Genomic DNA, 255,408 nt, shown 5'->3' on the forward strand with positions numbered 1-255,408 from the left:
CATTTGATGTCAATCGGTGAGCTTTTTATCTGTCAAGTGATCACCTCAGCTGCCAGATAAGGAGGGAGTTGGCTCTCAGGAGGTTAATCCAACCCATCATTATCATATTCCCTCAAGAGCAACAAAATACTTGGTAAAAGCAAAGTACAACATCTGACCAGCAGCAGTGGCACGAACACAAGCTTCTCCCACATTTAAGTATCAGACATTAAAACACTGGAGTGTTTGTTTTGCACAACAAGATGCTCATCATGTGGTTTTATAAAACATCTCATAAGAGAAGCATTGCGGTCCTCTTGTGTTGTTGTTTTATGTAGCAGCATTTTCACTGATGAAATCATAAGTAGAAGGGGAAGTGAAGTCCAAACATCAGAGGTCATTTGAGACCCACTTCAAACTGCATATCACGACATGCGAGCAGCAGCTGCTTGGGGAACAAAAGAGCGCAGATGTAAAGGCTCCTGGTGCATAAGGAGTTTAAGATGAGAGGAAAACAAAACACAAAGTCATCCCTAAATCGCAAACAGAATCGAGAAAATGAAACTTGAGGAAAATAAACTAATTGTATGAACAACCCAGATCAGAGAAAAAGCACTAGTGCTGACAGAGATGTGCATTACAGTGAGTGTGTCACTGGTGTGTTGTCACTTGGAGCATCACAGGTGTGACACATTTTTTAATGGAGTTTAATGGAGTACAGGTGACCTGTGATGCGGGGATGACCTCCCAAGAAGAACAGCAGCATCAGCACAAAACAGGCAAAGCCCTGTGCCCGAGAAAACATGTTTATAAACAAACAATTTTCAACAACAAGGAAATGCAGTGCCGAACAGATTACATTCTCTACCCACATGGTGAGGAAATGTTTTTTATACCGAACATAATGAATCACCTCTTTTTGCAATTCGATGTCAACATCACCACATCTGGAAACAAACACAGTTCTTTGTTCTTATCAAATTTTAGTAATTTTAATAAAACTGTTTTGAGATGAAGAGTAAAATAAATGTAATGTGATATTGTGTTATCTATTTATTTCAAAGATATCTTTGGGCAATTTTTGCCTTTAATTGACAGGATAGTGGAGCGAAACAGGAAAGGGAGGAGAGAGACTGGGGGAATGACACGTAGTACACAGATTTTTTTTTTTTTTAATTTTTATTTAACCTTTATTTATCCAGGAAGGATCCATTGAGATTTGACAATCTCTTTTCCAAGGATGTCCTGGTCAGGAAGCATTACAAAACAAACAATCAAAACAAGCGAGAAAATACATAGCAAGAGCAAGGTAGCAAAGACACAATGATCATTTATACATTAAAAGAGACCCCAAAAGTGCAATACAATTTGAAAGCTAAGAGTCACAGGTGCAACTGGTGGCTAATAGTTCAGAGAGAGATTGTTTAAAGCCAGAAAGAGGGATGAGAGTTCCCATCCTCATCTTGACTTGCAGGTCATTCCAAGACCAAGGCCCAAAGTAGGAGAGGGTCCTCATCCCTAACTCTGTCCTCATTAAGGGAACCTTAAATCGCAACCAGCTATTAGCTCTAAGATCATGTGTAATTTGAACAGAACAACAGTAAACTTTGAGCAGAGGTATGGAGGCAGTTTGCGTGATATAGCCTAGAATATACCAGTGCTGTAACCTCCGGGTGTTCAGGGAGGAAAAACCAGCGAGTGTGTATAGAGTGCAATGGTGAGTCCTGAAAGCTGAGCCTGTTATGTAGGAGGCAGCATGATAAATGGGATCCAGTTTGGCTAGGGTGGACGGGCAGTCAAATCTATAGATGGTGTCGCCAAAGTCAAGCTGTGGTAGAAATAAACTGGTGACTAAACGCTTAAATAGAAAAGCACGATTTGGATCTGTATAAGAAGCTCACTAAGAATTTTAGCTTTTTTGTTAAGTAGGAGATGTGGTGTTTGAAATTTAGATCCTTATCTAGCCAGATGCCCAGATATTTGTATAATTGGCACAGATGGGAATCGATCCAGCGATCACTGCATTTGGCATTGCCAAGATGGGATGTGCTCGTGACCACTGGACCACTAAACACCCTGTTATCTATGCAACAAGATTTACATATCAGTAATATTGTTACAATTGATACTATCAATAACAATATTGATACTTATGGTGTTAGCTGACAATCACACAAAAAGTTGTTTTGTTTTGTTTTGTTTTGTTTCTTGATTGAGACAATTTTGTTCACTTGAAATTACAAATTTCCCTCTGCTCTTTTAGCCTATTCAGATGAGAAGGAAAACATTTTGTGGGAAAAATAAATTAAGATCAGTAGTTAGCAATGTGCACTGTAAACACACTGGAATAATAATAGTCAGAACAGACACAGAATAGTAGGCTATTGTAGATTAAATTTGAAACCTTTATGTGATTAAAGATAACTAGACTTCTCATATGGTTTTACCATTTTTAGCAAATTCCTACAGTTGGAGAAATACTTACACTGAAGTCCTCTGTGTTCACTGCACAAATTAAAGTAAAATTGGATGTAGTTCGATACGTCTGCTTTTATGTCTGTGCAGTTTTGATTAAATTGAGTGAAGAATGAATTATTTAAACCAGTTTTTCTATATACACAGTCTGTGGTTTCCATTCATTACCTCCAGACAGACTCCAGTGGGCCACAGTGAAATATGGAAGGATTTGGAAGAGTTTGATTAGGTCAAAATAAACGATTCCTAGTCAGAGTAAATAAAAACTCGTATTGAGTTTCACTCTCATTATTTGACAGTTTTATACCCCCGAGGAGGTTAGATTGAATAACTACCCCTTCTCTGTGTGACAGCTTGTCTCATACCTATGGTTGTGACAATAACTAATTATTTATTAAAATGATATTAAAGCCAGAGGGCAGTGGGCTGGCGCTTGAATTGGAAGTTAAATCAGCTTGATTTGAACCATGTTAAACAAAAGTGGGAAATGTAGAGACATGAATCACAGAGTTTGGCATCTTATTGTTATCACTGACTCCGATCAAATCAGCTCCTAAACTTTGGCGGCAGATGGATCGCCAAAAAGCAGAGCAGAGGTTCTGTTTTTGAGTATTTCTCGACAACATACCCTACTGTGCCACTGTGCAGGAATCAGATCGGTGCCGGTCCTTGTCTTATCCTCTACGTTCCAGAAAAATATTTCTGTACTCATGGGCATGCTCTGATCTTAAACAGCAAACACAGATGATAGAGAGGAGTCAAGTTTCAGAAGATATATCAGTTACACCCTACAGGGATTCAAAAAATGAAAGAAGCTGTGGCTTTGAAATTGGATAGGAGGAGACGTGATGCTTCATATTCAGATGAAATATTCACTGACTTCCTGCTTTTTTAGTATCTTTCAGTTCCAAGTAACTCGATGCGGTTTGTTTGTTTTGGCCTTGTGCATGTACACCAGTTGATATGAGTAAAAACAGCCAAACATTTGTGACTACAACAACATTGTGGCTCACATTAAAAGCAGCACACGACATACTGTATACTTATATCTCAAGCTGCCACTTCTGACCGATTAAACTTTTGGCCGAAATGGTTTTGTTTACACTGGAGTAAATTAAGTAACTGATATGACTGCTCCAAAAACAGGACAGAGGAATGAGACGTCAAGTCAAACAGGTTGTATTGCGAACAGGAGGATTCGGCGCTCAGACTCAGACAGGAAGTTACTCACCATGGGACAGTTCATAGGAATAAGACACGTCCAGCAGCACCAGTGCGTCACAGAGATGGTTTTACTGACTGAATAGAATAGAATAGAATATACTTCATTAATCCTTTGCGGGAAATTTTTTCGTCACAGCGCTCCAGTGTACAAATTAAATATTACAAAAATTACAAAGTTAAATATTACCAGAATTACAAAAGTTAACCCCCGCCCCACCCATCTTAACAGTATATACAAAAGAAAATATAAGCATACAATAAATAAATCTCTGTTGAGGTGATATTTAGCACCTGGAAATAAGCTGCTTCATTGTACATAGTGAGCAGGTTTATTGCACAAAAGTATTGTATAGTTTAATGGCCACAGGCAGGAATGGTTTCCTGTGGCGCTCTGTGGTGCAGCGCGGTGGAATGAGTCTCTTGCTGAATGTGCTTCTGTGGCCGGCCAGCACGTCATGGAGAGGATGGAGAGAGTTGTCCAGTATGGACTTAATCCTGGACAACATCCTTCTCCCTGACACTAGCTACTGTCAGGGAGTCAAGCTCCTCTCCAACAACATGGCTGGCTTTGCGGATGAGTTTGTTAAGTCTGCTGCGCTTCGTTAGAGAAGATCTGGTTCTTGTTTTTTGATCTCCGCAGTGAAATATTTGATCAGTCTGTGGAGGCGACAGATGGATGTCCTTCTTTCTTGATCCTCCAACTTGGTTTTATGCATTTCGCCATTTTTTTTTTTTAAATGGTTGTTTGATATTTCTTTTTTCCTTTTCTTACTCCTTTCTGTCCTTACTCTTTTCTTTTATATCATGTATTTACCTTTAGCCTTGTGCACTGTCGTTTCTTTGTTCAACATGTCTTTGTCCTGTGAGTGTCCTGAGTGTTTGTGTTAAAGGAGGCTGACTCATTGCAAACCAATTTTACCCAAGGGTATAATCAGAGTAATCTTGACCTTTACTACTCTTAAATATATTCTGAGATTGCACCACACACGGTCTCTCCCATGAGTGACCCAAACCCAATTCATCAGAAAATTCATTAGAAAATAATTCACACACCGGTATTTAATTCTGTGGTAGAGCAGCAGATCATCATCACTGTCATCCATCATCAAAATGAATTTGTGGTACTCTCTCATGCTATGATTTTCATCCTTTTTTTTTCTTTTTGAGCAATACTCACCCTCATACACCCATCTGGGGAGCAGATGCTGAGATTGTTTTTCAGTGTATTCATTCACAAAGAGTGGAATATCCCAATTACTGTGTTTGGAGGTTCATCAGAGGCGAGGAAACTGATCCTCAACTCAAATACGCCTTTGTAAAGTTTTGTGTGATCTTTAGTTCAGGGATTTCAAACCAGGTGGGACGTCGGTGTTGGGACATGGCTGATATTGGCACTTAACCTGAAACTTAATCCAGGCCAAACACGAATGGGCCAATCCATTACGTATTAGTGTTTCACAATTGCTTACACACTTAAATTGAAATGGGCGAAACCTGAAGCTCTCAGACCAAATCTCTAAACCAAAGCTGCAAAACATGCAAAACGCAAGTCCTGCTTTACGCCAGTCACACTGTCAAGCGGCTGGTATAATTGTTTACCAACTTGTGTTATGGAGGACAATAAATGTCAATGAAGAAAGAGCTTTAAAGCAGAAGTAAGCGATCTGGTCGTTTTGGTTAACTTCCTGTCAGAGGATGGAGTTAGCAGTCCCCGCCCTCGTCCCTACGCTACCACATTCACGTGCTGCACACACAGAGAGGACCGCCCCTTTATGCCGTTCTCTCTCCTCATTGGATAAAGGTTGTAGGATACAAGGAAAGTTTTCTCCTCGGCTTGCAGCAGAGCAGAGTGACTGACAGACCCGTGTTTCAGACCAAACACTCTATGTAAGTGATTGCCGTCGGAAGATATAACTATTTAAGACTTATATTAACACATATATTCTGCTTACTTCTGCTTTAACTGAACTTCCTTTGCAAATCAGACTGTCCCGGGCCCAGAAAACACTTTTCTGTACAGTAACTTTTATACTTTTCAAAAATATTTTTTCCTTTTAATTTTCCTGCATGTCTATATTTTACTATTTAGTAGTTTTTATGCTTATTTGTCTATAAATTACACTTATACACACTATATATATTGGGATTCAGTGTATCAACTGAACCCCAACCAGGAAGATTACAATCACCTGTGTGTGAAGTCGATGTAAAGCTTGTTCAGTTTTGTGACGGCCACGGTGGCTGGTGAAGATCCACTGATTGAAATGCTGCTATTTCATTAAAATCCAGTGAGCAGAGTGCTGGTGTTTTTGTTTCTAGTTTAACCATTCTTTTAACATCTGTTTTTTTTTTTTTTAATATATGTGTCCTCCACTCCTTATTGACAAAGGTGTTCAACCACAGAGTACAAGGAAGGTGAGACAGAGATAAGCCAAACTGGAACAACCCCACACGGTGGCAGAAATGAGAACTGGTGAGTTAACAACCATCGACACTACACTGCTCTTTATGTTTGAATACTGTGGTTTCCGCTCGGTGATCGTTGGCCCATGTTATAGTAATGGTATTTCCTATTAAGGAGAAAATGACATCAATTGACAGAAGCATTCACACAACATTTCTTAAATTCAGAGTTGAAATGTTTCTGCATGTTCATTCAGCTGATTGGACACGATTTGGAAAGACACACACCTGTAGTTTGTTGTTTGTTGTTGTTGTTGCACATATGAATCCATGTGTGTCAGTTTGATGCAAAATGAAATATTTTGGTTAGAGGAAACAGTTTTGACTGCGATGTCTTCTGGCAATTCAAGATTTTGGCCTTGTCAACACAATATTCCCAGAACACCTTTATAGTTTTGCACAAATGTTCACATAGACTTATGGACGGGTTGGTTAGACTTTGGTGGTGAAAGGTCAAGGTCCCAACGACCTCAAACTCTTAATAGCAATGCCAAAGTTTCACATGTGGTCACTAGCCACGGGCCTATAACCACAGTGGTAATTCTAGGTGGGTTTTGTATCAGCTTCCTGGACTTTTTTTCCCACCTGTTTGGGTATTTGTCCTGTGTTTTTGTTTTTTCTGTGGTTTATTTTTACATGCACCTCCAGAGTCGTGCTCATGGATCCCTTTTCTACAAACCACGACACTTCCCTTATACGGCTCTGTTTACAGCTGTAAAGAAACAAAGGAGATTGGCGTTGAGCCACACTGTTACGAGCTACCTCGTCTCTCCGAGCTGAGGTAAAATAGCCAATCAGCAGTTTGTACATGTCATCTACATCTGCAAACATACAGTAGGCAGACATAACAAAAACTTTTAAATCATATTCATAGTCCTTTATGACATTAAATTCAAACAAAGGAGTCGCTGTGGAATTAGCACTGGGACGCATCAAGAACAAAATGTAATGTGGGCTCCTGCAAAGGCACCACACACGCATGTGAAGAGAAAGGGAACAGCTGTAAGTAACTGCATTGATGAACATGAATGTAAACAGAAGAAAACTGACAAATATCTAGATTTTCACCCTTTTTTAAAGCTAATTGGTCTAATTGGTTTTATCTCATAGCCTGATGTTTAGCTTGAGCAGAAAATATTTTTTAGTTTATCCAGCGAGGTCCTAAATATCTTTCATCTGATCAAGAGGTCACACAGTTTCCACAACACACAGAGGAACATGTAATCCTCCAGTTAACGTTAGAGGATGAAACACACAACAGCAGAAGATTTGCTGTCCCACATTACACGAAGCGAAATGTGGGAAACACTTGACCGCATTAGTTGGAGTAATCTGATTGAGACTTGTTTACAGTCTCATTTTGAATCCCCTGAGTTGAGGAAATAAATGTGTACATTTACTTTTCACATACTTATCATTAAATGCTATTGTGGAGCACATTACTGGCTTTTAACGTCAAATAGTCTAAGAATAATTACAATTAAAAGCAACATGACAAAGGAGAAATGTCTAAGAATGTGTTTAAAACAAATATGTGATGCATTTGGTTGTGCTCCGATGCCAGAGAATAAAATGTAAGTCGGCTTCAGCCCATATATGGCTGCTCTGGGTTTTGTGGTCGGTCCGATTTTAGGCTGAGAATCAGATTAATTTAGGACCAGTGTCTGGTTATTCTGGGTCATCACATACCTGGCATGAGTTCAGTAATTTCAATGTGGATTTTAGCATCCTGAACCATCTTGTGGAGGGTATTTGATAAACTGAGCCAGAGTATTTTTGAACTCACTGTGTTTTTAATGTTACTACTTTGAGATCACCAAATATATATAAATAAATAAATAAATGGAGAGTATTTGCCATTCAGAACGGAATTCTTGGCAGCAATCCAAAAAGCACTACACTCTATTTAGACCTCAGTATTGGAAAAAAAAAAAAAAAAAAAGTGTTTGCAGAGAGTGCAAGTGAAATTTCAACTGAATACAACCCATAAGTGTCATATTTAAGTACCATACATGAATGTATAGATGTGCATATACAACCACGTAACTGTAAAGAGTGATGAAGAGCAATGAAGAAACATCCAACACACAGTTCTTCAGTGCGTGTTTGTGTGTGTGTGCTTACGCGGCGCCATGTCAGTGAGAGAGATCTTCCGACTTCCTCACTGTCTGTCGGGAAATGATATAGGCTGCTGTAACTTGTAGTTCTTGTTAAACGTGAAACATGAGAGAGCCCCTCGGTGATGGCAGTAAACTACGTCTCCTTTTCTTGTCTTGGCATTAAATCTAAATGTCCTCAGGTCACTGGAGTCTTTACCATTCTGCCAAATCTGCTGTTGTGACCTAAATATTCAAGTTTCGCATATTATGTTGATTTTAAAAGAATCCTTCTCATTTAGAGGAGCTTTTGGGAAAGCCGTACCTAATCTGACATAAAACCCTTCCTGTTTCTGGGGGTTTTCAAAAGAAAAAAAAAATTAGCTTCACTTCCTGAGAAAACATTTCTCAAGGCATAAAAGCCTCTGTGCTAACTTAAAGATCACGTCACAAGTGGTCTGTTTCAAAATATTTATCTCAGAAAGTGCATCACTGCATTTTGAACTCGTATACCAAGAGTGCGGTCTGGGAAAGAGAGAGAGAAAGCAATTTCCCCTGTATCCTCAGAGTGATTTCAGCTTTCTGAGAAACAATATAACCAGCACTGGCAGAAGAAAGCAAAAATTAAAAGAAGTCCTTGTTTTCCTTGTATATCTGGTTCCGTTGTTGTTGTGAGTATTTCTAAGACACATGTTGTCATACCGATGAAGATGTTTTCTGATTCAGCTTGTGGTTTGACTGTTTGCACGTGCGATGACCTCTCAAGGCCTCCGTCCTCTTCCCATTGCAAGATACTTTATGTTGCTTAGTACAACAGAAAAGACACACTATTAAGCATTAGTTAAGCATTAATAAATACTGAATTCTTAATTTATAATGCATGAATTCTCATTAGTATGTAGTTTATAAATACAGTCAGTGCTTATCAATGATCCGGTGCATATTCTCATTTACCCAGGTCATAGTATTTCAAAGGAGGTTAAATCGAAAGCAACTGGACTTAGTTATTTGTCTAGGAAGACGTTTCACCTCTCATCCAAGAGGCTTCATCAGTTCAATCTATGTAAAAGTAGAGAAACCATCCCTCAACAGGGGAGGTGGCCTCAGACACCACCTATCTCCAATTTACAATGCTGCCCTTTCATCCCTTCCCAGGAGATTCAACAATCTAGCCTCAAAGAACAACCACTGTTCACAAGTGACAAGTGCCTCCAACGACTGTCGTTATAACGCAATAGGGCACTAACGAAGTCGAAACCAACTTTCCATCAAAGACAGTCCTTTAAACGACTGTCGTTGGCACTTGGAGCACAAAAGGGAACCAGTGACATCATCACCCTTGTGAACGCCCACACAAGAGGTTAAACAGTGAGTCTCCACACCAGTTAGTTGGACCAGTCCCAGCCTGGTCAGATGCTACATGAACTGATGAAGCCTCTTGGATGAGAGGTGAAACGTCTTCCTAGACAAATAACTAAGTCCAGTTGCTTTCGATTTAACCTCCTTTGAAAAAGCTTATCAATGATAAAACTGTTTTTACTGTGTTTATGAACTGTACTAATGAGTAACTATCCATGTGTTATAAATGATGAATTCAGTATGTAAAGCTTAACTAATGCTTAATAGTGTGTACTTATTATAAAGTGTTACACAGAAAAGTACTGTAAGAGGTTAAAAAAAAGATTCTTAATATTGTGAATACTTTATATTCTTCATTTAGGGCAGTGCCATCAACTTCCTCTCAGTGGGCTCAGTGAACATGAGCTGTGGTATGTTTTGTTAGAGCGTGACTAATAACTTTGACCCCCACATGCACATAAAACAAAGTCAGTTTGGGGGAAAGAAAATAATCTGCACTTCAGCATGAGCAGACTACTTTACTTTGTTATGGGTTCGCTGCGCTGACTCATTAAAATTACACATGTGCCGTCATTCATGAACAGTCATGGCTGCTTTAAAGGATCAGTCCAAACATTGCTGCACATCATGTTCAGTTTAGTCATCACATACTCAACTACTGTTGGGTTTGTGAACACAGTTGCATAATGTCTTCTGTGACTCTCTGGGGGATCTGAGACCCTGATGAAGTCACAGTGATGTCCAGGATTCTCTCACCTCCGGCTCAAGACGCGGGAAGACGTCCAAAATAACTCTATATTTACTGTATAGTGGCCTACATTTACTGGGACTTGACTGTCCAGATGTCAAAACTTACAGGAACTGCTCATGACTCAGCAAATTAAGTGTCTACTACAAAAACAGTTCACTAAAATACAAGACAAATCATGAATTTGAGGAGAAAATGAATTAATACTTGAAAAAAATCCTGTCTGTCCTCCAATAAATGTTCTTATTTAAAAAGTATAGAAGTAAACTAAAGTTTAAAAAAACAAAGAAAAAAAGCTGGATTGAAGGTCAGATGACCTTTAGTACATCACAGTAATTAGAAAATAGACTGACACATGAATGGGTCATCGCTCAATCACAGGGCCGACATACACACAAACAACACTCACATTCACAGGTGATTTAGTTCTTTAATAATTCTCAGCTCAATTTAACACACAAGGGAATAAATGACCAATTTAAGTGTAAATTACTTGTGAAGTATAATGATGCTGTTACTGTTACTTACAAGTTGACTCTTTAATCTTAAAGCATGCATGTTAAAACAGGAAACTGTTTGCACATAGAAACTGACCCAGGATATTAATGTATTTCTGTCAATGCAAAATCAGTGTAGTGAATTACTAATTTTCTGACTAACTGACGCATAAAGGACACATCAATTTTAAAATATATTTGCACTGAATTAAAACTGTAACATTATTTTTAAAACCAGAAAACAAATCTCATATACCCAGATCTGAGGTGGGACTCACCTTTAATAAGTTTGAGCATCACAGTCAGGAGGTGAATGCGCCATCATGATGGTCACATGCAGAAGTATTAGATGATGTAACCTTTGACACTTGAATTGGTAACTATTGAGATTTGGTATACACACGTTCATGCTCCACTCAGGATGCCCGGTCATGACCCTGTTGATCCTCTGACTCTGAATTTAGCGCCATCGTCAGGTCAACAATTCAAACTGTCCTGTAAAACAAACAACATCCTCACCAGCCTCAGGTGAATTAGCTGACAAAACTATTATAAAAAAAATATTTTAGCCTGCAAACATTAGTGTTTAGCTGTAGATATAATCGGTCTCTGGTGTCTCAACTGGAACAGAAATCCAAACCTTAATCGCTTTGACTCGTGGCATCAAAACGCTGCAGTAAATATAAGATCAGTGCAACATGATGCCAAAAAGCAAAAAGGCAACAGAAGTGATTTAAGTGGTTTATATGAGACATTACATAACGTTGTCGTAAAGTGCAATTATTTCTGGAGGGTGATCTTTCCTCTGATGGGTTTATGTTGTCTGGTTTCTCTCAGCAGTCTATCCTGCAGAAGTTTTTAAGCGACCTCGATATGCTGTTTTGGCAGCGAAACACATTAGGTTCAGCTGTTATTTTAAGAAAATACCACCCAAAGTCTGTCTTCGAGGGAAACACATGACCTCACACTCGTCCCCTGAGAGGGAAAGCACCTCATACTGACTGTCTTTCCAATTAGAAGCTCTCCAGCCCTCTGCACGACGTTCCCATGTACTAAAAGCCTCCCAGCGGATGTTAATGTATCACCAGTTCGTCTACGGCCTGAACTTTGACTCCGAGATGTTTCAGCTGTGAGTCAAGCCAAGCAGCAAGGTCTGGGCAGAGACGGATTCCCAGCAGGTGAGGAGGATCAAACAATCTCTGTGACTTCATCTTAGAAATCCTTCAATCTGTGGATGTTTTTTTTTTTCTTCACAGCTGTAAACATCTGTCATTCCTTGATTTGTCCTCTGCGCCAACACTGGTGACTTTTCCTCCACTTCATGAACTGATGTAGCATGCTCTTTTGCAGCCACCATCTGTGACAGCCACACTGTTTGTCACGGGGATCCTGCGCCCCCCCACCCACACCCAGCTTTGAATTTCCAAACAAACTTCGTCAAGATGGAGATGGAGCAAACGTCTGGAAGTTCTCCTGCCCCGAGCCAGGCTGCTGTCAGGACCTGGATCTCCTCCAACACAAGAGGTACAAGAATCACGTTGCTGCTGATTGTTAGGATTCATTCTCAGACTAAAAAAACACAAGTTCAGAGACGGTCCTTTGACCTGTGACCTGAGAAAAACCTTTAAAAACCCACTGAATGTACAATTTCCTGCCTCGTGTTGGTGTGGTTGGACAAGCTGCTTCATTTCCCCCAATCCCTTCAATTCTCATATTGGTTACATAATCCCTAAAAGGTTAATTTTATCTCATCACAGATTTATTACTTTTCGTTCTTTACTATTTTATTCCCATGAGAAGCATTGATTTCTTCGGTTTTGTTGAAAAATACTCATGTTTGCCATCTGTGATCTCAATTCCCTCCCTCGCTTCCCAACTTTCTGGTTCTGTACCAAACCCTTTGCCTCATATTGATGACTTCCCATCAGTCCTTAATGTGGAAGTGGTCTCTTCAAGTACAAATCAGTGAAGCTTCATTACAACTGGACATCAGATATATTATTTAGAAATGAGGGCGGCCTGTTCTCTGTAACTAAACAATGCTGGTAGAACGCAGTTTGTCACCTGTCAGCTATGGGAGAGGGAGTTTGTTCATATCTGATGGGAAACTCGTCATACAAGACTCTTCTAGCTGTTCAAGAGACGGTGTAAATCATGCCACTTGTGGGTTTATACAATAATGTCTTTTTGGAAATTCTTTAGCACATTTCCAACCTTGAGAAGCTTTGATATGAAGTGGATAAATGTCAGTTTATATGGTTTCAAATTACTGCTTGCGTTACTCCAAAACACCACGTCCTCGTCTGTTTACGTTTGAAAAAGCAGCTGTTTATTGAACAGGGTGATAGATTGTCTGAGAAGTTTTGAAAATGTCAATCTTACATAATCCTTTTTTATACACTTCTCAGACTTGTTAATCAGTAGCCATCGGGAGAAACTATGGCTTTATGAGAATACAGTCACTTTGGGTTCATCTTTTTTATTGACCTTTACTACAATCATTCTTCAGCCTTAACCCAACCAGACACAGGATTCAGCATTTGAACCCCAGACTGCAGTGTAAAAGACCCAGGCTTTGTCAAATTAAGTCTTTATTGAACATTATGCAAAAGTAATCCAGGCAGCAATTGTTTCCAGCAAAATGCATGTGGCAAATTAGTAAAATGTCAATGTAATTTCCAGGAGACGGGATAAGGAGATTTTGTTGTTGTCCGCTAACACAGAGGATGAGTGCCACAAAAAGTGACCACAAGGATCTTGAAGTGGATACTTGATCAAAAGTCTCTCAGTGGCATTGTGGTCCAGTCGTCAGGAGCTGAGCCAAATGAGAAGCCGGACTTTCTTCTGCGTTGTGCCATAGCTGCTCAACAATGGGTCTGTGGTATCTTCTCATCAACGTACTGACATTTAGGGACTGGTTTTGGTCTAGTTTGGTTTGGGTTATTGGCAACATCATGTTGTATTTTGTTAAACAAACATGGAGCGCAAAATAGCCATCAATCATAATCAAGCTGCGGGCAGAGTATTTCATGTTTAACCAAACATAACAGGAGGAGTAACAGGAATAAAAGGAATAACAGAAATGAACTACTGGAAACCTGAACCACAAGTGTAAAACACTTAATTCATCGGACAGCTTCTTGAAAAGTAGACAGGGTAGAGGGTGGTCAAGACAACTCCCTGAAAAAATACACTATAAAATAAACAGTTGTATGACATTTTCAGGTTTTTTGATTCAAGATTCATTGTACTTTTTCTGATGTGGTAAAATGAAAAGAAAGTCTAAAAGTAGTTTTCAACAGTGCTGGAAGTTCTTAGATTGCAGAAATAGTGGAGTGAAATAGTGGAGTGAGATATCTACTCAGGAGTACTTTTCTAAGGAAACTGGATCTGGTTGTTGATGCTTGAAGATGTGTCACTTGTCAAGAGGCTTCTTCAGTTCTGACTAGTGAGGATTCCCCAGATATTTGACCTCAGTCATCAATCATCATGTTTATTTAGTTTCACCGATAAACAAGTCTGTGTACACCACAACTGCAGGTGGTGAAGAAAAGAAGGATCAATGCAACAACTTCTTCATCTTGATCGTGTCTGGATAAGGACACTTCTAGCTTCAAGCACTCTATCGCTTTGTTTTTTAATCCCAGCAACACATGAAGACAGAAACCAGTCCATCCAAAAGATAATCAAGACTGCTGCATGCAGTCCAGCACAGCTAGAACAGTACAGATTTGGATATCAAACTGTTGTGAGTAACCACTGGGGAAACACATGGCTCAACAGTGGAGGACCGACTCATCAGGTCAAGACTCTGAAGTTTATCTCCATGTGAAGCATTAAAATGTCACTCCCTTGAGGACAGCAGTGTGGTTGTGTGTGGTTGAAAAAGCAGGTGGTTGGAAACAGTAGTGAAAGAGGTTATCTATGTTAAAATAGTGAAACTATCCCTCAACAAAGGAGGAAGTCTATTACACCACCTCCAATGCCACCCTTTAACCCTGCAGGAAATTTAACAACCATTCTCTCGTGTGCCTCATGTGACAGTAAAAACTCCAGTGACTTTCATGTACATGATGACCCCAGCAACTTTCACAACAGTTGTTACAACTAGCACTCGATTATGAACTCACAGAGGTTAAATGCATGGGGCTCCTCCCCAGCCAGTCAGTCAGAAAATATTCACAGTCAGGTCCAGTTGTCCTTGACTCAACTTTTCTTGGTTTTATGTGTCCTCTGGGTTTTTACTGCAGTTTAGTGACTCTACAGCTGAGCTCCCGGCACACAACAGGAGAGAGGTGGCAGTTTATTCTAGGCAACAACAATGTCGACATGCTGCTAAAATATGAGACCTTGTATTACCTGGTAATAGCCCACAATGCAATTAGGGTCATTAATGGCAGCTTCTACACAAACAACCGACCAATCTCCTTCAGTTTTACTCCATTATCACCCATTTTGTCCCGGTAATTCCCAGTACAACAACTTGGTATTACTCCGACTCAACCTGTTTGTTATTTCTTGGTAATTTCTTCACATTACTTAATAACTAGCATGCAGTTACTCCATAAATAACGTGGTAACACTTTAATATACATGATAATGTCAAGAAATAGCCAAGAAATAAGGGTCAATTTCAAAGTAATGTCGAGAAATATAGCCAAGAAGTAACGATTGATCGCATAGAAAGACCCCAGAAATATCGGCCAATTGCAAGAACTTGTGTCGAAAAATTCTGGCCTTTCCCAAAAAAATTAAAAACATAAAAAGCATGTGTAGTCTTTTGCCTTTATGAAAAACAGCATGAAATTGACTGTTATGTTTCTAGGCTGTTTCTTTACATTATCACGTAATTATCACATAATTAGCGGCCTGAAAATTAAAGGGTTCCCAATACCGTGTGTAAGTTAAAGGGTTACCAATATTTATAATTCACCCACATTAGAAAAACAGAACAATAGCAAATGGGCACAGTGAGAAATGTCTTCATACCTATATGAGGATTTAGCACTGTTGTTGTTGTCTTTTCTCATTTACAGCCTGTGTTTTCTCAAAAGAATGATTTTTGTTTATTTTACTGGTTATTTAGTTTGATACAGTCACCAATATACAATACCGTCTTTTCTGACCATTATTTTATATTGGACTGTTCAACGCTGTTGTGTATAGCCTGTGTAAGTTTAACTTTAAACTGTGACTAAACGCCAGTAAACTGTTACACAACGCACACAAAACTGTTTAACAGCCGACCTTTGCTACATCAACACGTACTAACATTTCCATAATCGCTAAATTACCTTTTTTCATTCCAGGAAATGAGATGAAACATTGACCAAGGATCAGTCAAATGTTTGCTCAGCTATTTGCTTACACACAGACACACACAGACACACACAGAGAAACACATTCAGATCAAAAAGACGCACAAACTTGTACTGCTCATCCATTTACAAACATACACATCAATATATACAGTTATTAACACGCAAATCCACACAAACAGAAGCATTACGGTAAAGACGCAGAAGTGCAAACACATTAAAAACACAAATACACATGATGTTTAATTGAATTACAACACACAAACATTATTAAAGGAGAACTAATCAATATAAATAAACACAGACACGCACATCCCTTGCTCTCACACAGATTTATCCTCATATTTTGACCCTTTATTTCCTCTCACCATGCTTCCCAGGAGTCTCCAAGACACTCAATGACATCAAGTCCCGTTTTCTTGAAGACGGGGTTCGGTACAAGGCCAAAGTGATCGGCATAGACCCGGTACCTGAGGCGGAGGGAGATAAGATGTGCTTGGACTCCATGATGAAATTAAAGGTAGACTGTCCTCCACTGCCAGAATAAACCTGCCTCTGTCCTGTCTTGATTAAAGATGTTTAATTGTCTGTGAGATGATCCTCTCATCCTGTGCGTTCACAGCCCTGTTATCGGAGAGATAATTCAAAATAAACACCAGATTTCTGGTATCATATGACAGGAGGGATTAAAAACTGTCGTCAGTGCTGCTTGTCATGACGGAGAGGGATTTGTTTTCAGAGGCCAAACCATCGCACAGAAATGCTGTTTGGTCAAAAGTAGTAAGATCTAATTAGTCAGTCATGCGAACCACTCTATCTCTCTGCATGTCGACTGACATCTCTGGTTTCTCCAGACAGAAACATCTCAACAACTACTGGAGGGATCGCCATGAAATTTAGTAGACAGATGATGAATCCTGCCAGTAATCATCTGACTTTCTGACAACCATGGAGTGGAGATAGAGAGAGTGAGAGAGCGCTTGAGGCATCATTTCAGCCTGTTTTTACTATACGGACAGTGTCAGCATCAGCTTTGAGCATTTCAGCAGCTTTGATTCACATTATCTGTTTTAAAAAGTTGATGATACACGGAATAAAGTAAATGACCGAAAGTTTTGCATGAAAAGTTAACTACAACTTCCAAGGTGCAGTTCCTTGACAGTGAAAACACAACCTACAGATTAATAAATCAGTTCACGTTTACATTTTACTGTCAGATTTGATAGAATTTAGCAGCTTATACTGTATTTCAATAACATGTTTTTTTCTTGTATTATTATTATGCTGTTTAAAAAATACACATAATGTCAATACAGTACAGCACATATGTCAAACTCAAGGCCCGCGGGCCAGATGTGGCCCGCCAAGTCATTTTATGTGGCCCGCGAGTGCTTAATTATGCCAAATTATCTTTGGCCCGCTTGATAATATCTAATTATGGCCCGCCGGTATGTTGCACGTACCACTAAAACTACAAATCCCACAATGCACTGCCAGTGCACGTCTATCAGGGGGCCGCGAGCAACCTGATCCTCTGTTGTCAATTGAGAGGGTGATCGACGATGTGCTTTTTTTTTCTTGCCGTTATGAAACACACAGCACACAGCGCGAGTGCAGCTGCAGATTGACACTGGGGAGCGCTGGAGAACACAGTACCGTACTTTTTTTCTTTTTTTCTTTTTTTTTTTTTAGCAGCGCCGTTGTTACAGATGATGCACACGCAGACGTCCCTTTATGTTTGTCGTCTGACCGTCTGTCACTGGACTGCGCTGCATAACTGTCACATATGTCTAACTTCCTGCTGAGAAACGAATGACTGATATGACTGAAGGCACGAGAGTAGGAGTCAAGCCCCCATAAGTTGACAGAAGTTTAAAAAATATTAATTGATATTAATCAGTCAAAGTTTTTGATATTGGTTAATCATGTGCATCCCTAATTAGAAATTACTATGGAAAGCTGCAGATAGAGCCATTAGAAATGAATGCAACTGATTTTTCTTTTTTTATTAAATGATTATTGTTGTTTTATGTGCAATAACTTACGAGCTTTATTAGTTTTAGGTTCAATATGTGTAAAAAGGTCATTCAATAAGTTCTCAATAAACAACCATGTGGCCCTCGACTTGTAACATTTTTTTAATTCTGGCCCGTGGCGTATTTGAGTTTGACACCCCTGCAGTACAGCATCAGCTTATTGACTTATTGACATTCATGTCAAAGTAGCCCCACATAGCTGTAGACGAAAGGTCATCAACATGGTTTGCATGTGTTTCCAATCTGAAATCAGTCATGAAGGTAAATACAGTCATTCTTATGAAGATGATGTTTGAATCACTTGTGTCACCAGAGGGAGACACACTGATACCTGCAGCACACTTCACTTCACAACATTTCCCTCAGCCCCAGTTCCCTCCTGCAGACAACAGCTGTATGTATCACCCAACAGTGGTCGTGAAAATTAATATTTCTTAGTCAATGAGGACTGGATCTGAGTCGTTCATGATGCCGACTTCATTCATCAAAAACCTCAATCACAGGTTCTGTCCTGTAATCAGGAGATGTAGCGAAGGAGATGACTTTCACAAATAACAGTAGAAAGTAAAAGGAATTGTGGGAAAAATTCCTGCAGCAGCTTTTTGATACTTGACATCCCAGTGACTCCTGGTATGACAGGTCTCTTGAGAGTCATTGACTCCAGAGAGTCATTTACTTGTATCACTCACAGGACTTTGCATGAGTTTTCATCTTGTGCTCATCGTTTTCAAAATAAAACCAAGTTAAGTAAGAAGAACATACAAAACCCACGGGGGCTGAACACTTCTCAAGAAACTGGGGGTCAAACTGTGTCACTCATTTCTCTTTTGAATATTATTAATATCTATCAAATGGCAATCAAAATAAATATCTTCATATTAGAGTAAAGCCACTACAATGGTTTATTCAGCATGTCCTGATGTTTCTTCTGCATCCACCACAGCAGCTCTTACAAGTTTTAAACAATTATTGTTTTGTGACCACTGAAAAAGAAAAAGCACTCACCTATAGCTTGTACTGCAATCTATAGTCTGTAATCTTTTACATCATTTAGTTCACTGTTTATGTCTGAAATAACCATGACCCCTCAACTTGGCCATGGACCCACCTCTTCTGTTAATGACCTGTAGCCTGTGAATGTCACCGGCTTATGGGAAATGATGATAATATTACCATAATAAATTTATGGCGCATGAAGTGTGATGGGCAGAACAGCTAGCGTCAGCTTTATATTTACAGGAAATACTGCAGAGCATGAGGTTTCCTAAGAAGTGGGTGGGATCAAACAATCATGAGGGGAGCGCTTGATTGAACCACAACTTATTAATAATGAATTCTTCAAATAGTGGCTTTAATTTAAATTATCATCAGTGGAAAGATTAATTAACTTTTATTTACTCTGTGTGTGTGTGTGTGTGTGTGTGTGTGTGTGTGTGTGTGTGTGTGTGTGTGTGTGTGTGTGTGTGTGTGTGTGTGTGTGTGTGTGTGTGTGTGTGTGTGTGTGTGTGTGTACGTACGTTTCAGGGCTTTGAGGCAGCGGCGAGGAGACAAGGGAAACACAAGCAGAGAGTTTGGCTGAAAATTGACTCCACCGGCCTGAAGATTTTGGATGAGAGAACCGGGGTGCGTCTTGTTTTTGCCTCTCATCTTGTTGTCCTGTACCGTAGATGTAGCGCCACCCTCAGGTTGATGGTTGCTGCTGTTGTGAACTTTTGAGTTTGTTACTTTCAACCACAACAACCACTGTGGATTTCTGGTAACGAGAAAAAAAGTGTTTCCTGCCTGGATCACCGCATTAATACCACAGAGCATTAGCCATGTCATTCACTTTCCAGGATCAACATTTTCCATGACTGGAAGTAAAGCCCCAGGAGGTAAAGGCAGACAGAGGTGAAGCTATATGACACTCAGTACCGCCAGAGACGTTCTAATACTGAGCCTAGAAGGACTTTGGTACCGCTAAACTTTACTTTCTAGTTCCTTGACAAAAAGGAAAAGTCTAAAGAGCCACCTAAGTCCAACACAGATATCACAAAGTTAGATGTTAAGATCTGTTTTCCTTGTCTGAACTGTTTCTTTTTTAAAACTGTTTTTTTCTTCATTACAATATGTCACACCTTTAGAAGAAGTGGAGGTAAATGAAATGAGGAAGCAGTGTTTCCTATGAGACATGAATAGCCTACTGCGCTTTATGTGGAAGTTGGTGTTTGGAGATGATTGTAGTTTCACTTCCACATCTGCCTCGATATTTTGGTTCAGTCTCTGGTTCAGTGCAGTGATGATAAATAAACATTGCAAAAATGTGTGCTTTCCTGCACAATTCTGTGAGAATTACAGACAAATAACTTTGGTGACAGTACATTTTTATTGTATGATACCTTAATTTGCCTTTTTTCTTTTCTTTCTTTCAGTAGTCGTAGTTTTCTGTTCACCAATTTGTGCTTTATATTGCTGAGTGGCAGTGGTTAGATATTGTAAAGGACTAAATCCTCTTTAATATGTGCTGTTACAGGCTGTGGTTCATGACCATGAGAGGAGCAGGATCAGCTCTTTGACAAAAGATGGGACAGACCCCAGAGCTCTGGCCTACATCTACCAAGACCAGGACGGCTACAGCCTCTTCTACATTAAAACAGCCAACCTGGTAACAGCACACTGTATATACACATAGTAGAGGAAGAGAAACAACATCTGGGAACTATGCAACGGCATATATAGTGTTATGTTTAAGTACTGTAAACAAAGAGAAAATCCAGGGGAAACAGAACAAGCAGAGAGTATGGCCCTGAAAAGATGCAGTTATGTTTGAGCTAATTAAAAATGCACCACATTGTTTTGGCCTGATAATGAGGTGCATCGTTTTATCAAAATTTGTCAGCTGACAAGTCAAGACACAAACAAACGTAGAAGATGTAACAAAATGTAGAGTTTATTCAGATGTTTGGAGCACCAGAAAATCCAAACCTTTTCATGTCCTCGCATTTTTACAGTCAATTTGATAATTCTTATAAAAAACTAATTTTATAGAAAAGATGGAGATGTTTTTCTCCAACAAAGTGCATGTTGAAATCTAAACCTAAAAAATGAAATATTAATATCTACGTTGAAATGTGTTTTAAGGTCACAGTAATCATTCCTCCTCCCGGCCCTTTCTAATTGTACTAGTGTTCATTTGAATGTGTTTGATCTGGGTTCTTCAGGCCGATCCGGTCCTGGCTGACATCAGGGTGGTTTGTCAGAGTGTCGACCTGGACACATCACAGGAACTGGCTGAGACACAAGTCAGAGAAAATCTTTGTGTTTGTCAATATATTTCTTTTTTCTGCATCAGCACTGCATTTTGAATTTTGTTTCCACTCGTTTTCTAGACCAGTTCTTTACTTCTTATAAACGATAATCCAGCCCCTACACCTGAGGTAAGTGAAAGAACAATGAAAGTTCTGTTTTATCTCTAAATGTTTAACGAAATATTTTCAAAGATCAATACTGTTATTTCCAGGGACCAGATCTTGAGGCTGTGTTCAGTCCACGACCAGACTCTTCAGCTGGACCACTGACCCAAGTAAACCTCAACACAACACAACACAACACAACACAACACAACACAACACAACACAACACAACACAACACAACACAACACAACACAACACAACACAACACAACACAACACAACACAACACAACACAACACAACATATGTCAATGTTTTTATCCACTCTACTTAGGAGGTGGGATTTAACCATTTAAGAGAAAATTGAAAAATTAAATTGAAATGTCATTAATAATGAATAAATAAGGATATGGTGAGAAATGTAATAGCAAGATCTCATCATATTCTCAATAGATAAGACCTCAAGTTCAGCTCATCTTCTAAGATAAACGCAAATAAGTTGATGCAGAATTTCTATTTTTATTTAAATTTGAATTAAAATCAGGTACAAACTGGAGGTTTTTTTGTATGCAGGTTTCTTCCGCTAACGAGCTGATGGCAGTTTTCTCCACCCAGATGGAGGAGCCGATGTCGCCCATCGAGAACTCATGTCCCGGTCAACCAGGTTAGTGGTGACAAGTGCAGCAGGTTTACTATTCAGACGTGGGATTAGTCAAATTATCTATTCGGCATATTCAAAATGTGTCAAAAACCCATAAATGTGTGACAGCGATGGTCCTGTCACTATGCCTCCAATTGATCATGCGCCCTGGCTACTTGGCCAAGGGGATGTCCCTTTGGGTGACTGGCAAGCGTGCATGACTATTACCCGGGAGGTGTGGGTTCAATCCCCGACCGGGCCCTCTTCACCTTGCCACAAATGCATGCAAAAACAACCGCAGACTAAACAAGACAAAGTGCCAGTGTGTGTCCAGATAGCCTCAGGTAAATGTCCTATACCTGTGAGGCCAAATCCAGGGCAAAAAAAACATCTTCCCTCTCACTAAGGTTCAGTATAGATCTCAACCTTCAATGATGAACTGAAAACAACAAGTCTTTTCTTGTAATATCAGAGAATAGTGCGGACTTGGGCGGTACTGGTTCATATTGAGATCAGCTCAGAGCACTGTTGCCTCTAAGGTGTTTGTTTTACTGTGCAATTACACACTGCTCCCCACCTCTTTGCCCAGAAGACAAAAAAAGTTGCACACTGAAATATCCCTGACTAGTTTACTAGTTTACTACTAGTTTATTTCTCCCTAATGTGCGCTTCGAATTGTGAAATTTATGACCTTAACCGTGGTCTGTAGTGCAACTACAATTTAAGTTTTTGCTTGAGAATTATTATTACTGTTCATATCAAGAATGCTTCTGTGCCAAGAGTTGATGACACCAACTTGATGTTAGTTTTTTTTTTTCATATTGTTCATATGGCAATAAATGCAAAATCTATTTGCCAAAACAATATTGTATTTTGTTATCATTAACTGTAACTGACCTAGATATGGAGTAGCCTAGGTAATGTTGTCAAAATAATCTGTTATTAATCATAATAGTAGCCAATTGTATTGATATTTGGAGTTGGAGAGGTGAGGCCATAGCACCAGCATGTGGACATACTGTGTACGCTTGAGCTTTTGCTCACAGTCGCTCAAGCATATCATCAGGGGAGTTGAATTTCTGCTCCGGAGTTTTGAAAATTAGAGGGAACATTGGCTCAGAGTCAGGTATCCACACATGGCTGAGCAGGCAGGTGAGTCAAAACAGGGAAACAAAAGCCAAACTGTCTACAGGGCAGGAACCAGGAAGCAATGACCAGCTGACACCCACACATAAACAGACACCGAGGGTAAACTGAGGACAAACATACACATGACATGAGGGAGAGGAAGGAAAAGGAGCACAGGGTCCTGATCCCAACGTATTCCCAATGTAATTCTTTTACATAATTAGAACACACAAAAAAATATATATATATATAAGGCTAGAAAATATATTCTGCCCCTGACCCTTTGACAGGGCCGAGCAGACAAACAAGCATTCGGCATTTCCCTCCGGTAGACTTCAGTGTTACTTGCTGTTGGCACACCACATCAACACCTCAGTGTGGTGACACTTCACACTGTGGTGTTGAAATGTGAATAACATGGTCAAAGTGCTAAGACAAAATCAAATATGTGGTCCAGACAGATTTATTACTGGATATATAAATATGATAATTACTGTACTGAGATCAAAGTTAGATCATATACTTCAGAAACAAACCATACGCTGACCCCCAGCAGCTGTTGCTCCTCAGCTGACGTCAGAACTTAAATGTAGATGCAAGAGAAACATCGGCTTCTCCTAAATGTACACAGTATTTTCCCATGATTGCTCTGTTGTATAAGTACACAGGTCACATGACCATTAATTCCCATGGTGCTGCTGATACATAGCCAAGTTAACATATTTCTTTCATGTGCAGAAAGATAGAGGAATGTGCAGTTTACTATTTGTCAATGATGGCTCGAAGAATCTCACCGATTTTCAGTTCCCACAGATTGAATTTTAAAGGGACAACGAGGAGTTTTGGAAAAGCGAAGCGTTTTCACACTACATTTATGAGCCTCCGCGCGCACCGTATAATTCTTTGACCGGCGCAAGACGGACTCATGTTTTCATTCATCAAGAATTAAAGTCAGAGGTCCGAAGACGATCACATACCGTCGTAGTTCCGACCATAAACGGCGATTCGGCTGTGTTATTCTCATGACTCGCCACGAAACCGAAAGTAAGGAAACGCTGGCCGGCTCGACCAGCATTTCTGCCGCCACTAATAATAACAAAATAACGATAGAGACAAAACGATATATTTATCGAAAATGGAGCCATTAACAAGTGTGGGTAGCGGAGATTCATCCACATTAACGTGAGACTTTTTTATAACCAAATAGAAACTCCTCGTTGTCCCTTTAAAGCAGATATCAGTGGAATGTTTTTGTTAATATAAGTCCTAAATAGTCCTATTTTCCGTCAGCAATCACTTACATGAAGTATTTCAGCCTAAACACGAGTCTCTCCGTCACTCTGCTCTGCTGTAACCCGAGGAGAAAATTTTCCTTGTGGGATACAAGTGTTATCCAATGAGGGGAGAGAACGGCATGAAGGGCTGTGTGTGCAGCCAAGGGATGCGCGTGAATGTGGTGACGTAGCACGAGGACCAATTGATGCCTGACAAGGGCGGGGGCTGCTAACTCATGGTGCGTTCAAGGAAACTCGTACTTTGTGTTTTTCCTTCCTGTGAAGTCATACCAGTTCGATCTGGTACGAGTTCACGGGTCGGAAGTTACGAGTGGCCGTTATAGGGAACTTTCACAGACAACAGGACGGTAAAAACACGAGCTACGGGTTACCTGGAACGCTACCAAGTCGTAGTTGTGACTTGAAGCTGTAACTTACGGTTTCAAAAGCCTGCCTTGAACACAGCATTAGCCGAAACGGCCGTGCCGCTGTTATCTGCTTTAATTATCTGCCCCTGCCGGCACTGCCCCGACCCCAACGGTTAATTTTTTTTTTTTTTTTAATGCCCAACTGCAGTAGAATTGAGTTTCAATGACTCACCATCTTCTACTTTTCTCACAGAGTCTCGGTCTCCACAGCCGATGCTCTCGACCTCGCAGATCCTCTCTATGTTCCCCACCCAGCCACTAGGGGGCTCTCCATACGTCTCCCCCACTTACCCTCCCACTGCCTCGCCCTGGGACCGGACGGGGCCTCTGGGAAACCAGTGGGGGGGTCCACCCGCGGGCCCCTCGCCAGCCGCGCCCGGCAACATGGCGGCGGCGGCGTGGGCACCAATCGGCCTCGCAGTGGCTCCTGCAGGCGACCAGATGGAGGCGCTCGGCGCGGTGAACCCCCAGCCGGGGTTCATGTGGGGAGGAAGTACACCCACTTCACCCACTTCCCCCACCACCCCCAATGGATACCCCACCCCTTTAACCACTTGGTATCCCCCGAGTGGAGCATCAGGAGCTCTGCAGCCAGCGGCGCCGAGCTTGGACGATAATCTTCTGGGATGAGCCTCATTCACAACTCTGAACAACATGGCAGCAGATTGAAACCAAACACACTGTCCCCAGCCAGATTAAATAAATAGACAATAAACTGAATCATTAACTATTCACCATCACACATTTTACTGCAATTACACCTAAACCACTCAGCACCAAATGTTTAGCTCATTTAAATAACTCGCTAAAATAAGAAAATTAGTAACTGGAAAAAAAAATCCCACACTTGATTGTTGTGATCTTGCCATTTAAAAAAAAAAAGCACAGAGAAAGAATAACAAAATAAATGTGAGAATATGAACAGGAATTAATGTTAAGTGAAAAAATGCAAATGTAAAGAAAAATATGTAAAATATTGCTTGAATGCTAAATAAATACTTTTATCTATTGCTTTTGCCCATGAAAATGAGCAGCGTTTTTTTTTCTTCTGAATGAGCATTATTAGATTTATCTAAGGAGCTGGTGTGGTAACACTTTATAACACTATTAAGCATTAGTTAAGCATGAATACATATTGAATTCATAATTTATAACACATGAATACTCGTTAGTGTGTAGTTAGTAAACACAGTTATAAATGTTTTACTCATCATTGGTAAGCACAGTAGTTATGGATTAGTAAACACTGAATTCATCATTTATAAAGCCTGTTTCTGACGTAAATACTCATTAGTATGTGGTTTACAATCACAGTTGTAAATGATTTACTCTTCATTAATAAGCTCATCTATATAAATGATGGATTCAGCATTTCCAAGCTGCTCTTACATGGAGTTACAAATTTACAAGAGTATTCATGTGTTATAAATTATGAATTCAATATTTATTCATGCTTAACTAATGCTTAATAGTGTGTACTCATTATAAAGTGTTACTGCTGGGGTAATTGTCAACATCAAAATATACAGTAAACCCAGAAGACCCACACACAAACTCACTTTCATGTCTATAACAGTGGCATTAATCTGACATGTTTATGTTCATGTTCATGTTCATGTTCATGTGATCAAGTTTAAGATGTAATTCATAGCAAACAGTAGAACGGTCAGTCACAGTTTGAGGTGTCCATCACATTTACTGTCTGTTTAAACTGGAAAATAATATGTTTTCTTCCCAAACTGTTCCACTGCACCAGATGTAGATGAAAACTGAGAGTAATTGAAACTAATCTTATTTGATTTCTCCTGCAGTTTGCTCTTTTTTCCAGTTAATCTAAGACGCTGAAGTGACTTTTCCTGCCTTTATATGGTCTCTGCATGCTGCTTTAGTTTCTCTGTGTCAAATTAACTACAGCTTGATATCGTTTCTAAAATCTTTTCAGTCTCACAGATTGTAACGTATACGTAAGCAAGTTCTTCCAGGGAAAACTTCTCATTTGTGATGTTTGGTTTAGCTATGTGAGCATAATGAAAAACAACAGGTAGGAACCAGCCCATTTCATCCCACGTCATCTTTCTTTTACTTTTCTTTATTTTTACTTACTTTTTTTTTTTTTTTTTTACTTTTTTCATGTGTCTTCTGATAAAAAAAAAAATTCATTCATCTTCCCTTTTTTGTTCTTCCTTTTCTTCTCTTCTCTTTCCTTTCCTCTCACATTAGGTAGATGATAACACTCGCACGCACACACACACACAGAGATGATAAAGCACCACAGACACTATAGAGAAAATGAATAAATGCTTGTGACACAAAATGACCTGTCTGTGCTTAAAATGTCTCTTTTGTTTTTTTTCTAGGGGGGTGGGGGGTAAAAAGGAATAGAAATGAAACAAACGTGGCGACGGCATGTCGGTGTTTCCCTGCTGTTGATCTCATGTTGTGGCGGCGTCAGTTGCCACGTTCCCCACAGTGAATTACAGAGCATTTCCTCATTTGCAGTAAGTTTAGTGACACAGGTCATGTAGGTGTTTGTGAAGTAGCATCAGCCTGGACACTGAATCACTGCTGGACATGGAGCACTTTACCCACCACTGAATCATCACTAAAGACAAACATGGTAAGAAATTCTTATTTTTGATTATTTGTTACAGTCTGGTTGTGACTTACATCTGTTAATAAGCTCCTCTGCTACACCTTTCCCCCCCTCGACTGTGCTGCTGCTGCTGCTGGCTGTGTATTTCTGGCCACTTCCTTCTGACCATGAATGCATCTATGAATAACTCTCCAATATGAGGAAAAACATTTACACCAGATTGTATTGTTTCTCTTCGTATAACACCTGATCTTTTCTTTGTATAATGACTTTTTAAAAAGGTTTTAACCTGGTTTTACAATCCTACAAACACATGATGTGGCGTCTTGAAGCAGCTTTTCACGGCTCGTCCGCTGAAACATTTAAGTGGTCAGATCCACTTGTTCTCTACAGGAATTGCATCACTTACACAGCAAAAAAAAAGGGGGAAGTTGAAAAGTGGCATCGCCTAGAAGAAACGTTCATCCTGCAGCTGATGAATGAAAGCTTTATTACACAGCCATCCCCAGTTAATGATTCACAGTGTGCACTTGCCGCTGCTTCACTTCAGCCTCTGTTTCAATTGCAATTACAGTTATTTCATCATATATGTACATTATAGAGGATAACCTCAGTGGTGGTTGATATTTGGTCTTTAAATTGTGAGATGTAATTCAGGTTTTTCTCCCTATTGTGAAACCTGGAAACTGAACTAGAGCCAGACTTGTCTTTTTTTTCTCAGTTTTTAAATTAGGTAAACAGCTGCATTGAATGTCTTTCCTCCTGCAGAAACATTATTCATGAAATTAAAACAGCATGGCGTTAATATATTCAGGCTTTCTTAGCTTTAGCGCAAGTTTACAGTGTAATTCAGTGAGCGATTGGCTTTAGTACTGATTCTTGTTGTGGTGGTCGTTAATGAGAAAATCTACACTGTACATTTCAAAGAACAAGAAAAAAGTGAGTTTTATTTTGTTGCTTTATTTTACATGGAGTAGTTTTGTTGTCAGGCACCTGCACTGACACAGACTGTGGCGAGACACCTGAGTTAACGTGTGCCAAATAAAGGGAAACACACACACACTGTGTTTCTTCTGCAGGAGCGCGCTGACTGAAAGTGGAACCCCGTGTCTGAGTTTTGTGGTGGGGAGAAAACATTTTTTTTAGTCTGTTTCCTTCACTCCTTGTGACGAGATAGAGTGAGCGAACATGCGAGCGAGCGAGTGAGCGAGCAGGGCTTGCAGCTTATTGGTGCAGGAGCAGCAGCGGAGGGTATTTCTATGGTAACCACGCAGGATGCTGGCTGAGGTAAAGAGGTGTGTGGTTGTGAGAACTTCCTGCACTTCTTCACACTCCTCTCTCTCTCTGTCAGTCTCTGTGCAGCTCTCAGCTTTAGGTGTTCAAATAAATAGACGGGTGATTCCTTTGTTATGATCAAGTTTTTCTTTTTATAGGTGTTAACGAAGCACCACAGACTCTCCCTCCCTCCCAGGTCTTATTTCCACCGTGGGTCTGTTGGTTGGTCACTTTTGCCAAATGCATAAACAACGCTCTGGTTTTAAAAAACCTTTTCATGACTCCACCTGCTGAACTGCAGCTAAACCAATGAGTTTGCTGCTGCTGCTGCTGCTCCGAACACCCTGTTTCGGTTCAGTCAACCTCGTCAAGTTGAAATGATGAAACTCAAAGCCCAAATAACATCACAGAGACACCTGAAAATTAAAAAGCTTCACCTCTGACCAATTCACTTCAAGATTAATGCAGAGGAATTTTATTTTGGGGGGAATTTTTGCATTTATTGACCACACAGTAGATTAGTCTCTATTCCCATCTCAGGTCCAATATTAACATCATAGAAAAGTAACAGTAGACAAAGAAGAAGTCATACAAACAAACTCTAGTGAACCAAACTTAAGAAAAAATGAATTGTTTTTTAGTTAAATGTAACCTCCCTGGCCCACACTTCATCCCTCCACCACGTTTGGTGAAAATCAGCTCCAAAGTTTTTGTGTAATTTTGAACAAAATAATAAACAAACAGAGACAGGGTGAAAACATAGATTCTTTAGTGAGGGTAACGATTAATAAAAATCTTTTCGAAAAAGTACAAAGTAAAAGTGACGATGACAAAGTGATCCTGAAAAACACGGTTTGTAGCTAAATATGATTTGACGTATTTTACAACAATATCTAATATCCCCACACTATTAAGGAAAACTGTTCAGGAGCCAATGTGAAGCCTTTGCTTTGACATTATGTGATTTTATAGTTTGACTTTATTCTCTTCCACTGCACCAGAAAACACACAGTAATCCTCACCTGTCTTATCCCTAAAGCTGTGATGTAGATACCATGAACTCCACCCTCCTAAAGTGATCTAAAACCAACAGGGAACAGCTCCAAGTACGATTCTGTGAAACAATATTTAACTCCACATGATGCCCTGTTCACCACGGGAAGCCAGTGAGGCTGTGAGAAATAAACTCTTCTCTCTTTTTTTTTAGACTTTTATCCAAACGAATACATGTTTTCAAATATGTTTTCCAGCTGGTCCTGTTACAATACTGTTTTGTTCATTTTTAAGTTGTTTCTTTTAGTGAGTATCAATCAAATGCATATGAACAACATATTGTGCTGTTTGCCAGTAGTTTAAATCCACTCATATGTACTCATACTCTGTGATCCTTGATTTTATTCTTATTTTTATTTTTCTCTTTCTGACGACCGTGAAGGCCCGGGCGATGCAGTCGTCAGGCCGTCCTCACTCTGTGTGGTTTATGTGCATTAGCTAAAGACATTGTTTACAGAGCTCATCATGGATTAATTAAACTCATTATACCATAAAACAAAGGGATGTGTAACTGTCTGTTCTCAATATTTATTTTAAGACATAAATAATTCTTCGCTTTTTTATTTTTTAACTGGAAAGTGACACTTTTGTAGCATAATTTGCAAAAAAAAAAAAAAAAAAGTATGACATGGACACTTGCTTCTTAACTTTATTATTATTATTACTAAAGCTTTTGTTAACCAAGCTATAGTTTTATCCCTCAGGTTGCTCTACAGTGCTGTGGTTCAACTTCTTCCAGAGAACTAATATGTATCTTCCCCCACACAGGCGGTGATCTGGTAGAGAGGGTGGGAAAAACCCAAACAACTACAACCTAAGAAAGTAAACATAGAGTTAAATCAACACTCACCTGGCAGTGTCGACCAAAACAGAACATTATCACCTTTTGTGAGAGCAGAACTTATGTCAGTGTGATATTTTTTCTTCCCCAGTTTTGTTTTGTTTTTAATTCCCCTATCAGCTGCGCAGTGTGGTTCAGCTCAGAGCAAGAATAAACGGGCAGGAAATCAGCAAAAAAGCCTTGTAATTGTGTAGTAAAAGGTCTGAGCAAGCAACAGAAAGTAGATTATATCACAATGTGATGATAAAGTTAACTCTGTACTGTACAGCACAACATTGTACTATGATGTTACAGTTTTGAGGAAGTGGTGACTCAGCTTTAGCAGCCTCACTCTCCCTCAACAGATGCAACAAAGGGATTTTAATTAATACTTTATCCTCATTAAAGGGAATCAAAATGTGTCAATTCAGCATCTAAAAGTACCATATATGCATTTTTCATAATAAACTATAATGTAAAAGTACACAGACATGTTTTTTTTATAATACACTGTATGATTATTACAACTGTGTTTTATTATAGGCCTATTGTAATTTATCCCGAATGATATCTGAAATACCACATTAACAGACTGATATCTGGAAACAACTACGTCAACAGCAAAAGTTAGGACATACTTTCCCATTGATGTTTTAAAGTATTAATTCAGTGTTTTATTTACTGCTTATGAATAATGTTTGGGTGCGACTGATCAGGAATCACAGTACTTTGCAGGTTTCAGTCTTCTGTGCTGCAGGGAGTTGGTGGGGACTTGTGAGCTCTTTGAAGATAAAAACAAACCAGGAAACTGTGTTGTTGCATGGTGCAATCTCACTTCATACAGATAGCGCAGGCTTTTGACAAGTTGTGTGTGTGTTTGTGAATGTGGGGGGTCATGCTTTGCTGTGTGCTGCGCTGCTGCTGCTGCTGCTGCTGACTTCCTGCTTCAGAAACAGAGCAGCTGCAGGTTTGACTTTGTGCTCCTGTGTTACCTTCAGGAGGAGAACATTGATGTCAAGGCTCTGAGAGCCCGCTTCAACAAGGCCAGCACCTCGGACACCAGCAGCCGAGACAGCGGGTCTCCAAAGTCTCCACGGCCTGGGTTTGGCAGAGTAATCCCGCCCGTGGCAGAGAACGGGCCGGTCCATCCCAGACTCTCTCCCTCTCTTCCTCCTCCTGTTGCTGGCCCGGGACTGGTGAGGTTCCCAAGGCCAGAAGCAGCAGCAGCAGCAGCAGCCGTCGCCCCCGGCCCCTTCAGACCTGCATTCGTCCCTCGAGCGCCTCTCAACCCTGGGGTCAGAGCATCTATCCAGCCGGCGGACGCCAACAAGGTCAAGCAGACGGGGGTGATCCTACAGAACATGATGCTGAGGCACCCGAGGCCTCCGGGCACCAGGCCGCCCCTGGTTCAGTCCCCGGCTGTGTTTCAGCCCCCTTCCCCGGCTCCCACCACCACCACCCCTCTCCGGCAGCAGTCCAGACAGAGGAGCGCAGGGGAGGTGACCCCACTGAGGAAGCCCCTGCCCCCTGAAGGACCACTGCCCCTGAAGCCAAAACGACCTCCGAACGTCAACCTGGAGCCTTTTATGAAGTTCAACCGAGGACATGCCCTTAACTCCCCGAGGAAAAGCAACAGTGAGTCTCTCTGCCTTATTATTCTCACACAGATTTTGAATTATATACTGTAGTACTCAACTTCTAAATGAAGAGGATCAAGAATTTCTCAGTCTATGTAAAGGTTCATTTCTCTTTTTGCAAATGAAAGGCAAACACTCGTGGTAAAATCATGGCAGAGGCCGCTGTAATTGAAAGATCAGTTGTTATAAAATAAGAACAAACTAGTTGGTTTTCTGAAGTCACAGTAGGAGAAGGGTTTAAATAAAATAAATGAATTATGATTAGGGCTGAATTCTATCTTACTGCTTTAGTTTCCGGGTCCTGGAGTTATACTTGTTGCCTCACGGTCACACTGTCATGGCGCCATGGGACACTTTTAGAGCAGAGCCTGTTAAGAATAGCAAGAGCCTCTTACTATTCTGAATATGAAAAGTTCACATGTCTGTAATAGAAAGACATGCGCTAATTTTACTCGCCTGTGAATTTAAAGCACGTTTCAAAAGCATGACAGAAGTTTTGTTAATGATCGTTTGATATATTTTTATCTAAGATTTGAAACTTTTGATGCAAAGCAATTTCAACAAACTGCTACTGTTCTTCGTCTCTGACTGGAAATACAGAAGCTCAGAGACAAAACAAATGTATAAGCGAATGAGTCTCTTTTTGTCTTTTGATCGGCTTTAGATTATTAGAGCTTTTGTGGCTGCTGCTTATCTGTCTTATTGTAATAAAAATGTCTTCATAAACATAAAGACTTTCTCTCTGGCGCCTTCAGCAGCTTCCCCTGGTTCAGCTGGTAGGAAAATGCCCGTACCAGTAGTCAGTCCTCCACAGCTGCCACAACGATCCAACAAACCAAGCAGGCTGCCGCACCAGATTGCCTCCATGTGAGTATTTGTTGGAGTTCACTACATGCTGGTGTTATTAAATACAGAAACAACCTGGTAATGATTGTTAAAATCACTGAGAAAGACAAGACACAACTAGATTCTCATTTTCACAGCTGTTGAATCTGACCTATTGAAATGGGGGCAGGAAATAATATGAGAAGTGACATATAAAGAAAAATCCACAACAACTAACAAACGGAAATTACATAATAATAGAAAATCAAATTAATGGAGATGTAACACTGTCCACTTGTTGGTTTGATTGACTTCTTAGGAGAGAAGGTTTAACATTTCAGATGTTTATGTAAATTTTTTGGTGAAATTTGCTGAATAACAAACAAACTTTTGTCCATTGTTTGCAGAGACATCGCTGATGATCAACAGGAAACATATGATGACATTGGAAGTTTTGAGAAGAACGGTAATAAATACTGCCATTGTCTAATGGTGCATAATGGTGCATTCTGACACATTATAATCATCATTATATGATCAAGTAAAGAGTTGTTTAGTTACAAGTTACAACTTATAATTTACTTTTACGTATCATTGTGATTGTCGAGTACTACCACTTTTTCAAAGAAAATGTCTTTCATGGCTTCACAGATTCCTGGAGTGACAACAGCTCGCAGTGTATGGACGCGGTGGGTACAAAATTGAAAGTGAAATTCTCATTGTAACGTGAGAAGACCACCCATTTGATTAATTCAAAACTAGGTTGTTCCTCTTATGAGAACATGTTGCCCTCTTCCAATTCCAACTCCTATTTTTTTAATGTCTTAATATGGTGAGACGAAACGATGATTAACTTTTTTCACTGTCAGTGCTTTCTTCGATTTCGAGCTTTAGGAAAGTGTGATGTAGCTATACTGTACATCTTCAGACAACAATGAGTAAAACACATTCTTACAATGGGTGGCATTCTCCTTTAATGTAGTGATCCATGTGCCTGGGTATTTTATTTTGTCTTCAAATCAAATTGTCTTTTGTTTTGCAGGATGATGATGATGATGTGTATGAGTTTATTGACGAGTAAGTATAAAGTGTCTGTTGAGTTGAGTCTGTTTCAGCTGCTTCGTTTCGGCTTCAGCTGCTTGAATGCAAAGTACGACACTGTTCTGATTATTTCTGTTACTGCTGCTGATATTTTTGCACCCTACCACTGCTGCAGCGTGCTTCTGCTCTGCTGTAACAACCACAAGCCGAATAGCTTCCTTCATCTTAGCTTTATTTGAATTTGAGAACTGCATTCATTCATTTACGTTTATTCATTCAGCGAATGCTTCTGTCTGCAGCTACTTACAAATGGGATAGGATCAAGGAGAGGTGCTCGTGAATAAGTGTTTCAGTATCTGCTTCTTTAGTTTTAAAGTTAGTTGGCAGTATCTCCATGAGTTTTTTAGTTTAACGCTTCCTTAAGTGCACTGTGCAGCCTGTCTTTGATTCAAACTTGTTTCTGTGATTCAACTCACATTTCCCGTAAAAGCAGGATATTGTGACAAACAGCAGACAGCGTCTGTTGAAATGTGGGCAAATCAGAACAAACTGAAACAGTGAAAGACAGTACATACTGTAGTTGCTTAATGCAGAATAAACAGTTTCAAAACATTGTTTTTGTATGTAAAACTATTTTTTGTGATATTGATGTTTCTATTGTAAATAAGAGAATGCATTGTTTGTTTTTAGTCATGTGCATGTTGACATGTGCAGAAGCCATGTTTCATTTCATTTGCTCCTCTGTAGGGATCTGGTGGAGGAGAACCGAATAAATGCTCAGAAGTTGAACAAAAAAGAAGCAAAGAAGCATCGAGAACAGGAGAAGAAAGAGCAAATGGAGCGTCGGAAAAAAGAGAATGAGTTGAAAAAGAACTTCCGGGTAAGAACCCAACAATGTCGTTCCTCAATGAAACATCCTGAGGTTCATCTCCTTCAGCACAGCAGCAGATCAGAAAGCATCACCTTCAGCATTTAGCATGGAGGACAGTTTAAGAAAATGCATGACCATACAAAACAGAAATACTAGTTGAAAACTGGAGGTTAGTAGTAACAGTAATGAAAGATACATGGAATATGAATTTGTATCCTCCGTTTGAACCAGAGATCCTTCTTTTGAAATCCAAATTTGCAACATAGCTTATATTATATACATCTTGAAACACTGAGATTGTTTGAATCCATGCATATCTTATATCTGTTTTGTTTTAATTGACAAAATTTGCACCTTACTTATCTGTCTATATGTAGCTGGAAGGGGAGGTGGAGGTCCTTCATACAGCCAAAGTCCGACACGATTGGCACGGGGGATCAAAACTGGACCTCAGTGTTCGACAGGGCGAGAGTGTGGAGATCATTCGAGTGAAGAATAATCCAGGCGGCAAATGGTTGGCTCGTTCTCTGAATGGAACCTGTGAGTATTGTTTTTAGCATTACATTTTTTCCATTGCAAAATAGTTCTCACCTTTTGCTTCAGTGGAAAAGTTAGATATCAAGCAAATCAAGAAATGGCGCAATTGGAGCAAGCACATGTTATGCACAATATTATTGTTGCTGGTTGTGCAGTTATTGTGCTCTTGTTGTTTAAGATGTGCCTGTTGTTCTATTTGTTTGAACCAATTGAGTTGTCAATATGTTTTGGTCTTTTGTCTCTGTTGATCCTTCCCTTAGTTTGTAGTGGATATAGAAATATAATATATAATGTTATGCAGATAATACACAACTCTATGTTTAAGAGCAAAAAGTTCTACTGGCCTTGTCTCTTTCACTGGCTGGCGCATTGTTGACGTCCTCTTATTTCATCTTGTCTACGATGTTATGTAAATTATGTGAGCGATCAGAATCAGAGTTGGGTTCATGCCAAGTGGGTTTTCACATACATGAAATTAGCGTATGTGTTTTGGTGCATAACAACACAAACAGCTACAAACAGTGAACAGGTTGAGGGACACAACGGATGCTCTTAACGGAATGCAAAGCAGCATGTTAAGTGTAAAGCATCTCTAATGTTTGATTGAAGTCAGTTTAACACGTGGTTACATTGGTTTCTGCAATAAGCTACCCGAGAAAGGGGCATGAAAGTGGTGTTACTATTATGTTCAATGTAAATCAGTTGACACAGACGACTGGAGCAAAGTAACATGTACTTCACATGCCAGTGCTTCCAATTTATATTAATAAACTTTATTTGTATAGCACCTTTCACAGGTAGAAACCACAAAGTGCTTCACAGTGTCAAAACAGTAGCAACAAAGCAGAGCAAAACAAAACAAGACAAAAGACATACAAGAAAAGCATAGATACAAAGACCCACAGGTTAACCAAATGCCTGTTTAAATAGGTGGGTCTTTAAGTTCTTTTTAAAAGTATCAACAGAATCCAAAGAGCGTAATGAAAAGGGTAAAGTGTTCCACAACCTGGGAGCTACAGCAGGAAAAGATCTGTCACCTCTGGTTGTGACAGATGGTTACATATTGTAACCTATGTATGATTACCGCAATACAGTGCATTGATATTGCACATTATCCTGGTTAATAGGCATAATATTTAACTACCTCTTTTTTGCACATTACAGCCTTCCAATCTGTTTAGCATTAACAAATCGTTGATCGCCTTATGTTGTAGTTGATGAAGTGAACTCCTTTGCCAAAATTGCTGACACAATACTAGTGATGTATTATCTTCACACTAAACTCAACTTGAGGTTTTTGTCTTTATATTCTCTTTGTGTAAACGTGCAGATGGATACATCAGCAACACATGTGTGGACATTGACTATGAAGCAGTGAAGCGCAAGGTGCTCCAGTCCAAAAAACTAGACATATCACCGTTACCTCCACCACCTCCAGACCCCCCGCATATGCTAGATACTGACTCCCTCGACAGAGACAGGTACAGTGCACCAGGTTCATCCAGCTGCATGGAAACAGTTTCTTGTTATATTGAGAGATAAACCTCTAAACACACTTCAACACACAACACAACAGTGTTTCTTAAAGGATTTGTTCCGTGATTTTTTTTTTATTTCGTAACTGTAAAGGTAAACAAGACCAGTTTTTTTTAGTTTCATTGCCTTTTCTGCCTAACCTATTTGTTCCAACTAACATGAACATTGTGTTTCCTCTTCTCTGCAGTATGCTTCAAGATGACGGTAAGTGACAACAAAGCACACATGAGCATCACTCACTAATTGATGTCTGTCTGGCCTTTTATCAGACTTAGTGTCGCTCAACAACACAGTCACAGTAATCTCTGTAAAATAATTTATTTTGACCAAATTACTTAAATTAAAAACAAACAATAAATAGCCATAAAATCTTCATGGAACTTTGCAGGTAATCTCTAGAAAACTGTTAGTTTGATATCTTTAGGCGAGACACTACAGGCAAAAACACTGTTTTTTCATGCACTGATCAATTTTGAGATTTTTGGCTATTTTTCTTCCTTAACATGTATTCTTTTAGAAAAGTCAAATCTTATGGTATAAAATCCACATTTTGTTGGTAGATTTCTCCTAAATTTGCCAAAAGTTAGCATGCTACTGTGACTGTGCTGTGCTTGTTATCTGACCCATGTCATGTCAGGTATCATTGTAAAGCTCTCTCTCTCCTGAACAATGATGTGGGCTCCAAAAATTGTCATCTCCTCCGTATCCGCAACCAATCGTAAAAGTACGATTTACATTAACAATCAATGGAATTTTACAGTACAAGTAGCCTAGAAATCTAGACGCACCCTAGCGGCAGCAAATATACATTTTAATGAAGTCTGGCTTGTCAGGCTACAGTACAAGTCTTTAAAGGCCGTTTTCTCAAAAAGAGTTTTTCCTCATACTCTGGGTGCGAAATCTCCACTTCAGCAGCACTTACAGAAACCAAACCTTCCAGTTTCATTCCTGTCTATATTCTGAAGGTTTTTATAGAGGGGATTGTTGATAAATCATTCAAAGCCTGATTTATACAACATTTTATTCCTAAAAACATGGCGAAATTGGATTTTTTTAGGGCTGGTGACAGTATTTTCTCATTTACAAAGTGATAAAAAGAGATATCCACAATCCCCTCTGTAAAAACTTCTGACTCTAATATGTCAACAAAATAAAACAAGAATTTTGAAAGGGGCTTTATCCATTTTTCAGATTTCGCTTCTGGAAATGTATGCAAATTAGCGCATATTTCATCAGATATTGCCTCATTTACATATTTAAACAAAATTTGACAAAACTTGTAATACAAAAAATATTTGTCTTAATGTAAGTAATAAACTTGAGAAGTTTCATGGTGATATCTGTTATTTTAAATGTTTACCCTATTCACCTGGAGTGTCTCCCCTTTATTTTGTTTATCATTTATTTCAACATTCAAGTGTAAAGGATGCATCTTTTATTATTGTTATTATATATCTTCAAGCAACAATGCTGAGGATTATTATTTATTGAGAAGAGAAGATAAAGTTGGTTTCAGTTTTTGCTTGTTTTGTTTTCAGATGACTATGATGATGTTCAGCCATTGACTGAGGATTTCCCCCCACCCCCTCTTCAAGTCAGGTATCTGTTCATGTCTTATTCAGTGAAACGGGAAATGACTGGTTGAGTGTGACTGCTGTCATTGTATAGTAAATCCTAAAGATCTGAAAAGCTGTTCTTCTCTGCTTTATTTCATTAGTCCATTGCAATAGAAATTGAATAAATGTTGAAGAACACATTGGTTAACTATTTGATTTCTCTGTATCAAACACTGAAATCAAATTATGCTTTTTATTTATTTCATTTTCAGCATAGATCCCAAAGTGGAGAAAGAACTAAGAAAAAAATTTAAGGTAAATATTGACTTTTTATCACACATTCAAACAAGATTATTTGGTATAAGTCACCAATGTAACATCAACATGCTACTGAACGCCCACAGGGAAACTTTAAAGGGACAACGAGGAGTTTGTATTTGGTTATAAAAAAAGTATCATATTAAAGGGATAGTTCACTCAAAATTGAAATTTCACTCATTATCTACTCACCGTCATGTCGACTAAGGGCTGGGAGAAGTTTCAGAGTCCTCCGTGCCTTCTCTGAGTAACAGCGGGGCTCCGTGCAGCACTGCATGTCCATATGACGGTTGCAAACGGAGCTTTTCTACGTCCAAAAAGACACACCAAAAAACATCCAAATACCTCCATAGTGCTCGTCTGTAATGTCCCTCTTGTATTGAAGCCCCAACATGAGAAATTGTTCCGAAAAAAATTAAATAAGTCTATATTTTAAACTTGTTTGTAGCGGAAGCTCCCAGTGTTGCTCTGCCGGAATCTTGCGCGATGGGTGTCTGTGCAAATCGCGCAAGATTTGCACAGACACAGGCAAAGCAGTGAACTGAGACACTGGGAGCTTCCGCTACAAACAAGCTTATAGACTTGTTTAATTTTTTTCGGAACAATTTCTCATGTTGGGGCTTCAATACAAGAGGGACATTACAGACGAGCACTATGGAGGTATTTGGATGTTTTTTGGTGTGTCTTTTTGGAGTGAAATTTCAATTTTGAGTGAAGCTACGTTACCCACACTTGTTAATGGGTCCATTTTCAATAAATATATTGTTTTGTCTTCATCGTTATTTTGCTATTACTATATAATGGTCGGCTCGCCCAGCATTTCCTCCTTTCGGTTTCGACACTTTCCAAAACTCCTCGTTGTCCCTTTAAAATTCCAAAAACAAACAAACAAACAAAAAACTGGTCTCTTTAACTCTTGTTCTCCAGTTTGAAGGGCCACCGAGGGCCCTACACACCATGATGGTGGATCCTAACTGCATCATAAAGAAACCAGGAGGAAAGGATCTGATGGTGACTCAGGGGGAAGTGCTGGACATTATCCAGCTCACCAGCAGCAAGAAAGCTCTGTGTCGCAACAAGTTTGGAAAATGTATGTGAACACTTTGCATCCCTCTGTGATTGTAAATTCTTGTATCTACAGCAGCTGGTACATTCATTTATTTATATCAATCCCCCCATTGGACCCCCATGAATTCATAAACAATATAGTGACAGCAGTTGCATCATTACATGAGCAAATGGTCATACTAATAGTGAATCTATATCAACACAACCCCTATGTTTAAAAGGGCAATCAAACCTTTATTGTCAATGCTATGTGATTGAAGAGTCTGCAGCATCATAAACATATAGTTTTTTGTTCTATTTGGGTGCTTCAAGTGTCCAAAAGGTATTCAATCCTTGAAAACATCAGCATTTACCCCTTATCTTGGCCTCACAATGATTTTTCTATGTATGATATTGATTCATACACTCCTCTTAAGCGACCTATTTGTGTTTGTCAGTTGATGGTACGATAAACTGTATATTAAATAATAACATGATAAAAATCTGTACAATCTGTAGAAATTCAGTAACAGTTGTGTTTTATGAATTCAATTACACTATTGTTCTTAAAATCTGTTTTGTCCCTCCACTCATAGATGGTTATGTGTCCAGATCTTATCTTCTTCAAATGTAAGTGAATCTTTATCAGTTCATGTGTGACCCTGCCATCACTAACAATTGCAAAAACCATATATATTTAAATATATGTATTTTTGTTGTTTGTTGTTTTCTTATTCAATTAACAAATGGAAAAAAGAAACAATGACACACATAGTATCTAATGTACACATTCTACAGATGAATGAATTTTTGCAAAGTTGCAATTTTGACTTCTTGTGTATAAGTTTTGGTTTAGATTTTTGCATAGATGTATCAGTGTAAAACTTTTCTGCAGTCACTTTAACATCCGTTTACCTTTGCAGGGAAGGAGACATTTACGATGATGTTGACTATCCAAGTGGTGAGTTATCTCTGGATGTTCAAGCTCTATGCTAAGTATCATACAAACTGCAAATGCAAATTTCCTGTGTAGTTGAAATAGTGAATGCCAATATTTGTATTATGAATGTTTTCTCATGTGTTTGTTATTTCTTTTTTCAGACATCTATGACAACGACTCTCCGCACTGATTATCAAAACATATCAAACTAAACTTATGCACTCTTAAAGTAAGAGACACAGAGAACGAAACAAACTATGAACTTGAAAACTTAAGCTAAATAAAACTATACCTTTACTAAACTGGTTTCCAAATACAAAGGGAAGAGGGACCTCCATGTGATTGATTGATTTGAATCCATAATTGCAATTGTCTTGCTTGCAAACCAAACTAGACTGTATCTCAAACTAAAAATGACTATAACTATAGAAAGCCACATAAAGATGATTCATGTGGATTCACACACCCTGTGCTAAGACCTGTCATCACTTGCATTGTTTGTCAAACTGCTTGTATAGAAAATGAATACACTATTGCTATAGCTTTGTGTTTTGCTTGACTTGTGACATAACTTAAAATAAATAAAATAGCATTTTTTCTGGTTATTGTGAATTTGTGTCCATTTTTACTCCCTGTTTTCTTAATAAAGATTTTTTTTTTTTTTCAAATAACTATTCACCCCCTAAGTGTCCTGTTTGTTAAAGACTGTTGATGTCTATTGTATTATAGGCTACTACAATATCTGAGAGGGAAAAAATCTGGAACCATTATCATAGTTTATGAGCTGAATCAAATCAATTATCAAAAATGTTTTTATTATGAATTTGGAAGACACCTGTTCTGCGCTAACTATGAGTGTGGGTGCACGGCTGTGCAGCAACATACAGTACTTCCAGTAAGGGTTGCATCTTTTTTTAAGATTTACTGGAAGTGTTTATACAGTAAGCTTGTGAAGTTGATCTTTGAAGCTTTTTTCTGGAAGCAAGAATGTGAAAACAGAAACTCACAACAACTCAACATTCAAAGAGCCAAATAGCCGACATGACAACTGAATTAGAAATGTGGCAGGAAAACAATAATTCAACAAATTCTTTAATCCCTGAGAAAGGTCTGCTTTCTTTGAAATGATTTTTCAGGAATTGGTGATCTTTTGCTTTGTTTTTCATCTTGGGCAGTTTACCATTACACTTGAAGACCGATTTGTTTGTTTCATATATCCTGGAAATATGAATGACAAGTGAAATACACATTGTATAGCCCAGGCCACATGAAGTGAGATGAATTTCAATCAGAATAGCCTATAAGAATCTTTTTTTTTTGTGTGTGTAGTGCTCGTTTTAGGAATAATTTATGTGTGAAATGAGCTCCAGATGTTCAATTTGAACACTTAGTCTCTTATTTTCAAGACAGTGTTTGCCTGAATTAAAACTTAGCCTACCTGAGGCTCATTCTTGTCATATTGTGGCGACATTAATTTGTTAAACTGTTTTGCAATGGCCATTAATATGTAGCCTATTGTCCTGAAACTAAGCTCCCTACCCCTAATCACTGGGGGGGACACCTCCTGTCACTAGTCGCATTTTTTGCTCCCCAACACCATCAGGACAACGATTAGGGGTCAAAAATGACCGGAATTCTCCTTTAAATCGTTTATTTTGATAGACAAGCCACTTGTAAAACCTCGCTGATAAAACTAGAAGACTAAAACGATGAATCAAACAATGCAAATGTGCGTAGTTTCCTTTATTTAGGCCTAGATGAAATCAGGCGCAGTAGTTCCCATGTTGTTGAGACAGAACCGAGGATCTTTGTTACATCTACCAGACGACGGAGGGCAGTAATGCACCATCGCTGTGGCTAAATTTGCAGGAAGTGAACGAGGAAGAAGAGGAAGCTCCATTTGCTCGGTAATCATCTCAGTGGGTCTATATCATTTTGTTGAGCGATTCCTGTTTCAAAGTCCAGCTGAGCTCTGCCTCAGTGAAAAACACATTGTAGACAGCGGAGGATGTTGTGCAGTTTGTGTCTGTAACAGCGTCGTAAGTGTGTGTCTCTGTGTGTGAGTTTGTGAGTGTGTGAGTGTGAGTGTGAGTGTGTGTGAGCTGCAGACAGACATGCAGGAGTCTGTGGAGTCTCTGGTCCGACTGCTGGAGTCCTACAGAGGAAGAGATAAAGTTGTAAGTAGCCTATCCATGACTGACTGTTATCCTCTCTAATGTGGGATAGTCAATACTACCCCACATAATAAATGACTGTCAGCTGAACTCTTGTAGGTCAAGAAAAACAGAGATAATGTCCAAAGTCGACCTCAAAGTCATCTTAACATAATAATATCTTCTCCTATATGAATCGAATAAATCCTTTATAGGGTGAACATGTAAATAGAAGACGCTACTACTGTAAATTATGTTCTTTTCAGTTCTTTCTTTTAATGCATGCATTCATTTTTGCTGTTATGTTACTTAATCGATGTTGGAAACACTGCATTAATATTGCTTGTCATTATAAAGAAAACACAAATGGCAAAAAAATAAAATAAAATACAGAGTCAACTTGCAGAAAATGTATGATAATCTGATCTTGAAAAGTGATTAATCATTGCATCATTCAAACATCATTGATAGTTGGTCTTTTGTGTTTTGTGTTTTGTCTTGCATCCTTGTAAATTAAACACAAATTAAACAGTTAGTAGTAATTTTCATTATCTGTCATTGTTTGTGTTTAAGATGTCCTCAGAGCTCACTGTAACATTCTCAAATGTCTTGTGTTTTGACCAACCAACAGTTGAAAGTTTACCGTCATGTAAAGCATAAAATCCTGAAGCAAAAATTATTCAAATTTTCTGCTTCTCTTCCTTGTGTCTACTTGTGTTTGTCTTCCTAGATCAGGACGGTCTGTTATGGCTCCCAGCTTGTTGGAGGAGTTCTTTCCCGTAAGGCAGAAGCAGATGTCTCGTCCCACCAGCTTGGGAAAAGTCTGCTGCTGTTTTCTGCTCAGCTCAGTCAGTGCCGGACGGTGCTGAGGCTGTTTGATGATCTCTCCATGCTGGCTTATTCTCGCGGCTATGGACTGGGAGACAGGGTGTGTGTGACTCAATAATGCTCCGCTGTCTAATCAGCAAGTATCATACTTATTATTAGGCTACTATATGTTCCATATATTCCATGTCTTTTAAAGGAGGAGGATGCAGGTGTGCGGTGGATTTCTGTGCTGACCAATGTGGCCGACCAACTGTATTACCCCTGTGAACACATTGCGTGGGCAGCCGACGCTGAACTCATCAAAGTGAAGTCTGACAAATGGTGGCTGTTCAGCACGTTGCTGTGGGGAACCTCACTGCTGCTGGGAATACTCAGGTGGAGTTACCTGTGCACAAACATATGAAATATACATAATGTTGCTTTTCCACTATCTGATGCCTGAGAGATATCATTTGTAAACTAAAAGAATCCAATACAGTATGAGTTTATCTTTTTATGCTATTTTGTGTATTTAAATGTGTTCTTATCCATTAGTATGCTGTGTTAAATGTCTGTCCATTACTGACCAGGGAAAATTCTGAATCATTCTTACAGCAAATAAATGTATCTCGACTCATATGTTCCCAAATGTATCCAAAAAATATCTTAGTAGTATATAGTAGTATAATCCGTGAAAAAAAAAAAGCAGAGGTTGATTTGACTTAATTTTACCATCACTAAGAGAGCGTTTCAGGAGTGAAGTGGAGCACTTTGTCACCTTGGGTCCTCGCTCCACATTGTTTCTTTACCTGCTGAGTATGGAGCACAAAACATTTTTAGTCTGAGATGTGAATCTTTAATTTTCAGGTCACTGCGTGTTCTGCTGCTGCTGAAGAGGAAGCTTCAGAAATGTGGGAGAGATGGAGCTGGCAACAGGTTTTGTATCTGCAGTTTTATTGCAAAATGTTCAGTCTCTGTAATTAATTTTCTTCCCACCTAAAACAATGTGTTCTGATAAATCTTTTTGGGTTTGTTTGTTTTTTTGCAGTCGCTCCCAGCTCCGCAGACAGATGCAAGGAGAGGTTCTGTCCGTCCTCAGCAGTATGGCTGACCTCAGTAATGCCATTCACTGGATGCCGCCCGGCTTCCTGTGGGCCGGTCGATTCCCTAACTGGCTGGTGGGACTCATGGGAACCATTTCATCTCTGATTGGTTTAATCCAGATGAGCACCAACGACAGTGACCAGACGGAGAGCACATAGTCCTTAACTCACAGAGAGGCTCGGATCAGCACCACTGACTTATAGTCGATTGATGAAATGAGGTGTAGCAAATCCAGGACATATTAAATCGAAATCATCTGGACCTATAACTGCTATAACTGTACAGACAGTGAATGAACTTCATGCACTTGTAGCCAATATTCAGATGTGACTGAAGGCTGCTTGAAAAATCACTGGATTTTCAGAACATATTTGGACATTAGTCATGAAACAGTGAGAAGATTTTATGATAAATTTACCTGATCAAAAATAAGACATTTAATGAGAATTTATACATATTGTTACATAGAGAGAAATATTACATAGCATTTTCCCTTTTTGTTTTGCAAGACTGCTTTGCCTGGCAGTGACAAGACTCCTTATTACACTGTATGTCGTTGTTTCAGTGTTGGTCTAAAACCTCCTCCAGTACCTTGCAGGTCAAAAGTTGAAATTTGCAGCAATCACTTGTCAGTAGGAGTAAGTGCAGCGAGACACAAAAGAGACACTAAACCCTGACCTGTGTAAGGTCACAGCACAAATAGAGTTGCATGGCTGTGTTTATAAAAAAGAGTGTTGATTGTGGATGTACAATAATTTGTAGAAAAGCTGGTAAATTGTTGCCTTGGAGACACACTCCATACACACTATGATTTCAAGTACATTCATCTACAGTGATTTTTAACTGAATTTTGAATTATACCTTGTTATGATTGTGATGATTGGGCAGTGACGATTGACTAAATTGGCTGATCTGTTTACTGATCAAATGTGACAGAAGATACAATGTCACCTGTTCAAATGTAAAATGATTTTAATGTAAAATATTAAATATTTTTACATAAACTGTTTTGTTTCTCTGTCTTCTTTGATGATGTTATTGTTTATAATAATATCAAAATTTGTATTTTTTTTAATATAGCCATTGTGATGCATCATGTTATGAATCTATCATAAGACCTTCTGTCTGTGGCAAAAGATTATTCTGTGTTGTTTGATATCACTTCTACATCCAGATTAGAGACTATGAATTTCAGTTTTGCGTGTCCCAAGACGTTTTAAGCACAATAGTACGGACGTCGCGTAAAAATTATAAACTTTATAGATAAACTTCCCCTGAATCGATGTTTTGACGTTTGATTGAGCGCGACTTGAAGGTTCAACGTGACGTGTGGTGATGCCGCCTTCAGAAGCTGTCGGACATGTAAGAGAAAAAGCATACTTGAAATATTCAACCACATAAACACACGGCAGGCATCCCGCAGAAGCATGGCTTTTACAATCTTTTATTTTCACTGTCATCGTCCTCATCACATCGTGCAGGAATAGTTAGGTTAAAGCAGTTAAATTAGATACAATCACCGAACTTATTGTAAAGACTGCGGTTAGAACCCAAGAGTCGGACGTCGAGAACTGCACTTGAACGCAACACGAGTACAGTCTGCCAACAAGTAGAAGCAGTCGGTTAAAAGCAGCAGCAACCGCGACAATCACCGGGGAAGTCCTCTGTTTTATACAAACACTGACCGCTTTTTTTTACTAGTGGTGGATTATGTAAAAAATCAACACATTTACCGGCGCGGTTGTTGTTATTATGACGAATAAAACTAAGCTAAAGTTTTGGAAAAGGCTCAAATCCCGCACCACCACCACGTCAACTTCTCTGTCGTGGCACCTTCAGGAGTCTCTCTCCGGGCACAAAGGAACCGAGAAAGACCGAAAATATCAGGTAAAAGTTTCTCCTTTAGCCACATAAAGCCCCTGTTTATTTAATGTAATGTCTATGTTTTGTTAATGACATCCTTATCCGGGGTGCTGGAGTGTTAATTAGCTAAGGAGTTAGCCTCAAACCACTTGGGACTGCTAACTTTACTTCGCCAAATTCAGCTGTTTTTGACTCGTAGTGTAAAATTGGTATTGTGGCTTTTTTTTTAGTGTCTATTTGCTTTATGTTTTCCTCCCTAGACCTCCGTTAGTTTTCAGGATGCCAGCCCCTGCTTACTACTAATTATCTCCGCAAAATACTGCCTTTTTACCATTTAGGGAGAACTGTGTGTTGATTATGTCTATTCATATTTTGTGTGTATACGTTAAGCTGATTTAAACTGTTGGTTAAAGTACATTATTACGGGGTTTTTTTTATGCATAATGATCCATAAACCAGTATTGTGTGAGATGTAAAATGCAATTCTGATTCTGTTTGGATCTTGGGATTTTTCTCCTGGTAAAATTCAGCTTCATAATTAAATTCAGTTTTGCCAAGTGGATCATTTAATTAACCAGCTGACCTACCAGATAAGTGAAACTATCCTTCAGTGTTGTTTGATTACAAAACACCCTACCTACATTTCACTGATAAGGAACATATCCTGTGAAGTGTAGTATCCTTCATCTTCAATATATGGGAGTAAGATTACAGGCATTTGATTTTTTATGGTTGCTTAGATATTCAAATGTATGTTAACTTAGTAATGGTAGCTGAATGAAGAAAAGGCACATGGAGCATGAGATATCCAGAGGTCTACAATGTGATGGTAACAAACATCATGTACTTTGAGCTTTATGCCCTGAGCTGCTGTCTCTATCTTGATGGCCAGGGGGCAACAACAAGGGTGAGGGTGAATGCCTGTATTTTAGATATCACTGGGGTTTAACCTGTACAGCTCTGTCTTCTAGCATTAAAGCCGTGATATCGTTTAATATGTTGCTTATTTAAACGACTAATCGATTAGTTGTTTGGTCAATAAAATGTTAAAAAATGGTGAAAAATGTCAATCAGTGTTTTCCCAACCCCCAACCACCAACAAACCAAAGAGATACTCAGTTTATTGTCATAAAGGAACAAAGAAACCAGAAATATTCACATTTAAGAAGCTGAAATCAGAGAATTTGGCTTTTTTTCCCCTTAATAACTACCCAAACCGATGAATCGATTATCAAAATAGTTGACGATTCATTTAATAATCGATTATTGTTCTACATTATATTAATAAACGGTCTTGTATATTGGGAGTGCGGTGAGTGCAGCTCCCCTTTTTTTCACAGGTCCTAAGATTTATCTAGCTCAGAATTATTGATATGCTTTTTTAAAGTATATTTGTTGTGTGTCATTCTTATTTGAATCCGTATTAACTTCGCTCCCTGTAAAGTCTGCTGCACTGTGACCTCAATCAGGATCAACATAGTAGCTAATGTTGTTTTTCCCTCTGACAGGCTTTCATTCAACATGGACATGGACGTGTGCCCTGCTGATCAGCCCGTGTCTGCGCCCTCAGACGCCCGGTCGTCTGACTCTGTCCCTGTTAATGAGGCCTCCGGCGGGGTCGAGGGCATCAGACGGACCACAGCGGTTCTGCCAGGATCAGAGGCGGAGGATCTGGACTTATACAACCTGATCGAGCCTCCTCCTCTGGACTGGAGGTCTGACTCCTCCAGCGAGCCCGGATCTGCAGACGACCTGGACGACCCCGGCTTCCTTCCTCCTGCTTCTGCTTCTGCTTCTGCCGAGGCTGGATTGGACGAGCCCAGTCCGAGTGAGCCCGTGTTGCTGCCTTCGGACACAGCGGATCAACTCCACATAAACCCCCAAGAGCTGGTGCAGAATGATTCAGAACCAGTCCAGACTTCTGAGGTAGCGGCGGAGGAAGGGGATGGGGCAAGGGTGGTGGACTCGGAGGGTGGGGAAGAAGACCAGGAGGAGGAGGGGACACGTAGGGACACGGAAAATATCGTCACTGCAGAGGAAGTCGCGAGCAGAAGATCGGGTGACGAAGACCACAGCCGCATCCACACCCTGCTGAGCCAGCTGCAGCTGATGGGTGAAGAGCCTCACGCCGGTCGCCTCGCACCGCCGCACCATCGCTACCCCGGCCGGCCCGAGCAAGAAGACGCCGACAACGCCGAAACCACCGGGCTGCTGTTCTCCGAAAGCCACCAGAGAGACCTGCTGGGGCTGCTGCAGTGCACGGAGATCGGCGCCACGCCCCGTCCCGCCTGTCTTCTGCCCCACAGAGGCGAGGTGGACGCCGTGGTGTCCGTGTCCTACAGCCAGGAGGACGCTCAGAGGTTCTGGGGACATTATGGGAACGGTCGACATCAGCGGCACAGAGAGGACTCCCTCGCCTCCCTGCCCGACGACGAGTATCCTGAGCCGGTGTGGATGAAGCTGGGCGAGGATCCTCCAGATGAAGAAGCTGCTGCGGAGAGTGAGCAGGTAGGTGAAGGTGCTGCTGCTATGATGAGCTAAAAGGAGGAAGAACTAAAGTGTGAAGTATGAAAATAAGGTTTTTATAAATCCGTTTTATTATCATGTTTTTATCATCTTGTTGAAGTTTGACCAATAACTAAACAATATATTTTAGTCTTCACCTGTTACTTTTGATTTGAACTTTTTTCAGTACAAGAGTCTTTGAATGGGCTTTATGCACAGCTCCACTACTTCCTGAAATAAGCCAGCTCCTTTATGTCCTGTCTTACATTATTGGACCAACTGATTAATCCAGGTGTGTCTGACCTCACTACAATGGTCAGACACACCTGGATTAATCAGTTGGTCCAATAATGTAAGACAGGACATAAAGGAGCTGGCTTATTTCAGGAAGTAGTGGAGCTGTGCATAAAGCCCATTGTATTAATGAAAAACTGTGGGAATTAATTAATTAAAATTAGTGACAGTCAGTATTTACTGTAATAGTGCTGTAAAAAAAAAAAAAGAGAGAGAAACAAGTTATCCATCTTTATTTTTGATCTTGTAAGTGTGAAATGTGTGCTCCTTTTAAGTTTGTAACTTGTGTCAACAATCAATTTAAATAAAGTATAGTAAAGTATGCCTTTATTTATCCCACGATGGGGAAATTCACAGGGTTACAGGCTAGCAGCAGTACACACAGTGGTGGACTGGGTATGGTAAAAACGAAATAGAATAAACAATATAAATATAAGACAAACAAGATACAAAAAGATATGAAAAGGGTTATGATAGATAGATAGATAGATAGATAGATAGATAGATAGATAGATAGATAGATAGATAGATAGATAGATAGATCTATAACTGCTGAAACGAAATTATCACTAATTTTCTCTCTCTCTTCTCTCACTGCAGAGTGCTGATGACCACCCTTCATATAAAGATGGTGAGTCACTTCACTCTACTTCTTTTATCTTGTTGATATTCAGCTGGCTCTTTTGCGTCAAATGTCAGACTGACATAAATAACCAAGGCCATTTTATGATTCCTGTGCTTTACTTTGCTTCAACAGTGCCTGGTCCTTGTGACCCTGAAGACCTGTTGGATGGGGTCATATTTGGTGCCAAATATCTGGGCTCCACTCAGATCAAATCCGACAGGAACCCATCCACGAACGCTCGTATGACTCAGGCTCAGGAAGCTGTCGACCGGATAAAGGTAAAAAATCCAGATGAGACTGAGCCAATGCCCTGTATTAATATAGTTCTCCTCACTGGATTGTATTTCTTTCAGGCTCCAGAGGGAGAGTCCCAGCCAATGACAGAAGTGGATTTGTTCATCTCCACACAGAGAATCAAAGTGCTCACTGCTGACACACAGGTATTATACTATATATACTGCCAGTTGACCTGCGAACAATGTCTAACTGTTTTTACCAACTAATTCTAAGGTTATAAGTGAAAAGCAAAAGCTGATGGATCTTAGATTAGATATTTGAAGGCTTGCCCTTAATTTATCCAAATATATGCAGCCTTTTCTTCTTTTCTTTTTTTACTATCTTCTGTGTGATCTTTAAATACAGTATGTGTAAGGGAGTTTGGTGGAAGGAGTTATCAAAGTGCAATGGGAGCTATAGGAACCCCATGCTGCAATTGCCAATTTGTATTCATGTTATTTGTCCTGATCCTGACTTGTTTAATAGCTGAACTATAATTAGAGTCAGGGCGTCATTTCTGTTCTAAAAACGTCATAGACTAATATAAAGAGGAAAACATGCATCATTAAACTTTTACAAATCTCTTCGTAGTTGACACCATCATGCTGAGCACTCACAGCAGGAGTCCTTACTATAGAGCTCTGCAGTAGTGATGTTGCAGTAATAAGAGCGTCTATTTTCCTCCAGCGTGTGGCTGAATTGTGAGAAGCATAAAAGTGGGTCATTTACTGCCGACTCCCTCTTTGCACGGCCGGTTGTGCCTCACTGCACCATACTTGTAAAGATAATCACAGCTTTTTGGTCATCTTTTTTTAGTTTCAGATGTAAAACACACCCATTTAGATTCAAAGGGAGAGTTGCATTTCTGCGTAACTTTGCAAGATGAAGACGTATTTTAGCTTTTACTTTGAAGGACACTACAACCTCTCAAATGTGCTAGTTGATTGCTTAATGTTGACATTTTTATTTTCAACATCAATAGCTCATCATTTGTCCTAATTTATGGCAGCTCTCTGTTGTTTCTCAGACAGTGTCCTTGCTTGCACACTGAAGATTTTCAGAAATGGTCCAGTAATAGGCAAAGAGAAATAAAAATAAATGCAGGCCAGTGTTCTTTGTAATGGATTTCTTTCTATTTTAAGCAAGTCTCAAGTCTTTACAGGTTGAAACTGGACCCTCCAGTCTCCTCTTGGTTCCTAACAGTGTACTGTTTCCACTCAGGAAGCAATGATGGACCACGCTCTGCAGATGATCTCTTACATCGCCGACATTGGTGACATTGTTGTCCTCATGGCCCGAAGGAAGCGTAAAGGGCAGGATGCTGACTCCTCCTCGCCATCATCCTCCTCAGGGCCTCAAAAGAAGTGCTTAATGATCTGCCACGTCTTCTCCTCCGATGATGTGAGTCAGTTGATCTAAAGGTCTTACAGAAGCATTCGTTTCATACATTTCTTTCTTACTAAATGGGAAACCTAGACAAAGAGTGTTTCCTGTTCTGTTTTTATGATCCTCATAGAGGTCATAACTTAATTCTTCCTGCAGTCTTAAGCCTTTAGCTGCAAAACCTTATGCACTATGTAAAGAAGCAGACAGTTCATTATCAAGCAGACATTACTGAATTGTGTTTTTCTTTACATAGTGTTGAGTCTCAGATCAAATGTGCTGCTTCCTGCTGGACCACAAAGATTCAGCTTCAGCCTGGCCTGGTTTCCTTGCCCCAGACAGCCAGCAAGTCCCCCTGAATGTAAAAATGGTCTGGCTGTCGTCCCAGTTTCCCACTGTTGGCAAGACTGAATAGGGAGGAGGAAGAGTTTCTTTTAGAAACTAATTAGCTGTGGGATACCGAAGGCCATGAAGGTCCTGCTTCTGCCGCAAGGTTTTCCCAGCTTAACTCATTTATGTTGAAATGAGTTTACAATGGGTGAGAGTAAATGTAAATAAGCAAATGAGTGAATGCAACATGTAACTTCAACAAAACAGTAAAAAAAATACATCACTTTTGATCCAAAACTATGAAAGTTCTTCAACTGCATTTGTACTCAAAGTACTGTGTGGTGTTTTGCAAATGAACTCATTTGCTTTAATTTGTTGATGTGAAAACAAAGGATGAGAGAGTACATGAAGACTATTTACCTAACAAATGCCCTCAGAGGTTTACCAAGTCTCATTTTAGACACGACTGGTTAGCAAATGTTCACCTGCTAAGCTCTGGACACAACAGAAACAGACCATTGCACTGCTCTGTATCTTCACTGTTTTTAATCCATTGCACATACACTTCATAGAAAAAAAGGCTCAACTTCTGTCCATCCAGCAGATCCAGCAGTGAGGCCCAGGGAGATGATGAGAAAGCTCTGTTCCTCTGCCTCTTGGACTGGCAACATTGATTGATTTATTTCCATTTGATGCCAGTTTTACTTTGTTCTGTACCATATGTCCTTTTCTGTTTGTTTGGTTTTTTTATATCCGTCGTCAGTGTCACGTGAACTACTAGATGCCTGAAATTCCAGATTGAAAAAGTGTCTGACTCTGTTCAGATGTGACCCAACAGCAGTGTTGAAACCTGTGTTAAGTTTTCTCACTTCCTCTTCCTTGTTTCTCCTTCCAGGCTCAGGTCATAGCCCAGGCTATCGGTCAGGCGTTCGGAGTGGCCTACCAGCAGTTCCTGCAAGCCAACGGCATAAAGGCCAGTGATCTGAGGCCTGGCGAGTACAGCCACTACCTGGAGAGTCAGGAGCTCTACAACGGAGACCTGGCCCACTTCTCTGACTCTCAGAACATCAGGGAGGTGAGTAGAGTCATTGTGGTTTCACATCTTCCCCAAAAAACACACAGATCACTTTAGTGGTTTAAGTTTTACTTTCACATGCCTGCACAATAGTCACTGAGAGCAGATGGTGACCATTAAAATAATGAGGAAGTTTAGAGAATATGTTGAGAGGAACCCTAGGAGATTTGTTTTGTTTATTTGTTTTGTTTATTTATTAGGATCCCCATTAGCCATTACTTCATTTTATGAGCAATGGCTATTCTTCCTGCGGTCCAACACATACAATTACAAAGATAGTAAAAACATACAGAGTAAAAACAACATGGAAAAAACAATTTAAAACCACACTACGATTATCCAGATATTGAAAGAAATTGTTAAACAGTTTAAAGATTTGCATATACAACACAATACTTAAGCTTATAAAAAAGCAAAGCAAAACAACACAAAAACATAGATAGATGTTGAGTATCAACAAGGTCCTCAAGTAACATGTCAGCTTTTGCACAAAGAACTTAGAAATAATTGAAGTAAGTGCGACCTACCGCAGGGTTCGTGCATAGATGAGTAATGAAGGCTCTTCCTTCCCCGCCGTCTGAGAGGGAAACATACTGCCAACCAGATGCGTAACAGCAGATGCTGCTCCAGTGGCTAAAATGGTTAAAGGTCAGACGATAAGTTCTGCACCTGCAAAGCATGGACAGAATTAGTGACTCATACAGTATAAACACATAACAGCCTGACAATAGCATGTGCATGGGACACAGGATACCCAGTGTACTGTAAAATTATGTCGAACAGCGGTGAAAATTAAAGATACACAGGGGAGGAAAAAACATATTTCTAATCATGTAAATGTGTTCATTTGTTGGTTGTAGAAAAATAATCGCTTGTTTAACCAGATGTTTGTGTGTTTGTGGTTCAGGTAATCATCACAAAGGCTGCTGGAGAGATCCTGGGTCTGGCGGTGGTGGAGTCGGGCTGGGGCTCCATCCTGCCCACCGTGGTCGTGGCCAATCTCCTTCACGGAGGTCCGGCCGAGCGCAGCGGCGAGCTCAGCATCGGTGACCGCATCATGTCTGTGAACAGCACCAGCCTGGTGGGTCTGCCCATCACCACCTGCCAGAACATCATCCGGGTAAGAAGGAGAGACCTCGGCCCAAAATCGATCACTGCGATTATAGCAACACAATTAAGAGAGTTAATACAACTTCTGTTGGGTTTGTTTTACGTTGCAGTGACTGAGTTTAGATGCTCTGAACTGTTTTCAGTGTGTATTTAGATAAACTTGCTAGTGCACTGTACTAAAGGCTCACTAGATGGCACTGTGATACCATACAGTGTGACAGTGGATCAGTATCGGCTTAATGGACGATTGCACGACAACAGAAACAGAAAAAATAATAGTTTATTGCATTCTTGCATCAAAGTTATTTTATGTTTCATAGACTACAAACAATTCATTCATTCATCAAAAGAATTAGAGACACATAAATCAATAAAGAAAATCCTTGTTATCTTGGTCCGATTCCCTTAAAATGTTTTTTACTCTCCTACATTTTTCTTCCACTTCAGGACCTGAAAAGCCAAAAGTATGTGAAGCTGAGCATCGTCCACTGTCCTCCAGTCACCATGGCAATTATCAGGAGGCCAGATCCTAAGTTTCAGCTGGGCTTCAGTGTGGAAGACGGCATTGTATGTCAACATTCATACTCCTTTCAGTTTAGGCACACAGTTAGTTGTATCTTGTCTTGTTTTGCTACCAGTATTTGAAACAAGTATGTGCAGATTGTAATGGTTGAATTTAAGCTCATGTGAAAGAGGAAACGTAAGAGAAATACTTTCCCTTCCTCAGCATCCAGTTTCAAGATTCCCTTGATAATGTCACCTGATCATTCCTGTTAATTTGTCAACAGGAGAAAAAGCTTAATTTACTCCACAGGTTTCCTATTGGGAATGTATGAAAATATCTAAATGTGTCCTGATGATGAAGCTCTCTGCAAATTAACTACCAGAAAAATATTATTTACATAAAACTGCTCACTTATTCCAGCTTTCCAACATATTGAATGCTTCCTTTTCCTCTTTTCCCGTTGCAGATCTGCAGCCTGATGCGAGGCGGTATAGCAGAGAGAGGAGGCATCCGCGTCGGGCACCGCATCATCGAGATCAACGGACAGAGTGTTGTTGCAACTCCACATGACAAGATCATTCAGACCCTCACGAATGCAGTTGGAGAGGTGAGAGGGGATGAAATTTACTACATGCACAGTTACAGTATAGTTAATTATTATATTATTATGAGAACTGATCAGAGTTTAAATTTTGATTTTTCTCACTCAGATTCACGTGAAGACGATGCCAGCCTCAACGTATCGGCTCTTGACGGGACAGGAGCAGCCTGTGTATATTTGAGCACTTCATACTGCAACAAGGACAAAAAAAACTGCACAGTGTTCAAACAACATGAACTTTTTGCCAAACTCAGAAAATATTATGCAATTGATCACGCAGCATATCATAAGCTGTTGTCACACCACTGAATCCAACAAATTAGTCTAGCTATGTAATTTTAAGATGTAAAGTCCATTTGAATATTGTAAAAACAGCAACATATTTTAAAGTGACGGGGATAGATGTTAGGTGTCAATTTATATTTATCAGATATTTAACAATGCAGGCAATAGCTGAGATGCAATATTGCATGAGCGCAGTATTTTGTGATTACACTAACTTACTGTACATGGTGGTGAGCAATATTGAGTACTCACGAGTCTTCCAACCTTGTGTGTCTTAGGTAAACATGCTTGCAGGGAAAACTTTATTGAATCAGCACAGAGGGTCTGTTTATTTCATTGTGATGGACTTCCAATCCCTCACATACGTACACATGCATATCAACAAGTGTCTGTCACAAGCTTCAGAGAGGGCGATCGAGTGCAGCACTGTAGTTCATTCATTCAAGGCTTTCCTGACTGTGTTTGACAGGGAGCAGATATCATGCACAACAGAGGGTAACTGCCTTATTTGATAGAGAGATGCTTATATTTTTAAGAATTTGCTGTTATGGTTGTTCATTAAAATGATCTGTAAGAGGTCTTTTTGATGTTATTTATTGACTGCAAGTGGTTGCTGGAATACGCTTCGGTTTGTAAAAGTGAACATACATATTTTGATGACATATTGATGAGTCAGAGTTATATTTTGATCAGGGTGGTCCTGTGAGGATGTTATCGTCAAATAATGTGTAACTGAAACAGATGCATTTAAATCACAGTTGTTGAAAGAATAATCTGGCGATTGCAACTATTATTGAAATAATTATTATTGCTACTAATATTTTATCAAGTTTCAGGCACATTATGTAACAATGTGGTGTTTGTACTAATAAAATAATGCCTTTTGTTACTGCTTAAATATTGTTGAAGATCACACTTACGGTTATCTAAGGCGCTGATGGCATGTACATAACGCTAAATGGGCAGAACTGGCCAATCAGCTGTCGACTTGTACCAAAACATTGACACTGGCCAATCGGATTCGTTACCGGCTTCTCAGGCTCCCGCCCCCTCGATGCGTTCTAGCCAATCAGCGTCGCTTGTGGGCGGGACCATCTTCGGCTTCCACCTGCGATTACAAACATTGGGACTCTGACAAGCTATCGGCCCCCGGTCCGTGTGTCCAAAACACGGAAAGGAGAGGCTATCACCTACAGCGCAGAAAGGTAACCATTAACTTTACTTTTATGACTCTTAGGTGCATGGTAGGATGTATTTATTTCATTTGAAAGAGCTCGTTTTCCCAGTAACTTCACCTTTCGCTGTGGGACATGCTAAAGAGAGAGCTGCTACACCCTGATGTTACGCTAGTTAGCTCGGAGTTTCCTCTCTTACTTTATGGTTAATTATTTCAATAAACGAGAAGACATGTTGAAACAACTACTAACTGCAATAATAATAGCGTTTTTGTTGTATTTATTAATATTACAGATAGTTTGAATGGGCTGCTTTTCAAATGCCGTGCTCTGATATCTTTATGTTGTTGAAGTTGTTATTAATTTAGGTAATAAATTGTACTAGTAATTTCATTTTTTCTTTAATCATATAATGTCATGTTATTTTTTTCACATGTAGCATGACTTAAGATCACAAACATATTACTAAGTGTAATAGTAACCCACATTTTGTTGCTGTAAACCCAAATCTCCCAAAAAGGAAACACTTGAGGGAAACAATGGTCATGGTCAAGTCAGATTTAAAAGCAGACAATACAGAGATTACAAAACCTGTATTTGACACTTGTACAGACATCTGCAGAACCTGTAAACATAAACAGATGAATGGGTGAAAATCGTTTCACTTTAAACCTGCAAGGCCTCAGATAAATTTGCAAAAGAAATTAGTCTGCATTTTAACCTGCTATAACTTGTGATCATCCAGATTATTGACTAAGGAACAGACTTTTGCAGAAGATGCCACATTATCTTATCAAGGCATTGACAGAGCAAAAGTGAATGTTGAACTCTTGCAGTGACACAGGTAAGCTGTTCAGGAGGATTTCAGGATAAAGCAGGGGATTGTCCATCTTGAGCAGATCACTGCGGGCACACACACAAGACAACCTTCAGTCACAATGAATATACAAAAACCTCCCATTTGATCTGCCACACAGGGGGGGATTAATATTCTCCAACATATGTTTTTTGTCAAACAAGGGGCATGAAATTGAAAGAAAAGAAAAAAGATTATGTTCAGCTACTCTTGGTAGTCTCGCTAGTCTTGGTTTTGTCTTCTGTGGGGGAAAGGTCAGGTACTGGTTATCGGTGCATCATCGTCAACATCAGATATCACATTTTGAAAACCTTTCAATATAACAGGAACATTTTGCTTGAAACAAAACAGATAATAACCTCAAAAGTAAAGCAGGAAACACTGAGACCACGAGGACGAGCATAATTTGAATGCAACACATCCGCAGCCACAATGTTTTTTTTTTGGGGGGGGGGTTCATTTTTGCCTTTCATTTTGTGTGTGTGTTTTTCTTTTCTTCTCTTTTTCCAGGATCACAACATGGTCAGGTAGCTCTTGAGAGCCATGGGGTTTTTCAGACAGCTCCTTCTCCTGCTCTGGAAGAACATCACATACCGCAGGAGAAACAAGGTGACAAGGAAAAGAACAGACTGTTGCATCATTTTTACAGCTGCTCAGCACAGTTTGACTATATTTAACATCACCACATCACAGGTTTTATCCATATCAGCTACAGTGCAGGAGGATGCACCGTTAACAGCTCCTGTATTCTCCCTTTGTGCAGATCCAGCTGGTCATCGAGCTCGTCTGGCCGCTCTTCCTCTTTGTCATCCTCATCTCCGTTCGTCATTCACACCCTCCGTACAAACAGAGCCAATGTGAGTGATATTATGTAATGTTTCTTGTCACAAACACACACACACAAACACACACACACTTACAGGTTAGAGAACTAGCCCTTTGCCAACCAGCTAAAGAGGATTAACTAACTCCCAGTGATTTCAGAGCCACGCACGATTTGTTTTCCTAACCTGCTGTGTTCTTGACCTTAATTAGGCCATTTGTATAAGGTAACGAATAATAATATATAAATAATAATGAATATAACAAGACACAACGCAATGTAAAACAGCTACTACTACTAAAAAATCCTAACACGAAGACAAAGCTAAAACATCTTCAGGTAGAGTCTTGCAGCTCATGTTGGGTTGAAGATAATAACATTATAATTTGATATGAATAAAAAAACACAGTGTTCATTCAGGCAACAGAAGCTTTCTGGGATTATGGTTTAGTCCAGTGTCTGTAGATTGATTTCAGGTCAGCGCCACAGTAATGTCATTGTTTTGTGTTATTTGTGTTAATCTTCTTCTGCTGAACCGTGTGTTTGTTTTTCTTTACCTGTGCTTGCAGGTCACTTTCCAAACAAAGCCTTACCATCAGCTGGCACCTTGCCCTGGATCCAGGGCATCATCTGCAACACCCACAACCCCTGTTTCCACAGTCCCACGCGGGGGGAGACACCGGGACAAATTGGCAACTTTGACAACTCTATGTAGGTAGACCAGAGGTAAAAAATAAAAAAAAATAAAAATAAAAGGCTGTGTGTACTGGTGTAATTCACAGTCCACAAGAATTCAAAATTATATACCAAGGAGTGAAAACTTTCCAAAACTTCACATAGTTTCTGGATAATTACCGATTGTCAAGTTTCATTTCATTTTGCTGTGATGCAGAACTCAGTGAAACTTGGAGAATCCATCACAGTCAACACTGAATTTATTTTACCCTTAATTCCTAGAATAATCAGTCAAAAAATAATGTTTCCTTTGAAAAATTAAATAATCGCAGCTTCTCAAATGTCTCTTTCTAATGTGATTGTAAAATTTATCTAATTGGTTTCTGGACTGTTGATTGAACGCAGTATTTTTATGAATCAACCCTATTCTTAAATGTTTTTCCATTTTCTTCATCCGAGTTGTGCTGTTGAATAAGATGAGATTACAGGTTGTTAAAACCTCTTTTTTCAGCATGCAAAAAAAAACAAAACATCAGAATTTGTTTCAATGAAACCCATTTAAATTTTGCTTTAGCTGAGTGATTTGTTGAACACAACTGGTGACGAGTTGTGTGCTGATTCACTGAAAAGGCTGCTGGTGAATATACAGTAGCTTTCGTGCCTGTGTTTTCCTCAGTAAAGACTCCTCCTCTTTGTTTTTCCCGTCTCCTACAGCCTGTCTCGTCTCTTCGTGGACGCCCAGACTGTCCTGTCCTACAGTGGAAACCAGAGCTTCTTGGGCCTTCAGGACCTGATGGAGAGCGTCCGGAGGCTGGGGGAGCGTCCTGGAGCCTGGCCAAGTACCACAGCTTGTTTGAATATCCTCTAGTACTGATCCATAGGGATGGACTAGCATGCTGACTTAGTGACACTTAAACACACTGGTGCTCAAGAACCTTATTCAGAAATTGTAGAGTGGGAAGTGCAAGGATTTTTTTTATATCTCTTATTTTTCGTAATTGATGAGTCCAGTTGTTGTCCCTTTGCAAAACACATTCAGTGCACAACAGTGTATTATATTAGTGTAAATCTTCAAGATTACTTACCAGTAATCAGAATAAATTATGTATACAGAGAAACTCAATAGAGCTTTGGTGTTAACAAGGTCATCAATGTGTTGGAGTACAAGTAGACGAAATGATCATGGTGTTAAAATCAGTTCCTCTTGTGTTTGAATGTTTTATTTGTGCTGGTCTTCACACAGCTGCACAGCCTTGCAACAAAAATTAAGTTCATGCAGGCAAACAACAACAAGGAAGCACATAAATCTATTCAGGGTTTTGTTTTTTTTAATCCTGCACTGTTCCCAGACCTATCTGAGCAGGACTGAGAGGTTACAGCAGCAGCAGCAGCAGCAGCAGCCAGAGTTTACAGTAAAGCCATGAATGGTTTTAAACAGGTGTGGAGTGAGCGGCTGAATGTGGCCATTCACTGCTGTTGTGAAAGTAGCACAGAGTGTCTGTCTGTTCAGCCTCTCCTCGCTGTAGGCAGATTAAATTACATGACTACCCCCAGACAAACAATTGGATGACTGAAAGCAGGTTTTTAAGTGTTTGTTTCTGTAACAGGTTCAATATCAACCGCCTAATGGATATCTGCTGACTCATGTCATTTTATTTATGGAAAACTACAAACAAAAGCGCTGTTTTTTCTTGCTACACAGGATTAATTATGTCATTAATGTCCACCAAAATATAAAAGAGCAGGATGTTAATACTTTGAATGTGTAACCTGACCCACTAAGTAAAATGTAGCCACACAAGCCAGCACCTCCAGTTGCATAGTAGCGAATTATCCTGCCATGAATGTTATTACTAATTAGTTACTAATGCATTATTCAGTGTTGAGAATTTTGATCTGAGTTTTGATTACTTTTCAACCAGAGATATGAAATATTGAATAAAAGAAAAATCTGAATTGGATGTCAAGAATTTACTAAAACAACAAATGAGCCAATGAACCTTTCTGTTTCTTCTGCAGCAGAGACAGTGCAAGATTTCATGAGAGCCAATGAGACGTTTTCAACCTTCCTCCTGACCAACAGCAGCATGTCGCCTGCAGCCGTGGACCAGCTGATGAAGGCTCGTCTAAACATGCAGGTGAGGTTGGCTATACTGTATTTTTTTTTTTTTTTTTAATGAGCAGAATCTATTATAATGAAAAAAAAAAGCACATAATTCTCACAAATTAAATAGGAAACATTTTCATTTCATTCATTTATTTACTTGAATGGGACTGTGCATATCAATGGACGTACCATACAGGAAACTGCTAGTTTCCATCCGTGGTCCCAGACATAAATGAAAACATAAAACCAATATCACAAACATACAAACAGTGCAATATCACATACAAATACAATACAAACATCAATTGCAATTAAATAAAGCATTGCTAACAAGGTGGAGCCTTGCCTGCTGTCAGAGTGCTTGTTTTGTGTGTATGAACACAGTTCAGTTTATTTAACCGTGTCTTAAAGCTGTCCCTTAAAAGAGGTTTAAGTTGGGTTTTCTCTAATAGCCATAGGCAGAGTATTGCATGTAGTGCAACCATTAATGGATATAACTTTCTGTGCAAAACTTTCTGAATTGTGACATAAAATGTTGATAACTGTATTTTGGTAAAGAAAATGGGTAAGAATTTTACAAAATAAAGAAAGTCATGGAAAGAAGTACGGAAAGCATAGAAAAGGTAGGATCAAGAGATGATGATGATTAATGATAAACAGAGGTTCCTTCATTATATCTTTCAATGATGTTACAGCCAAACACGTTCTTCTTTTCTTTTCTCAACTTTATCCATCGCCAGCACCTCTACTAAAATTACGGTGTGCGTTGTTCCTCATCCTAACAGCCAAACATTTTGAAACTAAATATGGCGAATCAATTGGGTCTCATCCAGGTTTCTGTGGCTGGAGCTGGGATGCGTCTGAAGGAGCTGGTGTGTAATGCGAGCGTGTTGGGCCGGTTTCTGACCGTGGATGGAGGAGAAGCCGCCATGAATGATCTTCAGACGGAGCTGTGTGGCGTGCCCGCTGACGTCCTGCAGGAGGCCGAGCGCCTTTTCCTCTCTCAGCTCGACATCAGCAAGCTCTTAACGGTACGGATCAGCGGACAGGGAACGGAAAATTCAATGAGTTGCGATATTGTTTCCTGTCTGGAAGCTGTGATGCTGAGTTGCTTATCTATCTGATGAGCGAAGATAAGTGCATGACATTAAAAAGCTGTTTGTGTCTGCTTCCTGTCAGAGAGACAGACTGATGGCCAACGCCGGAGACCTCAGGGCCATCAGTCAGGCCGTCACCTCAGCTTCCCGGGAACTGGCTGTCCTCATAGACGATGTAAGAACATGCATATTATTCATACAGTATGCATTCGCTGTTTATATTTAATTCATAAAACCAGACTAAAGACCGAAAAGAATGTTTTGGAGGTGCTGCACATTTACATTTATTATCGAAAAGTCACCGTAAACAAGTGAGGACATCACGGGATAAACTGTTATTTTGAAGTAATGTCTGCATTTCATGTTGTGGGTGAATACAAATGTTTCTTTCACAGTTTGTTTAGGATGCTGACCTCTAAATTGCCCATAATCCATAGCGTTATGAATTTGACAGTTCAAAAAAATTTTAGATAAATAATTGGTTGCTTAATTTGATATATTTAGTGCAATATATATTTAGTTGCATATATTTATTGATGTATTAAGGTTTGATATTACACGCACAATATAGGCAGTGCTGCAAGTGGAACAAAATGCTTCAAGCCTTTTTTGGCCTTTTTTGTCCTGTTGACTTTGCTGTTGTTGTTTTGTTCTTGCATAATGTTTTTCAATTAAATATTTCCCTCTCTTGTTTGTTTCCCTTCTGTCACCCTAAACTTTTTGCTTTCTCTTCTGTCCTCCCTCAGTTTTCTTCCCTCTCCAGCTTTGCAGAGTTGAGCGAATCTCTTCGTCTTCTGTCTCCAGAGAATCGCACGGCGAAGCCCATAGAGAGTTTCCACGCTTTCTCAAGAATCATGTGTGGCCACCCTGAGCTTGGTGGCGAACGCATCCCGTCACTCAACTGGTATGAGGACAACGACATTAAGTCCTTCTTAGGCAAAAACGGCACGGAAGACAGCGACCTGGACCACGACAACAACACCAGTAAGAGTTTGTTTGGTTTTACTTTGTTTTCTTTAGCTTGATGTGAAGAAAATGGCTTTTAAATGATAAGAGACCTTAATCATTTTCATTCTGAGTAACAACACCATGTGACCGAGCATCCAGTGCCAGCTGTATCTGCCATTGCCTGTCCTCTGCGTACACTGTTATGATGTTCATCTATGTCGTGGTTGGTCTGGTCTTCCCGTCCTGCAGCCCCTTTCTGTAAACGGATGATCCAGGGTCTAGAGTCCAACCCCATGTTCAACATTGTATGGCAAGGAATCAAGCCTCTCTTTATTGGGAAACTGCTGTACACACCAGACACTCCTGCAGTACGACAAATCATGAAAGAGGTACAACAAGATGATGTTAAACTGTTGGAAGTTTCACTGGGGTTGGTTCATGTAACCAGAGCACAAACGTATTACCATTTAAAGGGATAGTTCAACATTTTGGCAAATTGGCCCACTGCCATAATCGCTATAGTCATAGCAGTAGGTTCGTTACCTTTATTTGTCAGTGTAAGCTATTTTTAGAACGGAGGAGCGGAGCGTCAGGCTGCTCGGAGCTACGCTATGGAGGCTAAGGGAATTTCTTGGTTTCCCTCATCAAACTCATCAAATACACAATCCCAAAACTCCAAAACGCTTTCGTGGACAAGTTGTGACCTGCACAATCACCACACTATGAGATAATAATGGAACGTTATGAAACAGAGCCGTTTTCGAGGTAAATACAAGGTAAATACAAGGTAAATACAGAGTCTGCTTGCTGAAAAACTGTCCCTGAACGCAACGCGCATCAGCGGTTTTGCATGAATTTACCTCTAAAACAGCTCCGTCTCGTAACGTTCTGTTATTATCTCATAGCGTGGTGGTTGTGCAGGTCACAACTTGTCCACGACAGCCTTTTGGAGTTGTTGGGTTGTGTATTTGATGAGTTTGATGAGGAAAACCAAGAAATTCCATTAGCCTCCATAGCGTAGCTCTGAGCAGCCTGCCGCTCCGCACCTCCGTTCTAAAAACAGCTTACACCGACAATTAAAGGTAACGAACCTACTGCTATGACTATAGCGATTATGGCAATGGGCCAATTTGCCAAAATGTTGAACTATCCCTTTAAGGCACTTCTGGCTGAAACTCAGAAAAATAACAAGTAATACTTAAAGAGGAACTACATGTATTGAAGTCCGGTGGCTTTTCCGCTGTTTTGCTGACCCTCCTCCTGGCCATGTGCATTTGTTTCCAATGAAGCCGGTGAGAAAGCAATCAAAGGAGCGGTAGATTAAAGTTATATATCATTTGTTTAGTTTAATCTGTCATAAACAAGAGATTATGGCGTTTGTGTCGGTGTCACGGTGTGCAGAGACGAGAGTTGGGACACCGAGGCGGCGGCACTGATCTTGCAAGGTTGGTTTTCAGCCAAGAGACGCAATAATTGACACGCACGTGAAAGACGGAGAGCCTCCGTTCTCCATCGTAACAAGTTACAATTTATTAAACCATCATGATTACTCAAAGCTGTTTAATTAAGGTTAAAATGTAGCATAGTTAAGCTACCAATCCTGCATAGTTCCTCTTTAATTCACTACATGACAGTGACCCATTTTTAATCTTTCATGATTTTTGGATTGAAGGTGTTCTCTGCTGTTGTAGTCGACTCGTTGTTGAAAGACACTTTAACGTAACTAACTACAATGTGTGTCTGCTGAAGGTGAACAAAACCTTTGAGGACCTGCAGATCCTTCAGGAACTGAACGAAGCCTGGACAGAGGTGGGACCACGCATCAAGAACTACATGGAGACAAGTCTGGAGATTCAGATGCTGCAGGTCTGATTGGCCAACTACTGTCTGTCTGCAAAGATGGTGAATCTATTATGACATATTCAGTACTTAAAAAAAAAACATTTTTCTGTGACATACGTGTGTTCATGTAACAGAATCTGTTGAGGCGCCCGGAGGTTGCAGTATTGGTCAATCTGCGTTTGGAGAACACATCCTGGACCGCATCACGGATCGCTAACTTCCTGGCCACACCCTCACCAAACGCTACTAGGAATCCAGGAGCACCACCGTCCTGGCTGGACATCTATAACGACGTCAGCCACGTCATCAGCACTATCACACAAGTCACTGAGGTTCTTTGCCTGCTATTCTCTTTTTTTTTCTTTTTTTTACCATGAAATTTAACGGAAATTCAAAAATGGGTAACCCTTTAATTAATAGGCTGCTAATTACGTGATAATGTTAAGAAATTGCCAAGAAATAACAAGTATTTGCATCATTATGTCTAGAAATAGCCTAGAAATAACGGTCAATTTCATAATCATGTCGAGAAATATAGCCAAGAAATAACGATTGATTGGTCTTGAGAAATATTCCCAAAAAATTCACAGCATTAAAAGCATGTGTAATCTTTTGCCTTTATGAAAAACATGACATTACTATGAAATTGACCGTTATTTCTAGGCTATTTCTTGACATTACCACGTAATTAGCGGCCTGTAAATTAAAGGGTTACCAAAAAATGTAATTTGGAAATAAATGCAAAATTATTTTTATGTAAGCTATGTGGTTAAATTTGATAAGTTAATTGTGCATAATAATTTATTTGTGCTTCCTTCTTTTATACTCTGTGGTATACCCACCATTATTAGAGCCATTATTAAAGCAGAAGTAAGCGATCCGGTCGTTTTGGCTAATGCTGCGTTCCAGGTAGGCTTTTGAAACCGTAAATTACAGCTTCAAGTCACAACTTACGACTTTGTAGCGTTCCAGGCAACCCACTCGTGTTTTTCCGACCTGTTTACCTGTGAAAGTCACTATAACGGCCACTCGTAACTTCCGACCCGTGAACTCGTACCAGATCGAACTGGTACGACTTCACAGGTCGGAAAAACACGAGTTACGAGTTTCCTTGAACGCACCATAACAGTCCTCGTCCCTACGTCACCACATTCACGGCGTCCCTTGGCTGCACACACAGCCCTGCATGCCGTTCTCTCTCCTCATTGGATAAAAACTGTAGGATACGATAAATGTTTTCTCCTCGGCTCAGAGCAAAGCAGAGTGACTGACAGACCCGTGTTTCGGTCCAAACACTCCATGTAAGCAGGGGCGCCGGAAGTGGGGGTGCGGCAGGGGCTGCAGCACCCCCTGGTGGCGAAAGTTGAAAAATTGCGATGACAATAAAATGATAGATTATAAATATTTGTGGTTGCTGTTTCTGTTCCACAACATTGTAAGCCATACTTGAGATGAACCACTTTTTGTTAACAATTGTGTCCCCACCACAAAATTAACTTAACATTATCCTAATGAAGAATGACGAAAAAACGTTGATAAACTATAGGCAGCCGAAGCATACGGGCGCGGAGCTTCTGCCGGAGCCAACTCGCAACAATATAGCTTTGATTAGGCTACAGTAGTTCTAAGACTCTATCTGTCATCTCCTCCTTTGGAGAAAGGAGGAGTTTTCAAGCTGCACCGTGGGGAGGGGGGCGAGAGGGGTCTCTTGAGGGGGGCTGGTGGGGAGGGAGGAGGTCGATTGTACCGGATAAGACAGCATCCGATATGTTTGGGTGCAACAAAGTCACTGTTAACAAAATCAACATCTAATCTAATCTGTCCCTTCAAAATAAAGTTTGTAACGAGTGTTTGGAGCAGCTGCTGACAGATGTGCAGCTGACAGTGACAGTTTCCTCATCTGGGTCCTCCCTCCCTCACGTCTTAACGACGGGACAAAGTCTCTTGGACATATAAGCCTATATTCTGTGTTTTTCCTCTCTTTAACCGTCTCATTTCAGTTTTTGCCGGGTGGAAATCATCTGGTGCGCACCCGCTGTTTCTCTGGCGATTGCTCACTCACTCACTCTCGATGCGCATATGTTATAAAAAATAAAAATAAAAAGGAAAAAACACAGATGCGCAAATTGAAATGACCTACTGTAGTGAATGTAGTCTAACAATTCAGTGACCACAGCTGATCACCAGCTTGTCGTGCCCCACCTGTCACGTCTGAACACAACTACGGGCTTCTTTTTTTTTTTTGCCGTGGTCCGGTGCAGAATTAATAAAAACAAATAATGCTCGTCAGTCCGACCGCATGGGGTCCAGGGTCTAGGCTTCAACACTGGTCGGACCTGGTCAGGTATTTGGAGCCAGAACCGGTCCACTAAAGACCAGAGTCTGTTTGAGAACGGCAGCCTACTGTCTGGGAGACGTTGTCAGGTGCGGTGTTACGGTGCGGCGGGGGGGGTACAGAACCCCGCCCCCGCCCCCCCCCCACCCCCCGCCGCACCCGCACCCCCTGGCGAAAACTACTTCCTGCGCGTCTGCATGTAAGTGATTGCTGTCGGAAGATATAACTATTTAAGACTTATATTAACACAAATATATCACTTACTTCTGCTTTAATTAAAAGATTGAGGCTGTGGAAGGTAAATCCTGAAACTAAAGTCCTTCCTGTGATTTGTACCTTCTTTCTTTCTGCTGCTGCAGTGTTTCTCTCTGAACAAACTGGAGGGGCTGGAGACTGAAGGTCAGTTGATCGACAGAGCGCTGGACCTACTAAAGGACAGACAGTTCTGGGCGGGTGTGGTTTTCCTGCTGCCCAACTCTTCGTCTCCTGAGCTGCCGCCCCACGTCACCTACAAGATCCGAATGGACATCGACGATGTGACTCGGACCAACAAAATCAAGGACAGGTGCTGAGAAAAAAACACCCAGAATGCCTTGCCTTTCTCCTGCCTCGCTTCCAGAGTAATTAATGGATCATTACACCTGAACGTCAAGGAAGCTGCTTTGGGGTTGCAACTCACTAACACTTAAAATGTATCATGCAAATAGAAACATAAAGCATCCATGCATATTTGGGTAGCTAGCAAATAAAAACTGCAATACAGCTAGGAATATTTCTCTTTATAAAGTTCAAACTGAAGGGACGACAGATGTTTAAGCTGCGTACCTATACTGCACATGAAAACTGAGGTTTTGCTCATTATTGTGTTTGATAGCTGTGAAAGGATCGCCTGCATGAAATTCATTGAACAAATATTAAACCAAAGACAAGTGTTTAGTTTTCACCTTACAACATGGACTTGTGCATTTTAAAAAAACACAAATTTCATGTTTTATCATCAGGTTTTGGGATCCTGGCCCAGCAGCCGCCCCATTTGATGACATGCGCTACATCTGGGGCGGCTTTGTGTACATCCAGGACCTGGTGGAGAAAGCTGTGAGCCAAGTCCTGACCGGAGTTGAGCAGAATACAGGCATCTACATCCAGCAGATGCCTTATCCCTGCTACGTGGACGATGTGTGAGTCATGTGTTGTTATAAATAAATATATATTTTACTAGGAACAGACCAGTACATCCACAATTTCCCATCTGGTTAAAGTTAACCATTAGTTAGTAAATCCAAATTCTCCTCGTTTCTGCTTTTTCCACAGTTTCATACGAGTGCTGAACCGCTCACTGCCGCTCTTCATGACTTTGGCCTGGATCTACACCGTTGCCATGATCATCAAAGGTATGGTGTACGAGAAGGAGGCGAGGCTGAAGGAAACCATGAGGATTATGGGTCTGGGAACAGGGACTCTGTGGCTCAGCTGGTTCATCACCAGCGTGATTCCTTTCCTGGTCTCGGCGGCGCTTCTTATTGCTATGCTCAAGGCAAGACGACCACTCACTCTACAGAAAACATATTGAAGGGCAGACAAATGCACAGTAAATGCTAAATATTATTGGCTGGCTGTTTATTATCAGACATATAGAAATGAGAATTTTAGATTATTTGTCTCCTTACAGATATTGTTAAAGTATAAAGGAGTCAGATTGTGATATTGAAAAGATAGATTCCCTCTAACCTTTCCCTCATGTCTTATTTTTTTCCAGTTGGGGGACATCTTACCATACAGTGACCCAGCTGTTATCTTTTTCTTCCTCATGGCGTTTGCGACCGCCACCATCATGCAATGTTTCCTCATCAGTACCTTCTTTTCCAAGGCCAACCTGGCTGCTGCCAGTGGGGGAGTCATATACTTCAGCCTCTATCTGCCCTATGTACTGTGTGTGGCCTGGAGAGACCACCTCAACACCACACACAGAATCTTTGCTGTGAGTAAAATTAATAATTTGGATACAAAAGTTTTTGATATCTTAAATATATGTTTCTCATTCATTAAACATAAATATTTACGATATAAAAACAGAGGAAAAACTCCAAAGCACTGTCTTTAAATCAATAAAATGCCTGTATTTATCTGTCATTGTCACAATGACATATTAAAAATCACATTGTGATAATGCCAGATAAATAAAGGCATTTTATGTTTTTAATAACTGTGCTTTGGAGTTTTTCTCTGTTTTTATATCTCCTATATCTCTCTCCAAAGAGCACCTCTAATTAAGAAATGAGTCCACAAAATGCTCCTTGTTTGAACATTTATTGACAGCTTTCATCCCAGTCAGTATCACAGATAAGAGAATAAAATGGTTTGTTCCTATTTCCTCAGAGTTTTCTATCTCCGGTGGCGTTTGGGTTCGGCTGCGAGTATTTCTCTAAGTACGAGGAGCAAGGTGTGGGCATCCAGTGGCACAACCTGCACTCCAGCCCTGTGGAAGGAGATACCTACAACTTCACTACCTCTATAGTCATGCTTTACGTGGACGCCTTCATCTACGCCACCGCAGCCTGGTACATTGAAGCTGTGTTTCCTGGTAAGACTTCATTCACTTCTATGAGAACTTAATCTGTCTGCGTACTGGATTTAAGCTCCCATGTGAACTGGTTCTTTCTTAACAAACAACAAACCGTCTGCACTTCATTCAGACCAACCTCTAAAAAAATACCAACGTTTAACCTTAAAGTGATAGTTCAACATTTTAGCAAATTGGCAATTACCATAATCCCTATAGTTTTAGCAGTCGGTTCGTTACCTTTAATTGTCAGTGTAAGCTATTTTTAGAACGGTGGAGCAGAGCCGCGAGCTGCTCAGAGCTACGCTACGGAGGATAATGGGATTTCTTGGTTTCCCTCATCAAACTCATCAAATACACAATCCAACAACTCCAAAACGCTTCGGTGGACAAGTTGTGACCTGCACATTCACCACGCTATGAGATAATAACGGAACGTTACGAGACAGAGTTGTTTTAGAGGAAAATGCAGAGACTGCTTGCTGAAAAACTGGCCCCGACGGGAACGCGCACCAGCGGTTTTGCATGAATTTACCTCGAAAACAACTCCGTAACGAACCTACTCCTAAAACTATAGGGATTATGGCAATGGGCCAATTTGCCAAAATGTTGAACTATCCCTTTAACTGAATGTGTGCGTGTGTGTGTGTGTGTGTGTGTGTGTGTGTGTGTGTTTTTACACCAGGTGAATTCGGGATCCCCAAGCCTTGGTATTTCATATTCCAGGTCAACTACTGGGGTGGAGTTCCCCTGGAGGCAGGAATGCCGATCCCGCCCTCACCCGGAGAGCAGGATGAAGGTGCGAGACTCGAGACTTGAGGTTTCAGCTCAACAGTTCCTGTTTCCTTTCACTGCTTATTAAGGATTTATACTGAAGTTTGTAAACAGAAGTTGCATGACTGATAAGTAGCTGTCATCCTGCCCAGTTACAGATTTTGGCGGTGATTTAAAAGCCGTCTATGGCCTCTCCTGCTTTTCATACCATGACTCTACTCATAGTTTTGTAAACTTAAGCCAATTAACTACAAATCTAGTTAATGAGTTCAGACAATACGTGTATTGACTACAATGAGAAAGTGGTGACTGAAGCCAAAGATGAGCATCAGTCTAGACTTCACATTGCTGTTGTCTGATCCCTGCCACTCGTAATCCCTCTCCCGTAGCTGTTTTGGATTTGCTCCCAGTTTGTAAAACAACAAACAAACAACTCCCCAACCTATTATTTTATTTAGAGTTTATTTTGTATGTTTTAAGTCCATACATTTTGTCTCTGTCCTCAGATCACATTGAACCAGAGCCCAGTAACTTGATACTGGGTGTGAGCATCAGAAACCTGGTGAAAATCTACAAGAGGGGGGCGAAACTGGCCGTCAACCACCTCAACTTGAAGTTCTATGAGGGACAGATCACCTCGTTCCTTGGTCACAACGGAGCCGGCAAGACGACCACCATGTGAGTGTAGCCGAGGACCGAAAGACGATGACTATCAGCCCTGATGCCTTCTGTTCTTATATTTTAAAGGGATGCAGAATTTTATTTCTAAAAGAATTAAGATGAAAACATGGCTAAGGTTTGGCTGAGTAATGAGAGGAAGGCAAGAGAGAAAAAGAAAAAGAAAAGCACAAAGGCCTTTCACTCTGATAGTGATACCATCCATTTATTCACATCTGTGTAACTTTAACTTTAACAGTTTAATATGTTTTTTATTTGTCAGATCTGTCCTGACGGGCCTGTTCCCACCTACCTCTGGGACGGTGTATATCAAGGGAATGGACATTCGCCACGACATGGACATCATCCGAAGGACGCTAGGAGTGTGTCCACAACACAACGTCCTGTTCGACATGTAGGGTTCATCACATATCTGGAAAAATCTGACTTTAATATTCAGATTTCTAAGTGTAATAGATTGATTTTTAACCGATTTTCATATTTTTTCTGTGTATCTGTCGTCTCAGACTAACTGTGGAGGAGCATGTGTGGTTTTACGGGTGTCTCAAGGGTTTGTCTGAAGATGAGGTGAATTCTGAGCTGGAAACTCTTCTGGACGACGTTGGCTTGCTGCACAAACGACACGAACAGACCAAAAACCTCTCTGGTAAAATGGCTCGTCTAACTGTGAAGAAATGGCTGCGTCATTTTCATATGGATAAGTGTTTTTTTGTTTTTGTTTTTTAATTCTCAAACCTGTGTCTCTTTCAGGTGGCATGCAGAGGAAGCTGTCTGTGGCGATAGCATTTGTTGGAGGGTCGAAGGTGGTTGTTCTGGATGAACCAACAGCCGGGGTTGATCCTTACTCCCGCAGAGGGATCTGGGATCTGCTGCTCAAGTACCGAAAAGGTGTGGGACCATGAGCTACATCTTTACTGGGGGTGGGGTACAAACAGGAAGTTCTGATAAAAAATAAACTTTCATTAAATGTAAATATTTGGACCAAATCCAAGATTTGAAAAAGAAAGATACATTTTATCTGTAAGTCTCTGTGCAGTCGTATTATGAGTGTCAGTGTGGGTCTAAATAAGTTTCTTCTTAGTCCAAATGAGTCCTTTTCCATCATCTACCAATTTAAAAACTAAAGCTTTTGTTCTGAGGGGCACCATCCTGTTTCACACCATCATCAGTCTGAAAAAAACTCAAACATGGCCGATAAAGCATCCTGTAAGAGCTGCCTGAGGTCTGTATTTGAATATCTCTCTTTGTGTTGTTTCTTTTTAAGACCGGACTATCATCTTGTCCACTCACTACATGGATGAGGCAGAGCTGTTAGGCGACCGGATCGCCATCATATCCCAGGGGAAGCTCTGCTGCTGTGGCTCGCCACTCTTCCTGAAATCCCGTCTGGGATCTGGTTACTACCTCACTGTGGTGAAGCGGGAGGGACTGGACACCAGCACTCCCAGCAGCAGCAGTATCTGCACCAGCACCAGCAGCACCAATAAGATGCCTCTGCTCAAGGTTTGCCTAGATTTTGATTTGGGTATATAAACTTTAATTATCAAATAAATGTAAAGCATGCAGGCTTGATATTTTCTTTCTTTGATCTAGATTTTTGATAAATCAGCTGAGATGAGAGGAGTCAAGCAAATACAAATGCATACATATCACAATTCATCTACATTGTTACATAGACATGCACAGTTAGCCACTGGCCCTCCAGCTGGTTTAGTTCATGTGACAGCATCGTGTTTGTCTTCCTCTGTCCCTGACTTTAAATGCTGTAACCGTTGTTTCAGGACAGCGAATCGTCCATGAGTGAAGACACCGGTCTGGGAAGTGAGGACAGCAGCTCATGTGAGTGTGTAACAGGCTGGCACAGAACCCAAACTGAGCTGGTTCGATATTTGTAAAGTGCAGTTCAGTGCATTTGCACTTTCTAGGAGGACCACTTTAGTTTTTATGATTAGATACTAAAGGGGTCGCAAAGGAGATGCATTATTTACCTCTTGTCATCATCTTCAGACCTGGCAGCATTGCTCTCCTTGGCGCAGCATCATATCCCAGGTGCAAGGCTGGTGGAGGAGTCGGGCCGTGAGGCAGTTATCAACCTGCCGCAGACGGCTGCAAAGAACAGCAGCCTGGCCGCCTTTCTGTCCGAACTGGACCAGAGGCTGCCTGAGCTGGGTATCAGCAGCTATGGGCTCTCAGACAGCACACTGGAGGAGGTAAAACATCACATGTGGACTTTATCTACCACCAGAAACCATCTTAGAAAAATTACTATTGGAAAAAATATGAAACTCAATCATGTGCATGACTTATACAAGTACAATACCAGTCAAACGTTTAAACACACCGTCTCATTTAGTGTTTTTTCTTCATTTTTATTACTTTCTACATTGTGGATTCACTCTGAAGACATCAAAACTATGAAGGAACATAATAAGGAATTATATCATAAACACAAAAGTGTAATCTGTCATCTGACCTAAACCAAATTGAGATATTTTGGGATGAATTAGAGTGAAGGCAAAACAGTCAACAAGTGCTCAGCACCACTAGGAACTCCTTCAAGACTGTTGGAAAACCGCTCATTCTCCGTTCTCATGAAGCTGATGAGAGAATCAAAACTGTGAAAAAAGCAAAAGGTGGCTACTTCGAAAAATCTAATACATAACACATATATTCTGCTGTGTTTAACGCTTTTTTGTTTACAACATAACTCCACATGTGCTCCTTCATAGTTTTGAAGTCTTAAGTATGAATCTACAGTGTAGAAAGTAATAAAAATAAAGAAAAAATATTGAATGAGAAGGTGTGTCCTAACCCTAACCCTTTAACTGGTAGTGTATAAAAAAATGTCTTAAAGGCTCCTTGCTTAGTATATTTAAACCAGTAATGTAGCAAACATTTATATTCTGATCTTGCATATAGCCATAGAGTCTGCATGAGTTAACAAATAAAAGATAGATAAAAAAAAAAAGTGTGTATGCTAAGTGTGAGCATGGCCCTGAAAACACTTTCCTACTAACCTCACCTGGCTTTGTGTGTGTGCGTGACAGAGTAGTCTCCTCACATTAAAGAGGCAGCGTCCCACCAGTGTGATCCACATTGGCTCGGCCAAGTGTCAGCAGGAGGGCAGGATATTTGTGGAGCAGCCGTGGTCGTAATGGGCTTAACATTGGCATCAGATTAGCACTGATAGCAGACTTATGGGGCCTGATAAGTTTACTCACTGAATTCACCACTCACTCCCCGCTCCTCTGACCTCTGTGTAAAAGTTATTGTTGGTGTTTTACTGCCATCTACTGTTTGCTGCTTCGGCTGTTCGATCATAGCTCTTGACAAACTGAAATTAATACCTTTAGTTTGAATTTAAAGCTGAATTAGGTGAGTTTTTGTTTAACATTTAGCAATTTTAAGAGTTTTTATGCTTAAATGTAGCAGAGTTTTTATCTTTTACCACCTTTCATCGTCCTCATCCTGTTTATTTCCAGATCTTCCTGCGAGTGGCAGAGGAAACTGGTGTGGATGCTGAACCTGAACCGCAGCCTGAATCTCCTCTCAGCGGACAGCCAACCATTGGGCATATAGCACAGAGGCAACATGCTGGAGAGCCAGAGACAGGTAAGCACTAACGCTCACATAGACACATACAGTAGTTTTGTGTACATACCAGTTGTTCCACACAGCGTTTCCATGTACAGTATGGTCCGTCTACCATTTTGTCTCCAATTGTGACTGTTCGTTTTCATACTGCTGCCAGGAAGGAAAAGACGTCGTAAGCAAGGTACCGTCAGATCATCACTCACCAAAAGTCACCATGAGCAGCATGACCAGCATTTCAGAAATACGTCTTCAACCTTTATTCCTTTACCTGTTACAAGCACAAGAAAATTATTGCACTGAATTTAGCTTGTTCTCAATATCTTCCAAACATCCCGTTTAGTCAGTGTTTCTCCCTGGAACTTACAGGTGCAATTAGATTATCATGGAAAAGTTTATTCAATTAAAAAAGTGAAACTAATAAATTATATAGATCCATCACACACAGAATGAAACATTTCATGTCTCTAATTTCTTTTAATTGTAATGATTACAGCTTACATTTAATGAAAACCTAAAATTCAGCATCTCAAGAAAATTGAATATTACAAAAGACCTATCGAAAAAAGTTTGTTTGTTTTTTAATATGGAAATGTTGGCCTTCTCAAAAGTATGTCCATCTAAATGCTATACTTTGTTGGGGCTATTTGACTTGAACTACTGAAAATTGGCTTTTCCATGTTATTCTAATTCTGTAATGTGTAAGGTTCAAAAACCGGAGAGCTCAATTTTAGATTCAAAACTATTAAATAGCAACACAGTCATAAAATGTAGCATTAGGGTTTGGTACGGTGTGACAAGTGTCTCCATGGTACTGACAGGGTTTTATATACTTCTTATCCCAGTACACTGGTGTTAGTTCTCACCTGGGCCTTTCCTGTCTGCAGAACCTCAGGAGACGGACCTGTTGAGTGGAGACGGCCACGGTGGGACGCCCCTGACCGGCTGGTGGCTGACGTGGCAGCAGTTGAGGGCTCTCTTTGTTAAACGCTGGCTTTACACTCGGAGGAGCCGCAGGGGCTTCTTCGCTCAGGTGAGGAAAACACCAGCAGCAGCAGCAGATGTTTCAGAGCTACTAGACTCAGAGGCAATCTGTCATCACAGGCTTTAGGTTCCATAATGAAAACAGGAACTGTCATATATTCACTAAAAGGTGGAGCCCTGCTATGGGTATACTGATATAATTTTATTTCTTTTATTCCATCTTGTTTTATTCTATTCTATTTTATTTTATATTTTTCTTTGTCACTGTAGTCTCCGTCTCCTTTGTTGTACCATAACTGTTACCTTGTGTATGAAACAGCAGATATGATGATTATGATTCTGTACATGATTTTGTATGAAACTTAAATAAAAATTAAGTAAAAAAAAAAAAAAAACAGGAACTGTATCTTCAGCTTGTGACTGATCAGTCATTAGAGTCTTTGTTGGCTAAAAAGTGTTTTATTGGCTGCAGATGTTTCATGTTCACTTTATAAATGAGAATTAGTTGTGAAACATTAGCAATTACTGGAGAAGGATTTTTTTTTTCTCTATTCAGTTTCCTTAATCACAAACACATATAGTTATTGCACATTGTTTGTCCTTTCTATGTACCTTTCATTTATCTCTCTTTCTTCCTCTCTGCACTGAGCACTTATGTATTTTTGTTGTTTTATTTTATTTCCTCTGTATTTAAGCGTCTTTGAGAGCTGTAAAAGCGCTGTATAAATAACATTTATTATTATTATTATTATTATTATTCAAGCTTTTCTTGCAAAATCACTCATCTGCAGGTCGCTTCACATTTCAGATCGTTCTGCCCGCTGTGTTCGTCCTGATCGCCCTTCTCTTCAGCCTCGTCGTCCCTCCGATTGGAAAGTACCCGGCCCTGCAGCTGCAGCCCTGGATGTATGGAGAACAGTTCACCTTCTTCAGGTTTGTCTGCACCCCAATATGCATCAGCTTAGATTTTTCTCTGTCAGACATAACGAAGCTACTAACTAAAGGTTTAATTCTGTGAAATAACTGGTTGTATTTCTTACTTAAGTACCTTTTTTTTTTCTTCTTTTTACTAGCAACGACGCCCCTGGGAACCCAGCCATGGAGAACCTGCTGGCAGCTCTGCTGGACAGGCCAGGTTTTGGTACCAAGTGTATGGAGACAGAGGATGAGGACAATAGCACGTAAGACAATCCCTGTTCAAATTCAGGCAACTTTTCTCTATGTTTAAGACCAAAATATAACAAACACTAAATGTTCACTCACTGTTCTCTCCCCCGCAGGACGCCTCAGTGTGAAGTTGAGCGTGGTGGCCGGTTCATGCGGCCACAGATTTCTTCTCTGTCCTTGCTGCAGATGTTCAACAAAGGCAGCTGGAGCATAAACAGAACCAGTCCTGATTGTCAGTGTAGCACGGAAGACGTCCGTCGGATGCTCCCTGACTGTCCAGAGGGCGCCGGTGGACCGCCACCTCCACAGGTCAGAGTGAAGTCCGACCAGGGCTGAGTGAAGTGTTGAATGATGATCCGACTTTAACACTCAAACGTTCACATGATGATGTTCATTCACTTACAAGTTCAATCAAACAAACACGCATGTTCTTGGGCCTTGTAATATTTCGTTAAATGCTTGCTTGTAAAAGGTGAAATAAACTTCAGTGTATGTGTGTGTGTTTATCAGGCTCTACCATTTTCAGCCGAGATCTTTTGATTTGATATTTTTCAGATAAAGAGGTTGACTGGAGACATCCTCCAAAATCTGACAACGTATAACATTTCTGATTACCTGGTGAAAACCTACTCTCAGATCCTCAAGAAAAGGTACTGCAATAAATAATTTCTTGTCTTTCCATTTACAGTTTTGTTTACTGATGATACATACAGGGGCGAGAAGATACATTGCCATCGTCCCTTTTGTTCTCTTGGTGTTGGGAAATTGAGCTTCATTGTATTCATTTAAATCATAACACGGTGGATCGTTTTATTTTATTACTAGGCAAGGCAAGGCAAGGCAAGGCAAGGCAAGGCAAGGCAAGGCAAGGCAAGGCAAGGCAATTTTATTTGTATAGCCCGTTTTTACAAACAGTTTGTCTCAAAGGGCTTTACATGGCATCGTAACAACATCCTCTGTCCTTAGACCCTCACATCGACTGAGGAAAAACTCCATGGAAAACCCTTTTAACAGGGAAAAGTCAATACTATTCGTTATGTGTTTGAGAGTTAATGATAGCCAATGTCTTTACCTTTTAAAAACACATGAAAGCAAGGCTGGTAAAGTGAGATGAATATGGAAATATCTGACTATGAATGACATCATCCTTTGAATATCAAAATCACAGATACCTGTAATGAAAACGCTGATGTTACTATTGAGATTTCAGCTCTTTCTTTCAGACATTTCCTAATAGAATCACTCTTTCTTTCGTCCCTTTGCCATCTACAGCCTGAAAACCAAGAAGTGGGTGAATGAGTTCAGGTAAGCTGCTGCAGCCTCCACAGCCATAATGCATCTATTCTATTCTATTCAGCCTCTTTAACCAAATTAGCTTTTCTGAAGAACCGGAGAGAAATAATCAACTTCCTGTTGCAGGTACGGAGGTTTCTCCCTCGGAGGCACCGCCACCCGGACTTTATCTCAGATCCATGACGTCCAAGACTCGGTCATGGCGATCAGGACTCGTTATAGCGTCCCAGAGGTATGATCCGTTCTCAGGCTTGTTTAACCATTCGCACTCAGTGATGGGAATAACGGCATTATAAATAAACGGCATAACTAATGCAGCTGCTTTTTCAGTAACAAGTAATTGATTGATGCTTTTAATGACCACACAGCCAGGCTGGTGGGATTTGTTTCCAGTACAGCTCTTTGGTACAGGTTCTTACATTAAACATATATATATACATGCAGACAAACACATTTCTTGATACATGACGGCCATGCTTATTCCTCAGCATTCGGAGTTCAGAATGTTTATTGCAAATGGGAATTAAACTGTTTTTGAAGCGGGTTGTTTTGGTGGCAGTTGTCCAGTAGCTGTAGAGAGTCCAGAGGGCAGTAGCTGGAAGGCATAGTGTGCAGGGTGAGTGGGATCAGAGATACTCGCTATTAGTTGACTCAAGAAGTCCCGTCACAAAATGATACACCCATTTAAAGCAGAGGTAAGCGATCTGGTCGTTTTGGCTATAACTTCTTGTCAGCAGATGGAGTTAGCAGTCCCCGCCCACGTCCCTACCAGTGATGGGAATAACGCCGTTAAAATAAACTGCGTTACTAACGGCGTTATTTTTTTCAGTAGCCTAACGAGTAATCTAACTAATTACTATTTCCACCGTTACAACGCCGTTACCGTTACCGACAATTAAACGAGGCGCGTTACAAACTACTCAGTGAAGCCGTTGTCCTCCGACTTGGCTCATCTCAGCCACAGAAGCTGCTAAACTGTTTTTCTTTTTCCTCCTCTCCTTTGGTGAGGGGAGGGGGGAGGAGGGAGGGGGGAGACAACCGCATAAGTGATGATGATTGGTTGAGGCAGAGTAAGGTTTCATGCTAAGCCAATCAGAGGCAGTGTTCAGTTTGTACACAAACCACACACGCACGCAGTTTAGCCTCACACACACAAACTAGCAGAGGGAAGCTGCCGAGATCGGAGGGAAAGTACTAAGTATGTATTAATTATGATGATAAGTAAAACTCAACCTGTCACACAGCTCCATGTTGTCTCTGTGTGGTGTTCAGGGACAGGTCAGGACAGTCTGAGGACAGAGTTTATATTAATGCACCGTGACACTGTGGCAGGTCTCTGTACGTCTTCACCACAGATCAGATGTTCAGCTGTTCAGCTGTTTTTGTTTCCATATATCAAGCTCCGGTAGCACAGCAGGACGCTGTGCAGCTTCTGCTCACCTGACTCTGTGCAGCTTCTTCATTAAATCCAAACAGTCCGACACAGCGACGCACTGCTCCTTTAGACTCTAAAGTCTCTGTAGCTGATCAGCCCGGAACTCTTCCAGAGCAGCTACAGCGCAGCGTGATCTCAACCATGGTTGATGAGAGCAGAAATGTTGTTGTAGGCCTGTGCATATTCTCATTTGTCCAGGTCATAGTATTTCAAAGGAGGTTAAATCGAAAGCAACTGGACTTATACTGAGTCTCCACACCAGTTAGTTGGACCAGTCCCAGCCTGGTCAGATGCTACATGAACTGATGAAGCCTCTTGGATGAGAGGTGAAACGTCTTCCTAGACAAATAACTAAGTCCAGTTGAACCTCCTTTGAAAAAAAAAAAAAAGTTGTTGGCGGGCTGAATTTTTTTTTTGACACGAGTCAAAACGAGCGTAAAACCGCGTATCTCGCGTTTGGTCGCGCGTCACAACTCGAGCGAAAAAAAAGCGTTCCTCGTGTTTGGTGGGAAGCCCCTTGTGGGTCTTCCCACCAAACACGATGAAATAGACGAAGACGCGATGGTCCCGTCGCCCCAAAAAATCGGGTGTATTGCGTTGCAAAAAAAAAAAAGTCGCGTCTACCGCGTCTCGCGCCTAATGGGTCGTTCAGACCAAAAGCGTCAAAACCGTCAAAAGACGCTCTTGACGCTTTTCCGCGACGCTGGTGGTCTGAACACCCTGGCGTTTTGACGCGCGTCAAAGAAGTTGATGTCGGTTGTGGTTGGTCATCCATTTAAAGGGGCCGCGACATCTACACTCTGATTGGTTGCCGCTGCTACGCATCATCGCTCATTAGCATAAAGTTCAGGAGATTTCAACTTTCTCCTGACGCTCTCGCCGCCAAAACGCGACGCCAACGGCTTTGACGCTCTTCAACGCTCCTCGACGCTGGTTCTCATTGAAAATGAATGACTTCCGGCCACCGCGACGCTCTCGACGCTTTTGGTCTGAACGTACAGTAATCGCGTCTTTGCGTTACGGCCTTTTACACCGCGGACGTAACGAATAAACGGTGACGGTGTGAACGAACAACATAGAACAGGACCAGACGTGGCGTTGTTTCCTCTTTCCACCGACAGCTCCACTCTCCCTTACTTACACTAACGACTGTTATTGTTGAGGCCAGAGAATTGTGGGATTTGTAGTTTTTGACCAATCGCAGGTTGTGCTCTTTCTTTTTGTGATTTTCCCGGTTCACACATGTATTTTTTTTTTTTAGGGGCAAATGCGAGTGAAATGCTCGCCCATGGTGGGCATAAGAAAATGTAAGACCTGTCTAAAATTATTTAAGACTTGAACACAATAATTCAACAAATTTAAGACATTTTAAGACCTAAAATTTAGATTTTCACATTTTAGACTTTTTAAGACCCCGCGGATACCCTGTTATTTCATATAAAAGTTTAAGTGCATACATATTTTATGATGCTGTGATGATGTGCTGACCATCTTAGAATTTTCTAATAAATTTAATACTTTTTAAGGCCTTAATTTTAGATACATGAATTTAAGACTTTTTAAGGATCCGCGGATACCCTGAGAAGTTGTGCGCTCGCAGCAGGACAGATAATCAGATGGATAATCGGTAAAGTTAATAATTTCACTTAATGTGGCCATGAATAAATTAATTTCGATGTTTCGCCTGTTATTAAACGCAAATCTTGAATAGGTCTCCACTGTTTTCACATTTAAAAAGGTCTTTGTTGTCTTTGTACAGAGACAATATGAGATTTGCTTGTAGCCACAGCACTTAAAAAACCCACTGTAACCTATTTTCATAGGCACACCAGCCTCGCTTTCAATAAAACACACACTCACATTCCATAATTGCGATCAGTGAAATATATGAAAACAATAAAATACCATTTAAAAATGAGAGAAAAAAAATCCAAATTCTTCGACATATTTAAACTTTAAAAAAAGAAAGAAAAAGTAACGCAATAGTTACTTTCCCTGGTAACTAGTTACTATTATAGTGAAGTAGTGGAGTTACTAACTCAGTTACTTTTTGGGAGAAGTAATTAGTAACTATAACTAATTACTTTTTAAAAGTAACGTTCCCAACACTGGTCCCTACATCACCACATTCACGCGCATCCCTTGGCTGCACACACAGAGAGGACCGCCCCTTTATGCCATTCTCTCTCCTCATTGGATAAAAGTTGTAGGATACAAGGAAAGTTTTCTCCTCGGCTTACAGCAGAGCAGAGTGACTGACAGACCCGTGTTTCAGACCAAACACTCTATATAAGTGATTGCTGTCGGAAGATATAACTATTTAAGACTTACTGTATATTAACACAAACATTCCGCTTACTTCTGCTTTAAATGTGCGTTATATACACATTTTTTTCAGTCCATCAACTAGTCGGAAAAAAGCCGTTTATCTGGAACTAACCAACTCACTCAGTTTTCTGTGCGGAGGAAAACTGAGTGAGTTGGTTAGTTCCAGATAAACAGGAGGTCAGTACATAAGTAATTTGACATATTTGAGCATTTTATTTTTTAAAACTTAATGCCTAACTATTTTTTTAAATTACTTTTCCTGGTAATTAGTTACTTTTATAATGTAGTAACTCAGCTACTAACTCTGTTACTTTTTTGGGGGAAAGTAACGAGTAACTATAACTAATTACTTTTGAAAAGCAGCGTGCCCGACACTGTTCGCACCGTCCTCCTGATTCTTAACGTTTTGTGACGTTGTGTGTTGGTTGATTGCAGAACAGTTCACTGGATCATCTTCTTAACCAACTGCCAGAGTTTCTTGAAGGCCTGAACAGTCGAAACAATGTCAAGGTAAACGTGTGTGTGTGTGTGTGTGTGTGAGAGTCCTAAAAAGGAAAAAATGAAACATAAAACACTTGAAATAAAATTCAGATTACAATTGCTAAAGTGCAATTTTCCTCCATTTGCTGTACTCAGGTGTGGTACAACAACAAAGGTTGGCATGCCATGGTGTCATTTGTCAACGTGATGAACAATGGCCTGCTGAGAGCGAGCTTACCGCCGGGGCCAGAGAGAAGCAAGTACGGCATCACCGCCTACAACCACCCAATCAACCTCACCAAGGAGCAACTCACTGAAGTTGCCTTGTAAGTTTTAGATGCTATATGGCTGTTTAAGCTGGATTTATCCTGTGTGTATATTTTGTCTTGTGTTAATCTGATTGTGTCGTGCTTTTAGGATAACCACGTCGGTGGATGTTCTGGTTTCCATTTGCGTGATCTTTGCCATGTCCTTTGTGCCGTCGAGTTTCGTCCTTTTTCTGATCGAGGAGCAGGTCAGCAAAGCCAAACACCTTCAGTTTGTCAGCGGAGTCAAACCGATCCTCTACTGGGTGGCCAACTTCACCTGGGACATGGTCAGTGATCAAGAGAAAGTCCCACACGTGTCACAATCTGACAACAATCTCAAGAAAATATCTGTTCACTTTATATGCAAATATGTTTGGTAAATTAGCTGTGTAAGATTTCCACTGTACTGTTAAAGGGATACTTCACCCAAAATTGATAATTCACCAATTTTCTACACACCATCATGCCAAAAAAGGGTTCGGAGAACTTTTAGTTATCAAAATGCTTTTTGTGCTCACTTTTGAATCGTCCAAAACACACTATGAAACATCCAAATACTTCCATACTCCTCGTCCGTACTGACCCAAGTGTCCTGAGGCCGCGACATGAAAAAGTTGTTCGGAAAAATTTGATCTCTATTTTTAGCCTTGATGTAGTAGTAGCTCCCAGTGGCTCTGTTGATGTTTGTGCATGTGATTTGCTGCAAGATGTTCGTTCGTCGTTGTCAAACATTGGATGTATGATGTAAACACGGAAGAACACCTCACAGGAAATCTCACGCAGCCACTGGGAGCTACTACTACAACAAGGATAAAAACAGAGATCAATTTGATTTTTTCCGAACAACTTTGTCATGTGGCGGCTTCAGGACACTTGGGTCAGTACGGACGAGCAGTATGGAGGTATTTGGATGTTTCATAGTGTGTGTTTTGGACGATTCAAAAGTGAAATCTATCCGCCGCTATTATATGAAAATTCGTTGCCAGTCGGACCCCCCCCCCGGAACTCCAAAAGCGTTTTGATAACTCCGAAAGTTCTCCAAACCCTTTCTTGGCATGACGGTGAATAGAAAATGGGTGAATTATCGATTTTGGGTGAAGTATCCCTTTAAGGACCAGAGGAACAGTTCCTACACTTGTGTTTGAAAAGAGCCGATCTGTCAGTGATGTGATACCAAAGAGCTGGGAGTTGAACAAGTGCAGATTAACAACGCAAATTACATTTTGTTTTCAGTTGAACTACACGGTGCCGGCCACCTTGGTGGTGCTGATCTTCATCAGTTTCCAGCAGAAGGCGTATGTTTCTGAGACCAACCTGCCTGCTCTTGTCCTGCTGCTCCTTTTCTACGGGTACGTTGTCCTGACATCGACTTATGAATCGACTCACAACCTGAATTCAACCAAATATTAATATCTAACGACATAGGTGACCAGCTGCATGTAACAAAAGCAATGTATCTTTCTGTGCTTACTTGATAACCTAATTTCTTTTGTAGGTGGTCCATCACCCCTCTTATGTACCCAGCATCCTTTGTGTTCACTGTCCCGAGCACAGCTTATGTGTTTCTGACTTCCATCAACCTCTTCATTGGAATCAATGGCAGCATCGCAACCTTCGTCCTGGAGCTGTTTGTAGACGAGGTACAAACTGTTTGTAATGTAACATGACCTGACAAAAGAAAGACCTTTATTCTCTTGGCCAATAAGAGGCAAGGAAAATATCTGTATTAAAGCTGCATTGCTACAACACTACTTGAATTCAGTTACATTAAGCTTTGTGACATTGTGGTTTGAGTCAAGTCAAGTGAGGCTTAAACTATTCTGCTGTTCTTTCCAGCATCTTAACAGGGTGAACCGGATTCTGAAGAAAGTCTTTCTCATCTTCCCTCATTTCTGTCTGGGCCGAGGACTTATCGACATGGCTAAAAATCAGGCCATGGCAGACGCCTTTCAGAGACTGGGTATGAACTGAAGCTAGGGAGGAGGGGAGGTTTTATTCATACATGTACAAGTGTGACTAAAATAGAGGTTTGCTTGCAGTCCATGACAGTTACGCTTTTCCATAAAAGTATTTTTATGTGTTTTTTCCCTTTCCAGGTGCCAAACAGACCTTGGATCCTCTCCGGTGGGACTTTGTGGGGAAGAACTTGTTTGCAATGGCAGCTGAGGGTGTTATCTTCTTCATCTTCACCATACTGCTGCAGTACAAGTTCTTCATTCGTTTCAGGTATGCTTTATACTGGCTTTAAACTCTGATCACTGCTGGGCACAGTGGCTTTGGCCTTAAACTTTTGCTTGTGTTTGCTTGTGTGAATTGTGCATTTGCACAATATACCCGAAAAATCATCAGAATTTACAACCAAACATTAAGCACAGATTAATTACAGAAATGTTGTATTTAGGGTGGCAGCGATTATTTCAATAAAAAGCAATGATGTATTCTCGGCTGAAACTGTGGAAAACAAAAAAGAAAAAGATGACTCTCTGCTCCTGTATCTGATCAGACCGTGGTGGGCTGAGCCTGAGCGGCCGCCTCTTGGTCCAGAAGATGAAGATGTTGCCAGAGAGAGACAGAGGGTCAAGAGCGGCAAAGCCCAATCAGACATCCTCACCATGATAGACCTGAGCAAGGTATATTTTTATATGAACTACTGTATTATGCATTCACTCTTAGCATTAATTATGGTATCATGATTGGAAAATTACTGTGTTTGTCTACTCACATACTGGAACTAGACAGGGAACTGGTTTATAACCCAAACAGCTGCTGGTGATCTGGCTTCTGATATAGAAACACATTTAGAAAGAAAATGTCTGTGTTTGATAAAGTCCTTGATAAATATCTACCACTGATCCTACACAGCAGAGTTACTGGTGATTCTTGACTGTCATTGTAGTATTGACCTTTTTTTTTTCCAGGTTTACAAAGCCGGTAGGAAGCCGGCGGTGGATCGTCTCTGCCTTGGGATTCCCCGTGGCGAGGTGAACGCACCATGAGATTTATTACACTAAATGCAACACTCCACATTAATCTGAAACACTGTGTTTATGTATCAGCTGTGTACAAGTACTGCAGGTACATTGCAGCCATCATCTATGTCTGAACTATAAACTATGATAACAGCTAATTAATATGATAACTAATTGACCACTTCAAAGAGTCTTATTACTTCTTTTCACTTCAGAACTCCACAGAATTTGTAATTTGTCCATAGTTGGTGAAAGGTTTGCAGTCAACTATATATTGTAACTTTATGCTGTTGTGTGTCCTCCAGTGTTTTGGCCTACTGGGCGTGAATGGAGCAGGGAAGACTTCTACATTTCGGATGCTGACTGGAGACACACCCATCACCTATGGAGAGGCTTTCCTAAACCACTACAGGTACAAATAAATCGTCTCTGCCTCCAAGTTATTCAACTTTAAAGAGATAGTGGTGGTCATAGTAGTGAAAATAGAAGTCCTACTAGTGCTGGCGGTCATTGTAGTAATAGTAATGGGCCAGCAAAAGTAGTCTTAGTGTTATAGACTAGTAGGAAACACAGGTGCAGCAGTATTTCTAGGGTTTGAGGTGTCATTAACCTCGTTGTGTGTTTGTGCTTCTCAGTGTTTTGACAGAGGTGGAGCGAGTCCATCAGCTGATGGGTTACTGTCCACAGTTTGATGCCATCAGCGACCTGCTGACAGGCCGGGAACATCTGGAGCTGTACGCACGCCTGCGGGGGGTTCAAGAGGAGTCTGTTGCCAAGGTACCATAAAGGAGCAGTTCACCCCAAAACTTTGATTAACAAATAAGATATGGCGAAGACGTTGTTAATAGATGTAGGCGGTCGTTCTGATTAAATGATACAAGGCTTTAAGACATACTTCACTGCTCCTTCCTGGGAAAATATCATTTATGTTTATGTTAGCTTCCATCTCTGACACCAGTTATCACACAAGGTGAAAAAATGCAAATGCAAATGCACCAACAGTGGAGGTCGAGTCGGAATAGATTTTATAGGCCCTATGAACTGTAATTGTCATTACACATGTATAATTCAACAAAAGATGCAGAGTCTTGCTGTTTAACTAGTGCAGCACAAGTTAACAGTACCAAAGATCCATAAGTTACTATGAGTTGGTCCAGTGTGTGGTGGTGACTGGGTTTTCAAGCTGCAGGGTGTCACGGTGACGTGGCCTCTCTGTTGTCCTGAAGGTGGCGCAGTGGGGTGTGAAGAAACTGGGGCTGACGCAGTACGCTGAACGTGAGGCCGGAGGCTACAGCGGGGGCAACAAGAGGAAACTCTCCACTGCTATCTCACTCATCGGGGCTCCACCTGTTATATTCCTGGTGAGGGTCACACTAACTTACAAAACAGAGGTTAGAGGATGATGAACCTTTTAAAAATCAGTGACAGTGACAACTAATGAAACATTTTCCAGTCTTGTGGAGAACAGCTAAGGTAATATAAAAGCATGTCACCTACTGAATTACAGATATTGGTTAGAAAGCATTTGAAAAGAACATTTGACTTACTTTACCTTTTTCCCACTTGACAGTTGTGACACAATTGTTATTGCTTTCTCCTGATGTTACATTATATTTTTCATCCTAGAAATAAATGTACCATGTACCATTAAACTAGCAAAGGCCAAACAAATAGTATGTTTATGACGTCTCAATAAGTAGCTGTCTCACATAAACATAAATAGCATTTTAAACCACAAAATCACAAAAAAACACTGTACATATCACACACATTCCTAATATTAAATGGTGAAACTCAAAACTCATGCCTTAACATCAGCTGTTATTTTCATGCAATGTTTTTCTCAGGATGAGCCCACCACAGGTATGGACCCAAAGGCCAAAAGATTTTTGTGGAACTGCATCCTCAGTGTCACCAAAGAAGGAAGAGCTGTAGTTCTCACCTCCCACAGGTAGGAGGAGATGTACTACAACCGAATGTTTTTGCACATACAATGAAGAGTTGATTATAATCTATTCGAAGGCTGCAGTTGCAGACAAACCCTTGCAGAAGGCCCCTAAAAAATACCACTTTTAACAATCAACTTGATGTGTAGTGAGGTTAGGTTGTTTAAATGACACGAGTGCATATTGTGAGAACAGCAGGAACAGTATAAACCCTTTAATTTATTTATTCCTGTGTCCGTATGGTCAGTATGGAGGAATGTGAGGCTCTCTGCACCAGAATGGCCATCATGGTCAACGGCAGGTTTCAGTGTCTGGGATCTGTACAACACCTGAAGAACAGGTAAGCACACTCCAACCTTAATAACTCAACTCAAACTCTTTACAGAATACTTTACCAGTCAGTGGATAAATGTTCTGGATATTTCCTTACTCCTTAGTCACTCTATCATTTATTAAATTAACACTCAGCGTATGTGACTCCTGACCCGCACAGAGGTGAGGAGATACCGTAAAACACCAAATAAAGGCCCGGGCGTTTATTTGCTTAAATCGCTCAAATCAACAGGCGTTTATTAGGGACCTGCGTTTATTTGGGACCTGCGTTTATTAATAGTGTTCAACCTGGACCTCCTTCTGGGGAAAGGGGCTTCACTCTGTGGTGGCAGGCAGCGGTGGAATGATACGTGCGTTTCTCAAGGCATTACTGTAAATACGGCCAGGGCGGACTCGTTCTCGGTCTCGCTGACCTCCGCGGTCCTGGCCCGCACAGGTACCAGGAGACTGAGACCCCCCGTCATGTCGGTCCTCCGCCCTTCTTGATCCGCCACAAGTTGCAAAAACCCTGCGGACGCCCAGTCTCTCCACCCCTCTCCCACACTTCAGCACCTGTGTTGGCACGTACCACCGTCCTTTTTTTTTTTTTTGATTGAATGAATGAAGTAGGCCTATAACTAATAATAATGCAACGTATAGCCTAACTAAATACGCGTATGAGTAATCAGAGAACAGTATGCTGTTAACGCTACTTTTAAAAGTCATTTAAAACGAGGAGCGAGCCGAGCCGAGCTGACACTGTGCAGCCCAGGACAGGTGCTGAAGTGCGGATGAGAGGAGTGGACAGACCGGGCAGGAGCAACCAGCCCAGAGGCGTCTCCTCGGTCCTCGGCCATCTTCAATGTCTAGACACCCGCTATATTTGCATAGAATATTTTTTGGCAACCAGAAAAACAATGTTTGACCCGGCGTTTATTTGGGATGGGCGTTTAATATAAAAAATATTTTGCTACACCCGGCGGTTAATTGGGACCGGCGGCAATTTGGGACTCGGCCATTATTTGAAGTTTTACGGTAAGTGAAGGGCCCTCTCTGTGTCGCAGTAAAGCAGCTGACTCAGCCACTTGATGAGGTTTAATGTCATGAGGTGAATCAGTCAGGGTCTGTTACACATAATATTAACAGTGAGACAGGAAGAATTTGTCAATGATTTTCCTACCATTGATACTGTGTTTTATCTGTCTCTTCAATAACAAGGAGCAGTATTGAAATTTTATATGATTTTTGCATGAAGATGATGAAAACATAATGCCAGTAAAAGATCCCGAGTCTAATCTGCATGCATTATATCACAGGAACATTAGATTCAGATATTTTTCTACAAGAACTAATGCAGATTATGCAAATCAGGCCGATGACGTTGATGCTTTGGTGTCTGCATAAATGTTGAGCAGGGCAATGCATCCTGTCATCAGGCTTCCTGTCACACAAGGGTTTCAAAAAGTCACAAAACAAATGAAAAAACTATTGCATTGAATTTAAAAAAAACTGTTGGCTCACAGCTGTGGGCTTTTAAACATGACGGGTGAAACACAATGCAGCAACCACTCGACCAATCAGAAATTAAGTTCCTTAACCCCTGTAAAGTACCACTACCCCCCCAACCAGAGACTTTTTTGTCGGCAGTTACGCTGGAATTAAATTAGACCTTTGCCCCTCTGGTTGAAACACACATAGTTCCTGCCGTGGAAACCCACCTATACACGCTCTTCTGCATACATTGTCCACTCCTCTGCTTTAAAGGTCATTTTAGATCTGTTGTAGCTGCTGCACCAACTCAAATCCCACTAAACCATAATGATCTAACATCACATTTAAAACATTGACTGTGGCTTCTCTCTCCGTCCTTTGTGTGGTGATTCAGGTTTGGTGATGGATACACCATCATCCTTCGTCTGGCAGACATCAACTCCAACCCGGAGTCGTGTCCCATCAGCGCCTTCATGAAGAACTCTTTTCCCAGCATCGTGCTGAAGGAGCATCACCACAACGTGCTGCAGTACCAGCTGCCCTCTCACGCCTGCTGCCTGGCCCGTGTCTTCAGTGTGTTGGCCGGCAATTATGAGAAGCTGGGCATCATCGACTACTCTGTTTCACAGACCACCTTGGACCAGGTGAGGACAGTGATGCAGCAGAGATGAAAACATTCAAGCTTAAATAAAAAAGAAAAAAAAGAATTAAAGAGAGAGTTTAACATTTTGGCAAATTGGCCCATGGCCAATGTCTTAGGAGTAGGTTCATTACCTTTAATTGTCAGTGCAAGCTATTTTTAGAACGGTGGAGCAGAGCCGCGAGCTGCTCAGAGCTACGCTACGGAGGCTCATGGGATTTCTTGGTTTCCCTCATCAAACTCATCAAATACACAATCCTCCAAAACGCTCTGGTAGACAAGTTGTGACCTGCACATTCACCACGCTATGAGATAATAACAGAACGTTACCAGACAGAGTTGTTTTCGAGGTAAATTCGTGCAAAACCGCTGATGCGCATTCCCGTCAGGGACAGTGTTCCGGCAAGCAGTCACTGCATTTACCTCGAAAACAACTCCATCTCATAACGTTCTGTTATTATCTCATAGCGTGGTGAATGTGCAGGTCACAACTTGTCCACCATGAGTTTTGGAGTTGTTGGATTGTGTATTTGATTAGTTTGATGAGGGAAACCAAGAAATCCCAATAGTCTCCATAGCGTAGCTCTGAGCAGCTCGCGGCTCTGCTCCGCCGTTCTAAAAATAGCTTGCACGGACAATTAAAGGTAACGAACCTACTGCTAAAACTATAGGGATTATGGCAATGGGCAAATTTGCCAAAATGTTTAAATCAGAAGTAAGCAATAATTTTGTGTTAATATAAGTCTTAAATAGTTCCGACAGCAATCACTTACATAGAGTGTTTGGACCGAAACACGGGTCTGTCAGTCACTCTGCTCTGCTCTGAGCCGAGGAGAAAACTTTTCTCATATCCTACAACCTTTATCCAATGAGGAGAGAGAACGGCATGAAGGGCTGTGTGTGCAGCCAAGGGATGCGCATGAATGTGGTGACGTAGGGACGAGGACCAATAGATCCATGACGATGGCGGGGACTGCTAACTCCATCGGCTGACAAGAAGTAGCCAAAACGACCAGATCGCTTACTTCTGCTTTAACTATCCCTTTAACATTATTGATTATTTGTGCAAAATGTGTTCATAGGCTCTGATCTGAGATCTTTGATTGATAGAACAGAGCTCTTCAACAACTAATGAGACTCTTATCTTTAGCTTGATAACTGGCCATTCTGATATTTATTAATTGTGTGACATTCATTTTTGTAGGTGTTTGTCAACTTTGCCAAAGAGCAAACTGATGACGACGGCCTCACAGATGTCGTCATCGGCAACGGGATAGTGCAAACAAACCTGACTGCCAGGATTAACCTCCCAATCATCCAACCCCCTCCTCCTTCGATCACACCCCCCCAGCAAAGCAAGAGCAAGAGTCCACAGCGTCATTCGAAATCGCCTGACAGCAAACCAAAGGAAGGTAAAACAAAACAGGATAAACCGAGCAAAGGCAAATCTAAAGAAAGCAAAACTAGTGGAGAAAAAATCAGCAGCAGCACCTCCATGATCAGATTACCTCGGGCAGAGGAGGACGAGGAGATCCCTCAGACGAGCCGCGGGAGCAGCAACAGTTCGGCACAGGAAGAATCCAGTAAATCCAGTAGGTCGAAACACAAAGGAGACGGCACCAGTCGAGATCCATCTGCTCTTTTTATAGTTGGCAGCAACACACAGGACAGCGCACTATGAAGATACAGGTGCAACTTGAGCAGAGGAAACAGGAACAACTGTAGACAAAAAACTATTATTATTATTATTATTATTATATGAATGTTGTTCCGTGGTGGCAGCAATATTACATTATGCAACACACGATAACTGAGCTAAATGTTTAACAAACGGTGGAAAAGATGGATTTTGACAGTGTTACCGACTTGGTTCAGGCAAAGCGATCCCCTCAGCCTCCTCTGAAGAAAGAACCAAAAGTTATTGTTTCCTAATAATGGCTGTGGTGCCTTGTTCACCTTGTTAATAGATCAGTAGCTTTATAATCTCTTTGGGTTCCTAAATCCCACACTGTGTCTTTTTCTCTCTGTATCAATCCAAAGGTATCGTTTGTTTGTCATTAAGGAATATTATGCTAGGTTTAGAGTAAAAACAATGGGTGGTGGTGCACTGGTGGCTCACCTGTTTAATCATGGACCATCGCTGCCCCCCCCCCACCCAAGAAATGTAATTATTTAAAAAGAAAAAAAAGAAAACAGGCGGTATTCCTCAGGGCTCAATCATTAGACCCCTCACAATCACATCTTTCAAAGCACTTTAAAAAAAAATGCTGCAGACAGTTGTGCAATAGCTGAAGTTAAATGTGTTACATGTAACTATTTAGATGATTTTATATGGGACGTCGAATAGCTCATTTGGTAGAGTAGGCAACCCATAAACAGAGGCTGTAGTCCTTGTTGCGGCCCCAGGTTTGATTCCACCTGGTGGCTCTTTGCTGCGTGTCATTCCCTCTCTCTCTCTTTCTCCCCATTTCCTGTCTCTCTCCAGCTGTCCAGTAAATAAAGGGTGTAAAAACCCAAGAAAAAATACTTTAGAATAGAAAAAGAAGATTTTTTTAATGCCAGAGAACATTTACGTGGATGTAAATGTTTTATGAACAACATAAAGTTTCTCTCATGTGGAGAGAATTCTTACTGCAAGTTCATTTTCCAATACCTCTTAGATATTGAATGATGAACTTCACAAATTTTATTGTCTTGTGAATCAAGACATTTTTGGCAATATTGTTTTTTTTATTTCATTTTTTATTTTATGTGATTTATCATTGGGTGCAATTGCTGTCATTGTCAAAAATGTATACCTGGGATTGGGTGAGGGGTGGGGAGGGGTCTTTATTTTTGGCTGGTATTTATTCTTTTTTTGGGTTATTTAAAAATGAAATCATGTTTTCTTTGTTTTTCCATCTGTCAAATGTAGACGAATCAGACATCCAGACGTCAGTTCTTTCATTGTCTGCAAACCTCGTTTAATTATTATAAAATATTGAAATATAATGTATAAAAATATTTTTATTTTAGTTTTGAAGTTTACAAACAGGGGTCAATCTACATTCTTCTGTCGTTACTAATTAATTTACGTTATCCAAATTACAGCAATTTTAATCAAGGAAAAAATAGTAAATCATGATCAGTCAATCGATCAATAGTCATGTTTCATCTGGGCTGTAAACACGAGATACAACAATGATCAACATTTGTTTTTTAATTTATTTTATTTGGTTATTTTTTCTATTCAAAAAATGACACAGCTGACTGAATGTCTGAAGCAGGTTGTTACTGCACTGTAATGCACTGTTACATATTAAGAGGATTGTTACGACAGTAACTACAGTATTGGCATGAGATAAACATAACATATCAGTAGAGTTTCATCCCAAAATGCAGATTGAAATATTATAATTCAGTGTTTAAAAAAGGTTCAATGTACTGGGGGGAAATGACATATTTTAGAAACTGTTATTATATTTGTCTCATTTTGGAATGAAAGTCAATACCAACAAATGTACTCAAAAGGTATTACGTTTTACAATTGTACTTGAACATGCATTTAACTGTGTATCTACTATAAGATATACATAAATATATTAGTGTAGAAAAAACAAAGGGTTCATGTCTGTTGTGAATGTCTTGTCCTGAAGGAAATAAAAACATTGTTTGCTGTATGCTGTTTATGCAGTCTTGCTGTTTTTGCTGAGTCACTGCAGCATGGTCGAAGTCAGGAGGTTTTTCCTCGTCAAAGCGAGGACGAGAGTGGGTTTAGGTGTAGAAAGCAGCGGAGGGAGGCTCCTCCGTCCGTTGGTGCTCTTCCCACTCACTGATGTTTGTGTTACTGCTCTGCTGTTGAAAGAAAGAGTCAACACCCTTTATAAGCAGTTTTTAACTTGCCACCATGTAATTATACACAGCAGGAAGGACATTTATTAAAGTGAAGGATTTATAAAGTCATATAATCAGGATCTAGTAACTATTAGTATTTTTGGTTTTAAATCACCAATCTATCTGATATTATGTTTGTTTCTGACAGAAACAGTTTTAGGTCTATCCTTTAAAACTCAATATTAAACCCAAATTCTCTGTTTCAGCCGTCACATATTTACATTCCTTCTCCTCCACAGACTGCAAATTAGTTTTAACATCTTTTTTTATCTATTTCCACACAGTCAGTATGAACATGCGCACTGGATTTCCTGTCGTACCAGTTGACAACTAGCTATATGAGAGATCAAAAAAGTATCTAGTAAGTATCTAAACATGCATGAGACTGTAACCTTTGTGTAAACCTGATCATCTTCTTCTACGTTCTCCTTTTGTACTGAACAATGTGGCTCTGCAGTATTACTTTTTTTAAAAAAACCAAAGCCACTAAACATACATGTTGGCTGGACCGGTCTTCTCTCTCAGGCCTTTTTCACCAACAGCCATGAGGAGGTGATCCCCCTGGACTTGCCCCCATGATCCCTCAGTGTGGCTTCTCCTCTGCCTCATTAGTTTCTGTGTGACTGTCTGCAGCAGGACGTCCAGACTGGACAAGGAGATGTTGGGAAGACGAAACTCAGGAGATCTCTGGAAAGAGAACAAATGTCATCGGCAAACTGGGGTTCAAGTCTTCATTATGTCATTATTTTTCAATGGTTTTGTGTTTTTATTTATTCTATAACTTTGATATGAGCATGACAAAGATACCTTTTCTTTTTTTTAAAAGTGTGTGATATATAGTAGCCTGAACTCCTTACAGGTTTTATTTCAAACCTGATTGTGTCTCACCTCTAAAGATGTTTTAAAAACATGTTGATGGTAGAAATTGGAGTAAAGGCATGAAATGTTTCTCAACATCTGCTTAATCAAATGAAGGGGTAGCTGGAATATTTTCTATCTGTTGTGTGTGTGTGTGACCACAACATCTAGTCAGTCATTGCTCAGAAAAGGTACTGCAACTTCTGGCTTTTAAATTTCAACATTTCCTCATTACAGCAGAGCCAGACCTGTCGGTGCGATGCAATTTCTCCAGGTTTCTAATGTTGACTCACATGAATCCTACTTTCCCTGAAGCTATACTTTAACTGAACAAGAAGCATTTCTGTTTGAACAAGGCCCTTTGGCACTCTGTCTACTGTCGGGATTTTCATCAAATGAGCTTTTGTAGTCAAACTCACACATTTAGAGAACAGGGGGTTGTCTATCCAGGGCCTGCCGTGTGATTCATGTCCTGTAATTGGTGATTTGCCATCATCACAGGCTTCAGTTGTTAAGGTTGGAGAGATGGTTGTTGTTTTCTCAGATGAACCGATGGGAGGTAGAGGAGTGAGAAACTTCTTTGTCTCCTGATGGTCACAGCATTGAAGAGCTGGTTTAAGTGGCACAGGTGGCAGCACAAACAGAGGACTGAGTGACGGTGCCTCAGTGTCTCTGTCCAGTGTTTGTTGGAGTAATTTGGTGACCGATGAGTTATTCTGGCTGCTGGTTTTTGGTCCATTTTCATTTATACAGCTGATATCTTCCTCTTTCTCCTCAACCTCTTCCTCCTCCTCCTCCTCCACTGGCTCCTTGGCTGAAGCTAAAACAGGCATCAAGTTGACACAAAGCCTCATTATATTCCCCGATGTCTCACATGTAGTTGTGTCCTTTTTTGTGGTGGATCTGCTGCTGACAGATGTGGTCACTTTAACTTTCTCCTTTCTTGGCTTCACAATCCTCATCCTGGGAACTGATTTCTTCACTTCACGCACGATGATCGGACATGGGTCTGGTGGTTCATGTTTTTCTAGTTTTACCGTTTTCCTCTCTTTGCCCATCGCAGTATCCGGACAAAAACACCCCAGTGAATCTTCTCTGATGTTGCCCATGCATTTCTCAAAAAAACAAAAACAAAAAACAAAATGTTGTTCAGACAAAGAGTGTGTTTGTTTCCCTCCCCACCAAAATGTCTCAGCTTCTTCTCCCTCAGTAGCAGTGAGAACAGCTCAGAACAATAAGAGGACTATGTAGCAGGCCAATTAAACTGGCTGTTATGGCAACATGCACACAAACCTCAGTCACTCTTAATGAAGTGGAAAAAAGTCCTTTGTTATTTGAGATTTTGCGTCAGTGCTTGAGATGAACACACTCTAATACAGGATTATGATGACAATGCAGGTGGCCGTGCCTTTATTTTGGAAATTATGACAGGAATTTTTGTTTGATGGGATTTGCCAAAGATTGACTATTGGTAAGATGAATCACTATACAGTCATGCACATTTTTATCTGATTTATCAAATAAAAACAAAAAAATCTGTTAATTTAGATTATTTTACTGGTGATGGTACTTGATGTTGTTATTCTAACCGTAACTCTAACTTGAAATATTAAAAGAGCCCTGCTACAGTTTTTATCCGAAATACATTTTGAAACTGCACTGATCAGTAGCCTGTTTCTGTAGCTGTCACAAGGGAATCAAATAAATGGGAATCATGATATGTGTTGCTCAAAGCGACAAACCCACAGATAATTATCGGCTGTGCAATTCACCTCAACTTTATAGTGTTTTAGCAATTTTCAGCTCACTGTCTTGCTTTTACAGCCCATGCACATATCTTTTATTTTTTTATTTTAACCTGTGTTCCCTGTTTGTCCCTTGTTCTCCCCTCATTTTATCTTAGTTTGCTGGAATATCTGGATTTCTTAGAATAAAATCCAAACCTGCCGAAATTAAATTATTAAACACGTAGGCTATAGCTACACATTTCCTATAGCCTATATGTGAAATGGCAAAAAACAAACAACAACAACAAAATCATTTTTTATTTTATGTGATGGTGCAACTGTCAATGAAGGGTATTGATAACTTGGGTGAGGAGTGGGATGGGGCATCTATTTCTGGCTGCTATTCATTCTTCTTTTTTTTTCTTTTTTTCTTTGGTTTTTTAATAATGAGGTCATGTTTTCTTTTTGTTGTTCCATCTGTCATATGCAAAGGAATCAGACCTCCAGATGTCAATTCTTTAAAATGCCTGGAAGCTTCATTTAGATTACTATAAGATAGCCTATAAAATAGAAATATTTTAGATTTTTTGTTTTGAAGTCTACAAACAGACTGACTAAATGACTAAATTAAATTATTTAACATGTATACACGTTTCCTTAAATGGTCTTAAACATGTCAAATTAAAGGCATTAGAAGAGATACATGGTGGTGATTATTAGTAGGCTACTATTATTATTATGTTTGAGAGTTGTACCAGGTTTAGCCGCAGAGTGAGACCTCCCATAAAAAGAAACAGAAGCAGAGTGAGACCTCTGTCCTGTTCTCCTCTCTCTGTGTGTAGTGGGAGGACTCCCTGCCTCCCTGTCCAGCTAAAACCAGACAAACACTCTGGTCTCCCTGTGTTTTTTAAAACTCAACAACTGTGTTAATTTACTAACACTACGGCACAGTAAATCCACGCAGCTGGTTCTGCTCCAATAAAATGGTCGTTTTGACAAATGACAACCATGAAGACGAGCGGGATTATATGTGAGTGACACTTACAACGTTAGCGAGCTAATCTTAGCATTAGCCACAAATTAAAACGGGCTAGTTTAGTTAGCTCGGGTTATCGCCAGGTTAGGGGCTGTGGGGAGGATTACATCATCCGAAATGCTGCCTTGTGTTACTTGTTTGGCTGTTTGTTCTAGTTTGGTTAATGTGCAAAGACTATTTTTGTTTGAAAAGCTACAAACAGAAAGCTATTAGCTGTTAGCCGCTAACTAGCTGACCTGGATATGTTTCGTGCAGTTAAATCCCATCAGGGTGTTTCCTCTTATGTTTTTTATTTATTTCATCTATCACCGAGCTGCTTATCGTCGCTTCTGAGTTTCTCCCACAACATTTGTCTAGTTTATATATCGTGGCTCTCCTTGTTTGACCTGTAAAGGTGAAGTTGTAGAAGTGACCATGTAGATTTAATGTGTTGAATCTGTGCTACAGCAGCCGACCTGACCTGACCGCTGAGCACAGTTCAGTCTGACATTACCAGACACAAATAAGCCAGGTAGGGAGGGACAGTGGTGTGTTGTTTTGCTGCAGTGTTGCTTTAAACGTGCAGGGATGACTGAGTCTAAAAATGGCATTTCAACTGAGCAGGCTGGCAGAAGGAGGCGCCCACTGACCTACATCTGCTGCTGCTGCTGCTGCTGCCTCTTATTTCTCTGATCCATATAAAGATACTGCTGAGAAGAAATCATGCAGAACAGCTCATTAAAAGCCTTGTTTCCTGTCTGAAACAGGAGCAAATGTTAAAGCACAGTGGGGAGCACAGATTTCAGTTTTTTTAAGACCAAGTGTGAGCCAGCAGGAAAGAAACATTAGTGTTGTTGGTTTTGAATTTGATTTAATGTGCAGGTTGTCACCAAATCTGCGTTTTTAGCATCTTGCTGCAACTGAGGTGTTGAGTTTCAGCTGATTCAGCACTCTGCTGCTCCAGTGCAGGCCTACACTAGAAAGGGGAAAGCCACTCTCAAGCCCTTAATGACTGCTTCAAGGCGTTCATGTTGATGATTATCTTCACCTCTAATGGCCAATAGCTGTTGCATTTTTCTTCATCTCTCACTGGATAACATTCAAAGTAAGATAGTGTTGTAAAAATGCACTGTATGCCCTGTCGTGTTACAATTGTTATTCATAGCTTCAATCACAAGGCCCATATTTATAGATATGACACTTCACACCAGCATCCAGCAGTTCTAGACTTAGTACGCTATTGATGAAGAAACAGGAGCATACAAGCTCAATGTCCACCTCACATCTGGAGCACCAGACCCTCGTCGACTCCAAATGACACTGTGTGAGCTTAGAAGTGTCAGCTTCAAGTAGAGCAGCACAATTCAGACTGCAGCAGTGGAGGAATAAATGGTTAATTGTTGTGAAGTGAATGGCAATTAGGTCAGATGAAAAGCTTATTGTCTGGTGCTGCTATCGCTGTGTGCATTGGAGTTGTTGTACTTTTGAGTTTCTAGATGTAAGATATTAGGGGCTTGGCTTGTCAGTGATGTACATGTTAAATCATAATTACAACTGGAAAATGTGAATTTCTGTGGTAGCCTTGTGTGCCTGAAAACCAAGCATATAGTCAAAGACATTAAACCTGTCTTGATAATGTGAACACTCAAAAGTCATGAAATTGAGAATCTTTCCCCACTGTCCATCCCATGTAGTATAGACGTGGCATATGTCGTCAGTATCAACATGTCTGACTGTATACTAGGCTACATAATACACAGAGTATGGCTGATGTATGTGCCTCTACACTCAGTGACATTGCTCTGTCTTCCCCAGCCTGATAGAGGAGCGGAAATGCACCTCGCTGCCCAGCTCTCCTGCCAAACGTGTGTCTCCCACCAAAAGGAAGCAGTTTTTTATCAACCAAGCCATCCGCAACTCGGACCTCACTCCCCGAGCCAAAGGCAAGAAGAGCCAACGCCGACAGGAGAACTGTAAGCTCTGATTTCACATGTTCAGATTATTTCAAGTCCCTTGTGTCAGTGCTTTCAATGATGGGAAAATATTTAATTCAGAGTTGCTACATAACTGCACTTTAAATTCATTCACCTGTCGTTGAAGTTTTGCTAATGTTGGCCACTGCCCGTCTGTCTCTTCTCTCCCTCTCTGAAAAACCAGCTCGCTACCTTGCCAATCTTCTTGAGAAGGAGGAGTGCACCAAAGATGAAGTGGAGTTCTGCAGCAGTACTCCAGCCATCCCATCCATCTTCACTGAAGCCTGCACCAATGGAAACTACATAGAGGTAAGACAGCTGTGTTTGAACGTGGCTGAGGATGTTTTTGTCTCAGATGGTTAAGGGGAACTTAGGCAAGTCCCGTCGCTTTTCTGCTGTTTTGCTAACCTTCCTCCTGGCCATGTGCATTCGTTTACAATGAAGCCAGCGAGAAATCAATCAATAGAGTGGTGCATATCATATATACAATGTTACAACATGTATTTGTTTAGTCTTATCTGTCATAAACAAGAGATTAAGGGTTACAGGGCGCGTTTGTGTCGCGGTGCACAGAGACGAGAGCCGGGACACTGGGGCGGCGGCGGCGGCACTGATCTTACAAAGTTGTTTTTCAGCTAAGAGACGCTACATGGAAGGCAGAGAGCCTCCGTTCTCCCTCGTTACAAGTTAAATGTCATTTATGAAACCATCACAATTACTGCAAAGCTGTTGAATTAAGTTAAAAATGTAGCATAGAGGTTTCGTATGCACATATGCTATGTCTAATACTATCTAATTGATTGAGTGTTAAATGGTTTCATTTAGGTTTCCTACAGATCCATCAACATCTGTGTTGATCCTTAAGAAGTTCCTTTAAGGTTCTGCTCCTATGTGTGGTGGCTGTTTCAGCCTCTTGAATAAGATATCATTTCTTCCAGTGTGGTGCCGAAGTGTCGAAACATTCGGTGAGAGGTGAAAGCTTTTAGTGCAGGCAAACAACCAGACCATACCGTCATAATGAGCTTGCTAAAGTACCAGTAGAAAAGATGAGCTCATTCATATTTGGCCAGCTCTACCGCAGTGCATCACTGAGTGCTGGCTCAGGCTCCAGCTCTGCTTGTGTGCGAGACAGACAGCCATTTATCAAATTTAAGATAATGCATCATTTTCTAGAGCCACTCTTTGACAGACATGAGACATCAAATCCATCATGACCCATTAAAATAACTGCCAGTTTTTACACTGACTAGTTTCCCTCATTGTCGGGTTGTTGTAGCCGTGGAATGACTTCATGAATTGCTCTGGAGAGGAGCAGGAGAGGCTGTTGTCTCAGCTGGAGCTGGACGAGGCCAAGAAGAAAAGCACCAACCGACTCCTCAAAGACCAGAGGAATGGTGAGCGCCACAGGCTGAGTTACAGTTGTGGGCCAGTTGTTTAAAGTACGGCTGTACAGGTTACCGTCACTCCTCTCTTTACAGTAAATCCTGCCTTCACTGCTCAGGACTGCTTCCAGAGGATCGATCGCAGGCTGCGAGCCACTCTGAGAAGAAAACAGATCCCCATGGTGAGTGTCCAGTCCTCTTCTTGATAAGTCAGTGTTTGATCACTGATCATGTCCTGTAGGTATAGATTTCTAGGCGTGGTAACAGTCTATGCACAGTATAGTAGCTTCAGACTCGAGCTCAAGATGTCCGAATTGTCATGACAACTGCTCAAAGACATGTTTTTGATTAGTCTTTTCTGCTTCTCTGCTGCCTGGCATCAAGTCCAAAGTCTATGTCAAATCAAATCAACTTTATTTGTCCCACCAGGGGAAATTTGTCTTGGGCAAGGGAGTTATGACAGCTGCCATGTACATGTAAAACATCCATACAAAATATATAATATACAATACACCATGTTTCTTTCTCTTAGTTAGCCTGTGTATTATTACCTTCAAGTTATTATTTTTATTTATTTATTTAATCCACAAAATGTTAGAAAATTGTGAAAAGTATTTTCCCAAAACTCAAGGTGACAATTTTATGTTTTATTCAGTTCGATCACTGAACACCAAACCCAAAGAATTTCTATTTAAAACTATATAGAACAGAGAACAGCATCAAACACTAACACGTGTTCTTCTAGATTTTGGCAAACCACACCACATGGATTTTAAAACAGCACTAGATCTCATGTGGCAAAGATCACATTGGCCAAGGTGCTGAATCAGATTCACTCTCTGACTGTGCTGTTTGTCTTCACAGGGAACTCTGGAAGTACTTGAGGAAAATCTCCTGAGTTTCTTCAAAGCTCAGCCACACTCAGTTTACACAACCAACCTCACCAGCAGGTAGAAAATCCTCTTTCATATATTCAGCCTGAAGCCCTGAAATGGGGTCCTTCAACAAAAGTCAACATAAAAGATATTCTGTTGTCATCCACAGGCAGTTTGATGTTTTTTTCTTAATACCCCCAAATCCCTCAGTAACAAATGGGAAAGTGCTCACTATTATACGGCTGTGTAGAGCCACATTCAGACCAAATTTAAACCTGTGTGAATAAAACACTCCTGTCAACACGTTTACCTGGTCATGATCACAGGATGACAAATCCTGTCTGAGTTTCATAAACTACTGTGTTGTGTTGTCCTGATTAGACATCAAACTCTTAAGTGTTACTCAAACCGAGCTTCCTGCATTGTGTTTCAACACAACTGCGCTTACACAGCCCCTTTGGATTGTGTTAACACATTTTCATCACCCAAATAGAGGATAATGGTGTTTATGCACCTAGAAAACTAGTCTATATTATATTATATTATATTATATTATATTATATTATATTATATTATATTATGGAGAATGTGAGAGAAAGGTTTTACACAAATATACATATATTAATGGATCTCTGTTGAGATAAACTGGTAGATTCATAACATAAGCAAATGATTTCAGGTCTGAAGGAGGAGCAGAAGTCATTTCTCTGTTGTTTTGTGTTTGTAAATCAGTTTTGAGAGACTGCTGCTTCACGCTGCCTGCCAGTACATGGACCTCGTCTCTGCAAGTGAGTGGAAACGGCAATGCATTGGTGTATATCAGAGTAATCAGAATTATGTCCATCTGTGTGAAGCCAAGTAAACATCCGTGACACTGGCATTTGTCCACTGAAATAAACTGTAAATAAATCCTTATATTAGTTCAAAGGCCATAATGTTTCCCTGCCTCTAAATATGTGTGGTGGGTTGTTTTTTAGTTTCATGGCTTCTCCACATTAATGATGAGCAAATACAAAGGAAAACATTGAACACTTATATTTTGGCAGATCGGTTTTGACAAACCTTGACCAACCAGCACTTACAGACATAACTAGAGAGTAATTTCTCCTCCCCTGTTTAAGCAGCTCTGGCTGGACTAACAAAGCTATTGTAATGTGTTTGTGTCACATGAGTGTGATCAAAGTCTGTTTTCTTGTTGGACCCTCAGGCATTGACAACAACGGGTCACGTCAGACTGAAGTGGTGAACAAACAAGAAGAGTTCCTGCCTCCTACACTTCAGCTGTCTGCCTACCTGGAGCGGATGAGCTGAGACCAGGGCCCAGTTTCCTCTGCATGGCGGCTCTGGAGCTTGGAAGGATGTAATAGATAAGGTGCACCGCAATCTGTGTGTGGTAGTTTGTGTAATGTCAACTTAACTCCGACAAACAGCTGAAAGATGCTTCCTTCCGGTTGTTCTCTGGTTTCTGTTGTATTTTAATCTAATCAGAGTTCAGCAACCTCCTGTATGTAAACAGGCTTTGCATACATCCAAAATGTTACATGTAAAAATGTTAGCATGACAGTCTGCTAACTGTATGTTTGTTATAATGCTGATGTTGGCATTCAGCTAAAAGCACAGCGCACCCACCCACCCATCTGAGGCAGACAAAGGAAGGAAAAACACGGTTTGAGTTCACGACATAGTCTTTTCTTGCACTATCCTCAGGCCAGATTTCCTGCTTCACAGGCAAAGATCTAAATGTAGTGAAGTTGTCAGCTGTTTTTCATCCATCCAACAAATTCTAGTGTAGTTAGCAGTTACCGGTAATTCGTCAACTAAGCAAGAAGAAAAGTGTTCACTGGACACTGGAGAAGTAAATGTTCCAAAAAAAAAACCCCAACAAAAAATGACAACAATAAAACGTGAAATGATAGATGACAAGCTACCATAGTATGTTGTACAGTGTGTGCCATTTTGAGTACCGGTAGTTCAGTCAAAAATGCACACAAACTTCAACCAATAGAGTCGACAGGAAAATTAAAACAGCTCATGTGGAGACATTTTTAAAAACTTGACATGCTCTAACGTGCCTCTGCTCTCATTCACATTATGTTTACATCATACAATTAAACAGGTATTGGTCCTGATGGGCAGTCTAACACAGTGTGACATGCAGTTAACTCATGGTTAAGTTTCTTGAATTATATCATTCAAGTTTGGGGTTGGTAATGTTCCCACGCTTGTGAACCCATGCCTGATATTCATTTCAGTGAAGCACAACTTTATAGCAGTAAATAATGACAAAAAGCAAAAAAAAAGTGTATGGACTATGTAGGACAGACGGAGGCAGGTGCTCTACCACAACAGGAAATGTGTCTCTGCCTGAAGGATTTGCCTGTAGGATTTGTGTTAAGTGTGAGATATAAAGCATGAATATTAATAATCTCTGTATAACATACACAGAAACATCTCTCATCATCATAGGTAAAAAAAAAAAAATCACTGTCTGTTTTCAAGGGTGTAAAATACTTGGAATACGCATGCATGGGAAGTATAGTCATTCTTTCATGAGCATCTCTGTGTTACGTATAAGAAGAAAACTCACTCTTTACAGTTACAACTTCTTCAGGATCTGCTATGGGGGATTTTTTTGTTTGTTTTTACGATGTATGTATCTTTCTCAGCTCCTTTTGTCTGAGTCATGTCTACACTGGTTGTGTTCCAGCTGCTTTTCTTCATCTAGAGAGATACAATCACGTTCAGCAACAGCATGGTCACGCAACCGTTGTGTTGCTGATGTGCTGCTTTCACTGCACACTGGTGTAGACAAGGTGTCAATGTTATGTCAGTCAATATTCAACCACAAGATAAGGTACTATACTCTTCTTAAAAACTGCCAATGTCCCTATACTTTTCAATTTATTGATTTCTTTTCTTTTTTTTTCTTATTGCAACATGTACAATGTTTACGTTGTGTACACTTAACACAAAACTACAACTATTAACAGCCTGTGTCTTACATGAACTGGTACCATGGTTTTAAGGTATACTGTATGAACAGTAGATGTGTTATACTAAAGGATGAATGATAACATTTAAGGTGTTTTGATGGTTTAAAAAAAGAAAAAACCTGCTGAGTTTTGACTCGGCAGGTGTGTCTCATCTCAATATTCTAACCTTTACAACCCCACAAAAGCACTTCTGCCTTACAAACACAAAAGTTTGTGTGTTTTTTTCTGTACATGTATTTCTACATTTGTACTTGACAAGGTTTTGGAAACACTTAATCCAGGTTATTTAAAAGAGAAAAAAAAAAATCGTATCCCTTATTTCTTTGGATGGCGTCTTTAACTTGACCTATCGGTGCATTTTGTCAACAACCAAAGTTCGTTTGCGCGTTTGTTTGTGTGGAAATCCAACTTCTCAGGCTTTCGATTTCTCACTCTGAATGTCATGTAGTGATTTCACATGGTGTCATTTTCAGTGTACTGTATACTCTTGTCGAGATGAACTTGTTTGGCACTGCCAACTTTTTAAATGCCCGTAGAAGTAGTTGTGCTGTAAATAATGAACTCAGATAATTGACTCGTGCCAATGTTTAGATGGAAAAAAGCCTATAATTGTCTCAAAGCTTTATACACTAGGATTGTAACATCTTTGTGTATATAATGACATGTGTGCTTCGATACCTATTTATAATTATCACTGCAACTATTAAAGGAGTTAAGATAATTTTTTTTCTCATTTTATTGTGTACTTTTTACTTCAAACTATTAAAAGCCATGTCTGAAAAGATGCTTTTAATAAATGTCAGTTTAACTCCACTCATCTACTGTTTTTTCACCATTGTAATTAAAAATGGGTCTTGAGTTTGCTGACTTAACTTCATACAGGTATAAATATCATATAGATTAATGGTAAAGTCCTGTATTCCAAAGTACAAATACAGAAATATTGGAAACAAAATCTTATGAAAACATGAAAAGCAGAAGTAGCTGTTATGCAAGAGTGACCGCTTTCAGTGTATTGTTTGTCCCTCTACAGTTATGACTGACGTAGTAAATGCACTCTGTTACTTTCCACTTTGTAATCTGCACGTGAACCTGTTGCCGTGTGACCACCTTATCATTGATCATATCATTCACATCAGTGCAGTGCATACGATGTGCCTGACCACATGACATGACAACCGGTTGTCTTTGCTGGTGTAAAATATGGTGCTGGGCTACGAAGAACACAATCAGATTGCACATCATGTCCAAATTCACTCGGGGGTGTGAATACAAGTTTAGAAAGATAAAACTTGGATTTTTCTGTAAACAGAAAAACAGACTTTGATGTAAATCTAAAAATGTTCTCATGACCAGGCAACTGCAGACTTTGATTTACAACCAGTTATCCTTCAAAGGAGAAATTTTATGTCCTCTTAATGTCAGCAAATCCAATCAGAAGGGTAAAACCAACATGACATTAGGCTACCGCAGTGCTTTTCAACTTCACCACACTGTATTTCTCAGCCTCACACTCACTGCTTCCTAAAATAGTTGTAGGTTTATAACAACATCTTAAGATAAGTCCTTAAATAGGAGTAAATTGTAGTCACCAGTTTTTGTGCCACACCCTGGTCATTGGATTGATCAAAAATAAACTAATGAAGTAATAAAGAAACATGTCAGCGAGTGAGGTGATGTTCTCAGTAATGTGTTTTCAATAGTTTCTGGATAATGGCGCTGTTCTTTGGCAAAGATGAAGACGCTGCACTTTACTTTAGGCAATACTTCAATTCATTGTTTCAAAGGAAACTTGCTTCATGGTTCCAACAAACCTGAACTACAATATCAAACTCTGAGGCATATTATTAACACAAAAACAACAAATACCAATCTGTAAAATACACAAAGTAAAATAGTAAAATACACAAAAACAAGTGAAAACTAGCGAATAAGATACAAATACCAGTAACACAAATTCACTGAGGTGGTGTAGGAGATTTTAAGCCTTCGACAAAATGATATAATGATGATATAAATATTTCAAAAAAAAAAAAAATTAAGGTTACATGGTAGATGCATAGAGGTAATATCAGTACGAGTGTTGCCTTAAATTTGTACCAGTAGATGGCGTATTCGTGCAGTGAAACATGGCATGAGTGGCCACAAGGGTTTGAATTTAGCATGAGAACACTGTAAATGTGCTGAATCAACCATTTGCACATGTTGTTTTAAATACTGGAGCTGCAACACGGCTTTGAAAAGTGGTGCATAAAAGGTTAAAGATGAGATAACGTAAACACTCTCCGCCATAAATGCCAACGGAGAAGAACTTGAACACTCAAAATTATTAACGCAGCTGTTTGGATAAATGACAATCTTTTTTTTTTAGTTTTTTTTTTTTTTAGCTATTTTAAGAGCTAGGAAATTTTGCTCTTTGATTATTGGCAGTGTTTATAACAACCAACATATGTATTTGTATGTGTGTGTGTGTGTAGCATATATATGTGTTTATATAGGCCTACAGTATACAGCACTTGTGTGTAGACAGCACTGTGTGTGTGTGTGTGTGTGTGTGTGTGTGTGTGTGTACTGTATAATAACCATACAGTGTGTAGACAGCTGACAGACACTGTTAACTGTACTCAGCTGAACTAGACCAACCTTTGCAACATTATTTACATAATGATTAAAGTCAACATGTCTTCTATTGTTTGTTAAAAACTCTAAGAGTCTGACTCAACATCAACCTGAAATCATTAAAACTGTATGTTTTGTCAAGATGCCAGATTATATCTAAAGAGTTCATTAGTATTTTGCACCATGTTGTATCCTCATCCCTGATGTTTCCCTGTGGCTTCTTGCAGCGTCTCCCATATTTGACCCCATCCTGGCACAGATCGGCTCGAGTGGGAATGCATCAGTCATCTTTAATTATTTTTGTATCAAGTGTGAAATTATAGCTTTCGTCACCACGGGGACACATTTGATTTTGATTTCATCTCTCACTGTATCAAGTGCCATGAACGTACTCCTCTCTGGGGTCCTGTTACCTCTGATGAGGCAGAGGGGAGGATCGTTTTTCTGTTTTAAATATCTTTGAGGGCTTTATCTGAGTAAGCAGCTGCAACTGTGCTCACTATAAAATCACATGTGGAAAAAAATGATGAGGCCCGTAACTTTTGAAAGCACTCAGCAATTGTGGGATATGGAAAGAGAAGGCTATTGCAAATGGCATGATATGACCTCTGTGACCTTTTCACATTTTTTCACCTACAAATATAATCTCTGAGCTTGTCAAGCTGTCAATTTGAGACGCCTAAACACAGCTTTATCTTGATCAAATTGGAACAAAGACCAAGCAGTAGCTATTCGAGAGATGTAATCATTAGATGAGCAATCAATTGGTTGATTGACATAAAATGGCAAATATCTTTAGGTTCTGACACTTGTTCTGAGAAAGAAAAAAACATAATTTCAATGCAAGTATGTTGGTTTTCCCTGTTCCCTGGTGTTTTTATGGATGGAACAATTGATTGTTGCAGAAAATAAATGTCAGATGCGCTGATAATGAAATAAATCGATGGTTACTGCGGAGTGAGAGGAGTGCCATAAAAAAGAATAAACAAAATAAAAATCTGGAAACAAATAGACAGGAATGTGGTGTATAAACCAAAACACATAAAAGGAATAAAAACAATGGTTTTCTTATTCCTTATACTAGTGCCAAACTGTCAATCAAATGGCTCTCTGCATGTTTAGTCAACTCCTGCACACATGAGTCCAGCTTTGGCGGTAGCTTAGGCAACAGGAAGTAGACATGAGCTGTGCAATATTGGCAATTTCATTATTTCATTTACACTTGCTTTCATTTAAGAGAGATTGAAATCAAGAGGCCTTGTCACTGCATTAAAATACAATGAAATTGCAACTGCCCATCACAGTGGGGCATTAAAATCATACACATCATAAGAGCAGGAAAACAGGAAAAAACACACATAAAAAGCATAAAAACAAAGGACGAGGTAGGTTAAAAGAAGATAAGGAGACAAATACAACATAGAAGGGTAAATGTTGATAAAGTGCTTGTAAGTGGTGGTGTATATGGGTGTTGTGGAATTACTGTGTGTTTGGTGAGAGTCTGGATGGCTTTGGGGGAAAAAACTGTGCAAGAGTCTGTTGGTGCGTGTTTTTGTTGACCTGCATCGCCTCCCTGAGGGCAGAAGTTCAAAATGGATAGATAAACATGTATTTCTTTTGCTCTTATATATGGTTATTCCTTTTTTCATGACACTCATATGACTCCACAGTATGGTTGCAGCCTTACAGGTCGCCTGTGGTGGTGTATTTTGACCTTGCCTTTGCCTTGATTTTTATGGGTGTTTTTATGTGTGTGATTTAATTAAACACAGTTTTGGATTTATTAGAGACAATTATGTCTTAAAACTAGAATTTGACCCAAATAATGTTGAATTATTTGGGGCTCTTGGGGTCTCTGGTTATTGATGTGCTGAACTGAATTTTTGCTTTAGGTCAGAGCAACTTCAAGGATTTTCAGCACTTTCATCATGTTATTTTAGATAAAGTCTCCAATTTTGTGTTAAATACAGGTTCAGTCAGTTTGGTGGCATCTCAGTCATGGTCTTGTGTTTAATATCAGTAATATATTTCTCTCAGTTTAACTCATTCATTCAGTCCGCAGGGCTCCACTGCACACTATATACTGAAAGTAAGAAGGTGGGTTTAGGTAAGTTCCCTCCACCTTCATATTTTCAAAATGAGTTTTGTGAAGCTCACTGTAACGAAGAGAGACAGTATCAATGAGTTTGACAAAATGAAATTATCTGGAACAGTATAGGTCAGTAGAGTTTGTGGCTGGTGAAATCAAATGAACTGAGTTGTTGGGCTTCACCTTTGAGCTCATTTTATGCAGTTTTCATACCAAACAGTTTTACCTCTCCCATCCAACCTTCCTGCTGAATAGGGGCTCTCCACCAAGGGACCGTCACTAAAAATCAACCCTGAGAGGAAATGTAAACACGCAACACATGATTTACTGTAAATTCAGTGACAAATGCCTTTGAGTTAAATCAAAATATTGCAAATTTCAGTCTGAAAATAAAAACATGTCGACAAACAAGCATTTACACTTACATTTCACACTTTTGGACAATTTACAGTCACCACGTAACCAATTATCTGCATGAATTTGTCCTGTGACTCCTCAATATCAGACAAACAAAACAGTAGGCTAGTGAGAAAAATTTCAGAAAGTAGGTTAAGATATTTTGTGGGGCCCCATCTAATTTGTTTTACCACTGATAAAATAAGCAAAAGCAGCAAAATTATCACATTTGTTGGGAGGTTTTTCATTTACCTGCTGTTTTGGTGTTTTGCTTTGCATGTTCGTTTGCGAACAGGGTGGAAGTGAAGATCGAGTGACTGATTGAGTGAATGCAAATATTTTGAATTCTAAATTGTATGTTCCTCACAGTCCTGACATGACCGTTACTGGGTAGGGTCCCAGATAAAGCAATTATTTGTTCATATTGTAGCTATAACAGTTTCATTTAAAGCTTACTTTAATTTAAACCAGTGCTAAATACCTTACTGAAATAGTTGGTCAATGTGTTTGTGTTTTTAGATTTTTAACTAAACTAGTAAATAAACTAGTAAATTGTTCATATGTTAGGGACTTTCCTGCTGCGGATTTGTTGATGCAAATGTGGAAATAAGCTTTATGAAAATATAGGCCTATAGTAGGCTAGGCTATAATAGCGTTAAAATGAATTGTTTGTTTTTTGTTTCATTATGGTTGAGAAAAATAAGGTACCAAAAGATAAAAACAAAGAAAGACAAAAAAACATCAGGATCACTACAGGTCCTGACTTGGTAAGGGTGCACAAAAGCTGCTATCTCTCCCCCTTTAATTGAAATAAATTAAATTAAAATGTGCTTTGCTGCAGGGCTTGTAGGTCTATTTACTTCTTCTCACAGCGTTGCATTTACCGACAGCCCCTGCGCCGGGGGTGGGGTGGAGGGGTAAATGGGGAGGGGGGCTGGCCCCTGCTGATTCAGAGGTTAGGAATTTGCATCTGATTGCTGTTTGTCAACCAATGATCTGAGTGAGCAGGCCGGAGACTCTCTCCACGCCTCTCTCTCTCTCTCTCTCTCTCTCGCTGTCTGTCTGTCTGTCTCAACGATACGGGCTCTCAAACTGTGAAAACACAATCACACGCAAAAGCCGAATGCGTGGATATCATGCAGTCACATGAAACTACTTTATTTGTAGCCGATAAACACACGAAGTACCTTTCCTCCTCTTCCCCTTTTTGGCGTGTGTTTTTCTGTGTCTAATCGAGAGAGAAAAAAGGAAAGAAAAAAGGGGAGACTGGATTCAGAGACTGAGGAAAACAGGAATGTTTCTTCCGGTTCCAAAGAGTGAAGAAAAAAGCGAACGGAAGCCGATGTGGTAAGTTTATTATAAATCGTATTTCATTACATTTTCTGTTGACTTCATTTGCGTCTGTGCGTGCGTATAGAGAATATGCATTTATATGTCTTCCTTCTTTTATGTGGTTTCTGTTATCACTCCTCACTTACGGGACCCAGCTAGCTTTTTTTTTTTTTTTTTTTATCGATACGTTATCATGTCGCCTGATCAATAGGATATATTGCTAAGGTAGCGGATGAAACCGACTCCTATATCCTATGTGTGCGTTGTGTGTCCTGCGAGAGTCTAATTTAACCCACGCTAACTGTCCTGGCACAATAAACGAAACGGAAGAAGAGACGGTGGTTTGATTTTGGTATGTTGAGTTGTAAGTTTTATATATTTTATATTTACGTTTTTAAACCAAATGGAGAACAAAATAAAACACGTTATAGGCTATTAGCACCGCCCATGTTTACTGTCAGCTCAAAGGCGTTCAACTGCATTTAAAGCTAACGTTCAAATATCGACCGTTAATTTGAATTTTACCCTAAACCGTAACTTTGCTCACGACTTCAGTTAATAATATTACAAAGTTAACCGTTAAACATTAGTAAACTGTACCACTGGATGAGCAGATGACTCGTAAGTATTTAAGTCGTCAATATTTAAAGTCAAAAATGGTTAATTAAAGTTAATTGATCAAAGAGTTAACTTTTTCTTCCAGTGGCGACATGTTTGAGCCGAACATTTTTGAGTTTCACAACGCCATGAACACACACACTTGGCTGATTGTGCAACATCAGGCTATAACATGGGCTATAAGTTAGATGTAAGCGTAGGTGCACAGTGCATCTAGCTACAGCAAGAGAGAAGAGACAGTTTGATCTGCGAAAATGTCATCATCGGTGGAGGGGGTCAGAACAGAGACAGAGGGGTTAATTCATGCCATTGATGTCTTTATGAATCAATGTAATATTATTGTTCTGTGGGCCTTTTTGCAGTGTTGCAAAAAAGAAAGTTGACCAATTGATTCGTTTGATCATCAGAAAACATATTGACAAATGTGGTGCTAAACAAAACCAATTTTAATTGAATGTCCTGTGTGTAAGAAGATTTCCTACATTTCCCAGTTTTATATGTAAACAGGATATCATTAGGTTTTAGATTGTTCTGCAGACTAAACAAGAAATCTGAGGCCGCCCCTCTGGATTTTGAGAAAGAAGCACACATATTAATAGACAAAACAGTTAGTTGGGAAAATAATCAGCAGAAAATAGATAGGCTGGTAATAATAAGATTCAGTTGCAGCCTTTCTCACATGCACATGGTGTTGCAATATTGTGGTAATACTGGTTTTGGCAGACCAGGTCTAAAGATAAGACTAAAATCAGAGCAAACGTCAGGCCTGCTAAAAAGAAGCACCCAGAGATGTAGGCTATAACTAGTGAGGACCAACATTTGCACATCTGTCCCACTTTAACATCAAACTGACACGGTATCACAAACGTATTTAGGCCTTAAGTAAGTTATCCACAACCTGAAATCCCTTGAATTGTTCTTTGGAAGTGCAAAACAAAGGTGGAGTAGGTGTTTAAAAGAGTCTGTCAGCATCTGTTAGCGGCTAAGATCAAGACAAGCCATGTCAAAACATCCACAAGACAAGCTCTACATGTCAGGGGAGTTATACGGACACACAATGAGAGGTCTTCAGTACCACAGAAGGGTTGTGGGAAAATCCGCTGTGTGTAATGCTCTGTGGATTCCTCTCTATGACACATCAGTGACCATTAAAGGGGGCAGCAAAATTTCAATTTCAATGCAAGGGGCTTATAAAAAAAAGCTCAAGGGGTCCTAGTAGTGTATTTTGTTGAGTTTACTAAGTTATACCAAGCTGACAAACCTCACAGCCACAACCAAAACTGACTAGCATTTGGTCTGTGGTTGATGTTGTTGTTTCTCACCAAGTAATGGGGATAGGGGAGTGCAGACACAGGAAGCTGGTTTCGTTTGAAAAACCTTTATAGTGCTTTGTCTTTTAATGACCTTAAACATGCATGTTCTGCAAACCATTGAATTTCCAGTCTGGTTTCAGTGGAGATTTTTCATTGTTCTGGTATGATCTAGGCTACATGTGGTTTTACTGGCTTTTCCACATTATCCAGACAAATGGCTGAATGAAGAATGCTGACATTTGGTCATGCACAAATGGTCAGATTTTGAAGACACAACCTCAGCTGTTTTTTTTTTGTTTTTTTTACTAGAAAACGAGATATTGGCTCACGTGTTTCATTCTGCTGTGTAACTGACATGACAGCAACACAGTTGTGAAATGTCCTGGCATTGAAGAAAGAATATTTAACATCATCCTTCTTGATGAGGAAGTGAGATTTTGAAACCCGATAACCTGAACCATTTGGTTGACAGGAGCAAGAAGGAAGCATAGGGACTGTTTTTTCTTTTGGATATTTGATTTAAGATTTTCTTTTGTAGCGATATACCACACTAGTCATTGGTTGCAAACTGGACAAGGTTTACTGCACCTGGTTTCTTATGCTACTGGTCACTCATCATTTGCTGGTGTTGATTACATTGCAGATTTGACTTGCTCCTTTATAGCCACTGCAATCGGCACTTAACTTCTTGAAGTTATGGCTGAGGTGGGGAAAGAAAGAGTCTAATGTTATGTTGGGGAGCTTGCCACCTGCGGCTTCTCAATGTGATTATTAAGCACTGAAATTCTTAAGAGAGATTTTCTGGCCCTTGTCACACCCTGCACCCCACCATCCTCCAATCATCTTAGAGGCTTGCCTATAAAATGCCGCACTAATCTGTTTGGACCAATCTGGCACATGGTTTCCCCTGACGGACGCCAGCCAACTGCACCACCTCAGTGCTACCAATGGAGAGAAGTAGTGCTGCAGCCGGTGGGTCAGGGGGTGTTGACATCGTAATTGGCCCATTGTGGATTAGAAACGTATGGCTGGTGATCAAGTTCAGGGCTTAAGAGGACTCCACTTGCTTTTGTATAATGTACACATGGCCTTAATGAGCAACACTTCTCCTTACGAAACCAGATTTACATAAAGACACTTTTTTTTTGCTCTCAATTTGATGAAATGACGCCTGTGCAAGTTCTCATCGTGGAAGTTAAACCTTTGTAGAGATGCCCCAATTTAATTCAACTGAGTCATGATCGGCCGATTTTCATAAAAATATGCAATTGATAGATTAAAATTAATACCTGTAGTTACCGATCACATTCAAATCGAACACCTGTGGTAAAAGCTCTGAGGTGTCTGGATGGGAGAAGCACCCTGTGCTTTGTAGGGTAGGCTGCCTGCATGTGACATACCACCACTTTCACAAAGTGCATGAGGTTGATGTAATGAACGCTATGTATGCAATGCATGTCCAAAATTATCGGCATTGTCGGATCTCACTCATAGATAGATAGGTGTCATGGAAAAAACGTGATTGCGGCATTATGTGACAGTTGACATCGCTAGAAAAGAATCTAATCAAGCAATGAAGGGCTGTATTTAAATGAACTTAATGCAAAATATTGAATTTACTGAAACTTTCTTTTATATGAACATATTTAACACTTTTTTCCTGACTATTTAGAAGCTAAATGAAAGGTTTGTTTGGAAAAAAAACAACTGAAAGACGACTCAGTAAGGACATGAGTGTGTGTTAGTGTGCAGCACTTATGTGGTCCTATAGCTTCCCAGTCCTTCCAGCCAGTGAGAAACCGCTATCATATCACAGGTGCACTCTTGATGACAGCTAGATCTCAGTCTGGCTGTAGTAAGCACATGCATTTCTTTCTGAGTCTTATCATGACTTTGGCAGCGCGTCGACTTTCTGTGTCTTTTTGGTTCTTTAGACTGCATTTGTTGTTGTCTTCCCTCTCTTGACATGTCAAGTGTTTGTTGATCTGGACTGAAACCAACACAGGTTCGCACACAGGTTCGAGACGTGTGTATTTTTGCCATGTTCAGAGTGAGAGTTTTTGCTTGTCAGAGAGGCTGCCCATGTTCGTAAATTCACACCTCACCGTGTTTGAGTTTGTTCTACATATATGTAGATGCAAGGCGGGACGTGTTACCATTCAAACGTTAACAAGCATAAATCCACACAGCTTCCTGTCATCACAGACATTTGATCTCAGCCCAAAGGTATTTAAACAACATTTGGAAGCAGCGACTACAAAGGAGATCTCTTAGTTTGCCTCTGAGCATCGTAGCTCAGTAATCAGTGGTCACTAGCAGTTGGCCACTAAACTGGTTTGTGGCTCTGAATTAATGACAGACAAACATGCAGTAACAAGACAAACAGGTCTGATGCCTGTTTGTGTTCTTATTCTCAAACTATAATCCTCTACAGGGTTGTAAAGTCTGCTTTTATGTTGTCACTACATTTAGATCTCCTTCAGGGCTTAAGGGCGTGGGCTTAAGGCCTATATTGTGTCACTTGACTGTTTCAGCAATCACCCACCTGCAAATATTAGCATGTTTGTATCACTGTGAATGGTTCTGCAGTCTGCACACCACAAGTTTTCCTGCCATTAAAGAAGTGGGAAGCAGCGTGGCTTGGCTGCCTTTCAGCTGTCCCTGTGCCAAAAGCTACATTTCTGAAGGGCCTGTTCAGCACGTGGGGCTTTGAACTTTGTTATCCTGCCAAAAAATGCAGGAAAAAAACTCACAAGTTACTTCAGTGCTTGGGCCGCTGCCACGGGGGAATCCCAGCAGGGCTGAATGGTGACGCAGGCAGAGAGCACGATCTGAGGTTTTGGGATGCCCTACAGTTTCTCAACCATGCTGCTTGGACTGTTGTAGACTTAGCGTCTGCTGACGTAAGGTCCTGTGCCAGCCACAGCGATCTATCCTGGTACTTGTCTGCCTGGATACCAGCACACCATGCAGACATGTCTGTCAAAGTTGAGGCATTTGTGTTTCATATTTGCATCTGCTGGTGCTGGCAGCCTTCCCCAGCAATCCTAGAGCTAATTTAATCAAATCCATGCCAAAAGATACACATCCCTCGTGAGCAGACATAGCAGGCAGGTTTTATTAGGCAAGAGCACCTGACCATGAAACTATAACCTACATTTAGCACAGAAGTGACAATTTTTGTTCTGGATGTCTCCATATGAATGCACACAGCGCTTTATCTAAGATTTCCACTCGTCCATCATTTCTCTGCAGACAAAAGACTTGATTGTTAAAGATCACAATGCAGTGACGTGACCACACAGTCACCATATAAACCAACAAGTTAATCCAGTTAGCGGCGTTCATGCTATTCAATGAAAATGAACTCCCCTCCTGCACTAGGGGAACTGTCATCATACCGTCGGTCTAGAGCTACAATAGCAAATGCATTGAACCCTGCAAGCACCAACATGCAGCCTCCTGAATTCTCACTTTTTATGGCAAAGTAATGTTTCACACAGGTATTTCAGTTGTTTTTGCAGCTCAGATCAAACTCGAAAACAGAAACTGACATAACTGGACAGAAACATACGTAATTCAAAATTGTGAGAGGTATGAAAGTATTAATTTATCAGCCCTTCACTCTTCTATTACGCCTGGCTATGGCTGTTTACGTTTTATCTATCAAGCGGTTATTTCATTTTGGGTTAAACTCCACAAACATAATTAATTATAAGTAAATTAAACTATTCAACCAGAACAGAGTTAATCATAAGAAAAGCTGACATGAAGAGCCATTGTTTTTACTTGAGAACACTTGAGTATGTTTGCCAGCGTTTCTCCATCAGAGCTGTCATCAAATGAGATTTATGTTTGCTCTTATAATACAGTCTCCTGGTGAAGCTACAGGGTTGTAACATGGCACGGTCAATATCCGCCAGTGAGGAGGTGGAAATAAACGCCTTCCACCATGTCAGCAGAATCAGCAGAGACAATTTTTTTGCCTTTCATTATTTCTATTCACTATCACTCATCTGACTCTTCCTGTGGTTAAATGTTTATATAGTAGCTATAGCAGACCTCAAAGGTCTGCTGTGCATTTTATCAGTGGGTTTTTATCTCTCTGTGTAAGAGAAAAGCCCACTCTCTCTTATATATTAATTATAGATTTTATTCAACCCACTTAGGAATACTTTCCTCTACATAAAGTTTTGACCCCTTGTGGTGATATTTCTTCACCTGAGTCACACATATTTTTTTATATAACAGATATGCCCTCCATTATGGTCCTATTTTCAGAGTAGAAAAGCCCCCATGGTGACCTTAAACAAACAAATAATACACACATACAACACCTACAAGGAAAAAAGACTGGTCCTTTCTTTGTTTGTCTTGCTATTCAGTGAAAAAAACACAGTGCAAACACTAGGATCTAGACTTTTTATATTAGTCCAATCATTATCTCATACAGGTTTGTTGAACAGTAAACACTTGAAGCCTCACTTGCATGTGCAGCTGAGTCCGGTTGCTTGATAGATAACAACAGATTTTGCTGCTGAGAAGTGGATCACTGGATTATTTTTGCTATATGCCCAGTTAATTTATGGCATAGCTGGGGCTAATCAGATTTGGCTCTCCACGTTGCTTCAGCTCGTTGCAAGAGGTTAGTGGAAAGTGCGTGACCAGCCTGTGCGACACTTCCTCAATGATCTTGTTGTTGGTGCAGCGGGGCTCAATGGAGCCTGTGTTATTGCCTTGCGAGGTAATAGTGCAAGGAATGTGAGAGAGGGACGCATAATCAAGACCAGCACCACTGACCAACTTCTTGTTTTTATCCTTCTTTTTTTCCCCCTTTTTTTTATGGAGGACAAATCATGAATGGCCTCTGTTTGGCTACTCCCGCTGCAGTAACTCTTTAACTTGCATCGGATTAAATGCTGCCTTGTGTTAACATGATGAGTGAATGCTTTAAAAAAACAAAAAACCTGAATGTATTTAAATTATTTTGGATTATTGTGACACATGGTGGCATGCAGCAGCCCGAATTCCTTTGATATTAAGTATCACTGGGACTGGCATCTGGCATGTTATGGGACACAAGATATCACTGGACATTTTGCACTAATCTTTGTAACATTTACTTCTCATACCGTTGGTTTACTCTTTAGATTCGTTAGTAGCCCGCTGTTGGGGCTTAAAAGACAAGAAACTCTCCTTCTCTTCCCCTTCTTGATTTTGGCTGTGGGGAAGGGCTCAAAGCTGTTTATTGAAACAAATAATTTATTTGTGTAAAGAAAACACAAACAGACCTTAGTTTGTTCCAGGCTATTGTGTAACATTCAAGAAGCTGAACAGTTGACATGTCAAAGTAATTTTATATTCTGCTGCTATGTAAAAATACAAATATGTGTGAACTGGAATGTAAAAGAGTTTAAAGTAGGCGAGGTGTGGTTGTGTGTTTTATTCCCAGGACTAAGCATCTTTTATTCTACATTCACTTAACATTAACTGAGTAGGGCAAAAACAAAGTGCTTTGTAGCAAATTCAGTTGACAGGCTGTTCTGAAGCAAAACGTAATATCTTATAGCTGAGGACTTGTAAAGTATTGGAGCAATGTCGCTAGACTTTAGGTATTACAGTTTGAAAGCTGTCTAAGTTTGTTGTTTTGCAGTGAGATGGATCAAACTGTCAGGTTTGCATAAAAAATGTCATGAAAAAAAAAGCCATCTGGTCTTATAACTGACAGAAATCAACCGAGAAGTATTTGTCCAGGAATGTATGTGTTGATAGCATCGGTGCAAAGCCTGTTTCCCTACTAACAGCAGTAACCCATGTACAGATCCACATTGCATGACAACAGTGCTGACTGAGTGATGACATGATACAGTGCGACAATAGCCTTCAATCTGAGCTGACGCCGGCAAAGATAGACGTCTTCTGTAGACCGAATCAGGTTGGATAGCCTTTTTATTCAAAACAGGTGTGGCATGAGTATCAGTGTGATAGCTAATTTGATAAAGAAAGTACAGTACAGAGAGTACTCGAACTGCATCACAAGAAATCCAAGGGAGACGTTACAGTACCACCCACACTGATTTACATGTGGTCTTTATGGAGTGTAGAGGAGAAACACCAGCAGAGAGCACTTAAATTGAGCAGAGATGGAGACGGAAAACATACATACATCACGTGGATTACCACTTTAAGATCATTCTGGTTCTCTCTGATTTTCCCAGTCAAGCAGAACAGACAGACGTTCATTTTAATATCCACAGTTTCAAGTCTCAGAGCACCTCACCCAGTTGATTAGTTTAAAAATCCGGTTTGTTCTTTCAGTACACAAAAGGAAATAAAAACTTTAAATTCAAATGTTGAAATGGGAGATATGAACCTGCACATGAAAACACAACGACCTATGGAGGGAAAACCCTGGTGTTAAAGTTTTGTTCCTCTGAAATCTTAACCAAAGTACCACGTGTCAGAGGAACCAGCAGTGAATTCCCTCATATTTTTGTAGTAGCTACTCGAAGGCCTCGATGCTTTCTAGTATACATTAACAGACTGAGTGTTGCTATATACATGGATGCATGTATGTCAGTGTATGTGAGGCAGTGTCAGCCTCTTTATCTCGTTGGAATTAGACCCTTAGCTCTTGGTCTTATCATTCTGCCCTGTTTGCTCAGACCTTGCAGCCTTCCACCTCTCAAATGGGGAGGGGGTTAAAAAAAGAGGATTAACCCATTAGCTCTCATCGTTTCTACTTTATCCTTAATTGAGCCAACTGTCAAAGTTTCTGTCCTGGAGGCTCCTCCCCTCTCTGACCCCCACATGGGTTCTTGTCACCTATCCCAGCAGGCCAGACTCCCTTTAGCCAATTAAGGTGTTAAATGAGGCCTAAGGGTCTTATTGTCAGATGTGCGATTTGGGAGATTGCGTCTTACGTTGTTGTTAACAGCAATATGTGGTTATTTTTTTCTTTCTTCCCCAGGTGAAACAGTATACAGAGCGAATCCTATACGTCCCCTAGTTCTGTAATAAAAATGCAAATTTAAGCGGTGAACTGTCAAACGTTGAAAGACGACACGTTAAGATAGCAAACACAGACCAACAGGCAGTGTTGAGGTGGTGCAGTTAACGGCAATCAGATAGGGGACACTTCAAATCAAACACCACTGTTTCGGTGGGCCTTTGTTTTGCATGAAATGTCATTGAAATAAGGGGTTTCTCACCATATGTGAGCCATCACAGCAGCATTAACATTTCTTCTTTGGCAATTGGCAAAGCTGAGATACCAAGTGGTAGCCTAATTGATTTGAAGGGAAACTCAGAAACATTTTGTAAACATCTGTCAATTGTCATTGTGACTGCTTAATGTTTCCTTTCCTATTCAAATGTTTGTTAACCTTCACCCCGGTTATATAAATATGGTAAATGTTACTCAGTGATTAAGCAAGTCATGAAGCAAGTTTGTTTTATGTAATTTAGTTTCAACAGCATTTTTGGCCGAAAGAAAAAAGGGACAGACCATGAAACCTGTTTACTTGCTGGCCATAGTAGCAACTTCCTCTCAGAACTTTTCTTCAGCTATGCAACGGTTTTTAAACAAAGCAGGGCATCCAAAGAATAACTGGTTTCTGTCCCAAGGGGTTGATGTAAAGAAATGTAAAGAAATAACACAATGTAGGGGCGTCGTTAAGCTCCGTCGGTAGAGCAGGCGCCCAATATACAGAGGCAGCCGGTCCTGCATCGAATCCCGACTTTGCTGCATGTCATTCCCCCTCTCTCTGCCTCCCATTTCCTGTCTGCCTCAACTGTGCTATCCATTAAAAGCAAAAAGTCCCCAAAAATATATGTTAAAAGAAAAAAAAAGAAATTACACAATGTACAGAGGTGGTTTCCCACTGTTGCTACAGTGTGAAGGAGGCCCAGCAGGGGGGTTTTAAGGGGATTTGGCCCATGCCCACTGATACTTGCTTGGTTTCGTGATAGAGTTATGTATAGATATTAAACGCCTTATCTCTTTGTCCAAGGTCTTGCTATTCGTAATATGTGAGAAAAGATACCAAAAGCAACCACCAACCGTTTTGCCCAGCCGAGCTGAACTCTGGTGTTAGCGCTGCTTAGCTTCCCAAAGCATGGTTTAAAGGGGAACTATGCAAATCTGGCTGCTTTTTTTTTTTTTTTTGCTGTTTTGCGAAACCCCTCCCCACCCCTTCTGGCCATGTGCATTTGTTTGCAACAAAGCCGTCAAGACGACAATCCACGGAGTGGATAGACGTTATACGTTATACATCATATACGTTTTACAATATTTGTGTAGTCTTATCTGTCATAAACAAGAGATTGCGCATTACGGGGTGTGTTTGTGTCATGTTTTCGGCCAAGAGACGATAGGTGGAAGGCAGAGAGCCTCCATTCTCCCTGTAACAAGTCATTTAAGTATCAAAATTATTCTGAAGATGTTTAATTAAGATAAAAATCTTGCATAGTTCCTCTTCAAACTCATGTGTAAAGTCATAATCTCGTCTTGTTCACTGTTATACTATGAAGTCTCTGTGCCCAAACCAGTACTCGGTGCTTTAAGATCCAGGACTTTTTTTTCTAGGAGCACAGTGGCCCCTCACTTAAAATTTTAGGAGCACAAGCAGAAAATTAATGGCCGCACACACACCATGAATTGATATATATATATATATAATTGATATATTCACATTTTGTTTTCATTCATGAGATCCTCGCACACATTGACCTGCCACAATACCAGATTCTTTGAGTGGCCACTTTCACTGGTGTTAAAAACAAACAACAAAAGCCGCAAATTTACTGGTTGCACATGCACAAGTAGATGAAAAATTTACTTGCACACTCAAATTTCAGGAAATTTCAAGGTACCGTTTTGACAAAACTATGCAGAAAAGGTCATGATATTTGAGAGGTACATATCCCGTCCCAGTCCGTGTTCGTCTGTTTCTTATATACAATTATTGAAGGGTCGGATGAGATGACCAAACTTTACGGAAGGTGACTAGATTCAGGCACGCAAAGTAGGTTATCCTGACACACAGCTCACATTTCAGTTGTTGCATGAATATTGTCATTTTCACTTAAAAGTGTTTTCTAAACATCCTAACGTGCCTCATGATTTGGGGAAGTGGGGACAACATGCGTAGTGGCGCAATGTAATTTGCACCATCTAGCATGTAGGAAATCATGATGCTTGTGATCAGCAGTGGAATGAAACAAAGCGACCACTTCTGCTTCCCCCTGCACAGGAAGAGTCATCAGAACAGCTTGGTTGTAACCACTTCTGTCTTTGAAATTACATGTATGACACACGGGACAGCCAGTGTCAGAGCTGGTAATGTTTGTGTGAGCTATACAAATGAGAAATTGTTCTCATTTTCAAATGTGCGGCGGTGCAACTTGTTGCATAATGAAGGGTGTGAATTACAGTACATAGTGTGCAGTGCAACCATGCCAACAGTGCGTGTCTGAGCAGTTCTGATGTGAATTTGCCAGGTCATTTAATGCAACTGGATAGGCCAGAACAGCCACAAGCTTGGCATCTCTCCACTCTGACCCCAGAATGTACAGCAGAGACAATTTGTCCCAGTCAAAACCAGATCCGGTTAGGCGAGATATGCTGATCTGCTTATACTGGCCCTATTCTCCCACCTGACAACTGCAGCCGTTCAGTTGTGCCTCTATCGCCTGTCAAGAATGTCATGAATCAATATTGAATATCTGTCGGCTGCCTCACTACATCTGCTCCGTCAGTTGTCACTTCCTTCACCCACTGAAGAAACACAAGTTTCACAGCTCTTATTTCCTTGCGCAACATTTCTGTAACATGCAGACCATGGTATAGGGCGACTGACTTTTCTTTTTTTTTTCTGTCCATGCTGCAGGATGACTGTTGCTTGATAGATTCAGATTCGTGTGCATGCGTTTGGTCATTTGAGCTGCACAGCGGGTGTCAACTAATGCTGATCACAACTGATGGGCATGTAGTACAGAAATATCAACACAGTGGACATTTGTGTTCATGTTTTTCTTTAAAGTTAAGTCTTCATCTACTTCTTCTAAGATGTTTGCCAGTCTCATCATGATGATTCTTCTTGACCACAGGTACACACATTGTGTGTCTGTGGTTTACACCTCTGATGCTCACACGTCAGGCCCTAATTTACATTGACATTTCAAATTATTGTGCTGACTGATTGAGAAACACATGAAACCAATGGGCAACAGTTATAACCAGAATGTATAGTCTGTTTCCATGTAAATGGGAGCTGAACTAAATTTCATTTCTCAGCTTGTTGACAGATCTTGGACCTGATGTGAATGCACTTTATCCTCCTCTTGCCTTTAGAACGTGCCTTCACCATAATTACATTAATGTAGCTCTGATTACTGTGCTTTTCTGTGAAACTCCAGTGAGCTACATGTTGGAGGAAAACAACTCCTCTTTCACAGCTTTCACGAGAAAAAAAAATCTCTTCTGGTAATTGCACTGCAATTGATGAGGTTCAGTGTGTTGTGGGTAAAGTGGCTGTGGACTGATTTCCCAGACATTGTGCTGTTAGATGGTTGTTTGAGTGCTTCATGATGACTACGCTGTTTCAGGGCCTTTTTGCACTCCAACATTCATTTGTTATTTCCCAGAAATTGAAATAATGCTGCTCAGCAGAAAGACAAAATGTTCAGATGACACGTGAGACTAAATATCCCTTTATCTCTAAAATAATTATACATACAGATATGATTGGTTGAGCAAATGGAAAAGACTTATTATATGTAAGCAGCTGTGAGTTATAAAAGAACAAGTGCAGCGTCTAATAGTTATTCTTCCTATCGATTGACCTCTTGATTATTTTCTCAGCAAATTGATAAATGGTTTATGGTTAATGACTAATGGCCAAGTTGACAGATTGCGATGGCTTTTTTATCAACCAAAAGAAAACCCACAAATAGTCATGTTTGCCCTTAAAGAATTACTCAAGGGATGGTTTCAACTCTAATGAGAACATCATTCATGCTTTTATCCAGGGCAGGGCGTACCCATTGTGAAATGTTCAGTGTGAAACCTGTCGTTTCTGCGAGTGAAATCACAACAGGTGCTTGTTACAGGGGTCTGTCTCTTCACGTATTAGTCACTGTGGCTGGAAGAGTGGTGGCATACAGTCAATGCAGCCTCCTGTCATGACTGATACTTGAACATGTCCAGCACCTGCACCCGAATTTTATTTCCCCATGCTGTGTTGACTTGTGTGTGCGGCTCTTATCTCTGACTGACTGATCTGAGCCGCAGCCTCCTCAAACCCAGACTTCACATTTTCACAACATGTTCCAAGTAAGTCAGAAAGTGGGCGGGATAGAAAGTTAGTCTCCCTAGAGTACGACTCTGTGGGAATGGATTTTCAGTAATTGAGAGCAGCCGCCATTGGTTCTGTAATGTTAAAGCTTATTGCATGTAACTGAGACTGCTTTGCATACCTGAGCACTTTTGGGAACAGGTATGTAGGAGAAGCATCACCACCCACAGAAGCTGCAGAAAAACTCCCCACTGCATCTCTTTCTTGCAATAAAACATTTTAATTAGGGGAAAACCACGCCAGTCATACCTCAGTCTGGTCACACCTCCTAATATTAATTGTGTGTCTTTTAACATGCCATGTTGACTCATCATGCTCTTTTTTGTGCTGCTCAAATATCATTTGGCTTTGAGCCAAGCAGGTGAAGAAAGTGACGGTTCTTCCTGTGATTTCACTTCCTCTTGTTGTTGAGGTTAAAACATTTTGTCCCGCCTGAGCAGCGTGTCTGGTCTCTGTTTGTGTGAGTAACTCTGCACATGTTACATAGTCGTCATGAACTCGCAGTCGGCATTTTTGTGTGTGAAATTGGGCATTTTCTCTCCTGTCACATTCTCCCAACTCGTGATGCGAGTCGACAGGGCAGCCCTGCAGTCATCGCTGTAGTTTCCTGCTCCACTGAAACTCACTAACGTTTTTGAGAAGATATTAGTCATTTGATAGTAATCATTTTTAACGATTGATCAGGTTCCTCAAAAAATGTGTTTTTTATCAACGCATCAGCTGTTAACTTTATCTCTAAAATGTGGAGGATTGCCAAATATGTAAATGCAACCATTGCAGTACCAACAGCAAAATTACATCATTCACAAAATAAATGTGTGTTTTTTAATATATTTTATTGCTTCAAATCAGACCACAGGAGATAGCGTCGGAGACGTCCACTTCAGTGAAAGGCCAGTGAACGGAAAGTCGGATTTTACGAACAGACACGTGTTTTTTCTGATCTGATGCTTTGGGGAAAGTTGTTTCACAGTTTTGCCACTGCCACAACAAAAGGCAATTGCCCTTCAACCGAAGGCACCGGCGTGAACAGACAGTGAGGAAGTAGCAGTCTGACACTGTTGTTCTTTCTTCTCCCTCAGGTCTTTGTAGCCTGTCAGCCAACTCCCGTGTGTGACTCAACTCTGCTGCCAGCTTCGGTTTCCCCCCAACTGCAGGAAAAACCATTGAGACAAGAGAGGCCTCTGACTCGAGAAGTGCAGCCGACCTCTGACTGCATGTCTCAGCGCTCCGACCGACCCCCCGCTTGTCTTCCTCCTCCTTCCACTTCTCCTCAAGGACCCGCATTTCCACACAGCCATAACCTCCAAAACCTCCAGCCAGCTGCTTGCTACTTCATCACAGGCACGGTTGGTAATTGCTCTCCTTGGGCAGAAGGACTGACCATTGTCCCCTGACTGGCCCCCGACTGGTGCTCCTTCAGTGGGGGAGGGAGGGGAAGGAAGGCAGTCGAACGCAGTGCCGCTTTCCCTGGAGATGAAGCTGCAGGCCGTCATGGAGAACCTGCACAGGCAGCAGAGGGCCAAGCTGCTGATGGAGCAGCAGCTACAGCAGCAGGCCGCCCAGCACACTCAGGTCCGCACGGGCGGAGGAGGCGGGGACGAGCTGATGGGGAGCCCGGCCCCCGAGGCAGAGCAGGCCCAGATGGCAGCGCTAGCGGCCATGCGCGCGGCGGCGGCCGGACTGCAGAGGGTGTCGGACAGCCCCATGTCGGAGCGCAGCAGCGGCGAAGAGGAAGGTGATGATGACGACAATGAAGAAGGGGAGGAGCAATACAAGGACATGATGGGGTCAGATGAGGAGGAGCAGATGTAAGTAGCGACTGAATGTCTTTGGTCAAGTTGCTCTAAGATTAAAGGGCTAGTTCAACATTGCGAGCTGCTCAGGTAACAGTAGATACAGCAGCATCCTGTCCCTCATCAAACTCATCAAATACACAATCCAACAAAACACTCTCGTGGACAAGTTGTGACCTGCACGTTCACAACGCTATGAAATAATCACATATAATTATGTATTATGTAACATTACGACACACAAAGCAAATTCTCAGAACTACTTGCTCTTTTGAAATCACTCCAGCCATGTCTGGAATGTAGTTTCGGCTACGCATTTGCCTCGAAAACAACTCGTTACATGATTATTTTATAGTGTAAATGTGCAGTGCAGGTCACAACTTCTCCACGACAGCGTTTTGGACTTTGTATTTGGCGTTGTTTGGCGTTGTTGGATTGTGTATTTTATGAGTTTGATGAGGGACAGGGGACTTCTGTATCTACTGTTACCTGAGCAGCTCGCGTCTCTGCCCCGCAGATCTCAAAACAACATGCACCAATAATTAAACGTAATGAACCTTACCACCTATGACTATAGGAATTATGGCAATAGGCGAAGTTGACAAAATGTTTAACTATCCCTTTAATGTAATTTGTACCACTGTGTTTTAAAAAATATTACTTTGCCCCTAATACACACGCAGTAAACAGAAATGGGACGAGGAGGACTTTGAAGGCGAGATGGAGGAAGACTTTGACGATGACCTTGCTGAGGAAGGTCTTCCAACAGGCCACGATGCAGTAGCCCCCGGAAAAGGCATCCTGCTGTTGCCCCACCGCCAGCTCCATCCTCACTCTCAGCTGCTGAAGGCGCGCCCCAGCGTTGACCAGGAGCCTCGCGTAGCTATTCTACCTCCACACGCCACGCACAGCCATCTCGGTGGGCAGGACCACGGGGAATGGACCTACGAGGAGCAGTTCAGACAGGTAGGATCTCCTCATACGTTTGTTTCACTTTAAAGCACGTTGTTTCGATGCACTCTTGCTAGACTAATGCATGTAAATGAACGTCGCTGCTGGAGATCAGGCACTTCAATAACCGCAGCCTCGACTTTAGGTGTCTTTCCTACTGGTTGAGTATATTAGAAATGGAAGATCACGCCCTTCATGTCATCATTGTGGAGAGTCACATCATCAAAATTCCTTAAATATCCATAAGCCAGCTGCTGCTGCTGCTGCACACAGAGGAAGTACATAAATCAGAAATGTTGGTTGTTGACCAGGGAGCCACATCTGGCCTTTGCACCTCACACATCAAACCTGCATGTTACTTTCTCAGCAGCACATGTAGTAATCTGACCAGGGTGGGAAATTAACACCAGCCACTGGCCAAATGTTGATAAACCCCAAGCTTAGGCTTTCAACTTTGTCTTAACCCTCTGACATTCTGGCAGGGTACATCTCAAAGGTTCTGGTCTAAGGCAATCCGTTTTTTTTCCAGTGGTGCAGCTTAGTGCTGCGGCCTGAGAGTAGAAACCGGTAGTTTCTACTCTCAGGCCGCAGCATTAACACAAATAGGACTGTGAGCTGAGGAGAGGAGAGGGCGAGGGCAGCTAGGAAAAGAGGAGGAGGGGTTAGGGTGCATTTTAACAGCTTTACCATGCTGGCGTTTACTGTAAACAAGCTAGTGGGCTGGATATTATGAGGGAGGCCTCAGTGGAATAAGACAGGCTGTTTACGTGAAGAGATTTAAATCTGTCAACAGCTAAGTTTAGATGGAGGGCTGCTGTCGATAAAAAGACCCAGACACTGCATTTTCTGTCATATTTATTACACAAGATTTTGCTGTCTGATAGTGTACGTTGATTGATTTGATTTCTATTAATTACTCTTCCACCATCAGTTACATTTGAAATGAAACCATAAATCTCCTGTTGGGGGAAATTGAATCATGACAAAAAACAGTAACAAGTAAAATCCACTCATAGGAGGACTGACTTTTTGTTGGAACAAAAATGCTCTTTACTTTTGATTTGGTAAGATATTAAGATTTATTTTTCAGATGTAAAACACAAACGTCAAGCTCTATTTTTTAATAGAATTATTTTTTCTGTGAAACATTTTAAACTAGCCGCTGCTTCTGTGTAAAAACTGAAAAATCAACAGGCAGTGTTACTTTTATCAGAGTGGGTTATACTGAGCCAGTATTTCATGCAAATGCAGCTTACTAACTTGATGAAAGCCACTATTGAAATGCAAATACATTCATGGCCTGGCGCAATATGTGAAGCCACAAAACATATTTCAATGAAGAAAAGAAGAAAGCTAGTTTAAGAGTTGTTACATGTACTACTTTTCTTTTTTCCATCGATGCCTGTGTTATGTTGGAAGTGAAACAACACACTGCGCCCAGTCTATATGCACCTCATTTTCAAACCTAACAATAAATTCTGTAATTTAAGGCCTATATCTTGTAATTATAGAGTGTAAGGAGTATAACTTGCCTGAAGCCTATACTCTGCTTCTCTAAATAGTCCACCCCTCCCTCTGCAAAGTGTTGTATGGATGGCTTGATACTCTCAGTCGTTGGTGGTTTTCATATGTCAGGTAGAGAACACGGGACATTTTTATCATGTCATGTCAGTCAGCCATGCATCATGCAACCATGAATTCACTGTAACTGACGGTTATATAATCAAGACAGCCAGTACTTTGGCTGTTAAGATAGTGTTACCCAATCCATTGGCGATTAAAACCTATAGCACGCCTGTGCAACATGTAACTGAACATGTAACATTGAAGTGGCCCACAACTTCTCGACTGCTGCTGTTTTTTTTTAATATTATGAATCCTGAATATAAGTCATGTGCAGCATTGACACCGGGCTAGTTTTGCTCTTGAATGATAACAGTGATTAGTAATAATTGTAACTGTGGCCTGTAATTATAATCCTCAGTAAATCTACTGTGTCTGCAGTATGTAATGTAAAAGTTACCAATGTGTTATGATAAGCACAGCCTGTACCTTTATAATTCTAACCCTATGCAAATCAGACTCAGTGATTTTAGTCTTAATTTGTATTTGGTGTGTGCTATTTTTGCTTAGCTTCTTCTTTTTCTCCTGAACCCGCCATTTGTGGTTACTTCTTGTTATTTGAAAAGGAGTACAGTAGAAATCCACCAACCACCGTTATAAATGCACTTTTAGGGGCAAACCTCTGTTTTCCTTTTAGCTTGATTAAGTGGTTATGAACAGTAAAAGGTTCAAATTATATAGTTATATCTGTAAAAGTAGTGATTTAGTGAGCACATTTGAGTGTTCACAGCAGTATGCAAAAGTTAGATAATGTCCAAGGACTGCACACAGGCACATGTTCCACAATGAAGTCATGCAACCATATGAAATATCACCCCCAAAAAATTAAATATGGAACAGCCATCAAGGGTGGAATACTTTTACGTGGAAATCGTCATAAATGGAAATCCTAGAAGATGGCTGCAAAAGCACCTTGTAAGAAGAAAACTGATTTCAGAGGCTGTTCTTTAAAGTCAGTCCAAGAGCTCGTCATCACTGTTCAAAACAAGAAGCTGAAGTTATACAAGACAAATTCTCCCCAAGGCGTCATTACACAGTCACTACACTTTAAATGTTGTGTTACGTGCTTTTATCTTATATTAAATACCTGAGTTGAGTAGCTGTAGTTGAGTGAATTAGATAATAATTACAATTTGCATAATTTTGACAGCACTGCAGATTGTGGGCAAACAAAACCATGAAGACACACTTCACCCTGCAGGTCCACTTTTCATCATGAAGTTACAGACTGACTTTTATTTTCCCTGTGATCACACAAGACTGAAGGAGGTGTTACCTGCCTGGGATAATAAGAAATGTCGGCCATAATTATGGATTAGACATTGCAAGCAGCTCCACTTGATAATTACATACGTCCCAGTGTTTGGGGCAAAGTCTGAATCTGGCCATAGGTGTGTTGTGTGTTTCATTTATGGTGGAAAACACTGTTGAAAGTATTTCAGATACATAATACAAAATAGACTCGGCCTATTATGCTTAAATTAAGCCTTTCCTGCGGTCACACATGAGCTATTTGTGGAGACGTTTGTTCTGTCTAGATGGAGGGAAGTGCATATTCATCTGAAAGTGTCTTAGGAGAAAAGTGTAATCTGAAGGCTGAGTGTAAAAGAAAATTGTAATCCTCATCAAGTGCAGAAATGTGAAACCCGTAAAAAACGCAGACACGAGAGTTTAATCATGTGAGAGTTAAGGGCGGGCAGGAAGGGGTTAAGGCTGTACAGTTTATTTTGGGCAGGTGGGTGGAGGCTGTTGGAATGTGCCTGAGGGAGGGTGATAATGTGGCCACTAGGAACCCCAGATCCTCAGCAGAAACCTTCTGTGCCTCTATCAGTCAGCAGCAGTTGGAGCTCTTCCAAACTGCAAACTGTCTTTTCCCCCCTCCTATATTAATGTCACATAATTTGTACGGTGCAGGGTCACGTGCAGTGTCTCGATGTGGCATCACAGGTCCACGACGGCCGTTGTTCCCAGGGTAAAGGTCTCAAAATGAACAAAAACAGAAACCTCCCCTCGCCATGTGACTGGGAGTTTAATGGATGCTGTAGGCTTGGAAACACTCATTGTAAAAAAATGAGTCTTTTAACAGTTATTGTTGGTATAAATGCAACATCTACAAGCTTGCAGGTCCAGCACAAATGCAGTGAATCCAACACGAGGACAACGGTATATTTAATCCAAAGGATTGGTCCAGTTAACTGTGTCATAGCTGCGTGAGAAAATATCCAGGCAAACATTTTCTTTTACTTTGGGTTTACCTCAGGCTGTGTGTGGCTGACATATATCAGCCAGGGCCTTAAATGCATTCCTAATGGATCACAGAGCCACCATCGTCTCTCCCCACTCAGCTGAAAGGTCAGACTAAATCAAGCCAGGAGGTGCTGTCTGTTTGGACGTCTGATTACACTGTGGTTTTTAAGTGAATTAATCAAAACATTCAAGGCGCGTTGCCAGCGGTGTCATATCTGGCTGCAGCAGGGAGCAGCAGAATTAAATAAAGGGCCAAGATATCAAAAATATACTACATATCAAATTATGCCAGCATCGTTGGATTTTTTTGTAATTGAAACTGATTTGCGTTGCTGGTGGAGTGCCATTTCAACTGAGTTATTTCAGTGATAGCAGTGCAGCCCTCCTCCATACCTTAAGTTGCGCGTGCACCAATACATCTGCCCCCTTAAAATATCCATATCAATATCACTCTTTGCATCGCACTCTGCAATTTTATTTCCAGTCAATCTTAACGCTCCTTCTAAAGTTAATTGTGCAAGTGCCTCCCTCACATGCATCTGTTCCCATCAGCCATGAGTCAAATATCTGGAGAGGTTCGGCCTGGTTTATTTACTCACCCAGATAATGATACTTGATATAGTTTAATAACTCCTGTGGTCGATAAGTATAAAAAAGGGGATCGTGGTTTGATTTGAAATAATACTTCCTTAGGTTTTCAAGGAGTATATGTTACACTGCTATCATTGATACATAAACATTTGGCTTTTGAACAGAGCCTAAACTACATTGATATGACTGATGAGGTATTAGTTCACCCTAACTCTATATATAACTGCTGTCCGTGAGATCTATGACATTATCCAGAGAAGTAGGGGCTGTTTCTTTTAAATGCTCTGAGTATCTCAATCAAATCACATTTACTCCCCTTGTATTACGGCAGCCGAAAGAGAGGAATATCTTAAAAGATAGAAGTCTTAAAACCTCTCCAAACTAACTAATAGTAACTACGTATACTCATCAGAACAAATATACAGGGCATTTCTGCCAGTAGATGTGATTCCTTATTTTTATGAATTAAACGCAATTCTCATGAAGGTCAGTCAGAGTTGGTACGAAGCATCTGTCTTGCTATGCATGCAAACTTATTAGCTACCTGCAGAGCTCTTAACATTATGACTGTGTGCTATGAAGGGATGAGAAAAGTCACATGTTGTGTTTTTATTTAAAAGATAATTTCTCGTGCCCTCCCCCTGTTTCAGTCGTGGAGACTCACTGCAGTTCTTTGCCTCCAGAGTCGCTTTATATCCAAGAAATGTTTATGGATGTACAATTACAATCTGGTTCCATTAATGCGAGGTCTCTTCATTGCTATGGTGCACATCTCATATAACTGGTCCCCAGCCCCCCTTTATAAACAATATCCTTCTCTGGCCAGAAATCGTCCAGAGGCCATGCAGAGCCTTTGAAGTCTCCTCTCCTGTGTCTCTGTCTGCTTTAAACACCAGCAGCTGGGCAGATGGAGCCCAGATGGACAGTTAAGTGGGGATGTCTTTAAAAATTCATGGCACTCACCATGATCAGGGTGAATGGAGGGGAGTTGGCATTAAACATTAAATTGCTCCGACACACACACACACACACTGGCAGTGGGGGGAAGGGTGCTGTTAGCGACTACAGGAAGTGTAGCTCGAACGAGAGCCAATTGGAAGCGACACTTATTGGGATTGCCCGTCAGGTTTCTGCTGATACAGCTGTCTGATAAGTGATCGTTGGGTTTATATTCTACTGTGAGGCCTTTTGATCTGCCTAAGGGTTGTATAAACAGGCCAGACCATGCTGTTTATTGCATTTTCTATGAACTTGTGCATTTTCACAGCTGAAGATTGGGTATTTCAAATTTCAAAGTCTGTAATGACTGATCCTGCGTTCACTCTCTCTACAAACTGTGAATAGATTTGTATAATTATGAAATGAAATGATACTTAAATGTATTGATTTTAAGGTTAGATCACAGTTTCTCTTTGATCCTAGTCTCCTTTGTTGTTGTTGTTGTTGTTGTTGTTAATGAACTGATTATAACTGATGTGAAGCCATGTCAAGCTGTGTCTTTGCATGGTTTTGTTGTTGTTCTGGCAGTATTTTACACTTGTCCATTTGCTCTGAATCATTCATTATTTCAGCGCAACAAATGCCTTGAAGTTTTGTAAAACACGCCAATCTGAAATCTATTGTGCGTAGTGTGCAGGGGGTGAATTAGTCAGCACAGGGGAGTTTTATTTGATTTATTAACTTGAGCCTGTGTGCAGTGATCTGTGTTTAACAAAAAGAAAACAAGGAGTTAATGGGCCCTGTTCATGTCATGAAAACAAAAGGCCAAATACAAAGGCTGAGGCAGCATGGGAAGGCCTCTGAAAGTCTTCCTGTTGAGAGGAGGAGGAACCGTGCTGGAGGGGAAAGGGTAGGTGTGACTGAGGGAACAGGAAAAGTCAGTCAGTTGGCGCTGAGCTTTGAACCAGTGCCAAGTAGAGTGTTTAGTACATGCTCTCTCCCTGACTATGAAGCACTGTAGAGTATTTGAATCGTGTCCAAGGCCTGGCGCACAGTATGGAGCTGATGTCAGAAACTGTACAGCCATGGGGATTCTGGAAATTGACAGCCGTTCAATACGGAGGAGTTAAAGGGGGCTGAAGCAGGAATGTAAACAAAGATTGCATAAAGGCAGAGGCTAGTTCTTTTGTTCTGTCGTTCTCATTGGCTGCTCTGTTGTATGTCTACGGCATGTATTTCATGTTCCTTTATGGTTTCTCCCACAGGCTTCATCTTAACTTACATGTCTTAATAAAGAATGAGAAAAAGCCAGTTTTGGAGACTTGCTCAAATACGCCACACCCTAATGTGTTCCCTTTGCCAAGGTTACAAGTGAATCATGTTTGTTATTATACCTTAATCCTCACTAAGGGAATATTTGAGTCCTTCCTCATCTCTTTTTTTTTCCTATTTTTAGTTCCAGTCTGTAGTTTATTTTAGGCGTTGCTTGACTTGTTGTATCGTGTAATACCAGACAGCTGTTTTATATAACTCAGGGTGGACTGAATAGCACTTCTCTTTATTATTTAGTACATTTCAGAAACACCACAAACTAACATCCTGCAAAATTATTGCACAGTTAATTCAACACTTCTGTAAACCTGCGAAAATGAAACATTAAAGCCTTCATGAGGGAAGAAATGATTACAGACTGTGTAAGTCTTGGCTAGGTGTACCTAATAAACTGCCATCTGAGCGTAGATCTGCACTGAATGGTTTGCAGCAAATGAAACCCTAACTGGCATCCTTTCATACGACGACCCAGTGGAAGGCATTCATTTGAACAAAAGCCTTGCATGCGTGCTTTCACCTTCAGATGCTTCTGAAAAGGTAGCGTGTGTTGAAAGCTTTCATTTTTGAAAGAATCAATTAAGAAATGGGTCAAACACAGATAAAGATACTTTAGCTGCACATTTTCAAGGTCTGAGTCGTTCTTTGTCCCGATGTGAAATGAATCTGGACTGGATGGCGGTGAAGAGCCAAACAACTCTAAGTGAGTAGTATGCAGCCAGTCATTCAAACATTATGCAGAGCAGGACACACTTCTCTCACACTGTATCATAAAAGACCATATTAGTGCTTTGACCCATAATCTTCAAGGAGCATTTGACACTCTAGCTGCCTGTTCTTTTCTGTATGATAATAGCTGACCTTTTTTAATTGTGTAGCCATGGCAAGAAACCTGACATGTCAGGCTGTGCTCATGTAACAGATACAAATAATAATTCTTAAGATAACCCAAGTGAAAAAGATCTATTATCACTTTATATTGGTGTCAAATGTAGGTTAACACGGTGTAGGGGGGAAAGTGTGTTCATTGCTAACAATATTAATCACGGTTTTATTACATTTAGATTACAGGGTGCTGGTGTGACGCATGGATGATCAGTTTCCAGGGTTAATGGCATGCTTGAATTGGACTGGAGCCATCAGTAATATTATAACTAACACTTGTGATCTGTCTGCTACGTCATGTAGAAATCACATAAAATGCCTTTTATACTGAAAGGACACATGCACAGTGTGAGTTAAGTTGTGTAAAAAAAACTATAATGAAATATGTTCAGACAGTTTATGACTGAAATGGGGAAACTGAACTCAGTAGTGTTTTTAAAACTCATTTGAATTTCAGTTTTCAGCTTTAAAAGGTACAGTTGATTTACATTATTTCACTTACTGACATCTGTTGCAGGACAAGAAGAAATGTTATTAATACACCAGTGGAGACGATAGGAAAAGACCAGATAAGAAACAGGAGGTAAAGGTTCAGTGGAAGGTCTGTACCAGCAGAGACGATATTTTTTTTTCAGCACGTAGAAGCAAGATGTATACAAGTATCACCACTTTACATCTTTGTTTGCAAGCAAGCAAACATTCTTCTGCAGATGAGAAAGGAGATGCATCCATATACAATTCACATCGGTGAGAAATAGTCAATGTAAACCTCACATAGTTTGTTTACAGAACAACAAATAAAAAAAACCTCAGTGCTTTCTAAGTCTCATGTCAGTCTTACATGTTTTTTTTTGCTGCTAAGTGTGCCAGACCAGAGCTGAATAAGACTACAGCTCCATGCAGAGGACAAAGCCCTGGGTTGCTCGAGGTCAAACGGCAGCCCGTGCACCTATTGATCAGGGCGGGGATTAGCCACGTGGCCACGACATCTCTGATGAGCCACATGGACAGATATCTGGCCCTCCGTGGGGCTGGGAGGGCCAGATATGTTTTTAAGTCCACCGTTGTCAACCATTAAACTCATTGCCCTGCCCATCCATCATCCTGATTGACAGTGCAAGCAACACGGTCACATGTCTGCTCCATGCTGAGGAGCAGCCGTGTAATAATAGTAGTAGTAGTAGCAGTCTGTCTCTTTTTAGCTTTTCTTGGCCAGATTGAATATTCTTCATCCTGTTTGTATACAAGAACAGTTGCAGACCTTCCTCTGAAACTTCGGCTATCTCTGTCTCCATCTTTCTGCCTTGAGACGAGCGCCTTATCACGGCATCTGCACTGGCGCTGAATAAATACCTTCAGCTTTCACACAAACGCTCATTAGATGGTTATCTAGGTCAAACTTTATCTGACATTTTCAAGAAAGGCTTGTTTGACGGTAAATTTATGAAGACGCATTCATGGGTGACCAAACTCTGAAAAAGGCTTTCGAAGCACAAGTGCCAAATAACTGACAGTGTCTCTTTTTTCTTTCTTTCTTTCTTTCTTTCTTTCTTTCTTTCTGCTGCTCCTTTCCAACACGTCGTTTTATGATCCTAAATTGCTGCTACACCCACTTCCCCTCCCTCGGTCTGCTCAGCTCTGCCCTTCCCAGACTTGGCATCCATCATCATGATAGTACTCATTAGCAATGTGGTTAGAACAGATTGCTCACAGCTACATACATCAAACTCTCGAGGGTCCTGGGAAAGCTGCCTGCTATTTCAGATTCTTATCCAAACCTACTACTAGCCATGGCAGCTGACAGTAGCATGCAGGAATGGAGTGCATGTAAGTGCGGGATAGTGCTCATTCTGACTTCATGTCCTATCCTCATCATCTGGTTTTCACCTTTGTCTCATGTCAACAGGGGATATTGTATATCCACTTACACCGAGAAGAAGCCGAGAATAAAAGCTCACTTTGGCATGGCCCTACAGTCTGAGGCATCTCTTACAACCTCTCACACCGTAAAGAAACCACGTCCTTAAAGATCGTCTCTGGGACAATATTAGATTTCCAGAGTTATAGTCCTGCACGTGGAAAGTTATGATTGTCCGGAAATGAAAGGGATTCCTACACATTGGGTCCTGGAGGGTTATGAGAAACCTGACTTCATAATAAAAAAAAATTAGGTTTGAATGAATTCTATAAATCATTGTTTTAGCCGTGGAAAGTCTTGGAAAAGTCCTAAAATCTTAAATCAAATCCAGTTCAGGCGCCTCAAAGAATAGTAGGCAGCACAGGGTTTATGAATCACTGCTGCATTTGTACATTCAAAAGTGCGGTTTTGTGCAGCTAGAAGACGTGCCATGCAGACTGCCTGTGCATCACTGTCAGTTTCTTTTTCTAACCTTCTTACTGCCTTGTTTCATTTTTTTGGGGGGGTGGGGGGGGCAATGTGACTGTTCCAGATAAAGCAACATTAGATCCAATCAGTCACAGCAGTGTTGTTTGTCTCTGCAGGCTGTTTGTTCCTCAGTCTCAGTCGATAGAGCCGAATTTGCGAGGTCAGCCGGTCAGTAAGGGTTATGATGTATTTGATCCTTCCTGTCAATAAAACACCATTCGATGCAACTGCTATTGGACAGCTCTATTGTAGCTGTTAATTGTGTGCATGTCGGGGGATGGTGGAAGAGCAAGACCGAGCAGAGAGAAAACAAAGATGGATTCATTATAGATGTCAGTTTATGGAGACATGTTGGTGCAGTTTCTGTCACGCTGCTGTCAGCCGTCAGTTGACCAGATTAAGTTATTTTCCACATTAACATAAGATGCTTAAAGAGACATTTTAAAATCAGACTCACTGAAAGTAAAGAGTGGTGGCTTGCTTGCTTCCACTGTCATGGACGAAGAAAATAAAAATGGCACTTTTAGGTTATCATCTTTTAAGCAAGAAAATGTTTTTATCCTTTTATAATAATAGATCTCAACAGTCGTTGCTTCCAGATGAAGTGTTGTTGGTTTTAGTTTTAGCCTCTGTAATCATCTGTTTCAGTTGTCTCTGAACCTTCAGTAGAAAAAGAGGTTTGAAATTCGTTGTGTAGATCAAAGAAGGGTGTGTAACGTTACGTAACGTACGTTTGTAGGATCACTAGCCTGACCGGCTTGTGTCTGCATTGCACTCTCGTCAAATTTCTTGTACCGATGGCATATAACTTTATTTCCATATTTTACAGCAGTAACATTGTAAACATAACTCCACAAATATGCCCTTTGTGTTTGATTCACCTGGTTTGTTTGATGAACCAGGACGGTTAGTCCCACATGACACACTGTTTGATTCTGAGGTGGTGATGCTAAGATGTAAAGTTTCCAACCTTTAGCGTAATCAAACAGTATGAAGGAGGAGTCTTAAACTACTTGTAAACTAGTTTAAAAAAAACTAGTTAATTGCTACCTTTTTCTTTCATGGGATAGTCAGTACTGGCCAAACAGACAAAGTAAAGGTATGTACGAAAGTCAAGCCATTTACTTAGGCCTGTGTCATAAGGAGATGTCAAAGTTCTGCTCACGTTGTTTGATTAGTGGGTGATCTCTGTCTCAACAGTGGCAAAACAAAATCCTGAGCAACAAAGACAAAGAAAACCAAGTAGGTGGGCCCGTCACTTCAAGAATTTGATTCTTTATGAGTTAGCTGTCAAGCAGAACCTACACATTAAGAAATAATTTCAAGTGCCGTGTTAATATCTAGTTTCTCACACATGTCTTTAGAAGGGAGCAGTCACAATCAGATAATAGCTAGAGACGGTTGAGTATCACCTTCATCTGCAGTAAAATTGAATTATGGGACTGCATGTAAAACCCCGCCTTGAAATTCCTTCAGTAACAAAAGAAACTGTGTTTTTTAGAAGGCTGAATTTATGTGAACTCAAAGCTGATCTGATGAACTGTATTTACCACCCAGGATTAAATTTAGTCTTGACCTCATCTGGTTTTCAGTGGAGGTCTCTGTTCTCCAGGAAGACGTTTAGCTCCTGTGTGTGTTGTTAGGTTTTTGATCTATCTCTCTGTAGCCACACTTCTTCAGCTCTTTATTTGATCTTAGAAGGTTTAGAAGTCGAAGCTCATTCTCGTTTCACAGTTATTGTTTCATAGTAAATTGTTGGCTATACAGTTGTATAACATTCGGTGCCCCCTGCTTTTCAAATGGTAGCATGTTGTAATGGACTAATGACACACCTCATGATGACGTTTTCTGTGGCCCAAACAATAGATTAAAAGATAAATTGTCTCAGCACTTGATCCTGAAAACTGTTCTAGTTGCAGTCGTAGTCACGCTATCGAGAGGACACACCTCAAATCAACAATTATAGGTGAAGATAAAAAAAACCCAGCTGGTGCCATGTGTTCACTGTTCACTCATTAATATTTGTTGCATGGTAACATACCTCACTTTATAGGATAAAGTAAATTACAGTTTGGCACCTATATATCATACATCACGGCATGTCATCTCTGACAATTAGTGCATGCAGGCACACAGGTGACACATTGTACTGTACGATTAGAGTAATAGATGTTTTGACATGCATGTATTTTCTTTATGGGAACGCTGTGACGGCGGCTGTGTTTGCTCGGGTACATTAATGACACTCATAAAAGGGCTTTGGCCTGGAACAATGCTGTGTTTTAATATGGCCGATCATGTGTTCATGAGCCGTATCAAGGCTCCCCCACCCTCAGCCCCTCTCCCTTCGAGCCGTACCCTCCCCCCCTTCCCCTTTTCATACATGTGTATGTGTGTTTACGTTTTAGATTCTTATCAGCTCTTTTTATATTTACAAACCAGCTTTGTGAGACAGTTCGCCATCATCAGAGTCTCTTTATGTACAGCTGTTATCCTGGATTAGCGGCGTTAATTTGATCTAGTCATGCTTAACTGTTGCACACTGCAGCCTTACAAAAAAATGAGACAGCAGCATTTTTTCCATCCAAGTCGGGCAGGAGATGTGAGGCAAACATGTTCATACTAATCTCTTTCATGAGAAGAAACAACCTAAGGACTTAGATTAATATGAAGTTGTGAAACTGGTCCTTCAGCATTGGATTAAAGGGGATTTAGTTTCAGTGTAAACCAAGTTTCTAGTGTCCACAGCCACAAGGAAATCATATTCAAAGATCCACCTTTAGTCTGCACTGCAGTTACAATGCACTACTGCTCACAATATAATTTATTGTACTATATATAACATAAAGAAGGAGATGAACTTTGCCCCACCCACCCACCAGCCTCTATATATGCACATGTATGTGCATGTAGCACCGTCGGAGGTGCTGGTACATATAGTACAGTGGCATGTGTACCAGTGAGCTGTGCTAATGGCACACTTCCTCTGAGAAGCCTGTTCTATGAGTAGGGCTGGGTCAAACCCTTCATATACATGGCTGGACTGTGTATGGTCATTGATTTAGGAAGTAGTTGAAAAATGGAACAACCGATGTAAACAACTGGTGTCTCTGTGTCACATAGTGTCAGCTAGTTTCAACCGTTTGTGTGTGTGTTTACTTCTCTAGTATCCCACATGAATACACTGTATTAATAGAAGTGAACGTCCAGTAAAACTGTGCTCAGTTATGTTTGTTGTCAGACAATAGGACGAGTTTGAAATAATGACTGAAGTGTGACTTATCAAGACAACATGTTAACCAGAAGTCACATGCAGGCAATTTTCAAGCACTGCTTCACTGCTAAAATCCAGATTTTAACTATAACGTTATCTGACATAATCACCAAAACACATCAGTCCAAGATAACTTTCTCATCTTACATACACAAGTAGACGCAGGCACAGGTGATGGTAACACACACCTATACTGGCTATACTGGTGACCGACCTCTGTGAAAAATGTGTTCCACTACAAGTTACGCTTGAATCTTTTTTAAATTTGCCTCAAAACGGCATTTAGTCCAAAGATTTATGAGGATAAACAAATGACAAATCGTCCAATTCTAAAATCTCGAGAGCCATTTTGACACTTAAACTGATTCTTTTTCAACTTAGTCATTATTGTCTTCAAGCTGTAGTGAGTTTGTTTCATTAATGTTTGTGTAACAGCTTCCCCTCAAGGTGATTGAGGTGATTGGCAGGTGTAAGGGAACATGTTGGCGATACCCCGGTCTCCTCTCAGTTTTGGTTTTCAGTTGCAAGGCCTCTATTGTGTGCTATGTGACACTTGTGTGCCGCTGGCTCACTAACTGCCATTTGCATTAATGGTAGAGTAAACCCCTCCCCCCCCCCCCTCTCACACACACATACCCCCCCTCCTTACAGTATTACCACTACCACTGCTTTGATGGCTGCAAAGCGGCAGCAACAGGGCGCTCTTTGGTTACTGATTATTTGCCATATAAAACCACTTTGTTTTCTGTTTATAATTTATCTGCAGACAGGCTGTCGCTGACCTACATACGTAGCCAGGGTGGAAAACTTATCAGACGACAGTTAAACACTAAATACTCAGCTTTGAGGTCTTAAAACAGCATTTGGTTAACTTTTCTCACATTTGTCACCAGCAACAACTTTTGTCTCTGATGCTACTAACTAAACATCTGTTTAAATCTTCTCCGAGTTGAGCATCGTTGCTCGTTCTCTTTACAATCTCTTCGGGAATGCTGAAAAAAGTTCATGAAATGTGAAAGTTTCAAAAACAGCCTATCAAATGATCTGGACTTTTACTAGTTTTAATGGGCCTTTTTGTTCCAGGGGATTTGGTGAAGGGGCGTGAACTGGCTCCAGGCGTTACTAGTTGGCCCAGTTTCTACTCATTTATCTACCTTCTTGTCGTTTATCTGAATAGCAGAGCTTTAATCCAGGAGGGGCCCCTAACCCCAGCATACATACTATAGACATGAAAACCTATATGAGACTACAACAACCACACCCATCAAAACCAGAAAATGTCTGTATGTAGTGTGTGTGGGTGGTGGGAGTTTATATACTTTTAGCTGAGGGAGGGAAAGAGGCAAACATAAAGAGAGGAACTGATCGAAAATGAAGGAAGTTAAGAGAAGACAAAAGTGGAAGAGTGAAATAGAGAGAATAATTCAAAGAGGAGTGGAATAAAACGATGAGGGGAAAACAGAGATAAAAGCAGGGAAAAAAACGTATAATGAGGGGTTGTGGGTGGCAGTGGTCCTGCCGGTTGGACAGGATCCTGATTGGCCAGCTCTCGGTACGTCAGTAGTGAGCAGTAGCAGGAGTCCCACTTTAATGATGTCTTCCCATAACCATTTCGTTTTTCCCAATTTTAACAACTACAGATTATTATTTATATCATCTTTGATTTATCTGCCAAGTTTAGCAATTTGTAGTTACCGACGGCCTGATGTTGTTATTTTTATTTCCCACAGACCATCAAATGTCTTGTTTTGTCTGACCAACACCCTGAAACCCAAGGCCCATTAGTTTGGTGTTTTTCACATCATCTTTTTCTAAAGCTTTACTCTTCAAGCCACGGGTTGTCATGGTTTAACATGGACGGCAAATGGACAGCAGCTTCTGTATTTTACACATTAGAGCAACGGTAGATTTATGACAGATTATGCATCATTTTGCAGTTTGATTAACATGTGCTTCCTGCTGTTAGCTGCACTTTTTAACAATTAGGAAACTGATCTAAATTGGGACCTACTAGCCTATATTCCTATATGAGTACTCTTGGTATACTTACTTAAGTGGCAATCAAAAGGCCAACAATTAGTTCAAGTATTTTCTCAGTAGAATTAATAAAAATCCAATTCAGTTCATGTAAACAGAAAGTGAGTCTCTACATCCACATCAATATCTTGCTTTTTGGATTGTACCAGACCGTTAAGGCTATGAATCACCTGGACAGTGTCACTTTGACTTGCTGATGTGAGATGTTGTCGTGTCACTCATCTTTGTCTTTGCATGCAGATAATTCAAAAATAAAATAACAGAAACCGACAATAAAAAGCTAAGAATTAACATAACTGTTGCATGTTTGTTGATACAAATCAGGATACTGTGTCTTTGTTACTGAATGAGACTAGAAACTGGATATGCGTTTGTAAGACGGATACCGTGAGTGCATTTGCACAGTTGACACATCACTGTTGGTCGCCCTCTCGGTCAGTTGGCAGGGAAACAGTGAAACGTATCAACACACTGCTTTTCAACGCCGTAGTGGAGCGGTTACACTTGTTGAAATTGCTGTGATTAAACAATCATCACATGAAAAACTCAGCTTTAATAATTAGTTTCATAGACAGTATGACACTAATTAACTGGCTGCTGGTGTTGCACTGGGGGAAAAGGGAGGGAATTTGGCTGAACTGCATTTTGTAAGTTGAGATTTTCAACAATTATTGTGTTTTTTTGTGTTTTTTTGTGACTACAATACTAAATTTAACTTGTGTTGTCCATTATCCAGCTATGTCACCACATCTGGAGGAATTGGGATCTTAGCATTAACCCTCTTGTGACAGTGCACTCACAACACCACGAGGGATATGTTTGTGTGATGGAGACAGAGAGAGGGGGGGATAGAGAGGGAATAAAGCAACATTGGGGGATGGGGGTCTTGAGGGTGGAGTGGGTAGTGGTGGTAGTGGTACTAGTGGGGGGTGTAATTTCCATGATTTATGGCACGGCACTTCACGAAATGCATGCATCCTGTAATTAAAACTCCCCCTTGCCTCCAGCAGGCCTGTACATTAGCCGGCATCCCCCCACCAAACCAAACCAAACCAAACCATCCACCTCAGCCCTCAGCTCAGTTCCCTCCTTCCTTCCCTGTGGACAATAAGATCACATGACAGCTTGGCATAACTAATGACAGCTGAACGCTATAATGAAGGACAGTTTGTTGGTGTCACCATCATGCAAAACTCAGTCTGGACGGACGTCTTTTAGTAGATGACGGCCGTTTGTTTGTTGTCTGTTGAAGCTGTAGGTTGGACAGGTGATTTATTCCCTTTCACATATATGTTGGAGTTTCTTTAAGGTCATAAATTAAATCAGGAGTAATGCGATTTTACAAATTTTCCAATGTCCAATGAATGAGCACTTTCTTCTACGAGACGTGTCGTTTGAGCTGCTGACTTAAAGCAAACACAGGTCACAGGATAATAGTCGAGAACAGAGTTACAACATTAATCGTCTGTAGCTTAACTTTCTGTTTATCAATGAATGATTTCAGCACTGTTTCATATTGTTTGTTTTTTTTGCACTGAGCTGTCTGCTTTCCTGGGTTGTGATATTTGCGCGTGTGTGACTGTGTGTGTGTACAACATGAGGGTGGGTAAGTGGCTGGTCTCCAAGCTGCGGGTTGTTATGCGCACTACGCAGTGGTTCCATCTCTATGGCTTTGTTTGATGCTGCTCATTGCTGTACATTGTGTTTCACAACCCGCCGTTTCCATTAACAGATTACGAAACTAGACGTGATGTGTTGTTGTTGTTGAGTTTGATACTTGGTACGATTCAGTGTGGCTGTTGAGAGAGTAAATGTTAGCACTGGTAAAAGCGTTTGCCACGTTTTGTTGACACGTCAATAGAGAAACATTCAGTCAGATATTTCACTATCACACTGGGCAAACTAGGTTGGAAAAACAACCACAGGCTCAATGGTCTCACTGTATTCCCCCCGAGTGGGTGCCCCACTTTTTACTGCTAACTTTCACTGAACTTTCCAGACCCCGGGGCCCTGCTAGCAGCTGGACCCACATCAGGTTCTCATCAGGCCAGACCGGTCCACAGCATTTCTCTGTCTCTCTCTCTCTCTTTCTTTCTCTTTCTGTGTCGTCTCGTCTTGTGATCAGGAAAAAAAAGAAAAGAAAAAGACAACTGTTTAGGTTTCCCACAACGGTTGTCCATTTAAAAGCAACCAGGGTTGTTTGATTTACTGGTTACTGAACAGCGTGGTCATCCGGTTGTCACACGTTGCGACACTCGTTGTCGTAGCAACAGAGCTGGCATCAAGGGCATGCTTTGACAGACTGAGCAGCAGCCTCATGTACTGTATGTGTTCTCTGGTCAGACCTCAAACAAATTTGTTGTTCAAGATAAAAAAAGAAAAAAAAAGAAACACATCTCTCATTGTCTCCTTTTTTTTTCCTCTTCACAGCTGTATGAACTGGATGGAGACCCAAAGAGGAAGGAGTTTCTGGATGACCTCTTCAGCTTCATGCAAAAAAGAGGTACGCATCTGTGCATGTTTGTAAATTATTAAAGCCATAAACGCTGCATCACGTTGACTAGTCTCTCATTCAGTAAAATACACCGTAAACATTCAGTTTCTTATCTTGACATGTTATATCTACTCAGTCATTGAGACGCTCTAACTAGCTGGATATAGACGGGTTGAACTACCCTGTCTCTCTGACATTCGACACAGTGCTGTCTGATCATCTTTCACTCACATGGGTGGGGTCTTTATTCATTTTAGAGATGATTGCTTTATGGTCGTGTCGTTCCCAGGCTATAACTAGAAGGAACACATCGTATCAATGCCTGGGAATGGATTAGTTTACCCTCCCATTCTGTTGCAGTGTCCACATGGTCCTGCCCCATGCTACTGACAACACACACACACATACATACACACTCAGAAACACTGACTCAGCCTCCATGCAGTCTCTACACACTGGTGACACACACACACACACACACACACATACACAGCATCAAAACTGCAGACCAAGCCCAAAAGAATTCATGTTCATCCTCATTAAAAGAAAAAAGGAAAAAAAGAAACAGTTCATCATACTTGAGTAATGTGTGTTGTGTAACATTGTATTTGCAAGCATAGACTACGCAAATACCCTGCAGCTATTCGTAGATAACATGTCCCAAATGCCAAGCAGCCTTCTAGCACAACTGTTGATTTGACAGGTTTAAATGATGGCCGATTTACATGGAGACAACAGACACGCGCTTACAACTGAAAAAACCAGTAGAAGATGTTTACACTGTCAGAGCCCCCCCCCCATCCCCACCCACCCCCCATCAATGGGCGGGTCTGCCAAGTCGTCTGTGAGAATCTGAGAGCACCATCTGCAGGCTGCACTGATAATGATGCAATATCTCTTTAACATTCAAATCCAACATCAAATATGTTCAATGTGGACCCGAGGCACTGAGCTCACAGTCCCTCATTATTTAAAGTTATGTATTGAGACGATCGGATTAAAGAAAGCTTTGTTTTACTTGGCAGGGAAAAGAACATTTGTCATGGCTTAATGTAAAGATGTAGTTATTGATTTGGTCTTGTCCCAAGGCATTTTGTCTCATGCTTGGTTTTACATGTCCTGTTCGAGGACAAGAAAACAGCCTCAGGTTGAGTAACGTCAACCAGACAAATACTGGTTTGTACATTGCGTCAGACACATTTTAAAACTCTACATGTTTTGTCAAAATTAAAAGATGCAACTGTGATTCAGTGTGTATTTACTGTCAGTCGATGACGATGATGATAATAACAAAATGCATTAGGGGATTCACACTATGAGAACTGCCCCCTGTGCTCTTGTTGGTAATTCATTAAAGCCTGAACAGTAAAATAATTTAATAATTACATTTCTAATCCATCAGTTTTATGTAGCTACCTCTAACTCTCCTCTTAATTTCAGTCAATAGTGTGTTTCTCTTTCCCTCTGTAAAGGTCTTCATTTATTTACAAACCATTGATCAGATCAGGGAGATGATTGAATTTCTGTCCATTTATTGGATCAGCCTCAAAAATGTCGTAGACTAAAACAGCAAGTGCGATTTAATTTATGTACTCGATGTATGGACGCTACATGGACTCCCACTAAACCTAGTGTACTTCCACCAAGATGAAAGATGCTGTATTGTTATACTGTCTTTACTGTTATTGTTATTATAACGTGTTTTTTATTGGTTTAATCTTCCCGTCCCTTAACTCATATTCCAGCTGTTTTTTGTTTTTTTTTGCCTATGCACAGGAAGCTCCATGCTCATGACATCAAAAGCATTTTTCCATGTTAGTGTTTTATTTCTCTGTTGACCTTCTCCCCCCTGTGTTTATTTGTTATTCCAGGAACCCCTGTGAATCGTATTCCCATCATGGCCAAACAGGTCCTGGATCTGTACATGCTCTACAGGCTGGTGACGGAGAAAGGCGGCCTAGTGGAGGTCATCAACAAGAAACTGTGGAGAGAGATCACCAAGGGACTCAACCTGCCTACCTCAATCACCAGTGCAGCCTTCACACTTCGCACACAGTCAGTACACACACACACACACAATGTTATTTCATCTCCAGTAGTTTTTCCATGTTTTGGTTTGGTTTGTTTGGACTCACACTATTAAAACGTACGTAGTATTGGACAGAAACATCAACGCAAATGATTTGAGTATCGATAGGTTTGGGTAGGTACAAGTGTCACATCTATTATCCTGTTGCGCTGCCCTACATTTCAAGCATGAGGAGCTTCTGAGATCAGATATCAACAACTATTTTGTTTTACCAACCCTTTTGTCTGAGGTCATTTCCTGTGGCAGGTTCAGATTACTGTACATTTCCATTCCTGATCGGTAGGACCAGATATTGTATCTTGGGAGCGAGATTTGAAATTCCATTTTTCTTTTGTCATTATTCAGTATTTCCTTTTGCCACAAGTTATTGTCCACTGCTCCGTTTCCTGTATGATTAATGAACAAAGGGTCACTCAAAACCTAAGCCGCAGAGACTGAAAGGTAAATGTCCGTGACAATGAAACTCAAGGCCCTACAATTGTAATACAGACATCATGTCATCTCCTACCACAAACAGCTGTTTTCCTGACAAAGCTACTATAGAGCTACTAAATGAGCTGTATTCTATATATATGCAAATGTCAGGAACTGATTAGAAATGTTCAGTCACTGGCACGACAATAACGTCAGCGACATCTGAGTGATGTAGACTTTTTTAGTTAAATACATTGTGTTGTGTTCTTCACAGATACATGAAGTACCTGTACCCATATGAATGTGATAAGAGGGGTTTGAGCAACCCCAACGAGCTCCAGGCAGCCATCGACAGCAACCGCCGGGAGGGCCGACGACAGAGCTTCGGCAGCTCCCTCTTCACCTACTCGCCCAACGGGACGCCCACCATGCTGTCCTCACCAAAGCTCCCCTCGTCCAGCATAGGCCTGACGGTGGGCACCAACGGGGCCTGTTTGACCCCCATCCAGAAGATCAAGAAAGGTGACATTTGTTTTCTGTCATATTAGCCAGGAGGGAACGTTGTTTACATCTTGCAAAAATACTTTATTTACTTTTACATGAATACAAGAAAACAGAGCAGGATAATACAAGGCACATTCATTTCAAATAATATTATAATGAAGTCGAAGAAAAAATTATAAATGGGACATTTTACAAATCATATATATATATATATATATATATATATATATATATATATATACATACAGTATATACTATATATATGAATTGTAAAATGTCCCATGGGAGAGTATGTTCTTTATACAAAGTCTTCGTTGAAGATCTTTGATCATGTGTTTTGCGACTGTGTTGCTGTCAATGAAAATTTGTTTAATGGTGCATCTGGTTATCCAAAGTTTGTAAGTTCTTATTGCAATGACCAGTTGCAAAAGTTCTTTATGTTTCGGTGGTATATCTTTTGAGATGAGTCCATATGTAACAGAGTTGTAGTTGATATTCAAAGCAGAAGTAAGCGATCCGGTCGTTTTGGCTAACTTCTTGTCAGCCGATGGAGTTAGCAGTCCCCGCCCTCGTCCCTACGTCACCACATTCACGCGCATCCCTTGGCTGCACACACAGAGAGGACCGCCCCTTTATGCCGTTCTCTCTCCTCATTGGATAAAGGTTGTAGGATACAAGGAAAGTTTTCTCCTCGGCTTACAGCAGAGCAGAGTGACTGACAGACCCGTGTTTCGGACCAAACACTCTATATAAGTGATTGCTGTCGGAAGATACAACTATTTAAGACTTATATTAACACAAACATTCTGCTTACTTCTGCTTTAAGCCTGCCTTGATAACACATGACACTCATCAGCCTTCTCTCCTTCTCTGTGCTGTTCGACTTGAAGAAGAGGGAGGCCAACCGCTGCCAGGAGTCGGTATGGCCCGTTTATCAGCCGGAGCCTTGGCAGGTCACTCTGTGGCTGCTGTGCAGGCAGCAGCAGCGCAGGCGGCGATGGCGGCTCAGGTGGCCGCTCTGGAGCAGCTGAGGGACAAACTGGAGGCCGGTGAGCCCCCGGAGAAAAAGATGGCCCTGCCGGCCGAGGAACACCACAGACTGCTACAGAGAGCGCTGCAACACAACCTGCTGGCCATGACGGCCCAGATACCCATGAACATCCGCATCAACAACCAAGGTACTGAACACACTGGAAAGTCGTTTCTCCTTTTTTTTGACAGTAAAGTTGAGAGAGACAGGAAATGGGGAGGCAGAGAGAGGGGGAATTACATGCAGAAAAGGGCCGCCCGATGCGGGATTCGAAGCGGGGCCGACTGCAGCGAGGACTGTAGCCTCTGCTCTACCCACCGTGCCACACGACGCCCCAACACTGGAAAGTTTCTGATCTAATCGGCTCACTTGAGGGAAAACAAAACAACCAGTCATATGTGATTTTCAAGTTTTTATCTCAGATGGAGTTCGGGCCCCTCTGTGGGTTCAGAATATGCCCACTATCTAATCAAGACAAGCTTTTTCCACCTGCCAAGTTTCAAAACTTCTATGTCAAATTAAAGAGTATTTATATTTTTGATAACACTTGAAAACCAAACCGCCATGTCTTGATCTGAATAGATTTCTAAGTATATGTTTTCTCTGGCAACAGCACAAAGGAACAGGGTCATTTAGTTCAACGGATGTCCGTGATATGCGTAACGTCCATGTGAAAATGAAACAGTAACCCCTAGTAATGAAGGACATTGCCTAAAGACATCATGCACATGCTTGACACAAGAGGTCATAGGGGCCTGCTGACTTTAAGTATGATAAACAGCACAAAGTATATTCTGTTTCCAAAGGTTGATAAAAAAAAATCTGCATGGAGTTTAAGATTATTTCCAACTAGCTCAGTTTCTGTCCTGTCGTTTGCTTTATATCCAACTTGTGTTTTTCCACTGTCATTAAGGATCGTGATAAGCTGAGAAGAGACAGAAGTTATCATCAGTTACTTGTGCATTACATCTGCTGTGGGTTTCACAGTAGAATTTACAATGAGCTGAATTTCACACATTGTCGCTCCCACAGGCAGTTAGTGTCTCAAGACTTTCTTGTAATCTTAGCACAAACCACAACAGCCAGCAGTGAGGAAGTAACCTATAGCGTGCCTATACCTTGACCTGTTTAGCTTAAGGAGGCACCATGCACACACACACAGTCATACAGAACGTACGTGTTTCTGCCGGGATTCCCCTCTGCAGGTACGCACTTTGATCTTATAGTACAGCTTTTCTGGGTTACTGTCTATCTGATTGTACACACAAACTGTTTCTCAGTACTGATAATACAGGTGACTTCAGAGAAATGGTTAACTGGACATTTTTTTTTGCTATTCACTCACAAAGTTGCTTATTTTGAATACATAAATTAGTGGGTAAGTGTTAGTGTAAGAGATACCTTGCACAGTCTTCATGTTAAATACAACTGAAGTGTGAGTTAAAGGTTTTGTTGTCTCTCTTACAGATGGCAGGCAGGACTCAGCCCTGAACCTCACCACCAACGGCACAAACAGCATCAGCATGTCAGTGGAGCTCAACGGAGTCGTGTACACTGGTGAGTGTCGCTGTAATGTAACATGATGAAACTCTTTCCTCAGAGTGGGTGGGTCGGTGGGTGGGGTTGTGTAACATCTGCTTAGGGACTATAGAAGAATAAAAGCCTCTTAACTCTGCCATATTTATTACACCTTCTTAAGTCAGGTGCAGTTATATTCCAGTGTAGTCTTAGTGTGACAGTGAGCGGTAAATTATACTTGTTATGTGACTGCCTGTGTCTTCTAGAGGAAGTACTTTCACCATGCCAAACCACAGCTTTTCCTTTTTTACACTGTGTTTAAGTAAGGGCTAAATTGATAAGATACAGCGTGATAAGTCCATGCTAAGTGAGGCTACCTGCAGTTTCTTGTCAGTGAACGTGTTTCAGAAAACCACTAAACAGTTCCTTTCGTTTTCATTTTTAAATACAGGAATACTTTTCCGCTTCGCAAGTGAAGTTTATGTTTCTCGTGTCTTTTTTCCTGTCTTAGGCGTTCTTTTCGCTCAGGCAGCAGCGGGGTCGGCCTCATCCGGTGTGTCTGGATTGTCCATCTCCAACTCAGCGGTCAGCAGTCGCGCCGCCCCTCAGCAGCCGGAGAACACACCTACCTCAACCTCAACCTCCAGCAACCCGTTGTCTTAACAAACCCCCCAGCCTTCCCCCCTCCCCCTTTATTTTTTTATTTTCTATTTTTCAAATTACCACGCTAAGTAAAGCCAAAAATCAACCTCATTTTCTACATCACCTATGCCAAAAAGAGAAGAACCATAAACCGTACAGGAATACACAAACTGAAACTCGGATCACTTGAAGTACACTATCTCAGGTTTTCTCTCACAAACTCACCTCTTTTGTTCTTCATAGCCAAAATAATTATGAAAAATATCACAACTGAGAGCCAGTATATGCTAAACAAATATGTATGCACAACCTGTGAATTATTTATTTCTGCATAAATGTACAGATTATCAGAGAACAAAAGAGTTGGTAATAACTAGGAAGGGCAATGCACTGTTTACACACACACACACACACACACACACACACACACACACACACACACAAACACGGCTACTGACTGACAGCAATGTTTTATCCTCTAGGAGAGATTTTTTTTTTATTGTATTTTAACTTTTCAGTGTCATTATTATCATTATTGTTATTCTCTATTGTGTTTATCATTTAAATCTTTAACAATCCTCTCACTGCAGGAAAAAAAATCTATATATTTAGAATTCTATAAAAAAAAAAAGAAATATGAATATCATCTATTTTTAATCAGAAAAGCTTTAAAAGGTATATGTTGTTTCTTCAGGGCATATAACCATGTACCGTTGTGACCTCATTTTGTGTAAAACCTTATAACCTTATTCACATGGCAGCCAGTTTGGATCTCTATGTGGAAGAGCGAGTCTGGTGCAGCTCTGCACTCCCGTTGTGTACCGAGATACACATCATATCTACGCCACAGATTTTCCAGTGAAATGGCTGGACCTCACGAATCTGCAAGGATATTGGTCGACCTTTTACTATATTTGGTCCACGGCCACTTGAGTTTAGGTAGTAGCTGGTCAAAATGCTACGTAGCTGACATCCCTGCTGAATTCATGCAGTTGCTGTGGTTGCTCTTCCTGAAACAGCTGGCTATTTACAGAAAAAACCCCTCACCTGTTAGTTGACATAAGGCCAGTTCAGTACATATCTATGGCAATCATTCAGGTGTATCGTCAAGCTTAGTGTTCAAAATGGTTGTATCTACGAGTAAGGTCAGTTGTGCAGGTGGGCGAATGAACTAAAGCCTCTGGCTGCACCTCAACACGCTGGACTTTGGGAGCCTCAGCGGCATCCACATGACTGTTCCTCTTGCTGTTCAGGCTTCAGAGTTTCTGTGAATAAGACGTTTTTTCGTTGTTCTCAGGTGTCCGTCTGCTCATCATTTTGTACAATATCCCCAGTCTTCTTATTACATTTGACAGAGCAATGCTTTTCAGCGTCTTTCTCTGCAGAAAGATCAGTTTATATCTTTTTTTTTATGACTTGGCCTTCTAGTGGAGTGATTGTCTTAAGTCAGATGCATGCATGTATTCATAGATTTAAAAAAAAAGCCCTTCAGGAAACAGGAGAAGTCTTTCCTGTCCCAAATTTACAAGAATGGAGCGTCCGCTAAATCTCTCTAGTCATGGTGACACTCACATGGACAATCAGGTGTCAGGAGATGCAATTATTTCAGCTCATATCTGACGTTTTGTTGCTGTTGTTGTTCCTTTTTTTTTTCTTGTATCATAGATTACAGATGCTTTTGTTGTTTTTTTTGTTTTTTTTTGTTTGTTTCAGCTTTGTGTTTTTGCATGACTTCTGATCCAAGTGCTTCTTATTCTGTGCTGTGACGAGGACGGGGTCCTCTCGAGAGTTGCTCGCCATCTATCACGGATAAAACAAGAGAATGTGTTGTGATCCTGTTTTTTTTTAGATGTTGCTTAATTGGGGCTTTTGGTATTGTCAGATCAGAGGCATTCGTAGCTGCGGCTGAGCGCTTTGCTTTGTGTCTTAGTGTTTTTGCACACTTCACTCACTGCAGTTGGATTTATAACAGGTTAAATCTGCCACAGCGGAGACGCCATGTTACCTCATAAGCAGTTGTGTCTCTGCATTTTGTAGAAGATCAATCATTCAGCTTTTTGAACTTTAACCTATGTTACCTCTCTGGACTGTTGGCTGTTAAAGATTGTTACTCAACTCCCCCCCAACGACCCCGCCCCTACACAAAGCAGCCTCATTCCTACTGACGTTAGGAAGTAAATCAGGCTTTGTATGTGGGTTTTGTTCTGAGGCCTTAACACAGCATGAGATGACCAGAGAGCGAGCAGTACCTCCGTCTAATCAGTTTTTACTGTTCCAGTCAAATATCACCAGATGGCTGTCGAGGCTTTGATTCTGGACTTGCTTCTCGGTGGGAAATCACCACCAGCTGCTGCACAAACACTGGTCAGTTTCAGAAAGCACTCTTTAGACTCAACTCCCCTTCAAACACACAAACATCAAATCATTTTACGTGATAGCAAAACCCCTAAAATAAATGATTTGTTTTCTCCTTAGAAATGAAAAGAAGAGCTTTAGCTGGATTTTATAAATCTTAATGAGACATCTTACTGAGACAGAGAACCATAGTTATTCTCACAATGAAGTTCAATGTTACTGTAGTGACTGGTCAAATATATCAACAGGAACTTGGAACACAAAACTTTTTTTTTTTTTTTTAGTTTGTGACTCCCCCAGATTTACAAGTCCACCCACTTTAATGTAATGTAAACCACCCAACACCACCTATAGGCAAGAAATGTAATAGCAGCAGCAGTTCTGTGTCTCTATGTGCCTAAAGTTTTAGAGCTGTCAGCTTAAATATCCAATAATCAAAGGCAGGAAAACACATCATTAATAAATGTAACTCAGTCCCGTGGTTGTACGACACCAAACACCAACCAAGTGTTTAATGTGTTTAATTCACAACAACATATGCAAAACAAACAAACCCCAAACATTAGCTCTACAAAGGAGAGCCTGTTGTGACTTGTTGCCTGCAGGTGGCACAGTTGTCTAAACTGTGACAGCTGGTACTGTACCCGACCTGCAGCTGGTGCGGCTCAGTCTGGCTTTAAGTGCAGCTGCAGCTCTGAAACTTGCTGCTGCTGTGCGACTCCACAACAGTTTTTGCATCAGTGGCACCGTATGTTCTCGTTCATACAGCAGCGAGTTCGAGCGAATGCTGGCTCGATCTACGATGATATCTATGCCAAGCAGCAAAAACCTAGATAAAAGTTTCCTCCTCCTCCTCCTGCCGCTGCATTGTGTCTGCGGGTATGAGTCTTAGCATTTCTTAAAAGCAGCAGCTCTTTGGCTCCGACCACAGAGGTTTATTTCAAGCAATGAATTCGGTTTTTTAAGTTTGCGAAGCATTTGCAGAACTGAAACTCCCAGTTTATGCAAGATTAGAGCTTTCTGTCAGGAGCCTTATGTAGGTGAGAGACAACAGAAAACTAGGTTAATTCTTTTTAATTCATTTGTGAGCAGCTTGTTCCAGATCTGTGGAGAACAGAACAAACAGATGTTGACATGACAAATTTAGTTATTTAATCAAGGCATTTATGCATCTGTGACGTATGTGATGGAGTCTGATGTAAATATTCACAATCTTATCGGCTTAGATCTGTGTCAGAGGAATTCAGAACATCTCTGCAGTGAAGATTTGCCTTCTGATGCTACCCTGTTGTGGACACGCAATATGAGTCAGTACAGACACACTATGACTTATCTGTCTTCTTGGCATTTGACATATGCATTGATTTGTTATTTATCCAAAACATTATGCATTGAAGCTACTTCCACAAATATCAGTGAAATTTACATCTTTTTAAAAAAAAATTTTATCCTGGCTCTTGCAGTTTTGGCACCAACAATCTTCAAACCACTTATTGTGCTGCAGTTTAGATTCATTTGTCAGTCTGTTGACCGTTTTGGTAAATTATTATAAATTAACTGTGAAAACCAATCATTAATAAATATTTAGACCCTTAGGCTGGAGATGGTGGACTTAATTTTACACCTCTAATCCTCATGAGTACTGTCACATACATACAGTTAAATACCTTTTTAGACATGTGATTTAAGGGTAGATTAACCATGTGAAACTATGTGATTTAGGATTTAGCCAATGTCTTATTTATGTGTTTGTTTAAACTCAGAATTAAGCTTCAAAATGAATTTTCAGCTCCAGGATACAGGAACCTTAATTAGTCAGAGAGTAGTTATTACTTCTTTTTACAATTTCTTTGGAGTTTTTTTGCTCACAAATATGATACATAAGATAGTATCATAATTTCTATAGTAACATTATTTATGAAAAGGTCAGATTCTTGTTTCTAACGCCTTTGTAGGATTGTATAGTCTCTACAGTAATTGTATACATGCTATACAGACCTATAGGTGCAATACACAGATCACAGCTGTGAAAAAATAGGAAAGAAATCACCTTAAGCTCTTTAAGTTATAAGACGTCTCTCACTTAGATTTCTCCGTTTGATCAGAAGCTGCTGTAAATTTCAGGTATTACAGTGTTAAATGATGTATTCGATCATTTTAGTTCAGGTTTTTTTACACAGAGAGCCCTGTATTTGTCTCCGTCTCTGTCTCCTCGTGAGTAGCAGATGTCACAGTTGCTGGTAATGGCTGACAATCAAATAGAGAGACATGCTGTGGCTGAAAGCTTTGGTTTGGAGGGGGGAAGGCTGCTGGAGAAAGCGAAATTCAATCAATCCCGATCTAAAGGATCAACATAGCTTCTTTAGATTTGACCCTGTGACCTTTTAGCCTCAGAGGCAAGACTCGAGCACCTGCCCCCCCCACCCACCCTCCCACCCCTTCACTGGATCCATGTTTATCGTATATCTATTGACTGGCCCTGTGAGATATTTGCATTTGAACAGCGGATGTACTGCAGCTCTCTGTGTGTGTCCTTGTGCACGGCAGCATCTTCAGGGACGGCTGGCATGTTTTTAATCGCGTGGCAGCGACAATCAGGGGACGTTCAGACAACACTGTATACCTCCAAATACTTTGACATCCCTTCAACCTCAATCGAGCCCCAGTTTCTACCTCAAAGACTTCAGGCTTTGGCAGATTTCCTCACTTCAGGCAGGAAAACCGACCAAAAATGTTTTTGATGCTGGCTTATGAAGAGTTCGGTTTGACTATGAAAGAGATTGTTAAGACCACAGACAATCAGATTACAGCCAAAATGCAGCTCCCACCTTGAATTGATGATAGCCATTTTAGAGAGAGGAGGGGGATCAGTGATGTCAGTGCTGATGAGAGGCAGCCTCCCCTGTACTAATAGCTCCCCCCAGTGGATGTTTTTTGTTACGACAACGCAATAAATCTAGATTTTCTAGATGGAAAAACTTAAAAGGTTTGATTGAAGGCTGCAGAGGCATTCGCTTTGGCCATTTATGGCGAAAAAGAAATGTTCCCAGTGTTCATTCCTGAATTTCCTCCAAGTGTTTCCAGATTTTGCTTCGTGTTGAGGTGAAATGGCCTTTAGATCATCATGAAACACTTTAATAATCAGTCGTCTGAGTAGCTCTTCAAGGTATTTGAATTAAGAATTAATTCACACATTTGAAAAGAAAGAAAAAATACAATCAGTAAACAAATTGATAATCAATCAATCAATCAATCAATCAACCCTTATTGTCTGTTTCTCTGTGTCTGTGGTCATAAGATTTAGACACTTTGCATCCACAGTTCTCGGCTTTATTTAATTTAATTTAATTTTTTATTTGTCAAAGTTACATTATTGTTGTGTGGTAATGCAGTTTAAAAGCTTGGATTGATTTCTAAAAGTCTGCTTGTGTGATGCGTTCATGTGCTGCTGTACAGATCGAAGCAGTGACTTAGCAGGACTAATTTTCATACTTAGTGTGCTGTTGTCTTGACTTTGCTTTCCTGACAGTATAAAGGAATAAATGTTGTGCTGCTCTGAAAGTCTCAGCCATCGGAGCAAGAAAAAAACCCCTCTCTTTTGGAAATGTCGTAAAACTTTCAGGTGTTTTGTCTTGAAACGTTGCTGCTTTTACTCCCAACTGAGCTGTAGCTAAAATAACCTCTTGAAAACTTACCAGGTCCAGAGCGTCTTGCATGGAATAACGACTCAGACTCCTGTTCCCACATGCTGCCGACATGGAAATTTTTTTTTGCCGGAACATTTACGGGTTAAAGGTGCATGTGGTTTTCTTTTGGGGGTGGGGGCGGGGCTGGGGGCGGGGGGTTTGACTGGACTTCACCACTGACTTGACCTCCATCAGGTGAACTGTGGAGAAGGGAAAAACAATGATGAGAAAATAACAAGATGCCTTCTGCTGTGACAATTGTATGAATTAACCTGTATTACTAAGATTCATTAAATAGATTATTTCTGAAATATGGCTTATTAGGGCTTTTTTTTTTTTTTTGCTCTTACTTTGCCTTTGTTTTGTTTTGGATATGCTGTAGCAACCCCCCAGCACACAGAGATTACATGTAGAGCAGATTTTTATTAATATAGTGATTATAATGTGATTACTTTTAGGGAAGCATGTGATGTGATGTGTGTGCGCTTGGGTTTCACGTGCGTCTTTGCGTCAACTTTTCAGAACTGAAACAAGGCTCTGTCTCTTGTCTCTTACAACTTCTTCTCAGGAAAATCTACCTCTGCCTCCAGTTTGATGCATTTAACCCAGTGAGGGCTCAAGTTACAGTGTAGTGGGTACATGAAGAGGGCGTGAGGGCTAACGCCAGGGTCCGAAATGAACTCCCAACACAGTTCCCTGATAGTACACATGAGATTGTATTACTGTGGTGTATTGATAGCATTATAGTGGCTGGATATGAATATACGAATGGATATTCTTTGCAGGTATTTTTTCACCCTGGTTGGTGAATATATAAACGTTCATTTTGGACACCGAGGTGGCTTCCTCTCCGTCTCTCTGCTTCTCTCTCTGTGTTACAGGGTCGTAACACTTCTGCTGTTTAGTTTATTTGAGCGCCAACAACAGGGAACCTCCAGCTCAATACTACTACTAGTGCTACAACAAGTAGCACCACTGTTAGTACTGCAAGTCGTTTTTCAGTCTGTTCTATCAATGTGTGCTTATTCCTCCTTTTTCTATAAATGATTACTTTTTTTTTTTTTTTTTTTTTTGATGAATGGGATGTTTCCCGGTAACCACAGTAACAGTGAAGTGGCGGCGGGCAATGCAACTGTTTTCATTTTGTTTGTTTTTTCATTTTCTTTTTTTTTCTTTTTTTTGAAGGGTGAAGAGCTATTCTTGCCTATTTACTCAGTATGTGTTTGTGTGAATACTTTTATTTTGAATCTGAAATTAATAAAATATCACCTTTCTTAAATGTCAGCAGAGGTTTGGATGTTTTTTTTTTGTTTCTTTTAGTTAGCAAACCTGTTATGGTATATTTGTATAATTTAAAAAGTGCTGTTCCGTCCCATAAGTGTATCATTAAAATGTGGACATTATGTAGTCACATTGATGTGGCCTCCACCGATTCCAGGTGTCACGTCAGTCTTTTAAGAAAGTACTTCGGTTGGTTATCTCATTAAAAATAAGCAGCACAGTAAAAAAAAAAAAAAAAAAATCTACTAAATTGTAAATAGACAATGATGATGACAGAAAAAGCCAATCAGGCTGACCGTCATACACCACGACCACATACTATCAAAATGAAATTAGAATGTCTTAATGATTCAACAGCTTAATTAAATTAGATACAGGTAGAGAGGTGTATCTTCCAGCAACTTCTGGCTGAATCAGAAGCCACTCACTTTAAAGGCAGCAAAATCAGAGGAGGAAAAAATGGGGGAAAAAACAGAAAACACAAAAACAGATGTTCCTCGTGTCTTCATCTGAATCCTAGATCAGTTACAGCAAATAAAATGTTGAGCATAAGTCATTCCCCAGTAATAAAAATAATGTTTTGGTTTAGCTTTTTCACAGCCACCATTAAACTATGTATTTATTTATTTATTTTCCCAGACATGCAATTGAATTTAAACAGGTTTTGAGGGTAAATATCTTTTTAAAATAATGTGTCTGTGTTGCTCCAGAATAACTGAGCACTCTCCTCCTGCCTTATATAATCATACAGCCATAAACACTATCAGGCTCTTCAGCTCTGCTGCTGCAACGTGACCGGCGTCTCACGTTGACGCTGGAGTTTTCTTAAGCACCGCCCAATAACAGCGTCCGCAGTGGTGAACCTATCGCACCCCGGCAGATTTAAAACCACACGGAGTGATTCGAGAATCCACGGGGCTGAGCGGGGCGGGCGGAGCTAGAGCTACACCGACTCTCGGCCAGACAGTTAGTACTGAATACAACCTGGTGGTGGTGGTGGAGAAGACAGGCAGAAAGAAAAGAAAAGCATTTAACCCCCGAGAGGAGAGGAGTTTGTGTTTAGATGTGTACAAGACCCACATGAAGAAGGAAAAATGAGACTCAGGTCTCAGAAAACGGTCTCCTGTTGCCCGGAGACGCCCCGCAGAGAAACCCGCCGCCGGTCCATCAAAGCGACGCCGAGAGGAGGAAGGCGGCCATCGGAGACCGAGAGCCCGCTACAGATCCAGGTAGAGAAATAAACTCATCTTTTTTTTTTTTTTACCACGTCCAGTCTCTTAACTTAACACCATATTGTCATTGCAGCTCTTTACGTTTTAATTAACCCTTTAAGTGTCTTGTTGTGGTATCGCCAGTCTTCGTCGTGTTTTAGTCACGGACGGTTAGTTTTCAGCCGTTGAGGTGTTAGCTCCCACGGTTAGCCTAATGCTAAAGCCTCCATTGTTTTGTTATGGGAACAGCTCGGGCTAACGTTAGCCTGTCGTTGTTGTGATCAGGCCGTGTCTGGACGGTAGGTGGAGATCTTTCTCACTTTAGATGTTCCTCCTTTCCTCAGCCTCTGAAAAGGCTGACAGGTAGTAACTGTAGTTATTAAGAAGAGTAATATTAGTTGTTTCCTTTCTATGGATGATCCCCAGGGACTGGGACCCCAGACTTTTTTTTTTTACTCCGGTTTGCGTAGCTCTCTGACGTTCACATAAAAGACGTAACGTTACAACAACTGAACAATAAGTTAAGAAATAGACAATGAGGTAGTGCCATGAAAATAAGAAAATAAATGCTGGATAGTCATTTGTATGAATTATGAATGATGTGTGTACATACAATGTACATTTTCTGCTTCATGTGTGTGGCTCTGTCCTTCCTGTTATCATTATCACTTAAACTACTTGTGCTGTTTGTTATTCCTCTATATTATGTTTCTTTACGCATATTTTGATAATGATGTTATTTCATTCATCATACTTTGCACCTCTGTTATTCAGTAGCTAATGTTTTCTGGTCCACAGCTTTAGGGGGGTGGGGTTGGGGGTATTGTTGTGTCTATCCTAAATGTGTAACCTTATCCTAACCCTGACAACGGAAGGAGGGGTGGAGGGTTGCTGCAGGAAACACAATTGTAATGGGAGGCATTGAGACACAATTTGCTGATTTTCTCTAAACACTAGCTAGTCCCTACTCTGCAGTGCACAACTCCTCAGACAGGTTTGTGTGAAGTCGTTTGAATGTAAGATTTACATCAACCGAAAGCAAATTATTTAATGTGCCCAGGCCCGATTGGAGATTGCATATAGGAAATAGTACATTCAGTCAGTGTATGTTTTCCAGCTCTGCCACAGTTTAGGGCTTCATCATCATCACCATATGAGGTTGTGACGTTAAGAATATATAGAGCATGTGACGTGGAGTCTGTCAGAGGATTACACCAGTTACATGTGAGAGAGGGTCCCAGTTAAAAGTAGGTCACCAGGACACATGTATGCAGACTGTTTACACATTGATATGAGCCATATACTTGCTCTGAATGGTGGATTTGATTAATGTCTCGCAAAATGTGACTATTGCAGTGTTGGTGTGGGTGTTAACTACAACAAATGCATATTATATGATGTAAGACTGCAAACACAGCCTCTATTGCTGCTGTTTTCAGTGCTAAATAACGACAAATGCAAACTTAGCTTGTGCATCTTTTCTTTACAGCAGACATTTATTTCTTTTCATTTAACCTTTATTTTAACAGGGATGTGTCCATTGAGAGCAAGCTCTCTTTTTCAAGGATGCCCTGCAATTGAGCACAAGATCACAACACATGAGTACAGAAGTATAAAGTGCCAAATATAATAGACAGCCAGACAAAGAATAGCAAGAACAAGACTGAATACTCGGGACTGCAACATTAAGTACAGCTTTGAAAGCCTCTATGAAATGAGTTTAAGTTACAGTGAGTCCCGTAGACTATTCCAGCGGTACGGTGCGTAGAAGGTAAAGGCGGTCTTTCCAAGATTGGTGTTTACATGAGGAATGCTCAGACTGAAATGGGACTGTGAGTGTGTATGGAGTCCAGTGAAGCGGACATTTAAAAGTGAGGATGGTAGCTTCCCAAGAAGGGTCCTATAGATAAAAAAAATAAAAAAAAGTAGTTAAGTCCTTTGTCTTTTATGTGTCTGTTTTGCATTTCAATAATGGCCCGATCACAAGCTGTGGTAAATGGTAGCTGTCCTGGACAAAGAGCTGCTTCACCTTCAGGCAACGTTTGAGGTGGCGTTCAGTGTTTTGGTCTGAAAACGTCCAAACCATCACACTTGTAGTTTTCACGAGTTAATCACAGTATGAAACGAGACATTAGTGTGATTTGAATTATCCCCCAGCAGGGACATGGAAACTCAAACTAACAGCTGCAAATGGTTTTAAAATGGTTTTTGGTTCGATGGAGCTTGAATGTTTTTTTGTTTCTTGTTTTTCTGTGTAAAAAAACCCTGTGAATATAAAGTGACTTACACTATAACCCCACTATAAACATCCACAGCCTATTATATTAGCTTGGTTGTGCAATAAATCTTGTCTTAATTTTGAATAGATGTTTTAGTATCTCAATTTGACATTCAAACATATTTATGGGAATCAACTTCACTGTTTTAACTGTGTTTTTTTATTTTTACCCTCTAGGCTGAAGAGCCTTTGGATAATTTGGACCACTCAGATGATGAAGTTCCCACAATGACGCGGCGACCACTGCCTCGCGGCCGGGCCAGGAAGAGAGCCCTCGCTGTCAGCGACATAGAATCAGGTCTGTGTGGCAGCAGATACTTCTTCTGTCAAATGAAACCATTTTTGAAACATTCACCATCGCTCCGTTTCCTGTTCTTGTTTTTGTGTTTTCTGACCGATTGTCTTCCTGTGGTCTAGATTTAGCCTTCAAGACTCCGATCAGGCCGATCATGCGCCACGAGCGCATACTGTCAGAGCTCGGCCCAGCGTCTCCCTGCAACTCAACAGCCAGGAACATCTACTCGCCCATTGTGCGTTTCCTCTCACCCAGCAAAGAGAGTGAGTGCAGCCACAGTCACCGACAAGTTAAACAGTCTGTACTGCAGAGATGCACCCAACACTTTCACCCACTCTGGAAGAGGTCCATCTCTTTTCAGCTTGTTTTCTTTACCTACGATGAAAGTGACTGGTGATGTAAACACACACTCAACCACATCATAAATGTGCCAGTGTCTTTCTGGTGGCTTGTGGTAAAAATTCAACCCTCACTCCATTAAATGGAAAGAGAGCGGCTTCTCTTGAACTGCTCGTCAGACATTAATGTGGTGAGCCAGCAGTTGGTATTTATTTCTTTGGGCTCATTGTCCCTTTTTTTTTTTATAAGATCCAGCATGAGTCATTGTGAGAAAGTTGCTGTCATCCTGAAAACAATATTGATCCTGTAAACCGCTTTTGTAAATGACTCTTACTGTTTTGTGAGGCTCCAAAACCCTTTGGTCAATGCTTTAACCACAATGACATTTTGGTGTGTTTATTGTTGATAGCAAAGCATCTATTAACACTGAGAGTAGACGGCAAACAACTAGTACTCCAGGGCATGAGGTCATATAAGTACATGAAGTTTAAACTTGTGTTGATTTCACATTCTCTTTCTTTTGCACTGGTGCAGACCTTTTGTTAATTCAAGACAAATCTCATTCAAGTGTTACACAAAGCTAAAGTATCAAGTTTCCATGCTTGCTCAGAGATTAAACGTCTTGTGTTTCTTATAGTTTTATATGTTTTTTTTTTTTCTTCTTCCTGTCTAGATATGAAGTGCCCTGGCACTGGGAACAATGTGTTGATGAGCCCAGAACAAGGTGTGTTTGGTTATGGCTCTATTGATCTTCTGGCTGGAGACGAGGATGATGACGTCTTCAATCCGTGAGTACATGCATCGGTGTCTCTCTACCACACAACTGGTTATGTTCATTTGTCTGTAATTCTCCTGGTTTCTGTTTCTGAGAGAATTGTTATTTGTTTTTTCTTCCAGATTCACCTTCATCAAGAACATACCGTCACAGTCTCAGCATTCCCGACCTCGACTTAGAGATATTCCCCCTAAGACCAGGAGCACTCCGGAGGCCACGCTGGTGGTCGACCTGGTGAGGTTACAATCTCATGCCTCTCTCAGTATGAAACACACAGGCACAGTTAGCTAACTGTAACAACAACAGTCTCCTTCTTACTAGTTTTCACTGTGTAAATGGCCGTTGTCCACAGTGGCAGACCAAAAAATAAACGCGTGTTGGATTGATCTGTCCCCTCAGGAGGAGACCCTGATGTTCAGCTCCCTGAACGTGATCGAGGACGCAGAGTTCACCTTCCACACAGCTTTCCAGGACCATCAGTACAAGGTCACCACTGACTGCTCTTTAAAGTTTAATTACACTTAGCTACTTATTGGCCGTCTCTGGGAAGTCATTGACTAAATCCTTAAAAAAAAAATACCAATGTAATATTTAACATGGCTTCATCTCAGCTCTGATTACACAGAGGTATTAGTAATGTGTTTTATCTTTAGTGTTTTTAATGTGCAGGCTATCGGCTTTAGTATTAACCAAAAACAGCAACATGAGCTGAGATGATAAGATAGAGTTGATTTGCTATTTGTACATTTATTAAGGTACATAGGAATTCTTGTGCAGAGGACACTCAGAGTACAAACGTAAAAGAGTAAGGATATATTGCGCAGGTGCACACAATTGACCCTTTGTCAAGGCCCCGCCCTCCACGGTTACTGTTGCTAGGTTGGACAAACAATGGTCACGGAAGGGTTAACTCCCATTGGAAACCATTGAAAATTAGGAAGATTTAAATTGCTAGTAAGGGAAATTTGAATTAACTTACATATCAGAAAAATGGTGTCCGTGATAGAAGACAGACGTGGCTAAAGAGCGATTGAACGGGCATTACCCGACTTTTCCGAAAAATGGGGAAAAATTATTGTTTTGGTCACTCACTAGCTAGTAGCTAACGACGCTATCTAACGTTAGTTACAAGCTAATCTCCGCCGATCTCCCGTTTCTCCTCGTAAAACTTCACAAAGTTAAAAAGACATTAGCAGCGGTAATGTTACGTTTGCTAGATAACTTTGAAGGTATTAGATCTTCTCTGTCTATGAACACGACCAGAGAGTGGACTAGAGAATGAATGAGCTTAGCACTTAGCACAGTACAGCCAGGGAAAACGGGCTCACTTCTCATGAGGACTGCACACAACAACAACAAACAAAACTTTGCAGTTAACCCCTGACCTATGCCTACAGCTCCCCCTAGTGGACCACCCCCAAACCCTATTATTAAGCTCAATTAAATACGTAACAGAAGCTTAAAGTAATATTATATGTTAGGCTAAGTATGTTTATTGATGTCTTGTGTTTAGGGAATGGGATAAAAATGACTCCAATACGTTCCAGATATTGTGAGTTGCTATTGCAGGAACCCCAGACACACATTTTAACCATATTGAAAAATTATAAAGAAGTTTTTGCCCAAAAGTTGCTGTCTACCTATCTTGTTTCATAGGGTTTCATTCCAGGGTTGTCCAACCTTAGAATGTTGTGCAACACGTGACATGGGGAGAAGCGCTCTGATTGGTGGAACAGCAGACCAATCAGAAGGCCAACAAAGGGTCAATTATATAAAAAAGACAATAAATACAATAAATAGAAATAAATATCAAATAGATACGTTTAGATTTAATAAGAAACCTGAGAATATGTGTTCACTTTGTTCATTTACCCCTCCGTCTCACAGGTGCACATGGTCCTACGACCACACGTGAGAGAGTTTCTGCAGTCCATGGCAAAAGTCTACGAGGTACGTGTTAATTATTTTAGTTAGTCTGATATGAAATGAATAGTCAGGTTGTGTGTTGGAACAGTTGTCTGTGGATCAGTGCTGTCTGTTTGTTTTCAGTGATATTCACTGAGGAAAGTTTTCTTCTGCAAAGTTTGAACTTCAGATATTGCAGGCTTATCTGATGATTCAGATTTCCAGAACCTGTTCTCTTCATCTTTACACACAGACACCGATTTCACGCCTCCTCCTTTTATTTTATTTTATTTTATTTAATCCAACCATCTGAATTCCACTTACTTTCTTTTGTATATGAAAACAAATTTAACAACACGTAGTAGGCCACACGATGTTCTGATGCCCATTGAGTCCTGCTTCATGCGGAATCACTTCCAGCTGCTGTTTGTGTTCTGTTCCAGCTGTTTGTTTACACATGTGCAAAGAAGGAATACGCCGAGAAGATACTGGACGTCCTGGACCCACAGAGGAAACTGTTTCGGTATGTCGCCGTCCACTTGTGTTCCATAAACTCTGTCCTCGACCGCAGAGACGCACGCTCTGACACATTTATCAGATCAAACTCAGTCAGTGATTACTACGACTGTTGCTGACTGACCGTCTGTGACCAGTGGGCCGACTCCTGGACACTCTGCTCCGGAGCGTCCAGTTGGTTATTCGCTCACAGCGTTTGCGTGTGACAGTAAAGGGATTCAGTTCTGTCATCCAGGGTGAATTACAGCTGGTGCAGATGTGTTCACGTCGTACAGCGAGGGCAGTGTGAATTAGTTTCCCATTTGGCCTCAGGTGGAATAAACACAGCTGCTGCTTTATCATCTTCATACTGGGTGGGGCTGCACTTCACCCCCACAACCAACTCAGTCCTTTGTGGCATTGACTCAACAAGGTGCTGGAAACATTTCTTTAAAGGGATAGTCCAACATTTTGGCAAATTGGCCCATTGCCATAATCCCTATAGTTTTAGCAGTAGGTTTGTTACCTTTAATTGTCGGTGCAAGCTATTTTTAGAACGGCGGAGCAGAGCCGCAAGCTGCTCAGAGCTACGCTACGGAGGCTCGTGGGATTTCTTGGTTTTACTCATCAAACTCATCAAATACACAATCCAACAGAGTTTTCGAGGCAAATGCAGAGACTGCTTGCCGAAAAACGCCTCCCGATGGGAACGCGCATCAGCAGTTTTGCACGAATTTACCTTGAAAACAACTCATTACAATACGTTATTATCTCATACTGGGTGAATGTGCACGTCACAACTTGTCCACAAGAGTGTTTTGGAGTTGTTGGATTTTGTATTTGATGGGGGAAACCAAGAAATCCCATTAGCCTCCGTAGTGTAGCTCTGAGCAGCTCGCGGCTCGGCTCGGCTGTTCTAAAAAATAGCTTGCGCCGATAAATAAAGGTAACGAACCTACTGCTATGACTATAGGGATTATGGCAATGGGCCAATTTGCCAAAATGTTGGACTATGCCTTTAAGGTTCTTGTTTTCCATTTTGAATAAACTCTAGACAATTTCAGAAATGCTCAAACTAGCACCTAGTTCCATCCCATGCTCGCTGAGATCACGTTTTTCCCCACAGTCTGCCACATATAAGCAATGTTGTGGTTATATAGAGTGGGACTGAACCAAAGTCCCCCAACCCAAATTCTGCATGAAATGTAGAAAAATCTTTGTCTTTGTCCTCAAACTGTTCACTACAGCCCCCACACTGAAAGATACGTCGGACGACCTTGTGCGACACAGCCTGAAATCTATAGTTTGCATTTACAGCGAGGCTGCACCACATGCAGAACACATCATGTTGTGATTGTATATGCAGATATTGCAATTTCAGTTGGAGTACTTTTCATTTTCACTTAGAAATGACAAAAATTATGCACCACTTGCACTACACAAACATGTCAGTTTACGTCTTGATAAAATCTAATTTATTGGCCAGAGCAACACTATCACACAGTTTACCTCATCGGAAAAAAATGCAGTTCCTGTGATTTGGATATTCCCATGTTGAGATTTTGAGATTGTGATTAATTTACTGTTCTGTCTTTAGGTTATTAATTTATTGTGCTGTCTTTAGGTTACTAATTTATTGTGCTGTCTTTAGGTATATCAAAATATTGCAAATGATTTTCACTGTTTTGATTAGGTTTGATTTATACAGAGGAATGCAGGAATTACAGAAAAAGTAAAGATAATGCTGAAACAAATCAGCTTTGAATGGCAGTCTGCTGTTTTCTTGTGTGCATCAACTACTTTATATATTTCAAGATCAAATTTCCTTCACAGAAACAAGTGTGAATGTTTTTAACAATCTACTGTTTTTTTTTTTTGTCCTCGCAGACACCGCCTGTACCAGGACGACTGCGTCTGCGTCCTCGGCCACTACATCAAAGATCTCAGCCTCCTGGGGAGGGATCTCACCAAGACGGTGGTTCTGGACAACGCACCACACACATACCCGTACCATGTAAGTAACAACGGTGGAGCTGTAGTTTTACATGTCAGTTTAAAATCTGATGCCGTGTCTGCGTTTTCGTTGGTGGTAGTTAGTCGTTTTTTGTTGTTCTTAGCAAATCCCATTAAAAATTCACTCAGAGCTTGAACCCACTGATTCAAACTGAAGATGTGAAGGTTTGAATAAATAAAAATTAAAGGGTTTCTGGAGAGGACGCCAGACTGACTGATACTCCAGCAGGGTGGTTTTGTTTTGACTGGATGTGTTTTCATTTTATTCGATAACAACAGTGGCGCTCCATATTCACTGTTGGCTCGAGTCTTTTACTCTAATTGTTGATATAACAAAAACACGTAATATCACCAAACCTAAATAGTGGAATTAATCCACGTTGTTTTGCCACTGATGGTGTTTACTCAAATTCTGCACAATGCAGAGTGTTTAACTCTTGTTGTTGGTTGTTTTCACAGCTGATGAACACGATTCCCATCAAGAGCTGGTCAGGAGAGTCTGAGGACAGAGAGCTCCACAAGCTCATCCCTTACATGGAGAAGCTGTCCGCAGCGGTACGTCTCTCTGTCTCTTATCGTACAGCGCGTGTTTGCTTCCATGTTTGTTTCACACCTGGTTAGCAGCAGAAATTGTCTGCATCATCTCACAGATAAGAGTTACTACCCGCAGCCGCTCGGCCGCGGCCTCTTCCGAGTTTAAACCAGGCGATTCAGTTCAGAATAAAACAGCTGGTTATCTGCAGCAGCATCTGCCCCGCTTTGCCTTTTTTTTTTCCCTTCCCCCGGTTTCACTGCCCCGGTCTGAATATCTCCCGCTGTGTTTTTTCAGGAGGATTTTCGGGAGGTGCTGAAGAAGAGGAAGGATCACTTCCACAGGCTGCTGTCAGAGGACTGACAGGACTCTCCCCTATCTCATCCCTCACTTTAACTACTTCACCTGACTTTCACAGCTCATGTTTGCGTTCTGTTTTTTGCTTTGGCTTAAAAAAAAAAAGAAGAAAAGAAAAAATCCAGTTGGAATTGACCAACCTGAAGCTCGTCGTCTTGTCGTGGACCTGCTTCACCCTCCTCCATCCTCCCTGACGTCTTAAAAGGCCGGCTCATTGGTATTTCAAACATGCTGCTGGTCGTTCATCACCCAAACCCCCTTTTTCTCCCAGACTCATTCCACAGGGCAGAAAACTGCTCCCCAGTGTTTGTTTGTGTGTATTGACATGACAAAAACTTGAAATATTTTGTTTATAGTCATAATCCTTTATTTATTAATTATATTGCTAAACAACAGCCATTATCTCTGTATATTTTAGATATGCTTTTTTTTAATGCAATAAAACTAACCCTGATCATAAATGGGGAAAATAAAAGCACCTCCGTCTGTCGTTGGGACTTCACTTTGACCAGATTGTGTGTCTTGTGTGTGTGTGTGTGTGTGTTGTGTTTCAGCTCTGTGGCCTGATGCCGAGTTAAGCGCTGTAGCACTGGAGTGTGTGAGATGAGTGATGTGTCATGAAAGCTGCTGCAGAGGAGGAGGAGGAGGTTAAAGTGAACAGCTGTTAATGCCGTCAGTGAGGTAACAGTGACACAACAGAATCAAACTTCACGTCTGTGTCATCCTCTGTTAAAAATAACAACAAAACACAAATTTATACACTGCACACCTCTGGTCCTGGTGTATTTTATCAGATTGATTGATTTGAAGTGTTTTTATCCGTTTGGTTTCTGGTTTCTCCTCCGTGGTGTCAATACTTTGGTGTTAACTGCTGGATTCTTTTGATTTCTGGAAAGAGAGAGAGAGAGAAAAAACATTCCTGCTGTTCAAACAGAGCTCATCACTTCCTGTGCAGCAGGAAAGAAGCAAAAAGTTCAGAGGAGCCAATGGAAAGAGTTTGTGAAATATGGTGGAATTACTGTTGTTGTAAAAAAGCAGTGAGAGGTCGAGTGAAACTGTGTTAATGTTGGAGCATGGTCACACATTTTATAACACATATTTTCAGATTGTTGTCACCACAGTGGGATATTGATTTGTCTACGGAGCAGCAGGTTTACTACGAGCAGATGAAAAATAGAAAGTTAAAAGTGTAGCTGAGGAAAAGTTTAAAAATCTATTAATAGCATTTGATGGTTTTGAAGGAAAATTGCGACTGAAGTTAAGATCTGAAACTGTGTGACGCGTCTGTAAATTCCTGTTTATTTCCAGATAAGTTCGAGTGTCGCATTTCACTCGAACAAAAACAACCTGGAGACTTTTTATTCAAAGGGGCAGATGAACTAAACATGTGTACGACGAACAAACAACTCGGCATTAACGGGAAAGAGTTGAGTTTCCGATAACAAAAGGGTGAGAAATAAATATTAACTGGGGTTTCAAAATGGAACAACAACACCCTGAATAGAAATTCATCTGGAAATCAACAATAACGTCGACACAATAATGAACTGAACTAACTAAAATTACAGTGTCAGAGCTTTTTCTCTGTTTTCCCCTCTAATAAAACCATAAAGCTTCTTTCCAGGTAACATTAAACAATTAGGAAACAACCAGACTGGTAAAACAAAGACTAAAGGGTCAGAATAGACTGAATATACACTGTAATAAAATAACTCAAGTAGAAGTTTTAAAGTAGCAAACACAGAGTCAATCAATTATCTGAAAAATGTTGAAGACTGGTAGTCTGTTGATCATTTTACTGATGCTGCATGAGTCATACGTTATGAGCATGTAGTAAACTGATATTACTGAGTCAGTGCTGAAGAAAATAAACCACCATAAGAAACTCATTTGGACATATTGGGAGTCTCTCTGCAGTTGATTATAATGACATCCTGGTGATAAACACAGCGACGTCATGACAGTAGTAGCTGCACACAGTCGCACAGCCCCGTGGATGAATATTAGAGGAGTATAAACGCTGCAGTTTGGGTCCAGTGTAAATGTTTACAGCTCTGTTTAGATAAACTCGTGTTTGTGATGTGATTGTTAATGTTGGATTTGAAGGTAAACTGAAAGTGAGCCCCTCCTCCTCCTTCTCCTCCTCCTCCTCCTGCTGCTGCTGCTCCTCTGGTTTTATTTGCTCCATATGGTGTTTGACATGGTACCCAGGAAGAAAAAAAAAAACTCCTGTGTGGGCGGAGGAAAAGCCTAGTATTTTGTCCGTCCTGAAATTTGATTCAGAAGTTCAGGATCCTGGAAGACAAAAAGCAAACGGAGGGGGAGGGAAGAAAAGCAGAGACTTGACTGAGAGGTTTCTCTTTTTTTTTTTAACTGGGAGAAGAGTAAAACTCACCAAACACTCTGCTGCAGCCTCCGACAAAAGTAAGTTTCATTTCTTAAACCAGTAATGCTTCTTATTTCTTAAGTGCTTTTAAATGGAGCCAGATGAATCCCATTTACCTCCGAGCTGCTGAATGGCCACAAAATATGAGATTTCTGCCTCAGAATGACTCGTGTGTGCTTTTACGCACAGATCGGTGCGGACTCTGGCGCGGTTTAAGGGTTTTTTTTTTTTTTAATGTGTTTTAATTATCACCAATTAAATCACGACCTGTAAGTCTTTGTAGTTTTAAAAGCGCAAAAATCTGGCTTCATTTGCTCCGTGGAAGAGAAGTTAGAAAGTTTTTCTTTGAGAGAGTGGCTCAGCAGCGGGAGAAAAGTTATTTTTCAGCGGGGAGTAAAAGCAGCACATTGACCCCCCTCCTGCACGCGCGTTTCCCCTCATCCACGCCAGCTCCCACAACCAGCGAGACTTGACTCCCCTCCGACTCCTAATTGCACCTCTATACATGGTAAAGTCCTCATTGTTTGGAGAAAAGATCCTCGCCGCAGATTTTTCTTTTTCTGGCGTGCGCCACAGCCGGATGTGAGCCAAACACGAAAAAAGGGATAAAATGATCCAAATTCAGTCCGCAGATGTTAATAAGTAGCTTTTGAAAAAAAAAAAAAAGAAAGAAAAAAAGTCAACACACGGTTCATAAAGCGACAGAGCAACAAAGGCGCGTTTTCATTTAACCTTCACAGGTTTTTTTTGGCCACATCGACGTGCAATTAGTGCGTTTTTATGCCAATGCATGAGGTAAAAGAGGAGGCAGTGATCACATCAGTGGACAAGAGTTTGATGTTGTAGCCTGTTATGAATTATGATTAAAGACGTGCATACAGTCACTGGCAACTTAGTGCATCCCGAGCATAAAAAAGTAGCAGTGACCTCGTCGTCAGTGGCACTGAAGCTATTTTCGATCTGTTTCTACATCTGTCACAATGGAAACCCTGTATTCATAAACTGATATCAGGCTTTGTTTGTTAAAAAAAAAAAAAAAAAAAAACTCACTCTGAAAAGTGACTGCACCTGTTATTCAACTGTAGAAAATCAAAGTGTAATAGTCTGGATTTTAATCTGAAAGGTGCTAAAATACTAGAAAATAAAAATGTTCTCAAGTAGGAGTACTCGAATAAATGAAGATACTGAGTAACTGGCTCTTCACATTGGTATAGGCTACTCATCATCCTGATTAAATAGGATCTTAGATAATTTCCCAGTACATACAGGCCTATATATCTGGATTGTGAAGTTAAACGGTGTCTGTGCTGGTACCAACATAATCCATAGTCTTGTGTTGTGTCTAGTCAACAGTAGCTATTGAAGATGCTATCACACTGTTTCCCCAATGCCACAGGTCAATCTTAAATTTCACTACTTGATAAAGGAATTTAGAAAAACACCTGTTACTATTTTGTTTTTTTTTATGTTAAATGTGAAGCATCTTCACCTCTTTAGGCCTCTAAATTAATAAGAACAAAACAAAAATAGAGTGGACACTTTCAGCTCAAGTTCTGTTGCCATAACCTGAGACTCACAAGCCAAACCGGTTGGGAACCAGTGTGGCATTAGGCCAAACATACCTACCTGTGCAGCTCCACACTTCAGATTTAGATTTTGGATCATTTCTTTATCTGGTTGAATTATATTTTCTGTTCATTTGATTTATTCTCCAAAGTGAGGGTTTAATGATGAGTTCATTCCTGATGGAGAAATACTGGAACAGGTCATGGAAACTACAATGTGTCTGTGGCATCAAAACATGACTGGTATTGTACAGGTGTTATTAAACGGATGGTTTGACATTATGAGATATACACTTATTCATAATCTTTCCAAAAATAATAAGAAGAGGTTGATATCGCCGCCATAGATCAATTTCTTAATGAAGCCGGAGCACTCACTTAGCTTAGCTTAGCATAAATAGTGGAAACAGGTTGGTTCTGGCCTGTGGCATCAAAAAACAACCAAATCCAAGTGTTTAAAAACCATACATGATAATAACGGGTAAGAGTCAACATAATATCAGTGTCTTGGCAGCATGAACAAATGTTACAGTCTTATGTGGATACAAGATGACAAATGTTGTGTACCAGTCATTCATTAGCTTTGCAGAAAATGTGTGTTTGAGTCTACTCTGTCTAAGAGAGGTCAATCAGTCCTATTTGCTTGAAGCTGAAACATTTAGATTTTGTTTGAAAAGGTCTCAAGAAAATGAAAAATTTAACTGATCCCAAGTCAAACCTGCAGAGACAACATCACCTGACAGAGGAAGCTAAACTCTTGACATCCTGTCAGCGACGACTATTGTGCGATCACAGACATAAACATGGGCTTTTTGTGGCGAGAAAAGGAAATAATTATTGATATGAGTGTAAGTTTGACATCACTCCACAAAGTCCCAGTTAAGCCCTGGTTATAAGTGTGTCTTCTTGTTCTTAAAATGGAGGCTAAACCATAGTCCTGTCACTACACAGTGGTAAACACTACACAGCGCTTTACTGGTCGAGGAAAAGAAAAGGAGAAGAAAAAAAAGGTCATTGTTGTTTCTGCTCCATTATTTACTGGGTGGAAACAAGGACTTGAATAACTTAGTGTTTTGGTTGAGAAAGGTTTTGCAAAATTTTTTTTGGAAACGTAACTGTTCAGTCAGGGTTCGTGTTGATGTGGCAGCAGAAGCCTGAACTATTGACTCCATTTGATCTGAGGTAAAGATGAATGTTGGTTGCCTTGATCTTCTCTGACGCTAAGAGAACAGAGGGGATTTCTCTGCTTTTTTAATGTTTTGATCTGGTTTTTTTCTGGCGTCGCCTCTGGACGTCTTCCTGCTCTCTCTCTCTCCCCCAGGCTGAGTGACTATGAGCACCTCGGGGCTTCAGGCCACTAACCGGCAGAAAGTGAAGGAGCTCGACAGCATGAAGGAGTCCATCAGCGACATCATCAACCAGCTCCAGGACATCGACCCGGCCAGGCTCTCCTTCTCCCCCTTCCTGGACCTGGACACTCAGATCTCTCTGGCACCGGTGTCAGACAGCCCCGAGTCCTCGGTGGAGGAGCTGCACTCGTCCTCCCACTCCGTCTCCGGCTCCCAGCGCTCCCTTGAACCGCCACCAGCAACCGATCAGCCAAAGAGTGAGTTATTACCGTGACTTTCTTAACTGTCTGTCTGATGGAGCTGTAGGATTTGAGGAGGAGGCCAGAGCAAATTAGCAAAGCCGGGTTTGAGTCCAGACTGGATCCAAAGGGGAGTTATGACAGAGTCAGGACTGATTAAAGAGGAGCAACAGTTAATAAACTCTGCACATGTCTTTCTAGCTTTGAAAATGAGGTTGAGCAGGAGCTCTGGGCTAAATCAGCGTCCATGCCGTCAATGTATTAACATGTTAGGATCCTCTCTGCAAGTTAAGAGTTTGTGTTGAATTAGTTTGTTGAGCTGGGAGGGGGCAAAACAAACCAGGATGAGGAGAACGTTTGTTTTCACCTTTGATTAATACAAATAACACAATGATAACGTCATCCAATAAAGATACAGGTGCAGCGGTTCACCAAAAGAGAAAAGGCTTTGACTATAATGAGATTGAAGTGAGACTGAAGACTTGAAGTTCTGCCTCAGGTTTATGGCTCATTACACCATGATTTAAGTGCCATCGTTTTTCTGATTCATGCAAGAAGACTATATTTGAGGATGATGGCAGATTTGTGCGTCTGAGAAACGTTCCACCACTGCAACAATATTTGTAGCGTCTGATCAAGTCCAAGTGAATGTGGACTAGGCACATTCATGTGCATAACACAATAAATAACCAACCGACTAACCTGCGCAAAAAACAAGTCAAAAAAAGTCATGACACAGACAAAGATATTGTGAAAGAAGAACTAATGTCGTCGAGGAGCGAAAGGAGCTCACACATTGAATATGTTGATGTAAAATCAAAGCTGCAGCCTGCAGTATCTTTTTTTTTTGCGTTTGAGGTTCAAACAGTTTTCTAAATCTGGATTTTTATGAGCTTTGATTTCGTTAATGAGGGTTGATGTCAATCTGGCCTCTGTCTGCACTTTGCAATCAGTCACATGCTTGAGGAAATGTCCCTGCACCGGCTGTGGCTCGTTTGTTTCCTCAACAGGTCAGATATGCAAAAGACTCAGTAGATTTCTGGAACATATGAGCACTACAGGTTTTAAGCAAATGCCACCCAAACAGGAACAAGTAGTGCTTCTATATGGAACTAATTTCAGCTGCGGATCAATGCACTTTTTTTGCTCTAGAAGAGATGCATGATACCACAGTGATCATGAAGAGGAAGGGACAGAGGAAGGAACAATGAGGCTTTGACTACACAGGAAACACAGGTTATCAGGATCAGTTCATTGCTGGTTTGGGTCTTTTAAAAGGTGTCAAACGTCATCATCATCATCAGACTCCAAACCTGCAGTGGATTGTTTTTTTTTAGTATCTGGTTTTGGATGCTGTGTTAAAATGTGCTCTTGATTTCAACAGGCTCTGCTCGCTGCCACCAGCAGCCCAGCGTCGGCCTCCCACACGAGCCACGAGCAGATCAGACAGAGGAGGGGGAGCTGGATCAAACTCTTTCCAGTCCCATCATCACAGCGCACAGCGATTTGGACGCCGCCACGGAAAACTGCATCAGCACTCCAGCCCCGGCCTCTCAGGGAGACATTCCCAACGGCACAGACACGCCGAGATGGAGTCCAGAATCCACCAATCTGGACTGCACCGCCGACGAGGGTCGCCCTCTGATCGGCCCGCCGCCGGAGAGCGTGGAGCTGACGGTGTGGAGCTCGGAGGGGCGGCGGGGAGGAGGAGAGACTTGCGTGGGCGCGGAGGAGGCGTCGGGTCGGGGACGGTGCCGCTGCTGCCGCTGCTGCCAGTGTAAATGCTGTCAGAGCGGCCGCGTCCCCGCCTTCCTCTCCGTCCTGGCCTCTCTGCTGTGCGCGGCCGGGATGCTCTATGCACTCTATTTCTATGTCCCCATCAAGCCCCCCGACTGCCCCGACGCCACCAGCCGCATCGTTTTCACCCTCTGCTGCTGCGTGGTGGCCGCCATCCCCATCCTGCTCGGTACGCTTTCAAAACACCTTGCACTCTCCCGACATTCACAAACAGAGAGAGAGAGAGAGCCGTGTGAGCAGCACAAATGAAAGATAAAAGATTAACAGAGGATTTGGTTTGTCTGGCCGCCTCGTCTTGGAATGTTTCAATGTCTCCCGTCCCCTTTAATTTCATGCGCTTTCAACCTCAGTGCAGCAGACGTCCTCCCAGGCCTCTGGAGAGAAGCATAATTTCCTTCTCCTGCACATAGCTTTAAATGGAAACTACAATAAGAGGTTGGCTGCGTCTTTTTCTCTCCCAGGCTGTGGCCTAATTGTTTCAGAATATTTTAATCACTTCCCTCCCTAGAACAAGAGACAGAGAGAGAGAGGGTGCAGGTGGCGAAAACATCCAGAACGAAATACCTGGTTCAGACCATTTTTTCCTCTCCCCTATTTGTCAAGCTGCTGACAGCGAGGGGGCATTTGCATGCGGGCCACGCCGCTGGCAGTTGCTTGTATTCAAATGAAGGAATTAGAAAAACAAAGTGTGCTGTCAGATGAGATCAAGTGCAGCGAGGAGTTGCTGAAAGCCGAGAGTTGTTTGTGGAAAAATGGCCCAGATTCAAGATGCGAAACTGACTTATTGCTCTTTTATCCCCTCGCAGCAATGCTCATGGGCGCAGCGTGCCAGTTCTGCACCGCCTCCTTCGATCTGCACGAGTCGTTTCCCAGAAGACGGGCGGTTCAACAGCTGTTTGTCACCGCGTCCTTGGAGCAGCTCCTCCTCTACGTCCTCAACCTCGTCGTTATGGCCGCTTTGCTGCCTCAAGACCAGCTGAAGTTGGTGCCGATACTGGTTGCCATGTTCGTCTTTGCAAGGTGAGGTTTAGCAGACAGAGGATCGTTCTGTAACTCTGTAATATCTGTGCAAAATCTCATATCCGAGATATTTCAATCCGAACCAAAAGTGGTGGAGTGAGAGACCAACGACGCTGCCCTGCCGCGCACACGGCCAAAAACAAACACAACCACTGTCATTAACTAAGCCAAAGAGAATTTTGGCAGCGTGTTGTCGACTCAGATTGTGACACGAGTCAAGATGAACGCAGCTCCCTCAGACTCCTCTTCTCCCCACAGTTTGTTTGTTCAGCCACTGTGCGTTCATGTGAGTTTTGTTTACAAGTGCTAACATTTATTTACTGAATGGTTACATAACATGCAGCATTAAACAACTCTGAAGTTGTTTGATGATTAGATAACGACGAGCTGCATCCCCACTATTCACAGTATATATACCAAGACAAACAGTGAGTTTTATTTCCCCACAAAATATTCATATAACTTTTTTCACCTCGTTTAACTGTGTCTACATAGCAATGCATTCCAAACAATAAATTACAAAAAGAAAACCCACACAGATACACAATATATTGATAAAGTATTTATATTATAACACCCATAGGCACCATCTGCATTACTTTTAAAGAGATCCCGAGTAGTTTGCTTTTGGTTATAAAAGAGTCTCATATTAATGTGGATGAATCTACGTTACCCACACTTGTTAATGGGTCAATTTTCGATAAATATATCGTTTTTTCTTTATAGTTATTTTGATATTATTATTTAATGGTCGACTTGCTCAGCATTTCCTGGTTTCCTGGTTTTCCCCAACGCTGCCCGGCGGGTCATGGGAATAACGCCGCTGGATCGCTAGTTGGCATCGTTTATGGTCGGAACTACGACGGTATCTGATCGTCTTCCAACCTCCGACTTTCGTTCTTGTTAATGAAAACATTCCTGACAAATGCTTTCGCTGTCATCCACCTTGCGGCGGTCCAATAATTTCACCATGCGCACGGAGGCTCATGGGAAATGTAGCGTGAAAAAACTTTCAGAAAGTCCTCATAGTCCCTTTAATACTTTAATTATACTTATCTGATAATGGTTTAATTTAAGTCATATTTTCAGTGACTTTAATTTGTAATGAAGTATTCTAACAGTGTGGTATTAACACCTTTACTGAAATATAGGACCTGAGTGCTTCCTCCGCTACTGAAGGACACTGTGTTGTAGTCTTGCATATAGGTCAAATCAGTGAAAGTGAAAGTGTCAAACTGAGCAAGCCTCGTCTCGGGTGGTGAGTTTTTGTCAGACATCGAAGCTGATTGACACGAGGTGAGTCTGGTTCAACTGGTATCTCTCGCTCTATCAAACTGTCACCAGACAGACTGCGTGGTCTGAACTTGACCTGATTTCCTGTTTGGTTTCTTTAATCCTCTGCAGGCTTGTTTACTGGGTCAGCCTGAACGTGTGCAGCTCCTGGCGCGGCTTCGGCTCCGGCCTGACCGTGTTCCCCCTCCTCGCCATGGTGGCTCTCAATCTGTTCCTCATGTACATCATGAATCTCAAAGAGCCACTCTTTGGCTCTCAGGACGTCCTCTATAATCAGGTCACCCCCTCTTCCTGGTCGGAGGAGACATCACAGAGCCCGAGTGGCAAACCAGGCATCCTACCCACAGACATCCTGGACTCTCAGTGAAGGAGGCGAGCCGCGCTTTCTTCTTCCAGAGGAGGAGATCTTTCCAAAAATAGGCCATTCCTGTGGTCTGCAGCTCAGCACAGCTACTACACACGCTGCCACTATAACCTCCAAGTCTGTGACGGCTTAACTTGTATTTTTTGCTCCTCCTATACAAGACTGTCTTTTCTAATGTGGATTCATGCTTATCATCTGAAATGCAAGAGCTCTTCTCCTGCTTGTGGCGGGCGAAGCCTTTGAACAATGCTGTAGTCCTAAAACATGTGTCTTTTTAAGCTATTCCAGTGCCTATATTTAAATTGTTTGAACTCTAAGTACTTAAAAAACTCTGCTATATATATATATAGTGTGTATATATATATATATATATGGCTGAATTTGGTTTGACCTTAAAAAACCACTAGCAAAGCAACTTCAATTCTCAGACTTTATTATTATTTCAACTGTCCAAGAAGTTTGTACATGATGAAGGCAGAATAAAAGCCATTTGTAAAAACGTCTTTTCATCTTTCTCCGGTCGGGTTTGACCACTTTCTGCTTTTTGCTTTGGCTGAGCTGCTATTCCTGGAGAAAGTGCACCGTGTGTTTTCAGTGCTGCGGCTGTGATTATGTGATGACATGCTCTCTATGTTCTCTGGTCGCTCTCCCATATTCTCCGCCCTGCTGTTGTCCTCAGTGCTAACTCGGTTTGCGGCACCAAAACGAGGCCAAAACAAAAACAAGATGCAGAAGACGGTTGAGAGAAAAGTTAATGAGCTCTATAATCAAATGCAAGTCATTTGACTCGAAGTGAAAAGATGGATTTACTTTCTTTTTCAATTTAATGAAAGAAAGATTTGATTCCTGCACATTGTCAGATGGGTCCAACACAGCTCAGCACTGACATTTTTCTTTGTCACATCATTGTACTCTTCCACACACCTGTGTGCATCGTGTAACATCAGATTCACAGATTTAATACCTCAAACAAATAAGAAAAACACAATTTTTGCCTGCAGGTCAGACAAAGTACTCAGTTTTAAAGTCTGTGCATCTTTTTTGGTTGGGTATCTAATATGCAAACTTTTTTTTTTTTTTTTAACTGCCGATCAGGAACCACGATGAGATGATTAAGTCCATTTTCTTTTCCTTTTCTTTTTTTTTTTTACAGTGGGAGTTTATACAACAAACTCAGGCAGTTCCATTTGACATGAGGAGTACATTTTGATTAAGTAATAATAAAATGTGTTTGTTATGATAACATGTTTGAATGCAGCTCAACCAGTAGAGCTAGTCTCCATTTAACTATAAACCTCGACGTCTGGGTGAGAAAGTAACAAAGACTGCAGTGAGGAGCCAGAACCAATCAATCCTGCTCCAAATATAACACCCAAAGTGTTTGTGTGAAAGATTTCCCACAGATACGCCTGTGTGGGAACAAATGTAAATGCATTGCACAAAATAAATTAACTTTTTGTAATGCATTTCCAGAAGTTGCTTTGTATTTTGGCCCCTAATGTCACCTTTACAATTCTTTCTATTGTGATGTTAAAATCAGATTAGATCTGAGACCTGGAGCTTTAATTTAAACCTGGTATCTATTGTTATTATTTCAATATGAATGTGTTGACACAGAGCTTTGGGAGCATTATAATGAACAACTGTGACCTTAAAGGCCTCTTGATATACCAGAAATTACTACTGAAATTGTGCTAACAATATGTAGGACTGTGATAATATCAAAATGGCAGATGACAGGCTTTGTGGGTCTTTTGTTAATCAGTTCATCTGAGGGAGTTCAAGGTCATTAACTGCTGATAATCTCTGTCATACAATTATGGACTTGTTTCAAAAAGTCTTGAACCTTAGGGCATTACCAGGGAGGATGTAGTAATGACCCTCAGCCTCAGAGCTCTGATATTTCCAGCAGTCTGCAGTAATTTTAAGGCCTAATTAATGTAATAGATGATCTCTAATAGAAGCAACTGAGGATTCTGAATTCAATTAGACTGACTAAAAAGGTAAAAGTAAAGGTAGTATACGTTATTGTCACATGAAGGGAAACTTGTCTTGGGCACCAGGCCGCTTCATTGCACACACTCATCACAATTAAAATACATCATAATACAAGAACATATAAGTAAGAACACATGGTAATCTCAATATACCAACTCGTGATCCAAATGTCACAAATCCCTGCCTTAGGCCTATGCCTTCCTGGCAAACATTTTTTGAATATCATTGAGGTGTCATATGGTCAGTCCAAAATTAGTGCAAGTCTCTAATGTTGAATATATTATTACATTTTAAATATAGGATTTAATTACATAATATAAAGTCATATTTTCCCTCATCGGTCTCTATTTTGGGTCTATTTTTTGTTATCGCAGCAGCGCCCTCACCGGCTCGTGCTCAGTAAGGCACCGGAAGCAGTTTCTCAGTTTGACGTAACTAAAATTTCAAAGATGGCGGCGTTGGTCGGTAAGTGATGTTTTGACTAAAATGACACGCTTTTTTATTAACATTATTGTGTTTTCAGAGTCATATGATCCGTGACAGTGAAATATTTAGCTCTTAAAAACGCATTGCGGTCTGTTTTGTTTTTGTCGACCGACGCGTTTGGGACTTTTAGTGAAGACGCACGCTGACCTTGCTCTGTCTGCGTTAGCATGGCGGCTAACAGGTTTAGCTTACATGAACTCTAGATGTGATTTTAGCTGCAGCATTTATGATCATAACCAACGACTTATGATGCATTTTAACTATCTAGACTCTCTGTCACATAGCTATAACTCTATTTTGTCGGTGGACGACCACACCAGGCGTGTCGTCTTCTCCAGACTGAGTTATCGGCGTCACAACAAACTCTCCTTTAAAACTGAGCCAGTTTTGGGCCAGCTCATGCATTTTCTACACTTTATGCCCCTTAAAAGACTAATCTATGGCCTTTTTAGAAATAACATGTGCTAGTCGACAATTCGGCTCTTGTTAAATACACCAGGCACCACTTAAAAGTGCATTTTTAAATGAATCCATATTTAAATTGGGTGTAAAACAATGGAGTGTGGTGTTACATCATTAGATGGACAATATTTAGATAACACTGAGAACAGCAGGTCAGATTGATCACAGTAGCTGAATGAGTTGGACATGCATTGATTTGGCTTGTAATTGTTATTTTAGCATGGGGACTTTGCAGAGGTGTTGTTGTGGTGCATCAGGTTATCTCACCAGGAATCAAGTTTTTTGCCCAGTCTTCATAATGAAGTGAGGATTTATGTCACTCCTGAATCCTTTGTATAATTAAATAAGATTACTGCTTGGATGATACTGTAGATTAAACACCTGAAATACTCCCAGATTTCATCAGTTTTGATAATTTTTTCCTTTCACAGCGCCTCGCCTGGCCATGTTTGGCTCTTTTTCAACAAGGTAAGAACGTCCTAATCCCGCCACTTGTTACAAAACTTTATTTAATCCAGCTCCGTCCTGCTAGTTCAGTAACTGCCACAGTATCACGATCCTTTACCAGGGCTGAGTTTGCTTTTCATACTTAAAGCAGATAACAGTGGAATGTTTTTGTTAATATAAGTCCTAAATAGTCCTATTTTCCGTCAGCAATCACTTACATGAAGTATTTCAGCCTAAACACGAGTCTCTCCGTCACTCTGCTCTGCTGTAACCCGAGGAGAAAATTTTCCTTGTGGGATACAAGTGTTATCCAATGAGGGGAGAGAACGGCATGAAGGGCTGTGTGTGCAGCCAAGGGATGCGCGTGAATGTGGTGACGTAGCACGAGGACCAATTGATGCCTGACAAGGGCGGGGGCTGCTAACTCATGGTGCGTTCAAGGAAACTCGTACTTTGTGTTTTTCCTTCCTGTGAAGTCATACCAGTTCGATCTGGTACGAGTTCACGGGTCGGAAGTTACGAGTGGCCGTTATAGGGAACTTTCACAGACAACAGGACGGTAAAAACACGAGCTACGGGTTACCTGGAACGCTACCAAGTCGTAGTTGTGACTTGAAGCTGTAACTTACGGTTTCAAAAGCCTGCCTTGAACACAGCATTAGCCGAAACGGCCGTGCCGATGATATCTGCTTTAAACGAGTACTATTTAGCTATTGTCCATGATTTGAAAAGCATAACTTATCAAATTTACACTAGAGGAAAGTATAGGGGGGACTTAAACTCAAAATATGATGTCTCCATTCTCCAACCTATCTAATCATTATTAAATCCACCAGTCAGGTTGTTGATGTGACGTCAGATGATGCCTCATTGAAGAAAATTGTGAAGTAAAAGGATCCACAATAAAAGCAAGTGCTAAGACATTTGTTGTTAGTGTTTTTTTGGCAGCAGCTCGCTCAGCTCGCCTGTTGTTCACACAAACAGTCAAGTTAATCCTTCAAAGCAGCATCAGGTTTAGGAGGCTCAGACAAAATCAACATCCTCCAGAATGAAATCTGTCCATCTGCCCATCACACATGATGATATAGCGCAATGAATAAATTTCACATCTCTATTATACAGTGTTTCCGTCTTGTGGAGCTGAACGTCTCTTGGTGCTCAACATTATTATTTCACTGGCTGTTTCAAAACACGTATTTACCAAGGCAGAGATTTCAGTGTCTTTCTTGTCCTATTCTGACTCATTTTTCTCTCCATCCAACAGGCCTATTTCAGTTTTCATTCTTCAACAGAAGAGTCTGCACGGCGGCGCTAAAAGCCAGAATGCTTCTAGCACGAGGTGGGTTTACCAGAAATACCCCGGTGTAAATATACGACTGAAGAACAGGCACCATGTAAACACACTCTCTCCACATGGTAAAGCTCCTCTCTCCTCCGTCTGTTGCAGCGTGGTTCCAGTCAGAGAGAAGAGCACGGCGGTGGCAGCGGCCAAGCCGGCGGCTGTAGCCACCAGCAAGGGGGAGTATGTTATCACCAAGCTGGACGACCTGGTCAACTGGGCACGCAGGGTGAGTCATTGAGCAAAGAATAAATTAATGTGTCTTCACTTAAATTCCTTCTGTTTTTTCTTTCACTCTTGTGAAGGTTCTTTAGGAGCTTGTATAGTATCCCAAAAATTTAACTGAGTTTTACTCTTTGTTTACCAGAAACCAGAGACAAAAGTTTTTCCTTTGTTAAAGGGATAGTTCAAGATTTTGGCAAATTGACCCATTGCCATAATTTCTATAGTTTTAGCAGTAGGTTTGTTACCTTTAATTGTCGGTGCAAGCTATTTTTAGAACGGTGGAGCAGAGCTGCGAGTTGCTCAGAGCTACGCTATGGAGGCTAATGGGATTTCTTGGTTTCCCTCATCAAACTCATCAAATACACAATCCAACAACTCCAAGACACTCTCGTGGACAAATTGTGACCTGCACATTCACCACGATATGAGATAATAACAGAACGTTACGAGACAGAGTTGTTTTAGAGGTAAATGCAGAGACTGCTTGCTGAAAAACTGCTCCCGACAGGAACGCGCATCAGCTGTTTTGCATGAATTTATCTAGAAAACAACTCTGTCTCGTAAAGTTCCGTTATTATCTCGTAGCGTGGTGAATGTGCAGGTCACAACTTGTCCACGAGAGCGTTTTGGAGTTGTTGGATTGTGTATTTGATGAGTTTGATGAGGGAAACCAAGAAATCCCATTAGCCTCTGCAGCGCAGCTCTCAGCAGCTCGCGGCTCGGCTCGGCCTACTGCTATGATTATAGGGATTACGGCAATGGGCCAATTTGCCAAAATGTTGGCATATCCCTTTAACTGTTTGAGGGTTTAGTTTGATTATCATTCATACCAGCAGCAATTAGGGCAATAACACTAAAGGCAGCAACACATTTCATAAAGAGTCAGTTGTACGTTATACATTTTTGTTTTCAAGGCAACAGACAACACATTTACGAGCAATAACAGGCCGTGGCTGCTGTCTGAATGATTATTAGTCACACTCGGGACTCGACTACGAAACAAAGTAAAGTCTCATCTCTCATCAGCACAGATTATTTACGACTGGGCTCTTGTATCTAATATATATTTTCAATATATATCAACATTAAACTTGTATTATTTTGGTGGATGACAATCCTTAAATGGTTGAACAGGGATTTGAAGAAAGTGACTTGTATTTTCTTAACTTTTTACCATTAGTTTTTTGGTTTAATGCTGCTGTGCTTCTCCATCAGAGCTCTCTGTGGCCTATGACCTTTGGGCTGGCATGTTGCGCCGTGGAGATGATGCACATGGCGGCGCCCCGTTACGACATGGACCGTTTCGGCGTCGTGTTCAGAGCAAGTCCCCGACAGGCTGACGTCATGATCGTGGCAGGAACGCTGACCAATAAGATGGCTCCGGCTCTGCGTAAGGTGAGAGGAGGCAAAGAGTGGGGGATGTAACAAAATGCCAAATGTCACCGCAGCATCGAGTTTGATCCAGGTCTGTGGAGTGGAGGAAAAAATAAAAGAGATTTCTGCACTTCTCATAGACGCCGTCAGTGACGAGTGCTCTCTGTCAGTCGTTTCTGTCTGGGAGCGCTCAGAACAGTATAGCTGTGTAAATGCTGGCGGGATTATGAGCAGGCTGTCGATGGATTGGTAGACTGGCATCAAGTCTTCTCCAGCTGAAAGGACAGATTAGTTCTTAGTCAGACTTTATATAATAGCAGCTAAACTCCTCCTTCTCTCCGACAGGTGTACGACCAGATGCCTGAGCCCAGATACGTCATTTCCATGGGAAGGTGAGTCTCCACCTGAGGAGGTTTATTTGTGATGGAGCCTTCCTCCTCCTCCATCAAACTCTCCAAAGCTCTTCAGACACACACAACATTTACTATGTTGATAGTTTCCATCTCTTGTCCGATCGGTAGGTAGTTATTGGATAAAAAAAGAAAAACAGATTCAGACAAAATTACAACAGACCATTAAACCATTTTTAAAAAGAACAATATGGAGTTGGGGGACCACATGAGGGTTGTGTTGCATAATGCCGCAATAAAAAGTGCTGGATAGCTAGACTGTATTGTAGAAAGAGCTATATTGTACAGTAAAATTTAAATGGTCTGACCTCACACTGTCTCATTTGAAAAGTTTCACCCAGTCGTTGTGAATTTTATTGTGGTCAGTTTGCTGTCAACTTTTCTTATTCATATACTTTGACCGTAAGTAACTGGATGACTTGTTAAGTGTCCTGGTGAATTTTCCCGTTCCAGTTGTGCCAACGGAGGAGGCTACTACCACTACTCCTACGCTGTCGTCAGAGGCTGCGACCGCATCGTACCAGTGGACATTTATGTTCCAGGTAAACGTGACATCACAATGTACAGATGATCAAAACTGAAATGAGTGCCTGTAGATTAAAATTGTGACTCTTAAATACACAATATGTTGCCAAAAGTATGTGGACAGGCTCATGGCTCTGCGTCCTTATAGATACAATTTCGGGAAGATCAATGCAACATTATCTAATGATATAGAACAACTTCAGTCAGGGGAAGACCTTTTTCTCATTTCAATTCACAAAATGCCTAGTTTGTTGTGAGTGACCTGCACAAAGCCACAACCTCAACAACATCCAACATTTCTTATTTTCTAGTTTCTTATTTCAGACCTTATTAACCAGTGTTAGATCGCACTAATGCCCTTGACCAAGTCTCTGCAGCCAGTTCTCAAAACTTTGAGCAAATCCTCCACTGACATGAGGAGGCTTTTATAGCAGCAGGAGAAAGTTTGTTAGTTTTAAAAACAACATTTAATAATTACATAAGTGCATATTTAAGTGTCCACATACTTTTGGCCATAATAAATTGTTTAGGTGAACAAATGTCCTCATAGTTAGATTCCAGCTAATGGTAGCTATAGCTCTGGTCTGTGATGTAGGAAAAGGAGCAGTTCACCAGTTAGCGAAAGTATTTATTGTAATAGTGATATTAAACTTTGAGTAGATGCACTTGTTATTTATTGTTTTATTTGTAGAAGTGATGAACGGAAGCAGCAGTAGTTTTAATAGCAGCATTAGACCAAATACTTGTATTATTAATGAGTAGCTGACTGGTAGTAGTAGTAATGCAGCAACCACTTTATATGTAATGATTAAATATTGAAAGTATTTGATTACTGGACAGTGTATTACTACAAGTGCAGCACCAGTTCAGAGCAGTCATTATTTAAAGTCATCTTACAGACTGATTATACACAAATTATGAAACATTATCCATTATCTTGGAAACAGCTTTTAGTGTACCATACTAATCCAAGTCAAGTAGGACCTATGAGAGGATGATTATAATTTATAAAAACCATTTCTCCTTTTTACCATTAGAGGTTTCCTCTGTGTATCATATGTGGATTATACAGATTATAAATACAGAGAAGTGAGTCTGAGTGAGACTAAATGTGTGTCATTAAGCTTCCGTAGGTTAAACTTGTTTCCTGACGATACATTGTTTTTCCTCTCAGGTTGTCCCCCGACTGCAGAGGCTCTCCTCTACGGGACTTTACAGCTGCAGAAGAAAATCAAACGTGAAAAGAAGATGAGGATCTGGTATCGAAAGTAAATGTGTAATATGTATGTGTGTATCTGGTATGTAAATCTTGTATTTTTGGTTTCATTGGAGCACCGCTCCTCGTCCATGTAGAGCTGCAGGAACTGACTTCCAATAAAATCATCGCCGTAATTTAGTTCAATTGCATCTATTTTCAGTCCAGCACAACAGCTGTCACTCAGTGCACTGTCTCTACTTGTCTAGACCAGTATTCATTTCTGGAGACTGTTTCTGTAAAAGGAAAACATGTAAGCTTGTTACCCACAAGGTTTGTGCTTGTGTCAGAGCTTAAACTATAATTAAAGTTGAATTCAAGTAGTCGTTTGCATTATTTTTTCTCATTTTAAATGTCAACACTCAATCAGTCATAAACATAAGATGTGAATGACAACCTACAATATATGAAGTTTTACTTTCAATAAACTGTGCTCACATGAATATGCATTGGTGTAACATCTGTTCTCATCTGGCGTTTGAGCCACTAGATGGCTCCTGTGGTCACAGCTCTGACCCTCACTGCCCCGTGTCCACAGCAGTGGTTCAAAGTCTAATGCATTTTAATTGAGGTCATTATATTGGAGCGCTGGGTAAACAAATGTAATGCTACATTTGCCTAGAGGTGAACAGAGCTGTGTGGGAACTGTAGTTATATTGACTGCAGTATTTGGTGTATATGTATAAAGCAGCTTTTAAAATCTTATACACAGAGTTGCTTCTGTGCAGCTTCAGTGCGAAGCAGCAGAATCACAGGGTTCACACTCCGCAGCACTGACGTGTTCTTGTGTGAGACGCTTCATTCCTACCCTCCTGCTTTAAGTCGCTCGGGGTAACTTTGTGCTTCTGAGCTGTGAAGGTTGTGCAGGTTCAAAAAGATTAAAGTAAAACAATATCCACTTGACAGCTGCTGTTTTCAAGTTAAAGGTTGATTTATGCGTTACCCTTTAGTCTTATTACTGTATACACACTTACTGTGATTCTGTCACACAGTAAAGAGGCAGTAACAGTTTCATCAGTGACGAGCTGCAGTGCACACTGGTTGGAATTTAAATATAACATGAATACACGTCAGCGTTTACGTATCAAGCAGCCAAAAACTAGATGCTGCAGAATTCGTCACACTACTGATGCCAGTCTCAGCAGTTCAAATACATTTACCACAAACATTTAATTTTAACTTCTATAATTTGCCTCGCCGTTGAACTTTACAGGGCTACAATAGAAAAACGTTATAAATGTTGGTGGAATCTCGGCCTGCATCTTTGTCCATCATCATTTACACATCTCATAATTATTATTTGATTTATTGATTAATTACTCAGTTTTTAAAAAATAATACAAATTGTACATCTCAATGCATCTTAACATTTCTCATTTTATCTGAGTCAAACTTTCTCAATATATTCACTTTTCAAACATATGACTGAAGGAAAAACAGCAAAATCATGTTGGAGAGGCTGAAACCATAAATGTATTTATTTTTTTGTTTGGTTTATTCATTCATTTATGCTTTTTTTTTTGCTTGAGAAATCACACTTACCACACTAATTGTTGCAGTCCAAGTGCTAACTTCCTACTTGTTCGGTTTTTGCCTCTTCATGTATAAAAGACTAGCTAAACTAAAATATAAGAGTCGTGCTCCCAATTCACATCTGAGCGCTGCCAGCTGCTGCCAGCTGCTGCCGTTTCCCACCTGACTGCAGCCGAGTGTTGCATCATCCATCCATCTAATGATTAATGTGTCCTCGCCAGGTGGTAACTTATTCCCACGTGTTCAGATAACACACTGACTCTCTTATCAACAGCCATAAATTAAAACATACTGTAGTATATATTGTACTCCGTGTCCGTCTCACTGGACTGGACTAGTGGCCACACAATTAAATAGTGGCTTTTCATTATGCAGAAAGATTATCGTTGAACTCTCATCGAAGATTTAAGAGATCAGTGCATTCTGCGAAATGTTATATACATATCATTAATAAAGTACAATTAAATATTTTTTGCCCAAGAACCTGTTTAGCTCTATTGGATTTTCTACAGTTTTAGGAGGAGCTTCTAAATGTGTTGTCTCTTAAAAGTTTATGCATAGTATTAATTGCAAAATCTGTATTTTAAGTTTAGAAATTTGACATTTATGTACAAAATCTTTTAATCTGTGATTGCTCGCTCAAGATAACTGTTTTTAACTCTTGTTTTTAACCTATTTTTCTTTTTTGGTTGCTGTTGTAGCACTTTTAGAGATTTTTTGGTAAATATAAAGTGCATACAAATAAAATGTATTATTATTATTATTATATCAGTGAGCAATATTTAACTTTTTTCCCATTTTGTGGTCAAATTTCAACTGGAATAACCTGAGTCTGCAGAGTTGAACCGTGTTCATTATAAACTTTATGAAGTTCATCGCAAAGCACGCAGTGATACATGTAGTGATACATCTACTGTTGATCTGAAACTGGGCTGGGCATGAAAAAACAAGACGCTGGGTGACATAAGAGCTACAACAGATGAGAGTCAGTCAGTGGGGCGTAAATGCATTTCTGGTGGTTTCAGTTTGCTGTTATCTCACCTATCAGTTTCTGTGAATAATAAAATACAGCCGTGGAGAGATGTAGCACAGTGTAGCCGCCGGTACCGAGCATCTGCATGACCGCACCACGCTGAACACTAAAACCTCACCCCTGATCAACTTAATTACAGTCTGAAACTAAAAGGAACAGATGAGTGTGTAAAAATAAATGTATAATAAAAGATACAAACACATGTGGACTGAGTTTGGATGGGCGGGTTTATTGAGAGATGGCTGATAGTGAAATAAACAGTGAGGTCAGTGAGGTCAGGTGTGAAGGCACATTGGATTTAATAATAAAAAAGAAAACCATTACAGCAGTTTCGATGGACTTTTACTCTTTGACGATGGTGGGAGTGATCATCTTTTTGAAGGAATAATATTTGCAGTCACTGGGTGGTGCAATGTCCATGGTGGTGGTGCTAATCTTCTCCTTCTTGAAGCCGGCTTGGAGCAGATGAGGCACCTGGGTCTCCTGAAAATCATTAACAGACACGAGTTTGGTCAGTTGTGAGGCGTCTCACAGCTTTATCGGCCTCTCTGACCCCCCGATCGTGTTTATCATTTACCTTGAAATTATCACAGCACATAATACCAGTCTAAACAGTGTTGAAATGTTGAAATACGTGCGGCAGGACAGGGAGGAAAATCTTTTTAACTCCATATTCACATGTTGTTGATTCACACACAAGTACACTTCAACCACTGCCTGACTGAATGATTATACCGGTGTTTATGATAATTCAGTAGGCTACTAAGTGTCGGACTACCAGCTCGTACTCCACTGAAATCAAATAATATTCCTTCTTGAACGAGATCACACTACATAAACTCTTTTTCACCTCAGAAAAGATAATTAAAAGATTAAAAATAAACATCCTGGATAAAATATTGTCATCAAATTTCTTTGAAAACCAATGGTTGCAATAACTAAAAAAAATAAAAAAATAAAAAAAACAACAAAAAAATAAAAAAAAATAAAAAAAATTTAGAAATGTCATGTTAAAAAAAAAAAATGTCATGTCAAATTGTTAAATTGTTAAATTTTGAAAATACTGGAAGAATGTTATGTCAAAAATGTAACATGCAGAAAAAATGAATATGTGAGTATTGGGGGCGGGACTAGATAAGCTTTTGCTTCTCCCGCTTTCCCTTTCGGTCATGTGTATTGTATTAATTGGATTGAGATGATGTGTGATGATGATGACTAATTGACATGCCCGAAATGAACCAAATAAATAAATAAAAAAAACTTTAATAAAGATAGCTGATGAATTTTAAGGCAGATATGAAAGTATTTCCAGGATTGTGATGAAATTACTTGCTTTTTTTGTGGACAAGAGAAATGAAACAGCTCGGTCAACAGGAATGTAACGATCAGTGTGTAGCAGACGCTGTTCACTTCATGGGTTTAGAAAATAGATGATGAAGGTGACCGACCTCAAACATCTTCTCGATGTTGTCGTATTTGGTCTTGAGCAGCTCGCCCCAGGAGGTCAGGTTGCAGTAGGTGAGGACGCCGCCGGATTTCAGCATCCTGTGGGCGTGACCCTGCACACACACACACACACACACACACACACACACACACACACACACAAAACAATCAGTCTTTCAGCTCCATTGGGATCTGACCTAAAGCAGACAAACAGGTCTGGTATTGTCCAGCATCTGTCCGCTCAGATACACTGTTATAGCTTTTGATATCTTTACACTGTAAAACTCTGCGTTTGGACTATTAATTCATGTTTTGCATAATACTGATGCCTGTTTTTCACTATTAGACACAACGTTTAATCCACTAGTCATGCAAACAATTCCAAGTATTTGGTGATTATCCTCATCCATAATTTTAATCTTTTCATACCACGTCCTGTGTGTAAGTCTCTGTGCATTTTAACAACCTACCTTGATGAAGTCAAACTGGTGAGTGTGCCATGTGTCCTCAGACAGAGGGTATGTGTCATACAGGATACCTGAGAGAGGAGGGACAGTGTTAGCAGAGCATTTACAACATAGTCAATGAGCTTTTCCACATTTTTTAATGTCTCTTTTTTTTCAGTGACAGAAATGTGAAGGTACCACAGGCTTCATTCATCTGTCACTCTGATTTGAGAATATGGATGATGCATTTTCACATACATAATGTGGATTTATTAACCAAGTTAGGGTGTAAGATTAAGATTAAGATTAAGATTTTAAAAAAGACTATGTAGATGGATTTCTGGTGATTTGGACCTGCTGCTTTGGATTCATTAAAAGGCAGAATACCTCCACACATGTTCGCCTACGTGTGGTTTCTTACCATCAAAGTGGTTGTCTGGCAGAGTGGGAACAACCTCTTCCCACAGACCCTTCAGAGGGACCACCTGCAGCAGCAGAAAAACAAACACCAGTTCAGTAAACACACTGGAGCCGTGAGCAGTTGCATCAGAGTCCATTCAACATGTGTGATGATGTGTACCAGTCACAGTCTGCTGACCTTATGGGGCTGAGCCTTGGCCCAGTTCTCCAGTCTGGCGAAGACGCCGTCGTTGCACTCGATGATCCAGTGCTCCTCGATGGGGAAAGACTCGATCTTAGTGGCGGCGATGGCCATGCCGAAACCAATTTCCAGAACCCGACCGCCTAGAGATCAAGACAAAAACAAACCAAACCAAAAATTAAATACATTTATTTCAGCGTTACTTCAAAGACAACACAAATTGAGTTGCTCCAATCCAACCTCATCTGAAACAGGTGTTTTGAGCTTATTAACACTGTCATAGCTTTATGTTTGAGCCATTACTGAGTGGCGGTGTTGTTTTTTTTAGTCTCTGTTAATGTTGCCATGAGTTTTACTGTTTGGTTTAAGTTTTGTGCCTCTGCTGGGTGTGGAGGGACGACCAGCTGGTTGCAACATGTGGTTGAACAGACAGGCCAAAGGGTTTCATTTCAGAGAGGCATATAAATAGAAGAGGAGTAAAGGCTATTTGTTGTTGCTGTCCCTTTCAAAATGATTTACTGGGCCTAAAACCAAGTGTCCAACATTTTTTTCATTTTTGTATAGACTGTTAAAGAAATTGTGGAAAATTCCACATGTGCAAATTATGTTTACATCCTCTGTGCAAATTAACTTTTCACATTATGAGAAAGAAAATACAATGAATCAATGAATTTGTTAGATAAAGGATTTAATGTCAAATGAACTAATTGTGCAAAGTAACTCTTAAAAAACTGATGGATATCTGAACTGAAATGATGAATCTAAATACGCCTTTGTGAGCAGTTAAATGGATCTTGGATATACTTGCATTCTGTGGCTTCGCGAAAAACATTGAATGTAATTGAAATAAAATGCTTTTTCAGACTCTGAAATAACAACATGTGATTTAAAACATTAACTGCATTCTTGCGATGTTGTGTAGACAGTTCCTAGTGCACATGCTCGCTGTCTTCCCACATGTCTCTGAGGGTGTGTGTGGATCAGTCTATTTTCACATGAAGCTATGAGCAGATGAGCTGTTTCCCCCCCTGCAGACTTCTTGCCCAGTCCTCATGAGTAGTGTAACAGCTGCTCTACTACTCACTGAGCACCGAGCACCACGCCGCTCACACTCACACTCATATTCACACGTGTTGTCCAAATCAGCTATTAAAAAAAATGTACACACATGCAAAAACTTCAAAAACTGACACTCAAATTCATATTTTGACCCATGCACATAAAAGACTGATTGTGTTTCTTCATTTTCTATCAAACCTTGTTGATTTTTTTTTTTCAAACTTATAACTTAGGCCAGTGGAAGAGAGTAGTCAACATCTGTAAATCAAAATTGTAGTTTTATACCCATGCCTCTTAAAATAAATAAATAAAATCAGATTTTCACTGTATATTCTGTAGTAAAATGTAGAAAACAAGTACATTAAAAATAATTTCACCTGTCTGAAAAATGTAGTGGTAGGCTATATGACTACAGTAACTTAAAGTTGCTCTCAAAATTATTATAATGCATAACAATGAATGCCAATAGCTTGTTTTTATTATCGGACAGCGCCTCATTCAAGAATACGCTGTCCGATAATGGATCAAGCCCCTCCACTTTCTGAAACTGCAGCTTTATTTTACCTTTTGAGGCTGCAACGGTGGACAGGGAGTGCATGTACGGGGTCTCCCAGCGCTCCATCACGGGCTTGCCCATGATCTCCAGGTGAGTGTCGGTCTCATTGTATCCGGCGCTCGCGTCGTGCCAGGAGGCCTTGCAGTCCTCTCCCTTGGAGAAAATGGGCTGTGGAGCGGTGGTCATTTTGTGTTGTTGTTGTTGTGGAAGAGGAAGAGGCAGCGGTGGTGGCGGTGGTGGTTGTTTGGTTCTGGCAAAACTGTTTGGCGGACAGAAGAGGATGAATGGCAGGCAGGAGGCGGTTTATATCGGGTTCAGAAGTGCTGACACTGCTGGAGTTTCACTACGGGTCAAAAGCACACACACATACACACACATACCGAGGCGAGGGAGCACGAACTGACAAGTGGCTACGGCGGCCGAGATCCTCTGTAGACAGGAGGACTCACTCAGTGGTGAATAAGTGGCTAAGCATTAGAAAGTTAAAATGATTTGCACTGATTTAGCCTACAGCGTTTTTGTTGTTGTTCCTCTGTGATGCTTCAATTAAACTGTGGAACAGATATGCTAAACTAGTCCTTGTTTTTCTGTTGAAAAAAAAAAAAAGTAGTTTACAAAACATGATTAAATGCAATTATGGTAGTCTTTTTTAATTTAAAGAATATAGGCTAATTTACAAGAAAATCCCAGAGCCATTAAATTAACATTTTTCGTTTACTGTATTTAACTGTAGGCCTAAGTTATTGTTAGTGTTAGTGTTAGTTTGGTGAACACTTTTACTTTCTCTTTTCCTCTCTGTATGAGGAGCCTGGTGACGTGAGGCTAAATTATGATGACGTTGTTTCATATCAGCTCCTTATCCTCACTGTAAATAGATAAAATGTTCCTCTCAGCTGGTCAAACTCCCAATAGGCCTATGACATAAACAACAAACTAAATGCCTCGTATAGCCAACATTTATGTAAGGGATTTATCCAAGGCAAAGTTGAATTGTGCAATAGACTATGATGTTAATAACAACTTCTAATGTCAAGAAGCATTGAACAAAAACTGTGTCTATCATTGTTGTGTGTCCCTTGTTAGTTTTTTGCCAAATTGTTGTCAAATTGTTGAAGTTGTTTCCTGCACATTTTTGTGTCTTTGCACGTGTTTTCTTAAGATGCAGTGTGTTAAGCCCTCAGGGCCACCGTAGGCTACTTCTCAGATTCCACATAGCAGTAGCAGTCTCTGTGTCGACAGTGATTCAGAAAAGAAAAGATGTTAATGTTGCTAATGTGCTGAATGGATATCATCTTGCTGCAAAAGCTACATCCTGCAGCTTCTGTACTGGCTTCAACCATCAGCGATAGCAGACTCTGGATTTAGCAGCAGAGTGAGACCTCTTAGTTTTTTTCTGCTCTTAGCATGGACAGCTGAAGTCACCCAATTGCACTGGATCTTATTCACACGTCCATTTGTTACTGTTGCATAACTTGATCATATGGAGAATAGACAAAAATCTTTATTTGATCATTAGGTTAGTGACATAACCCACTCTTGAAAACTTTACAGCTGTGTTCCTGCCCTAAAATAAATACCTACACACCTGTTTCAAGTCCACAGCCACGTCCTCCTCTGTGGGTTGATGGTGCACAAATATTATTTCTGCTTGGATAGCTATTTCAGACCTAATGCCACTATATAAAATAAGCATAATGTGCGATATCATCACTAAATTACTACTGCAGAACATTTGCTTTTTTTTTTTTAAATCAATCAAATAATAAATCTAAAACAGTGATTAGTTGCAGGCAGCCCTTTTTAGGTTGTCACTGTACTAAAGTGAGAGTCAAATATGTACGGTAATTTAAAAATGACTGACAACCTGTAGGCTACCCTCTAATAAAACCAGAATGTGTCTGTTTTTCAGTGTCACTCAGCCTTGTGTGTTACATGAGTCACAGCACAATGATGAGACAGTGCGACGGTCAAAAATGCATCACCTGATCATCTTCACAGCCCCTCTACCCCGGTTACCCATCATCCTCTTCACTCCCATTAGGTGAAAGCTGAGTGTGTCCTCATCAAATTGCAGGTTTTCATCCACCTACCACTCCTATACGAGCCTCTTCATTCGCACTTATTTCCATAGAAACTCACATTCATGCCGCAAACCACAGTCGCCTGACATTGGAAACAATAAACCATTACTCTTATTCTGCAGGTTCTCGAGTATTGTCATGTCACAGACCCCAAAAAGCCCATTTGAAACCATTTGATGAGTTATAGTCCCAGGAAATATCTCACTTTGGTAAATGCTGATATTGGATTGTAGAACCACTCGGGCACCTTTAAGAGTGAAAACCTGACTAGGATCATTTCCATTGATTTCAGTTACAGTGCTTGTTGAGAATTTGCATGGTACGACTTTCAAAACATTACACAGTTGTTAACCCCTCACACCACTATAAAGACCCTCGTGCTGAGGACAGGAACTGGTCCCAGGTCTAAACTAAAGCAGGAACGTGATCATGCATTTGCTGCTTTCGTATCTCTCAAAACCACATGAAGGCTAAACCACTGCAAAATATTAAAAAACTGTCCAAGACCCATGTTGTTATCAATGTGCATGAAAAGTATAATTTCATTTTTACTTACATTTTTATCCTTTTGTCCATCCACTTTGTATTACGGTAATTAGGAAGACACATCGAGCAAATTAACACATCAAATTGCACACCGATCGCTTTGGATAAAACATCTTTCAAATTTTTTAAAATTGTATTTAACCTTTATTTACCCAGGCAAGCAATTAAGAACACATTCTTATTTACAAATGCAGCCTGAAATTTGAATGAAAAATTGAAATTATAGGCTAGTGAAATAACCCTGAATATTAAAATAAAGAAAATAAAGTAGCCTAGATAAAAACAACACCAGGCTACATTTCATATTAGACAACTCAAACAACAGCTACAAGATCTGCTCGATAACTCTCCCATGGTGTCTGAACATGAATTTCCATATACTTTCGTATAACAACAAAGTTTCCTCCGATGTCTTAGTTTTGCTTCATAAATCATCTTCAGAGGGGCCCAAACGGGCAAAAAAGCACTTTATCACATTCCCACTATGTCACCCACGTTTATTTTTGAAAACAATACAGCATCTTATGTTTTCTTCAGTGACCTGTTTTGCTCTTTAACCGTGTTGTTGTCACTGCTGCTGTCCTCAGCAATTCAGCATCACCATCAACCTGAAACTGAAGGTAACGTCCAGTTATCAGAGTCAAAGCTCAGAGATTGACTTCCACAGCTCAGTCAGATAACCCCTAGCTCATTTCATTATCACTGAGTGCAGAGGTCCTCTATATATTTCAATTCACATTCCAGACATTTCCTCCGCAGGAGTTGTTACACCATAAATGTGACTCACGTTTTCCCTCAATGTGATTTAATGCCTAAAATATATTTCAAAATAAGGTGATAGAGTGGTACAAGGTTATAACAACTGGTCAGATTGTGAATCTTTCATGACGAAACAAACAAACAGTTCAAATTAGGTATGTTTTGATTTATTTTTAAAGTATTTATGCCCATTAAATGAGGTCTGATGGTCATTTATGAACTGAATTTAATCTATTCTCCTGGATAAGATTATGACTGAGTGACATCCTGTATGCAGAGAAATGGTTTTGTTATGACAGTTCGACACTTGGTTAGAAAAGCGAATATAAATAATGAAAAGTGAACAAATTCAAATGTAAAACTGGACACCATCTTGTGAGAGGATCACAGCTGCGTCGTCCATCAACATATTGATATTCAACCCCCTGAATGCTCAGTACCATCATTACAACATCATTACAAGATTAAATACCCAATAATAGACAACAAACAGGGATTTTGTGAGAATAGATTTGTAGTAATTTTATTCATTATATGCATTGTATGTATGAAAGGTGTGTATAAAAGTGAGAACAGTGAATTTTAATGGCTGAATACTGTGCAGAAAGAAGCAATTGTGTAACTGGGTGGTTGTATAACTAGACGCCACAGGAAGGAAGGACCTCCCGTGGCGTCCAGGAGCACTTAGTCATTGTGAGTCTCTGGCTGAATGCGCTCCTCTGGTCTTTACAGCATCCTACTCTCCATGACGTGGGATGGTTTACACTCTCACATCTGTTCACAGCATCACAGACTGTGGAAATGTGCCAAGACAAGCAGCGAGCAACAAACTCAGCTGATTGAGATGGAATGAAATCAAGATGTAAAATCTCCAAGGTGTGGTGCAGTACAACAAAACAAGGGCACAAGTCAAGACTCTTGATCCACAACAGCAATTGTTTGCCTAATTATTAGAGTTAAGCATTTTAAACAAGTCAGCTAAAGTATCTCTGAGCCGTTTAAAGAAGTTGTCAGTCACAGATCAAGTACGCTCAGTCAACTGTTAGTCTGTTTAAAGCCTGCCTTTATCCTTTTTAAAGTTACCTGGTTAAGTCCTACAAATACTCAAGCTGCTGTCTGCCCGGCCAAAATGAGCAGTTTGTAGAGATTATGGGATGTTACACTGTTCACGTTTTGCAGCAGTGACAAAGGAATAAGCAGCAATTTTTGCCTATTTGACCATTTTAACTAGATTGATAATGTATGTCAAACCAAAGGTGCCATAATTAGTTAATGATTATTGTAATACTACATATATTATACTACATAATTTTGTAATATTTACAAAAAAAACAAACATTTATTCATCCAATCATCAAGGTTAAATGTTGAACTGACAATAACATTTAAAAAAGCTTGAGTAACAGAGTAACAGCGACACTGTGTCTGGAAATATGTGTTGATGTATTTTTCCGTCTTGTGAGCATCTGTGAGTGAAATTCATCTTCTTGTTTAGCTCAGTGGGTAGAGCAGGCGCCCCACATTGCAAACGCTATCGTCTTCTCCGCAGTAGCCCCAGTTCGATTCCACCCGCGGCCCTTTGCTGCTCTCTGTCTCCCCATTTCCTGTCTCTCCACCTGTCCTATCAATTAAAGATATAAAAGCCCCATAATAAGAATAATCTTAATATTATGGACAAAGCAGCATAAATCATGAAGTAAATGCTTACACAAATCAATTAATTTGGGCACATTAATCTCACTTTAGACTTATAAAGACGTCCTGATGCAAAAAAAGGAAAAATAAACCTTACCTTAAGGTAGTACGAGGTGTATCTCCCCAGTGGATTTAGTGGCATTGGCTCAGATTTGGAGGGAAACGTGCTGCCTTGCTGTATTGCAGACAACAGGGAGAGGGAGCTGTTCTTTCCCTGACATTTGTTTTTTTTGTTGTTGTGTTTTTGGCAATGACAGATTTATGGTATGATTGTGTCACACGGCTGATGCAAGATTGAGTTTCATTACAGTCTTCCCTTTATGTCACTGCCCTTGGATGTGTATTGATCATAGCTCCTATCCACATCAGATTTGAATTTAAAAATATATATTGAGTCAATGAAAACGTTGTTGCATCATGTGAAGAGAAATATCTGATCTGGCTCAAAAATATAGACAAAAGTTTGTTTGCAGCTTTTTTGTATGAAAAATTGTAATTATGCGGAGAAATACCTGAACATAATTTGACAGCTCTGAGTCTTGATTGATGCTTATAACTCATTCTATCAGATGAGGGGAGTCACTGACGATCCAGAGGACATCAGGTGATCACACCAACAACATGACATTGCTTTCTCCTCTTCCTGCTCTATTTCGAGTCTTTATTAACAAAACATTGCTCATTTCACATGGGCCAGTTTCCTCAGAGAGTCCAGATCAAGCTGCTTTCCCTGCATATATTGTAATTTTTTTTGTAAAAACCCCTGTTTGATGGGTTTTGGTCCCAGTGGAGAGTCTGTTATAAATCATGACAAGCTGATGTGTGCCCTCGTTTTGTCCTCTAAAACTGATATGAGAGTGATAAATAGAGACGAGGAGTATCAACCAGAGACAAACATTAAACTGAATGAGAGGGTGAATTCACTCTGACTCTCGTGATTCCCACTGGGAACTCTGTGAAGGCTCTGGGAATAAAAACCAAATTGGACATCTGTCTATTGCTATTTTTTTATTGTTAATTGGATCCTCAGAAATGTCGTATATAAGTATACACTACATATTTGACTTTGCATATGTCTTGAATTACTCGCTATAAATTGGCAGTGTGTGTAAATATGCTCGAGTTTCACACTACGAATCTTTACATTAGCAGAGATCTTCTGGGCAGCAGATGAGGCCAACCTTATGTGCTATAGTTTCTCTGTGTGTGAAAACACATTTTGTAACACTTTTTTTTAATAACCAAAATATTTGTGATAAAATTGGAAAATGAAGAAATTGTTTATTTGCAGAGGTAAATAGCCTAATAATAATACACTTGGGGAAATTTTTCATCAGAATAAAGAGCAGTATTAAAAATGATTAAAGTAATGAATAAGGCTAGTCATCATCACAAATTTCAATACAATGCATTATTAGCCTAAAGATGTATATAAAGTTACTGAAGTACAAAGTATTTCACTATCACAAATGTGTCACTTGTGTGCTGTTATATTAACTCACCTAAATAATCTGGTCATGTCTCTGCAATTTGTCAGCAATAGATTTTGAAAAGTAATGATTGAATTTACATAAAATCAACTGTATGCACTTTGATGCTAAGATGAAAGTAACCTTTGACTTTGGGATGATCACCTCCGCTGTTACACCAACATGGGCCAAACTTTAATGTGGCACTCTGTTTTCTTTGATGGAGCTAAAACTAATTGATCTATGTATGTGTATAATTGTGTGTTTGAATTACGTAATATTGTGCATACTTTTGTACTCTAAATGTTTTTTCCCCATTAATTAACAGGTCTGGACGAAGAGATTAGGTTGTTCAACATAATAATGTTCTGACCTATGGACTGAATGCTTCTGGCTGATTTTCTTTAACATATGATATCTTCTTTCTATGTAACATCTGAGGAAGGGCCAGTGGTAGGAGGGTCTGGCGAGCGAGACTAGGCCAGTGGTGCTCGAAACGTCTTGTAACTTTAATAAATTACTGCATTGAAGCTCCTTTGGTGTTGCAGACTTTTCTTTACCTTTATGTTATGTTTTTTTGGTCCAGCACCCACCCAACATTGGGCAACTAGGATGTGCGTGCTGTTTTTTACTTCTGTTTTTTACTAATAGCCTATCTTCTTTCTATCATGAATCTAACAATCAGGCCACACCCTTGGCTGGATTTAACCTCCTGAGGTTCCTCAGGGGCCAAAACTCATTCCTGGGGCCCCATATTGACTCCCACTTTACACAACAGTTAAATTATTTTCTTTTCACTATTTTTACACGCTGAACAATTGATTGTTCTTTTTTTATTTTTAAAGTATATTTTTGTGGGCTTTTTGCCTTTAATTGAAAGGATAGTTGGGAAATGGGGAGGCAGAGAGAGAGGGGGAATGACATGCAGCAAAGGGCCACCAAATTTGGGATTCGAACAGGGGCCAGCTGTAGCAAGGACTGCTTCTGCATATAGGACGCCTGCTCAATCCACTGAGCTGTACAGCGCCTGATGATTGATAAAGAAAATATGAAAATAGCTGCTGATTGCAGCATTACAGTGCTTCTGTGATGAAATAACTCTTGAAACTAGATTTCATCTCTACAAGACCAGGAACACAAGGTGAGAGACAGAGGACCAATGAGAGAGCCCCAGGTGGTGTGTTATTTAATGGAGTAATATTGGAGCTGTGGAGTTGTTGCCCAGTTGGTAATCCATCTTTGTTTTATTAATGTTTTATTTATTTGCAGTGCAAATCAATTTAGCTGTTTGATCAAATACTTTTTGTCTGCCATCATTTTATAGCAGGGGTCTTCAATGTTTTTCAGGCAAAGGACCCCCAAACTAATGGAGACATGGAGCAGGGACCCTTCCCCACTGTATAAAATTGTGTTTTATATTAAACTGCGCCTAGTGTGCCATAAACATACCTTGTTAATGTGCATTTAATAGTAAGCTATTCAAATAATACACAGGATCTATTAATTTTTTATTTTTCTAAACATGTAGCTAGTACAATGAGCCATTCATAAACAGACCTGTAAACTGATACCAAATATCAACAATGTCTGTCGACTGCATGATACTGTAAGCACACAAGCTATTCAAATTGACATTTTTATTTTATTAAAAATTATATAATTGGGGCGCCGTGTGGAGCAGTGGATTGAGCAGGCGCCCCAGATGTAGAGGCCCCCCTCGGGGCAGAGCCGGCCTAGGGCATAAGCAAACGAAGCACCTGCTTAGGGCCCTGCGACCACTGGGGCCCCAAAGAGCAATTCACTTTTATCTATACTGCGTAACTTCTGTTGATCCCTAGAGAGACCCTGCGTAATTACGAAAACCCTTATTTGTTGTTGTTGCACTTTAAATTGTTGTTGCACATTGCTGTTGCAGTTTATTTAAAACGAAAAATTAAAAAAAAAAAAACAGATGACGTGTTTACAGCAAATGCATTGCTATTGGTTTATTTTGCTATTTTTAGTAAATGGTAAATGGTAAATGGTCTGTATTTATATAGCGCTTTTACTATACCTGTAACGATACCCAAAGCGCTTTACAGTACATCACATTCACCCATTCACACACACATTCACACACTGTATGCCTAGATGACATTCAGTATCACGCTTTGAATAGTAAATGTAAATCAACCCCAGGCTGCACTTTTAGCTGAATTTGTATATTTCATATTAAAAACCATATATGGGTAAAAACATACCAGGCAGGCTAGGATGATGATTCATAATGACAGATTAGAAAAATGAAACAAGCTTGTAGTGGATGCGTAAATTATCAATAATCAGTATTATTGGCAGTAATAGAGGGCCCTAAAAGAAAATTTTGCTTAGGGCCCCATGGAGGCTTGGGCCAGCCCTACCTAGGGGTCACGGACCCCCTGTTGAAGACCTCTGTTTTACAGCATTTTTACAGCTCATGTTTTGCTTTATAAGAGCCGTCTGACTGATGGGAAGGTTTATTGAACAAACTGCGGAATAAAAAAGGACCTCTGGGTTTAAAACACTTACAGTACTATCTGCCCCTGGGATAGTTAAAACCAGTAGGCTAATAAATGGATCGTCTGGTTGGGTGTAATGTTCCTTTAAAGGCCGCTGCCCCCCTGCAGCGTCGTCATTGCGCAGAAACAGTTTGAACCAAAAAGCGGAGTGACCTTCCTCCGCTCTCAGTCTGAGAGGGGCAGCACTGAAGCAATAAGCCGGTCACAGCTCCTACAGTCCCCCCGCTCTAGCCTTTAGAAAATGAACAACAACTTAGTCGGAGATGAAGTCGGGTAAGATCAATTTCAACGAAAGCCTTTCTGCTGCGGACGCGTCAAAGTGTTGAAAGGGAAAGCTGTGTAACTCACAGTTGGTCAAGCTGTCATTTGACAGCTAACGCTAGCTGCTAGCAGGCTAACCGCTAGCAGCTCCGAAGAAAGACAAAGGCATAAAAAAGTGAAAGTAATCATTGAAGTACCTCCGGTGTTGTCGCTGTTGTTGTTTGCTATCTGCAGGGGAAAGGTGCCGCGTTTGTCTGAAGCGCTGCCACTCAGTGGGAAACGTGTGAAAGTGTTAGTTTACTTATTATCTGTAGTCTTGTTTTCAGTTAGCATCGGAGCTAGCTGAGCTAACGTTTGCCAGCGAAGCGAAAGTCTCCTCTTCTCCACTTCTCCTCCGCGGTGCGAGGACATTTAGCGGGCACTGCCGTAAGGATGGAGCATCCTCGTCTGCTGCTGTCCCAGCCGCTGCATTTTGTCATTTTTATAGTAAAACACAAGTGGTGATATTATATTATTCGAAGCGTGAATTAACTCGCTAGCTAAAGTGAGTAGAGAGCGGAGTGTCATTAAAACTTCCAGCGGCGAGACGAGTTCACCGGTGCGTGTGCAGGGAGGGAAGCCGGCCAGCTGCGCTCCTCTCCCGGGCTCCGACTGGAGAGCAGTCGGTGGCTTTCGGTGGTGGAAAGCTGGTGGTTGTGGTGGTGGTGTGTGTTGGTGTATGTGTGTGTGTGTGTGTGCGCTGCAGCTTCTTGGAGTAAGCTCAGTGTTGTGTTAGCTTGCTAAACGCCATGGCTCTGTCTGTCCCGGAGTAACTTACGTGGCAGGAGGTTCATAAAAAGACCTTTATAGTCGAGGCCATTGCAGTCAGCGTTGTGCAGGACTAAAAGTGACATCCACGACCAGGAGGACTGGACGTAAAAAACAAAAACAAAAAACGAGTCGCATGAAACAGACAGGGGGCATTTAAACTGTGAGGTTGTGTTGTGTGTGTGAGTCTCTCCCCATGCTGCTGCAGCAGTCAGTGAGGCTGGTGGTGGCGCGTTGCCTCATGTTGTGTAATATCTGTGTACTTGGATGTTTAGTCAGCTGGAGACTTGTTATGGTTCTGTAAATTGCAATCAGCTCCACCAAGACTGGTGTGTTTTAAGTCTTTTCAAGGCCTCTGGCCAGGCAAAAAATAAAATCTGTGCTGTTTATCATGCGTTTTGAATTAGTGTTGTATTGATGCTCTTCTCTGACTTATTGTGATGATCAATAACTGACCTTTTTTTTTTTTTCTCTCACTCCTAACAGGAAACTTTTTGTGGGTGGATTGGACTGGAGTACCACACAAGGTAAGTCACGGCTTTTAATCTGTGAAAGCGCAGACATTTCATGTGCTAAGTATTTTTTTTTTTTTAATTAACAGAAATCTGCCAGGATGAAGCTGTTGTAGCTGCATGGATTACTTTTTTTCCTTTTTGTCAGACTGGAGGATCTGGCTGGTTGCTTGTTTGGAAACTAAGTCGGATAGACCCACAGATTGTGATAGGGAGCATTTATCTATGGAATAAAGTGTCAATCTGGACGATTTTGTTTAAAAAAAAGCATAGTTTAATTTGCTTCTGCCTTGACATCAGTACTGGATGGTATTTTAGCCTGAGTTGTGTTGTTTTTAGGGTGTGTGACCAGGTCTGCGGCTATAATTAACATTTAATAACGGCTCTGGTGGTCAAGCAGATAATATTTTAATACATGGTATTCAAGGTGCATGGTTGATTTTGTATAACAGTGATACCATGTGGACTACCATGATTACAGCCGCTAATGTAACGTCCATCCCCATCCCCAATTAACTGTCCATCCCCTTGCAAAAGATAACATTTAACTCATTAACTTCAGTGGACAATATAGCACCACTTCATGTTTACTGATGCTCCGTGACTGCAGACACTTTTAGTAAAGTCTACACTATGCAACAACATACATGGGGTCTGTGTATACACTCTCCTCTCATTCAGCGCTGCGTCGAGTTGGTGTGGTTTGTCCAAAAACGCTTTACTGGCTCATGCTCGGTTGACCATTGTGTAACGTTGCACAAGGGCTTGTCTGTGTTAGCAGCCCTGTTAACATTAAGATCTGAACCACAGCGCTACGTAACTCTGAGCTTGTTTCCTCAGTGGTGCCCCGGGTGCTTTTCAGCAATGAGAAAAACAATTACAATAACTCTCGCCAAAGTGACTCCTCATTTGTTCAAACTTGCACGCCTTGCTTCTGTGGGGCGTGTGCTGGCATTGCAGTAGTTACTTGTATGTGTGTTGCTATGGAAGATGACAGTGGGTCAGTATTTTGTTTGCTCTTCAGGAATGTCAATATGTGATTTGAATGTGGGTTTATGTTTGTGTTCTTGCATTAAAAAACATTGGCACAGACCCCAATATTCTGGCATAAAATACAACCAAGGTCATTGAATGACTTTTAGTATTCCTCGTATACTTAAATGAAGCAGTGCTGGTGTTTTGTTTTCTCTCCACACCTGTTTTGGTCTTAACAGTTTTACTGCAGGTTAAAGCACTGAGGATATTTTCATAGTACAATTTATCACGATGAAAGCATGATGTCTAAAAAAATCACGACTCGATTTCTTTGTGTTGAAGAGGCTAATTTAATTGCACATTTGCAGTATTATTATATGACTCTGTGCTTATTCCTATGCAGCTCCATGTTATGTAATTTCTGTCTTTTTCTCAGAAACACTTAGAAACTACTTCTCACAGTATGGGGAAGTAGTAGATTGTGTCATCATGAAGGACAAAACTACAAATCAGTCGCGGGGCTTCGGCTTTGTCAAATTCAAAGACCCCAATTGTGTACGGACTGTTCTGGAGACAAAGCCGCATAATCTTGATGGAAGAAATGTGAGTATTTTAAATCAATCAGTCAAATCAGCCCGAGTAATCTTCCTGTGCTTTGTGTGGGCAAAGTGAAAAGCTAACTGTATTTCATCATCCGCAGTAGTTAGAAGTTATTCAAGGAGAAATACCATTTTTTTGGTTTGGGTTGTACCTGCCTGCAGCCAATAGTGCATACTGTAGGATGTATCTGTACATTGACTAACATTTGTTTGCCTAACAAGACTTACCTGTTCAAAGACAAATCGGCTAAATTGGCAGTTGAAGATGGGTTTCCCTGAAATGACTGATGGGATGCAAGCAGTTGTTTGATCTAGTTTTCCTTCTGCGTTTATTGTGCCGTTTTGCCAGCTCCCGTATGAGTTAAATTTTGGCTCGTTTGCTCCATCGACAGAGAAGGGAATGACATTTTATTGGCCACAAACCCAAAAGAATGTATGTCAGGACTTATGTTGACCTGAATTTATTGAAATGGAAGCGGTTAAAATGACCATTTGAAGGTTATTTGGGGCAAATATTTTCTCTCTGTCTCTCTCTCTCTGCTGTCAGATTGACCCGAAGCCATGCACTCCTAGAGGAATGCAACCTGAAAAGTCTCGAACCAAGGAGGGCTGGGTAAGAGGAATCTGATTTCTTCTGGGAAGGTTAGCTTAGGTGTTTTCTGATGGAATAAGGCTGCCAGTCTCTCTGTCCTCTCCTCCTCTTTTAGGTTGCACTCTTGGTATCTGTTCATGGGCAAACGAGGAGACCTTGAGCTTCATTTATAAAATCACTCTGACGTTTTGACCTAAATCAAATTTTTTGTTTGTTTTCTTCAACGAGTGTGATTTTTCTTTTAAAGATCACATTTCACAGGCTTCATACCTTTGAGAATCCTAGAAATTAGTTTGGGGCTTTGAAAAATCGCAGAAGCATTAAAGAATCTATGGCTTGTATCGACCTCTATTTGTGACCAAGGGACTGCAGCAATATCAGCAGATCTCTGGTACAGCTTACACTGGCCTGCCTGGGATTGACACATAATAAGGTCACAATTTCCCAGATGTTAGAAAAATGACTCATGAGGATGTCATAGGCCTGTATGGCCACTCTAAATATTGGAATTACAATAACATCTCCCATTTCCGTCGCTGAATTCAACACAGTTATCTTGTTTTTTAAGTGTACAACCAGTTCTGGCCTTGGTAGATTTGTAAGCTACTAGAGTACAGAAAATAGCTTTCAGCAGGGAATTTTTTTTTTACCAGGCAGAAAAAATGTCTGCACCAGCTTGGGTAATTTGTGGGTCGATCAACAATACTATCAAGCCCCTGCAGATCTGTTATAGTCGTTTTGTCCCATTGGGCAGCCAAGATTTTACTTATTGTGCCTTTGCTGTCAATAAAACATTTTTATAAGTCGGATATTTGGCTGTACGCTCAGGCTCTGTATGTTAGAAGATTTTATAAATGAGGCCCCTCTTTGTGCTACTGGAACTCATTTCACTGAGTTTAAGTCGTGTAGTTGGTACTGAATGTTTCACTAACAAAAGCAGAAGATGTAATTGGTAAAAAAATCATTGTTGTCGTAAGCACCCTCTAGCCCTTTATAGCATGAGTGCAGTGCACAGCAGTGTTGAAATGCTTCGTGGTTGAGAGTAAGTGGAGGAAGCTGTGTTCTCTGATCTGTGGAGACCAGTGTTTGCATTGACATGACATGTTAAGAATTATACCCGAGGGCAAGAGGAGAACCTAATTTCTTCTGCACTGTCTGAATAGATGATGGCTAACTGGCCCCTTCCCAGAGTGATTCTTTAACAGACATTGAAATCCATACACTCCCTGTTTTCTTTCAGAAGGGCAGCAAAGCCGATAGCAATAAATCAAAGAAGATATTTGTAGGTGGAATCCCCCATAACTGCGGCGAGCCTGAACTCAGGGACTATTTCAATAGATTCGGAGTGGTGAGTATTGCCAAGCACATAATGCAAGTCAGCTTATATCGTCATTAAGACTGCTTGAATGGATGTGACATTGAACAGGGTCAATACTACAGTGTAAAAATTTAGAGGGATGGGATAGGACAATTAATTATTTGTCCAAATTGTGGCAGAATATTTAATTGGAATAAGAAGGGACCCTGTCTGGTTTTTCTAAATGGAGCCACTGTTTCCCTTTGTCCCATTCAAGGTCACAGAGGTGGTAATGATCTATGATGCGGAGAAGCAGAGGCCCCGAGGTAAAAGCTGATCCCGTTTTTTCTCTCCCCTCTCCATACCTTACCATCTTAAATCTCATGACAAACTATTCTGGCCCAAAGAGAAAAAAAAAATCCCTTTCATCCCCAGATGTTCAATTCAATTAAAACAACGTGATACTTCACATGAATTCTCTGCATGGTGACGACACATGGTGAAACAAAAAAAAAAAAAGCACTAAAAGCATGTGAAGTGAAAGCCATACAAAGTCATTACAGCGTGCATTAAATGGAAACTATACTGTGATACATCCAGAAAATAAAACCAGCGCTCAAATTCTTCAACAAGCATGATGGCAGTACCTCCAGTTTATGTGAAGGTTATACATTTTGTTCAGTGGTACATGTAATTTCCTCACATAAAACAGTAGTAGATGACATCTTTGTAATGTCCTTCATGACCTTGTGAGGCTGTTCCAGTTTCACAGACACAGATACTACAGTTTTTAATTGACACGGCCATCATCAAACACTTGACATTTTTCTAATTATATTGTTTTGTCTGCTGATTATTCCCGTAAGGCTAAATATATTACTGTATTGCTACATGAATGTTTAGTTGCACAGCTGATGTGCCCTAAGATATACGATGAAACCACTAAGGAACATTGTGAAGAATTCAGATATTATTGAAGGATTTATTAAGAATTAGTAGCTGTAGCTGCACTGCCTTCTCAGTAACGACATTATTCACATTAAAAACTCTTAGAACGACACAACATGGCGGGTCTTTCAAACACTACAGTTAAAAAGACAGGGGTTTGCCAATTTTCCCAAACCCAAACTGACATACCGGTAATGACATAGCCTTCCTGTGTTTGACTAACAGTCTGTGTCCAGTCTAGTTTTATCATGATTGCCCAAGTAATTCAAATTAAATTAAATTTTTGTTCCATGATCAATCACTCCAAACGTTTTAAGTTATGTAAACCATTAAAGTTAAAAAGAAGAAAAGCGCGTTTCAAAATTTGTCGTATTGTATGTTAGTCAAAACTAGAAAATATTCACTGAAACGTTTTAAATGGAAGAATTTAATGTAGTTAATTGCAAAGTTGTTAAAAATGTGCCCTTGGATGCAAAAGGACACCTTACCTGACCAAGAAAAGGAAAGGCTGCAGGAAAGTAGGTGCTCCAAAAAGTATAGCACTTCATCATAACATGAAACTGGCACATTGAGAACAGTTGAACCATCTTTGTGGCCATTTGTCCTTCATGCAGTCAGGTTTAATCCCATTCACTGAAGGTATGAAAATGAAGTAGTGTTATCACAGGAACAAGGGAGTAATACAAAAAAAAACAAACCTTTAATGTGTCATTTTTTGACACCACAGAAATATTTCATTGTGATTCCCGACAATAGTAATGTCAGACTTTTATATCTCAGAGGAGTTTGTCTGGTCATAAACGTATCATCAGTACATGGCATGTGCCGACACTTTAAGCACGGATGGCCTCACCGGGAATCAGTCCCGTGCCACCGGCAGTGTTGGTGTCAGACTCTGCCTACTGAGCAACAGTCATAGCTGTCTCATCTGCATTTGTCCTACATAGCAACGATGCAGAGGCCACTGACCCACAACATGTATTTCTGCTCTTCCTCCAAAACCCCATTCATTCTCTGTTGGGAGAAACCCAGAATGGTTTGTCATTGGAATTTAACATGATGTATTGCACCAGTAACAATCATTACATAATCTTTAATAGTGTAAATACTTTCTTTTACTAAAACCATTAGACTTTCAACATTGGAATAAGTTTTCTTTACCTTGATTTAGACTTAACTGATACATTTATCTTAAACGGCGTAGTATGTGTTTTCCCATATGTAGAAAGTTAAGTATTTTTGTAAGTAAGCCCTTTCTATTTTTCTTTCTTCTGTCCCCCTTCTCCTTGTGAATGGTTTGAATGTGATTAACGGTGTCTCTTAAGATTTGTCTTTTCTCCTTTAGGTTACTGTGCATTGACTGGTAGCACAGAGGTACAGGCCAAATATAAAAGCACCCAAATTTTTCCACTTCCACGATAAAATGGGGTGTACACAAAGTTGCATCAAACTCTCAACAGTTTTCCTACCATGTTTTTGTTTTCTTAATCTGCATATTCATATAAGGTAGAAAATGGACATTTGAGTTTAATCACATCCTCTAAATTTAAGATTTTTAGTGATTAGATGATATGGCTACCATAATATTATAATTACCACACCAAAATCTAAAAGGAATAGATATATATTTAAAAAAAATGCTACTCCTTTAGATCAAATAACAAGAGTGAAGTAGTGTAATTAAATAATTTTAATTAGCAACTGACAGTAATTTTCATAAAAGTCAACAAATAGTGAAAAATGCATATTAAATTTTCCATTGTCAGGATTGTCTGACCAACAGTCCACAACCAAAGTTACTTAAAGGCAAAGTCAAAACATTTTTCTACCGATTGACCTTTCAACCCCAAAGAGGCGTTGCAGCTCTCAGAATGATAATATCAAAGTATTTTTCAGCTCTATGACTGGTAGTCTGAATGATTGTCACATCTCAGTCAATTCTTAGGTTGTTTAATGCTATATAGAACAAATCAGTTTAATCAATCGCGAATATCTGATTTTAGTAAGGCCTAGAATCTCAATTTAAGTGATACCAAGAAGTCATGTCGATGTGAACAAGATGTGTCAAACTCTCAAACTCTGTCAAATGTGTCAGCTTGGTTTCAAATTTAGATTAAAGACAGGTCAATGACATGTTATAAATAGCAATAGATCACGTGGCTTGGGAAATGCTTGGCATGTTACTAGAGGTCTCTAAAATCTCAAATGTCTCGGAGGACGTTCGGTTGGATTCAGGTTAAGTCCCCAAGTAGAGATGTGAACACAACCCAGTTCTGCCACCGCGGAAAGTTAATCAAGTTGAAAGTAGATCACTGCAGCGCGCGCAGTGGCCTGCTAACACCCTGAAAAGTTCTGTAACATAAAGACAAAGTAGTTTACTGAGCAGCTGCTGCAGCGCAATGTTGGTCCAAAAAGTCCCTTGACTTTGTACTTAGCGTTCTTGTTGATGAACGTTGTGTATCCCCTGTGAAAACGTTTGAGCAAAATCAGCATCTTGTCACTTTGGGAAACCAGTTATGGCCTATATCTTTGTGTTATTGTTGTGAGCAGTATTTTAATTGTCCATTTTAGGCTTATCCTGGCTGACTCAAAAGTAAAATATTGAAATTGGGAAAGCTTGGAGAAAGCTTTAGGCATTCTACAGTTTGTGTTTCTCCATATTTTTGTGATGCATTAACAATGGCTGCTGCGAGTGTGTGCTCCACAGCAATATACCAAGGGACAGATCAAGGTGGGGTTTGGATGAAACAGCATGAAGTAACACAATGTAGTATTGGTTCAATTGGCGTTTATCATCATTGTCAGTGGGTCAAAGAGCGACTTAATTGACGTTTTTTATGTGGCATTTCACATCAATTCAAATACTTCACCTCTCATCCATCATGTGTAGAAGTTGATAAGTCCTGTATTGTTATCTTCACAAAATATTTCTCTGCACAGTAAGAGAAAGGTTTCCTTCAATCCCCCAGGCTTTAGTCTTGGATTTGTGTTGTTCTGCAAGTCTGCAACATCATCCGAACCCCAGGAGCCTCTTGCTCAGTCTTGACGGATCCTCACTCTGCTGAAGCCCAATACTGTTCTTCATCTTGTGTTGTCACAACCCCCCTGCTACCTTGATTCACTCTTGGTCGTTGGCTAGGTTTTGGATTTATTACTTTCGAGGCCGAACAATCAGTGGACCAGGCTGTCAACATGCATTTTCACGACATCATGGGCAAAAAAGTGTGTAGTTGTAGTTTTATTTTACCCTTAAGATCAAACGGAGGCTTGGGCGATGAAGAAATTTTTATGATGCTGTTCTAATAAACATGACTAATTTTCCAGTCAGTTTCCATTAGTGACTGCAGCATCATACAGCACAAATTTTTGACCTTAAACATCTTCAAACAATTAAGGCTGCTGATTTATTGAACTCATCATATCTTGCTTACACTATTGCTTTCATAGTTTCCACTCGTACTTTCCAAATACTGTTACATTTGAGTTTCAATTGTCGCCCAAGGCTTTGTTGAAACTGACCACTCCTTTAGGATGTCTTAAGTGCATCCAATTCTTCTCAAAACATTAAGTTAATACTATTTTTTTCATTTGCCAATAAAATGAAAAATAATAAAGCAACAATGGATAAAGTTAAGGCTTTTTTCCTTCTAAAATCCACAAACTACAAATCACCTAAAGGAATGGTCTATTCTGTTCTGTTTCTTTTGTTTTCTGATATTTTGTTGGCAGGTCACTTAAATGTCAACATATTTTTTTTTCTTTTTTGAAAAGTTAAAGAAAAAGCTCAGCTCAGTGACCTCAGATGAAGAATCTCCACACTGTGTCTGCCAGTTTTCTCAAAAACAAATCAAAAATCTTTCTAAAATGCTGGTTAGGATGAGACATGCGAAAACACAGTTATATTTGCATGTTACTTCTTAGTGTTTGCTTTTACTCAGTAGGTGCACCAGATGGATGGGGTTTACTGCTCAAAGACAATTCAGATAGTGTCAGGTAAGCTGTCCATCTGGGGAAAAAACAATAAAGTCACTATGGTGTAGTATTTAAGCGCACCTCCTAATCCTCTGGCATCGCCTCTGTTGTTCTACTGTGTGTGGCAAACACCACCCACCTGGCACCTCAGCTGAATAAAACCAACCAAAAAACATATTGTACATACCATGTATATTAAAAGGATTGGTCCAACACTTGGGTTTAAAAGGCACTTAAAGCTCTCACTCATTAGCAACCCCCTTCCTTTTCCCCAATAGAGACATTTTGTAATTAGCAGCTTTTAAACTACTCTACAGAGATAGCAGGCGAGAGACTGTCTCCTTTCTGCCCTCCATCCAGACATTAATGATTTGTGGGCATAAGAAAATTATCAAAGTCAAATACAGTGTAGTTATATCCACTCAGTCGCTTCACATCGTCGCAGGTATCTCGTTTCTGTCCTGCTGATCTTTTCGCCGCTGCACTTCAGAAGTAATTTGAAATTTTTGAAGGTCAGTCTACAGTATTTGACACTATGAAGACCCCTTTTTATATTTTGGCATTTATGTGAGGGTTTTTGCTGCTATATTATTGACCGTGTTAGAGCAGAATCCAGACTTGGTGAGAAGTGCTAATTGCTGTGTTGTTTCTTGACGTTATTTTCTTGGCATCTTTTGCTCTAATATTTGGGAGTTGACAGGAGGCGAGAGTGGTCTGTGGTCGCCCACCTGGGACCCTTGTTTTTAATTTATTCAAAGGAAACTATCAATGAATGTGCATCGTTTTCTGCGGGCAAGTCATTTTCTTCCCCAGGAACGAGCAACATAAGAAGACGAAGAGTAGTATTACAAGACATTTTTGTTGGAATGCCACTGGTTATTTCAGCAAAGATCTCAATCCCCGTTCCTTGGTAAATGATTCAGCTCAACATGTGTACTCTCCAGCGGTAGGCGCCCCCCTTGACTTTGCCCTGGTTTCCAACAAGAATCACGGCTCAACTTAATCCATTGTTCTTGACTTGACATTACCTTACGCTGGGACTTGAGGGAGGCTGGGAGATATGAGTTACAAAATTAGAAATTGGAGCACATCAAACTGTGGAAGAAATCCCACTTCTGCTGTTGGGTACTGTACAGAAGTCATGGTATCCATCACTCGTAGCTGTGATGCCCACGGGAGAAAGTGCTCAGGTAGCTGCCGGCGGCGGCGAGGACACTGCCGGAAACATGTGCATGTAATTAGGTCGACAGAGAAGGAAGAGGGGAGGCTGGGGAAGGTGGCAACACCTTAAAGCGGGGAGGAATCTGTGATTCGTTTTCCTCCTGCAAGGTGACCCCAATAACTCAACCTCTCAGTCTATTTCTGGTTGGCTCCCCCTTAGTCTCAGCCTGTTTCTATGCTCTGGTTAGCTGCTGGTAGCCTTGCCTAGTTACAGACAGTTCCACAAGAAAGTTTTGTTATTGCGGCAAAAAAATTATATTTGACTCGGCGCTTTGAACTATTACAGTAATGGATGATATCCTATATTAAACACGCGTAGATAAAGTAAAAGGATAGAGGGGTGATTGATGGTTGAGTCGTTAGCGCACATCTTGTGTTGGCATAGTCCGAAGTGGTGATCTGCGGTTCGAATGCTGACCAAGACAGTTGTTACCACATGTCATTCCTCCAGTCTATCACCCTGCTTTCCTGTCTCTCTTTACTGTCCTAACCCAAAATAAAGCATGAATGATTTTAGGTTTTGAGTAGAAATAAATCAACAAGGCAGTTATTCCTAAAAAAAAAAATCCTTGAGTGACCAATGAAACATTTTAGGGTTTGATTTTTAAAGACGTGTCCTCCAGCAGTGATTTGACCTCATATTGGTGTCTAAGCTTATCAGTCACTTGAGCTCAATTGAAACATTTTTTTTTTTCACTATTGACACAGTATGAAGATTCGGTTTTAGATTGATTGAAGAGATTGTTCATTTGTACTTTCTGCATGTTTACTTTATATTCTGTTAGAACTGAGATACAAATTTCTCTCTACATCCACCCTCCCCTCCCCCCCCAAAAACTTATTCCAAATAAAATAAAAGTGAGATTTTTTATAAGCATTAGCCGGAGAAAGGTAAGTCATGACCTTCCATTAGATGTCTTATATATATATATATATATTTATATATAGGGCAGTTCATTTAAGGAAAAGAAATCTATGTTTCTCAGGTACATGTTAAGAGAAAAAAATAAAATTGACCATTACATACGTGTACTGTCTTTGTAGTATGATTTTGGACACTCTAAAAATCCCGCTTGATAATTAGTACCTGAGACACATAGCTGTACAGCTCTCCTGGCTACACAGTAATATTAACTAACATAGCTGCCCCACATTATTTGAATGAACCTAAAGTGAACAATTCCAACCTGGCCCAAAAATGCTGAAATAAAATATCAGTGGTAGGACAGGTATTTCTAGGTGAGGGACGTGGAGATCTTATGCTGGTGTTGCCAAATGTGCCCTCCTTGTCCTTTGTCCAGGTGGAAGTAAAGAAGGCCGAACCTCGTGACAGCAAAGCTCCTGGCCAGCTTGGCCCTGGCCAGTGGGCGCCCAGGGGCATCTTGAGTGCAGCTAATGGTTGGACAGCACAGCCTGCCCAGGGCTGGCAACAGCCTTACGGGCCACAGGGTGAGTGGGAACGAGTCCCAGAGCACAGCGTGCGAGGCTCGCTACTCAGATGAAGACCTAGTAGTAACTGTAACAATGTGTTTAACCCTCTTCTGCTGCAACATTAACGTTGTGCATGGTGGTCTCGGCTTGCACCGTTTGTTTGGATGTTAAACTGTGTTATGTGAACATTTTATATTTCAGGCATCAGTTCTGCCCTCAGTCTAATTTTTTTTTCTCTTTCCTTCTGAAGGAGTGTGGGTGTCGACTACTGGCCAACCCATAGGTGGGTGTTAAACTTCCACTTGACCACATACAGAAAATATCCTGTCTTTCCAGCTTAGTCAATTGGTTGTTTTTTTTTTCTATGTTGCACAACTGAGAATTGATCAAACTACTGATAGATGTGTGTGTGGTTGCCATGTGATCATGTGCTTATCTTGAGACGTCACAGAAAGAGCCTGCACTCTGTGTGGCCAATAGACTGATGACAGTTAGCAGCACGTGTTATCACTGATTCATAATGGCTGAGGCTGCTGATAATTTGCTGCTTGAGACAGATGGCAGCCTTGAATGTATTCCGGCCTCCCTCTGCTATTGGTCAGGCTCGGTTTCATATCACCACCTCCGGGTCAACCTGCAGCACTCGCTGCAGTGTCGGCCCTGTGCTTGCTCATAGGATGCTTCAGTTTCATTCAGCCTCAGATGGCATCCTGCTAATTCAGTTCTTTTGTTCCATTTATTTATCAACTTCATGTCTTATTTAGCCGCTCACTAAGACCACGATGAACTGTAACTGACTGCATCTGTGCTGGCTCTTGATGTTTTATTTCCTGTGTACTTGTACTTGATAATTCATGTGAAACACAGACTGATATTGATTTAAAAACATTTATGATATAGATCTATTCTCTATTGGAGCAGGCGGGTATGGACCTCCATTGTCTGCAGGCCGTGGAACACCCACACAACCTCCATCACCTTTCAACGCATTCCTGGTCACGACCCCGGCGGGCGGCTTCGCTGCACCTCAGGGCTACCCTCAACAGGGCTACAGCACAGCACCTCAGTTTGGTCAGTAATACACAACACACTCTGGTGCTGATTTAACATGACAAAGTTCTTGAGATGCTATAGCTGCATATATGAGAGTGAAATTGTGACTCAAAGTTTGTGAAACCTGATATTGATTTTGACTGAAAACATTACAGTCGTTATTGCCCTATCTCCTTGTGGCAGCTTTAATTTATTCATACTAACACGGGCGTATGAAATTTGTTAATTGAATCTATGTCAGGTTTTCCAGGCAGCTTTGCCGTTGCTCTGGTCAGGGAGGAACCGACATCTTATCAGAGACAGAGGGACTCACAGATACTCTGCATTTCTTAAAAGGCTACAATTAAGTCTTTGGGAGGGTTATTACTGTACCTTCCCACAACTAAACCTCCTTAGTTAATGTTTTGTAAATAATGTACAAAAACTTTGTAAAAGAGTTGCCCAAAACTGTCCATTACAAGTGTGTTGGCAGAGTGTTCACATCATAGTGTCGTGTTTATATGTAGTATTTTTCTTGGTATTCTTACAGTTTAGTTTATGATCAGCCGGATGTTATTACACTCTAATTACAGCCAAATATTTTGACTTCAGTATTTGACTTTGTATTTAACTTGGGAACCACAACACTGGGTACATAATGTACAATCTTTTGATCTGTCGCATGGTATTGGGCCTTAGTCAGAGGTCATAAAATAATCTTACTCATATCCGACAGGTTACAGTTTCGGCACACCCCAAGCAGACCAGTATGCTCCACAGGTTCCACCTCCGCCCACCACTCCAGGAACCGCACCTCTGGGCTTTGCCCCCGCCACCACACCAACTCAGGACTTGAGCAAAGCCCCCACTGGGCAACCTGACTTCCCTTATAGCCAGTATGGTAAGAAAAGCATTGTGCATAAAGCAGTTTGCTGCCCTTTTCTCTCTCCCATTTAATTTTATTCACCTCCGTGGCCCGAACATCTCCCTAGATATTTTACGGGTACAACTACAGCTCTTTGAAGTTCATATTTCCAATCCTGAAACAAGCAGGAGCTTGCTCTTGGTTCCATTTAGCTTGAACAGCTACACATGCATACATGCTTTTTGCATACATGAGCCCCCCCTGCCCCCCTCCCGGCTCTGCCGTGAAGATGCTGCTGAAGTTTCACCATATCCAGGAGTCTTCAGCAGTCATTTCTGTCAAGTTTTTCCAGCTGGGCTGTGGATTGGTAAAAAGATTGGTACAGTAGGTCTTGATAGGTTTTAATTAGATCATCCTGCCTTGCAATGTTTTTTTTTGTTTTGCATTTTTTATTTTATTGGACTGACTGTTCTGAGATTTGACTTGATTCAAATAATCCTACCTGTTAATTACCTCCTACATCTCCTCCTCCTCCTCTTCCTCCCTGTTGATGACTTTGCTGGCTTCTTTTCCTGGTCTTGGCACGATCACCACAGGAGCACCAGCATGACAATAACGTGCCCATAAAACCTTATTTCTGGAATTAGGCATGTCCAACCTGCCAAGTTACCTATCAAAAAAAAAAAAATCAACATGTCTATCATGTTTATCACACTGGAGCTTTGCATGCTGGTCTGCAAAATGTGAACGTTTCCCCCCCCCGGCCTGCAGATGATAGAGTCTCCTTTTAACCAATGTGTCTGCAGGAAATACTTTCTGGTGGGTCTTTGTGGTCTGAACTGGACTGGTAGTCTAATCTAATATTACCTTTGGACTGTGTTAGACCAGGGTAATTATTTCTCCTCAGTCTCGACTGAACTGGTCTTAACTTTGCCAAATTTTAGTCAGCATGTAGGGTTTTTAAAAATGAGACGGTTAATCAAGCCACTCCAGTGTAAATATGGAAAATGATGAATAAAACAGTTAGAGGTGCAGCTTTTCCAGTGACGTACTGGATGCTCATGCAGGATTAAGCGCCTGAGATCATGCTGAGAGCACGACTGGTGGCTGGAGGTTTTCAGCTCTGAACCAAAACAGAGACAGAGATACTGTTGAAACTCACGAGCATCCAGGGAAAAGGGACGAGCTTCTTCTTCATTCAACATTCACTCATTCAGTAACATAAATACACAGTCAGATATGAAGCAGGTATTCATTCAGAGGCTACATTCAGTTTTTTGGCTGGCTGTTTTTTTTTTTTTTTTTTGTCTGACTTGGCTTACAGCTGCTTCACACTGCTGGATCTCCGTCTGAAGCAGTTAAATGACCGCTGTAAATCATGACAGGTTCCCATCTTGTTCAGTGTTTCCTGCTTGTGCTTATCTTCCATCCAGCTTTCTGCATTTAGTGTGAGCTGCCTGTCCAGGCGTCGAGTCCTGTAGTAAAAGCCAGTGATGACAAGATGGAGTCACTACGTTTTTGTGAAATGGGCAGAAAATCAGAAATGCTGATGATGCTGGTGTTGTGGAGACAAATTACTTACCATGAACATTTATTCATGGCAATAGCAGGCGCTGGACATGACAATTTCACCTTTTTAAGATTTGCAAATGTTGAAGGTTAGGCAAATTAAGTGAGTTTGGTTTGGGTTAAGGCGTATGTAGAGTTAGGCAGCTACATTTTTGGTTGTGCTTAGAGGAAGGACCAAACCAGTGGTTTTGCATGTTAATTATTAAATTTTATGCCAACCATTTTCTGGCACATCACATTTTATATACTTAAGTATTTGACATTTTATATACGGTGTATATACAGTATATATTTTTTTTTAATTATTCCCATTTTCCAAGTGGGAACTCAGTTCACTTTTATCAGTATGCAGTGAAACATGAAAATGAAGGCAATTTTGTCAAAGCTGCTTCTTGGTGAATCTGAGAATGCTGCATTTGAAAATTTTGAAATTATAGAAACGACGAATAGGAAAATACATTTGTTAATGCAGGAAGCTTCGTTCCCCCTCGAGTTATGTCCACGTTTTTTTTTTTATGTATTAGATTTGAGCTCACTAATGGAGGATTTTTTGACAACTTTTGGATGTTGAAATACCCAATAAAGGATCTTGGTACCTGTTTTGATGTCACGCGACTTGGAGAACTTGAGCAAGTTGAAATGAGTGGAAACCAGTGGCACAGTGGAAGATAAGAGAAGGATCTTGTGACTTGTTGTATGCCATAGGAACATTTCAGCATTTTGTTTTATGTCCTACAACATGCAGAACCGCTGGTGTGGTTGCTCTAGGTCCGATTTGTAGTTGCCCTCTTCTCATCATATTCTCTTGGTGGGAAAACGAGTTTCTCACCTGTTATTTGCATCTTAGCATATAATGCGCATTTCACAAAATTTCCTGAGACCAGGCTGGCATGATGAAGAAGTCAGGCGTGCTAGCAGATAGCTCACACACTCACACTCCATTTTGTCTTGACTTCCAGATGAAGACGAGCAGTGCTGCCTCACCAGGCGTAGCGCAGACCCAGTAAAATGCGCATAAATGTAAAGCTCTTGATAGCTCAGTAAGGGGGAATCTATGTAAAGTAGTCGGCCAGCAGTATCTGGGTTCAGTCAACCTGGTCTCCTCATCTCCCTGATAGGCTTGGGTAACTACCCTCAGGACCCCTCTGCCTACGGACCAACGCGTCCTTCTCACAGTTATGGTCAGGATGAACAGGGAGGATATAGTGCAGGTAGGTGCCAGCATCGTCTTCTCCAACCACAAAAGTAGCATTTGTTCAGTACTGTAGTTGTTTATAGAGCTGCAACCTCGTTCTGCGTCTTTTCTTTTGCTCTGTGTGTAGTATTTTGCATGTACATTTTGCATGTACATACAAATTACTGTGTGTTCTTGCATAGTAAAAGGGCAGCCACTGATGAAGCCTTTGCTGGGAGTGGATTTGGAAGAAATTTACATAGAAATTCAGCATTTGGAGCTCTTGACATGTCGTTGTCTCCTCCCTCAGCGGCTGTAGCTTTACTATACCAAGACTGACCATGTCCTCTTTTCTTTTTTTTTTTAAATTCCCTCTCTTTGTCTGCATTGCTTTGCTGATTATAAAAGGATGATCTAATTGTCAGAATATTTGTTCATGGTTCAGTTGCCTCTATGCATCAGCAGTCCATTCACCCGTTGTTTTTCCCCCATGTACTGTCTCTGCATTGTAGCTATAGGGGGGAGAAAGGAAAGAAGATGTAAAGAAGGACACGGTGTCAGTACATTTCCAATTTCTCTGATTCCTCTGTCTGATGGTCCTGTTGGGACCACTTCCTGTTCCACAGAGTTTCCTATTTGTCTTTCATTCTTGGAGCACACTAGAAGAGATATTCTCCCCTTTTTTCTGTCCTTTTCTCTCTCTTGTCTTTCCATTCCAGTTATTTATACCTTCTCTCTGCTCCAGTATTCATTGGTTTTCATTCTTAAGAGTCTAGTACTAACTGGATATTACCAGGGCAAGGAAATAACCACTCATCAGCAAGAGACATTTGGCTAGAAACATTTGGCTGCATCTGTTTTTTCTATTCTACCAGCTATTTGGTAGCTGACAAATCAGTCTTATTTACACCTAGAAGTCCATTTGACTTGGATAGTGGCTGCTTAATAATTTTCAAACTCACTCGCCATTGTCCCAGACACATTAGTTTCCTTCCCTGGGTCCCTTGCCTGTTTGTAAGGAGATGGTGCCATCCAGTGTCTAAATAGAAGAGCAGAGAATCTAGACATTGTTTTCTAAAATCAAATCAATGTGGACTACTTTTTAAATTGAAACAAAATTGGCATTTTTGTTGTTGTACTTATACAGTACAGTGCTATTATAAAACACAGAAGGCTCATTAATTAATTAAAGTGTTTCAACTGCGAGTAAAAATCCACCACAAAGCCCCTCGTCACCGGGTCACTTTGTTGTTAAGTGTTATTACCTTTACTCAAATTCAAGGTAAGTAAAAATTAATCACACTGTGAAGCAGTTTGACAATTCAACAAAAGCCTTGAAGTGTCTTTGCATGCACAGAAGGAAAAAACTAAAGAAAACGCAACCAGGCTAATTAAAATTAAAAAAAGAAAGATAATGTGAGGCATTTTTGCATGTGGCTGCAGCTAACAATTATCTTGATTACCAATGAATCATTATTTTAGATGGATTGATTAGATATACAAAAAGTAAATAAAGTAATGAAAAATGCTCATGGAAAGTTCTCAGAGCACAAGAGGAAGTTTTCAAATTGCAATTTCTGGTCCACAGCACAATTATTATACTCAATTTACAAGGACATAAATAGAGAAAAGCAGTAAAACGTCACAGTTGAGATGCTCCAACCGGCAGATGGTTGTTGTTTGTGTTTGATAACAGTTTGAAACAAATTAGCAATTCTTATTATATAACCAATTTATGTTTTTATCAATTGAAGAATTGATTGTGTAAGTAATTATTTTGGCCATAGTATTATACAAGTGCAGGGACAGAATTGTAAAAAAAAATTAAATAAGATGGCATTGTAATATTAACGACAACAACACAGTTATAAGTTATCAGAAAATGAAAACATTTCACATAAATATAACAATTAGAATATATATACAAGTGTACCAGTAAATGTATCAGTGAGAGGGTGAGTGGTGGATTTTTTCTCAATATCAAGGTTGTGAGAATTGTATAAGACATTTTATTTCGTACTTTATAAAGGAGCAAGGTTTGTCCCTAAACTCTGTCAGGACACATGGACATTAACTTCCTCCTCTTTCCTCTGTTTGTTGTGTGTCGTCCACCTCAGGGTACGGCCAGGACCTGACAGCCTTCGGCCACAGTTTCGCAGACCCCAGCCAGCCGACGGCTTCGTACGGGGCACCGACAGCACAGCCCACCGCCGCCCCCCAGCCCGCCGCCACTGCGTTCGGCAGGGGGCAGAACCACAACGTACAGGGCTTCCACCCGTATCGACGCTGACCGCCAACCTCTGGCCATGGCCGCTGTGTAAAGTCGAAAAACTAAAAAAACTCAAAAAAAAGAAGAAGTCAGGGAAATGTTTGTTTTCGCTAAAAAGCAAAACTGGAGTTCTGGATCATTCGATGGAAATGTTGAATGCACAGAGTTTGTGAAACAGAACCTTTGTGAAAGCAGGGATTCCAGTAAATTCAAAAAGGGTGTGTTGAAACCCAGGTTTTTTTGTTTTGTTTTTTGTTTTTTTTGTTTTTTTGCCTAACTTAAGGAACATTCAGCAGAAAGAAGCTTTTATCCCCCACCTCCTACCCCATGTTTTATAGTAGAACTAAACTACTTTGCAATAATTTTGATTGTCTGGTCAAACACTAGCACAGAGACTATATGTAAAGAGACTTGCATATAAATATGTATATTTATGGTGGACACAAATGAAAACAGGGTCTCAAGTTTCCTCAGCTTTAAATTCTAGGGAAAAAATGTTTTTATTTTTCATTTGGTGAATTTTGTTTACTTTCTGAGCCTTTAAAGTTTGTTTAAAATGGAGATTGTGAATATATATATTATACACAAACTGTGCAATTTTTTAAAAAGAGAATTTTGTACTATAAATGTACACTTTGCTTGTTTTTTTATTTAAAGATGTAGACTTCCCTCAGGTGGCTGTTTTGGGTGCATTTTTTGCACTTATGCAAAAAGAAAAAAAGGACAAATTATTACAAAAATAAATGTTTTAACGATACAATGCTTGTCATGGACGTGGAGTGTATTTGCCTCTGGTGTTTCAGTGGAAGCCCTGAAAAGTAGGGTTGAAACGATTAGCTGAGTAATTAACCAGTCAAATGCTGGAAAATGAATCAGCAATGAAGAGCTCCAAAGATTAGATTGTCAGCAAAATATCACCAGCTGTTCTCATTATCAATTATTTTCAGTTCATTTGTGTTTCTTTCCCAAGATTTTCTACATTTAGACCAAACGTCACTTCAGCTTTGAGTCAAAGACACAGGTGAGTTTTACAGAAATATGTTTTCAGATATTTTTACTAGATGATTAATAAACAAATTCATCAGAATAACTCACAGGTCACAGCATGTCCAACATTTTCTAATTTTCTCTGTGAAACAGTCATTCATAAAATCTTAATGAGATAAAATGAGAATATGTTGATAACAGCCTTGTAATTTTCATGTATTAGATTAAGTTGTATTATTATTTTTGGGTACTAGTTGCTGTAATTGCTTAATTGAAGAGAGGAAAAAAAACAACAACATTTAGTTGCAGAGAGGAAGTTATTGATAGCTTTGCTGGGACAAAACTGATCTCCCACTAGTATTCAGGTGATTTGGGGAAAAACGGAGATATATTTTGAGTATTGTCCGTAATAATAATAATCCTTTACACTTTAAAAATAATAAAATACAATTCAAAAACGGCAATAAGACAGTATAAAGCACACAAACCTATACCGGTATGTATTTATAAAAAAAAAAAAAAAAAAAAACGAGTCATAAGAAAGATGATTGAAAAAAAAAAAGGTGGGGTGCTCGGATCATTTCCGGGGTCAAAGGTTGTAATCTGGTATCGTTGGATTCGTTGAGCCATTTCCTCGTTGTTAGCGCATTAGCATCGGAGCTAACTACTACCTGTGACTCCTGTGATCTGCTCAGACCCGGACCGCCGGATTTTAAACACCGGACACACGGAGAGAAAGTCTTCCAAGGTCCTCGGCAGAAAGTGTAAGATTGACTTGTTTTGTTTTATAAACCTGTTTCGAGGTGTTTTCCCCCCCCACACCCCCTGTGTATTATTATTATTATTTGCTGCTGTGGGTACGTTAGCTAGCGTCAGTCGGGCGGCTAAACCCGGTAGCATCAAAAGGAAGTAACAGTGACACAGAGAGAGGAGAGGTGGGGTGGTGGTGGGGGTCCATTTAAAGTTGTTATTACAGTGTTGGTCAGGTTTGAGGGGGGGGCTAGGTGTTTTCTGTGTGGACTGAAGCTGACGGTGAGTCCGTCTGTCTATCTGTCTGCGGACCCCTGGGCTTCATCAGCTGATGTGTCAAAACAGAAACACCAGAGCAACTATCGGTACTTCTCTTATTATTAAACCGATTGAACAGATTTTTTTTTTGTTTTGTTAACACGCTTAATTAATGAACACACAGCCAGTCCAAACTGTCAGGACGGTGACAGAGACCTACTGTGTGTGTGTGCAGGGCTCCAGGCTGCACCTAAATGGAGACGTTTTGCCCCTAACATTTGAGGCAGTGCAAGTACATTTTTCACCTACTAATCAGCATAATATCACTGGTGAAATGTGAGACTCAAGAGGAGACTCAAAGACTCTGGTATCTGTCATTACAGGTGTCAGGCCAATGTGTGTGAGGATCATGAATGAAAAGGAAATGTGAATATTAAGGCTTTGCAAGTCGATTTACAGTGTGCACCCCTACATTTTCTGCTTGCACACCTACAATTTGTAGGTTAGGGGCCACTGTGCTCCTAGTAAAAAAAAGAAAAGAAGTTAGCCTGGATTTTTATTGGTTTTGGATCATTTGTGAAGATGGAAGATGGCACATTTGACTGCTGACACTTCATAGACTGAACAGGTTAAATGAGAGAACAGGTCAAGTAGAAAACAAAAAGTCAATTCTGTAGCTTGAAATATGACAATATTTGTTGTCAAAAAAACAATTAGTCGCAGCACATATAGGTACGTTTAAGTAATTTTCACTCAAAATACCAAAAAATGTCATTGTGTCAGTTTTTGCAATAAGAGCTCTTGGTTCTTTTATTTTAATAGTTTAAAGTTACTGATTTGTTATTGCATTTCTCACTATTTCAAGTATTTAAAAAAAAAGGCAAACAAGAAACACATCATTGGTTGCAGTTGGATACAAAGTCGTTAGTAATGAACTCAACCTGCCACAGCAATAAAATGCTGCATAGACATTTATTTGTGAATAATAATAATAAATCAAGTCATGGGGTCATTTCTGAAGTTACATTTTGAATATAGGACCTGTACTTGTATTGAAGTATTTCTACAGTGTAACTTTGTTAAAGTAAAGGAACTGAGCAATTCACTAAAAACTGTACAGATTCTTAAGCATCATAACGCATAGGCTACCAGTTTCTAAATTTACCCTCCAACCAGCAGAGTCTAGTTGTGAGCCAAGAGCCTGCAGGTTGTGCTGAAACAGAAACAGAAACAAAAACTGGACAAACTGCTATAGCCGTTTTCCCAGATAATGATTTACCCTGTACCGAGGCCAAGGAAGTCTATTCAAAGCGCTCTGTAGTTGTTCTTCCTCTTAAGACCAATCTCAGCCTTACATTAAGAAAAGCTGAATATATGACACAGGTCTGGCTTGCAGATATTTTCAGCTCTTTAATTAAAGGTGACCAGCAGCTACATGATGATATTTAATGTCTTTAGTGTATTTGAAATGCAAAGTTATTCAAAATGCTTTTCAAACAAAGCTGAAGCGCCTTTAAACATCGAGTCTTAAATCATGTAAATGGCGTAGGCTGATAAAGAAGGTTATAGTGCAGATACAATGGAGAAATACATGTAGGCTATATTATCCATGATACAAATTAAATGCAAATGGATGCTCTTTTTTTTTTTTAGAACATTTTCAGCTTCATCAATTTAAGGAGTAAGGGTTTTTCCAGGATATTTGTGGGCAGATCTTGTGATGTGAAGCTTCAATCACATGGTGATATATGGGACATTAATGACTGAGTTTTATTAAGAGACTCAGATCATGTCAGCCACCAGGTGTGATCGCACAAGTCATGATTTGTTCATCGGTGCTGCTGCGGCCTGAAGTGTTTTCTGGGAACGAACCTCAGCAGAATTTGCAGTTCATTCTGGCCCCACGGCAACAAAACAGCCTCCTATACGGCCGACAGCATACAGGCTCCAGTAAAATGTGGAGTAACGGTGCAACATTTGCCACAGTTGTGACACAGACGTTGGAAGTGTCGGAGTCATGCAGCTGAGTCACACACACACACACACACACACACACACACACCGTGAGAGTTGGTAGCAGAAACACACAGCTGGAAGAGTGTGGCGGCGCTCGGCTGAAGAACGGCAGCTCCTCGATGAAGCAGCAAAGACTCGTCTGCCCCGATCTGGGCCGTCACCTCAGTAACAGTTGCACTGTTGATATCATGCGAGCTTAGCGTTTAGGGGGGGGGAGAGCTGGATTTGTACTAACTCAGGTTTATTTAATCAGTTAGACCAGGAGCTGCCATGTAACGGTCTGTAATCTCTGTAACATCTTGATGCAAACCTCTCACACTGTCCAACTGTCATGTGGTTGCCTGGTTCTGTGCAGGGTGTCAGGTCTGGTCCAGGGTCGTTGAACGGTTAATGCACAGAGTAAAGAGGCTGAAAATCGAAGACCAAACAGAAGACGGCCAGCAAAGGTATGGAAACTTTTTCTTAGAAAAAAGGAGTGAAGTCCGCACACTGTATCAAGCTCCTCTAATGTTTATTGTTTCAAATTGTGGAACGATCAACGTTTCGATCACTGTGGATCTTCGTCAGGATCATCCTGACAATTTTAGAAGTTAATTTTGTTTGTTGGTCCTGCACCTGTAGCGCGTTTGGATGTGCGTGCTCTACTCCACTTTTATGGAAACTTTTTCTCACACATGTGTCTGAACCAAACTTTTTATTTTCATTCATTTTGATAAATGAAAGTAGAAGATCAACTCTTCGTGTTATGCCCATTGTATCTGTGTGTACACCCATTACACATTGTCACTGCTGTCTTTTTTTAACTTCTAGTGATGATGTAGTGATGTATCAGTGTCATGAGATTTCATTTGCTTTAAACAGAAGAAGGACAAAGGAAGAACCGATTAACTGTGATGAAACGTCATGCTTTTTTACGTCTCTCCAGAAGCGCTAACTGCTTAACCAAACAGTTGGCTTTGACGATTAGGATATCATCAATCAATAGTCAGTAATCAGCTACAATATCTCTGGAGTGTGGAGCAGCATGGGTGATTAGATCCAATGATTTTCACCAGAAAGTCCAATGAATTAAATCGTGTGTCTACGTATCAACAAAGGAAAAATACGAAGCAATCATGGCTGCAAAATATCCACAAAAATGTCTTTGAAACTGTTTTTATTAGAAAACGAATCCAGCGCATTTTGGTGTGAAACACTGAATGTAAACAAACGTGCATGTGTGAGAGCGTCAGTCGGAAACACGCCTGTCTGACGTGACGTGTCCGTCCACAGTGACAGAGACGCACTGGCAGGTATGACGGGGGTGGACGAGCTCTCGGACAGCACGGAGGTGGTGGAGATGGAGGACGTGAATCCCACCCAGTTCCAGGTGGAGAAGCACACGTGGGACGGCCTGCGGAAGATCATCCACAACAGCCGCAAGAACACCGGCATGGTCATCAACAAGGCGCCGCACGACTTCCAGTTCATCCAGAAGGACGAGGCCAGCCCGCACTCCCACCGCATCTACTACCTTGGTGAGTTGGGAGAAGTGAGGAGGGTTGTTGGACGCCGTTGACTTGTTGAACCTGCAGATTCAGATGGTTGTTCTCAGCCAGTTTGACAGGCGACATGTTTCTGTGAATGATCTGTGGTGAGTCGGAGCCGCCGGCCTCGAACTGCTTCAGGCTCATTTGAAAACTTAAGATCTGCTCTGACTCCGGTCTAGTTAGTGTGGCCTGACCTGCAGGCAGAAATGAAACTGAACATTTTGCTTTGTGGACGACGTATTTCTGCTTGTTGTGCAGAATTTTTGGAAAATTATTCCGGTGATATCTCCAGCAGTTAAATCTGGTGTTATTATGATATTATCTCTGGAGCTATGTCACGTTATTTTTAAAAAGTGCACAACCTGGAGCCTGTAAACTTTGTGCTCATGGCAACTCACCTGTTCACCGTAGTGAAGTGGTCAGGCTTGGAGAATATGAATGTAAATGAATTTTGTGGCTCGACTGTAGGAGGTGTTGTCTTTAAATAGATAATACGATGTAGCTTTTGGAAAATAAGTGATTGGATTTTTCTTTAAAAAAAAATAAAAGATGACTTCATATAGAGTAATAAAACACTAGTTCAGTTCAACACACTCTGCTGCAGCTTTACTTGGTCTGCTATAAGGACTTATGATGACTCTGGCTAATGACAGCAAACTTTCGATTTCATGAATCTTTTCTATGATTTGAAATGCTTTTAAACTGCAGGTTCACCATAATTACAATGTTAACACATTCAAAGTCAAAGTCAGCTTTATTGTCAATTCCACAATATGTACGGGACATAAGAGAATCGAAATTGTGTTTCTCTCAGACCCTCAGTGCAGACAGTAAATAGACAGACAGACAGTAAACATTTAAAAAACAATAAAACAATCTGCTAACCTAAAATACCAATCTAGCCTCTCTTTCACAGTTTTTCCTCCAAATGCTCTGCTCACTTGTTGTTGATCTGCTGATTATACGTTAGCTTGAGCAATAATGGGGAAATCCAGTAGAAACCACATTAATACTTTAAAAGGGTTAGACACTCGTGCAACATTTCAGTTACGGTCGGTATGCAGTTTTTGGGTCAGCATTAAAAAGGAAACTGTGCTGTGTTCAGCCATCGAACAGGAGCAGGAGGAAGCAAAACCAGTTTTCAGATCAGCACCGTTGCCAAACACACACCAGAATGCAAAGCAGCCAACAGACAGGTGGAGCTTGTGAGAGTTTACCTTACATGCAGCTCGGCATTGGTCGCATTTCCTCCTGCTATGTTTTTAACAGTCAGTTAGCATAACAAATTGTTAATTTTGGTAACCCTTTAATCTACAGGCCGCTAATTATATGATAATGTCAAGAAATAACAAGTAATTGCGTCATAATGTCTAGAAATAGCCTAGAAATAACAGCCAATTTCATAGTAAGAAATATCCAGAAATATAGCCAAGAAATAATGATTGATTGTGTAGAAATAGCCCAGAAATAATTGCAATTGCAAGAAGACTTGGTGGATAAAAATTCTGTCCTTTCCCAAAAAAAATTAAGCATGAAAAGCATGTGTAATCTTTTGCCTTCATGAAAAACACAACATTACTATGAAATTGGTCGTTATTTCTAGGCTATTTCTTGACATTATTACGCAATATTAAGCTATTTCCTGACATTGTAACGCAGCCTGTAAATTACAGGGTTACCGTTCTTGGTGTAAGATATTCCTGTGAACCACCACTGCTGCTCCCTGTTGCATCAAAGCTCATCTACAATGCGCGACATATAAAAACTTCACCTGCGTTGACAGAGTTTGGTTTTGTCTCCGTCTGTCCTGACAGGGATGCCTTACACCAGCAGGGACAACGCGTTACTCTACTCAGACATTCCAAAGAAAGTCCGCAAAGACGCCCTGCTGGTTTTGTCATGGAAACAGTTGCTGGATCGCTTTCAGGTGAGGAGAAACCTTCATATCATATCATATTTCGCACATTCTGTGACATAAACTGTAAACTGTTTTCTTGTCTGTGACAACATCTATTGCACGTCTGTCCATCCTGTGTGAGGGATCCCTCCTCTGTTGCTCACCCTGAGGTTTCTCCGATTTTTCCCTGTTAAAAGGGTTTCCATGGAGTTTTTCCTCAGTCGATGTGAGGGTCTAAGGACAGAGGATGTTGTTACAATGCCATGTAAAGCCCTTTGAGACAAACTGTTTGTAAAAACGGGCTATACAAATAAAATTGCCTTGCCTTGCCTTCAACCTCTTCCTCCACTCTGATCCTATTCACAGTAGATATTTAATTAAAGCAGATATCATCGGCACGGCCGTTTCGGCTAATGCTGCGTTCAAGGCAGGCTTTTGAAACCGTAAGTTACAGCTTCAAGTCACAACTACGACTTGGTAGCGTTCCAGGTAACCCGTAGCTCGTGTTTTTACCGTCCTGTTGTCTGTGAAAGTTCCCTATAACGGCCACTCGTAACTTCCGACCCGTGAACTCGTACCAGATCGAACTGGTATGACTTCACAGGAAGGAAAAACACAAAGTACGAGTTTCCTTGAACGCACCATGAGTTAGCAGCCCCCGCCCTTGTCAGGCATCAATTGGTCCTCGTGCTACGTCACCACATTCACGCGCATCCCTTGGCTGCACACACAGCCCTTCATGCCGTTCTCTCCCCTCATTGGATAACACTTGTATCCCACAAGGAAAATTTTCTCCTCGGGTTACAGCAGAGCAGAGTGACGGAGAGACTCGTGTTTAGGCTGAAATACTTCATGTAAGTGATTGCTGACGGAAAATAGGACTATTTAGGACTTATATTAACAAAAACATTCCACTGATATCTGCTTTAAGTGACCTGTTTCTCATAATAGCGTCTTTCTTCATACAGCTTTAAACTACTGTGATTATGTCTCATTATTAAAGATTATTGATGGTCATAGTTATCTAAGATGTTTTACTCATTGTTATTTGGCTTTTCTCTCTTCTAGTTTAGTATAGTAATGTTTTCTTACCATTTGTTTGTTTTCCATGCCCCCGAACAAACTGTCTTTGGCCGTGACCTCGCCTGGCCAGCATTGTCACGTTGTGTGTCCTCCTGTCACCCCTTGACCTCAGGCCAGCCCGCACCACGGCTGCTTCTCCCGGGAGGAGGAGCTGCTGCGAGAGAGGAAGCGTCTGGGGGTGTCGGGCATAACTTCCTATGACTACCACCGACCCAGTGGGCTCTTCCTGTTCCAGGCCAACAGCAGCCTGTACTACTGCCGTGACGGCGGGAACAACAGCTTCATTGTGAGTTAAAGGACGGTGGAGTAAGACGTCACAAGGGGATTATTACAGACCTGCTCATTATCAGTCCAGTATCGTTATCATTACCGCAGCCGTTCATTGTCCACCACAGAACTGCTAATTACTTTGATTATTGATTGACAAGTTAAATGCCATTTCTAATTTTCTAGGCCTAAATGTGACGTCTTGTTCTCTCTGGCACAATGGGCCAAAATCCAAAGATATTTATTTAGTTAAAGGTTGAATATAGAGAATGCTTATTAAAAGATATATTTTGTCTAAAATACTACATCCACAGGGTGTTTAGAGGGTAGTAAGTATTGCTTGTCCATAAAAAATTATATTTCGGACTCTGAATTAATTAATTTAAGAAATTTTGACGGGTTCGACAGTAATGACTGCTATGTTAGTGAACACTACGTTAAGGTATATTTTTTATATCTATAAAACATCTGGATTAGCCTAAAAAAAAACAGACTTTGTGTCTGAGTAGATTGATCGTCTGACTATTTTATGACTTCATGATTGATCATGAGGAGTTGAACTGCAGCAGCTGAGACCAAGTTGTTCACTGTGCCTACGTGCAGACCTCTCCCATGAATCCTGTGGAGATCAAGAGCCAGAGTTCAGGCACACGCATGGACCCCAAGATCTGCCATGGGGACCCCAACTTCATCGGCTTCATCAATAACAATGACATCTGGGTGACCAGCATTGAGACGGGCGAAGAGAGGAGGCTCACCTTCTGCCACAAAGGTCGGAACAAAAAACAAAACAAAAAACAGGCTCAGATTTACCTGAAGCTCTGAATTCACCTTTTTAAACAGATCTGTGTTTGTTATTCCAGGCAGTGATAACCCAAAAGAAGACCCCAAATCTGCCGGCGTGGCCACATTTGTCACACAAGAGGAGTTTGACCGCTTCACCGGATACTGGTGGTCACCAGCTGCTCGAGAAGGTGAGTTACACGTCACAGATGAAGCCTTGTTATCAACAAGAATCCTATTGTACCAAACACAACAAGTGTACCTGTGCAGTTTTCTCCAAAGATTTCAAAAATAACACCAATGTGCTTTACTGCTCCTCTCTCCGACTCAGAGTCAGACGGTGGTAAGACTTTACAGATTTTATACGAGGAGGTGGACGAGTCGGAGGTCGAGATCATCCACGTCCCGTCTCCAGCTCTGGAGGAGCGTAAAACAGACATCTACAGATACCCACGTGCAGGTAGGCAGCCACTGAAAACTGTTTCTGTGTGATGTACATACCGTTTTATAGATTTGTCTGCTGATTAATGTGGAAAAATATAGTTTTATATACTATAAACAATAATGCACCTAGTTTTTGGAGGTTGTTTCTTTTCTCTTGTTGTGTTTATGTCATTAATGTTTGACTATTCTTGTTCATCTTTTGTTATGTAATGCAGTTTTATTCATTTCCAGGCAGCAAGAATCCAGATATTACTCTCAAAATAGCTGAAATCAAGACAGATAGCTCTGGCAAAGTGAGTGCATCTACGAAACATCCTAATATGTAACGATACATACAGTGAAGCAAACGCTGGTAGTGTTTGTGCTGTAGTCAGCTTGGTGTGTTTTCTCTCTCAGATTGTCAGCACACAGGAGAAGGAGCTGCCTGTTCCCTTCACCAGCCTCTTCCCCTGCGCTGAATACATCACCAGAGCTGGATGGACAAAGGATGGCCGATAGTACGTTTCTTCTCTTGAGAAGTTGGAGGAAAAAAATGAAGCACCCGGGCATCAGGTTAACACTCGTCTCCACTTGTGTGTGTGTGTGTGTGTCAGTGCGTGGGCGGTCATGATGGAGCGGCGACAGCAGCGTCTCCAGTTGGTGCTGCTGCCTCCAGAGCTCTTCATCCCTGCGAATCAGGACGAGAGCAGCAGACGAGAGAGTCTGGAGGCCCTCGGAGACACGGTCCAGCCCTTCATCATCTACCAAGAGACCAGCGACATCTGGATCAATGTGAGGCTCAACACCACATCTGTCAACATTCAATCTTAAAAGTTTCACCTTTTAGCTTTCCCCACCTTTTTTTTCTACTAGTTTATTTTTTTCTTTCAGGGACCATGTACAAAATACATTAATCACACACAGTGAGGAGATGCTTTGTAGCGAATTTAGCTGAAAGCTACTTTCCATCCACAGTCCCTGGGCAGGTAGAAACAACAGGATAAAACACACCCACACACACAGTATAAGATGCAGAAAATATCAAGAATGATATACAGAGACGGGAAAGCATGATACGGCGTATTAAGATTAGTGCTGACAAGATTGGGAGCTTAAAATCCATTTCTTCACCTCACAGAAAAAAGGCAGAAATCTGCAGTTTTTCACGTCTGACTCAAAGTAGATCTTATCTTCCCAGTTCCCACACAAACAATGTATCAGTCGCTTGTTGCAGAAACGTCTCTGTTGCAGCTGCGTTCATGTTCAACACATAATAACATACTAACCGTTTGTTTGTCCCACAGGTCCATGACATCTTCCACCCTTTTACCCAAACTAGCGATGATGAGATCACCTTCATCACAGTCAACGAGTCCAAAACAGGCTTCTGCCACCTGTACAAGATCACCTCAGTGTTGCAGCGGGGCAGCTATCACTGGGCCAAAGGCTACACACCCTCTGAAGGTAACACTGTGTGACAGCTGACTTAGCAAAGCTAACTGGTCTTTACGCTTGATCCACTGACATCTTTGCTCCTCTGTTATCAGATGATTTCAAGTGTCCGGTTAAAGAGGAGGTCACGATAACCAGCGGGGAGTGGGAGGTGCTGGCAAATCATGGAGCAAAGGTAAATCATTTTACTGTGTCGCCGCTCTAGTGCAGTTTAGTACTTTGTAATATTTCAGTTGAAAGAGGCTGCACTGAACCATGTTTTTAGCATTGTGTGTAATTAAGGTTTTGTAATCATGGTTTGATATAGTCCTTTTAAAGGGATAGTTCATCATTTTGGCAAATTGGCCCATTGCCATAATCCCTATAGTTTTAGCAGTAGGTTCGTTACCTTTATTTGTCGGTGCAAGCTATTTTTAGAACGGTGGAGCAGAGCTGCGAGCTGCTCAGAGCTACGCTACTGAGGCTAATGGGATTTCTTGGTTTCCCTCATCGAACTCATCAAATACACAATCCAACATTTCCAAGACGCTCTCAAGTTGTGACCTGCACATTCACCACGCTAAAGCTGCGTTCACACCGGACCTTTCGTTTTTAGCGCTGGTGACGAGGTTACATATTAAGTCAATGCAAAGGAGCGATTGAGCGTTTAATCGCTCATGCGAAAAATTGCTGGGGCTCCGAGCGACAGCGGCCGAGCGACGGAGTGATTTTTCGCTCTGCTGCTCGAGATGAGAAATCCCAACTCTCTGGCCATCAGTCGCTCGTCGCTCAGCGCTGATTGGCTGCCGTAATCTCGGTGGTGCCGGTGTAAACAGAGCGACATGGCAGTGGGCATGACGCCATCAAAGTGAAAATGCGAGTCTGTGCCAAATTGACGAGCGAATGCAGCTGAGCGACGGAGCGATACGAGCGACAGCGACAAAAATAAAAGGTCCGGTGTGAACGCAGCTTAAGAGATAATAACGGAACGTTATGAGACGGAGTTGTTTTAGAGGTAAATTCATGCAAAACCGCTGATGCGCGTTCCTGTCGGGGGCAGTTTTTCAGCAAGCAGTCTCTGCATTTGCCTCGAAAACAACTCTGCAGCTCGCGGCTCTGCTCCGCTGTTCTAAAAATAGGTTGCACCGACAATTAAAGGTAACAACTACTACTCCTAAGACTATAGGGATTATGGCAATGGGCCAGTTTGCCAAAATGTTGAACTATCCCTTTAACATTTGATTCTACAACTAATAAAGAAAAAACAATGAATAAACACAAATTAAGTTCAGAGTGAAAGAGAACTTTTGATGTTCACAATTTGTCTTGTGCATAAACGACAACAACAACAAAATACCCCACACTAATTCTTCTACGTGCTCTGTGGTTTCTTGTTGTAGCGTTCATCCAGTCCTCAGATTTGGGTGGACGAGACGGCGAAGGTGATTTACTTCCAGGGAACCAAAGACTCTCCTCTGGAGCACCATCTTTACGTGGTGAGCTACGACTCGCCGGGGGAAATCGTCCGACTCACCAAAGCGGGATTCTCCCACAGCTGCTCAGTGAGCCAGGTAGAGAAACACACACTCGTTCTCACAGATTTTTCTGCTCCGTACATTTGCTCTGTTTTGTTTTAGCTCAAAGTTTTGTTGTCCAGGCAGGGTTGACACTGAAAGGATTTTACAGATACATCTCTAACAGTATATTGAGGCTGTATTGAAACCATTACATATCAGTCGGTGTCATTCACCACAGATATGATCATCAGACATCAGCTGGTTTACTGTCTGGAAAACCAAATACGCGGACATAATGTGGTTTCAGAGACTGCCTCATCATTAGTCTCTTTAAATATGTAGATATAAACTTTTTTTTAAATTTTCTTTCTCACAGACCTTTGACATGTTCATCAGCCATTACAGCAGCTTGACCGCCGCTCCCTGCGTCCACATCTTCAAGCTGGTCGGCTCAGACAGCGACCCGCTACGCAAAGAGCCGCAGTTCTGGGCGAGCATGATGGAGCCCGCTGGTACCCAACTGTTATTTTATTTTTTGTTTTTTACAACAGATAAAACATCGTCTTGACAACTATGAGTTTTTATTGAGAACATGTTCTTTCTTGTTTCCAGGTTTCCCATTCGACTACACTCCTCCAGAGATCTTCAGCTTCACAGGGAAGTCGGGCTTCGACCTGTACGGCATGTTGTACAAACCAAGCAACCTGGTCCCCGGCAGGAAGCATCCCACTGTCATCTTTGTGTACGGCGGTCCGCAGGTTTGATCTCTCCCACTTTTAAAACCAGATTCACGTTGTGTTGTTAGATTTAGAACAAAAAAAAGGAATTTTCCCTCTGCGTCTGCGTCTGTGAACGTGTTTGTCGTTTCTTCCAGGTGCAGTTAGTAAATAACTCCTATAAAGGAGTGAAGTACCTGCGGTTGAGCACTTTGGCTTCTCTGGGCTACGTTGTGCTGGTCATTGACGGGCGGGGGTCGTGTCAGCGAGGACTCAAGTTTGAAGGAGCTGTGAAGGACAAAATGGTATTTTATTACATCAAGCACCCATCTGTCTGTCAGAGGGAACTATGAGATAAATGGAAGTTTAAAACCTTATGCAAAATAATGACTAAAATGTTATACTTTAACAGAAGTCAATTTTTTTTGCTCCCTTTTATTCCAGGGCCAGGTGGAGATTGAAGACCAGGTGGAGGGGTTGCACTACGTAGCTGACAAGTACAAGTTTGTGGACCTGAGTCGCGTGGCCATCCACGGCTGGTCGTACGGCGGCTTCCTCTCACTCATGGGCCTCGTCCATAAACCCGACATCTTCAAGGTCAGGGCCGCGAGCATCTGCTGAATCTGTAGTTTGTGAACGAGCAGGAGACTCGGAGGTAGCAGGAGGAATCTGAAACGTGTTTACAGATCCTTTAGTAGACCTTTTACACAGCAACAGCTCTTTAACCGACCATTGACTATGTTTATGTCCATTACAGTCTTCAGATTTGTTGGTATAATTTACTACTAGTGGCTCAAATGGCTTCATATAATCCATATGAAAACACTTCAGGCTACATTTCTGAGGACTATAAACCTTTTTTTTTGTTTGTTCTCCAAGGTTTCCATTGCAGGAGCTCCGGTGACGTTATGGATGGCCTACGACACCGGCTACACAGAGCGATATTTGGACACACCTGAAAAAAACCAGAAGGGATACGAGGACTGCTCTGTCGCCCTGCACGTCAACAAACTCCCAAATGAGTGAGAGCTGTCATGTTGGAATACTGACTTTTGTGCTTTATCGTCATTGTGTGACATTCAACTGTGAGCAAAATGGAAAAGATGAAGAGTGGCAGTATTATACCCCACTCTCTATTATCCACCTCTTCTTTAGTTAAGACCTCTGGCTTCAAGACGGTTGACTAGACTAGCACATGATTGATCAGAAGGCGATGTGTAGAAGTGTATCATTTCGATTCAGAGTCTTTTCATGTCAGCTGTATTCACCTGTACATATTCACACGTGAACAGGAGCAGACTAACTAAGACCTGTATCTTCTCCACTGATCACAGGCCCAACAGACTGCTGATCCTGCACGGCTTTCTAGACGAGAACGTGCACTTTTTCCACACCAACTTCCTGGTGTCTCAGCTCATCCGGGCGGGGAAACCATACAACCTACAGGTAGGAGGATTTCCTCACACACACACTGATTTTAGTTGTTGTACACTCTGGTGTTGAACCAAAGTTTGGGTGGTATCGTTTTATCAAAGCAAGGATTAAAACAGTTTGAAGAGACCAAAACATTTCAGGTTCCACTTACGTTGTATAAACAATATATTCCAGATATGGATTAGATGAGCATGAAAAAACAGTGGCGGAAAGGAAGGTGCAAAGAGCAAAACTTTTTGAATGTTTCAATCTAAGTTTGTCTTTGGTAAAGTTTGGATATGATACCGCAGTTTTTGCCTGTAGGGGAATAAAAACACATGATGATCACCCATCAATAACATCATGTGTTGACCTTTCTGAGGAAAAAACAAAACAGATTTGACTTGTGTGCAAGATTAATCCCACAGTGACTGACGGTTTTCTTCCTGTGTTTCCAGGTTTATCCAAATGAGCGACACAGTATCCGATGTCCAGAGTCCGGAGAACATTACGAGATTACGCTGCTGCACTTCCTCCAGCAGAACCTCTAATAAGCCTTTCAACACACTGACCTTTCCTTCCTCGCCTCCTAACCTTCCTCTCCTCATCATCTCCTCCTTCACATCCCTCCATTTCGTTCCACCTGCATCAACCTCTCTTTCACTTGATTTTATTATATGCTGAATGCAGGCTATGCCAAACCTCGTCACACCTCAAAGAGTCGTTCGTGAATCTTACAGGTGCTGTAGCTTTTTACCATCAACAAATCATCACGAGAATGATATTCACATGTTAGTATAAATATCATAAATAAGCATCTTGTAGTCTTGAATTTTTACAGTTGAAGGGAAAACAAGCAGAGGGCGCCGTTCGTCCAGAACAAACAGGACTGAAGCTTTAAGAGATGCCTAGTGATGGCGGATGGTGGAATAAGAAAAAAACAAAAAAACACCAAATCAAAAATGTGAAAGTGATGAGTTCTGATGTTTAAAAAAAAAAAAAAAGGCTTCTTAATGCACCTTTTATCATAGCAGAATTTTTCAGCAATGCAAACATGGGGAAGTGGACCTGCTGCCTCCGGCCTCTGGAAGCAGTTATCGAGTGATTTAGCACTAAACTCTCTTCTGTGCCATTCCCAGCTCTTTTATTGTTTTCCACGAATAAACACTGGAGTGCAGTTAGCAAACGTAAACGTCTTACACTTCACACATATGAGCTCTTAACTTAGCCCCGCCCCCCTCTCCTTCGTGTTGCTTTGACTCCATATTGTTGTGTGTTGTTATGGACTCTATATGTGTTACACTTTGGCAGATCTTCAAGGAAAAAAAAAAAAATACTCGTCACGTTTTATTGTGTATTATTCAAAAAAAAATATTTTTATGGATTATTATGCATCCATAACTGGTGGAAATATGTCGTGACCTCTTGCTGTTTCACACAATCGCTTGCTTTCATTTTGCGGGAGCTTCTTTTTCTTCTGCTGCTGAGGACTTTTGCACATATGACATATTTGCCTTGGTGCCAACAAAGTCATCGACCGGTGAGATGACGTTTGACACAGCTGTTGGCAGCCTGAGGTGCCTTGCAAGAGCTTAAGAGCGCCTGCTCGTATAGTTTATATCAGGGAATCTGTCTGAGGACCTATGACAATAAAATGCCTTGTTATATGTGTGTCTGATGACCGTCTGTGAGATGAGCTACCATCACCTGTACTATCAGATACTGAAGAAATAAACAGAAGTGAACAATCTTTTTCAAAGTCTTGTCGCCAAATGAAATGTATCATCTTCTAGAAACTGTGTAAGTGGTAACTTTGTGAGATATAAAGTAGAAAACTTATTGGCTTGGAAGAATGATTTAAGCCTTTGTTATGTGTTTGAGTTTCAAAGCAGGGGAATAAAATACATTTTGATTTGAGAAATATTAGAAGTATATAATAGAAGTAAATCAGTTGGTGCAACATAGATAAAACTAAAGTGTAATCAGTTTAACTTAAACCTTAAACCCCCTGTTCAGACTAGCAGCTCTTTCTTTCTTCAGGATGAAGCAGCAGTAATCATTTTGTTAATTAGAAATATAGGAAATTTACCCTGCTCTTGTATTTTATAATCCAACTTGACAATAGAAGTGAAACGCGCATCATGCAACTTTAACAACCATCAAACTAAGTTTAACCAGGTGAAAATAGAAAGAGTTGTGTTTTTTTTCATCGTTTCTCCAGCAGGGGGCAGTAGTGCTAAAGAAATTGGAAATAAATTAAACTCATGAGATACAACAAAGAGGAAAATTAATGTTGGAAACCGAGAACTTTTAGTTTAACTTGTCTTGATACTGAATGTAAACCACATGAACAACCAAAATCTTCTCAGTTCAAACACAACAAACACTGATGTTTAACTTCTGTGTTACTCAGCGGTTTCTTCCACACTAATGATGTTGTTGTTGTTGTTGCATCATTTGTTTGGAGACATTTAAGTGCAGCACATTGTGCCATTGGACTTTAAGGCTTCTTCTGTTTTTTACAGGCCTGTAATTTCTTAATTATGTCTTAAAAGTTTCCTGAATGTTTTATTACTAAAAACGAGAAGGCCGAGACAAAGTACTGACTCTGTTAGTTCAGTTTAGTTTATTATTTTAGCTTTAAATACTTCACACAAATGAAATATAAAATGTTTAACATGTAAATGTCGACAATAATAAACTGTACACTATTTAAGTACAAATGGTTAAAACACAGCATTTATTACAAAATAAGACATAGCACCCTTACAAAGGGAAAAGTTTTACAACTGTCAATATGACAGACAATAGTTCTCATATAGCACAGCATAGAAATTATATCAAAGCATCAGTAGGAGTTTGTTGATGTTGTTCAACACTTGTTTTCTTTGGTCTCTTTCTCTTTGTTGATCTGTTTTTGATACAGACTGAGCAGCTCATTGTTTTATTGTGGCGGGTGCGATCTTCAGAAGAGTGGCCTTCAGAGAGTTGTTGGGTCCCTTTGAGGACGACCAGAACATGACTTGTCTTCTGGTCTGGTGTCTCCTGAGCAGGCTCGGCCTTCTGGGATATCTGCCGTTGAGGTTTGACTCGCCACAGCTGCTGAACCACCAACCACCTGAAACACAAGAGCGTCTTTGTTAAAGCTGCTGCTGCTGATACTAACGTTTTCTTTTCATGTGCTCAGTTCAGTCGACTCTTTGGAGAAGGTTTTTGTACCTGAGAGCTGCTCGGCACAGTTGACCTCTGCGCTGAGGTCGCTGTCTCTGTCGGCCGTGGAGAAGGGAAGACCCGAAGCTCCGGTGGTCGTCATGATCGTTTCCTCCTCGGGCCCAGACTCCTGCTGCTCCTGCTGCTCCAGGTGGAGAGCAAACTTCTTCTCTTCTCCGTCAAGTTGGAACTGATAACGAGCCGCGTGCTGCTCTCCGGCCTGATCGGAGACCTCCACCTGCAGGACGTACTGGCCCTGTCTGGAGAGGGAGTGGATGTTGTCCAAGCCCAGCCAGAAGTCGCCTGAGGAAGAGGAAGAAAGGTAAAGATTAGTCTCTTCCTGACTTCCTGAGATGAGATGCTTTTATTTTATTATTTTCTAACATTTCAAGAGAACTACACTCACCATTCAAGTGGCCAAAGCCTCTCTTGTAGCTCTCCCACAGCTGATTGAAGCTCTGAGATCCATCTTGACGTTTCTGGATGACGGTCCATCCACCTTCTGCAGAGAGATATGAAGAAAGATTGAGTCAAACAATATTTCCACACACAAAATACAGTAAAACTTATGAAGCAGCATCTGGAAACATACAAATATCAGACCTAAAAATGAAAAATAAGGCTGTGTGCTCTGATTATGTGCTGTTACTAATATGTGAGTTTTGGATATATATGAAAGGTAGCCTTGCTCAGCATTTAAACCAGACGACTTCTGGCGTCTTATCTGTTGACTCACCTGAGGTCATTTCACAGAGGACGTTGAAGGGGCGGGAGTTCTCCGGCTGGATGGTGTAAACGCCGCTGGCTCGCTGCCCACGCACATACAGGTCATGACAGTCTCTGGCTGAACCTGTGAAACCAGACCACAGACAAAGAAAGATCAGAATACATGTGCAGTATTCATTAAATCAGATCATTGAGGGTTTTGCAGCTGCACGGTCTCAGTGGTTTTTTTTTGTATGTAACCTATAATTTTCAGCCTGGAAGGAAGCTGTCAGATGTTTTGTCACACTTGTTATTTGTCTCACATTTCACAGCTTCGTAAAGGTGTGGTGTTAAGTAGGCTACAGTGTCCTACACACGTACAGTACAGTACAGTACAGTGGGTGTGTTTGTGAAGCTGCTGTCCTCGTTTCCCTGATCTTTGGACCGTGCGAGCTGCTCAGCCACCGAGTCAAGTTTTTAAAAACCAAGTGCAAAGGTCAATTTTTTTCTCCCTCTCTTCTCTATTATGTCATTGCCGATTCTGAAAGTCTTTTTAATTCCTGGCTGACGCACTCTGAATGTCATTTTATCAGGTTTTTCACTTCCGTTTTATCTAATGGCCTTTAGACCTTTTGTGTCTATAGGTCACAGTTGTGTTAACTGTGATTCAAGGTGTGCATGCAGCTGGTTGTTTGTGGAGCTCTGATAGACTGATAGAGGAATCCCCCGAGGAAACGAGGGCAAAGGTAACTCGCTCCTGAGTGATGGTTTAAGACCTGCTGCGAGTCGGAGATGAGTCTTAACCCATCAGGAAATATTTTCAGGGTGGCTTGAAATTTCAAACCTCTCACAGCGGCTTCTATTGAAACGTCTGTTCAACACTCGACATGCCTCCCTCAGTTGTAAACTCCTATAAAAACCCCCGGAGAAGTGTGTTTTCTTACCTGATGTGTCTCTGCCGTGCTCCACCTCTCCGCTCAGCGCCCTCTCTTCGTCTCTCCGTCTGTGTGATTTCACTCTTTTGTGTGCAACCTGAAAGAATCACAGAGCAGAGTTGAAACATTTTAAACACGGAACATTTTCTGTCTCTAATTAGAAAATTACAAAACACTAATATTATTGAAGTTATCCTTGTGGTTTGATGTATCATCCTAAATGTTCATCCCTCTCTTTCATCACCCCAGTACTTCAGTGTTAATGTGACAAAGTGATAAATATTTTTACATGAATGTCCACTGACCTTGCTCTGCAGTGCTTGCAGGTGCACACTCTGCTTCTCCAGTTTGCTTTGTTGCTGCTTGATTTTCTCCACCAGCTGATCGATCTGCCTGTTCTGAGCTGCCACCATCCTCTGGAAGGAGAGAAACAAAACAAAACATCAGCTTCACAGCATCCTTGTTTTTTTTCTACATTCTGCTTGTTTTGGTTTATATTCATCAATACATTGAAGCTGTATTTTCCTCTCACCTGGATTAAAGGGACTCCTGAGTCGTCGCTGTTGTTGCTGTCCAGTTTGGACCCTGTCAGCACCTCATCCACCTTCTCCTCCAGTCTGTCCATCCTGGAGTTCATGTCCTCGTTCTGCCTCTTCACCTCCTCCACCTTCGCCCTCACCTCTTCAGCCAGCTCCGCGGCCATCTTCTCCCTCTCTCTCTCCTCCTCCACCGCCATCACCTCGCCGCCTCTGGCCTCGAGAGCTTCGTTCTGCTCCTGCTGCTTCTTCTCCAGTTCGGCCATCGTGCTGTTGAAGGCTTTGAGTTTGGCGTTGATGTCTCTCATCTGGGCTTTGCTCTTGTCCACGTGCTCCTTCAGACCCTGGCCCAGCTGCAGGAGGCCGTGAGCCACCACGTTCACGTCGTCCCAGGAGGCGTGTTTGTCCTGGCCTGGCAGAGCTCTGGGGAAGCCCGACGCTACATGCGCCAAAATGGTCAAGAGGAGGACGAGAAGCTGTGGCGTCTTCATCTTGGTGTCCGCTGAGAATCTGTGTCTGTCTGTTGCGATATGAAAGCTGCTCTGTCTGTTGTGTGCTGCCTGAAAGGCATTGTGAGGTTTTTATAGCGCAGTGCTGCAGCGGAGGGCTCCTCTGATTGGCTGCTAGGGCTTGGAGCTTGGATTGGGGGGCGTGGAAAGTTTTTCATAGTGGTGAAACATCCGAGAACTTGGACCATGATGCAATGAAAGGTCTGAATTCCTGGTTAGAAACTCATTGATAAAGAGACGTGACATGGACTCAGTGTTATTATCAAATCTCAAACTGAGCTTTTCTACTCTGATTTTAAGTCTTTGATACATTTTCTAGGTGTTTTCTTTATTTTTTCAGTTATTAAAATACTACAACTTTTGTTATCTGTGGCTTATATTTACACAGTTTATCAGTTTATTTGTCTTAAAACGTGAGAAATGTGTAAAAAGAAAAATGTCCATGGCAGTATTCAAGACCACATGGTGATGTCCTAATCCAACATTGTTTTTATTTAGTTTTAATGAAAGAGCAAAACAAATGTTGGATTCTTACATCTGAGAAGCTGGAACTGTTTTATTTTTGACTTTTTAATTTTATTTTTGAATGACTTAATTGATCCCCAAAATACTTACAGATCGTTATTCCTGTGATTATACTGTATAGATCTACTGAATACATGAACAACAAGTATGTACATCATGTGCACAAGTTTCATCCCTAAAAAGCTTTTAAAAGCAAACCTTAGATAGTGTTTCCTATTTTTCTAGTTTATCCTGGCATAGTTGAACAGAATTAACCTTATACTTAAAGATTCAAATTTTTGTAAAATGTATTCTGTGACATTTCAGTCTGATATTGTTTGTCTCAATGAGTGGAGTTGGGTGTCTTCAGTCTGAAAGAGGAATGCTGCAGTCTGCTCAGAGACGGAGTCACTGTGAGAAGTAGGGGAAAGTTCAACCCTCAGGCCTTTTTACACACTCATTCCTGACAACAAAATCCAACAATCACACATGCACACACACACACACACACACACACACACACACCCAGACACGGGGCACGTGGTGTACTGATGAGGTGCAGATGACAGACACTGAGGCACACACTTACATGTTGGCAGCCCGTGACTTCTGTCCAAAAAGCTCTCTATAACCAATGTTTCCTTATTTCAAGAGCAAATAGAGGAAATAGCACAAGTAAGATAAAAAAAACCTTACGTCAGAATCCTTTGAAATGATAACTTAATAATTCACTTGTGTCAGTCAATACAACAATAACTATTGCCAAAGCTGCATTTTAGCCTCTAAATCTTAACTTTTCAACTTGAGAGAGAACTGATTTTGAACAAAGTAACCAATTTCATAACATGACTTTTGGCTTTTGGGGTCATTTTAATGTTACTAAACAGCATTTTAAAGGTCCTATGTGTAAGTGTTTTTTATTGCAACATTAACAGCCATTTACTCGCCGGTCTAGAGAAAATTATTTTTCCATGTTGCTCCTATCACTTCCTTTCTGCTACTTAAGTTTGCATGCCATATAACTAGCTTACGGCATCTCATCCTGATATACTACTTTGTTAGTGACTCACGGTTGTATAATATGAGAGGATGATGAATAGTGCTACCAAGTCCTACCTTATGTCATCACACAGCCATCAGCGAACCGCCACTCACTCTACGCAGGAAACCATGTTCAGTTCCACAGAAAACCTCCAGATCTTCAAAGACCAAATGACCAATGAATTACTCAAGTCAATAGTTGGGAGCAGATTGATAAACGCTGAAATGACAAAAGAAAGAATTTCCAAGTTATAATTCGACCTGAAATCAGGATTTCTGGTCCGAAAAGTTGGACACTGGTCACAAAAATCCAAGATGGCGTAATAGCCAATGGTAGGCTATCACTATACAAAGAGGAGTGCAACAGCAAAAACATATTTCTGACTTGATAGTAAACACGGTCGACTCAGGTGAGACGTCATTCTTTGCTCCAACATGCGACCAAAAGTTATATGAAGCACAACACGATACATGTCAGTGTTTTGAGCTAAATGCTAAGATTATGCTAACGGTAAAACTTACCTACTAAATAGCACTAACGTTGCCAGTATTTCATTATGGGCCCTCAGAGGGGAATATTTAAAACTTTTTTAAGCAAAAACGTACTGTATGACCTAATTGTCTTGTTTTTATCATAGCCTAATAGTCCTTGACAATCATTTTACAAACTGAAACTGAAAGAAAAATCCTCTCAAGTCAATATTCTCTCTCTCAGAGGGCAGGAGCATGTGACTTCACATTTTAAAATGGTTGATCCAGCTGTTTCATCCAGAAACATGAAGTGAAATCACCCAGACAAAGAGGGACTTTATTTGAACAGGGTTTGACACAGGACAAAGTACAGTAAGATAAAAATCACAATACAAACATTGACATATTGCTGAAATATGAACCAGGATACCTGATTGTCAGTGAAGTGTGTTTGTGTTCCTAATATAGCAGCAGGGCCTTTGGGCTAAATGTTGCAATTTATTTATTTTTGATTTGATCATTTTTGCTCTGCCTGAAATGTAACACTGCAACTACAAAGGGGTTGTTTTGTTTTTGCATCACGAGACTGTCTACAGGGAACATGGGTAGTTCCTCACAGCTGGTGAGTCAGTGCACGTAGTCAGTCAGTGCTGCAGGCTGCTGCTGCTGCTGCTGCTGCTGCTCTGCACGTACCCTTGAAGTTCCTGCTTTTGGCTGACGTGAGCCAGAGCATCGTGTCTGCAGCTCCATCCAAAGTCTGCTGGACGAGGCAAGACAAGTAAAGGCTTTTCCTCGTCTGCTCAGCTCTGTCTGTCAGAACACAATGTTCAACTTGCAAATGAGACCTAGTGCGTCCAGGGCGGTCCAACAACATCGCACAACCGCAGAACGAGGTCAGTTACAAGTCGGACGTCACACAACTGGGAGGTGCCCGTGCTGGACTAGACAAATGTTTGTATGAAAGGTTACAGAAACACTGATTTGAATTTGTGTTGGAAGTCATCCCAAAATCTTGCAACTGAACCTTCACTTGGGACTTTCTAGTCTTACATATTGAGACTGAGCACTTTTGACCCTTGTATCATCAGTCTGAGAATCACTGTTTCTTCCCCTGAGTTTTGACATAACAAACTGGATGGCCACGACTGGGTTCACTTCAACGCCAGACCAAAAAATTAATGATCTTAAAAAACTGAAAAAGGATTACCAAGACAGCAAAAAAAGCAACAATTTCCTGCTGTTGTGTTTACTTCTGCCTGAGTAAAGCAGAGTAACGTACGGCCACTTTGGTTCGACTTAAACTGGTGTGAACGCTGCTGGTTCACCAGAAAGCACCAAGGTTTCTGAGATGCCAGAACGGAGCCAGAACCAAACCGTGTCTGGTTCGGTCCCTCCGTTACACTCACCCCCGCTGAACTCACTCCACCCAGGGCATCGGGGTCCCGGCACCACTGTAGCTGATGTTGATGTTGATGAATCTGGTCTTCTGCGTTGTGTTTTGGTACGGACTACCCCAGGTGGGGTTCAAACCGTTGTGCCAGGAGGTCAGTGACCGCTTGGCAGGCAGGTTTGCACGCCCTTTATAGGTGAGTGAGTGCACCCGGACCCTCCGTTACACAGGAAAGAACCAACTATTTTTTGGTTCCCTTGAGAACGGACTTCTCAGGTAACAAACTTGTAATGGGTTTCGGGAACCAAAACCAACACGGGGCCGTGCCGATGTGAAAGCCCAGTCAGTGTATTTTCTCTCCATGTTCCTGTCTTGGTTTTAGATTATTGTGCGTGGTCCCTAATATTGGATTATTTAAAGCAGAAGTAAGCGGAATGTTTGTGTTAATATAAGTCTTAAATGGTTATATCTTCCGACAGCAATCACTTAGATAGAGTGTTTGGTCTGAAACACGGGTCTGTCAGTCACTCTGCTCTGCTGTAAGCCGAGGAGAAAACTTTCCTTGTATACTACAACCTTTATCCAATGAGGAGAGAGAACGGCATAAAGGGGCCGTCCTCTCTGTGTGTGCAGCCAAGGGGGCAGTTGTCGGTCTGAGAAGTGAAGCTCACTTCTGCGTTCAAAAAACTGCAATCCCCTCGGCTGTCGCTGGGGGCTGGCTCCAGAAGGGAGCATTCTCCATAGACCCTCATGTTAAAATAGCCGATTTTACAGCTTAAAAAAACATATTTACAGCCTGGTACATTTTATTTTTTTGGTCTCAACTGATAGTTTCTACCCCGGCTGAGGGGGGTGAATTTTATTTTAAACTCTACCGTTTTACTATTATTAGGTTTAAAATTCTGGTCAATTAGGGCGCGGAAACGTTGAGTGACAGGTCTGGAGACCGCTGCTTCGAGGCCAGTGGGCGGGCTCTCGGCCGGCCAACCGCCGCACCGCTCCAAATATGCCAAGTAAAATCCAACATGGCGCAGTAACGGCACAAAACAGACTCCCCCAAACCAATGGGTGACGTCACGGGTGCTACGTCCATTCTTTTTACAGTCTATGGTGCAGCCAAGGGATACGCGTGAATGTGGTGACGTAGGGACGAGGACCAATAGATCCATGACGAGGGCGGGGACTGCTAACTCCATCGGCTGTCAAGAAGTTAGCCAGTTAGCTTTAATGTATTTATACATAGACATGTTGTTTTGTAACATGCAGTCTAATTTTGACTAATTTGGTTCCTTAAGTGATTCTCATTTTTATCGTGTTTAGCAGCGAAAGACATCCACAGATATTTCCCTGCCTTGGTAGAGACCAAAAACAGAGCTAAAAGGAGAAGGATATTATTATAATCCTTCACTATCTAACTCCAGTATTGGAGTTATATTTATCAGGTGTTCAGACACATGACTTTAAATAAACACTCATTTTCTAACTTCAGTGAATAATGCCGTTTCATGATGCTTGATCCCAGAAGTCTGTAGTTTGAGCTTGCACTTCAGATGTGGCCACAACATGCTTGTAGTTTAGTTTGCCCTACATCAACAGAGAGATGGACGACAGTGACAGAAATCTGATAAAATGATGATAGACTGGTCCCTAAATATCAGACGGAGTGTGCTTAACCACAGATAATAAATCTCAACACATCACACTGTTACGTTTGGAAGTTGCGATAGTCTTCGAACACGAACATGAACACACACACACACACACACACACACACACACACACACACACACACACACACAGAGGAACATTCCTGGTTTGTTGATGAACCCTGAGGGCACAGTAACTGAGGAGATTACAGCGACCCGACACGTCCCGTCAGTTCTGCACATGTACAGTACATGAGCTTCCACCGAGGGGCGGGGAGGTACTGGGGGTAGCCTGTGTTTTTAGGCACCAGTGGGTTAGTGTGTGAAAGGTGAGGCTGTTGTCACGTGCCTGGTATGTTGCATCAGACGGACGGGGGTAGAAAATACCCCCTGACTCTGTTTGGGATCAGACATGCACAGCTAGAGACCGACGCAACGGGAAGCTGAACCCAGAGAAACGAAAACATCCAGGAGTGCCGGCTGCAGCTGGATCAGAGATTATTTTTAACTTTTATTGTGATCTTTAACCTCCTATGTCTGGGTAATGATTATCAGTAACCTCAGTAATAAACACAAGAAATTCAAAGAGACAGAAATTAAACTAAAATAGAAAGGAAAACTTTTTTTTTGTTCCTTAAATCTTGAAAACAGTTTCACTCTGAAGTTGCAATTAGGCTAAAAGCATTGTGTCAATCATCTAATCTCCTTTTGAAGATTTTGTTGTTGACGTCTTGTTCAGCTTTTGTCATAGTTAAGAGTCATTTACTGTCACTATAAATTCCCCCACTTTCAGTTCCCAAAACTTAAACACAGTTCTAGTAAAAACACAAGTTCAGTGTTTTAAAAAAATATTCTAATTCACCTTCTGTTGCGAAGGTTTTGGTCCTGTTATAGCTTAGCATAAGGCTTGGAAGAGAGGGAAAAGTTAGCCTCGCTCCATCCAGTTATCCAGAATTTGCCAAACGCTGATGATAAATCTATACAAAAAACAACAAGTAAAACTGTGTTACATGCTGGATTTTTTTTTTCTTGGTTAAGTGTAGTGATATAATCAAGATGTATAATGGTACCCAACCTCTGGCAAAATCATGTTGCTTTCACATTTAAATGTTTTGATTGATAATCAAATTGGTTGATTGGTGGCCTTTATAACAGTCATCCTTGTAAACAAACTAGTATGACAACATTTTATTTATCTATTTATTTGAATTTCATCAAATTATGATAGATTTTTTTGTTTTGTTTTGTTTTTTTCCCACCACAAATTACCTGGAGTCTTTAAAAAATGTACTTAAATGCTTCACCTTTTCATTTATGTCCTTCCTTTATTTGTATGTTATAGCCATTCATAAACAGTCCTCTGCCCTGGCAGACTCCTGTACTCCTGTTTTTCTTCTTCTTTCATATATATATAGCTATATATGTATATCTAAGGGAGTCTCAGGCTACTTGGCAGAGTAGAAAAGTGTGTGAAAGGTAAAGCTTGAATCCAGCTACATGTGTTGATGTCATTCTTTTGAACCAGCTGTTATTTACAATTCAGAGGTTGATACTCCAGTCACTCCCATCACCACGACCTTTTACCCAGATTCCACACTCACACAGCATCTGTATCCCTGTGTTCTCACTCGCTTTAGGACCTGTTGCCCCTTTTTCTTTCTTTCTTTTTTTTTTACAATCCGATTCTCTGGTTTGCACTTTAACCTAGAAAGCGGCGTCGTTCCCTCAGGGCAACCACTCCCTGATCAAAGAGGTAACAGGAGTGGAGGCATGTAAGTCACAGACTGGCTATGTAAATGGCAGTAATTTTACGGTTTCTATCAGGGTGTTAATGAGTGTTTATGGCTCCTGGGTGAGTGTAGGTGTTTGAGTCGGAGGTGGAGGTGGAAGTAGAAACAAACAAGGATCCTCAGTCTCTGTCTCAAAGTTTGAGTATAGGTATAATGTCAAGTTATCCAGCTAAATGTCCAAAGTTGTGTCATATAGTTGTTGTTGTTTGGATGGAAATATCAACATGCTTTCCCCTGATGTGACATGTGGTATTTCCACAATTGGCACAAAATTTTGTACAGACGTCCATGGTTCCCAGATCACATTTTGGGATGATTTTGGTGATGCACTGACTCTTGTTATTGCACCAGCAACTTAAAGGGATAGTTCAACATTTTGGCAAATTGGCCCATTGCAATTCAACTCAAACAACTCCAAAACGCTGTTGTGGACAAGTTTTGACCTGCACATTCACCCCGCTATGAGATAATAACAGAAGGTTACGAGACAGAGTTGTTTTCGAGGTAAATTCATGCAAAACCCCTGATGTGCGTACCCGTCGGGGGCAGTTTTTCGGCAAGCAGTCTCTGCATTTGCCTCTAAAACAACTCCGTCTCGTAACGTTCCGTTATTATCTCATAGCGTGTTGAATGTGCAGGTCACAACTTGTCCACAGCGTTTTGGAGTTATTGGATTGTGTATTTGATGAGTTTGATGAGGGAAACCAAGAAATCCCATTTGCCTCCGTAACGTAGCTCTGAGCAGCTTGCGGCTCTGCTCTGCTGTTCTAAAAATAGCTTGCACCGACCAGTGTTGGGAACGTTACTTTTAAAAAGTAATTAGTTATAGGTACTAATTACTTCTCCTAAAAAGTAACTGAGTTAGTAACTCCACTACTTCACTATAATAGCAACTAGTTACCAGGGAAAGTAACTATTGCGTTTTTCTTTTTCTTTCCAAGGGCATTTTTAAATTGTATTTTATTGTTTTCATATATTTCACTGATCGCAATTATGGAATGTGAGTGTGTGTTTTATTGAAAGCGAGGCTGGTGTGCCTATGAAAATAGGTTACAGTGGGTTTTTTAAGTGCTGTGGCTACAAGCAAATCTCATATTGTCTCTGTACAAAGACAACAAAGACCTTTTTAAATGTGAAAACAGTGGAGACCTATTCAAGATTTGCGTTTGGGCAACAATAACAGGAAACATCGAAATTAATTTATTCATGGCCACATTAAGTGAAATTATTAACTTTACCGATTATCCATCTGATTATCTGTCCTGCTGCGAGCGCACAACTTCTCAGGGTATCCGCGGATCCTTAAAAAGTCTTAAATTCATGTATCTAAAATTAAGGCCTTAAAAAGTATTACATTTATTAGAAAATTCAAAGATGGTCTTAAATATATAATATATAATACACAGCATCATAAAATATGTATGCACTTAAACTTTTATATGAAATAACAGGGTATCCGTGGGGTCTTAAAAAGTCTAAAATTTTAAAATCTAAATTTTAGGTCTTAAAATGTCTTAAATTTGTTGAATTATTGTGTTCAAGTCTTAAATAATTTTAGTCTCGCATTTGCCCCTAAAAAAAAAAAACATGACGTGTGAACCGGGAAAATCACAAAAAAGAAAGAGCACAACCTGTGATTGGTCAAAAACTACAAATCCCACAATTCTCTGGCCTCAACAATAACAGTAGTTAGTGTAAGGAAGGGAGAGTGGAGCTGTCGGTGAAAAGAGGAAACAACGCCACGTCTGGTCCTGTTCTATGTTGTTCGTTCACACCGTCACCGTTTATTCGTTACGTCCGCGGTGTAAAAGGCCGTAACGCAAAGACGCGATTAGGCGCGAGACGCGGTAGACGCGACTTTTTTTTTTGCGACGCAATACACCCGATTTTTTTTGTGTGACGGGACCATCGCGTCTTCGTCTATTTCATCGTGTTTGGTGGGAAGACCCACAAGGGGCTTCCCACCAAACACGAGGAACGCTTTTTTTTCGCTCGAGTTGTGACGCGCGACCAAACGCGAGATACGCGATTTCTCGCTCGTTTTGACTTTGTGTAAATTCGTGTCTTCACGAGCTCGCCCATTTTCACTACAACAACAACATTTCTGCTCTCATCAACCGTGGTTGAGGTCACAACGCTGCGCTGTAGCTGCTCTGGAAGAGTTCCGGGCTGATGAGCTACAGAGACTTTAGAGTCTAAAGGAGCAGTGCGTCGCTGTGTCGGACTGTTTGGATTTAATGAAGAAGCTGCACAGAGTCAGGTGAGCAGAAGCTCAGGACAAACACTTCGCTCCGGGACATAATGTAGCTACACCTCACATGTTCTTGTCTTTTACCTCAAGGAGATTAAAGTAGTGTCTGCACTTTACCTCCGATCTCGGCAGCTTCCCTCTGCTAGTTTGTGTGTGTGAGGCTAAACTGCGTGCGTGTGTGGTTTGTGTACAAACTGAACACTGCCTCTGATTGGCTTAGCATGAAACCTTACTCTGCCTCAACCAATCATCATCACTTATGCGGTTGTCTCCCCCCTCCCTCCTCCCCCCTCCCCTCACCAAAGGAGAGGAGGAAAAAGAAAAACAGTTTAGCAGCTTCTGTGGCTGAGATGAGCCAAGTCGGAGGACAACGGCTTCACTGAGTAGTTTGTAACGCGCCTCGTTTAATTGTCGGTAACGGCGTGGTAACGGTGGAAATAGTAATTAGTTAGATTACTCGTTACTGAAAAAAATAACGCCGTTAGTAACGCCGTTTATTTTAACGCCGTTATTCCCATCACTGGCACCGACAATTAAAGGTAACGAACCTACTGCTATGACTATAGGGATTATGGCAATGGGCCAATTTGCCAAAATGTTGAACTATCCCTTTAACACATTTCTGATTGGACTGAACCAAAAGTCCCTACTACACGTTCTGGATGTGTTACCATGAAGTTTGGTACAAAGATCCATGTTCCCGTCATGATGAACGGTAATAACTTTGGTGATCCGCTGACCTTTCTGCTGGCGCCATCATCGTGTCAAAGATTAATTCGTCCAATCCTCCGACCACTTTTTAAAATTAAACCTCAACCTTTATCCGTTATGCACTTTGGCTCTTTACTCTACTAACCGACTACTGGGCCATCCCACTACACCTTTCTGATGCCGGATATGAAGGACGCCTGTGTTCTCACTTCACCTCCCTGTTTGACGTCTTTCCTTGACATCCTGTGTTACCAGAAAGTTAATAAAAGCAGGGTAGTTTTTTTATTTTTTTATTTATTTCATCCTTCTCTAGGTTAAACGTCAACATTGATCCAAATTCACCCATATTTATTAACCCATATTTTATAAGACCCTTAACTCTAATCTAAATATAATTTTATCCTAGAAAGACAAATTCTGCAACTTAAAAATGTTCTACCTTTAAGAATGTGAAACTGGCACCAACATAGCAACAATGAAAGTACAAATGAAAAACTGTCCAAACTCAGTCTTTCTTACTGAATCTTATCGCATGAAATCCCAGTGAGTCAACAATCTCAGCTCAGTTTCTTAAAATAAATCTCAGTTGAACTTTTTTTGTCCTGGTATTAACTAGGTATTAACCTCTGTTTCAGTCCAGACATCTATTTACTCACATGGGGTTTCAGTGGTTCATTGCTCCCTACATCCCATTACTTAACGCTCCGCTTGGCCATGACCTCCGCTGTGAGTCAGGTCATATCGCTCTCGCACACAGTTCACCTTTTACCCAGAAAACCAAGAGGGAAGACACAAGCGTGTGAGTATGAGGAGAAAACACACATGTTCAAACACGAATCACTGCTTGTGCCACAATGACATAGTCACATCTGTTAGTGGTGTATTTTGGTTTTTGTAAGAGCAAGTTATTTAGTGTAAGCTATTTTATTGAGTAGATTAGAATAGATAGATAGATAGATAGATAGATAGATAGATAGATAGATAGATAGATAGATACACAGATACATAGATACATAGATAGATAGATAGATACATACATAGATAGATAGATAGATAGATAGATACATACATACATACATACATACATACATACATACATACATACATACATACATACATAGATACATACATAGATAGATACATAGATAGATAGATAATAGTTATGTTTTTCTGCTGACTGGATTACAAAACTCTGAGTCTTCAATGCTCAAGAAGACAAAAACAAAACAACAAAAATCTTAACTCAAGGTCGCCTCACCAAGTTTTTCCCCCGACCTTTCAACCACATCTCACT

The 255,408-nt window shown here is 40.7% G+C and overlaps 15 protein-coding genes across 28 annotated transcripts; 12 read left to right on the top strand and 3 right to left on the bottom strand.

Moving 5' to 3' along the window:
* The first annotated feature begins 11,675 nt into the window (after nucleotides 1-11,675).
* Nucleotides 11,676-25,820, top strand: LOC146988905 (uncharacterized). The gene is given in 9 exon segments (XM_085775432.1): nucleotides 11,676-12,019; nucleotides 12,192-12,365; nucleotides 16,540-16,679; nucleotides 19,720-19,818; nucleotides 20,708-20,839; nucleotides 21,396-21,611; nucleotides 21,695-21,757; nucleotides 22,160-22,250; nucleotides 25,250-25,820. Coding segments are annotated over 8 exon segments (1,260 nt in total). The 5' UTR covers nucleotides 11,676-12,019; nucleotides 12,192-12,283; the 3' UTR covers nucleotides 25,687-25,820.
* A 1,466-nt stretch (nucleotides 25,821-27,286) lies between these two features.
* LOC146988906 (FYN-binding protein 1) lies at nucleotides 27,287-41,706 on the top strand. Of its 2 annotated transcripts, none has more exons than XM_085774683.1 (16): nucleotides 27,287-27,673; nucleotides 31,796-32,432; nucleotides 33,190-33,301; nucleotides 33,667-33,725; nucleotides 33,911-33,948; nucleotides 34,302-34,336; nucleotides 35,048-35,180; nucleotides 35,549-35,711; nucleotides 37,039-37,189; nucleotides 37,432-37,448; nucleotides 38,783-38,843; nucleotides 39,073-39,115; nucleotides 40,046-40,208; nucleotides 40,762-40,795; nucleotides 41,089-41,126; nucleotides 41,267-41,706. In XM_085774683.1, the coding sequence occupies exons 1-16, from the start codon at nucleotides 27,671-27,673 to the stop codon at nucleotides 41,293-41,295; spliced, it is 1,716 nt and encodes a 571-aa protein (XP_085630809.1). In that variant the 5' UTR covers nucleotides 27,287-27,670; the 3' UTR covers nucleotides 41,296-41,706. The 2 variants fall into 2 exon arrangements, with proteins under 2 accessions (XP_085630809.1, XP_085630810.1); XM_085774684.1 differs by having other exon boundaries at nucleotides 27,515-27,673; nucleotides 33,193-33,301.
* Nucleotides 41,707-43,047: 1,341 nt separating this feature from the next.
* On the top strand, nucleotides 43,048-45,518 carry pex11g (peroxisomal biogenesis factor 11 gamma). The gene is made up of 5 exons (XM_085774685.1): nucleotides 43,048-43,282; nucleotides 43,989-44,186; nucleotides 44,283-44,461; nucleotides 44,933-45,001; nucleotides 45,114-45,518. Exons 1-5 carry the CDS (start codon nucleotides 43,220-43,222, stop codon nucleotides 45,325-45,327), a joined length of 723 nt encoding a protein of 240 aa, XP_085630811.1. The 5' UTR covers nucleotides 43,048-43,219; the 3' UTR covers nucleotides 45,328-45,518.
* A 1,230-nt stretch (nucleotides 45,519-46,748) lies between these two features.
* On the top strand, nucleotides 46,749-56,601 carry LOC146988908 (amyloid-beta A4 precursor protein-binding family A member 3). The gene is made up of 11 exons (XM_085774686.1): nucleotides 46,749-47,056; nucleotides 48,541-49,540; nucleotides 50,432-50,462; nucleotides 50,589-50,734; nucleotides 50,810-50,896; nucleotides 51,954-52,133; nucleotides 53,341-53,520; nucleotides 54,428-54,640; nucleotides 55,078-55,197; nucleotides 55,602-55,742; nucleotides 55,846-56,601. The coding sequence occupies exons 2-11, from the start codon at nucleotides 48,554-48,556 to the stop codon at nucleotides 55,915-55,917; spliced, it is 2,157 nt and encodes a 718-aa protein (XP_085630812.1). The 5' UTR covers nucleotides 46,749-47,056; nucleotides 48,541-48,553; the 3' UTR covers nucleotides 55,918-56,601.
* Nucleotides 56,602-57,116: 515 nt separating this feature from the next.
* abca7 (ATP-binding cassette, sub-family A (ABC1), member 7) lies at nucleotides 57,117-92,989 on the top strand. 2 transcript variants are annotated; one of them, XM_085774687.1, is made up of 50 exons: nucleotides 57,117-57,226; nucleotides 58,563-58,661; nucleotides 58,816-58,909; nucleotides 59,445-59,586; nucleotides 60,265-60,389; nucleotides 61,570-61,688; nucleotides 62,491-62,688; nucleotides 62,837-62,929; nucleotides 63,501-63,738; nucleotides 63,952-64,091; nucleotides 65,452-65,568; nucleotides 65,679-65,876; nucleotides 68,239-68,444; nucleotides 68,881-69,057; nucleotides 69,191-69,413; nucleotides 69,636-69,857; nucleotides 70,256-70,460; nucleotides 71,125-71,238; nucleotides 71,720-71,891; nucleotides 72,154-72,285; nucleotides 72,398-72,537; nucleotides 72,642-72,779; nucleotides 73,156-73,394; nucleotides 73,673-73,730; nucleotides 73,899-74,101; nucleotides 75,374-75,503; nucleotides 75,643-75,666; nucleotides 76,370-76,515; nucleotides 77,275-77,399; nucleotides 77,540-77,647; nucleotides 77,747-77,942; nucleotides 78,189-78,283; nucleotides 78,906-78,938; nucleotides 79,053-79,158; nucleotides 83,125-83,199; nucleotides 83,326-83,495; nucleotides 83,587-83,764; nucleotides 84,711-84,826; nucleotides 84,973-85,117; nucleotides 85,314-85,437; nucleotides 85,574-85,703; nucleotides 85,981-86,107; nucleotides 86,396-86,458; nucleotides 86,752-86,858; nucleotides 87,082-87,223; nucleotides 87,673-87,807; nucleotides 88,294-88,397; nucleotides 88,640-88,732; nucleotides 90,590-90,839; nucleotides 92,040-92,989. In XM_085774687.1, the coding sequence occupies exons 2-50, from the start codon at nucleotides 58,596-58,598 to the stop codon at nucleotides 92,514-92,516; spliced, it is 7,158 nt and encodes a 2,385-aa protein (XP_085630813.1). In that variant the 5' UTR covers nucleotides 57,117-57,226; nucleotides 58,563-58,595; the 3' UTR covers nucleotides 92,517-92,989. The 2 variants fall into 2 exon arrangements, with proteins under 2 accessions (XP_085630813.1, XP_085630814.1); XM_085774688.1 differs by lacking the exon at nucleotides 75,643-75,666.
* Nucleotides 92,990-94,407: 1,418 nt separating this feature from the next.
* On the bottom strand, nucleotides 94,408-96,795 carry LOC146988910 (uncharacterized). The gene is made up of 3 exons (XM_085774689.1): nucleotides 95,986-96,795; nucleotides 95,205-95,395; nucleotides 94,408-94,669 (listed from the first exon to the last, which is right to left on the bottom strand). Exons 1-3 carry the CDS (start codon nucleotides 96,673-96,675, stop codon nucleotides 94,528-94,530), a joined length of 1,023 nt encoding a protein of 340 aa, XP_085630815.1. The 5' UTR covers nucleotides 96,676-96,795; the 3' UTR covers nucleotides 94,408-94,527.
* A 1,329-nt stretch (nucleotides 96,796-98,124) lies between these two features.
* r3hdm4 (R3H domain containing 4) lies at nucleotides 98,125-104,449 on the top strand. The gene is made up of 8 exons (XM_085774690.1): nucleotides 98,125-98,323; nucleotides 100,124-100,281; nucleotides 100,466-100,590; nucleotides 101,558-101,675; nucleotides 101,760-101,845; nucleotides 102,528-102,613; nucleotides 103,271-103,326; nucleotides 103,746-104,449. Exons 1-8 carry the CDS (start codon nucleotides 98,277-98,279, stop codon nucleotides 103,847-103,849), a joined length of 780 nt encoding a protein of 259 aa, XP_085630816.1. The 5' UTR covers nucleotides 98,125-98,276; the 3' UTR covers nucleotides 103,850-104,449.
* Nucleotides 104,450-111,673: 7,224 nt separating this feature from the next.
* arid3a (AT-rich interactive domain 3A) lies at nucleotides 111,674-152,266 on the top strand. Of its 2 annotated transcripts, none has more exons than XM_085774691.1 (9): nucleotides 111,674-111,982; nucleotides 126,338-127,066; nucleotides 127,735-128,017; nucleotides 145,744-145,816; nucleotides 147,679-147,862; nucleotides 148,585-148,832; nucleotides 149,705-149,992; nucleotides 151,312-151,401; nucleotides 151,874-152,266. In XM_085774691.1, the coding sequence occupies exons 2-9, from the start codon at nucleotides 126,732-126,734 to the stop codon at nucleotides 152,023-152,025; spliced, it is 1,653 nt and encodes a 550-aa protein (XP_085630817.1). In that variant the 5' UTR covers nucleotides 111,674-111,982; nucleotides 126,338-126,731; the 3' UTR covers nucleotides 152,026-152,266. The 2 variants fall into 2 exon arrangements, with proteins under 2 accessions (XP_085630817.1, XP_085630818.1); XM_085774692.1 differs by lacking the exon at nucleotides 111,674-111,982 and adding an exon at nucleotides 112,302-112,319.
* A 7,950-nt stretch (nucleotides 152,267-160,216) lies between these two features.
* Nucleotides 160,217-170,016, top strand: ctdspl3 (CTD (carboxy-terminal domain, RNA polymerase II, polypeptide A) small phosphatase like 3). Its single transcript, XM_085774694.1, has 11 exons — nucleotides 160,217-160,555; nucleotides 162,993-163,113; nucleotides 163,233-163,373; nucleotides 164,123-164,237; nucleotides 164,347-164,458; nucleotides 164,624-164,710; nucleotides 166,112-166,174; nucleotides 166,573-166,652; nucleotides 168,512-168,638; nucleotides 169,097-169,192; nucleotides 169,467-170,016. Exons 1-11 carry the CDS (start codon nucleotides 160,421-160,423, stop codon nucleotides 169,530-169,532), a joined length of 1,143 nt encoding a protein of 380 aa, XP_085630820.1. The 5' UTR covers nucleotides 160,217-160,420; the 3' UTR covers nucleotides 169,533-170,016.
* Nucleotides 170,017-170,188: 172 nt separating this feature from the next.
* On the top strand, nucleotides 170,189-180,041 carry LOC146988914 (uncharacterized). 2 transcript variants are annotated; one of them, XM_085774696.1, is made up of 5 exons: nucleotides 170,189-170,207; nucleotides 174,799-175,083; nucleotides 176,450-177,031; nucleotides 177,669-177,882; nucleotides 179,287-180,041. In XM_085774696.1, exons 2-5 carry the CDS (start codon nucleotides 174,810-174,812, stop codon nucleotides 179,540-179,542), a joined length of 1,326 nt encoding a protein of 441 aa, XP_085630822.1. In that variant the 5' UTR covers nucleotides 170,189-170,207; nucleotides 174,799-174,809; the 3' UTR covers nucleotides 179,543-180,041. The 2 variants fall into 2 exon arrangements, with proteins under 2 accessions (XP_085630822.1, XP_085630821.1); XM_085774695.1 differs by lacking the exon at nucleotides 170,189-170,207 and adding an exon at nucleotides 171,808-171,950.
* Nucleotides 180,042-181,960: 1,919 nt separating this feature from the next.
* On the top strand, nucleotides 181,961-188,177 carry ndufs7 (NADH:ubiquinone oxidoreductase core subunit S7). The gene is made up of 8 exons (XM_085774697.1): nucleotides 181,961-182,002; nucleotides 182,917-182,953; nucleotides 184,197-184,271; nucleotides 184,380-184,500; nucleotides 185,712-185,891; nucleotides 186,216-186,262; nucleotides 186,734-186,822; nucleotides 187,980-188,177. The coding sequence occupies exons 1-8, from the start codon at nucleotides 181,987-181,989 to the stop codon at nucleotides 188,075-188,077; spliced, it is 663 nt and encodes a 220-aa protein (XP_085630823.1). The 5' UTR covers nucleotides 181,961-181,986; the 3' UTR covers nucleotides 188,078-188,177.
* Nucleotides 188,178-190,963: 2,786 nt separating this feature from the next.
* gamt (guanidinoacetate N-methyltransferase) lies at nucleotides 190,964-195,101 on the bottom strand. The gene is made up of 6 exons (XM_085774698.1): nucleotides 194,743-195,101; nucleotides 193,117-193,262; nucleotides 192,940-193,003; nucleotides 192,543-192,610; nucleotides 192,075-192,185; nucleotides 190,964-191,109 (listed from the first exon to the last, which is right to left on the bottom strand). Exons 1-6 carry the CDS (start codon nucleotides 194,918-194,920, stop codon nucleotides 190,969-190,971), a joined length of 708 nt encoding a protein of 235 aa, XP_085630824.1. The 5' UTR covers nucleotides 194,921-195,101; the 3' UTR covers nucleotides 190,964-190,968.
* An 8,887-nt stretch (nucleotides 195,102-203,988) lies between these two features.
* dazap1 (DAZ associated protein 1) lies at nucleotides 203,989-224,105 on the top strand. Of its 10 annotated transcripts, none has more exons than XM_085774719.1 (14): nucleotides 203,989-204,094; nucleotides 205,376-205,416; nucleotides 206,813-206,979; nucleotides 207,523-207,588; nucleotides 208,808-208,915; nucleotides 209,142-209,190; nucleotides 212,952-213,034; nucleotides 216,307-216,454; nucleotides 216,687-216,719; nucleotides 217,337-217,507; nucleotides 218,205-218,369; nucleotides 221,021-221,113; nucleotides 221,589-221,636; nucleotides 223,194-224,105. In XM_085774719.1, the coding sequence occupies exons 1-14, from the start codon at nucleotides 204,063-204,065 to the stop codon at nucleotides 223,364-223,366; spliced, it is 1,377 nt and encodes a 458-aa protein (XP_085630845.1). In that variant the 5' UTR covers nucleotides 203,989-204,062; the 3' UTR covers nucleotides 223,367-224,105. The 10 variants fall into 10 exon arrangements, with proteins under 10 accessions (XP_085630845.1, XP_085630848.1, XP_085630847.1 ...); XM_085774722.1 differs by having other exon boundaries at nucleotides 217,358-217,507; XM_085774721.1 differs by having other exon boundaries at nucleotides 208,811-208,915.
* Nucleotides 224,106-224,942: 837 nt separating this feature from the next.
* Nucleotides 224,943-240,174, top strand: LOC146988918 (dipeptidyl peptidase 9-like). Its single transcript, XM_085774731.1, has 21 exons — nucleotides 224,943-225,096; nucleotides 227,712-227,802; nucleotides 228,629-228,873; nucleotides 230,700-230,812; nucleotides 231,978-232,151; nucleotides 232,736-232,904; nucleotides 232,996-233,106; nucleotides 233,247-233,375; nucleotides 233,591-233,652; nucleotides 233,756-233,856; nucleotides 233,953-234,130; nucleotides 234,643-234,802; nucleotides 234,886-234,965; nucleotides 236,170-236,340; nucleotides 236,663-236,798; nucleotides 236,899-237,044; nucleotides 237,161-237,307; nucleotides 237,447-237,599; nucleotides 237,882-238,024; nucleotides 238,337-238,448; nucleotides 238,874-240,174. The coding sequence occupies exons 2-21, from the start codon at nucleotides 227,747-227,749 to the stop codon at nucleotides 238,964-238,966; spliced, it is 2,679 nt and encodes an 892-aa protein (XP_085630857.1). The 5' UTR covers nucleotides 224,943-225,096; nucleotides 227,712-227,746; the 3' UTR covers nucleotides 238,967-240,174.
* Nucleotides 240,175-241,018: 844 nt separating this feature from the next.
* LOC146988919 (angiopoietin-related protein 4-like) lies at nucleotides 241,019-244,359 on the bottom strand. The gene is made up of 7 exons (XM_085774732.1): nucleotides 243,798-244,359; nucleotides 243,571-243,681; nucleotides 243,275-243,362; nucleotides 242,362-242,475; nucleotides 242,032-242,127; nucleotides 241,635-241,928; nucleotides 241,019-241,533 (listed from the first exon to the last, which is right to left on the bottom strand). Exons 1-7 carry the CDS (start codon nucleotides 244,290-244,292, stop codon nucleotides 241,352-241,354), a joined length of 1,380 nt encoding a protein of 459 aa, XP_085630858.1. The 5' UTR covers nucleotides 244,293-244,359; the 3' UTR covers nucleotides 241,019-241,351.
* Between the last annotated feature and the right edge of the window lie 11,049 nt (nucleotides 244,360-255,408).

This window comes from Trachurus japonicus, chromosome 4, assembly GCF_045865225.1.
Source record: "Trachurus japonicus isolate A0001 chromosome 4, Traja_1.0".
Classification (NCBI taxonomy): domain Eukaryota; kingdom Metazoa; phylum Chordata; class Actinopteri; order Carangiformes; family Carangidae; genus Trachurus; species Trachurus japonicus.

Excerpts from the sequence above, each read along its gene's own strand:
- LOC146988906 (XM_085774683.1), top strand. Across the intron at positions 35,181-35,548 it reads AGTTGAAAAAGAACTTCCGG|CTGGAAGGGGAGGTGGAGGT; the intron begins GTAAGAACCCAA and ends GTCTATATGTAG. Across the intron at positions 41,127-41,266 it reads TGATGTTGACTATCCAAGTG|ACATCTATGACAACGACTCT; the intron begins GTGAGTTATCTC and ends TTCTTTTTTCAG.
- pex11g (XM_085774685.1), top strand. The coding sequence starts at position 43,220 with ATGCAGGAGTCTGTGGAGTCTCTGGTCCGACTGCTGGAGTCCTACAGA. Across the intron at positions 43,283-43,988 it reads ACAGAGGAAGAGATAAAGTT|ATCAGGACGGTCTGTTATGG; the intron begins GTAAGTAGCCTA and ends TTGTCTTCCTAG. Across the intron at positions 45,002-45,113 it reads AGAGATGGAGCTGGCAACAG|TCGCTCCCAGCTCCGCAGAC; the intron begins GTTTTGTATCTG and ends GTTTTTTTGCAG.
- LOC146988908 (XM_085774686.1), top strand. The coding sequence starts at position 48,554 with ATGGACATGGACGTGTGCCCTGCTGATCAGCCCGTGTCTGCGCCCTCA. Across the intron at positions 49,541-50,431 it reads CTGCTGCGGAGAGTGAGCAG|AGTGCTGATGACCACCCTTC; the intron begins GTAGGTGAAGGT and ends CTCTCACTGCAG. Across the intron at positions 50,735-50,809 it reads AAGCTGTCGACCGGATAAAG|GCTCCAGAGGGAGAGTCCCA; the intron begins GTAAAAAATCCA and ends TATTTCTTTCAG.
- abca7 (XM_085774687.1), top strand. The coding sequence starts at position 58,596 with ATGGGGTTTTTCAGACAGCTCCTTCTCCTGCTCTGGAAGAACATCACA. Across the intron at positions 78,284-78,905 it reads TCTCAGATCCTCAAGAAAAG|CCTGAAAACCAAGAAGTGGG; the intron begins GTACTGCAATAA and ends TGCCATCTACAG. Across the intron at positions 79,159-83,124 it reads CTCGTTATAGCGTCCCAGAG|AACAGTTCACTGGATCATCT; the intron begins GTATGATCCGTT and ends GGTTGATTGCAG.
- LOC146988910 (XM_085774689.1), bottom strand. The coding sequence starts at position 96,675 with ATGGGCAACATCAGAGAAGATTCACTGGGGTGTTTTTGTCCGGATACT. Across the intron at positions 95,396-95,985 it reads ACCCCCTGTTCTCTAAATGT|AGATCTCCTGAGTTTCGTCT; the intron begins GTGAGTTTGACT and ends TTCTCTTTCCAG. Across the intron at positions 94,670-95,204 it reads AAGACCGGTCCAGCCAACAT|CAGAGCAGTAACACAAACAT; the intron begins GTATGTTTAGTG and ends TTCTTTCAACAG.
- r3hdm4 (XM_085774690.1), top strand. The coding sequence starts at position 98,277 with ATGGTCGTTTTGACAAATGACAACCATGAAGACGAGCGGGATTATAT. Across the intron at positions 100,591-101,557 it reads CCAATGGAAACTACATAGAG|CCGTGGAATGACTTCATGAA; the intron begins GTAAGACAGCTG and ends GGGTTGTTGTAG. Across the intron at positions 101,676-101,759 it reads CCTCAAAGACCAGAGGAATG|TAAATCCTGCCTTCACTGCT; the intron begins GTGAGCGCCACA and ends CTCTCTTTACAG.
- arid3a (XM_085774691.1), top strand. The coding sequence starts at position 126,732 with ATGAAGCTGCAGGCCGTCATGGAGAACCTGCACAGGCAGCAGAGGGCC. Across the intron at positions 127,067-127,734 it reads TCAGATGAGGAGGAGCAGAT|TAAACAGAAATGGGACGAGG; the intron begins GTAAGTAGCGAC and ends ATACACACGCAG. Across the intron at positions 149,993-151,311 it reads CATCCGCATCAACAACCAAG|ATGGCAGGCAGGACTCAGCC; the intron begins GTACTGAACACA and ends TCTCTCTTACAG.
- ctdspl3 (XM_085774694.1), top strand. The coding sequence starts at position 160,421 with ATGAGACTCAGGTCTCAGAAAACGGTCTCCTGTTGCCCGGAGACGCCC. Across the intron at positions 164,459-164,623 it reads CCACGCTGGTGGTCGACCTG|GAGGAGACCCTGATGTTCAG; the intron begins GTGAGGTTACAA and ends CTGTCCCCTCAG. Across the intron at positions 168,639-169,096 it reads CACACACATACCCGTACCAT|CTGATGAACACGATTCCCAT; the intron begins GTAAGTAACAAC and ends TTGTTTTCACAG.
- LOC146988914 (XM_085774696.1), top strand. The coding sequence starts at position 174,810 with ATGAGCACCTCGGGGCTTCAGGCCACTAACCGGCAGAAAGTGAAGGAG. Across the intron at positions 177,032-177,668 it reads CGCCATCCCCATCCTGCTCG|CAATGCTCATGGGCGCAGCG; the intron begins GTACGCTTTCAA and ends ATCCCCTCGCAG. Across the intron at positions 177,883-179,286 it reads GCCATGTTCGTCTTTGCAAG|GCTTGTTTACTGGGTCAGCC; the intron begins GTGAGGTTTAGC and ends AATCCTCTGCAG.
- ndufs7 (XM_085774697.1), top strand. Across the intron at positions 186,263-186,733 it reads TACGTCATTTCCATGGGAAG|TTGTGCCAACGGAGGAGGCT; the intron begins GTGAGTCTCCAC and ends TTCCCGTTCCAG. Across the intron at positions 186,823-187,979 it reads AGTGGACATTTATGTTCCAG|GTTGTCCCCCGACTGCAGAG; the intron begins GTAAACGTGACA and ends TTTTCCTCTCAG.
- gamt (XM_085774698.1), bottom strand. The coding sequence starts at position 194,920 with ATGACCACCGCTCCACAGCCCATTTTCTCCAAGGGAGAGGACTGCAAG. Across the intron at positions 193,004-193,116 it reads CCAAGGCTCAGCCCCATAAG|GTGGTCCCTCTGAAGGGTCT; the intron begins GTCAGCAGACTG and ends CTGCTGCTGCAG. Across the intron at positions 192,611-192,939 it reads GCCAGACAACCACTTTGATG|GTATCCTGTATGACACATAC; the intron begins GTAAGAAACCAC and ends CTCCTCTCTCAG.
- dazap1 (XM_085774719.1), top strand. The coding sequence starts at position 204,063 with ATGAACAACAACTTAGTCGGAGATGAAGTCGG. Across the intron at positions 209,191-212,951 it reads GGAGAAGCAGAGGCCCCGAG|GTTTTGGATTTATTACTTTC; the intron begins GTAAAAGCTGAT and ends GTCGTTGGCTAG. Across the intron at positions 221,114-221,588 it reads ACAGGGAGGATATAGTGCAG|CTATAGGGGGGAGAAAGGAA; the intron begins GTAGGTGCCAGC and ends TCTGCATTGTAG.
- LOC146988918 (XM_085774731.1), top strand. The coding sequence starts at position 227,747 with ATGCACAGAGTAAAGAGGCTGAAAATCGAAGACCAAACAGAAGACGGC. Across the intron at positions 232,905-232,995 it reads GCTCACCTTCTGCCACAAAG|GCAGTGATAACCCAAAAGAA; the intron begins GTCGGAACAAAA and ends TTGTTATTCCAG. Across the intron at positions 233,857-233,952 it reads TGGACAAAGGATGGCCGATA|TGCGTGGGCGGTCATGATGG; the intron begins GTACGTTTCTTC and ends TGTGTGTGTCAG.
- LOC146988919 (XM_085774732.1), bottom strand. The coding sequence starts at position 244,292 with ATGAAGACGCCACAGCTTCTCGTCCTCCTCTTGACCATTTTGGCGCAT. Across the intron at positions 242,128-242,361 it reads CCTCTGTGAAATGACCTCAG|AAGGTGGATGGACCGTCATC; the intron begins GTGAGTCAACAG and ends ATCTCTCTGCAG. Across the intron at positions 241,534-241,634 it reads CTGTGCCGAGCAGCTCTCAG|GTGGTTGGTGGTTCAGCAGC; the intron begins GTACAAAAACCT and ends CTTGTGTTTCAG.